We start from the raw sequence: 213572 nt of genomic DNA on the forward strand, positions 1-213572 counted from the left end.
CTGGGGCAGGCCTGTCGTTTTCAGCCTGTAATGCCAAGTTTCTTGTTCTACCCCACCTACAAAATTGCTTATTGCTACCTGAACACAGAGCTTGCAGGGATGCTCCCTTAAATTCTCTAAAGGATGCTCACTGGGGAAAAAAGATTCTAAGGATAGAAATACTTTTTTTTTTTAAGTTCTATTTTTTTAGTTCTAATTTTCCATTCACAGTGGAAAAGACCAGCCACAAAGGAACGTGATCAAAGACTAAGTTTAGTCACAGGTATGACAGAAGAGAGCAGCAGTTTAAAAATACAGCTTGCCAAAGGCTGAACAATAACTTATGGACTGAAATAGAGAAATGAGTGAAAAAACGGGTAAAGCTTAACCAGAAAAAAACCCCAATATGTAAAATCAAGTTCACTGTGAAAACATGAAAAAATAATAACCAAGAATCCTAATGAATTGGAAGATGATTGTGTACATACTACATACATTCAAAAAGCTACAAGCTCATCTTCAAAAAGCTTGGAAAGCATATGAGAGCTTTTCCTTCAGCACAGTGTTATTTGCCCAAAATTGAAAGCTGCATTTTCTGCCAAATTGTTTCTTAGTATCACCTCTCCAAGAAAAACCTAGTGATTTGGTTTCTACTCCTTCCATCCTTCTACCTCTTTCTTTTCCCAACATAAAAAGAGATGTTTCTGATTTCCAAAACAAGTGAACTAAAGGAGCTTGTTTCTGAATTATAGCCCCATGTTCATCACTTGTGGAATACATTTTCATTTCAAGGCTGTTCACTGTAGAACTGGGAAGGGATAGCCAAGTTGTACATATGACAACATGAAAGGTAAAGGCAATGCATTAAAACCACCTGGAACTGCTGAGGCACACTTTGGAATTTAGGCTCAGTTATACAGCTCAGATAAATCAATTATAAAACAGTCTCACTTGGAGCCATAACCTTTATTTTATCCTGATGCCTTGATGAATTTGGCAGCCACTAAAGCCACCGATTACCATGGAAGTGACACCTACCACCCTCACATTAATACCCTGGCATTCATCTCCTGTGAGCCACAGTCCCAGCTACAGAAGGGTGCAAGAGGCTGACTGTTATTCCAGAAAGGGCATTACTGTTACCTGTGGATACAAAGTGGGTTTTTTTCCAGTTTAAATCAATGGCTGAAAGTAATCACATGCCTAACTAAAATGTAAAGAGGACAGGGCTTCACCAATCTTGTAAATATCAAGAATTTACTAAAGACAAAACAATCATCTTTAGTGGAGCTATTCCTCAATTGCCATCTGGAGCTATTTTACTTGTTAGAGAGAGAAGATTATTGCCTCAAAAGCTTAAAGATCAAGTAGTGCCCCAAATCAAGTCGTTATCACAATGAAGTTAGCAGTTCCATTTTAAATACAAAGTGGACAAAAGTACCAGAATATTGACCAGAGACAATTGTTAGATTTAACACTGTGTAAAGTTTATTGGGGAGAATCAATAGTCTCTGCCAATGGCATTTGGAGCACTGACACTATGGAATATTTTAGCTCAGATTCCTGAATTTTACAGTTTGATTGATATTTTGGAACACAAATCCTACTAGCTTTCCTTAAAAAGCCAAACCCTTAAGGTCCTTTAAAAGTTGCAATGGGTTAGACCAAAAAATAAAGCTAAGAAATTATATCAAAAGCAGGTATTAAAAAAAACCCACCCCAACACTTCCAGAACTAATGAATGTTTCAGAGATGACCAGATCTGGTTTAACAAAAGGGTGACAGCTTGGGGTTTGCCTCCTTGCAAGATTTTATTAACATAGCTTTATGGCAGTCCCTGTGTCAGCAGAACAGCTCTGCTGGGACACACAGCAGACTTCACACCATCTTCCTGACTGAGTCACAGCATCACAGAAAATGGTTCACAGCTGCAGATTCTAGAATTGTTCCTAGAGCTGAGCCTAACAGAATTTGTGCCAAGCTTATTACAGTTAAACATTTCTTGAAGAACACCTGATTTCTCTTAAGTTATGAGTATTACTTGAACTATACAGTGCAAAAGGAATATTCATATCTCACTGTGTTCACTTGTTTACATAGAGCCCCACATTAAAGACTTTGTTCAGTAAGAATTTTGTAAACTCACTTATTTGAACTTTATTAGAGGGAGGGGGAAATTTCTTACCTTTGCCTTCTGACCTCATTTCAGCATCAACACAATTCACATGAATATGGCAAGAAAGGTTTGGCCAACAGAAGAATCCAGTTATCAATGAGACAACAAAAAGATGAGATCTTTAAAAGACTGCAGATGGAGAATTTGTTCCCTGTAATACAGAAGGTTTTTTCCCAGTGTTTTTTTCTAGTTCCTTCTTAGAATCTGTTTTTCATTGATTTGTACATACAATGAAAAGTTATTTTACAGTTTGAAGCTTAATGCCTAAACCTTTCTGAGGGCTATTTTAATCATCTCAAAATATTCATCAATTGATCAAGAGATCATCACTTTAGGAAGTTTATTGATGAATATATCAATATCTGGCTTTTCCTCAGTCATGTTTTACACATTTCATACCTTTATTCTCTCAAATGATAATCACCAGTTGTCTCTGAAATTGTGCCCATCTGTTTAAAACACATTGATAATAAGATACCCAAGTTCAGTTAACATATTCTGGGTGCTCTTGAAATTACTTTAGGCCACTACCCTGCTGCTGTTCCAAGCAATGCCCACAGCTACTCCCTAATTCTGTTGTCCTTTCCTTTGCCCTGTCACCAAGCAAAGGAATATTTAATTAGCTCTCCACTTTCTTCCTCAGCTCTATTTTCCAAGTTTTCCCTTGGACTGAACTTTCCACACCACCCCCCAAGCCCCCCAAGGACACATCAGTTTTTATTTCTTCTCTCCACTCAGTTACATTCAATTTCCCGTTTGCAAGATTTTCAGATTATGTTGTATTATTTCTTCCTACTTGTGTTTGTAACACCTGGCTTATGATCGTCTGCAAATGCTGTTAATATTCTTCTTACATCCAGCCTCTCAGAAATCATTGATCTGGGACATTCATCAAAACAGACAGTTGCTTTCTTCCACGTAAGAATAAATTAAATTAAATGCAAAACTTGTTTGGCCAAAGACATGGTAAAGGTGGAGTCAAACAAAAGTAATTAAAGAATAAAAAAAGTACATTAGAAGCTCTTCCAAAGGAAAAATAAAACAATTAAGAATGGCAGCAGATGCTCAGTGAGAAGAGGGATGCTCAGGCAGGATTAGTTCTGCCATTTCTAGAATGACATGAAGCAAGAGTGGAAGGACAGAACAAATTCTCTGCATTCTTTTCATTAGCCAAATATATTTCCTGGTCCTACCACATCAATAATCCCAGAACAAAGTGGGACAGCTGCAGGAGAAAGTGGAAACTACAAGGAATCATTCCCTGCTTTGAGAAGAAAGCTCTGGCCCTGGACACAGTGTGGTAAAATGAAAACTCTGCAGTCAGGACACGCCCCCCATAAAGACATGGATGGGGAAAGGACCTTTCCTGAAGGATGAGGTGGAGGCTGGAGCTGTTTACAATGACACTCGACATTAGCAGATTGTTTCAGTTGTGTGTTGCCCAGACATCCTTGAAAATTTACAGCTGGCAATTTCCTGTGAATGCCTCATTCCTTTCACTTCAGCCTCACTCAACACCTGCCTTCTCTTTGCCTTATTTTCCCAGCTCTGTTTTATTCTCTTCCCTGGTCTTTCCATTTACAAGTCCTACTTCATCAGTCAAGAAATTATGACACCAACTTGATATTTTTCTCTTATTGGTATGCCTCATCCCTCTATCAGAACCTCAGCTTTCCCAGATGCACAACCCCTAATGCTGGCAACGCCACCCAAGAAAATCATTCTGGTTCTGAAAAATGAAATTGACTGAGCTATAGGAGATGATCTGCTAAGGAAAATTTTACTGGAAGAATATCCAAAAGCAAAGAAAAAAGCTTTAAAGAAAAAAAAAAAATTGCATAAAAGGTAAAAGGAAGAGCTCTCTAATTTTGGGGTGAAAGTTAATAAGTACTGCTTGCCTATCCACATAGCTTTTATTTTGTGACACTCTCAGACCTTGGTGGCACAGCCCATCACCCCCAAATAGTGTGTGCAGGGATTAAAAAAGCATTCAAAATACATTAACTCCCAAAAATGGTGGGGCCCTTGTGAAGAACAAACAGACCACAAAAACTTAGTTACTTAATTCTGCCCATACCCACTCCCTGCTCTGGTTGGTGCTGCTGGGTCTGCCCTCACCCATTATTTTTTGCCAGGCTGAAGAAGCCCAGCTCCCTCAGTCCCTTCACCTTAAAGACAGGCTCTGTTGGACTTGCACAGGGTTCTCCACATCTTTCTTGTGGTGGTGGACCAAAAGCCAGGCACGGTGTGACAGATGCAGCTGCTGAGTGACCAGCAGAAAAAAAGAATCACTTCACTTGATGTCCTGGTTATGCTCCTTTTGATCCAGCCTAGTGTGCAGTTAGCTTTTATCACTACCAGGCCACACTGCTGACCTGAAACCCAAGCAAATTTTTCTATTGATTCCAGCAAGGCCGAAATACCAGACTGAACATCTAATAAAGGAGCCATCAGACAGGGAACAGTGGCAACAAAACAGCAAGCACAAGCTTACTACAACTCCTGACAGCATGTGTGGGAGAAAAGCTGTAATCAGATACACCCACCCTGCTAAAACAGCTGCATTTTACTGACTGAGTTGCCAGTTTCTCAATTTCTGAACCAGCCTTCACCTGGCTCCTAACAGAAGGGAGATAGGAAGAGTTTGGTTTTTCCAGCTTGCAGAAAGATAGGCTATTTCTAGAAAAAAATTAATGTGTTGTTTGAGATAACAGTGATGAGGCAGGAACTCTCCCCTACCCAAGCACAGGATTTAGCAAACAAACTGGCAGAGCCAACCCCTGCTGTGTTTGTTACTCCTGCAATTTATTAAAACCACATTGCAATCTGGGGCATTACCAACACCTGATGAAACTGTGAAGCTGCATCAACTCCCAGAATAATTAACATTAATTTAACAAACTAATTTAAAGGTTTAAACATTTGTCTCTTACATACATACACAAAGAAAATAGAAGTGAACCCTCTGCACAAGCAGGAGTTAAAAGAATCTGACTTTTTGGTCTCTTACATCAGTTTGTTTTGAACACCAGAGCTAGCTAGAACATCAAAACACACATAGGAACTGTTTATTCTAAGTGCTAGAGTTACAGCCCTGCTTTTAACTCACCAACAGCTTGCTATGCCCGTGCATTCTGCTGGAATCACTTTCAAATTCAATCCCAGCAGCTCCAGTGCTATCTTCAATTACAGTCACTCTGCAAAGGCCAACCCACCAGAGCAAGACAAACAAGCTGAATTAAACAAAGCACTGTTACCACCCTGACACAGATGTTAACAGGATGCAGTTCCTTTTAGGCATGATAAAATATAAAAGAGACCATTCATATTCCAGCTCTTCAAGCCTTAAATGCTGCAAAAATTTTTCCAAGAAACTTGACTGAGGAATTAAGCGCAGTAATACATCACATTAAGCCAGTATTACATCACACAGGATCTGATCTGGCACCACACCTGCCTGCATCCTCTGAGATTCTGCCCAAAACACAAATGTGTCTTTGAATACAAGATTTCTCCAGTTGTCCCAGAAAGAAAATAAAGAAACCATGTAACACACACCCACAAAATGAAGATTGAGGGACTGCAATCCCCACTGCACTGCTAGAATTGGTCAGGCAATTAGAACAGTGTAAGTATGTGTAATTGTATTTATTTATTCAAGCATATTGTGGTTTTCATTGCACTGGCAAGTTTTTGAGGGTAGCTACAGATGCCCAACTTTAAACTGTTGTGCCCTACAGAAGGTATGGATTTAAAAAATCCCATGGAAGAAATACAGGTTTTGAGCCCCATCCACCAGCTACATGGCTGAACACACACTATCTGTGAAGTTAGAAAGCCAACAAAGGCTTCAAAAAGCGAGTTAAGTGTCCTTCTTATGACTTACTATAGTAACAGGACAGCACCTGCCTGCTAGATACAAACTTCGCACCAGTGGTAATTTAGCCACTACTGCCGAGCAGTCTACACACCACAAAACACTACTTTTTTTCCTTTTAAAACTCTACAAAAGTGCTTAAGCATCCCTCCCATACCCCCCGCCGCAACACAGGTGAACACCGCCTCAATAAAGCTATAGTTTCCTTTGGAAGCCACCCAGACGGCATTCCACAAATCAAAAGTATCACTTCTATAACAAGTTTCACTGACCATTGCCATGCCATCCCAAAAACAAAGTAACTACTTCAACTGAAGTGATGAAAATGAAAGTTTGTTCCTAGAAGGTACTTAAATACTTCCTAATAGTAGCCTCCTCATACAAGCGAGTCCCGAGTTTCTATAGCCAGGGCTTTTCCAAGTAAAGAGGTAAGACTGAAAAATATGCATATGTAGGTAGAGAGAACATTCACTGGTAGGAGCTTTTCCACGTGAAAGTTGGCAAGCACGTTCTCTGCTCCTCCAGGCAGCAATGAGATGAACAACCATAGCCTTCTGAGTTTGTGCCGCCACAGAAAAACATCAAGAATCATCCCTGCTCCCATCCGGTTACCTAACGCACCTCACGCAGCTCGACATTTGGATAAATCTAAAGCCAGCCTTGCCTGAAGCACACTTTGGAGGGCGGCTGCAGGAAGCTGGACACCGCATGGACAGAGGCATCCTACAGGAGGGGACACACACCTCACTCGCCATCTGCACAGGCTCCGGTGGAGAGCACGGGACTGCTGGGGTAAGGGACGGCAAGCACCCACCGCGGGCTGGTGCTCCTGCTGCTCACAGGGCCCACTCTACACCGGAGATATTCTACTCCACTTCTCCCAGAGACAGAGACCTGTGGGGCAGCGCCCGCCATTGCCACACAGTCCCCACACAGAGGGTGCCCCCATCTCGTCGCTGCACGCCCTCACAAACAGCGCCTCAGCACGAACGGGATGGTGCTCGAACCCCTTCCCCTCACGGACCAGCGACCCGAATCGTTTTCCCCAAATTCCATCCCCTCACGGGCCAGCACTGCTGAGTCCCTCCACCTCAGTGAGAGGAGCCCCACGAACCGCTTCACTCAAACCCCTTTAGCTCACTAAGGAAAGACCCCCGAGTCCCTTCACCTCATTGAACAGAGCCCTCCCCCAAACCCTTCTCCTCACACGGATCAAGCCCCCTCCCGAGCCCCTTCCCCTCAGGGGGCCGCCCGCCCCGCTCCCGCCATTGCACCTCAGGCACGCGCCCGGGGGCGCCCAACGGCCGCGCCTTTCCCGCCCCCTCCCGCCGCAGCCCCGAAAGCCGCGCTCAGGCGCGCGCGTCACGCCGCCACGGCAGCCGGCCAATGAGAGCACCGCCAGGCCCGCGCCCGCGCTTTGCGAACATGGAGGCGGGGCCTCTCTGAGTGACAGCGCGGCTCGGCCTATCGGAGAGCGGCAGCCCCCCCCTTAGCGCGCAAAGCGCTGCTGGAGAGGGGGCGGGTCCCTTTGCTCAACCCCCCCGCCGCCGCTCGCTCCCCCCCGCCCATCCGAGGCGCGCATCGGATGGACAGGTCGTCCGACCAATCAGCGTGGCGGCCGCCTTCGCGGCGGCACATCCCGGGGCCAATGGGAGCGGCGGATGGGCGGGGCCTCCGAGGTTTCCAAACGCTCCGCGGCGCCATGGGCTGAAAACTAAACCGAGATGGAATCTCCCAGTCTGAACCGGTTTGAGCCGGTTCCGAGCCTGTGGCATTAGGAGGGGGAGACGCGCCGCGCTCAGTCCCCGTCGCCGCCGCCGCGTGTGTGACCTGCTCGTAGGGGACCCGCAGCTGAGGGGGCGAAGTTTAGTGCGAGCCGCGGGGGGGGGCGGCGGGAATGGGGGCGAACTGAGCGCCGGGCGGGGAGGGCGGCAGCCGCAGGGGCAGCGAGAGCCGGCGGGGCCGGGCCTGGGCGGCGCGGGAGGCGCAGCCGGGTAGATCCCCCCTCACCAGCGAGGCCGGAGCGCCGCGCCGGCCGCTTTCCCGGGGCTGAGGGGAAGGCGCGGAGCCGAGCGCGGAGCCCCGGGGGCCGCTGCGGGCGCCTGGTGCAGCCAGGCCGGGCACGCTGCGAGGGGAGGAGTGGCGCCACTAACCCCGACCCACCACCGAGGAGGGAGCGCTCGCCTTCCCCCCACCTCCTGCCGTGGTGGTTTTTTTCCCTCCTTCCGTGCTGGTTTTTTTTTTTCCCCCTCCTTCTGTGTTTTTGGTTTTTTTCTTTTTTTTTTTTTTTCTTTTTTTTTTCCTTTTTGGGAGGGGGTTATTTTTGGTGGTCTTTTTTTATTTTCTTTTTTTTTTTTTTTTTTCTTGTGGCGTGTGGTGGTTAGAAACTTGGCTCTCCCGCCCCTACTTTCTGAAGGAAGAGGCTGTGAGAAACCCCTAGGTAAGCGAGGGTTGTGGGGGGGTCGCGATGGGCAACGCGGAGGGGGCAGAGGGGGGGTATTTTAGGGGGACAGGAGGGGGGATGTGCCCGTGCAGGGGGGCACAGAGCCTGGCCTGTGCTAGGAGAGATGTGATGAACCCCGTGGAGAAGCCCTGAGGGGCGGGGGTGCGCTTGGATGGGGTTTGGGGTACGAGCATCCCCGGCCTGGCCGAGCGCAGCCACGGATGCTGCGGGGGATGCTCCTCGTTAGGAAGGGACCGGGCAGGCTGGGATCGGCTACGGGCAAACCCGGCGACATAATCTGTAAATTATTAGGAGTGGAAGTTTCCAGAAATATTTTTTTGTGTGTGTGTGTCTGTGCAGCAGTATTGAAACGTCCGCCTGGATCACGTGGGGAGCCCTGTATAGAGCGCAGGGCTGGAGCCCAGGGGAGGAGGAGGAGGAGGAGGAGGAGGGAGGGGCTGCGGGGCCACCGCGCTCCGCAGGGCCCCGGCCCGCCCGACCCACCGCCCGGGCCCGTTCCCTGCCGGGATCCCGGGCCCTGCCGGCCCGAGCCGGGAGCCGGAGGCGCTGCCCGAGAGCCGGGGCGCTGCCCGCCCGCCGGGGCGCTGCGGCAGGAGCCGGGGAAGGGCCGCCGCGCTGGGTGGGTGTGAGTTATTTCCAGCCGAAAATGAACGCTCCGAGGTGTCGGGCAGATGTTACTTAATCCGTCTCGTCCTTCTCCTTCACGTGTGTGTGAAGGAGCGAAGGGAAGGGGCGGTTTCGTTGCCATTGCTGGTGTGTGGAGCGTGATGCGAACGCGTTTGTCGTCCGCTGCGTTTCAGAGGCGCTCACCCCTCCTGGGTGGGATTTACAAGCGATGCAGCTAATTCCTTGGAAGAGGGAGGCAACTCATTTGCATTGCGTGCTAAGAAATGGGGCACAGTGACTCTCCCAGGGTGGGTTTTTTGGCTTTTTTTTTGGTTTTTTTTTTAGTCGCTGCCCCCATTGAGCTTTATATATCTGGGTTCAAGGTGCTTTAGGATTCATGGCGAATGCTCAACATTTCTTACTATTAAGTGCCTGCTGTTATTCCTGTGTGCTACATGCCAAAATGAATCGGGTCTACCACAATAAGCTAACTGTTGTGTTAAAGGTCCAGGGTCATCGAGAGTTGGGATAACTGTGTAAACAGTGCTGTAAATGCAGTTCTTTTGACCTTCGGTAGATGTCACATTCTTGCTGTGCTGTAGTTCAGATTTTTTTTCTGCCTTTTTTTATTATTATTATTTTTTAAAAAACTTTTTCTATTGTTTCTGTTTGCCCATTTATTGAAGGACTGATCAGTGGTGGTTCTTGGAGCTGAGGCTTAAACGTGTTCTGGAGATCAGGCATGATGGGGGAGGGAAAAGTGTAGGAGTACAGTAAATCAGAGATTATGAGCTTCATGTGGGTACAGTGTTAGGAGTGGGAGATGGAGTTGGTTGCAGGTGGTGGTGGCCACAAAGCCGCCATTTCTGTGTTTCGGCTGCCGAAGTAGGTAGGTCATTTTGAAGATAATGCTGGGAGTGGCGAAGGGCCCTATTCAAAACATTTCCTTTCTGCTTCCATGTGTTGAATAACTTCTCTCGGTCACGCTGCTCCTCCCTGGCGCTCTCGGGGCCGCCTGAAAACCACTGAAGGAGGCTCAGGTCTGAAATGAATGGCCCTACCTGAAGAGCGACTGGTTCACGACATTTATTGTAGTTTGGAAAGCGCTTTCCCGGCTCAGGGCTCAGCCATGGAGGCCAGATGTGGACAAAAAGGGGCGTGCCTGGGAGCACGAGTGGCTGGGGGAGCATTAACTGCTCTGAGCCTCTTCATGGGTGCAGTTTCCTTCTAGTGGTGCTGCTCACTGCTCCTCATTTGCCCGGTGATATTTTCAGCCTCCTCCTGGGCCAAAAGAATGAAATGAAGAACGAAGTCAGCCTTTTCTGCTGCTGTGTTTCTCGCTTTCAAAGTTAACATTGCAATTTTGAAAACATTAGGAGTTGAAGGAGGGAAGAATAGACATGGAGTGTTAATTTATTTTGTTCTGTACTTGATGTTTATTTTCTCCTGGTTTTGCAGGTACATGTTGTAAAAAGACTTGACTGGATGTTGAGATAAAGCCCTTAAAATGGTTGTGTTAGTGTAGTAACACCAAATTTTCTGCTTGAAAATTCAGTTAGAATATTTGGGTTGGAAGCTATTTTTTATATATATAAGTAAAAGAAATTACTTGATGCTGCTTGCGAAGACACATTTCTAAACAAAAGGTTTTCCTTGTCTGGATGCTACTGTAAAACTTTCACTTAATTAGCAATTACTAGGGTTGAGGCACAGGTTTGTCTTGCTCCTTTTGAGCATGTCTTAAATGCATAAAGCATAAAACAAATTCTTCCTTACACATGGAGTTACTTAGTAAGAGCAAATCTGACTTTATGGGGTGTGTTCCTGGAAGAGTTTCAGGTTGTATCTTTCTGAGTATGCAGATGGTTCTGGTGTAACTTTTTGATTGATCTTTCACTTGCCCAGACTTCTGGCTGTTTGTTGAGTGGGCAGTTTCGTGTGAGATTTGTAGGTTTATAGGGTTTGAAAAGGAGGGTGAGTGGCACAGAGGTGCTGTAGATGGCAGGGTGGGAATATGTGTTAGAGTTGCCATTTTCTGTGAGAACAGGGCAATAAACCTCATTAGGTGGGGGATGGAGGGTGATGTGAAAAAGGTAGAGTATAACTTACCATTAACAATTCTGTGGCTTCTGGCGTGTTTTCCTGCTTTTCATGAATGTCTTTATCTTGCACCAGTCTCTGGCTGGTAAAGAATATTACGTGCACACCCCACCTGACTCCCTTTGCATAATATCAAGGCTGCTCTATCTAGGACAAAGAGTTAATGCATGTGTCCCTGGGTTTAGGGGACCTGAAACCTCCAGTAGAATTCCATTTCAGTTGGAAGTGATCTCACATGGCACACAGAGTAACCTGCTGATTGAACAGTGCCTTTGCTTCAGGTTCTCAAAGTGCCTTCAGTCAACTTAGTTTCAGTGGTAATTTTTTACTTGGATGTGGTTAACTTGGAAGGTGGTTTTCTTTTTTTCTCCAACTATTTGAAAAATGCCCTGTGGCTAATTTCTTGCTCTGTGTGTAGATCACGTTTCACCTCCATACCCAAGTGTTTAAAAGCTTTTGGAACTGAATCTTCTGAATGTGCATGTTGGCCTTGGGAACTCGATACTCGGCTGAGATTGCCAGGATGGGTTTTGGTTGTAGTGACACAAGACTTTTCGACCAGCAAACATGTAGGGGTCGATACCTGCTTTGAAATAAGCCCCAGGGTGTTGGTAACACAGCCCATTCTCTAGTCAGACTGTTATTATGTGTTCTACCTGTTGAAGACCCCAAGAGTTGAGCTGGGGTAGTGATGGGTGAGTTTGTCAGGGAGGAAAAAGAAAAGTTTGTCCTGGTATGTGCCCTACAATCAAAGCAGTGTTGTACTCAGTGTTATCTACTACTGCTAACATAAGCATCTTGTTTCAATGAGACAAATGAGCCAAGTTGAAGCACTTGCTTTGCAGCTGCATCTGATAATAATTTCTTACTAATTGATCAGTTTTTTAAAATTTATTTTGCAGTAATCTATGCCAGCAATTATGACAATGTTAGCAGACCATGCAGCTCGTCAGCTGCTGGATTTTAACCAGAAATTGGATATCAATCTCTTGGACAATGTGGTGAACTGCTTGTACCATGGAGAAGGTGCACAGGTAAGGTGGACATGGAACATGCATTTATTGACCATGTTTAACAACACTTAAACTAAATCAGCTGAGCAAAATCAATTCACTCCAGTTACAATTAGTAACATTAGTGAATTTACTAAGCTAGTGACTGGAATATCACCGGCAGTCACATGAAATGTGAATTCATGTTGCAATGACACTTGGAGAAATATTTATTTGGTGTGGGTTCATTTCTAGCTTGCCTTCTGATGTTGAGAATTATTAGCAAAAACGATTTGGTATGGACAGTTAGTGCAGCTCACCTTTTCTGACTTAGGTCTTCAGGAGGGTCTGAGCTACCTGTTACTTGTTATCATGGACAGGATTGTGAAGCCATAAATGTAATGTTCACTTCAGTGAAGAATTGTTTTTAAAAGAAAAAGTGATGCTATTACTGTGTTTGTATTTATAAAGAAACATGTCATGCCTATTTAATAGAAGAGTTTGTTCCTTTCTTGTTTCTGGTCTTTTTTATTTCCCGTTACAGTTTGCACAGGTTCTTCTTGCATTCTTTCCTTTGGACTTTATACTTCACAATCTGCACTAGGTTGAAATGGAAAGACTGTGCATTTGTGTGTTTGCATATATTGCCTTGAAAGTGAATCTTCTATTGCTTTTATCTATTTCTTGAACTTTGGAAACAAGACTTTAATGTTGAGAGCAAGTATTGCTACAAAGGGTGTTGGCATAGTTCCTCTTCTGGCAGATTTTAATTGTTCAGGCTCAACAAATTGGGAGTTTCAGTGTCAGGCATCTCTTACTAAGATAGTCTTGCACAACAATAAGTGAATTAAATGGGACAAAGTAGCTGATGCTTTTCTATTCTTTCCAGCTGTTAGAATAAACAATGATATACTTGCATATGCTTGCTTTGTGTATCTCTTTAGGGGGAAAAAAAAAAGCTTTTGTAAAGCTTACTAATGTGAATTCTAGTAGGTTTTGAAATACCTTGTTGTTTTTTGAAATATTTGCATTTTGAGTGTCCTAAATTGAAATAGTTGCTTGTTGTAGTTTTTTGAGTGCTTGAATGATAGAAAACTCATTGTAGCTTTTGCCTTAAAAGTATGGACATCTGTAGCACTTGTTTTGTGATCTTTTGCTGCCCTGCAAAACAGGTGATGCTTATAATGTTGTTTGGTTTGAAAAGAGTTGAAAAAGTTCTGAAGGTTTATAAGGAAAATAAAGGATTAAGACTGAATACAATGATCAAATTGCCATTGTTCTGGCATTGTGAGAAGTTGCTTCACTTAAAACAGCTGGGAAAAGTCTCCAGTATTTAGAAAATCAGTACAATAAGATGCAAAAATTCAGGAGGTGGTGTTTAATGGGCAAAAGTGAATTATGATTTACTTGTTTAAATGCATGTATTTATACATGTTGCCTCAATGAAACTTTCGTCAGCTGTTTTAGTACCTTTCCAAACTGGAGACATTTCAGGAAGTCTGAGCTTTTCCCTTTTCCAGGGGGTTAAAAAAAATGCAAGAAAAATTTGGTCTCAGTGGAGTCTGGCAGCTCAAGTCCTTTACTAAAGGGTGACAGGAATAATAGGAGTTGAGGAAACTAAATATTAAAATTGGGAGATTACAAGTGGTTTTCCTGGAATAGGTCAGGGTAATGTCAGGGTAAAACAGGTTTAGAATGCAACCTGAATGGCCTGTGCTGAACTTGCTTTCAGATTCACCTGCCTCCTCCTTCTGCTTAGTTCTTATCTCTGCTTGCAAAACTGTTATCTGCTGATCTATATTAGGCAAGAAAGAAGCTATTTTCTGTCCTGGAGATTTACATTTTTTTTCTCTTGGTTTTTTTGGGTATACTTCTCTGAAAAGAATGTCCCCACCCCAGTGCAACACATGACTAAGGAGATTTCATGCAACTCATAAATGTTTACCTGGACTCATCCCAGCCTTTTAATTCCATTGATCTGTTAGATCTTCACACGTCCAGAAAGATTATTTGCAAATTTTTTTTTAGTACCAGCAACATTATGAGGCTTTGTTCCTGATTAATCACTATTATTATATTTATATTGTTTATGAAAATACAGGATTTGATGTCCAGAGAAGGGGTTAGTGGGTATGAGAGCAAACCTCTCAGCACTGGGAGGAGGATGTGGACTGTCTATATTTTGTTGGTGTTGAAATTTGATCCTGGGATACGTCACCAGTATTTGAAGTAAACAGGAGACCAATATAAAAACACACTTTCAGTTTGAACCTGGAAGTAATACAGCTATTCCTTCTCTTTTAAAACTAAAATGTATTAAAAGTGCTGGTTTTTCTGTTTGTTGTTTTTAACTCTGATGTCGCATTGGAACGATAGGGCTGTACTGGTTGTAGTCTTAAACAGAATATTTATGTGGTACTTGTCCATATCAAATCTGCAGGGACTTGCTGCTCCAGTTGCTCCACTGTGCTCAATTATATCAAGTATTTTGTATCCCAAGTATTTATATTCCTTCTCTATTGGAACCTCCAATTTCATTTTGTAAATCACATGCCAAATCTGTCAGTTTCTTGTATTATATATACATATACATACATATATATATATATGGAGAGAGAGAGAGAGAGAGAGGTTTGGGGTCCTGATTGGGTTTCCAAGTTGCTGAAAGTACATGTTTTCTTACACCAGTTGCTGATTAGCTCAAGTATGTACTTGGGTGAGACTAGAAAGCTGCATGGCTGTACTAAGTTCTAACTGTTGAAATTAATCCTAAAGCAAAGCTTTAACTGCTTTGTAACTGTCAAATTGGCTCTGCAGTGCAGTGAAAGAATGAGCTAAGTTGTGTTAATTGTGTTACAGAATCCCCACCTTGTTGGTAAGGCAGTGCCTGATGCTTGTAGGGGGTACAATTTGCAGCAGGATTTGTCAGTGCATGGCACTTTTGGAAATGGCTGACATCACTTTGGCTCCCTAAAAATTCTTGAGGACATCCAGGCTTTTGAAAAGGAATGGCCAAAATGAATTCAGCTATTTCAATGTGTAATTGCTTCAGATGAGGTTTTCAAGAAACCACAGCATCTAGGAGAGTAATTGATAATGTCAATCCTAAGGAAGAGCAAACCATTAGCATGACCAGCTCCCTTCCTCCCGCTGGCAGGTTTTTATTATGGTTTTGTAGGTTGTTAGGTACACCAAGGATCCCTCAGAACTAGGGATTGGAGACCTCTAATGCTCTGCTTTGTGGTTCTTCAAAATAAATTCAACAGTTCTGCAGCACAAAACAGTGTTCCTTAAAGCTGGCACTTTGTATGGAAGTGTTTCCACTGGAACTAGAAAGTTCGGGTGCCCTAGAATGAAGTTTTATCTAGATGACTTTGTGGAAGAGGAGAGAACTTCATTCCCTAGTAGGTTTTCCCCCTCATGTGTGCTATACTTGCATGTTTGCTGCTGGTCTGGATGAATCATTCAGGATGGAAGAGTGGAAATGAGAAATTACTGTCCTACATCAATGGGCTTTTGGATTTTGGTTGTTGCTAAACTTCAGCTGTCACAGAAGGAGGCTTAAGGAACTTGTTGCTGCTGGTTGAGTTCTGTCTAACTCTTAGATAAGTAGTTTAAATGGAGTGTTACATATTGATGTCTTCAGTGATAGTATATAACTTCTTAAATAAGCTAATGTTAACACTTTTTTCATATCAAATTTTCTTTCAGCAAAGAATGGCACAAGAAGTGTTGACTCACTTAAAAGAACATCCTGATGCGTGGACAAGAGTTGATACTATTTTGGAGTTCTCTCAGAACATGAATACCAAAGTAAGCAAATTAACTTTTATTTATTTGGTTTTCCTCTTTCTTCCATTTGTAAACTTTGAGGAAGGTATCTCATTTTTAGCCATAGACTTTCTTGATTCAAACCATATTTTTTTGATTGTCTTGTTTGCAAAGTTGGCTTTAAGCAAGAACTGTAAATGAAAAAAGTATTCAGACCTCCTTTTACATTGCCAAGAGATTCTCCCTCCTCCCCTCTTTTTTTTTGAGGATGAGCTGAATTGGATACACAGAACTTTTTTCAAGGCACATAGAAGCATTATGCCAGTTCCCAAGATTGGTATTGTGTCTATATAAATTTGAGTCATGAAAAGTCTCCTAGAGCCACATTTTGTCCTTGGGTAAGTGCTTGGCTGTGCGTGATCATAATGAAAGCCACGTGCACGTAACTGAGGAGAAAATTAGTCCCTAGGTGTGTTAAAGACAAAACAAACCTTTATTAGGCCAAGGTTTTGAGCAATCAATAAAGGTTATGCACCCCAAAGTTTGTAGTAAATCAGTTCTTTGCTACTATGCAGAACGTATTTGCTTTGTACTGCTGTTGGAAATCCATCCATCATGGTAGAGGCTAAAATGGGCAGCACTCAGGGCTTTATCTGCAATTTGGAATGCTTTACCTAAGACTTGTGAAGTTTGAGCCAAAAAAGATGATCAAAATGTGTTTTCACTGTCTTAAGTTTGATGATTATTATCTCAAATAACTGACATGCATGTTTTTCTGCTGGATACACACTGTGCTCAAACAGAAAAAAAAAATTGTGTTTGGATGGTTTCTGAAATCATGTGGTATTCATGAAGCAGTTCATATTTTTTTTTTTTTCTCTCTGAAGTTGAGGGGAAAACAGTTTAAAGAACTTCCTCAAAGTAACACCTTTAAGCACCTTTAAGTAACAGTGTTTGCCTGTTTGCTTGCCTGGTAAACTTTGCTTTTTATACTGACAGACATTACTAATGTTTAAGTTGATTTATCAACAGTATTTTTAAAAACTCAAATTTGTCTTGTGAAAAATGAGATGATTAGAGGAACAGAAAGAAAGCAACAGGTAAAGAATTCTTCAATTTACATAAATTGCAAATGATTTGGTGCTAAATTTATGCACTATGACATTTGGCTTTTATGCAATCATATTTTTTCTTTAATTAAAGCTGTTAACACTACCTGATATTAATCATAATGTTCCATTATGTTGATTGCTTGTAATAGGAAGAAAAGGGGTGTCTTCCTGTGCAACTGACACAGCTAGGCTTTGACGGCAGGCCTCCACAAGGTCTACCCTTTTGATTCCCTTTAACTGAATTCTGTTCATCAATTGTTTTTTGTTTCTTGGGAGGTGGGAGGGAAAGGGATTCGGTGCATAAAATAAGTAATAAGGGTGCCATAGAAATTTCTACCAGAGGGATCATTTCATGCTTTTTTTTTTTTTTTTTTTTTTTAAATGAGTCTTTTGCTGTTGCCTGTCCCTCATCTTCATAACTGGGCAGTGAATTAGTGGTAGACAATTAGCAATGATTAAACCAGGAGCAAATTAGTTTTTGAAAGGCTTCTGTCTTACACAGAGTTAAAATGCATTTGCATGTGCTGTTGCAAGTAGTTGATTAAAAGGCAGAACTTTGTAATTGGTATCAGTGACTTTTTTGGGAGTGGTGGTTCTCATTATCAGAGAAATTAGGGTGATTAGAACCATCAAACCAAATGAAACAAAGTAAAAGCCCCCGAAGGCTCCTTGCAGGATGTTGGGGCTGATACAGCGCTTCCAGTGTGGTGTGGCAAAAGGATGTGCAGGTGAGGGTTGTACACAGTGATTTTCCTGCTGCTGCTGTTCCGTGTCACATGTGAGTGCTGGGGAAAAGGAGTATTTTTAGGATTGAGGAAGAAGTGAACAAGACACTGCAGAGGACAGAAGTCCCAAAAGAATGAGTAGAAACCTTTGCAGCATGAACAGCTTAGGGTCCATGAACCCAAATGAGATGTTTGAGCAGGTAATGAGGTATAGATGTGATTGCTAGAGTGGCTGTCCTTTTCTTTGACTCTAGGAAATTCTCACTGAGGGAAAAACCCACTGAAGATGAGGTCTGTTCTTAGGTTTTTCATTTAAATTTCATTTGGTCATCTAGTGTTTATTTAAAATGAAACTAGGCTTGCAATTCTGGTGTAAAAGCTTAAATGAGTGGAAAAAAGTTTGGGAGAAAATGAACATTTCTAGTTAGTTGATACCTGAAAAATTAATGCATGTGCCTCTAGAAAATAGAAATTTCATTTGAGTTTAGATGTGTTTCAGGAAAGTTAGCCCAGTCTGATATAAATATTCCTACTGTCAACATTATTAGGAGCTTTTGTAAGTATGTTTTGTAGCATGAGTCTGAATCAGTTGCAGATGGTGTCTGTAGATTTACAGCAGTGGCTGAAATCGATTCCTGTGAAGCATTTTGCTTAAGAATGTTTTTGCACATTTTCCTTCAAATTCCCTTGATTTCATTTAGCTTTTATGTCACGTAATTAAATCAATTTACAGGTTAAAATCTAGTGGATAAGCTTTTGCTGCTGACCATGGAGGAAATAAAAATACCCTGACAACTTGCTGTAATTCATAATTTTTCTTGGTGGCCAAGGTTTTGGAAGGGGACAGAATATTTTGCAAATCCGGGATGTACACCTGAAATTTCCTGGGAACTGGGATCAGATAGAGAAGGAAAGGGATGTAGGTTATGCTAAGATGAGAACAGCAAAAATGCTCTTTTAATACAATGTAGCTTGGGACAGTCTACATTGTGTTTCTTTAATTAAACTGAAATCTATATGATCCCTTTGGTCGAAATGCTAATGATCCTACTTTGTGTAACAACTAACCATTTTAAAGAGGAACTCTTATTCTCAGCCAAACTTGGAACTGTGAAAACTTGTTTACCTTTCAGGCATTGATTTTTTTATTTTTATTTTTATTTTTTCTTCCTAATCCACTGTAGATAAAGTAAATGCAAAACTCCTCATCCCCTTTTCTCTCCTGTCTATTCATGCTAATGGGGTTTTACATATTAAAGTTCTTTGGTCGTACCATGACAAACTTCTTTCCCTGTTACTGTGAGTTGGCAGTAGGGACAAATGGGCAGAGGGAATGGCCATTTGCAACGTTGATGGTTTTGGGTAGGAACGTAGGAAGGAATTCCTGAAAGGTAAAATTATTTCCAAGAGCTTATTCACATTTTTATTGTTCTTTGACTGAGCACAAAAGTTCATCTTTAAATAGTAGAAATAGCTGCCATATTGGGGTGGGGATTGAAATTAAATAAACCTGTGGGTTGTCTTGCTGTTCCTAAAGTAGCACACCAGTGAAGTTTGGGAAATACTTTCTCTTGAAAGTGCCAGTGTGAGGACATGTGATGCTAAGACAAGATTCTTTTTTTCCAGCTTTTAGAGGAACAATAGGAAGCTTGAGACACCATCCAAGCTGCTAAATATTTTAGGAGCCTGGTTGTGTTAATACTCAAACTTAGGAGCAGTCATTTGTGATACAAATTCATATCTGGCTGCTACTTTTCCAGATATCCAAAATTGTCTGCCAGAGAGCTTTTCATTATTGTTTTTTTCCCCCCCTCCTGGTGTGAGCATGATCAAACAGCAGGACTTAGTATAGCCAAGAATAAAACAAGAAAATACGATGCATGAAACCTCAGTAAATGGGTGAATAGACATATATTTAATAAAATTGTTAGTTTAATAATCTTGAGGTCTTAGATGTTAAGTGTGAATGTCTGATTGAATGAGAGTCCTGCAAGTTAGTTAGTCCTACAGTAATGTACTCACATTTTGTTCTTCTCCAATTTCAGTATTATGGACTGCAAATCTTGGAAAATGTGATAAAAACAAGATGGAAGATTCTTCCAAGGAACCAGTGCGAAGGTAGGGAGGGATTTGTCTTTCCCTCATAACTTTGTGTATTAACTGAGATTTAGGCTGTCAATCTCTAAGTAACATTTTGTCATGTGTTACGATATCTTGAATGATGGAAACCACATCTTTCACTTCTGTGATAGTGGTCTCAGCGGGTTGGTGAGCAGCTGAAACTCAGTAAATTTGTGGAGAAGGTGTGACTGATAGTTTTGAAACATCTGAGGTGTGCTCCTGGCATTGAGGTAGAGGTTTTCATTCGCTGTACTTGGCACAGGAGGTTTGGCTTTCTTCACCTTCTCGGAGCAGCCTCAAGTGGACTCTGTGGCCCACTTGTTACCTTGTGTAGGTTTGTGTAATTGTTTTGAAGTTTTAAGCAGCTAGCAACGATTTTAAAACAGAAACACTAAGTGCACTTTCTTACCTATTGATGGTCATTCATTCTGTTAGGCAGGGAGGGTTTGATTCATGAAGTGTATAAACAGGCAAATTGCTTTAATTGGTGCAGTGTAGGGTAAGCCTCAGTCTTCCATCAATGCAAGGAAACTGGAAGTCTTCAAATAAATTCTGTGTTTCCCCTGCCTTGTAGCTGGCAATGTTGCTGATTTTTAGACATTGGCTACAGTAAATGAAGGTACCCCTGTGGTTACAGGGTTAGTGCTTTTCACTTGGCTGGCTGTCAAGTCATCACAACTTGGACTTGAGTACATTAAGTGCAGACACCTTAAATTCTTGCCATTACATGGTGTCACTGTTCTGTACTTCGTTTTTTACTAAAAGCTGGTCTTGGAAATAATTAAAATTAGTTTTAAGTAAGGTTTTTTAGTAAAAATCCAAATTTCTGCTGTGAGCTTTTATTAACCATGCTGAGACATGCTTTAAATTTTTACTGCCAGCAGTGCTTAGGTTCTGAAAGGATATTAATTAAAACGGAATTTTAAGTATTGATGAAAACAAGTGCATAGAAAGAGACTTTTACAGTTTTGTGCTTATTCCTCTTCCCCCCTTCCCCCATCCCTTCCAACTATAGGTTGGCACTGGGCAGCTGTCTTTGAAAGTAAAACTGAAAGTGAACTTTCCATTCATTCTGCTGTTGGAGGTTTCTAGGGAGCAGCTTCAGCTAAGGCTCGGACACAACTTCGCCCTTCTGAGAAATTAAAAGTTCTTACTTAAAGTTAACTGTTCTTTGTGCTTTTAATTATTGCAGTATCTCACCTCAGTCATATTTTATGTCCTTGACTATGAGCACTTAGTTTCAGCATTTTGAAGTTGTTGTCGTCAAGTTTTTGGCTGTGGCAGCAGAGCAGGGGGAAAAGGAGTTAGGAATATTGCCCATTAGTGAAGGCAGATGTAGAACGGATGTCACAGGGATGGACCTACCTTGATACTTTGGAACTGATCAAGTGCCAAATACAGGATATAATTCAGGAATTCCAAGTCTTATAATGCATGGGAGAGCTGAGAAACAGTGGTGTTAGGATGAGGTTGCTGCTGGCTGTGCTTTGGGTCATTTTATCTTTAGCAGTGACAGTGCTGTTGGAGTGGTTCCTGCCATCTAACAAGATGCAATAAGTCCATATGTTACAAGGCAAAATAAAGTTACTGTAGTTGTGTAATCATCTTGAGGTATCCTATTATTACTTTTTCTTACGTATCTATGAAAACTGCAGAAGAAACAAAAAAAGCCTTTATACTAACGGAAGTGTGTTGTTTATTCAGCTTTTAAAACATTTTCCCTTTGACAGCGGCAAACTAAAATTGTGAAATTGACTTCTATCCTGTACTAGGGAAACTGGGTTAGCTGGCTTTTACTTGTGTGGTAGAAGAGGAACCAAATGTATTTTCTTGTACCATGGCATTTTATCCAGCTTGGCCTCAGTGGTATAGGAGGGAGAATCTGTTTCATCTCTAATCCAGTTTGATCTGGTCTGTGGTAGTTCTTTTTTTGATTTTTTTTTTTTATTTGGCTGATGATACTGGCTGGTACAAAAGAGCTGCTCCAGAGCTCATTCTGGTGGCTTGATTACCTGGGAGATAGTAAGGCTGGTTAAATTGAGGTTTCCTTGACTCCAGCCATTCTTTGGTTGACAGGATTTTCCTGTTTGAAGTGTAACTGGTGGAATGTGTGTGCAGCGAACTGAAACTCGCTGTACAATGGAATGCTTAGTGACAAAGCAAGTCATGAAGGTTTCAAATCAGTTTAACCTTATATCATAATTTATAAGATGCGTCTTCTGTATGTCTGGTTGGTTTGTGTAGTAAATACAGCTAATGAATCTTACTGTTGGTTAAGAGGAAATCAAATGCATTTATGAGAAAAACACAGTTCCCCATTTGTAGCAACAGCAGTGCTTAAGAGTTAAAAGTCAAGAGCAGATCTGAATTAAATGGTCAGTGAATAAAAAAAGTTTTTGAAACGACTTCCCTGAAACTTGTCAGGAGAAGTAAAGCAATGTTGTTAATTACAGAGCATGAATTGTAACCTTTTTTTGTTTGTTTGTTTTGTGCATCAGAATGACTTGTTGGGCTGTGAGGTTAGCCAGAGGTTTGTTACTGCTTCTGTCCATGTGCTGGAGGGTTTCAGTTTCCAGCCTTGAATTTCAAATGCAAGGAGGAAAATGTTTTCTTCAGACATCTTTAGATTTGAAGCTTTGTTCTGAAATTTTTATTTTGTTTTTTAAAATAGCTTTTGAGTTTGAGCTTTTCTGGCCCTGCTGTCTTTTAACTTTTGTCAGCTTTCTGCTTCTCAGGTGGAGTTGTTTGCAAGCACTTTTCAAAAGTTCATTTTTATCTTGCCGTAATTCTGAAAGAAGAACTGGGCAAAACAATCAATTTACAATTCTAAAATACCGACATATGGTGGCGTTTTGTTTTTCTTGATTTTTGGTTCGCTTTTGGGGTTAGCAGTGGAAACCAGTTGGTTCTGTAGACAAAAGTGACATTTATGAGGCACAGAGGGGGTAAAATTCAGTTAAATCAGATGCTGGACCTGCATGTTCAGCCTTGAGATGTGTTTGGTCATAGCCCCCAGCAATGGTTAGCCTTGCTCTGGGTGATTTGTAATGGCTCTTCCACGTACACAAATGATGTCATGTGGTTCTCATTGAAGCCTGGCTGGGGCGGGTGATGTATTCCAGAACATCCCAGGCAGTGCTGAACCTGGCTGATTGCCAGGGTGTTGTGCCATCATTCTCCAGCTGGAGTTGTGACTTTATTGAGGTGTGATACTAAATTGCCTTAAACTCCGATACCCTTTAGAGCTGATTGTTTAATAACACTCAGAATGGATGGCATTTGATTAAAGTGCTGTGGTCTCAAAAGGATTTTCTCTGGCTGTGTAAAAACCTGCCTGGAAAGAAAGGCTTTTTGGTCTTCAGTGCAGTGATACGTTTCATTAATCCTGCATTGTGAAATGAAATACTGTTCCCCTGAACAGAGCGAGCTTGTCTAGAGTGTTTGGAGCTGGAATGGATAAAGCACTTCTTCATTATGAAACACAAATTGCTTGTACAACTTTTCTCCTTCTGAAATGAAAAAGTGAAGTGTTCAGAGATGCAGTTCAGTGTTTTCCAGGAAAGTCCTGGAGTTGAGTGTAAAGCTTTTGATGCAGTAGAGGAGGTTTTTCTGTGCAGAGATGAGATATTTTAGTGGACATTCCTGGCCTGCTTCATGAGGAGGATGGTTCTTTGGTGCTCTGTAATGAAGAGGGGATGAGCTACATGGCACGTCTGTGTGTGTGTGTGTGAAGACAAATTCTGTGCATTTTTTCAGAGTTTCCAGGAGTTTTCTCTTGAAAAGCAAATAGAACATGGATTGATTCAGTTCACCACTAAGGCGTAAAGTTGATTGTGGGACTGTATGGGAAAGCAGTGTTTCTTAACACTGAAAATAAGATGGCATTTTGACTACATTTTGGGACTAAACAGTTCAGTGTGTGTATGCATACAAACATCCCCAGAGGGGGCAGCTCAGCTTTAGCATTTGAAATTCTAATTTTGATTGCAAAATAATGTTAATTTGCTGAGTTACATTGCCCACCTGATTCATTTGTGCCTATTATTCTTTAACACAAGCAGAGGCTTTATTAGTCTTAGTAAATTAGAGTGAGCTTGCATCTGCAGCAGCAGCTAGAATAATTTTTGACACTTGTTAAATGCTTGTGCTCTATGATTGCACAGAAGGCTGTGCTTGTGTGCCTTGAGGACAAGAAGTGGGTTTGTTGCAGGTGTGTGTTTGCTGATTGTGTCCATGGTTATTTACCTGCTGTACTGGGCTGTGGCAGGAGCTTGGTGCTCTGGGTACAGAGTGTGCAGGAGAGGTAATGGCTTCCTAGAACACATCCAAAGGTTAAACTGTAGGATATTTCCTCAAGTTCAGGCTGCAGAAATTAGTCATGTTGGATAATGTAACATTCCTCACTGTCCCAGTTTCACTCTAAGCATTGCATAGCTTGGGTCACTTGGGAAAACAACTTTCCCTCCAGGAAGTGTTTCACTGGATGTTTGCCTCTCTGTCGAGGAGCAGCTTTCACAGAAGGATGACAGTATCTGATGGACATTCAGGAATGTTCTAAAAGGCCTCAAGTTCGTGCCCTTGCTCCATCATCCCTTTTATGGTACTTTGTATGAAGTACTTCTTGGGCTTAGCTTTCCAGAAAATTCCATCAGTGGGGCTGTTCTGGGCCTGGAGCAAGGTCTGCTCCCTTTGGTTGTCCTGAGATCAGTGCAGTTGCAAGGTCAGATAATCTCAGAGGAACATTTTGTGTGTGCTGGGTGTTGTGGTCAGTGTGGCTTTTGTTTTGTTTTATTGGAAGGTCTGTTTTCCTGCACTGTCTGTCTCTTCCTGCTTGGCTCGGTAAAGGGCCTGAACGTGGCAGTTGTGGTGTTGGCCTCTTCAAGACTTGTTCAGCTGCTTCTGTGATGGAATGAGACCTTCTAGGCAGTGCTTGTGGGGCTTGTGCATGTCCTGTGCTTTCCTTTTTAACATAACACTTCCCTTTTAAGTTCCCCAAACACTGTGCTTTTAGCTTATCCCCGTGGATTACTACCCCTGAACAGTTTCTTGGACATGTTCTGCTGAAAGATGGTAATGAGCCTCTGGGCTGATTTTTGTCAGAATATAAATTTGACATACATTTGTTCTGCTGAAAATTATCTTTCCTATGGAATGATAAATAAATGAGCTATTAAATATGGAGCAGAAAGCATAACACTTGAAGTTAAAGAGGAAAAAGTAGAAAATGGCATCTGAGCCAAAAAGGGCATTAGAGAATTGGATAGCTGCTGCTTTTAGGGGATCAAGAATATGACTTTGTTCACTGGATGGACAATCTCAGGAGCCTGCAGTGTGATGTGTGAAAAGGAGCAAACTTTTTAGGTTGTCATTTGAGCTGTGGTCACCATTTTTACTTTTATTTTAATTTTTTAAATGGAGAAACTGTGGAGCAGAGCAGCTGTTCTCCTCTGCGGGTTGCAGGGCTGGATCGATGGCAACACAATATTCAAGTTGTTACTGAATGCCATTGATGCAGCAAGATGGAAAATATCGTGGATTTGCAGTTGGAACTCTTAAGAGCAATATTAACTTTTTAATTCCTTTTTGAAATGCAAAGAATTGCAACAGTAGGCTTCCCTTAGTTGTTTGGCAGATGGTTAGAATAGTTTGGTTTCTGACACTGCAAACCTATTTCCATGCTATTTGTGGGGCTTTCATATCTCATTTGTAAATTACTTCAGTGCTTCACCAAACAGTGTGTTTTAGGTTTAAAACATCAGACCAGGCCTATGATGTCAGACCAGTGCTTGGTAATAACTCTTACCCAGTGCGTGACAGCGATACTTTAATAATGACCTTCTGGAGTGATGGGGATTGATCCCAGTTGACAATGATGAATAGTTCCACTTGCAATTGGAACTACCTGTAGAACAGCTCCTGTCTAGTATGTATCTAATGGCTCAAGGTCTGGATCTAGTTTTTCCAGATTTCACGAGGATGCAATTAATAAATTGTCCCTTTTGATCCTCTTGCTTAAGCCTGAAATGAGGAAAAAAAACCAAACCAAACTTGAATTTGGTCAATCCTTAGACAGGTTTTAAACCTTGGAACAGAGGCTGTGGATTATGTCTTCAGCAGAGGACATTCTTCTTCTTAAAGTGACAAGTCCTGAAGTCTTCAACATATGCATGATATCTGCGTGAGTCAGCTGACTCGTCTTGTTGAAGAAATGATTGAAACAAGATTTTTGGGTTCGTGAATTTGAATAGCAAAGCATCCACCAATTCTCAAACTTCCTTAAAACAAGAAAACACTTGCCTGCTTTGGAGTGCAGTGTCAGAGCTGAGCTCCTGGAATGTTCACTTGGGTCGTGACTCCAGGCCCTCTGTGTGTGCCTTTTCCTGGGAGTCGGGTGTTCTTATGCAGAATAGATATTGTCACTGGGAAAGTTGTGGCTTCCATGGATTTAGTAGTTAGGAGTGAGCTGAGGATTAGGTGGCAAAATGAAACTTTGGGCATTGTAGCTTCCAACAGTGGTTGGGGTTTTTCTGGTTTTATGGTGGAGCTGCAAACTCTAAAATAATTTAAAAGCATTTGGAGGAGAAACACAACAAAATGAATGGTTTTAACACACTGTGTGTCCCTGGTTGGCCAATTGCCAATGTAAGGAAAAAGAAAATGCAATAAAGCAGAATTTACTGAGTTTGTGGACTCAGAGCATCCATATGTGCTATAAAAGCCCAGTGGTTCGCACTCGAATTTTGCTGTATTAGTGAATGAAGTTTTGAGTTCTGTTCTTGTGAGATGTCACAGGGGAAGCTTTGCTAAGCTCTTGCATAGTGTTTGACTTTGAAATGCTGTGCGTAAGAATTCCTGTGCTGAAAATGGATCACCCAAGTAGACTGGAGTATCTGTGAACTTCTGCATGCAGTGCAGGTCATGTGTCAGAGCTTTCCATGCACTTCAGCAAACCTGGCATTAAAACTGCAGTCACACTTAGGAAGTTCTCTTTATTCTTGGAGTTCACTTTGATCTGGTACAAATTACTTCAAGGACATTCTAATCCTTAGTCTGTTGCTTTATTGAAATAGTTTATGTGTAAAGCCATTTTGTCCATCTGAAATATCCCCTGTCAGGATTGATAAAGGTGTATTTTTCCCATGTAGCACACAAGAAGGATGCTCAGTGACGCATGCTTATCTGGCCTGTTAGAGGTGTTTCTGGTTTAAAAACATGAAGAATCTGAATTCAGAAATATTTGTTGCTACATCTGTGATATCTGGCATAGCTGAAAATAAATCCCTACCTCTTCTGCAGGTATTAAAAAATACGTTGTTGGCCTAATTATCAAGACCTCATCTGACCCAACGTGTGTAGAAGTAAGTGAAGCATTCTCAGGGGGGATGAGGGAGGAGAGTGTTGTGCAAAACCTGACTCTTCTCTTCTCCTTTCCAGAAGGAAAAAGTGTATATTGGGAAACTGAATATGATTCTTGTTCAGGTAAGCTGGAGTTGATAACATTTTAAACCTTATATATCTCTGTCTTTGCTGCGTGTCTCACGTGTGGCTGCTTCCCTTTGCAGATCCTGAAACAGGAGTGGCCGAAGCACTGGCCGACGTTTATCAGCGATATTGTGGGGGCGAGCAGGACCAGTGAGAGCCTCTGCCAGAACAACATGGTGATCCTGAAACTGCTGAGTGAAGAAGTCTTTGATTTTTCCAGTGGCCAGATTACTCAAGTAAAAGCTAAGCATTTGAAAGACAGGCAAGTATATCTGTTTAAATCTTTATGAACAGAGTAAGACTTTGTGCTTGCTACTAAATAGTTGGTCTCACTTGGAGCTTTTGTGTGAGCACCTACAGCTGTGTAATTCCATTTGTGAGCCCAGGAGGGTTACTGATTTTTCTTTGAAGCAGTACTCCTAGGGGATCCCTAACTTCATTTTGTACACACAGGGATTTGTACCTTGCTGCAAGTAGTATCTGTTGACTGATGGTTCCTGTGCTTCTAACACAGCATTCAGCGCTGATTGATTGTATTTCCTTCTTTCCTTAGAATTTGCAGGCACAGGCTTCAAGCTACTTCAAATATGCATTATTATCATGAAAATGGGGATAAGCCAGGTGGCTTTTGAATGCCTCCACGGGCGTAGGTCTTAAGGACCTGTCCTGTGTGCACAGATATTTTGATTCATGGAATGTGGAAATGCTTCGTTTTCAAATAATTTTTTTTTTTTTTTACAGCATGTGCAATGAATTCTCTCAGATATTTCAGCTGTGTCAGTTTGTGATGGTAAGTCACATTTCTTTAATGATGTTTTCAAAATTCCCCCACTTTGTGCCACAATGACATACTCTAAATGGTCATTTACAGGAAAACTCCCAAAATGCTCCCTTAGTCCATGCAACTTTGGAAACTTTGCTACGATTTCTGAACTGGATTCCTCTGGGATATATATTTGAGACCAAGTTAATCAGCACACTAATATACAAGGTATTCTTGCAAAAAAATGATAGCTCTTAAATTTAAATACCAGTTGCAGAAAAGCTGTACAACACTTCTGTAATGCTCTTTATTTTTTTTTTCTTCCCTCAACAGTTCTTAAATGTCCCCATGTTTCGAAATGTCTCTTTGAAGTGCCTCACAGAGATTGCAGGTGTCAGTGTAAGCCAGTATGAAGAACAGTTTGTAACACTTTTTACACTGACCATGATGCAGTTAAAACAGGTAAATGTTTTTCAGAAATCTCCCTTTGAATTTCATATCACAAAATCCATTTCTGTAGAAAGTTGACAGGTTGATGTTCATTATAGAGCTTTTGATAGGAAAAGTATTGTTCTTTGGTGGTATTTGTGGCTTGATCAGAAGATGCCAAGTGTGTTTTTCTGAACTTGATTGCAGCTATATTTCTGCTCTATTGATTTGATTAATTTAAGAGATATTTTGAGTACTTGGGCTGTCTCACAGGGAAATGAGAACTAAGTGTCTCAAGACCTACACTGACCTAACTTCTGCAAGTTTCTCTTTAATTTTTGGAAGAGATAGAAATATTTCTCATTAAAAGCCATGCATCAAATTTATATAATGTGATGATTCCCATCTGAGCAGTTCAGATTCAGCTACGTGAGTCCTTTCCTCAGTGTATTTATATCATAACTGGATGGGCGAAGGGGTTTTTTAAAGTCTTTTCCTCTCTTGGCAATGTTGGTCCATCTTGAAGGTTCCTCTTAAAAAACAAACAGCAACATGCTTGTTAATAATAATGTAATTGTTCTGTATAGAATGGGAAATTCTTGATGATTTCTTTTTGTTAGATGCTTCCTTTAAATACCAATATCCGACTTGCGTACTCAAATGGAAAAGATGATGAGCAGAACTTCATTCAGAATCTCAGTTTGTTCCTCTGCACGTTCCTCAAGGAGCATGGTCTACTTATAGAAAAAAGGTTAAATCTGAGGGAAACACTAATGGAGGTAAGTAGCTTGGTTTCTCTGGTTAGAAATGTCGCAGGTGTGTTCTTGTGCTCAAAGGATGTGATATTAATGGAATTTCTAGATCATTGTACTTAAAGCGGGTAAGAGAAAGATAAGAATACAACACCCCCTCAAAAGGTTTGTTTCCTAGTATGCTTCAATGACATTCTGTTTTCAATGATCCCTTACCAGTGCAATGTCTGAAAACTGTGTCTCACCCTCTTCTTACTTGTTCCTCCATAGAATTTTCAAATAGTGCTTCAAAGTAACTGAATACATTCTTCTTCCACGGGTTTACGTGTTTCTGCTTAACTCTAGCATAGAGAAGGGGTGTTGTTACAACCTCCTCAGTCTGTGTTTTCACTGAGCATCCAGAGCTGCTCTCTAGGGTCCAGCTCATGCTGTAGGCCAGTTCCTCCCTCTCGTTGTAGCTTCTTGCCTAATTTGCCATTTCCCAACTGAAAAGCTTTAAATAATCCTCAAGGATGAGACTTCCTAGCTAATAAAGACTAGGTGTGCCATTGGCAGAGCTCTACCAAGTGACTGTGACAGTGAAACCACTGGGATTGTGGCAAATAGTGGAGATTCAGATAAAAATGAAGGGTTGGGAAGGCTGGAGCACTGAGGGTACTGCTTCATGCTGTAGTGGGGGTAGATCACAGGATTAGGGTTTTCAGTTGTGTTGTTTCAATTGTGAATAACCCTTTTGTGGGGATTGAACTGTTCTGTGGTGACTTTTTTTGCTACTGCTCCACTCCAAGGGAATGGAAGTTGCTCCATATCCCCTTGAAGCACCATTTTCTGTTTGCAGAATCAAGCCCTGTGTGGGTTTGGGGGTTGTAGGCTGAGGAACTGCCCTGAGACAGGGGGAGAAAAACACCACCCCAATTTTTAAACCTGGAGATCAGGTATACTGGGAGGGGAAAGTACATTTTGCAGGTTGATTAGCAGTAATCCAGTGTGTCCATCTCAATTCCACTTTGTTCCAGCCAGTGTTCTCAATATCTTCATTATGGAGGTAGCCCTCTACAAAAAAACACCCATAAAGCGTATTAATAAAATTGGCTGCAAATAATCAAATTGTAGCTCATTTAGAAGATGGACTCAAAGGAGTGTCACTTTTTTATTTTACATAGAGCAGCTGGTAACAGTTCTGGATAATTTCCTGAATTTGCAAGTAGTAACCTTTTAAAATAACTGGGAATCAGGGGCGCACAGCTCAAGGCTCAAGTTTCTACTCAAACTGAGGCTGTACTAGGATGACCTGTGTAAAACAGTTTTTTTTACAAAGCTGGATTCTGAAGACTTTCAGTCTTGTCCAGAATGGTGAAATGTTTAACTAAGTTCTTATGCCTGCCTAAAATGGTTGCAAATTCAACTTCTGTAAGCTCTGGTGTAACAGAACCTAAGTATGGGTTTACTTTAGAAAGATGTGTGTCATTCTAACCTGTTAGTTCCTGCACATGGCATGTAGCAGGTCTCCTGAAATTGTTCCATGGATTCACTGGATCTCTGTAGAGTAGCAGAGGACTCTACATGAGTTATTTTAAATGAAATAACCAAGATAAATTGGTGTGTAAAGATTAATGTATGGCTGTCCTGAGTCCTTCTTTTTGTAGGTGGAGATCCTGAATCAGGTCTTTACCTTTCAGAATGCTGTAAGTTGTTGGAGTGCTTAAGCTAAGAAAATATCCTCAGATTTTATCATTTCATTCTGTTTGTTCACTAATGGGCAATTGCTTTGATATCTTTTACCAGGGGCTGCATAATAAGCTTAGGCAAAAAGGTTTGTCTGTGAAGTTTTAATTTCTCTGGTTGGTATCTGAGCTTGTCAGAATTGCATCAGTGGCTTTCCCTGCTCAGCCTGCTCTGGCTGTTCTGTCAGGAAAGAAGTTGAAAATGTTCTGGTAGATGACTTCTCTGAAAGCAAAGGAGCAGCATTCCAGGGTCAAAGGATCCAGAACAAAGTAGCAGCAATAGCCTTGAGAATAGCAATTACTGACACCAGCTGGTGAGGCTTTTTTGAGGTTCTGAAAATGCCTTGCAGAGGCTCCAGAGGCTGTGGGTTTGATAATTTACAAACAGGCTGGTTTGGTGATGGCATTTCTAAGATGTCTGTAGGCTATTTCAGATTTAAGAATACAAACACACTTTGAAAATAACAATAAGTGACAGGAGTCCTTGGTTTTGAGTTGCTCTGCCAGTCACAACTCTGACCTGCAAGTAATGTCATTGCAATGTTAATGCCTCTTGTTCCAAGCTCTTACATTAATTTGGCATTTTGTCAGGATTTGGATAACTGAACTTGAAGCTATGTGGCTTGATGTGAGATACACTCAGTAACTGGGTGTTGAAACCACTGTTTTCCAGGCTCTTCATTACATGTTGCTGGTATCAGAAGTTGAAGAAACTGAAATTTTCAAGATTTGTCTGGAGTATTGGAACCATTTAGCTGCTGAGCTCTATAGGGAAAGTCCGTTCTCAACGTCGGCTTCTCCACTGCTTTCGGGGAGTCAACACTTCGATGTTCCTCCAAGGAGACAGCTTTATTTGCCTGTTTTGTCCAAGGTAATCCATGTTCAAGTCAAGGCACTGGTAAAGATTCAGATTCTGTTTGTGAATTCGAGCTTTTGCTTCATGAAAGGAGTGACATAAGAAAACTTACCTTAGAGTAATTGATAGTTGATTAAACTCTAGTTATATAATCATTGTGAAGATACTTTAGGATGATACCAGTATGTAATAGCATTAATGTGCTCTTTCAGCTTTAAAACACATAATTTTAAAATAAATCTGTATTAAGCAGTTTCTGTAAACTGGAAGGCTGGAGTGTTAGAGTTGGTGGAAGCCCCATGTGTTTGGGAAAAGTGGTCCTTAAAAAGACTCCTAATATGACAGAAGCATTTTGAAGCTCTGGAAAGTATAAATACTACATAGGTTGGGGGTTTTTGTTTATTGGAGGGAGAGAAGTCAGCAAGCTCTATCCTTAATGGCTTGTTAGTTGACATTTCTGTATAGCTGGATTTAACCTTTCTGTGGTTGAGGCTGCCTGAGCTGAATGCTCTGGAGACACTTGTGCAGCTGGGAGAGCGTTGGTGGTGCAGCTTGATGGAGTTTTAACTTCCCCCAGGTTCGATTGCTCATGGTCAGCCGCATGGCCAAGCCTGAAGAAGTCCTGGTTGTGGAAAATGATCAAGGGGAGGTAGTTCGGGAGTTCATGAAGGATACGGATTCCATAAACTTGTATAAAAATATGAGAGAAACGTTGGGTAAGTGAACTGGCTGCAGTTTGTGTGCTGTGGGTCTGTGCAGCTGCATCAGAGTGTTACATTATGCTATCTTAGGATCTGAATTATTGTGTGGGTGAAATGGTTATCAGCAAGTACTACACAAACTGGAAAGGGAGGAGGCAGTGGCTGCTCTAAAGTTTCCTGTTTGAGGCGTGCAGTGTTTTACAACCTGATGGAGTGGTAATACACTACTTTACTTTTGTCCTTAGCTATTGCAGTGATAATGAGTTTTTTGAGGCAGGAAAAAAAATCGAGAGTCCTAATTGTAACTTGAGGGAGCAAAGGGAGTAGAGTTGTCAGATATTCAGGACATTAGACCTTCAGTATTAAATTTATTTTCTCAAATGCAGATGGGAACACTGAGTGTTCAGCAACATGTTGATGCACTAGGAATGTGTGTGTTGGAAAGCTTGTGAGGTGCAGTGTATGTATGTGTAGTGGGTATTTTTATTCTCACCTTCCTGCTTGGGATGTAGGTTTAGTCAGGGTTAAATTAATTGTTTTAATACATTTGCATGTGGAATGTGAAAACCATTTTTGCTTCATGAAACAATTACTATATGTCCTCAGCCTAAGTTGTATTGCCAGATACAAGGTTATTTATATGAAAGTGCAGGTCAGGTTCTTATTGCTTATGTTGTATTACCTATAGAATTCACTTGGAGAGGAAAAAAAAGGGGGGAGGGGAGAATGTGGTGGAAGCTGTATTCTGTGGTACAGTGAAAATCTATTTCTGAACCTGGCTGTAAATTGCTCTTGACTTGCTGGGATTTAGAGTTTTATATTGGAGACACTAATCCTATTAGGGGCTGATGCAAGTGACTGAGTTGTGATACCTGAATCTTCCACCTAGACCTGTTCAGGAGCACCAGCTCCACTTTAATAGTGCCTTATTGCAAGCAGCAAATGTGGTGACACTGAAAGACAGAGCTGAAGAAAATGCATGGCCTTACACACTGTATAATGTCCCCCATAGGCAGCCAATGCCATATTCCCTATAGGCCATCAGTACAGATGCCTTTTGATAAAAATTTGCCTTGGTATCACATCTGACATGCATTGATTTAGACTTTTCACATCACCTACATGGGATGTTTTGCTGAGATCCCATAGAACTTAAATTCTCAATAAAATTTATTGTCCATCTTTAAAATAATTTGAACAAATTTCTGGCTCAATTATTACCTCATGCTGTCATGACTTCAGGAAGGAAACATTACACTTGAGAGCTTCAGTGTATTTTCATGAAACTGCTTACGGATTTGAGATGCAGGCTGCTGCTTTAAAACTTTCCACGTTGTCTTTCAGTTTATCTCACACATCTGGATTATGCAGACACGGAACGAATTATGACTGAAAAGCTTCACAATCAAGTGAATGGAACTGAGTGGTCGTGGAAGAATCTGAACACCCTGTGCTGGGCTATCGGCTCCATCAGCGGTGCCATGCATGAGGAAGATGAAAAGAGGTTCCTGGTTACAGTAATTAAGGTATGGTGGGGCAGAACTAACATCTTGGTCACACTTCAGTTTGTGCTGAAGAAACCAAGCTTGCAGAAATACTGCTCTGTGATCTTAGAAAGCTGCCTTGGTGGATAAGAGTAAGTGAATTTGGGAAATCTTACATCCTGAATTTGGGGGTGATGACTAAGTTAGCCATGAACAGTGCATTGATCCAAGTAGCCTTTTCATCAGATAAAATTTAATTTATGATGAAATGTATTCTTTGGGGATGCAGAAGAGACAGAAAGCAATTGCTTACAAAATACAGTAGAGTGGCAGAGTAACCCATGACTGTAACTAGCCAAACACTTTGCTCTTTTGCTATATCAATATATTCATTGATCAAACTCAAAGTTTGGTTAATATGTGGGTAATATTTTTACAAGAGTAACAGACTTTAAAAAGTTATACAAAGATTCTTACAGAATATTTAGCTTTAAATCATACAGAAAATGTAGTTTAATTTCTTCTATTTGATGTGGAGTCTGTATTTTTATCTATCAGCTACTCAGCCAGTTTTGAGTACTGTAAGGCTTGTTGAACTCCCCCTACAGGAATCCTTAGTTATAATTTAAAATAGAGATTCCTTAGTGTAAAACACAGTGATCAGGGTTTGGATGAAACTTAAATTATTGCATTGTTCCAATCTTAACGCACTTGTTTGGGTTTTTATTTCTTTATTTGTATTTTGAGCTTGATTGTGGCAACCATCTTTAATATAACTGCTTGTAGGTTGTTTTGCTTGAAATGCTTTTAATGGAACTAGACGAACTTTAAGAGGAAACTAAGAATCTGTTGTGTTGTAGGATCTCCTGGGACTCTGTGAACAAAAGCGAGGAAAGGACAATAAAGCCATTATTGCATCAAATATAATGTACATAGTAGGTCAATACCCACGGTTTTTGAGAGCTCACTGGAAATTTTTGAAGACAGTAGTCAACAAGCTCTTTGAATTTATGCATGGTAATTATCTGCTTTTTAAAATTTGCTGGTTTAATTATTAAAAAAAGATGCCTAAACATGGAGGGGGGAAAAATTACAAAGCAGTAACTGCCTTGATTTTGTTTAGAAACCCACGATGGCGTCCAGGACATGGCTTGTGATACCTTCATAAAAATAGCACAAAAATGCCGCCGACACTTTGTCCAGGTTCAGGTGGGAGAGGTCATGCCATTTATTGATGAAATCCTGAACAATATTAACACAATCATCTGTGACCTTCAGCCACAACAGGTAGATTTGATTGGGGTGGTGGATAATTCCTGAAGATTAATGCACAGTTCCTTCCTGTTGAAATGTAGGGGTGTTTTGCAAGGGTTGAATTATATTTTTTAGTTTTTTGTTAGGGGCTGTGTCAGGGTATGAATACCATGACCAACTTGTGTTGCCGAGATGTCAGTTGGAATGTTTGGAAGGAGAATTAAAGTGCATTTAGTTGGAATTTTGATGTCTGGAATGTCTTCAAGAAGACATTGCATGTAACATGGTGATTCTGCTTTGGGAAAAAGCAATATCCTACTATAACAATATATACCTACAGCTCTTGTATTTAGGAAGGAGGGCATGAGGAGCAGTTCAAAAAGGGAAAGTCCAAAATCCAGTCCAAAAAAGGAAGGGGGAATCTGTCTGGGAAGGACGTGGCTCATGAGAATGAAATGAGAGTAGTGTGCATGTGCACATTGGCAATGAAACTTCAAGCAGAGTGGATCTGGCACCTGGAAAAAATATTTCCAGGATTGATGAGAGCCAGTGCAAAGTTTAAACATGTCTGGTAAAACAGAGTTTTTGCTTAGTCCTTTTTAACCTGGGTGTTTGTGGTGTTGCTGTTCCCATCAGGTGCACACATTTTACGAAGCAGTTGGATACATGATTGGGGCACAGACAGACCAGACTGTGCAGGAGCATCTGATAGAAAAGTACATGTTGCTGCCCAACCAGGTGTGGGACAGCATCATTCAGCAGGCAACAAAGGTGAGCTCTTCCATTTTAATTGTCCTGTGTTCAAGTCAAAAGCCCTGCTAAATGTTTGCCCTCCCCTGGTTGTATTTTTTCACTCGAAGTGCACAGAATTGGGCTGAACTTCTTCATTATATCATGGCCAAGGCAGAGATTGACGTGACAATAAAGGTGTTGTTTTGAGACAGGGGACTTAAATGACAAAAAGGAAAAACTTGTTTAAATCTGATTTACAGTTCAGTCTGTTACTGTACAGAATTCATCTCAGTAGGTTTTTCTAATGCCTCCCTCCCTTTTACTTGGATTTTGGGTAACAGAAAAGTTAAAATGCCAAAATTACTGTTCACTGTTATTCCTTTTTTCTCCCACCATTCTCCTTAAGTACATATTTTCTTATTTTATCTTCTGTTTCTTTCAGTCTTTTGAAAATACTTTTATCTCTAGACATTAAGGAACAACAGTCTTACACTTCACAAGAGACAATCCATTTGCAGTTAATCTTATTGAGGGCCTGAAACTTAAGCAAGTTTGAGTTACTTTTCCTACCCTGACTTCTCCTAAGAACATACTGCATTTCGTTTGGACCCCTTCTATCTGTTTTCAACTTCTTAATCTCCTTAGTTTTTCTTCTTTCTCTAACTAGAGTAAAGCTTATAGCACTGCAGAAAAAATAATTCTGCAGAAAGCAGAAGGAAATGAAGTTTTATCCTGACTCAGTTGGAAGTAGTGGCAAATACTATGAAATAAACTGCAGGATCTCTATAAAAAGTCCATAAATTTCAGTGATATGTTCTTTAAAGGCAGTGTATAAAATAAATTGTTTAAACTTAGCCTTTAAATTTAAAGCCAAAGGGTGGTTGTATTCACTAATGAAGATGAGCTCTTAATTTTTTTCACAGAATGTTGATATTCTAAAGGATCCTGAAACAGTTAAGCAGCTTGGTAGCATTCTGAAAACCAATGTACGAGCGTGTAAAGCAGTTGGCCACCCCTTTGTGATTCAGCTTGGAAGAATTTATTTAGATATGCTGAATGTGTACAAGTGCCTAAGTGAAAATATTTCTGCAGCTATTCAGGCTAATGGTAAGAAATTCCATCTTCTTCCTGAAAATGGGGTTTAGTAGTGTCTGCCATTAGGTTTCAGAGTACATCCCAGTTAGGTTAATCTTATTTTACTGTTTGGGAGAGTGGAGAAGGACTGAAAGTGCTCACTTAAATCTTCTGCTTTTAACAGATGTTGTAGTCAAATGAAGAACTCCCAGCCTTGGAGGGAGAAAGAAACATCTATAAATGAGAAAGTTTAGGAGAATGCAGAACACCAGGGATGCTTATTTAGAATTGATAAGCATCTTGCTGAGATGCAGTGTAGCCTGTGTTCTTTTAGCTCACTCTGGTTTTGAGTATTAAAGGACTGTCTGTAAATAGGATCTCATTCATTCCTTCAGAAGATGTCAGCAGGGTTTTGGGATGAGACTGTGCTGCTACAAGGCTGTCTTACAGAAATGTAATGAATTGAGATGCCTGAAAGTCGTGCTAAACCAGGCTTGCAATCACAGAAGGAATTCTCAATTACCTCCCTTATTTTTACCAGCTAACTTAGGGCCTGTGGCATCTCAGTAGAATGTGCTCCTGTAGTAGTTCATTACAAGATGAAATGAGTCAGTGCTGAACTCTGTGCTGTGCCCAGTTTTCTGGCCAGTGCACAAGATGTACCTGGAAATTGGAGTGTTAAATGCATCTCGGTAACTGTGCGGCTGGTTTACCTTGAAGTAGCTTCTCGGAATTCAGAATAAAACTGGCAGAGAAATCAATAACTTTTCAGTCAGCTGATCTAATGGCCAGAATTCATCCTTGCCAGACACAGTGAAGTTTAGGAAGCAGTTGCTGGGCCTTGTGGGCCTGGTGAACTCCTCAAGCAGCAACTGCTGTGATTGCAGTTGCTTCAGAGAATGTTTTTACAACTGTCAAAGATTAAAGACAAAGGAAGTCTCTAATAGTCTTCGCCATGCAGATATAAAAATTAAGTATTCTCTGTTTCATTAATATCAAGTTAATTGGGGTGGGTTCGTTGTTGTTGTTTTTGACACCTCACACAGTTAACTGAAGCTTTAAAATTTTCCAGGTGAAATGGTAACAAAGCAGCCCTTGATTAGAAGTATGAGGACTGTAAAAAGGGAAACTTTAAAATTAATTTCTGGCTGGGTGAGCAGATCCAATGATCCACAGATGGTAAGTGGATGCATTTTATACAAATAACTCCTAAGGCAGAATTGGGGAGAACTCTGCTTTGTGTTCAGTTGTTGGTCACAGGAACTTGCTTCAGGAGATACGTAAAATGTGATGGAGGAAGTGGAATTGTAAGAGATAAGCCTGAGCAATGTTTGAGATACTTCAGTTAATTTTAGCTGAGAGTAATCTTAAAGGGAGTCAAGGAGATTTAAGATGGAGACAGAGGATGGGAACTTCAACTTCTTTAGGAAAAGTGTCACCTGTAACTGAAGGAGGAGCTTGGTACAAACTATACTGGAGACTTTGCTCAGTAGCTGCACTGCTATAACCTGGCTTAACTCTTCCAACCAGGTAGCTGAAAACTTTGTTCCTCCGTTGTTGGATGCAGTTCTCATCGACTACCAGCGGAACGTCCCGGCCGCTCGGGAGCCCGAGGTGCTCAGTACCATGGCTATCATTGTCAACAAGCTGGGGGTACACATCACTGCTGAAATACCTCAGATCTTCGATGCTGTTTTTGAGTGCACATTAAACATGATCAACAAGGTATTTAAATATAAAACCTGAGATGAGACATCTCCCTCTGAACATCATTGCAACATTTGGAATCTTGTGATTCATGGTTTTTTCCCAGTCACAGAGTGTATTTGTGGCACTTGATTGCAATTTCTGCTCAAACGAATGTACTTGTTGTATAGTTGAGCTGTCTGGTTGTCTTAAATTACTTTCTCTGGTTAGCTCTTGATTTAAACCATTAGTAATTTTTCTGGGGCCTTGGAGTGTTGCACTTCTGCAAGCAGAAGCCAAATGTCAGTGCAGGACTAACTGCTAAAATTGATAAATATTTTAAATGTAAGAGCACATTTACTGCTCAGTCAAGTATTTCCTCACTAAGTGTGCAGTACACACTGACTTGCTCTGTTTAATGATGCTATGTTTAATTATGCTCTGTTTAAAGATGTTATGATGGAACTTCAGGAGACTTGGATTTTTTCCCCTTTCTCTTGTAGGACTTTGAAGAATATCCTGAACATAGAACAAACTTCTTCTTGCTACTCCAGGCTGTAAATTCTCAGTGCTTCCCAGCCTTCCTGGCCATTCCACCTGCACAGTTCAAACTTGTCCTGGATTCTATTATTTGGGCTTTCAAACACACAATGAGAAATGTTGCAGATACAGGTAAATGGAAGTGTTTAATACAGATCAGAGATTTTCTGGTAGAGTGCTGTTCTTTTTCTTCCTTGTCCTTACTCAAACTTACCGTATTGTTCACATGATTCTGCTTTTGCACAAGGGTAGAATTCCTCTGTCTCAGCTCCAAGGTGTCGTCCAGAGATCCATGGATGGGCTGAGATGTTTGGTTGTTTCATTCCCGTAGCTGGAAGAGAGCAGTATTACAGTTTCTACTTGCTTGTTTTGCCACGTGGCCATTGGCGCTCTTCTGAAACGGCTGAACAGATGCAGCAGCTTAAAATGGTGCCACAAAAAATTGTGACACCAGGGATTCTTTTAGCCATTTAGGCATGGGGAGAAAGAATGTTTTGCAGCTGCGTTTCACCAAGTAAAGTAATTAGTTAATGTTTAAGTCTAAACATTAAAACAGCTTTCCATGTTTAAATAGCCAACACTTGTCTGGGTTTTGATCATCCAATGGTGTGATTGGCTCTTTATGCTAATGATATGCTAATGATAGTATAATGAAGCTGAAGGGGCATGCCGTGTCTGGGAGGCAGTGCCTCACAAAGCCCTCACATGTGCCATGCTGGGAATCCTGCTGCCCATCAGGATTTCTTGGGATATTCCTGTTGTTTTGGAAAAGGCCAAAATCTCCCAGCCACTGGAATATTGTTCTCTTGGTCACTATTTTAATGCCTGTTTTGCAGGACTTCAGATCCTTTACACCCTACTCCAGAATGTTGCACAGGAAGAGACGGCTGCCCAGAGTTTCTATCAGACGTATTTCTGTGATATCCTCCAGCACATCTTCTCCGTGGTCACAGACACCTCGCACACTGCAGGTGAGAATGTGCCTGCACGTGAGGCAGGTGGTGCAAACCATCCCTCTGAACATCAAAATAATGCAACACATCCTGTTCTGAATGACAACTGCGTGTGTCTGGCTTTGATCTGTGCAGGTTTGACAATGCATGCGTCAATCCTTGCGTACATGTTCAACCTGGTAGAAGAAGGAAAAATAAGTACTCCTTTAAACCCTGGAAATCCAGTGAACAACCAAATGTTTATTCAGGAGTATGTGGCTAATCTCCTCAAATCTGCATTTCCTCACCTGCAAGAGTAAGTCTGCCATGATTTGTTAATGCTTTCCAGTGGGTTCTTACTTCTTGGAATTCTAACCGATGTGTTTGCTGTTAGTGCCCAGGTTAAGCTGTTCGTAACAGGACTCTTCAGTTTAAACCAGGATATTCCTGCCTTCAAGGAACACCTAAGGGATTTCCTGGTCCAAATCAAGGTATGGTTGGGCATGCTTTTCTCAAGAAATTAAAAATAATTTTCAACAGGATATTGTTGGAAAGCTTTTGGACAGTGTGGAGTCAGTGTTTGAGAAATAAAAGTTACTTTGCATCTTTTTGAAATGCAGTGAAAACTCTGTCCAATGGCTTGTGTGACTGAGTGGTGTTCATGGAACCTGTTTCACTGGGATTTAATTTCATAAATTGGGTTTGAACATCATTGCTGGTGTTTTACATTGTGCACACAATCCTTATGTCTTAGGACAACTGCAAAACTAAATCTAATGGGAAATAAGTTTTTTCATTCTGCTTGGAATTGGGACCAGTGAATTTGAAATTCACCCTAATGCTGTGCCTTTATTTTTTCTAAGGATGCTGGAATTATAAGATCGTAGGAAATAGTTAATTTGTTTTGAGACTGCAATTGTCAGGTATTTCAGAATTGTAATGATTCTGCTTTAATGGTGATACACTCCAGTTTGTGGGTTTGGCATCCCATTCTATAATACACGAAGAACATCTTGAAATATCGCTTTATATTGTGACCTGAGGAGCAGAAAACCATGCAAGTAGCCTTGTCAGGGAACAGGAAGGGAAGATGTTTCCTGTATAATTTTGGAAGCTATTACTCTGCCATAAGCACTTGACAATAAACTGATGTTTTTGTGTGAATTATCCCAGGAATTTGCAGGTGAAGACACATCAGACTTATTCTTGGAAGAGAGAGAAACAGCCCTTCGGCAGGCTCAAGAGGAGAAGCATAAACTTCAGATGTCTGTACCTGGCATCCTTAATCCACATGAAATTCCTGAGGAGATGTGCGATTAAAAACAAAAATAAAACAAGTTTTGCAGTTTTCTTTCTGTACAGCTACTTTGTTGTGATAGAAGAAAACAGCACTTGGATATTTGTTGACCAAAATGATGCCAATTTGTAAATTAAAATGTCACCTAGTGGCCCTTTTTCTTATGTGTTTTTTGTATAAGAAATTTTCTGTGAAATATCCTTCCATTGTTTAAGCTTTTGTTTGGTCATCTTTATTTAGATTTGCATGAAGTTGAAAATTAAGGCATTTTCAAAGTAATTACTTCATGCCCATTTTGTGGCTAAGGGGAAAATAGGCAAAACGTAACTTGTAAAAGACTATATTGCAAAATAATACAATTTCCTGTAAGAGTATCGATTTTTAATTCGGAGTCATTTTCTTTCTAGTCTGTCCTGCAGTCTAGGAGAAAAGGTAAAGAGTAAAGCAGATTGAATTAATTGTTAAGCAGAGGATTCTAGTGCTGCGTTTGTTCTGAGCAGTTAGCAGCTTTCTGGACTGAGTGGTAAGGCTATAGGCTACGTGTATTTGCAAGTTGTATGGCAAGTTTGCAGCAAGATCATGTGCATATCATCCCATTGTAAAGCAACTTCTAAAGAGTATGGGAACACAGTACAGTTAGTTATTTTTACACAGTTCTTTTGTTTTTGTGTGTGTGCTGTCGCTTTGTCGACAACAGCTTTTTGTTTTCCTCAATGAGGAGTGTTGCTCATTTGTGAGCCTTCATTAACTCGAAGTGAAATGGTTAAAATATTTATCCTGTTAGAATAGGCTGCATCTTTTTAACAACTCATAAAATAAAAAAAAAAAAAACTGGCTTTTGAGATGACTTATACTAATTTACATTGTTTACCATGCTGTAGTGCTTAAAGAACACTACTTAAGAGCAAAATAAACTTGGTTTACATTTATTTTTCTTTCTTTGGCTTATTCTTTTATTGGATGAAAATGCTGTGATCATATTTAAGATTTGTATTTGAAGGCATAGGAAAAGTTCCTTGAGGTCTAGATAACTGTTGCTTCTGGCTTGCCTCATCTCAAGGACTTTGGTTGTGCTTGAAGTTACCACGAACTAAGTTGGGTTCCATTTGGAAGTACAGTAGCTGTTGACTTACCTCCATGGATAACTATTCCATACCACGTTACTATATAAAATGCCAGGAATGAGGTACTCTTGCTCTTTCTCTCTCTGGACTCTTTGCAATTTATTTCAAAGAGGTATTGCACTGTATCTTGACTAAACAGTTAATAATAGTCCATGTTAATAACATGTGTAGACAAGATCTATGGTTATTTTTCTACCTAAAGTTTTGTAGTTAAATGATTTTCACAGATTTATGAAGCAGTATGAACACTAAGGTTGTGTACAGTCTTGGCTTCCCCATCTCTGTCGTGTCTTGTCTCTGTTCTCTAACAGTCGGTGTCGAGCTCTCCCCAGGTTTCTCTGTGGATTTGGTGTCCAGTCTCCAGTTGTTACTGGGATGAAGTGTAGCCATGGTCAGAGAGCTGTCACAGGAGCCGGGCAGGCGTGGGGCTGTTGTGTGTCCGTTTGGGTGCTGTAGTAATTACCTTAGTGCTGTGTATCCCTTTGGAGTAGAAGTGCATGAGATAGCGGTGTTCCTGTAGGATGTAGCTGTGCCCAGAATGTTTCCAGGCTGGAGTCTCGGCCCCTCTGTGTCTGTGAGCATTTCCCGGCCCTGGCAAAGCTCAGCCGCTCCCGCGGGAAGGGCCTTGGGCGGTGGCATCAGGCTGGCACTGCTTGGAGCCCTCCTCAGACCCTCATGGCTGGCACTGCCTACAGCTTCCCAAAACTCTCAATTACTGCCAGAGTTACAAAACCCATTTCTTACTCTCCTTAAAGCTCGCATTTCCAGCTTTTTCATGTCTTCCCATCAACGTGGAGCTTTCTGCTCCACCCTCAAGGCAATATTGTCTTTACTGGGCAGTTCATAGTGCAGCAGTTGAAGTCCTGTTGAAGGACACATGTGGAAAGGACATGAAATGGCTTGTGAGCAGGCTGAGGCACAGCATTAGAGCTACAGATTACCAAAAGCTGTGCAGAGAAGTAAGAAAAGTTTATTAAAATGGAAATAAACCCCACAGATAGCATGATGGCAGATCACATCCCGTGAGTCAGAGCTGAATGCTGAATTGGTTCTGACATACGGTGGCATTAACTCTACATTCAGAACAGTTCTGGACAAAAATACACACATGTATTCCTGCACCTTCCTTCCTTCGAGGTTGAAGCTAGGCTGAGGCTCATGGTCTGGTTGTTCAGTGAAGATTTAAATGTGAACTAAACTTGCAAACTATTTTTATGTTGATTCAGACAAGAGTTGTTTTGTTATTTTGATACCTTATGAGTTCTCTAGTAACAACATTCTAATCTTAGATTTTATTTCCCTTTTAGATCTAAAAATTTAACTGTGGTCTTGTCTTGTTCTCTTAAGATAATTGGTGCCTTTCCCTGATCTCTGCAGCTGCTATAAAAGTGCAGCTTCTGTGGAGTTCTGGATACCATTGAAGATTTGACTTGTGTGTGTGCATATTTCTAGTGCAGTTATCCTGAATGTGGAAAAAAAAAAGACAATGTACATCTAAGAAAGTTCTAGTTCTAATGCACACTGTAAATCAAAATATATGGATAAAAAGCATGAACCATTATATAAACATCTCCATAACATGTAATTATATGTAAACCAATGTTTTGTGCATATTTCTATACAGATTTTACAAAAAAAGAAAAAAAAAAAGAAAAACCAGTTCTGTGTACTCCAGGTACATTGATAAATACAAATATTTCGGGGTGTTTTCTGTGTTTACATGAATTGATTGTCAGCTGATGAAGACACCCCAAGTACTTGTTTCAGGCTGCCATGATGTGTTTGCTACTGTAACTGATGCAGATTATCTTCCAAAGCATTTTAGGTTAGTTGGTTTTGGTTTTTTTTAAACTAGAATAATTTGGTGTGTGTTAATCTGATTGGTTTAAGTGAACTATTTTCCAATAAAGCTAATATTTATGCAAAAAAAAAAAAAGCTTTAGAAATGCTCATCTCTCTAGGAAGATTTAAGAGTTACTGCTGATAGTTCTTAGCACTGGAAAGGCAATAAAACTTCAGCTTAAAGGGGGAAGAGGAAAATATGCTGAAAATGATGCATTAAAATGCAGAGACTGCCTGAGGTGAGGAATTTGCCTTGCTGCTGTGATGAGGGATCAGACTGTCCCAGAGTCCATTTATCACTGGGTAAATGATAATTACTGATCCCAGGCTCCTGGGGTGCTGGAAGGTGTGGCTAAACCTCCTCCCCCTTACTAGGGTTGTCTCCAGGTGTTACGGAGCAAAACTGAAATGCTGGAGATAGCTCTTTAAAAACCATCAGTAAAAGAATAATCCTGTCCACCTGCCCATCAGGAATGCACCTCTGGCACTTCAACCCTCCAGACTGAATTTATTTTTAGGCTTTCAGCTTCAGGACATGCTTCATTGTCCAAAGCTGTCCCTGTCAGCATGGCTCCTTTGGGAAAAGGCTCAGCTCCCTTTGAGGGAATAATTTAACTCAAAGTCATAGATTTCACACCTGCAAACCTGTGAGCACTTTTTTTGTGTTTTAAGTCTGTACAGGGAAAGATGGGATTGAGGAGGGGGATCTTGGAGGTTAAGAGTATGGAAGAAAACGAGACACTCAGATTTTCAGTTTTATTTGCTCTCTGTAAGTAAAAGTCACCCAGCACTTTTCCCTGGGCAATCTCTGGGGTAATCTCTTCCCAGTCTCACATCAATATCTATGGGGGGCCTGTTTTTAAATCTTGCATCCTTTTTCAATAGTCTCAGCTTTTCCTGAGTCTTGAAGTCTGCAGTCTTTTGTGGATCTTGTGATTTCAGCAAAGATTATCAGGAAGAATGGGCCAATTTAACAACTGGAGTGGGGAGGAGAGTTAAAAATTTTCCCTCCTGTGTTGGAGAGCAGGTTCCAGCCCACTTCCTACTCTGCTGCTGGTTATTTTAACAGGGACATTGCTAACCAGACAGGAAAAGCTCTCCAAAGGAACATTGCACATGGGTGTTTCACCGCTAAAAAGTCCAAAAGAGGTCCAAGTGTACAACAGAAACTGCCTGGACCGCTTTGGTAGTGGTTCAGTTTCTGGTGGCAGACTCTCATGCTCAGAAATGCCTTGTCTGTAGTTACATGATATTTGTGGCCAAATTTTGAGTATTCTGTACAATCTAACTCAATTTGCATTTGTCTTCTCGGGGTGCTGTGACACCAAAAGTCTAGACAGACATATGAACCCTGTTAAAAAAGCTTAGAATGCTGAAAGAGCAATGAAAGTCAAGTGCTGAAACTTAAATGTGGGTAAACTTAAACTGATTCTGTTGCTTGTGGCTTCCAGTGGTTTCCAACAGACACAAGGTAACAGATTTATTAACACACAATTTTAACAGATTGGATTCCAGTTAAGCAATTATCTGAGTGTTGGAACATGAATTTTGGAAATTCATGTTCTTGCTCTTAATTCAGTCCCAAACTTGGATTAAGAATTTTAGTTTTGCCCAAGTCTTGCATTTATCTTAGTTACTCCTCTAGAAGAACTGTGCTGGCACTTTACCAGAGCAAATATTCCCAGATGAGGAGCACTGCAGCAAGGAGAAGGGAAGAGGCCTCCTGGGGATAAAACAATCTTTCAGGGATGGCACACACAGAGAATTAAGGTTAAGAAGAAAAACAAAGCATGCTAGAGCAGGAGCCCGATGATATCTCTAACCAGGCCACTGACAGGTCTTCAGCTTGGAAGCTAACATTTAATGCAAATTAAAAGAATTCAATTTAGTATCTAGTTAAAAAATAAAGTGTACAGTAAAAGGAATCAGGCTTTCAATACTCTGTTCTGCTTAAAAGCAGGAGTGACTCAAGGTCACTCCTGCTCTTCTGTGCTCCTTGAGCTTGGCATGTGACACCACGCTCCAGAAGGTCCCTTCTGCTGACTCCCGTGTTCAGGTGGTGCTGCACTCAGGTCAGACAGCTGATTGGTCAGGAAAACCATCTTTGAGGATGTTCTGGCAGTTTGTTTTGAGTCTGTTAAAAAAGTTACTGCAGGACATGTAGAAAGAACAAAGCGCAGAGAGAAAAGTGCAAATTCAAATCAGATGATGCAGATTGCAGAATGAGGTGTTCTACAATAACTGAAATAAACTTGGACACACACAAGGTAAGGCAGCACGACATCAAGTGAAAAGAAACATGTAGATAGATGCACAACATAAAATCCTCTGATCTACCTTTTGATGCTTTTAAATCTCAAGCTTTTAAATCAATGCTGTAGAAGAGAAAGGTGGTCACTACATTAATTCAGGCAGGAGCAGAATATAATTGCAGTTCTGGACTCCTTTTATTCTTCCATTATGAATCTCAGGCTAGCTGGAAGAGATGAAGCAACCAAAAAAGGCTTTACAGGGACCAGTACATCTGTGTCATTTTAATAAGTAAACCAGTTAGCTAATAAATATTATTATGGAGGTTTAGTGACGTAACCTGTTAGTTTAATAGCTAACTAGATCATGGTGGTCAGATTTCAATCAACAGAAAATACATCATTTAGAAAAGACACTGTCAGGAATTAAAACATCTATAAATTAAATCTAAGAAGAAAGGTCAGGAAAAAAATTTCAGGGAAGTTTACTCACAGTCTTCATTCTCTCTCTTGCATTGCTACCCTTTGTTATTTCCATTTGAAATACATTTGCATTAACATGTTATGTGAATTACGGAGACACATAAGAAATTTGTGTCTGCTGTAGACTCTCAAGTTAATGTCCTGTATTAGTTTAAACTAGTAAAAGGAAATTTCAGCAGGGAATATTTAGGAATAGCTATCTTCGTTGATAAGCCTAACTTGGAAAGTATTTCAAATCCAAGCAGTGACAAGTCTGGGTGAAATATCATTCTAGCATATTCCTGACTTGCACTGTAGTTGTTCCCTACCTGTTGTTTACAGTAAATTGTCTCTTAAACAGGAGTGGAATTGTTTGTCTTAGTTTAACTAAGTGATGCCTCCAGGATTGTTTGGAGGTGAGCGTTCTGTACCCTGGAGTGGAAGGTTACACACACAACCACTACGGTGTTATCAGCCTGGATAAATTTGGAATTAAAAAAACCCCAGAACTGAATCTCCACAATGCCATCAGATTTATTTCAAGTGGAAGAAATAGACAGCCACTGAGGAATTCAAAACAACTTTTCCCCTTCCCCCCACCCCCATTTGGCGATTCTATTAGAATTTCTACTAAACTATATTGCATCTGCATTGCGGCTATTAATAGATTTGGGTTTTTAATCCTATGTACAGGTCGGTAAACTCGAAGCGTTCAGAGTAACACACGGAATCGCCACTGGGTGGTACTACAGAAATAAAAAATAGCGCTTAATACTCGGGAAGTGCCTACTTTGGGGAGAAAATCCAGCCAAGATCTATCATGTGATCCATATTCCAGTTACATGTACCTGGGAGAGGGAGTAGGGTTGGGCTTTTTTTTTTTAAATAAAAAACAGATGTTCGCCTGAATATTTGTCATCTACAGGTTTGAAACCTCGTTCAAAAGGTACCCAAGACAGAGTGAACTGAACGGTAGTTTTAACAACATCAACTAGGTATCCTCAGTTAAATTTTTTCGTTTATTTTGACCGTGTCTTTTATTTACAAAAGGCTATTTCCAGCCACTCACAGATGCCATTACTCATTGTACAGAATACATCACGGTGAGAGAATGGGGGGGGGTAAAAGAAAAAAAAAACCAAACAGGGCGGCAAACTACGAAGTAAAAATAAATTAGTTATTAGTAGAATAATAGTATTAGTAGAATAATAGACCGTAGACCTCCAAACGCCCATTTTCGGGGTCCGGCTCGGCGGAGCCCACAGGTGCCCCCGCTCCCCTCAGCCGCGCTGGGCGGGAAGGAGATGGCGCCGGCTCTTCCGTCCCGCGCCCCGACGGCGGAAAACGCCAATAAACCACCCAAAAGACCTGGAAACCCGCCTGCAAGCTGGGAGCTTCCTCGCTACGGAGCTCGGCTTAGCGTGCTAAGCGCTCCCTTCAGGCGGGAGGTCCCCGAGGCAGCCCGGCGAGAGCGCGGCTCCAGGCACCGAGGAAAAGGGGTGGGCAGGAGAAGCCGCTCCCCCGCCGCTGTCACAGCGCGCGTTCCTGGCGGAGATTCCCGGCCGCGGGAGGCGGGAAGAGGGCAGGGAGCAGGGGAGAGGGCAGGGAGAGACGCTTCCCGCCCTTCACCGGGCGCGCGCCCAACCGCCGCCGCCGCCATTTTACCCTCCCACCCCCTTGCCTCCTCCTCCCCGCTCGCCATCCCGCCGCTCGGAACGGCGGTGGGAAGGCGGGGCGAGAGGGAAAAGGGAGGAGGAGGGACTCGGCCACCTTCGCCTCCTCCTGCCTGGTCGGAAATTGCCGAGCGGCGCCCGAGCGCCCGGTCCCCCCTTCGCTCCCGTCCCCTCCTCCTCCTCCTCCTTCCCCCTCAGCAAAATGGCGGCGCGTGGAGTCCCTGGGAGCCAGTGAGTGACTCGGCTTCTCCTCCTCCTCCTCCTCCTCCTCCTCCTCCTCCTCCCCGCCGCTGCCGCCGCCGCCGCCACAGGCTCATTTGCATTGATCAGCCGCCCCGGATCCCAGACCGGCCCCTGCCTCTCCCCCCCCCCCCCCTTCTCTTCCCATTCCTTCCCGCCCCCTCCCTCCCCTCCCCCCCGGTGACCCCCGCCCCGGCCCCCATCAATCATCAATCAGCAGCACCGAGCGGATCAATCAATGGTCGGGAGGAGGCGGCGGCGGCGGCTGCTGCTGTTAATGAACAATGTGTGAGAGCTGCGCCGAGCTGCTGGAGGTGTTAAATGAGAGTAAGTGCGGCCGCCCTCCCCCGCTTCCCTCCCCCCGGGCCGGGACCCCGCGGACCCTCCTCTGCACCGGGTTACAGCCCCGCTTCGCCTCCTTCCTCGCCTTTCCCCGCCCGCCTCGGGCCTCCCGGGCGCGGGGTTCCCTCTCTCCCTTGCCATGGAGGAGCTCCCTCCATGCCCTGCTCGGCGCTTCCTTCCCTCTTCCTTCCCTGCTCCCCGCGGCCTGGGGCGGGCCTGCCGCCGCCGTGTCCCCGCTCCATCCCCCCTTTCCCTCGGGATCCGCATCCCCGGCAGCCGCGGCGGGGCCTGGCCGGGCTGAGGAGCAGCCCGGGAGCCACTCCGGGGCAGCCGGGCCTGGGCTGGGTCCGTTTTTAAGCACCAGCAGCAGCAGCAAAGGCGGCTCGGAGTGATCCTGCCTCCCCCTCCCTGTTCTTGGCCTCGGTGCGCGGTGCAGGTGCTTTTCGAGCACCGATTCTCCCGTAGCTGTGAGGGAAGCGGCGGCTGGAGGAGCCTGGCTCGGCTTGGCGAGGTTGGGAAGGTGCTGCCGGGTGTTTGGCTTCGGGGGTGGTCTCTGGCTCCCTCCCGAAGTTTCGTCTTCACGAGTGTAACCGGCAGGGTCGGAGGGGTGATACAGCAGGTGTTCCCCCCCTGCCGCTGGAATCGGCAGCGTTTGGGGCACGAAATTCCCTGTAGGCCTTGTGTATCTCGTGGAACCTGCGCTCCGTGGTAGCCAAGGTACCTTCCCAGCTTCTCAGGAGCTCTGCCTCACGAACAAAGACGAAAAAAACACCATTTCTACGGATGCTGAGAAATTGAAACTACTTACCACCTGAAGTTTGTGATTAGAGGGAACTTTAACTATCTCGGATCTTAAACATGGCATTTTTCCTGGTTACACTGCAAATCCTGTTCCAGCAGAGTGGAGCACAGAATGCTGCCTAGGACAGGGTTTGGGTAGAGTTGTCTTCACTCTTCTGAGGCCCACTTCCACACATGTGCTGTTTGTTCTTCGCTAGGATCCTACAGGAGTTGAATGTTGGCCTCTTTCTTACTGGGGAAATAGGGTGGTCAGTGATTGAGAAGTAGAAATGTAGGTGTAAAAGTAACTTCTATGAGAGTTCAGAGGTTGGAATAAATCAGATTATGTCAATATTACACACCGAATGGTTAGTTAAACAGTAGGTTCAAAATAAGACTAAATTTTCAGTTGTATGTGGTGACAGCTGCTTGTTGGAAGAGAAAACTTCACTTGTTTTGGATGCATTGATAAGTAGTAATTGCTTAAACTTGATTTGGATTGGTATGATCAAATAGAAAAAAGTTGTAACGTTAAATTTGATATCTCAAGGAATCCCTGAAATTCCAGTATGAATTGATTTTTACAGGTGTTTTAAGGTAATTTGGATTGATGGAGATAGATATTTCTGTATAGATAAAGCAGTGTCTTCAATCACTTTAACAAATCTTTTTTAATGTAGATATATATATAAAATATATATATAAAAGCTAGGGTATGGATAATTTAATGGTTCTGCATTATATAAGATATATCTCTGCTATTAAGTTGAAGGAAATGTGTCTTTAAAAGTCAAAATTCATTAGGAAAATTCTGAAGTACTGCTGCTATGTAGTTAATTTTGAAAAATGCTGTTTAAGTGACATTAGGTTTGGCCTTCCCTTCAGAGAAAGAAGCCTGCTGTGAATCACCAGAACTATTTGGTGTGTGTGTTTGGATACAAAGATGTGTGATGGTGTTCCCTTCTCACTGGATGAGACTGAGTTGTGAGGAAGGGATGGTTTCTTTTATAACTCCCAGTTGAATTGTGTTCCTTAAGTAATAATGAAAGGTACATAATATGAAAAGGATGTCAAGCTTGGTTTTTTAAAATGCTGCAGCAGAAATGAAAAGTGGTAGTAAAGAATGGGGTCATGCCCGAAATGTGTGAGCCACAGGCTGCCAGCAGCTTCCTTTGCTGCCCACAGAGCATTTGGGATCATCTCTGCACGAGAACTACCCAGGCAGGGTTTTCAGAGAGGTCCAGGAAACAGCATCTCCTTTCTTTTGGAATATTCTTGTTAAACCAAACATTTTTACATGGCCACACACTGGCCTTTGTCTTCATTTGCTCTGATGTTTACAAAATATAATTTGGTACCAATTGCATTACAGGTGACTTGGAAAGGGGAGTGACAGCAGCTCTCAGCGTGGTGTTTGGGAAGGAGCACATGGGAAACTTCTGTTTTCTTCCTAAGAAGTTACCAACTGAGGGGTGGCAGAAGGGTGAAACTGAGCAGCTCTGCCATCAAACAGGCATATTTTTATTACAAGTACATTAATCCCTCTGCAAACTGCTACAGTATTAACCCACACCCCATAACTGTGCAGAGCTGGGGATTTTGTCCAGCAGTGACCTTTGTGTAGGCCCAGGGTTATGTCCTGGGAAGACTCCAGGTCCTGCGTCCTGACTTTGTGACAGCCAGTCAGTGGTCCTGGCTCTGTGGCACTCAGGGGCTGCCTGAGGTGCTGAACTGGACACCTGTGGATTGATAAGCTTGTTTTCTTGGCCAAAGTGTAAGTATGCATCTGTGTATTTAACAGACATTGCTGTGATTAAGTGTGAGCAGCAGGCAATATTCTGTGGGCAGAACCAGCAGTGTTGGGTTTTTTGGTATATATTTATTTTTCTTCTCTCGTTGTATCTTGATTTTCAGCATTTGATCAGCATGTTCAACCCAGTAAATTCCCTGATCTTGAAGTTATTTCCTGAGAAGTAGTAATTTCAAGTTATGATTTGATCCAGGAACTCAGTAAAATGCAAATTCCCCTATGAAATGCCCAGAGTTTTTGCACTGTTAAGACAATCTGTTCAATCAGAGCAAACAGTCTTAATTTCTCACTGTAGGTTTCTTAGCATCATTTACATTATCCCAGGCAGGGTTTAATAGGAGTAAAGTCTATAAAGAGTCTGATTTTTCTTTAATTAATCTTCCACAATATAAACATTTTTAGTAGCCTTTAATAGAAGAAAAAAAGGGAAGACACAATGGGCTGCTTTTTAAGATAAGGCCACTTATTTACAAAAGGCTTAAGAACAGATTCTCATGGCATTAATTATAGGGGCTCATTTAAATGTGCACAAATTTTACAGGAAAAGTGCACTGAGGACATTCTGTGCTTTTATGTTAATCTACAGCTTTCTGTATCCCAAAATGAACCCTGATACACTTTGCATTCCTTGGTTTCTTTGGATGCCAGGTCTTGTCAGTCTAGGAGGGTTTATATTGAGTTTCATTTGTTCTTGAGTAATATTTACATTTCTGTGCTGTCCAGAGGCCCTGATCAGGACTGCTCTGTTTTGCTAGGCACTGCACAGATACCCAGCCCTAAAATAAGCCAGAAAACACAGAAATGTAACATCAGAGGTGGGTTTGGCTGTCTCTGGTCTCCTGCAGGAGCTCTACAGGTTGCTGTGTCCCACCTGGAGCCATGGGCATGGTTTGAGCTGCCTGTAGATGCACGCCATCCTTGCAAAGGCTTCACTCCCAAGTCTTGAGGATGTGGTGCTCTGTGCTGAGTGTTTGTTGAGTGTCCTGGGAGTGCCTCTTCTTGGCTGAAAGTGCCAGTCTGGTTCTCAGACCATTCCTGAGTCAGCATCCTCACAGTCCTGGCTGTGGCGTGTCCCAGAGAGCCCAGCTCACCTCGGTTGCTACGAGGGCTTCCCTTTGGGACTGCAGCTGATCTTGATGTGTGTTGACTTAAAACCCTGTAGATGATTTTGGTTTTGGTTTGGTTTGTTCTTCTTGTTTGGTTTGGGTTTTATAAAAGTAAGAAACAAAGATTACAACATGGAAAAATAGGTTTTATTATGTAGTGGCAGCTGTGGTTTTAGGTTACCTTGGTAGGACTCGGTTATTCCCAGTTCTTGGTTTCTGGGAACAAAGTTTGTTTTCTTCCTAGCATTCTGCTTCACTTTTTAAAATTTTTACCTCTTTAGCCCATTTTTATTCCCAACCAGCTGAAATCTTATAAAATTAGTTCACACTGATTATTAGAGCCTTCTACATGTGATTCTACTACTCCAGCTTGCAGGCTGTTTTGCTCATTATGTTTTCCCTTTAGTAAACCAGAAAAATAAAAACCCCCAAAGACCAACCCAGCAGAAACCCCCCAGTTTACTGAAGCACAGAAGTTGAGTGTGGACTCACACTGTTGTTTTTCTCTGTGTTATCACTGTCAGCTGGCCTGCAGAACTGCTCACAGAATGATCTGGTCCATAAAACACTTGAGGTGCTGGAGTGCTTTACTGTTTGTGTAGTTTCAGGATAGCCCTGAATTTGGATGCTGGAGATTCTTGGCTTGGCTCTTTGTCATATTGTTCTGGCATGTAGGGAGTACCAAGAGTAGCCTTGGAGGTTGGGTGAGAGCATGTTTTACCTCGAGGTAGGTGAGAAATTGTGTTCCAACACATTGCAACTTTCAGTTTGCTCTTAGGGATCTGGAGAGGATCAATATTTTATGCTGTGAGAACTCAGATATTGAGGATGTGTTATAAAATTATTACAAATATTGCATCATTAACATCACTTGGTCTCCAAGAACTGCTCTCACTTGTTCAGTAGTTACCTGTAAACTTCAGGATTGATTACTCGATTACCTCTGGTGTTTTGATCTAAAGTTTTAATTGGCTGTTTGATGGTTCCTCTTGTGCAAAACTGTAGGAGATGTCTCTGTTCCGTAGCTTTTATTTTATTTATTTTTTTCCTTTCTAAAAAGATTCTTTTTTTTCCCCCCTTAAGTGGTATTTCCATGTTCAGATCATCTGCAGAGGTGCTATGGAGGATTTATTGGGGTAACTGCTCAACCTTTTGGACCTTTGCTGTCTCCTGTTGAAGAAATTGTTGTTTATAACACTGAATTTCAGTAGTTTTTTTAATGTTTACTTTCATCTTTGACCCTTTTTAAGGCAATGAGCAACCAGGCTTAAAGGAAAATGAAAATAACCTTTTCTTTATAGCAGTGTTGCCAAATTGCAGTTATGGACTGTGAAGTGCTACTCCAAATGAACTGGAGTAAACAGAGGGGGGAAAATGGAAGGAGGAACTTGTATCCTCACTAACTGTGAACTTTCTAAAGTGAAAGGGAAGGTGACAGTAGGACAGAGTTGGTTTGTTTGTAATTGTAAAGCACTTGAAGGAAAAACTCGGTGACTTTAATAGCTAAAAGGATTCTATTTTTGGAAAGATGTTTCAGCTTTTGTTCTGTACAATTATTTTGGTTCATGTTATTTGATGTGATCAGAAATGATTTTGTCCTGAGACTTTTCCTGTTCAGGCTGCTGCAAACTGGTTCCCTCTCATTGCTCAAGCTACTTGATCAGTGATGCTGAAGATGAGTTACGTAAGTCCCATTCTCCTGAGTTTTGTTGTGAGTTACAGACCACTGACATGTATTTACTGAGATGCTTCTCTTTGTATATAGGGAAATCTTCTGTTGGATAAATACTTGGAATAATATCCTTAATGCCACAAGGTTCTAGTACTCTACTAGAGTGGATTAGTCAGTGGATAACTTCAAGAAAAATGAAGAAAGCAAGAAAGGAAAAGTATTCCTTGCTTCATATTCAAAAGATACTTGGTCAGTGTAGAGTTTGAAGTCATCATGTTTCCCATGTAGGAAATCTTCCTGTTGGATTATTCTTTTGATGTGTTTGGTGCCCTGTTGCTTTCCCTCCATAAGGGTAGTTTTCAGGTCACCCAATTCCCAAGTAACTCCTGTGGCAAATCCAGGACAATGTGCTTCAGGCTATCTGGGATGTTGTTAGTGTTGGCTCTTCTACCAGAGCAGCTCTTGGAGCTGTCCTTGGCTGCAGAGGTGGTGCAGAGTGTCGTGGGGCACGGCAGGTGCTCAGGCTCTGTCACTCTGGGCTTCAGGGGGCAGGATCTTGGGGAGCAGACCTGGCTCCATTTCCCTTGGCCTGCGTTGGAGGTGATGCCATGGCTTTGGGAGATTGATGCTTTTGTCTGCTGTGGAGACACTTCAGGGCATCATGAGCCTCGCCCATTCCTTTAATTCATAGAATTCCTTCTTGTTTTTCTTCTGTGTCACTAACAGAGACTTTCTATGTTAGAGGTTTTAATTCCTTGCTACTTGATTTCTCTGTCACTGCAGTTTGCTTCCATCTTTCTGTGCTCAACTAACATTGAGTCAGAAAAGCAAATCCTGGAATCGTGTTCTGTGTACAAGTGATGAGCAGGCTGTGATTTGGCATTTTAGTGATTGGGTGGGAAGATCAATGTTTACTTCTTGGTTCCTTTTATTTCATCTGTTTTCTTCTCTGAGTTTTTCAGGTAGCTAATAGGGATTTCTGCAGTCCAAGCTACACCTTTGTAGTTGTCTGGATGCTGGAACAATGTGAAAAAGATTCTTACCATCCTCAGGAGCAAGTGGTTGTGCTGATTACTCAGTACTGCTTGTAGTAACAGCATGCTGCAATTAAACAGAGTTGTGGCCATTTAATTTCTGTCGTTTAAGCTTATATTGAGGTGATTTCTTCTTTCATTTTGTGCAGCAAATTGGCAATTTCTCGAAAATGTGAAGAGGTGAGAAGCCATTCTTTCCACTTTGTTCCTTTCCTTGTATGGGAATTGATTTGCAATCTGAATGCTAAACATGGACATGCAACTATGAGGATTTCTGTGGTGTTCTTAACACTTAGTAAAAATATCCAGCTTGTTGTAGATTTGCAAAGTTTTATTTCTGGAATTGTTCAGATCCATCACGTCTGGTGGACAGTGAGCTTCTCAAGGGAACTCTGGTGCAAATGCATTGCAGTTCAGTGCATTTGTATAAAACTGCTCATGAGATTTAGTGCTGGAACCAGCTAGAACTGGTGGAAGAAGTTGAAACTTGTCAGAAAAAAATCCTTGTGGAAAATGCACCTTTGGGAGTTGACCTTTCTTTAGCTAATTTGTAGAAGGGTTGTGAATAAGACTTGATAAACCCGTGACAACTGAGATTGGTTTGTAGATCAGCATCCCTGCAGATCATTGGCTCTCATCATAGAGGTGAGTGGCAAAATTTTTTTTGCCTTTTTCTACCCTTTTTTTTTGAAGAAGCCTCCAATTCATTGCACTGACTTTTACTTGGGTTTTTAATCCATGTAATTGTGTATCAAAACATGCTTTGGGCTGTTCAGCACTCACTGTCTTTATATTCCTTTTGTGCTTCTTGGCTCATTTTTGGGGGGATTTGATAATTTTTAGCAAGAGTTTATTTTCATCTTCAGGAAGTGCTCAGTTGCCTATTCTATTATTCTGTGACACATAATTATTAAATTCTTCATAATTTAGATTTCGATACAAACCCCATGGTTTTCACCAGCAGTGAAATTACTTTTAAGTGGGTGTGAACTGAAAAACTGTTATTTTTCAGAGTAATTTTCTGTCTGTAGTCTCTGTTCTTTGCAAATCTTGTCATCAAATTTCACTCTAAACTCTGTGGGCATCAACAAAACTAACAGTGCTTTCACATCTGTGCTCTGTCTGCGTGGAGAAGCTGAGAACAGTGCTGGAAATGGACACTGAGGGGTTTGCTAGGGAGGGCAGCTCCAGAAAAGCTGTAGAGGGGCCAGAATATCCATATCTGCTGAGGAATTTGGGAAATGGGCTGTTTGTGGAAGGCACCTGTGTTCTGGACAGGAGGTGTGTGGTGGGATTGCACTCTGGGCTCATAGGCAGCAGCTGACACAAGAGACTGAAAACTTTATTCTTCCTTCTTGGAACTGTTATGGGATAACACTGGGGAGTGTGAACTCAAAAGCTTGATAAAAAAAAGTTCTGCTTAGTTGAAGGCCGGTCAGTGCGGTAAATCCTTGTCTGTACTCACTGGTCTCTGACTTCCTTCACAGTTTACAACAAACTGTTGCTGGTTTACTTAGGGTTGAACAACTTTTACCTCTGAGCTACCTTTTTTCCTTAATATTTGAAGTGAAACTTGTGCCAGAGTATTTCAAGTCCTGAGTGTCAGTGCTTGACCTGCTGATGTAATATTTAGAGTAGATGCAGTGTGATCAAGCTGATCAGAAATTGAAATCAGTTTCCATCAGCATCTTGGAAACTCGGTGGTTCTGAACAACAGTGCCAGTTTGAGTCTTTCCAGAGTGACTTGGCTTTGAACTCAGTGTAGCCACAGCTACAGATACTGCCCCATGTGTACTTGCTGATAGGAGACCTGTAAAAACATTTGTTTATATCAAAATGACATCTGTAAATATGTTTTCTGGTCGTGGGGGATGCTTGTCATGAAACTTAACTGCTCTCTTGGATATACTTGTATGGACCCTGTGCACTGCCTTCGGCCATCTCTTATTTCTCATATTTTTCAGCCTATCAGCTTTTAAAAATAATTGTTTTAGCCAGTTAATTACCTAGCACACCATGTGCTTGAGAGAATTACTAAATACAGATTATCTGGCACAAAGGAGTAGAAAATTTGAGTGTATATCTGAAAGTTGAGAGAGACAGTGACTTCATTGCTAGCCTGCCCTTTCTCAGAATTTTTTTGTCCTTTCTGAATGACTGTTGCTTGCACCTGTGCTGATGGAAACAAATAAAGCCTTGGAGTTCAAATGCTGAGCAAGCTCTGCCTGGGCTTTCAATGAACTGCCCGAAGCTCCATTGAGGATAATGACCCATTGCCCATTTACCTCTCATCTCCTTGTTTAAGCAGGCTTAAATATACTCTGTAAGAAATGAATTAATCATATTTGCCTCTCTCAGATTTTGTCCCTGAAACCTGGAGCACAGTCATTACATGCTTTTATTGTAAATCTACTGGTAATCTGTTGCTTCTCATGGGCCAGGGTGGCTCAGTCGTGAGCCTTTTCTTTCTGGTTGTGGGGGAAAGCTGCTGTTGTTGTCTAAAAGTGATTCACAGCGTGCCAAGTAGTACAGCTGGACTAATTTGTGAAGTTCTCCCTTGGAAATAGAGTGCTTCCTGGAGTAGGTATTTTAATTTTTGCATTCCTTGCTACTGCTATTTAAAACTAATAGAAAACCTCTTTAGTTTTCGGAACCCTGTTCATGCAATTATATCTTGGTTCTAGTTATAGTTTGATAGACTGAGTTCTGTGTCTTCACCTTTAAAGTAGTATTTTAAAAGAAGTTCAGAGCTGGAGTATTAGAGAAGAATTATTCAAACCCAGAGTCATTCAAGTACTGATACATTATGTTATTGAAAGGAAAGAATGCAAGTACTCTCTCGTAAACTGAAGGCGAGCAATCCTTTATCTGAGCAGTAGTCTTGGCATTGACACTGTCAGCCCTAGCTTTGAAATTTACCTTGGGATAATTAGTGATATGCTAGGAAATGCTCAAATTATGCAGCGCTTGTCCAATCCTGCATTGATTCCTCAAGAAACTTGCAGTGGCTGTTGTCAAAATATTATGATGGGCAGCCTGACTTTCCACATCTAGTATGTGTTTTGGTGATGTCAGGCAGACTTGATTGTGGAAATACTGCCTAAATTGAGCTGGTTTTTTTTTTGTTTGTTTTGTTTTGTTGGGTTTTTTCTTAATTAAAAGAGGAACTATGACACCTTCAATACAAAGCAAAAAACCACAGTCTTCCCAGAATTGTAACGTCTTGGAGTCAAAGACAATTCACAACACTGAGTTAAAATACAACTCTGAAATAAGACTGCTACTTTTTTGTTGTTTTTTAAACTCCAGTGAGTGGCACAGATGCTTTGAAATTGCTTTGTGGGCTTTTTTTCTTTAGTAATATGTAACTTGCCTTTCCCTGGAGAGGGAGGACTGCAATATCTTGAGAATCCCAAGATAACAGAAGCATTAGGAGGTGCAGTGCAGAGATCACACAGATCCTTTCATGGACTCCTGTCTGACATGACTGACATGGAACCAGTGCTGATGGATGCTGCTGGACCCAGGCTCAGTCCTGCTGTGCTGCCAGCCTTCCATGGAAGTGCAGCAGCCTGGGCATCCCACTGGCCAGGAGCAGCTTTGTGCATTCCTGCTGGGCCCAGGGAGTCCTGTCAAAAGCTGGGAGTGTGAAAAGGACAATGTGGAGACTCCTGGTCAGTCTTCTTGGGCCAGCAGATCAAGTTTGGCCCAGTTTATTCCATTCCCAGCCAGATATCTCACAAGCTGGTCTTACCCATTTCCTACTGGTGTTTGATCAAAAAGGCCATATGTGCATTACACAGGGTTTAATTGATGGAAGCTCATTCTGCTCCTTGAACCTGTGATGGGAGTGGAGTCTCCTACTTCTCTGTATCCATGCCACTCAGTGCTGCATGGGATACTGCTTATTCCTCAGTCATTGGCATAACCCAGCCTGAACTATGTGTTTCACATTCCCATTTTATCCTGGCCAGATTTCCACCGTTAGGCATCTGTGGATTCAGTATTGGTAAACTTTGAGCTGTGGCTCACTGAGAGGGAGAAGAGAGTTTACATAATACAGTAACTTAGGCTTGGATTTGTGTTCAAGGTGTGGTGCTGCTGCTAGACCTGGCCTGGCTCATGCTGCAGCACGGCTGTTCTGCATGTGAGATGCTGTGTCTAAGAGTTTATTTAGATTGTGGTTCATTAGGGTAGTTCTGGGTAGGAGCAGCTCCAGTGTGCTGGGTAAATCTGTGTGTTTCTGATAATTGGCATTTGACTGCATTTAAAACAATGTGGCAAGTTCTCTTTGAGAAGGTGGAAGTCTGAAGATGATCTCAAGGATTTATTTTTTGGTTTAGGTGGACATTTGCAGCCATTCTAAAAGGGGACATTTTAACCCAAAGCAAATGTGGCCTAGCATGATGAAAACTTCAGGGTGGCATCACTCCTGCAAAGTGCCAATTCTTAAATTGCATGCAGCTGCCCAGAACCAGCTGCTGCTGTTTTGCTCCAGACTGCATTAACTTATTATGATTAAAGGAGAACAGATGTTTGCTGGAGAAGATAGGGAGGTGGGATGGGAAGGGAAATGTAGAAATTCAAAGAGAGAACTTGTTGGTGTTTGCAGAGAAACAGAAGATAAAGGCAGCAGTTACCTGAGGTAGCTGATTCGCCCTGTTCTGGTGAAGTTGTATCTTGGAAGTGCTGTCTGGTTGAACATACCAAGGCTGATTCTGCTCTGTGCTGTGCACTGGAATGCTGAATTAAAACTCCTCAGGCCCTTCTGATGGCAGGGTGACTCTGAGGAATTACTCAGGTGCTGAATAACCAGCAGATGATGTTGGGCCGCCAATTTAAACTGCTTTTTCCTTGCTCTTTTGAGTAGCTCCTGTATTTCCATTCTTAAGAACACAATATTGCTTAGACTTACAAACATTTGCCAGTTTTGTTGAAATTGCCTTTGTTCAAAAGTTTGTGTCTGACACGATCACAGTTTGTTTTTTTCTGAGGAAATGAGAGTCTTAAAGTTGCTAATTCCTGTCTTTAAGCCATTATGTTGCCTTCAAAATATTTAATATTTGTATACTTCATAGTCAAAAAGTTGCAGGAAAGCAATCTATTTACCAGGCTGTAATATTTACAAATACAAAAAGTTTAGAGTTCAATGTAGATTGAAATGAATTGAGGTGTGTTATGGGGTGGAGATGGTTGTAGTTATCTGTAATGCTCTAGTGGTGTGATGAGTGTGATCATCAGGGTAGCATCAAAGGTACTCAAGCACCTTAACCAGGCCGTTATAGAATTTCATTGAGGTAAATGATCTGATTGATTTTACTGATCTGATTGTTTCTGGCATTTGAACAAGTGTTTCTAATACCAAAGAATTAACTTTCTGTATTTTCTAGTTCCTTCTGCAGTTGTGTTTCTCTTTGATTATGTGTATCTACTCAGTATTCTGGGATGCTTTTGTGTTATGGTGACTAAGAGGTAGAAAGGAGACTTTTTCCTCACTGAAAAGTTGTAGGGAAGTTTGGACCAGTTGAACTTCAAGCTGACACTGTCCTATGAAATACTTGTCAAGGATGGCTCCATAAAGGTCAGGAAGAGCTCTGGTGAAGCAATCTAAGGCAGTCATGAATTCTTTATAATAAAAAAAAAGTAATTCTAATAGGTGAAGGTAGAAAGGCAATGGGAGATGCTGAGCTCTCTGGCTATCATATTACATGCTGTTGATCCTAAGCAAAAGAAACCCTCTACTAATCACTGAAAACATCCCAATGCATTGAAAAAAATGTACTGGTTCTCTGTGTGAGCAATGGTACACAAAAAGTTATACATTCTTCTATGTATATACATAAAGATTTCTTTCAAGATTAGTATTATTGCTCCTAATTATTGCTTTGTTTAGTGTATGGCTCATTTCCTCTGTTTATTCGGTATCAGTGACCAATTTCTGAGAATAATGTTCATTCTGCAAGTGATCTGGGCTTTCCCATGAGAAGCTGATATCAGATGAGGCTTGGGGGAGGAGGGGGAGGGAGCACAATCCATATGCAACTGGATCTTGTCACAGTTTGGAATATAGAGAAATTAGAGTTACAGATCTTAAAGAATGTTGTATTATTTACTTCTGACTCTGGTCTGTTGCTGAAAGTAGAAAAAGTACGCTTTTAAAAATGATTATTTTTGCTTGCCATTTGATTTTGTACTTGGTATGATAAGTGACCTTTGGATATAAGATATTCCCCGCAAGTCCAGCATGATGGTTGTCCTTGAGGTCTAATTACAGTGTGTTCCTCTAGCTCCCAAGTTCTTGCTAAAAATGCACTTAGGAGCTTAGCTTCCTTTGGCCACAGTTGTATTTTGAAATTGTATTGCCCTGTTCTTTGCAGTTGATCTGTATTTTTGTCATCTTCTGTCATTTTCTTGGTTTAGTCAATTTATTTATAGGGGTCTTTATGAGTTGGGGAGCTTGTGTTGTTTGTAGCACTGTAACACACTTTTAGCAAATCACCCTTCTGTGAAAGATTAGGTAAATCACCCAAGTTTTCATTTAGGGCCAGCCAAGTAAAACAGGAGAGAGAGGAAACAGCAAGGAAAATACCTTTTTTTTTTTTTTTTCTATGAAATGTTTTAAATTTTTACTTTGACCATGGTGTGTTTTGGCTTCTTGTCAGATACTTGAATAAACAATTACACTTTAAGTCAGTCTGATTTTTTTTTTTAAGAATATCTGAAAACTTATACACTAGAAGATATTAAATCAGGTTAGTTATGAGCTCAGCTTTTTGTTCTGTGGTTTTACTATGATAAAAAGATCTGTAAACCATCTTGTGACTACTCAGTGAGATGAGTATACCTTGCAAGTATGTGGAAAGACCCCATTTCCTGCATTATATTGGTAGAATATATTTAGCTGGAATTTACCTGCATCCTAGTTTTCCTTCTTTCTGCTAGTTAGTTCAGTGTTTAAAGCTTTCAATATCCTGGATTTTTGAGACTCTAATAGTAACCACATCTTTGCCCACAGATGAGCAATGTGGGGGTGAAGTTGCTCCAGATGGGGCGGGGCAATTTTACAACTCCGGTTACTCCAAAGGTGTTTACTTCTCCCAGCTTCACATTCCTCACACTTCCCTTCCCAGATTCCCCTGCTCATAAAGTGCCAGCCTGAGTATTCCTCGGCTTACAAAGCCAACAAGAATGTGAGTAGTTTTCAGCTGGATCGGCCAGTTGGATTTGTGCAGTTCCTACTCTGGAATGCTGATGCTGTTTGAAACGCGTGGTTACGGATGCCGTTGTAGTGTGGGTCTGAACTGGGATATAGTGATTGTGAAACTGCATCTAGTGCAGGGTGAAAGGTATTTGTGTGCGTGGAATGTAAGAGGAAAAAGGGAGGACTGGAGGGTGGGAAAGTCTAAGAGGCTTTAACTGAGAAGAAAGAGTTGGTAGAGCAAATTTAAGGAAGGAGAAGAAAGTTGAGCTCAGAGATAAGGAAGGAGAGAATCTCTAACATTGCTGCCTTGCGAGTACCTGGAGAAAGAAGCAGCCCCTGTAGACAGGAAGGAGCTGAGCCTAGGATCGGACTGCCACTGCTGAGACAGAAACTTAGAGATCCTGGAATGCCTGGCTGGAAAGCTCTGGAGCACATATTAACAATTCTTATTCATGAGAGCACTCAGGCTGCCGCTTTGATGAGGTTTGGAGGCTCTTTGAGGACACAAGGATAACTTAGTGCATCCTATGGGAATCACTGTTTTAGGTGTGAAACTAGGGAGAAGTCTTATCTACTACATAATTTTGCAGGCAGGAGGCTTGGTGCAGAAGAAGTTTTTGCAAAAGTTTGACAAGATTGTTACTGCTGGATTTGAAACGGTGAAAGTGTGAGAAAGTGGGGAGGCAGCAGATTGAGGAGGTTCTGAGGCATGGCAGCATGCTGGAGTATGGGAGAGAATAAAAGACAGGCTTTATTCTTAAGTGAATGAGTCTGGTTTATCTACTGGCCCCTTCAAGGTACAAGAGAACTAATTTAATAGGAGAGGCAAACATCATCATTTGAAAGTGAAATTGTGCAGCAAGGAAGTTCCTACAGAATTGATAGAAATCAGAAATGCCCAAGAATGATAATGAGTGTGTTTATTCCTGTTGCTTTTCCAGCTGTACTTTTTTCAATTAAAAAATTCTTTGAAATGCTTCAGAACCAATTGTATCTCTACTTTGGGCTGTATGTGCCCCTAAACAGAGGTGCTGTAAATCAAGAGTATCCACAAATACTGATACTCAGAGGAACTCAAAGGCATGAGATTGAAGTTTTGGTTCTGAGGACACAAATTAACTGAACAAGATAATTTCTGCCAAGGAGCAAAAGAGAACTTGAGCTTAGGTCCAGGAGGAGAAGCCCTGCCACATGTCACTGTGCCTTTTGGTGATGGCACAGACTTTGCTAGGCTCCATGGAAAACTGCAGCCTCAGTGTGCTTCCTCCTGCTTGGAGCATCCTGTCTTTTCAGGAGTAAATCCAATATTATTTCTAGGTACAGAAGCACAAAGGGAAATCACATCTGTAGCCACTGTATTAATTATCAATGATTAAAAAATAAGACCAGTTGGTCAGTGTGTGAGATGTAGAATGCATAATAAGGAAAATAACAGGTTCTCCAACTTGTGCAAAACCTCCCCATTTTTTGACCTGGGGCATTAGTTTCAGCATTTTCATAACTTCTCTATTCTGTCTTCTTTACATGGCAAATGTAGCTTTTAAGGAGCCAGTTTGCTTAACTTTCGGATCTTTATAATCTCAAAGAAGGAAATCTAGGAGTGAGTCAAACTTTTGCGATGAAAATGCTGCTCTGGAAGTTGGAGTTACTGTCCCACCTGTTAGAGTGGGGTGGTGTGGGGATGAGGGAAGTGTTAAAAGTGTATGTGTAAGATCCTACAAGGTAGAATCAGCTTTGTTGCTACTAAATTGTCAACAATTTTTTTTTTTTTTGGCCAGGTTTGAAGGACTTCATCTAGTGAAACATTGCTCATAAAATTGGGAAAATGGAGGTTTTATGAACCTTTGATATGCTGGGCAGGATTTTTTGGGGTTTGTTTTTTTTAGGTACTGTCTATAGCTAAGGATCTGTCTTTTGTGGTAAGCTTGACCCAAGTTGTGTGATGGAGTTCTTGATTTCTTCAGTGCTGTGCTTTGGCTTTCAGAAAGTCAACTGTCCTGGTAATTTGTGGTGTTTAAAATAAAAGGTGATATTGAGTGATACCCATGTTTTAGTTTGCTTCTCCATCTTGAGCTTTATCCAGTGTTGTGTAGGATCTTTAGAGCCTTATAGGAGTGAGACAGAAAAGTAGTTTTTAAGTTTGATGGTATCTTGTTCAGAGGCTTTTTGGATGTTTTTATATTTGTATGTATGCATATGTATGAAAATGTGGATGTATGTGCATGTGTGATGTCCTTATTTCAGAGAAGTTATAAGTATTTGTTCATTGTGATTATTCTGTGAAGTGGTTTTCTTCTGAACTTTGCTTTCTGATCCATGCCCACAGACTTTCATTAGCTTTAGTTTTTGGAAACCTGTATGGATGGATCCCACAGGACCTTTCAAGGCTGAGGTTGGAGAGGAGGTTGAGGCAGAGATGCTGAAGAGCTCACTGCTGTTTGAGAACCTTTCCCACAAAGTTTGCTTGTGAAGTGGATTTGTGAGTGTGTAATGCTTGGAATTTCAAGTGAAATGTGGAGATGAAAACTTAGATGTGTTATAAATGCAAAGATCTACTTAAAAGGAATGCTGACCTTGATTTGTGTAGCAATTAGATAATTGTACATATGTTTGGAAATTTAGGACAAGGAGGAAGCAAGCATTGTGCACTGGTAGTTGAGGAAAGGTGTATGGCCAGGAGGCAGAATCCAGTGCCCTGGGATATAATCAGGTGCTGTGTGAGTGGAGCTGTGGACCTGCTGATGTTGGCCTTATTTGAGTATAGAAGCATTTTTAGATGGAAGTGGGACATTTGATAATCCCTGAGTGAAGCATTCAGGGTTTGAACTCAGTACAGAACTGTTCTGGTTTCCTCTGTAATAAATGTGGTAAGCCTTTATCATTTTGCCAATTAGTGATTCATTGTGGTTAAATGTCATGATAGATGTGTCTATATTTGAAAGCAATAATCATCAGCTCAGTCTGAAATAACCTTATATGTACACAGCACATTGTTCTTATCTTGATAGTTTTGTTGTGGTTTGAGTTTTGTTTGTTTGCTTGTTTTTCCCAGTCTTTATCTGATCAGGAAAAGGAAGTTGAGGTCTCAGGGTCATCTCAGAATGCAGACATTTAAAAATCTGGGGGGGAAAAGAAACCTCAGCAAAACAAAAAGTCAAACCCAAGGCATCTGGTTAATGAGTAAAGTTGTTAAAAGTTCATACTTGAAAGTGCACATCAATCAAGAGTTCCCAGTAACGCTTCTGAGGAATATTTCATAAAAATAGGATTACAAGAAGGGTCTGTTCTCAATCATGAACTTTGCAGCGATATTCAAGAACATTGTGCACTTCGAGTTTTCAAGTCACTTGCATCTAAACTTTGGTTAACCAAATCTACATGTTTTTGCTTCAGTAAAGTATTTTTTTGTGCTGTCAAAGGTAATTTCTAATTAAGACAGAACAGCTGCACGTTGGGTTTTTTTTTCTCCTAATGTGTTTGGTTTTGTTTTCTTTAGTATCAGACATTGAAGGTGGTGATGCTTTGCAGCTCAGAAAGGAACATGCCCTCAAGATATTTGCTTACATCAATTCATGGACGCAAAGGTAATTTTGGATAGAGTTTGAATGCTCAGGATGCTGGATGTGAACAACAGTTTTCCCTTTTTAAAATAGAGTGATTAGAATTAGCAAATTATTAATGTGTAGCTAAGTGATACCTGGAGAATAAAGACTGTTTTACTACTTAGAAAATAAAAATAAACTCATTACCCAGTGCATTTTGGGCAAAGCATATTTTGAATGTAATTGGCATTCTGGATGTTGTAATAATTGTGTACAAGCAATGTGTCTTGTGCTTTAACATGAAATTTTGTGACCCATCTTGCAAAGGCAGGGTAGGGTAAGAAGAATTTAAGTAAAGGTGACTGAATGGAACCATCATGTTAAATTTTTCTGCATGTTCTAATACTCTGAGTCAAGCTGATGGGGGATTGGAGCCCATAGCTACTAAACTGATCAAATGCTTTGCACGTTTTTGTCTTGAATCAACTACATTATTCTTTTTAATCTAGTATTTTAATTACTGTTGTTTTGAGCTTCTTTCTTTAAAGTTATGTTATAATTACATTATGATATAATGATACATTACTTCACAGCTACTTATTTTTTTCCAGCATAGGGAAATGTATGGATATTACTTTTTTGGAAAGAATCTACTGTGAAGATATTTGGGATTTAGTGTTCAGCAGTAGTTTTAAGACCAAACTAAATCCACTGAATCATAAGTAATATTGGGAAAAGCGTAGAGGAAAATTGGAAAACATTAGTCGAGTATTTAGAAGACTCCAAAAGAAAAAAAAATAGAATGTCACCTTTTGGATATCTGTGAAAAGAAACTTACTCTTCCTCATTTTGCCCAAAAATTATAGGCCAAGTTCATTTTCTTTTGCCATGTGCTTTTAGACACAGAGAAGGAATTTTTAAATCAAAATAAACAGCAGGCACAGAAACCAGGCTCCTGACATTTCTTGACAGGTCCTAGATGCCAAGTTTGTCAGAGAACAATTGCAACCCAGTTTTCCAGGTCATCATCTGTTCAGAGTTTTGTTCTGTTCTACAGCTTGACAAATCCAACCTGAAGAAAAAAAAAAAGATTGTATAGTATTTAACTCTTTATTTTCTTCTGGTTTCCTTTCACACATAGTGGTTTTATATTGGAAGAGCCTGGAGAACAGTCCTTAAGCTGTTTAAAGGAGAATCTAACAAAGAGGCCACAGGAAGGAGTTTTACTTGACAATTTAATTTCATGTCCTGGCCCTACTCTGCCAAATCAGCTTTTGGGAGTTCTGCTTGTTGTGGGTTTGAGGCCTTCCTTAACAACTACTTTTTACTTTGTTGCCTGTAGTTTAGAACTGCTTTCCTTCAGAAGATCACTTGGTGGCTCACCCTGAAGAGCACCTTTTTCTTCCATCTCCACGTAGCGATTCTGTTTTAGTTTTCTTCTGGAAATTATTGTGTTCAAAGAAGTGGGATGCTCACTTTTTATTGATCTCCTCAATTTTTGGTGGAGCTCTTCTTCCTGTGAGCCTCACGTTCCAACAGAGGAAGACTTAGAGGTTTTGCACATACCTCTGTCTTGGAAAAGAATTCTTCAATATGTGAGGAGCCTTCACCAGACTTTTCATTGTTATTGAGGATGATTTATTGCTCTCAAGTGGGACAGTAATTTGTAGGCATAAGTGATGGACCTTTTGAACATAATTTTCCCCCAGGATAAATGCTTGAGGATACGCTGGGTTTTGCCTGCAATCCCTTGTTGTCATTTGTTAACATGAAAGTACATTTACAAGTAAATGACAAGAATGTTTTTCACGTGGGTAAAGGCACACTCCATTTACACAATATTAAAGGGATTTTTTCTTCCTGCACAAGTGGAACAAAGGGGTTTAGATGCTTCAGTCACTGTATCTTTGCTGGAATTAGGGAATCCTGAATGTTACCTTTTTGTCTAACCCACTGAAAAAAATAAATATCTGTATTCAGAAAGTATGTGCTTTAAGAGCTGTAGCTCAAGGGCATGTTTGTGTTCCATCAAGAGAGGCAGCACCCTCTACCTGTCATAGCTCTGGGTTCTCTTGATTTTTTTCCCCCCTAAAAATTATAATTTATTAATCCCAGTCTCTAAATTAAATGCTGTGTTGGCAGAAAAAAATAATTGCTACTTACTGATGATTTTTTGCCCTATCTATTATCTACTGATTTCTTTTGAAGTGGTACACATGAGTTCTATATTTTTTTAATACCTGAGAACTCTGGTTGTGGGCTGGAGTCCATTTTTCTCTGTCTAACAGGAGATGGAGAACATCTCTGCTGCAAGACAGCTCCCAGTTTATGCAGCATTTAGTTTGTGTAGTAGAGTTTGAGTCAGAAAGAGCAGAGTCCCTCTCCCAGAGCCTGTCACTAGCATGCAGCCTTAATTTTATTTTTCAGCAAGTGAGGACAGTGCAATGATGGCTTTCTGTTCTGTGTTCTCCAGGATTTAAATCCTTTTACAGGAATATCCTTCACCTTTTTTTGTCAGAACGAGGGAGGTGCTTGATTGTATGGAAAAGTGACTATTCCCAGACAGTAGGTTCAGGGTACCTACCTCAGGGGTTTATGCACCCAGCATCTGTTTGGCATCCACAGTTATCCTTGCCCACAACTAGAGTTACATTAGAGCTTTTGAACTTAATGATTTAATTGATTTTTTTAATGATATTGTCAAAGGGATGGTGTAGTTTCCCCCTCTTGTTCTTTACAGTTTACAGTGTGTCAGTAGATAAGCAGGGGAATAATCTCTGAGCCTGCCAAGTGAAGAAAGTACTGGAGATACTTGAGCTGCTTTTTCCTAGATGGATAAAGGATATCAGTGTGCATGGGATCACCATCCAAATGCAGATAAAGGAAGTGAACTTAAATAGTTCATTAGAAATAAAATTACTTTGCAGCCCTGTTGATTTGAAAATAACAATAACGAGTTCTTACACAGCTGACAAGAATGTCACGGTGATTTATTGCAGTGAAGAGCAATAGAGAAAACCAGATGAAGGAATGGAGTCAGAAACATACTGAAAAATGTGACTTCTTCAGTAACACAGTGACCTTGCCCACAAGACTTTTTTTCTGTGTTTTTTTTTTCTTGCTGTAGCAGCTGCTAAATAATAACAGGGGCTTCATAAATGATAATAGGGACTTCATAGTTTTGCTAAGCATTTGGAAATAATGGGGTGTTCTCAAGGCTTAAGGAGGGTGACTCCCACTTGCTGCTGGGTAGAGTCTGTTTCATTTGGATTTCCTTTATTTTATGATGCTTGTCAATAACTTGTTGTTTAAATTGTTTTAATGTGTAGAGTTCTCTTGGTTAAGTACCCACCTGATTTTAACCGTAGGAATTTTTATTTTGTTTTTTTTTTTCCTGTTTTCTTACAGACAATGTTTGTGCTGTTTCAAGGAGTATAAACATCTGGAGATCTTTAACCAAGTAGTTTGTGCGCTTATTAACTTAGTGATTGCCCAAGTCCAAGCTCTGCGGGACCAGCTCTGTAAACATTGCACTATTAATATAGATTCAACATGGCCAGAGCAGAGTAATCATGCTGATGAGCCCCTGAATGTAGAAAGAGAGTCTCACGAAGAAGAAAATGGAGAGCGACAAAAACCTCTAGAGAAAAAGTTTGATTCCGCAAGAACTTGTATCCTGAGCGAGGAGGAGCCCGCAAAGAACACAGATGCTTTTAACTTATGGAGTACTGATGAGAAGGAGAAGCTGCTGCTGTGTGTGGCAAAAATTTTTCAGATTCAGTTTCCTCTGTACACAGCTTATAAGCATAATACTCACCCCACAATAGAGGTATATCTTCTCTTTGTGTCTATCTTGAATTATTTGGTGGAAGGTTAATTGTTCTTATTAATGAGCAGATTGGTGTTAGTTGCTGTTAGCTTCAGTAGAGCTTTTCAGAGAAACTTTATAAGTGGCACATACTCTTCCACTTTCTTTATGCTTAATTGTTATAGGTAATGTATTGATAATTGATGATATTGATAATATGTTGGCTGGAACTGTACACTGAACTATTGTGCTGTTGAAATAACAGGTAGGCAAAAAGGGGACTATTTCATTGCAATCTGTGGTTGTAGAAGCAAAGCTTCATAAACTAAACTTTGTGCAAGACACAGCTTGTTAGAACAGCTGGTTAATCAACTGGAATAACTGAGCTCTACACAGGTTGCTTTGTTCCAGGGTGCTGATTTTTCTCTCTGATATTTGTTGTGGCTGCCATTCATATTTTCCCTATTTCCCTTTAAAAAAAAAATTAATTCCAAAATCCTGCCGTGTTTAATTCAGTTTCTGAAATAAATATGATGTTGTTAGCATTTCCTAGTGGAAGCAATACGTTTTTGGAATGGTTGGCTTTTGATCAACTTGTGTTAGTCTAATAATAACTAAAGAGTTATTTTACAATATTTGTATGCAAATTAGATGTACATTTCACTGTGTAGGAAAAGCTTCTATCCAACAAACTTCTGAGAAAGTCAAAGTGGAGAATTAAGGTGCAGCTAACTTCTTTTTATTTTATTTTTGAAGAATTGTGGGTGCTCACTGGAGCTCTTAATGTTGAAATTTGCTTTATAAACTTAAGTCCAAATTGAGAAGATGCTGAGCCAGGTATAATTATATAAGTTAGGGTGGTCGCAACATCTGATCAGTTCTTACTGGAAGAATGCTGCCCTACCTGACAAGAAATTAAAGGAAATTAATTAAATTAAAGGAAATTAAATAAATTAAAGGAAAGGAGTTAAAACCGCCTACACAGCAGGTTTTTTAGGTGGGCTGGATTTTGGTTCTTTTTCTTCTCCAAACCATATGGGCATAAGTTAACAGAGGTAGTTTCAAGTATACCTGTATAGATATAAAGTGAATTGATTTATGCACTCCTGTGGGATATGTACTAAGACTGTCTTCAGAGGAATGTGGAATGAACAATTCTGGAACAGCTTTTCTATGGACTATCACACTTGCTTCTTTTAAATTACTGTTTCATGTATTTTTTTTCTTCTCTTTGAATTACACTTCCAAACGATCAAAAGAAAATCTCCAGGTGCCTGATGGGATTTCTTTTTCCCTTGGTGTGCAGCCTTGGAGTGATTTAGACCCAGATCTGTTGTAGGTTGCTGTGCTGTGATGATGCCCATCGCTCCAGACATACTAATGTATATATAATATATGTATCATCTCTTATACATCACTTGAATTATCAAATACATTCATTAGCTATCCTAAAAACATAACTTAAGGGGAAGCTGAGAAAGGAAACAACTTTCCTGAGGTACAGGCAGGTAAGGGAATTTTTTTTCCTTTCTGCTAGACTTCGTGTGTTTTCAGGTCTGGATTATGGAGGTGTCCCAGCCTGCCATATTTGTGTACATTTTTTGGAGGGATTTTTTACTTTGCATAAAAGGTCCCAGCATCCGTAATATTTCTTACAAACTGGTATTTTCTGTAGCTGGGAAGCGCTAGGATTCTGTTGTTTTACTGTTTTCATGTCAAAACTTTCTGCTCCCATGAGTGACTCACTGAGGTTTAGAATTTAATTTTGGATTGCAGTCTAGAACACATCTTAGCTGAACTGAGACAAGTTATTATTCCCAGAAATAAGAGCACTTCTTGCTTTAAATCAGGCTTGGTTTCAGTCCTCAAGAGATCCTAAAATAAAAAATCTCTGCTTTAAGTGCATTAGCTATACTTGTAAGTTAAACAGATCCCAGAACAGCCTGAATCTGCCAAAAATTTGTTGGGAGAAGCTGGTGTAGCTCTCCCTCTCCCACTAAACATTTCCTTTGCCCAGGAAGTTTGCTGATCCAGAGCAGGCTTCAGTCTCTGCTTTGACTGACTTGAGAAATTCCTTGTTTTAGATTCTTGAGGTGAACTTTCAGTTTCATGGAGTCATCACATCCATTGAGGGTTTGCTGTGGCTGCAATGACCTCTTAGGCTGCCATTTAAGAATTTCCAGTGTAAGGCTTTCCCAGTGTAACCATTAGCGGTCAATATTTCCCTCCTCCTTTGCTCTGCAGACACCTCCAAGGGCTTTGTTCTTAATGGCAGCAGACAAGTCTTGAAGTCTAATCCTCTTCTCAGCTTCTTGCCAAAACCATTTCACACTGGACTGTGGTGGAGGAGGAAAACATTCATGTGGTAGCAGGAGGTTTTCCCTTGTTCAAGAGTTCATGAAGTTGCATGAAAATGAACGGCATAGCAAGATTTGTTGGTAGTCAGAAAGGTGTCTCTGCCTGTAGGATCATACAGATCTGTCCTTAAATTATACGGGCTAAGGATTATTTCTGTCCCTTACAATGTCTCTAAAGTGAGAGTGAAAACCACAACAACCGAATTGGTATCCAGAAGAGCCCTGTACATACCTCTCTTAAAATCTATCAATGTTTTTGCTGCTCAGAGGGGTATTTGTAGGTATTTTTCATCCTAAACAAAATTAACTCAAAGTATTTTTAAAGATATGATTGTTGTTTTTTTTTGAAAAATGTTCATACTTGGAAATTAATCTTTTTTTTTCTTTATGGGATATTTTTATCCCTTGCATACAAGGTGGTTGATACCCTATCCTTTTCATACTTGGTGCAGCAAGTGAAATACCTGGAATGGGCACTTCCGAGGAGGGGAAAAAAGAATCTATGAAAGGAGGCTCTTAAAATCCTGTATAGATAGAAGCAACAATGTAGAGCTCTGCACTGTCTCAGAGTGAACAATGAATCAGAAGGGAGTTACCTGACCATTTAACAGATCTTGACAGAGGATGAAATGAAAGAGGAAACCAAATCAGTTGTTGAGGTGTCTGTAGCTGCAGTCCCTGACTGTTTGGGGTCTTGTGCTCTCTGCTTCTCCTTTTCAAGTAAATATGGGAATATCTTGGAAGATATGTGTGCTTTCTGCCAAGCTTGTGTCCAGGTCAGACCTCAGCCAGTACATTTTATTATGGAATGCTTGGAAGAAGCCTTAAAGCTCATCTCATTCCAAACCCCTGCCGTGGGGACACCTTCCACTATCCCAGGTTGCTCCAAGCCCCATCCAGCCTGGGCACTGCCAGGGATGGAGCAGCCACAGCTTCTCTGAGCAACCTGGGCCTGGGCCTCACCGTCCTCACAGGGAAGAATTTCTTCTTAGTCCCAAATCTAGCCCTGCCCTCTGGCAGTTTGAAACCATTCCCCTTTTCTTTTGGCTGTGTGGCTTTGGGACAGCACTATCCCTGCTTTCTTAAAAGTCCTGGAAAGCTGCTCTAGCTGCTCCTGAAGTCATGATGGGTTTTAATGCCATACGAGATTCCCATGAGGAAGTCTCTTACTTCCTCATAAGTTTGAGTTGACGGAGCTCTCAGACTGTTCTGTTTCTCAACTGCAAGAACAGAAATCACATTTCCAGACCCAGTCTCTCAACTGCAGCCTTTTCCAAGCTTTGCAGGACTCGTGCACCAGCCCTCTGTGAGTTTGGGATTTCCGCATTCTAAGAACTGCAGTTCACTTGACAACAAATCTCTGTTTTTTTCAAGAAAACTAATGAAATTTCTCACACCATTTCTGCAGTTTTCATGAGCAGAGCACTGAACACCTTTTCTTGCTGCTTAAAAACATACCACCTACTGCCTTCAAAGCTGTTTTAAAAATAACTGGTAGAGTATCACGAGTTCAGGCATGACTTAGAGTTCAGCAGAAGAAAAAAAGAAAATAAATGCTTAGCTATAATATGAGCATATTGAATAATTCAAAATGTTTGTATCACACTTAATCCATCCAAAATTGCTTGCCTCCAGCATCCTCTGGTACAGTTCTAAGCTTACTCCTACACAGCTATTCAAAATATATTCGGGAAATTTCATTTAAAAACTTAACTTTATGTTAAACTTGCATTTGATTTTGTGAGTATCAATACTGGGTGTTTGGCATGGAGGGATGAGAAGAAGAGGAATTGTGTGGCTTTACCTACAAGTATCCATGGCAATGTTGGGTTTTACAGCCACTTTTTATACCTTCAGTGCCCTTTTGCCCCCAGCAATGTTCATGAAACCTGCAATATGTTACAGCCCTCATAAAGAAACTTCCCACTCTGTACAGCCCAACAAGTGGATGTTGTAGACATTAAAAAGAAAAGCTATTTTTCTAAACCGTTTTAAGTTTAGTGCTTCTAGAAAAGATTTCTTGTTGCAGCAAGTAGCTAACAGAGTGATAGGATGATATAATTCCTTCCCCTTCACTTAACTCACTCCTGTAAAAGTTTGATGTTTATTTTGTACAATGTGTTTTCTTACATGTAAAAATATAGTTGAAATGAAAGACTTTTAAGATTTCCATGACTGAATATTTTGACATTTTTAACCCTTTAAATCATTAACTGTAGGATCATAGGATGTCCTGCAGTTCATGTAAATTCACATGTTTGTATATATGTCTAATATTTTTTAGAAATTGCATTTCAAAGTCCGTGGATTGGTTCTATTCTGTATTTCTCAGGCTGGTGTGACTAACTATGCCCTGTGCCATATTCCTATTGAAAAAACTGGTGATCTGAACAGGGGTGGGATTGAAGAATAATCTATTAATCCAGCCTTGGAGAGACACTGCTGAAATGTTCTCTTAAGTATATTTGTGTATTTATTTATATTAACAGAGGTAAAAAGTATGGAGCAGTGGAAAAATGGAGCAAAGCTTGAGCTTCTGTCTTCCTCTGAATTTGGGTTTTTTATTGTTGACTGTGATACCTGGGAAACAGCAGTTGTTTTTTTGTTCAATAAATGTGTTTTTATTGCTTGAGTTAATTTTAATTTTTTTCTTTAAACAGGATATTTCTGCTCAAGAAAGCAATATATTAGGGGCGTTCTGTGATATGAATGTAAGTTGTCCACTTCTAAGTAGATGCACATTTCCTAGAAACTTCAAATAACCATGTTACATGGTTATTTTATATAACCATAACTATATGGATTTGTGTTATGCTTACATAGCTTTTGAATTTTCTGTATGTCTGAATGATCTAGTATTGAGTCTTCTCCTGTTTTTTGAATCTTTTTAGGATGTAGAAGTACCATTGCACTTGCTTCGTTATGTTTGTCTGTTTTGTGGAAAAAATGGCCTTTCCCTCATGAAGGATTGTTTTGAGTACGGAACCCCCGAGACGCTGCCGTTCCTTATAGCACATGCATTTATCACAGTGGTGTCTAATGTAAGTATTCCCTTTCAACTCTTCCACTTGAACACAAAAAATAAAAGGAATCTGAAGTCTCTGAGTACTCTGTGGGACCAGGGAGGGATAAAAAGGCTGTAAATTTCCCGTGTTGGGAATGAGGTTTGCTCATGCACAGAGCATTTCGTTATCGAAACCCTTTGCATCTCTTGGCAGCACACAAGTTGGTTTTTCAAGTTGTACCTAGACAGGAGGATTGTAAGAGCCCCCAAAGATACTTCAGAAAATGTTGTCAGAGGCCATTTCTGTCCCTGAAATTGTGCCATGGAAGTGGTTTTAGTTTCTTCAGAGTATTTTCACTTCTTAGCTATTCCCTATGGGGCACAAAGGAAAAGCCTGTGGATTCCTTTTCTTCAATTTCCTGTGATTTTACACCATTATAAACATTTGCAGCATAGAGGTAATCATCTTTTTTCACAGTTGTAGAACGCATATCCTCCATCATTTCTGCATTTTGAAATCACAGGGATTTTTGACTGGCAGAATTACGAACTGATTTTAATGGAGATTTGAAGGAGATTGGTGATAATAAAACCCCGTCCCTGAGGAAGGGCATATGAAGACTTAATGTAATGTCAGGATAGAAGTTGTGACCTGTCTTGTGGATGGGCAAAAAGAAAACCAGAAACTTGTTACACCTTGTACAAAGTGAATTTGACGTGATTTTGACACTGATTGCAATTTGAAATACTTAAAATCAGCTCCTTCCTCCCACACATCTTCTTTCTTTCCTTGTTGCTGATACTGCCCAGCCAGGAATATGTTCTGAAGGAACCAGTGATTGAAATCAAGCTGGTGTTGGGGGTCTGTATCCCACTCTCCTGATCCTTTAGTGTGGTAATTCCTGACTTGCAGGTCAGAGGACAAGTGGCCGAGGCCATGATCTGCTCCTTCCTTTTCAACCTGCCCAGGAGGGCTGGTGCAGCACCTCTCCATGTTTGGTTGTGAGATCTGTTCTCAATTTGTGAGATATGTTCTCAATTTGTGAGATATGTTCTCTGCTGGCCCTTTTTGTGTGAGCTGATGAGTTCTTCACCTCCGGCTACTGTCAGTGCAGTCCTCATCAAACCATCTGCTGAGAATGTGTGTTCTTGGAGCTTACTCTGGTTCAGAAAGAAATTTTGGTCATGGAACCAAACACTTTTGCATTTCTGTTTTATTTTTGTTGAGAGAGGGTAAAACTGTTTGAACAATGAGTGGCAGCTCACCAGTGTGTTTTTAAACCAGCATTCTGACTACAAATCCCATTTCCTGGGTATCCTGTATCAGTGCAACTGCCTTTCTTCTTTGCCCTTTTTGGAAGTCTTCATTTTTCTCCACATAAATTGATTATTTTATTTATTCTTAGTGATGTGCCCTATTCCAAAATACTTCTCAGCAGTTTGTCCTTTCAGATATTTACTTAGCAACTCTACATTTCTCTTTGGTTCTAGTAGGTAACTCATTAAGCTGGCTCTTGCAGCAGTTTTAGGTGAGTTCTATGGCTAAGCCTGGCAGATAAAATGAAATTTGACCCAAACCATGACCAAAAGTGATGTTTTTCAGCCTCTTCCAGCATTGCAGCTTCTCCCATTCAATAAGCATCTTTCTTTTGAGCTCAGTCTGGCTTTGCTGACAAATTTGTGTGAGTTGAGGAAAACTGTCGGAAAAAAATATTTAAATTTTATTTTTATGCATCAGTTCACTACAGAAAGTATAAGAAAATGTTCTATATGTAATGTGCTTTATTCATCCACTTACTGCATTTTGATGTCACTCAGTGTACTTGGAAGCACTGCTGCTGCTGCCTTTCAAATGCAGTGTATTTATTATAGCCAAGTAAGGCAGCTAATTTTTTGGACAAAATACATTTTACCTTCCAATATTAAAAAAAAAGATACTTCTCCACCTCTATAATGATGCATGAGTTTAGGATTTTGAGGTAATGTTTCTCTTTCCCTGTTTGTTTTTAAATCATTTCACTCTATAATTAATTCATAGAACTTAGGTAAATATAAATAATTCAAGAAAAGTTTCCTATTGTGAGCCAAACTCCACTAAAACAAAAAGAATCATTCACAAAACTGAGCAAAATATTGGTCTCAGCAAGAACTCTGCTAATCTGCCTTGGTTTTATCCCAACACATGTGATTTTATGTGATGTAGAGATATTTATTCCAATAATAAGTCTGCAGTGTCAGTTGTTAACTTGTTCCCAGTGCAGTGTGTAGTAACCTTTAAGTCCATTTTCACAGCTGTAGTAACTCTTGAGAATGGCAGTTAAGTAGCCATTCTTGTAAAGATGCCTTGAAATATCCATGCTGGAGTTTTTTTTTCAAGTCTGTAAGATGATGGAGTTCTTTAGCCACTACCTTCTAGAAATTAATTACCTGTGGTAAGGAAACAATAATAGACAACTCTCTGAAACTTGAGAACAGAACAGATGTAGTGAATACTTTGCCTTAATAGTGGGTGGAAGCAAAAAGTGATGGAATTTTATTTTTTGTCATTTTACAGATGCTAGTTGATGTAATTTTATATATGTTATGTCAGTTAAACAATTTAGTATGCAAATGTGAGTCCACATTCAAAATCACAATTTCATTTGTAACATGTGAAATGATGCTTTAATTGAATCCCGAGGTTGAAGGTTGTGTGAAATGCAAGTTTTCAGGTGCATGGTTGCAACTTAGGAGTTTGAATTAATACAGAGTGAAGATTACTGTGAACAGTGAAAGCTATAAAAACAAAATGATAAAAACATTTCATAATTTTATTTCACGAAGAAATATGTTTTCTTTGGTGTTTCATACTGTATTTGAAACAGAGTACATGGTGTTAAAAATCAAATTGTAATCACAATAATCTTTGTCATCCCTGCAATTTTTTGTCAAAATGTTATTTAATTCCTGTTTCTAGAACAAGCATCTTCTAGTGACACTTTGTATCTTTGGGATGTTAGCATTTTTTCCTTCTTGAGGCTGCCAGTTGGATCAGAAGTTTATTCCAAGTGTCGTCTTTTTTTGCAATGGGAAGATTTGGCTGGTTTGTCTTTCAAAGTAGGTTATATTGTTACTGTGCAGTGCTTGTTGCCTTGTAAAAAGTAAGCCTGCAAATATTTTTGTCAGAACTGACTCAAAAAGTTCCTTGGCAAATGCTGGAAATGTTGAAAAGAAGCTGGTGAGAAGTTTGACTGCAGCCTAGTATTTTTCTCTCATATCAAAAAGGAGTATATACATTTCTGCATATGAAATTGAATCCTTAGGCAGAATTTCTTGCATCAGCTGCAAAGCTGAAATTCTTTTAAGAGCAGAGGTGGGGATGCAGAGGGCCCTGAGTGAACGATGGGGTTGCTTTTCACAAGGGCTGTGCATGCACATGATTGAATTTACGTGGGCAGGAGCAGCAGCAGCTGCTGCTTCATCTCTGCTCCATCCCTTACCTGGCAAGGAGTAACAGGTTTAACAGGCTCTGAATTCCTTTTTGAAATGCAGATGACACTTCTGACTTTGCCTCTGGAAGTTGTTTGGTTGGTGCTTTACCTCCCAGCGGTGCTAAGTAGCTGTTTCAGGGTTTGGGGTTTTTTTTTTTTCTTCTGCATATTATTTCTTCCTGCATTCAGCTTTGCAAAGGTGGTAAAGGAAGAATGGGAAATATGAGAAATGCAAATCTGGTAGTTAAAAACTGTGCTTAATCACAACTTGTAAAACATCTTTATTTTATAGGATATGTAAGCCCTGAGAAGCAAAACAACGCAAATCAAACAATGTTACTTGATTTAGGAGTGGCTTGCAAGGATCTGAAAGAATGGAATAATTTTCATATAAACTTTTAAAGAAAAAAGGAAAAAAAAAACCAAAACCACAAGGCTGAGTAGCAGTTTTTCGTACTAAAGAAATTACAGAAAATACAAAAATGAGACACCTGGGCAGTATGATACTATTTATACAAAGTCTGTATTTTTCATCTCACTAGCAGGAAAGATGCAAATCCTCTTTATAAATCAAAAAAGCATTCCTCAGGTAACAGTTTGTTATCAATCAGAATATTGAAAAGTTGAACAAAAACCACCAAGAAAGCCCTTTTTTTTTTTTAAAGTGGGGTTGCATGTGCAAATGTACCAACAGTATTTCAGTTTTTTACCATTCTCTTTAAATGTCATTAATGAAATCTTTACCTATTTATGTTTTTGCATTATAGATCAGAATATGGCTACACATCCCTGCTGTCATGCAGCACATTATACCCTTTAGGACTTATGTTATCAGGTAAATTTTTATTTTAAGAATTTTTCTTGTGGAACGTTTTGACAGCACCTATTTCTAATTGCAGCTGATACTTTTAATTGTACAGGTTGTTGCTCTGACTGTCATTTCAACAATGAGGGTGAAGGTAATGTTTAGAGTAAGTTTGGGCAGCTCCTTGCATCTGATTTCAGTATCAGTCAGATCAGTCTTATTAAGAACATTGAGTGTGACATCCAGCCCCATTCTGACATGCTGGGTCAGGTCCAGTTGTACTCCAGTCTCCCTCACTGGGGTATCTTCAGGAAACTCTACATCAAGTTTGCAGTGAGATGCTGTAAGTAGAAGAGCAATCTGCAGTCACTGAGATTTCAGACCCTGAGTTTGAACACAGCTTCACATTCTGATGTTCTTTATTTCCAGCTGGCAGGAACTGAAGTGTGATCAAAAGTCTACTCGCACTTTTATGTAGCTAAATATATCCAGTCCCAAAGATTTTCTTTCTATCAAGCTGTCTATCATGAAAATAACACTTTCAAATTGAAGTACTTGTAAGGGTATTTAATTATACAAGCAGTTTGTTTTTATTGGCTTTCTCAGGACAATAGAAACATTTCAGTGAGCTGCTGATGAAATGATCTGTGTGTGTGTGTCTGCCTGGAGGTGGAGGGGTGTGGTCACAGCTAATTCCCCTTCCAGTGGCCCAACATTAAATTTTCCTGGTGCAAGCCACTGCTTTTGCATAGACCCACAGCTCCTCCAAGGCTCTGTGTTTCCTTGAACTGTAATACTAGAAATGTGCTTATACTGGTCATAGCAAAAAATGGGCCTTTACACATTATTCTGTCTTAACTATACCAGTGTAAAATAACACTCAACAAAAATAATTACATTGGCAGCAAACAGGTTCCCAGAACAATGAGACTGGGAATTGTTTCGTATTTTAAAATGGTCTGGTTTTATATTGACTGTAAAAATTTAAGTACTGACTTGGCTGTCGATCTCTTTTGCTGTACTGTGGTTTCTACTAAAATGATATCAGCAGAGAGAAGAGTATTTTGATCTTTTATTAAAACACATCACTCTTGAGTCACAGTCCAGCCATGTGCACTCCTTTAATGCTGATGTGCTATCTTTGAATTCTTCCAAAGGTAATTATTAATCATGAGGCAGTCAAGAGAGGGCAGGCAGAGGATTTTCAAGTGCTTGTCTCTGTACATATTCCATTAATGGTTGTTGGTGTACCTGGGAATTTGGTCATGAGCCTTCCCTGTCTTCTTTCAATGTATGGAAATGAAAAAGAGCATTGAGGGATCAGCAATTAGAGTTAGGCTGATAATAAGGAACTGCTTGAGAGAGACAGAACAACACATCCTGTAGTTTTTGCTGCTAATCCTTGCTTGTCATCCTGTAATGCTTAAAACATTTCTGTTTTATAACTATAGGTGCAGCTGGGCTCACTGGAATGTATAGAAGATTTTTTGGGGGGAGTTTCTTGTGTCTTCCTCTTTGTCCATTAGAATATTTGCTTTGCAATGGGCTTTGTCTTCTTGCCATAAATAATGCCCTTTATGTCTGTTTGTAGAATTTACATTAGGCTCACATCCATCAGAAGGGTAACACTGACACAGGATACGTCAGTGGAAAACTCAGAGCAGGAAGGTGAAGTTCTCCCAGTTTTTATTTTTCACAGCTGAATCCTGATGGGATCTGAGGTTCCTCAATGTTACGAAATCCAGAGCTTTTTTAGTGAAGATTCGCTTATGGAGTGGGACTGAAATTTGGAGGCCATATAGCAAAAATAACCTCTAGCACTGTACCTTTCTGTGGGACAGAAGTGAACACAGATGCCTTCAGGGAAAGATGACTTTCTTGATGGATGCAGCTCACCCCACGTGGTTGTCAAACTTGGAGCTCTTGGCTTAGCAGCTTAGGGCTCTGGGTCTCCCATCTGCTTTTACTTCAGGAAAAAGACAAAAAAAAAAAGGGGACACAATCGTGGGCACAGCAGCACAGCACCTTCTAAAGAAATCCTGCAGAACTTCTGCTGCCCTGCAAACTGCAAGGGTTTGGAAAGGGTTTTGGTCTAGAACAAGCTCCTGGGCTATGATTTAGTTCCAGTTGCTGCTCCTGTAGATTCCTTGCAGGAAGTGCATTTTGTAGGGCTGACCAGCAAGAGAGATCACCTGACTGGCATCTAAAAGCAGTGCTTTTTATCAGCTGAGGTTACCCTTTATGTCATGGCTATTTCTACAAGGAGTGGATGAAGGAAAACAGCAAAGTGTGTATGTGGAGAGAGGAGACCACTGCTGGAATCTTCAGAGATCGTGGACACAATCCTGTCATTATTGCTGCTGCTACAAAAAGATGAATAAATGTTATTTTCTGCCTGGCCAATGGCATTCACATCTTGCCTCTGAAGTGCCTGTGTTTCTAAGCAGTTTAGGAAAGAAATAAAGGATTAAATTAAAAATTACATGAAATAAAATTTGCATCTTTCAGGAAGGAAGTGAAGTGATTTTGACCTCCTCAGAAGGAAGCTCATACTGATCCTAATACCTTAGAATTCTGTATTTAAAATTGCAAAGTTCTCATTAAGTGAGACTTCCAAAAGTGACTCAAATTAAGTCCTGACTTACTGCAGTTGTAAATGAGGGTGAGTTGATGAAGTCTCTTTATGACCAAAGACAGTGGTTCCATCTATCTTCGGCCTCAAGACCAGAGATGAGAGATGCTCTGGAAGGTTCCAGATCCTGAATGTCTCAGGACTGCAGGAGCTCTCAGCAGTGGTGTTTTCAGGACAGGTTTTTTTCAGTGGTCAGACTGTCCACTGAAAGTGCCATGGAGAGTTCTGTCCTGTAGAAAGTGCAGCAGTAGCACTGACCAGGAGCTGGTCCACCCCTTTTCTGCTCCCATCCCCTTCTCCCTGTCTCCTGCTTGAAGATGGATCTGGTGACATTTTTTTGTGAAGGATTGCTGTCTGTGCCCCAGTTAGGCAGAAACAGGGCAATCTGTGCTGGAGCACATTGAGAAGAAATTCCAAGTGGCAGTGGCTCCTGGGTGGTTGTGGCACTGATATAGGCAGAGGAAGTGGAAGCTCCAAACAATTCCTGATCCATGATGCTTCTCATAGAGAATGCAGCTGAAAGAATAAAAATTTCTCCCCTGTTAAAAATATTCATCTTGTGATGGAGTTTATTGGAATACCCAAGACCACTCACTACTACTACATGTCATGAAAACCTCTTGTAATAAGCCTTGAAGGTTTTAATCACAAAAAATATTTGCCTCTTCCAAAAAATCGGAGAATTTAAAGTAAAAAGAATAGTTAAGTCAGAAGACAATAACCAGACACTTCAGGAGAACTGACGCATTCTGCTGGATGCCCTTTTGCAGCTGTGGTCCAAAGGAGTCAGATTAAAGGGAAAAAAGATGGTTTCACATCTAAGTAGCTGAAATTCTGAGGCATAAGTTGTGATTGTAAGCATTACATCAGCATGGGAGTGTGTGTTTAAAACTGAACTTTGTCCATCCCCAATTACAGCAAAGTGAAATAAATAGGTTAAAACTGATATTTAAAAAAAACTAAATGTAGATACCATCTATTAATTGATTATTTTAAGAATGCCAGGCTGGCAGGACATGTCCTATAATATGAGGAGTATCCTTTCTGCAGATGTATAAAAAAGTTATCTTTTATTCTGAAAGTCTCATTTAGGCAAAAACTCCAGATTAAATAGATTACACAGGTCCTGGCATATCATTCATCTCTTCCTTGAAGACTTAATGCTCATCAGACTCAAAAAGATAAAAATGTAGGAATTAAAAAAATAATGAAGGACAGAATGGAAGCTATTATTAAGCCATTATATGAGTCAGTCATACATTCACATTTCTATACTGTCTATACACTTCGCTCCTTCCATCCTGCAGATAATAACAGAACTACCTCAGTGGTAGGAAGGGTGACAAAGAAGGTGGCAATAAAAAATTTACATTGAAAGGAGGAGACAGAGTCTAGGAGGGGTTTGATTTTTGACAGGGCAATTCATATCATGTATGAATGATATGAAGATAACAAGTAGGAGATGGTAATTCACAGGTTTTTAAAAAGAGGTATGGAGAACGTGCCATCCAATTGTCAGGTTGCAGGTGGAGAAGGGAAAGGAGTTTGTTTTTCACTCAAGCATAATTGTCAAACTGACTGGCATAGGTTAATGAGAAAGCCAAAGTATAAATAGAAAGAGATAAATGAATTCATGGTAGTAGATAGGTTCATCCATTTTTTTATACATGGGATAAATCTTTAATCTGCTTTTAGAGTGGCTTTTTTGGGTTAAATAGACCTTTCCCTTGCTGCACTGTTCTTATGTGAGACAGTGCAGCAAATTCACAGGTACTCAGTGTAGGGGAAGATGTGAGTTAATTGCCAGTGCTGGGTAAAGATCTCTTTTTTCTTAATAGTAATGTTTTACCTCTAAAAACATAAAATGTTGCTGATGCAGGCAGGTCTAGGCCATTCTATCTTTCCACAGTAAAAAAGGAGGTGTGGCCTACTCTGCAAGTTTCTGTGGTTTTTAATCGTTGTCGTAAAGATATGATCATGTTTGATTTATGACCAGTGTAGAAGTGCCAATAAATTTTCTAGTGTTGGCTGCAGTTACACTTCTGAAGAGGAGTTTGCCATCTTCTGCTTCTTTTTAGGTTAGAAAACCCTGTTGTGTTAAAAACTGTGTGGTAACAAGTGCTCTGTTCTCTGTAGTTTTCTTTAGGGCATTGGCAAAACAGAAGATATTGTTGTTCAAGTAGTTCTGTAGCTATGAAAATGCACCTACACCACAGTTTCACTTATTTTAAAGTGCAGTTTTTTTAAAAGCACACTCTCAATATTGTAATCCAGAAAATACGACACAAGTCTGATTCAGGTTCAAAATGTGGATGTAATGTGAATTGCATAAATAAAGTAGGTTTAGACTGATAACGTTGTATTGAAATAAAAAATCTTCTCTTTTATAAACTATATTAATGTAGTTACTTCACCAGACTTTGTAGTGTGAGGAAGATTTCAGGTCCAGGTCCTGTTACAGAACTTGAATGAAGCCATCAAAGCATCCCTTCCTTTGTGTGTTTAGGTGTGCCCATCCCCCTGCTCAGAGCATGCAGACACTCATCTGTCCTTTGTAAAATAAGAGAGTTCATGTGATGTGTTTGGACATGTCTGAAATTTTTAGAGATGCTTCACTTTTAGAAATGCTGACTTGATGTGAATTCTGGACATGGAAAAGCTCTGGGAGCCAGGCCTGGTGAGAGTTTGCATATAAAAATGGAGAGACGAAAATTGATCTGATATTGCTGAGAGTCATAGAATCATTAAGGTTGGAAAACACCCCTGAGATGGAGTGCAGCCTTTAACCCAGCACTGCTGTGCTCACCACTAAGCCATGTCCCCAGGTGCCACTTCTGTCCTTTTTTTGAACACTTCCAGGGACGACAACTCCAAAATTTTTGCGATTGGGTGTGGGAGCTTAATTATGGCCTCTGTTCTTTCATTCACTGCCTCTCCCATAAAATAAGTCCTCAATATTTAACTTGCTGTAGGCACAGCTGGACAGAGATGCTGGATGTCGCTTTGGCAGTAGGGAGGGCATACATGGCTGCAACATGAGCACTGCCATCACTGTTTGCTGGTGACAAATCACCTCATTTGCTAATCACCAATGATTGTTTGGTAACACAGACCAGGACATTTTCCCCTCAGAGCTCTCACCTGTCTACAGGTTAAAGGCAGGTCACTGGGTCCGCTTTGCTGATGAACTTTTTAAATTAATGTTCCCTTTCCATCCCTACTTTACTTCTGTTCAGAGCTCATAGCACAGAAGCAGCATTTTCTTGCCAGGATTTGATTTCCAGTGCTCCACACGAGAAGACAAATCTCAAAACAAAGAACAGGGAAGGATCTGATTGCCTTGGCCTGGAATGGTCCTTCTTTTGTCCTCCTGTTACTGATCTGTGATTCCTGTCATACATCTCCAGTCTCTGGGATTATTTGCACTGAAGTCTCTTTTCTGTTTGACAGTGTTAAGTATCACTTAAGTGTGTTTATTTTAAGGCCTCTACACAGAGCTGTGAAAAAGAACCATTATCTAAATAAGAATCAGGGTCTGTAGTTTTGCTTTTGAAAAAAAAAATGTACTGATGTTTATATGATGTAAATGCAAAGGAATGGTGCATAAATCTGGTTAAGTGTAGTTTAATATCTCGTGTGTTTTTTAAAAGATTCATGCATCTATTTGGCCAGTCTCCAAGGACAGATCCAGGCTTAGGCTGTCAAACAAATGGATTTTTAATGCATTTCTGTGTAGTTAAATCTAGTTTGGATGTAGCTGAAACTTCAAAACACTGAAGTTCAGCAGAAAAAATGAGTTATACTAACTTTGCATGCATGTACCTTTCGCTGTGCCATATTTAATGGCATCAAAATGAGCTCGGGAAAGCTTGTTTCTAAACATTTTTCACATTCAGTTAGAAGAAATTCTCAATTGTGTTGGTGTTTTGTATGTAAACTTTACAGGCATTTCACTACAGACTTTCTGTGTATTGGTCCTGCTTAGGTAAGACTGAGGTTCCACCAGGTTCTGTACATTATTAGTTTTTGTAAGTAATTATTTTTTATGCCTTCCATTTGCAGAGTTTATTTGTATTGCAACTTATTGTACAGGATAAGATGACTGCAAGAGAAGAGACTTAAGCTGTTCAAAATTCTTCAGCAATTTATTTACTTTTAAAAATATTATACATATTTCTGATTTTCCTTGGTGTTTTTCATTAATTGTTGCCAACTTCTAATAGTGATATTTTAAGACTGACTGATCTTACAGCAATTGGAAATACATCTTTGCTATAATCAAGATGGCTCCAGGAATATTCTAGTTTGAATCATACCCTTTTTGTTTTCCTTCCATTTGTAATTTCTCCCAGGTATTTATGTAAACTGTCAGACCAGGAATTGCGGCAGAGCGCGGCCCGGAACATGGCAGATTTAATGTGGAGCACAGTGAAAGAACCCTTGGATACAGCCTTGTGTTTTGATAAAGAAAGTCTTGATCTTGCATTCAAATACTTCATGTCACCAACTCTGACAATGAGATTGGCTGGCCTGAGCCAAATAACAGTAAGAACTTTTTTAAAGAAGTATCAATTACATTTCCCAAAAAACGTTTCTAGTTGCACTTTATGATTCACAGGCTTGTTTGGGGGGCTTTTTTTTCATGTGTGAAAGCAGCAGGATCCTCTTACATGCAGCCTTAGGGAAATTACAGATGTTATGGTGAGTGTAGGGTTTGCTGAGAGCTGAGTCCAAGTGGTGGCTGTGTTCTGCACCATCTGGAACTGGCTCACATTACCTGAACAATTCACGTGCTAAACAGCACCCTTAGAACCGTGTTTTGTGACAGCTGTGTTGAAATGGAGCCCTTTGCCACGGCAATATTTGTTGTTGAGAAAGGCTTTCAATCTGTTTGCATTTTTACCTTTGCAGCATCTTGACCCTGCTGCAATTAGCTGCTGCTTTTGTATTGCACAAACCTTGTTTTCTGTGTGTTAGTACAGTCGGTTTCAAAAGAGAGAGCATTTCTGCATTAATTAGCAGAAGGCTGAATTGAAGTGGTAAATACATGCAGCATCAAATAGAAAACAATTAAAACTAAAAAAAAAAAAAATCCCCATCTTTCCCTTTCCCATGGAAATGCTCCACATTGCACCAGGCAAGATACATTGGGCGTTCTTGAATTATCATTGCTGCCTACAACCATTGAGAAATAGTCCCAGAGGAGGGCAAAAGTGAAGTTTTTCATCCATCTGAGCCTTGTCAGCTTTTGTGTTTTCTAAGCATATTTGGCCTTCTCTCTTCTGATGATGTGGTGTCACTGAGTACAAGTTTACTTAAGCTTGATTTTGCTTCTCACCATAGTTCTAGGTAGAAGTACTTACACTTTAATAAATGGTAGTTTAAAGAGATCTGTAAGTACTTTTAATCAGATTATTGCTGCCTTTTAACCAAAGTAAGTGGTTTTTTTATGTACAGGTAACTTACTAGGTTTTAAAAACAGGCTGTGAACTACATCTACACAGTCTAATTGACCTTAAAATCTATTTCCACTTCTGCATAGTTGCAATTACATTAGATTTCAGTTCCTATAAATACTTTCCTTTGGTTTTATACAATTCTCCTTGTTCAACTACCAGTGTGTGGTTTTTTTGTGTATCCTTGCCAAAATGAAGTCTGAAGATAAGAATTCATCAGCTGCTTTATTTTTTCAGGCATCTAGCTCATTTAAGGGAGTGTGAAGTTGTGTTAAGTATTCACCTGTTGTGATTGATAAATATTGCTGTAAAAATGAGTTTTTAAATAGCAGACATGTATTGTCAGAAGAAAAATTCTGCAGTATTTTTGGACTAAAACCAATAGTTTTCAGCTTGTAAAAATGGCATATTGTAAGCTAATTGTATGCTATTGTATGCTAAAAAGTTACTGAGTCTGTCTTTTTTATGTGACTGGTCCTTAAAACTGCTCTGGGACACTAAGACAATTTATTCTTCTTTCTCATTCAAATCATACAAAGTTTTATTTTTACTGTTACGTTGTTTTTCTTCCGTTTGATCTCACAGTCACCTGTTGAGGTGGTTCAACTCCAAAACACCATCTCTCTCTCTCCTATTCCCTCACAAATGGAATTTTATTTTCCTCTCCTATGGTGCCTGGTTCTGGAGATGAGCACAGGGAGTTGCTTTTTAGCATTCAGCTTTCTTTGCTGTGTCCTCCATCCCTGACACTTTTGTGTCACATCAATTGAGTGTCTGGGCACCGGTGCCTTTGGTTTCTTAGCGCCTTTCATAGATGGTCAAAAATGAGAAAGGATTTAATTCCCTCTGGCATTCAAAGATACAAAACTTGAAGTGAGAAACCTGTTAGCAGGTGAGGTAGAACAAGGTGTTTCAACACTGTCCCACGTGTGCTTTGCCTTGTGCTGCCGTGGCAAGAGTTCGAAGAGTTTAGTTGAAGTTATTGTAAAAATTGTTTGCAAATCCCAATATGAAAAGACAATTTTTGTCAGAATTGCTTTGGGGAAGTAATTGATATGGGAAGTGTTGATCAGTGGTGATCCTGGATTTAAAACTGGTGATAGGAACAGCTCAAGACTGTCACTCTTTCTTTGAGCCCTTTCAAAGTATTTTCATTTGGAGGTGAATCTTAAGAAAAATCAGTGAGCTTCCACCATGTTCTCTGACCCATCTCTAATTTTCACTCCTAAATATGTTTCATTAGAAATTCTCTATTAGTAACCAATCTATTAATAATTGTGTAGTCAGGCTCTCATGTCTCACCAGTTTCAGTGCATGTTTTCCATTTTGTTTTTTCAAAACCATTTTTTGCCCTGAAAATTGTTGAGATGGGACACAAATAACTCCGTGTGTCAAGACTTGAGAAGATTAGTGAATTCACCTGAATTTGAGTGCATGTACTTCACTTGTTTCAAGAGAATGAATATTTTGACAAAGCTACACAAGGAGCTTAATTTTGACTCCAAAAATTCACATTCCTGTGCCTTTAATTTTTTTTTTTAAATAAGACACCAAAAAAGTTCTATTACGTAATTTAAAATATTTTAAAAAATGTTATGTCCATGTAAAGAATTGGATACAGAGCCATTGATGCTGAGGGAAGAAGAGGAAAAAGAGATGTAAAACTTTGAACAGGCTTTTTTTTTTCCTTTGTAATGTCTTAAATTTATGACCTCAGACATGTTTGAAAGCTTCATTTCCTGTAAAAATACAGGTTTTCATATATTTCCTTTTACAGGTAAAAGTGTGATTTTCATTCTCTAATTTTGTCTAAACAACTTACTTACAAACATATAAAGTCCTAGAAAACTTTGTTTAATGTCACTATTACTATTTTTAAATATAAGAAAACTGCCTCACCAAGTATTTGGATAAAATTGTAATTTTTTTCCTTCCTTTTTCTAACTGTAGAATCAACTTCATACCTTCAATGATGTGTGTAATAATGAGTCATTAGTTTCAGACACAGAAACGTAAGTAGGAACCTTATTCTGAATACTTGAAGTTCTTTATATGATTGCAGTTTTTCTCTGTTGTTGCTATGGATTATACACAGTGGGGGAACAGTGATAATCAGACATTTGTTAGAAATACTCTGATCAGAGGGTTAATAAATGGTTTGAAATGGTAACCATAAAATATTTCTAAATGTTTCTGGATTTTTTTTCTCTGTTAAAATATAGAATTAAGGTAAGCTTGAAGGTAAGCAAGAAAAATGTAGATACCTTAAATAAATACCTATAATGGCCCATTATTTCTGTGGTTTTATATAAATAAGAACTAGCTAATTCATATCCAATTCATTTAATTTTTACCATCTTTTCATTTCTCTGGATTATTTGTTTAACCAAGACTTGTGTTGCCATCACTGGCTCCCAGCCCAGTTAGTTTTCCACCCAGTTTGTGGGACAATGCTATTGTTGTTTTTTTTTTTTTTCTTCAAAGTCCTTCTTTGTATAACTCAGGTGTTTTGAAAAAATTTAAAAGAACTCACATAAATCTTCAAGAACATTCACCTGTGGGATTGTATTCCAGGAAATGTATTCACTTCTGTAGTAACTCTAAACTTAATGGTAGAACTGTCAAGAATTTAAATTAAAAATGTGTGTTTTGGTGGTCAAAATCACAGTTTTTGTGAAATAACAGGCAAAATGTGGAAATTGTAGAATTTTCCTCATAATGCACTTTTTAAGTTTCTCTGGGGGGGTGATGTACTCTGTTTGTGTTGGGGGCCACACACACACACTCTCCAGTACTTTATTAATGGGGAGACTCTCACAGCAGCAGTGTCTTGCTTTTGTCTGGATACTTTTATTACAAATTTCATTTTAGCACTTTTTGAAATCTGGCTTCAGTCATGACCACAATTCTGGAGATTTCATGTAAAAAACACCTTAGATATTTGAAGAGGAATTCCTGGGAATGTGTTGCTGTTTTAAACATAAAGAATTTAGGGCATTTTTGCTTCCGGGGAGATGTGGAAATACCTTGAGAATAAGAAATAAATAGTAGATACTGCAGGAGGGGAACATGTTGGGAATGTGAGGTCAGCTGGGGTGTTTCCTACCCTGTACTCCCAGTTCATGTTGTGTTCTTACACTGGGACTCACAAACCTCAGATTTAGCCAGTTCTTCCCCTTCCCTCACACTGAAAATCTGAAACTGGGGTTGTTTTTAGGTCGTAGTAACATTAACAAGTGATCATGCCAGTTAAACCTGATACAAAGCTGTTTGATTTTCTGTGTCAAATAAAAAAGAGAACTTATGAACGTGGAAAAAGAGAAGAGTGGTTAAATTTCCCTGCAGAAGAGCAGATGTACTCTGCAAGAGCATCAGAGTTATTTTAAAGCTGAAGGAAATTGTCAGATTCTCCTTTGGGATATTACTTTCTTGGCAGGGGCATCTGTAAACAGGCTGTCATTTGAAAGGAATGCAGCACGAACAGAAAACCTTCTTTTCCACTTCTGTAGTATGTGATTTTTTAAAAAAAATCAGAATTCCAGTTGTTCTGCTGTTTTACCTGAAAGGTTGGTTGCAAGTCAGTATCAAGCATTGCTGCTTATCTTCACATATCTTGTGGAATCACTGATGTCTTCCAGCCAAATAATCAGAAAAGGCTGGAGCAGAAGGATGGGGAAAATGTCTCACTTCTCCAGTTTGTTCAGTACAAAGCTTCCCTCTCATTACAGACTCTGCTCATGAGAATTTTTGGATGAAAAGGCACTTAGGGAGTTGGCAGTGACTGAATGAGCAGCAAAAGGAAAGCTTTTCATTCCTGTGTTCTTTCCTTAGCAGAGAAAGGAAGTCTTAAGTTTTATTTTTTACCTTTGTGGCCTCTGCAGATTTGCCAAAAGAAGATGTTCTGCATTATGTCTGGTCATCCCCATTACATGTTTTGACTTTTCCAGATGCGTTTGGAACTGTCAACCTTTGGGATTTCTCCTTCTGTATCTTGATAAGGTGGGTTTGCGGGAGGTACCTTTAAAAAATAAAATCAGCTTTCAGTTAGTCCTGGCTCTCCCTTGTTCAGAATTAATACCAGGATTTTTTTAGCAAATATTTTGCAACAGTAGCTTCCCACCTTTATCCTCAGCACTGCAATTTTTCATGGTAAGACAAGCTAAAGCATCTTTTGTCTATGAAAACACTGGATTTCACCAATTGCACTTGGAAGCAGCAGAAAGCTGAGACAGAGGGATCTGTTTTGTAGCTGTAGGTATTTGTGTGGCTTTTGAGATTTCATTTCCCTTTCTTCCCAAGGGTTGAGGCTTTGTGGTGACCGAGGACGTGCGTGGTCCAGATGTGGGCAATGTCTCAGCCACTCAACTTCACTATACCCCTCAGAGATGGACTTTTAATTTAGCTGTTCCTGGCTCTAAAGATAGAATCAAATTCTTTGCAATCTGAGGTACTGAGGAGTGTGAAATCTACTGAAGCTAAAAATAACAAGCCTGAACAGAAGAGTCTCAGTCTTTGAATGATTCCTGCAACTGTTTCACTGATGTCACTTAGCGAAAAATGATGATGCTCTTCAGGAAGTGAAAGATACTCTTTTTTGGTGTGACTTGGACCACAAGAGGAAAAACGTTGGTCTTTTCTTTAGTGAGGACACTGTCAGCCTCTGGAAATAACATGCGTAAAGAGAGCTTTTGTTTTGCTCTTCACTTGGCAGGCAGCCAAGTATTCGGGTTTCAGGTTCCAGGTTAACACTGAAGCAACTTCCTGGACTCGTTTAAAAACCTTGATTGCCCTCACCTAAAAAGCTTCCTACAGAGCAATTTCAGGTGTCCAGAATTCCTTTCACCTGTGAACCAAAAGTGGATTATTTCTCCTTTCTTTCCCTCTCTTTCCTTATTTATTGAGATAGTCTATTGCAAGTTCTGTGTTGTTTTTTCCCTTCACTGCAGTTTCTTGCCTTATGTTAACTCTTGCTTTCTTCATTTTTGTCTGAGTTTACTGACTTGACTTTCTGGCAGCATTATTTAAAACACCTCTTCTCCACCAAATTTCAGGGATCTTTTCAGATTTTTCTGGGGGAAAAAAAAGCAAATTTTTTCATTCAGCTCACTAAAGTTTCTTTCTTGTGGCCCACACAGCAGTTAAACAAATATTCCTGATGATATCAGAGTGGTGGTTTCAGAGCCTGCAGAGCATCAAAGAGGAAAATCTGTGCTCAGAAGCAAAAACATGTGCTTGAATGTGTTGGGAAGGTGCCTTCTGTATCCTCTTTGCATTTCTGATCCTAAATAGTTGAGATCAGGGTTTCACATCTGTTGTTGTGTTGTAGATCCTATTTCAGTGATGTTGTCAAGAGGTGTTAGTGTTCTTCCCTTGCAAGCTGCCAGTTACAGAGCTGCATTTTTTCCTTGGATCTTTTATATCCTGGTTTTCAGTGACGTTGAGGACTTGCTGTTGTATTTCATCCAGTTCTGAGCTGGTGTGTTTTCGTAGCTTTGTGGGGAATTGATTGGTTGAATAAATAAGGTTTTCTTTCAGGGGGGTTACTTTGCTGTGGGATTTGTTCCTGGATTTGGGTCATCATGTGGGTACCAAGTATTGCACCACAGCCTTAGATTAAAATGTTTCCAGGACTTTAACCCAGTCTTTTCATGGAGAGGTGTTCTTTGACCTACCAGGAAAATGCATGAACTGGAGGATAAGAATGAGCAAAATTCAATGCAGTTGAGGTTGTATCAGCAACTGCACAGTTCCCCCTCTCTTCTTGCAGTCTCATGGAATGCCTGGGGAAACTCACGTCAAAAGTGCTTAAATTTCATTTCTTGGAAGTAAACCAGTTATTTTTGACAGACATGAATTATCAGTGAACTCACATTAAAAATTCTAGGGAGAAATGGATTAAGTGTTACGTACATTTCCAGTGTGAGAGAGATTCAGAGACAACTAAACCAGAGTAGCTGCTACCTTTGCCTTTTTATTCTCTTATCCTGCCACAGCACAGAGCCATAGAGAGTATCAGGTTCTTTAAATGACTTTTCCTATTGATATCCAATTATTAAATCCATGAAAAACGGCTAATATGTTACTCCCAAGGTGAATTTTCTTTCTCCTAAAGTCTGTCTGATTTGGATATCTAATTTGTAAAGCCGTTCCTTGTGCTGCTACTTTCATGTGAGAGGGAAAAGCACATCTATGCTTTGATCATAATGCATGATTTTCACTCTCACCATTTCATTTAATACAAAAGAGTAAATTTTTTCAGGAAAACCTTTGCTGAAATGGAAGTGTTCAGGGAAGAAGACAGACACCCCTCATTTACACTGAAATTAGCTTTTTTGGTGAATCCTTGAATCTGATACTGTAAATTCGTTCCTTAGTGAATCAGAGAAAAAAACCACTTTGTGGGAGTAATAACTTGATGGTTTTAAAAGGTAGTGTTTGCTGTGCCCTCAGCCCAGTTTTCTGGGAGGAACAGTTCTCTCAGGGAAGCACAAGGGCTTCATTCTGCCTTGCACAAGGATCCTCTTGTTTTTGGTCATCCTCAACAAATCCATATCAAATGCAGATTTACCTTCAGAAATCTGAGATGTTATTTTACCAGGGTTGAGCTCACCAGAAGGATAAAGAGTTTGTTACTGCTGAGAATACACCCATTAAAAAAGGCATTCCTTCAAAAGAATTATCTGTGGTTTTTCAGAACAAACATGGTGTGAATTAGAGACAGAGAACTACCATGGTAATTTAATAAAATGTGAAGGAACTCACTCTAGAGGAGAGCTTTTATTCTTTCCTTTGTAGTGGTTAAAATGCAACATGTGACTGGATACAAATCCTAATGGATGTTGTGCCATGAGCAGGCAGAGACCTCATGAGGAATGTGTCCTTTCATACTGGCATTGCCAGTGAGCATAGCAGTGGTTATTTATCTGAGATTCCTTCTCAAAGCTACAGGTTGAAAAGTTGAGATGCAAGAAGAAAGGAAAGGTCTTCCTTCAGACTTTGTTAGAAATCCAAGCCTTGGCTGAGCCAGAAATGTGCATGTGCCAAAGTTTGCTTTGGGTGGGCATCTTTTGGGTGTTGGGGTAGTTGGGTTTTGGTTTGGTTTTGAAATGAGGCTGTGGGAAGTTAAGGACATCTTGGATTCATGGAACAGATGTTGCTTATCTTTTCAATCCCTCTTTGAGCAGATCCTCTGTCAAACTTTACACTTTTAATGTGAAACTCATTTATTGATAAGCCATAAATGATAACTTTTGTACCTTGCAGGCCAGTCAGTCATTACTTACATGTTATGGGACGTTATCTTTGGACAGTATGAGAATATTTGATTCCCCATGTCCTGGAATTAGAAGAGAACAGTCCAGAAATGATGTGGAGTAACAGGAACTTTGCTCCTTGAGTTCAACCCATGAGGATCAGGCAGTTCAAAACAATTGAAGCACTGGCAGTGTGCCCATGAATAGTGAATCCTCTTTGGATAACTTACTAAGGCAATCTCTTTTTACCTGAAGAATCCTGTTTCCTTCTTGAGGATGATAAAGATTGGCAATCCTGGATTTTAATAGTGACTATAAATGTGACATGGGGAGATGTGGTAAACATAACTCTTCCTCAAGTCCTCTAAGGCACCCTCTCCCTCCATCCTTTCTCCCTGTGAAACAGAGCACTGTTATTCCAGGGCCATTTAAACCAAAAGCTGGGCTTTAAATACTCTGATGTCCTGTAATTGCTTCTGGTGCCAAAATCAGGGTAAACAAACATTTGCTTGAAGAGAAGGAATAAAAAAGAGCTTATGCACTGCCTTCCAGACAGAGCAGTGCTTTCTGGAAGTTCAGCTTTTGTTTTGGAAAACTCAATTTCCTGGTCATGCTCAGTTTGAATTTTTGCTTAAGAAATGGCAGTGGGTAAAGTTCCCTGTAGGTGTGGATGAGTAGAACAAGAATTAGGAAGTATCTGTGTGCTGTATGTGTGTAAATATGACCATGGCAAACATAGTTTGGGTGAGTTGCTATTTGTGTAAGAGAATCTAAAAATAAATTCATGGCTTCCTTAAGAAAATAATTTCTGTCACTCCCATCTTTTGCTATATTTCAGTACTTGTGGAATTCCATGATAAACTTGGATTCAATAGCAATGTCAAAATCTTCCATGTGAGGTCTTTGGAATTGTTTGCACGTGGTCTGTTGAACATTAACTAATAAAATCAGTAGAATTATTGGTTATGTTTGCTGATGATCCAGAGGGGAAATGTTGATATTTGGCATTAGTTTTCCAGCTAAAGAAAAAAAAAAGAAAATAATTTGCTTCCTGCTTGGAAAAATGAACATTGACTATGGTTTGTGTTCAGAAGGTTTTTGTGCCCTCCCTACAACTGCAGATATCAACTTGCAGGATGTGCCATGCTAGAGAAGAGCACAGAATAAATATTACAGGCAGATCATTTTACATTCCCACTCTTTTTTCATCTTCAGGTCAATTGCAAAAGAACTTGCAGACTGGCTTATCAGCAACAATGTAGTTGAGCACATTTTTGGACCAAATTTACATATTGAGGTTTGTATTCAATTATTATTGATTTGGTATAAACTTGGAGCATTAACTTGTCCTAGTAAACCCTTCCTCACTATGTTCTCATCATTTTGCAGATCATCAAACAGTGCCAAGTGATTCTGAATTTTCTTGCAGCTGAGGGGAGACTTAGTACTCAACACATAGACTGTATTTGGGCTGCTGCACAGGTATATATTGAATTTTTATAATTGCAGGAGTGACAAAAGACAAAATATAAAATAGGTTGATTTTGTTTCATGTTCTTAAAGTTGAGTTTTTTGCTTTTTCTTGATTGTCTGAGCATTTTGCTGACCAAAATGTCAAGTTAGGTAACTGCCACAGTTACTGGGTTATTTATTAGATGCAAAAAATGACCCTGGCTCCTTTTATACAAGGGAAAAAATGAAGTTGTATAGAAAGGACAGAGTATTTTCACTGAGAATGGGGATGAAGGTTGTAAGGTAGTTGCAATATTTGTGCTATTGTGCTAAATTGCCTTGCTCCTGTGTATTGTAGCTTCCATTTCTGGTACTCCTGGTGGGAACAATCAGGTGAAAATTGTGGCAGTGAAGTTTACAGCTGTGCTCCTCCACTGGTGTTAAAATCTATAGAAGGCACTGAAATTTTATTTTTTGCTTGCTAAAGCTGGAAACTCTGATAGGCTTTTTGCCTTCAGAAAGATTTATTTGTGTGCTACTTTTAATGGGTCACTGTGCTTGTTATTTTAGGTTGTGACATTTTTTATTTAGGGGATTTGAATACAATGGGCATGAACAGGCCTAGGGAACACACTGTTATAACAGGTTAGAATTTAAAGGGTTTTTTTTTTGTGTTCAATATTTCTTTGTCGTTTATTTCAGTCAAATAATACTGAACACACATTGTGAAACCAGTGTGGTCCATTAACATTAAAACATGCAGCTGGAATGTTAATTAAATGCTCATTGGAACAGCATTTACTCCAACATTTTTCTGTGTCAGAGTAATTAATAATTATTTATTTCACACTACATTTTAAAACAGTGTTTTCACTTCCTTAGTGTTTCCACATAGTATCTCACACACTGTTAGACCTCTGGATCTTTTAAATATATTTTGTACTGCTTTAGGAATAATATAATTACCTAATTTTGATAATGCTTTTTCAGTTTAAGTGTTCATTTTGGCATTGTGATAGTTTCACAGTTTGATATCAGAATTAAGTGTGTCCTGATCACTTCCTGCAAAAGGCTTAAATCTCTAACTCTGTTTCATAGGCTGACACTTTCAGACTAAAAGAATAGAAGGCCTTAAAGTATATTTTTCCACTTTTTAAATGAGCCTTTAGACAAAAATTCATCATCCCTCAACTGAAGTTATTTCAGGATGTTTAAATGCATCTTTGTATGGAAACCACATGATTGCATTGCACTGTGAATCCTGTGAAAGTTGGCCTGTACACAGTAGATTGCTGACACAGATATTTTAATGCCAGGAAGGCAAAATAAAATAAATAATGAAAAAAAAACCCTTTTGAGGTGCAAGTCTGCTAACCAACATAAGATTTTTTTTCTAGAACCTTTTTCTTGTAACCATTATTTTATGTTTTGAATTACAACATCCTTAGAAACGTAATGGAACTCTTTTAAGTGACTGTGAAAAGCAGCATTTAACCAAAGAGGAGTCATCCAGGAGCACTGTCACTTTCATGTGGAAATAGAGTAGTTAGCTGAACACATTGTCATATTTTTTGACATCCATCACTGGAAAGACAAAAGAATTCTTTATAATCTTCACACAGTCTATTCCTGAGAAGTCTTTATTTGTATTTACCACTGCTAATAAGGTAATCATTGCAAATGCTGCTTCCCTCAAGATCTCGCATATAAACTAATATTTTAGAAGTAAAGTTCAAATACAAAACAAACTTCCAGATCTTCTTTTTCACCTAATCTCTCAGAACTAGAACTAAGGAAGGAACTGTTACATTTGATTTGTGCGTTTGCAGGTGTTACAGTGTCAAAATTACTTCAATCCAAATTGCAAATCTGCTGAAGTTTGAAATTATTTGACAACTGCTTCCTGAGAATTAGTACAAATACATTTATTTGCTGCAGTATTTGATTTGTTTGTTTATTTTGCTGTTGCTGTTACCTTCTCTGTTTGTACCTTGTAGCTGAAGCATTGCAGTCGTTACATACACGACTTGTTTCCTTCTTTGATCAAAAACTTGGACCCTGTCCCACTTAGACACCTCCTTAACCTTGTCTCAACTCTTCATCCCAGTGCTCACACTGAACAGGTAAAGACAAGGCCAGCAACATCACTGGCATGAGAAAAGCAATTAAATGAGAGTGTTAAAGAACCATGATGGATTTGTCATCCTAAAGGAATATTCATTAATGCAGAAAGGGGGAACTCTGTGAGTGAAGTTGTCATGTTTCTTGAATGACACCTTTCCAGGCTTTTTGAAGGATAATTTTTAGAGATTACATAACAACTGATGGAAAATTTTAACTTCCTGTCTGAACTTAGAATGTGTTTCACACAATGTTATTGAATTGATTTGTTTATTTTGATGAGTTTATTTCGGTGAGCTGTAGTATTGGCATAGAGAAAAACGAACAGTGGATCTTTATATCCAAAATCTGCTGCTTAATGGGACTTTTCCCTGCTTTTCTTTCCAGACCTTGTATTTGGCATCCATGCTGATCAAAGCCCTGTGGAATAATGCACTGGCAGCTAAGGCTCAGCTGTCAAAACAGAGCTCCTTTGCATCTTTACTGAGTACCAACCTGCCCATGGGAAACAAAAAAGGTGTGTGGTTTTCCAGTAGATCTGGGAGTTAAATACGGAATTTCCATAGTCTCTTTTGTCCAAACTCAGCTCTTCATGTTGAGTTTGGACAAAAAGCAGGTATAGAACTTTCTCCTTTAAGTATTTTTTAAAAGTGTCACGCTGGCATATTTTTCCAGCAGAACTTGAGGCTGTAGATGAAAGCATGAAAAGTCTGAGTGCTTTTGGAAAGCTTTGTGTTTCAGATCCGTTCTGTTTGTATAGCTAGAGTAATCTGTATTTTTCTTTTTAATACAGAAAATGATCCATAACCATTCTCGTTCTATTACACATCTATAACTTAACAGCTACACAAGATCTTACAAAAACTTGCTTACTTTTTACCTAGTTTATGGTATTACATGCTGTTCCTGATTTGGTGATTTTGTTTTTTACTTGACTGTGTATTTCCCCACAGTCATTACTAAAGGTGCTGCCAAGCCATTTTACTGTAGTTTCCTTTTCTCTTCATACTGCTGGTTTTTATGAATCATGGACAGCTATATGCTGACAAAACGATTTTTAGTCACTTATTTTTCCATCCTGCTTTTTACTTTCAGAAGAAGAGGAGCTCAGAAGAGCAGCCCCTTCCCCTTGTAAGTATTATTTTAGTTGTACACCATGGTCTGGCTCATTGGATTATACAGTGCTTTCGAATTTGGAACAGAATTAAATTTGAAATTCTGTTTTTATGAGAAACCAAATGAAATGATATTTCAAGTAGAATCTAGGAAATTAGTATAACTATGGCAAGAAGAGACATCAGAATACAAACTTTGTAAAATGCTCAGTGTTCTAAACTAAATTTTTAGTGCTTAGGTACACATCATTTAAGTTATATCTTTGTTTGCTGGAAGAATGCTCAATATTTGAGGCAGATTTATGCAGTGCTGTTACATTCCAGTAATTACCTGTCACAGAGTAACTGGGAAATGTGGTTTTGAATTAGGGTCACCAGCAGCAAGCCCTCAAAGTAGTGACAACAGTGACACCCATCAGAGTGGAGGCAGTGACATTGAAATGGAGGAACAGCTGATTAACAGAACAAAACACGTCCAGCAGCGCCTTTCGGACACAGAGGTAAGAGCACGAGTCTGACTGCAGGAATTTTGTTGCTGAGTTGCCTGTTGTTAGCTATAAAAATGATGTTTTATCTGTACTTGTTTCAAAACCACCTCAGACAAATGTATTCCTGCATTTCAATTGTGTTTCAGTTAGGTTAATCTCTTAGTAATGGGCAGCAAGATCTTGTTTTTGTGTCACTATGGGGCTCTGTGTGCATGCACCCTGTTAGCAGCAAGGTAATGCAAAAAAATCAATTATTAAATCTGAATCTTGCTTGGAGCATTTTGTCATCAGGAACCAAATTGAGAAAGAATGAATGGGAACTTGTAGATGTGACACATTTCCTTCTAAAGGAAGAATGATGTTTGAATGATGATGATGATGATATTAATTATGTATTTCCAGCGGTGCTTTATTTTTCTGCCAATATTAATAAAAAAACCGAAATCATTTCAGGAATCCATGCAAGGAAGCTCCGATGAGACAGCCAACAGTGGTGAGGATGGCAGCAGCGGGCCTGGGAGCAGCAGTGGCCACAGTGATGGATCCAGCAACGAGGCCAACTCCAGTCACGCCAGCCAGTCCGCCGGCAGCCCCGGCAGCGAGGTGCAGTCGGAAGACATCGCGGATATCGAGGCTCTCAAAGAGGAGGAGGACGAAGAGGAAGAGGACAGGAGTCACAATCCCCAGAAAAGCAGTCGGAGCACAGATCTACGAGGCAGAAAACTGGAATCACAAACTGGCATTTGCCTGGGAGATGCCCAGGGGGCGTCGGAGAGGAGCGGCGCCAGTAACGGGGCGGGCAAGGACCATGTTTTTAACACGGACGCGGTGCCGCCGGTGGATAATCGCATCCGCATGCTCGATGCTTGCTCCCATGCTGAGGATGCAGAGCACGACATGGCAGGGGAAATGAGCACTGCTCACATTTCACAAGGCTCTCAAGATTCTTGTATAACTCACACGGGGGACTTCCTTGGGGAAACTATTGGGAATGAATTATTTAACTGTCGACAGTTCATTGGGCCCCAGCACCACCACCACCATCACCACCACCACCATCACCACGATGGGTAGGTAGCTTGGCATTTCTTCTGACTCCTTCCATAACAGAAGTAAAAGTGGTAGCAAAATCCTCCATTGGGGCAGAAATTGGTGCGTGGATATTTTGCTGCAGCTCAGGATAATCCTGTCTTACAGAGATGATCATTTTCACAGGCAGTTACACAGATATCTGATTTGGTGACATCTGATTAAAGATTTCTCTTAAGTTTTAGTATTGAATAAATAAGACAGCATTTAAGAAAATGCTAAAAATGTTTTTGAAAGTGCTGCATTTAGTTAACATTAAGAAGCCAACCCAGTCATCATGCTAGTGAGATCTTCAGTTTACTTATCTGTAATTGTTTTTCCAATTCATACAAGGGCTGCTGTTCAAACAGATGATTCATCCTGACTATAGCTTTAGGGAGATGTCTGCTCACTTGTAGTCTGCTATAAACAACTTCCTCTTTGATATTGTCCATTCTGATATTCTTCTTTTGCAGGCATATGGTTGATGATATGCTTAGTGCAGATGATGTCAGCTGCAGTAGTTCTCAAGTCAGTGCAAAATCAGAGAAAAATATGGCAGATTTTGATGGGGAAGAATCTGGCTGTGAAGAAGAGCTTGTACAGATTAATTCCCACGCTGAGCTAACATCTCATCTTCAGCAGCACCTTCCTAACCTGGCCTCTATCTATCATGAACATCTGAGTCAAGGTAAGAGTGATAAAAGAAAAATGGAAAAACTCAGTTTGTCATTTTGAATTAGTCTCCAGTAATTAAAGTAATGCAGTTATTTTAACCATGTATTTGTATTTGTGCAAAATAACCATGATGACCGCTGAGAATTTAATGTTTCTCCAAGAGATATGTTTCTGTGTCTGTGTTCATTTGTCAACACAAAAACATTCATTTGTTTTTAGCTGTGTTTTAGCTGTGTTTATCTTTTTAAATCCCCCACTTTCCCATTTTGTCTGGAGCTTTGAATGCAAGTTCAAACAAATAAAGGCACAAAAGAACCTAGTAAGTAATTTGTTCTAACAGGTTATTTAAGTGTAAAGAAAGGTGGTACTGAAATGCAAGGTTGTCTTTATTTTCCTCTCTGAAACCTTCTGTAATTTTTGTGCTGGTAGGTGCACATTACTGTGATTTTGTACATTTGACATCATAAATGAACCTATAAATGAAATAACCATAATGGGTTCTACAGAAGATAATTCTGGAAAAATGACTTAAAATATGACTTCATACTTTTGGGAGTTTGCAGTAAAGGACATTTTATGCTTTTTCATCTTACACTGCCAAATCTTCTGGTTTACTTCAGGGTGCAATTTAAGATGCTCCTAAAACACTTCTCAAGAATTATATCATCCTTCCATATGCTATTTTGGCAGCTTTATTTTCTCTTTTACCCTCTTCTAAACATAATGGAGAGCAGGGTTGGTGAGGGGTTCATATTTTTCTTCACTGGCCTGCAAGAACCAACTTTGCTCTTGTCCAGCAGGCAGCAGGACCCAGTGCTGTTTATATATTTCCCTGAAGTAATCGAATAAGAAGTTTTTATGATAATAATTTTAGCCTGACATTGAAAATTTGGACTTTTTCTACACTGCAGAGTTGAATAAACTATTAAAAACTTCATAGATCTATAAATCAGCATATTTTTTTCAGTCTTTTCCATAGATATTACTTGTCTAACTGAAGATTCAAATTCCTGGTTGAGCATGAGGCCTTCTCAGTGCAGTTTATTTTTGACACCCCTAGTTTTGCATGTGCAAATAATTACAGTGTTCTGTGTGCAAGTCTGAATTTTCTACTTGACTTTGCTGTTCCATGAAAATAGTATTAAATAGTAGATCAATGAATGGTGCCAGCTGTGGGCACAGAGAGGAAAGAAAATGTCTATCAGTGTTTATGAAAACATGATGAGTTTCTAAAATCCTGCACTTTGATGCTTTAATACATGGGAAAATGGTGTTTGTTTTTCCTGGTTTTTAGTTGGATGGAGGGAATCATAGTAGGAGGGGAGTTTATTGAAATGTTCTCCTTCCCTGCGTTCCAGCCGTGGTGGTTATGGAGATAACTCCCTTTGGACCACGACACCACAGAAAGGCTTAAGAAATCTTTTAATTAAAGTATGAATTAAATTAAAAAGCAATTGCATCTGCAGTTTTTCAGTGCTGTTTTTAATTGCACTTTGCCATTAGCCAAAAGCACTGCAAATATTGGCCCAACTGCCCCTCTGGCTTCTGGTATGGTCTTTTAAAAACCCATATGTGAAAAAAGGCTGCAATTACAGTGTTGTTGAGCTTTGAAATAGCCCAGTTAACAAATAAAATGTGTTGTTGTTTGTGCACTTAGGGAATAATGTTCAATTCAGATGGTTCCTTCTGTTTATTCACTAATGGTCTTTATATTTTGTGCAGGACCAGCAGTTCACAAACATCAGTACAACAGCAATGCGGTGACAGACATTAATTTGGATAATGTTTGTAAGAAAGGAAATACCCTGCTCTGGGATCTGGTCCAGGATGAAGATGCAGTGAGTCGAATACCAGAAAACACTATTTTTAGAAAGAAAATAAATGCATAATATTCATTGACCTTTCTTTCTACTTGCTGTAGATTCATCTCTCTGAAGGGTTAATAAATGAGGCAGAGAAGCTGCTCTGTTCTTTAGTGTGCTGGTTCACTGACAGACAGATTCGAATGAGATTTATTGAAGGCTGCTTAGAAAATTTAGCAAACAACAGGTAACTTCAACCATAAATTATCTGTTTTATAAGTATCTTATTTTTACAGCATACCAGAAATCCAAGTTGGCTCTAACAGTTATTTCATTTTACAGGAAGACAACTTAAACTAGGCAAGAGCAAAAGAATAAAAATCGTTTCCAAACTGTTGTGGATGTTTCTGATGCTCCATTTCTTTTTGTCTTTGGTGTCCTGAATTTCTCATGTTGGTGCATTTGTCTGCTCTCCCTTGTGCCAGAGGTTATTGCCTTTCTGCCTTAGGTAAAATCAGGTCTGCACCTCAGTCAGTCAAGGGCAAGGTCAAGTGCTTTGGCCTAAGCATTTTACACTGAATATTCAGATTTTACACAGCTGGCTGAGGAATAGACAAATTCTTTTCCACCAAGTCTGTTATGGGGTCTAATTTCTGTGAGGAAGGAACACCTTGATCTGACTTGTTTTAATACCAGCCAAAGCAGTGAAATTGTACTGGAGAAAGTGGAATTTGTTTCCATGATACAAGTGACTGCTGGACATCACCTGCTGTGTTGTGCTGTTACCTTTTTGCTGAGAACTGCATTTGAGATGAGCTACAAGCATGCTGAGAGATTAATCTCAGCTGTGTGTCCAAGGAGTTACAGGTAAAGAAATTGAAGTAAGTGTAGTTCAGGGTCAGCAAACTTCTTGGTTGACTTTGATGGGAGATTTCACAAGCACAGGAGGGACCTGGGGCTGTTGGAGCACAGCCAGAGAAGTTGATGAGAGGGATGGAGCCCCTCTGCTGTGAGGAAAAGCTGAGAGAATTGAGATTGTTCAGCCTAGGAAAGAGAAGGCTTTGGAGTCACCTGATTGTGGCCTTCCAGTACCTGAAGGAGCCTACATGAAACTGGGTGAGAGACTTTTTATAAGTGCCTGGAGTGACAGGACAAGGGGGAATGGCTTCAAACTGAAAGAAAGTAGGTTTAGATTAGGAAAAAAATTGTTGATTGTGAGGGTGGTGAGGCCCTGGCCCAGGTTGCCCAGAGAATCTGTGGCTGCCCCTGGATCCCTGGAAGTGTCCAGGGCCAGGCTGGATGGGTCTTGGAGCAACCTGAGATAGTGGAAAATGTCCCTGCTGTTGGCAGGGGATGGAATGAGGTGACTTTTAAAGTCCTTTCCAACCGAGATGACTCTGATTTATGATTTACAGCACTTTCTTTTAGTTGGTTTGCTCACACAACTGGAGCTTCTCAAAGGAATTTTGAAATCAGTTATTTCAGTTTTGTAACCATCACGTGTTGTCATTGTTTGTTTCTCCCTCAGATCTGTAGTAGTTTCACTTCGTCTTCTTCCCAAACTGTTTGGAACATTTCAACAATTTGGGAGCAGCTATGATACACATTGGATAACAATGTAAGTAGGCCCCTGTCCCAAAAATGTTGGCATTTAGGGGACTCTAAAAACCTTTGAAATTTGAAGATAATACGGAGTACAGCATTCCTTAGCAGAGCAAACCCTGTAACTCTAGAGAACTCTAGGACAGAACTTCTGAAAAGGTGACAGTGGTTATCAGCAGTTTTCCCTGGGCTTTTTAATATGACATTTAAACATATGCCCAGTTCTGAGTTAGACTTTTTCTGAGTTAGGGCCTTTGGGATCAGTTTTCATGGGCTCAAAAGGGAGTGTTCTGTCAGTCCTATGCCTGAAAAGAACGTTAGGAAACCTTGAGGATTGCAAAGAGGAAGAGAGTACAGTCCAGTTCCTATGGTAGATGCAAAACGAAATGTTTACTTTGGAGTTACGTGTGTTCTGTTTTCCTGTAACAGCTGGCCGCTTTCTGTGGCTTTTCTGATCTTTTCAAGCAAACCATAATACTTTCTGTCCTTCAAATTGTCACAGGTGGGCAGAAAAGGAACTAAATATGATGAAACTTTTCTTTGATAATTTGGTACACTACATCCAGGCAGTCAGGGAGGGACGACACAAACACGCACTGTAAGTACACAGCTGACTTGGAGTGTTTTGATATTTTATGGTTTTAACCATTTCTGCTGTCTTCTCTTGCTGCTGCTGTGTTCTTGTATGTAAATACTGTCTATAGGGCCATCTCCTGCCTCAGGAGACAAAAGTCTGTAAAAATATTTTAAATAGCTTCCTTTTCTTAAAAAAACCCCAACTATTGTGTCTTTTTTGTGTTAGATGTCATGTTTGAATATTTGTGTGCAAGTAAAACATAAAGGTTTTGATATTAAAGTGATTTCATATACTAGAACTATTCAAATGTTTTAGTTTTAAAATTTGTCATTAGCCTTTGCATAATTTTTTTTTTGTTTGAATACATCCATCTGTACTTTCTAATCTGTGTGATTAAAATCAGGTATGTATAAACAAGCAGTACAATTTCCAGCTCCCCAATCCCAGAGGAAGAGAGTGTTCATGTTTTGACAGATGTCAAAGTCAATATGGGCACCCACATCTGAAAAATGTTGCTATTTTTGGGTCCAATTTTACTTCTTCAAATCTAACTTCACCCTTTATATTAGATATTGCTTTAGTGAGGAATTATTTAGGAAGGTAGGATCCTTTAAATTCAGGTAAAATGAGAAATTGTTCTGCTCCTTTTTCCATCAAGCTTTTACTGTATAAATAGAAATAAAGTCAATATTTTTAAATAAGTTATGAAATTTTTTTTGGTAAAGAATATGTATCATTTGGAATTGGAAATTCAGAGTAGAAATATCAGCATTTTACAACTTAGGGTAAAAAATAAGGTAGATCCTGTAAGATGACAAGATGATACAGTTAAATTGGACTGTAAGACAAAAAAATCCACTCCTATCCCCTTTCTCAATTCCCAGCAGAAAAAGGATTTTATCTAGTGACAGCTGTTGTGTTATTCTGCTGTTTGGGGTGGTTCTGCAACATCTTCAGCTGGGGTTTGGGCCATACACTGAACTAGAAATTGAGAAAGAAACTTTTAAGAAACAATTCTTTATGTTTTTAAGAGGCACATGGATGAGTAGGAAAGAAGTTATGGCAATAAACAGCAAAACAAACTTCCATTTTTTGTCCAAATTTTCATTTAGATACAGCCACAGTGCAGAGGTTCAGGTTCGTCTTCAATTCCTGACATGTGTGTTTTCAACTCTGGGATCTCCAGATCATTTCAGTGAGTATTAGAGGTTATCTTACCACAGCAGCACCCCAGAGTAAGGCAAAAATACTTTTTAGTAATTTATATCAGATTAATAAACATACAATTGAAATTACTCTCCAAGACAGTTTCAAAAGGAAGATTTTCTGGCAAAAGCACAGAACCAACATTGGAGTTGAAATTCTATTGTAGTTCTGTGAGAACAAATTTTCACGTTCTCTGTGCTGCAGTTTTTCTAAATAATAGGATTGGATTAATTACTAAGGGAAGATAATACATTATGTACTTAAGGGCTTTGGTTTGTGTCCATATTGTTCCCAGAGATCTTTTACTGGAGTACTATATTCCAAAAAGAAATAATTCTTTGTACTGTAATACTGTCAGAAAATAATTTTTCATTATGAAGAAATTACACTTTTTACAATTGATCTTTGGGTGTTCTCACTGTAGATAGTCAAATTGTCATACAATACATTCATATGCTGTGACCTGACAGAAATACTCTGATTTTTCTGTGTATTCTTGGGCTTTATGGAATAGTTGGTGTTACAGAGGAGTAGTTAAAAATACTTCCCTAATTGTAGGGTTGAGTTTAGAACAAGTGGACATCCTGTGGCACTGTTTAGTAGAAGATTCTGAATGTTATGATGATGCACTACACTGGTTCTTGAATCAAGTACGGAGTAAAGACCAGCATGCCATGGGTATGGAGACGTACAAACATCTTTTTTTGGAAAAGGTATGTACAGAATTAATTGCAGCCTTAGAATTCCAATTAGAATGTTTCATTCTGTATCAACACTGTTAATTGTTTTTAAAATTGTTTCTATGGAAATCATCTGTTCAGTAGTCCAGGAAGGCCCTGCTTGTCATGCAGAGGTTTTTCTCTGCTTGGAGAGAGGAGGGAAATGAATTAGTGGGAATTCTTTTCACACTTCAATTTACCTGAGTGGTTCTTTACAAATAGCCCATGTGTTCTACCTGCAGCTGTGTAGCACTTTATTTTAATTTGGAAAAAAAACTGCACAAAACTATAGTTTGCTTTATGCTGTACAGCTCAACCTGAACTGAAAAATGGACTTTTCTTTTTGGGAGGGGTCTACAAATATCAGCAAATACAGCCACTGAAAAGACAAACATGCTGAGCTTTCTGCAAAGGGTTCCATCTATCCATTTTGACAGATGACATTACAAAATGGATAGATTGTGCAATAATTAATGTAGTCTAGTTCTTTCCCAAGGTTACACAGGTTTTTGTCTAGTTTTGAACATGTACAAGTTTTTTTTGGATGCTAACATATGCTAACAGATCCTCCTGCTGTTGATAAATTAAGCAGCTGATGTTAAAATGAAATAACTTCTTTTCCCCTCTGCATAGCTAGAGTTCCAATCAGTGGTGAAGTGAATTGTTTAAGCCAATTACATTTGATTTTCATTTTGTATCTAACATTCAGGGTATGATCTTTTTTCAAGAACAAATCTATTCAATCTACTACATTTGAATGTGATTAATAATAAAAGCAATTAGTAATAAGAGTGCTAGTGAAATAAATACCCTGTAATTGCTCTCTGTTCCACCACTGATATTTTTTTACATTTGTTTAGATGCCACAACTAAAACCTGAAACTATCAGTATGACTGGCCTAAACCTCTTCCAGCATTTGTGTAATTTGGCTCGACTGGCTACGAGTGCTTATGATGGTGGCTCCAACTCTGAGGTGAGCCTGGGTTCTGTCTCGTGCTTTTCTTCTCTCTGGCACGTGTGGATTTTATCTCTCAAGGCAAAGATATGAAACAACAAAACAACAAAAAAGTGATACCTGCTGCCTGCATCTCTTTGTGCAGTTTATTATATTTTATCTTAACTGAACTGTATCCACTGTTGAGTTTAAAAAATAGGTTTGTAACATTTACTTATCTAATGAAGAAGGTCAAATGACATTCTGTTAGTCATACTCAATTCTGACCAGAAACCTGTTGTAAAATGTGTCTCAGTTTATGTATTATGTGCTTTAGAAGTTTTTTATCCAGAGCAGTTACCTCATAAATATAATTACATTTAGAATATATTCTCTGAATTGATTTGAGGCAATTTTTTTTTTCTTTCAGTGAATACTGATTATAGTTATGGTGTTATGGCTTCATCTGAAAATATTCCTGTTTGTCAGAAATGACAGTTCACTATTTAGAATTTCAACCAGTTCTCCTCATGTTTCATACTTACAAAATATTTCTGAGAAATTCAGAGTTTTGTGGTAATTGATGCGTGTGGTACTGACGGTGCAAGCAGTGGAGAAAATGAGATATTGTTAGTGATTGAGTCAAGAGCTAAAAAGAATGTCTCAGATCAGAAAACCCTTACTCCCAGTAAAATAATGAGGCAACATTTTGTTTCTGAGCTTGTTTTCCTTTTGTCAAAACAGCTGTGTGGCATGGACCAGTTCTGGGGCATTGCTTTGAGGGCACAGTCTGGTGATGTCAGTCGAGCAGCTATCCAGTACATCAACTCTTACTACATCAACGGTATCACCTTCAATTTTTATCTTTTTTATTCTTCTGTTTGAAGAGCTTTAAAAGAATACCCAGCACTACCCTTTCATTATTCTTAGTATTAAAATGCCTTGTTCCAAAGCCTGTAAATTGACTTGAGCTGGTATTGCAGGTAAAACTGGCCTGGAAAAAGAACAGGAATTTATTAGCAAGTGTATGGAGAGTCTGATGATAGCTTCGAGTAACCTGGAGCAAGATTCTCATTCGAGTCTGACCATTATTGAAAGAGGGCTCTTAATGCTGAAAACACACCTGGAGGCTTTTAGGAGAAGGTAAAAAAACTCTACTGATATATTTGGATGCTGAATTTATTTCCATTCCTCTTATCATAATGATGAGTGTGTTAAGGGTGATTATTAATTTAAGGAAAGGTTTCTTTGTGTGAAGGGAAGACAGTAGGGAATAACTGTGAAAGGTAATAAACAAAGTTTAAACAGTTACCAGAGTTGGCCCTGGTTCTTGTATCAGTATGTGTGGATGTGTTTGTGTTTCCCCATCCCTCACCAAAGAAACTTCTTAAAAGTTACTTTATTTGAAAAATAGCAAGGATGTCAATAACTTCCTCTTACTGAAAAAAAATCAAAACAACTCCTTGCAGATTTTGTCTTTCTCTCATTGTTCAGCATACATTAGTGTTAAATATGCCTTGAAAAAAAACACTTTTTCCATGTTTTTCCCTACTTCCTAAGGTTTGCATATCACCTGAGACAGTGGCAGATTGAAGGCACTGGCATCAGCAGTCACTTGAAAGCCCTGAGTGACAAACAGTCGCTACCTCTAAGGATTGTCTGTCAGCCAGCTGGACTTCCTGACAAGGTGAGTGAAAACTCCTTTTCCAGGCACACCCTACCCTATTAAATGCTAGTAATTCCATAACTCTCTTGGGAAAATAAAACACCTGTTTTCTTTCAGATGACCATAGAAATGTACCCTAGTGATCAGGTGGCTGATCTCCGAGCAGAAGTCACACATTGGTATGAAAATTTGCAGAAGGAGCAGATAAATCAGCAAGCACAGCTTCAGGAGTTTGGCCAGAGCAGTCGCAAAGGGGATTTCCCTGGTGAGCTGTTCCTACCTGGAGATTTTACCTTTACAACTTAAATGATTGTGGGTTTTTTTCCCCCCAGATATCCCAGCTAAGCAAACATTATGATTTATTTTCTTTAGCTGTAGTTCTAATTAATATCACCCTCACTTCTAATTGATAGTGTTGTTTCTTAAGACCTACCATTTATTTGAAATGGCAAAGAAAATGTAAATCCTCCAAGTCCTCAAATCTGTCCAAATTCCATATTCCAACAGATTTTTCCCCACATTATTTTTCTTCTTATTGTTTGAATTATGTTATTTTCTGTAAACTGGAGATTCTGTTGCACATGGCTTGATAAAATCCTACATTTCTGTATATCTTATTCTGCATTTCATCCTATTCATGCACTTCTGGCTCTGCCATTGATTCAGAGTTTGAAGCCACAATCCAAATTCATAATTTATGTTCCATATACATGTATTCCAGTCAGGTGGAAGATTTTCCTTACTCCTGCAACTGCTTTTTAATTTATGGTCATCCTGCAGCAGGACTGATTCTTCATCCTGCTTTGAGGCTCCTAATTTGGAATGTCACCTTGCTTTGTATAGTGAATGTTGTTGTTCCCTTAGTGTGTTTGTGAGTGAAGGAAAATTCCTGCTTTATTCTTCAGGAGGATGTTTCCTAAATCCTCCTGATGTTATATATTACAGCATTCTTATCAGTTATTGCTGATCTAAATGTTTTCTGAATTATCTTTGTTTTCTTGGTTTTTCTCTCTCATTATAAGCATGTGTTAGCATGTAATGAATAATGATCTGAATCAATTCTGTCCATGAACAGCTCTTTCCAGCACCACTATTAGTATATGTTTAAACATGATTCAGAGTTGCTTTTCACAGTTTAACAACTTCTACAAACCATGTTTTACACAATGTAAGTAAACCAGACTGAGTTTTGGACACATTAATTGCCTTCTTTATAAAGTCCTTCTCCAGCCACTCATCAGAAGCAGTTTTGGTAAAGAAACTGTCTTGTTTTTTGCCACAAAGCAGAAAATACTTATTTTTGTTATAACTGGCATTTTAGAAAAACTTCATGTTGGGCTAAGTGTCCTTGTAAGAAGAGAGTCTTGGTTGTCTGCACCAAATGGAATTTAAGTCTTAATCTTGCAATCGTTCAGGTTTCTTGTTCAGTTTTTCCCTTCTGAAGTGTGATGTGACTTCTTTGGTTCCAACTTATATTTAAGTAGGATTAATCATCACTTCTTCGACTTGACCACAAGTGTGTGTGGTACAAGGGGATTTTGTTGATGATCCCAATCATTTTCCATTATCCTTCTGTGGCATAGTGTCATGCAATTTACTACAAAATACAGAAGGCGTGTCTAAATTTGTTTTACAAACACTTCTCACTACAGAGTTGGGTGACCTGTTATTGAAAAGGTTATTTATAATATATGCAAGTAAATTTAGTTGAATGTAATTACCACTTTTCTTAAGGAAATGACATCAAGTTTTTGCCTCTACTAAGGGCTGTACTATTAAAACTGTGAAACTGAAACTATGATTCCAGAATTTTGCTGAAATAGGCTTTTGTCCTAGGTGGCCTCATGGGACCTGTGAGAATGATTTCATCTGGGCACGAGCTGACAACTGACTATGATGAGAAAACGCTCCATGAGTTGGGCTTTAAGGATATGCAGGTACTGGCAGAATGAGAGCAGTCACTGGAAACGGTGGCCAAGAGTTTATTTTTGTGTTCTGCAGCTGATTGCTGCCTGTGGGGCTGGGTGTGATCAATATTGGGGTGGTAGCAGCTCAGGACTGGAGTCCCCCCAGCCTCAGGGGCAGAATCAGGAGTGCAGCTACACCGTGAATGCCTGAAGTGAAAAGCAAACCCAAACTTCATTTGTGACAGTTGCTGAAAATGCCACAAAGTAAAGATAGGAGTACAAACCAAAAATTTCTCTTTAATTTTTTAATTCTGATACTTATGAAAACATTCCATGGCTTGTCATAAAATTGTCTCTCTGCTCCTTGCGTGTTCCAGATGGTGTTTGTGTCCCTGGGTGCCCCCAGGAGAGAACGGAAAGGTGAAGGTGTCCAGCTCCCAGCTTCCTGCCTACCTCCTCCTCAGAAGGACAACATTCCAATGCTTTTGCTCCTGCAAGAACCTCATCTTACCACCCTCTTTGATTTGTTGGAGATGCTGGCCTCTTTTAAGCCTCCTTCTGGAGAAGTAGCTATGGAAGACAGTGAGGTAATTTAGAGTAATTTTATTAGAACAATTACATTTAAGTCTTAATTGGATTTGGTTTTCCTGTGAAGCCTACTTTTTGTCTGCTCTATTCAGTTGCTAGAGATGTTTATTACCTGCTTATTCACATGTGGTAAAATCTTTATCGTTTTCCTTTTTTCTTAGCAGTGTTCTGATAAATTTTAATGTTCTAAATGTTGTAGAAGCTATAAAAACAATTCTTAAGAAACAATATTGATTATTTAAGTATATGTGATGACTCATAATTGGAATTGGCTTGAAGAAAGGTTTGTAAAGTTTTATTGCAGAAACCCAAGCTTTGTCTTGTATGCCATCATTAGCTTGAAGGAAATTAAATCACATATAGTAGGTTTGAACCTGTAATTTATTTATAAGTTTTATCTGCATTTAAAAATTTCAAAATATGCGATATGATTTAAAGATCATGTAACTTAGTTTCTTGCAAGTTCAGACTTCAACTATCATGTCCTAATTATGGATTTAGATAGCAAATAGCTTCTTAATTACAAATAAATACATTTGTGGGCTTTGAAATGTCGTTTTCTCAAAGAAGTTCACAGTAAGAATGATTGTGGTTTGGTTTGTCAGAGTGCAAGGTGTGAAGAGCTCCATCTCCATGCAGAAAACTTATCCAGACGTGTCTGGGAGCTGTTAATGCTCCTACCAACGTGCCCTAATATGCTGCAGGCATTCCAGAATATTTCTGATGAGCAGGTGAACAAAATTTTACATGTTTATCTTTATTATACTTGAATTTAGCATCCAGTGCTTCAGTTCAATTTTCCCCAAATAGGAATGTTATATAGTAAATATATTAAGTGTGCTGAGATAAGAGTAAGCCTAATAAATCTAAAACTAAACAGAGATGTCAGCTTAGCTCCCAACGTTTGTTCTTATCATTTAATTTTCAAAATTTATTTTATAAATGAAAAGAATGGTCAGTACTAATGATCACAATCTTTGTACTTAGATTGAAAGAGCAGTTTATTCAGCTGCAGCCTGGCTTTTACACTGTGGCTGTTGTGGTAGTGATAATTTTGTACTCTCTTCCCCCAGTTCACAGCATGGTTTGCTTGGAAGCACAGTTAATTTCTTATCCTACAGATGAAAATATTATTCAACCTCTTTAAAAGTGGTAGAAATTACATCCTAACAGATTTTAGATAATACAGCTCTTTATGCATACATGCATCACAATTTTGGTGGCAGTTCCAGTGTGACATTTGCTTTCCTCTAATTTAAAATTGTATTTTAGCATATAATAATGTTTCATTATTCTGATTGTTAATCATGGATAGAAATATACTTGAAATTGTCTAATTTCAGATAACAGATGAAATTAAACCCCAAACAATTTGCCCATGCCACTTGAAAAATCCTCTCCCTGCATTTTTAAATAGATGAGCATTACATATAATTGTATTAATTGTTTTCTATCTTTTTTTTTCATCTTTTAAGGGTAATGATGGCTTTAGCTGGAAGGATCTTCTGCGAATAAAAAGTGCCCATAAACTTTTGTACGCCCTAGAAATTATTGAAGCTTTGGGCAAGCCCAACAGAAGGATAAGACGTGAATCTACGGTAATTTTCCTGCACAGAATATCTGGATTTCTTTGTACCAAAGCATATATTGATGATTTATTTTATAATATTTAAATTTTTTAGCTGTTTTTACAGTTTATCTTGTTTATATTTAGGGAAGTTACAGTGATCTTTACCCAGACTCAGATGATTCAAGTGAAGATCAAATAGAAAACAGTAAAAACACGTGGAGCTGCAAGGTTTGTTTTTCCTACAGTATTCCATGATACCTAAGACAATTTTTCAAGAGATTTAAAATAAAAACCCATTTAAAACATTATCTATCCAAAAATCTTTTATCTCAAATTTAAGGATAACTTTTGCAACATTGGTTTTCTGTGTTACCACAGCTTCTAAATTTGTCATAGCCATGTACAATTATTTAATTTGTTTTCATAAAATATCCAGCTAAATAGTTTATAATTTATTTATTGATTTAAAAACTTAGGTTGGTATCTAACTGATCTTAGTGGTTATTTCTGTATCTGCTTTTTCTCACTTTGGTTCCATAACATCCTTACAGTTTGTTGCTGCTGGAGGGCTCCAACAGTTACTGGAAATTTTCAATTCTGGGATCCTAGAGCCTAAGGAACAGGAATCATGGACTGTAGTAAGTGTTCATTCACCCTTTCTCTCCAGAAGAACATTCCTGTTGTTTGTAAAGACTTTTAATACTTTGAGCCTTTGTTACAGCTATTTTTCTGCCACGAAATAGATTCATTCTCTGATTGAAACCACCAGAGTCTATGTAGTAACATCTTTTTTCAAAATACTTTATTTTCCTGGAAGAGTTTATAGAAAAAAGGTGTGTGTGTGTATGTATATATATATATACATTGACTTTTTTTACATTTTAACACCACCCTTCCTGTTTTTCCTATGGATTTTAGGGAGGGTTGTCCATTCTAAAAATTGTAGAACTTAAAAGTTGTAGCTCATGGAACCTTAGAGGGAAGAAAACCTGGGTTCCTTCCTCAGGAATGATTGCAACTGTATTGATATTACTGTAACAGATCATACTTCTTTAAGGAAGTCAAAAGTAGCCAAACAAGAATGGAGTATTTATTTTTGCTCTTTTTTCTGCTTATTTTCAGGAAGGTTGTTATTTGGAAAAGTATTTATGATAGTGTGTATTAAAAGCAGTAATCTGTTAATGATCTTTCCCAGCATTTTCCTCTGCTGTCAGTGAGATAATTAGTATAGTGGCTGTGGTGTTAATAAAGGCACTTTTTAATAATGAACATGTTATATAAGAATGACTAATAATCACATTTTTCATTATTATTCTATTGTTAGTTTGAGCTAAATTCAAGTTACTTCTGATTTTTTATCCTTTATACCTTGCTGATGTTTTCAGTTGCAAATTCCATAGCAGGGATTGAGTTACGTGTACAATAAATCCCTCAAAACTGAAGATTTCTTTTCCTTCCCTTTCCCAGTGGCAGCTGGACTGTCTTGCTTGCTTGCTGAAGCTGATCTGCCAGTTTGCAGTGGACCCCTCAGATCTGGATTTGGCTTACCACGATGTCTTTGCCTGGTCTGGGGTAGCAGAGAGCCACAGGAAAAGGACGTGGCCGGGCAAATCCAGGAAGACAACAAGTGACCACGTCAAGGGCCTTCATATTCCTCGGCTGACAGAGGTAGGAGACACACAGAAGTTCTGTGAGCTTTAGAAAACAACTCCTTTTCTAAAAGAGTAAATGTGAAGTCCTTATTTTAGTAATAAAATCACGTAGTGGAAGTCAGTAGTACTAATTGATATCAGTAATATAATTGATCTCTTACTTGTTCTCTAGAAAAGTATTTGAATTGCTTTAAACCTGACAACCAAAAGGTGTTTCAGTGATTGGTGAACACATTAATTGGGAATTCAGAATTCCAGTGCTTTGTCCCTGTTTCTTAGATTTTGTTTCTTAAATTGATCAGTCTTTTTATTATTAACTTGTGGTTATGAGCTGCCCTTGTCCTCGCTAAATCCGTTTTGGATTACTTTAATAAACACTAAAATGACTTTATTAGGGATATCTGAGTGAGTGTGAACTTACCTGCAGCTGTAAACCTTCCTGCCAGATTCCTGCATGCTGATTTCCTAAAGCAGGCTAAGCACATGGAATATTTTGGCATCAGGGAAAAGTTCACTGTAAATTGACCTTCTTGGGCACAGGACCAGCTGTGACTGCCAAAAAGTGCAGGTCTGGACTCTGAGCTGGAGCCAAACTTCCCCTTTGTTATACCTGGAAAGACCTTTACTGTTCTGTAAATATCAGCCATTTTGATAAAACAAAAATCCCTAAATCACCAGGGCTACTGTCATACAGGGAACTTACTAAATGAATTACATTTTTTAACACATAAATTATGCTGTTGCTTTCTCTAATTGGTTTTAAATTTTTAGTTGCCAATTGATTAATATTTCTGATTGCCATGGATTTGATATTTAAATATTTTAAGATTTTCTTCAGACTTGAGTTTTAAAATTCTGTGTAGTCTGTCAGGTTTGTTAAAGATGAATATTTTAAGAGTGTTTAGTCAATAAAAGGTATTGATCCCTGAGAAAGGCAAAATTTGTGTCCAACCTTATTCTCAGCCCTGTGTCCTCAAACCTAAGGTTTTTAAAAGGCTGTGAGTAGTTTATGCTTTAAAAAAAATAGTGTTTTTACTTAAAAGGATTGAATAAATGGTTGATTTTCCTATTCAGTTGAATTGTCTTCCTTAGAGAATGAAATTTTAGCATCTAGACCTAGTCAGTGAAACATGGGATTTTAGCTCTACTTTAATAAAACCAGTAAATTGTTAACTGTGAAGATGCTGTGATTTGCCTTTGGCTCTTCCTCCTCTGCACAGGTGGGTTTATTTAGATTCACACAGTGTGTATAATTGAAAAACAGATCAAAAAGCTTGTTGTTATATTAACTTGTTTTTTTTTTTTTTTTTTTCTTTCAACTTCAATTTTTAAAGGTGTTTCTTGTACTTGTCCAGGGAACCAGTTTGATTCAGCGACTTATGTCAGTTGCTTATACATATGACAACTTGGCACCTAGGTACAATATCTTTTTATTTTTGTGATAAAGCTGATCGAGTGTGCACATTTTCATCGCTGCTTTAGTTCACGACTCCAGGGCTCTTCCAGCTGTGGTCCCCATTGACAGCCACATCAGAAATGGAGCTCCAGAGGTTGTAGACTTGCTTTTCTTAGTCACCTCCTGCGGTGGCAGAGAGGAGAGGGCTGAGAACTCTGTGGTCAGGGTGTAAAAGGCATGGATGTATAAACTATAAAGGACATAAATTCTCATGCCAAAATCCCCTCTCTATTTTCTCCAGAGCATTCCCAATTTCAAGGCAGCGTAATGGAGAAATTAAAATAAATTTACTTTCATGTTACTTAGTTGTCTGCCAGTTTTGACTTATTTTTTCCATCCTGCTGATACTGAAGGCAAAATCTGACCTATTAGAGATTTTGGTCCTGTTGCCTTTTTGTCCTGAGAAAAGCAATTCTGTGTAAGGCTGCATTGAGGCAGTCAAACTGATGCTGGGGAGGTCAGGTTTTTGCTGCATTGGACTTGTAGAATTGTTTCCAAATGATGGATAGTTGTTTTACCATATTTTTAAAAGATTGTTAAGGACATTCAGAACATTTCCAGTCTGCAAGTGTGCTTAACTTTGACCTCTAGTTGTCATAGTCCTATAATTGCAGGAATAATTTTTAAGTACATATGCTATATTTTTGGTTTCATAACCTTTTATTGTAATTAATAAAAATGGAAGTAAATAAGTATAAAGGTTTAAAGTTTATAGATGGATACTTCTCCATAACTTTTAATCTTGTAGACAGTAAAGCTTTATGGGGTGACTTGAAGATTTTCATAGTTTCGTTATCATTGCTAATTTTGAATACTACAAGCAATGAATCCTTTTAAGATGAGTGATTTTCCAAGTGGTTACTTAAGATTAACTGTGCTGTGCCTTGTGTGTACTTGTATTTCTGAGTGATAATCTGTTACGTTCTGTGATAAAATTCAAATTATTTTCTCTTCTTCCCATCAGGGTGTTGAAGGCTCAGTCTGATCACAGGTCAAGGCATGAAGGTCAGTGCTGCAAAACAGCTGTGTCAGGAGCTAACAATAGGGACAGCAAATCGATGATAAGTTATGATTTTGATTTATTCCACTGTTAGAGTGCTGGAAAATCGTTTTACTCCAAGGAAATATCCATGGTTTCTGAGAGAAATCCACTCCGGGTTTTCCCTTGATCTAATTTTGGGTTCAAATCCAGTCCGGGTTTTCTCCCCAGTCTGGATTCAGGGTGAAATCCAGTCCAGGGTATTTCCCGATCCACTTTCCAGGGGAAATCCCATCCATGTCTTCCTCCCATTCGGATTTTCTTTGAAATACAGTCCAGGTTTTCCCCGATCCATTTCCCAGGAGAAATCCGGTCCGGTTTTTTCCAGTCCTAATTCCAGGTGAAGTCTGGTCCGGGTTTTCTTCAGTCCTAATTCCAGGTGAAATCCGGTCCAGGTTTTCTCCCAATCAGGTTTCCCAGAGAATTCCTGGCTGGGTTTCTCCTGGTCTTGTTTCTGGCTGAAATCTCATCCAGATTTTCCCAATCCACTTTCCAGGCTAAATCCCATCTGAATTTTCCTCATTCTTACTCCCACCCCTGATCCACAAACTTTATCTAAGACTAGGAAGGGGGAAAATTCTGTTTTATTTTGGGAGTGAAGCTGGGGCAGGGGTTGGAAGCATCTTCTGCTCAGTGAGTTTTTCCATGGGCAGCAACTGCTTCCCTCTTGCCGAAATTTTTGTTATTGGGCTTGTGGCAGAAATTCCATGGGAGAATTTTTAGCTCGGGTTGCATCAATGAGGAGAACAACAAAATCAGACAAGTCCCATACAGCACTTTATCCTGCATTAATTACCAGTGGCAGAGGTATCCAGGCAGGATCCTATCGAAATGTAACACTTTGCAAAGAAGAAAGTAAGAAATTCCAGTGGAAGCTAAGGAGAAGATGAAGGGCTACCAGGAATAAACTCTTGTTGCACCTGAAAAATTTAAATAGACCTTATTCCAAGAGCAGCTTTTTATTCTGCCAAGAGGAAAAGCTTCATTGGCAAGACAGGTGGGGTCCTATCCCATAAAAAGCTGTCCTGGATTCCCTTGGATGTATCTGTAATCAGTGTTCAGGCTTTGTTGGCTGGGAACAAATCCCAGTTAATATTGGCCCCAGAAATTGCTGTCACTGGGTGGGTCTGTGCTTGGGCTCTTGCTGCTGGCAGTCTCTCTCCTGAATGATGAAAGATGAGGAATGGTTTCTCCATTGATAATTGGATGAGGTGGTTGAAAGTGTAGTCCTTGAAAGCATGCTGGCCTTATTAGCAGAGGAAAGGTGACACTGGATGGAGTCTGAAGCACTGCACAATGCTCATTCTTACTCTGATTTCCCTACAAAGATGCTATCTAAGAATTTCCAAAGTTACTTGGGGGTTGCAGGATGATTGCAGTGGAACTTTTGTTTGAGGAAACACAAACGTGGCCATAGAAATGAGTACAAAACAGGAAATAAGTGTGAAGATGTGATCCAGAGCAGCAGCTCACAGGTTAAGAAGTAGATTTAGGAAAGGACTGTGCCCTAGTAATATTTGATCGAATTGGATGGTCATCATTAATACAGTGGTCAGTATTTAATCAGGATATTGGTAAAACTCTGAGGTTTTTTTGTATCCTAAGTGCCAAGAAAGATTTTTGTTTTGCCTGCTAAAGTGACTGAAATAAATGTCATTTTGGACTGTGCAAACCTTCTACCCAAAAAGCTGTTGCTGTTGCTTACAGTGGGGTTTCTCTCCTGCTCTTTCAGTCACTCACTATTCCATGTGGCTCTTGGTGAGCTGGGCTCACTGCTGCTCCTTGGTGAAATCCAGTCTGGCTGACAGTGATCATTTGCAAGACTGGCTCAAGAAACTCACCCTTCTTATTCCAGAGGTATGGTAATGGGGAGGTTGTTGCATTCCTAATTAGTGTCATTAACTTTGGGTTGCCATTAAATTCAAGACATGTATTTTCCTGCTTAAAGTGGCAAGATCAGCTTCAGTTACTTTCAGTGCTGTGTAAGAAGTGACCATTGGAAGGTGGCACATCTGTGGTTGATGGCAAGCCAGGTTGTAAACTCTCACCTTTCTCCATGGCTGGTGGTTGAAGGTCAATTTTTCATTGCAATTTGTTAACATTTCATAATTTGTTGAAATTTCTGGGTGATGCCACCTGACATGAATTAAATGTGCTTCCCCCATTATGTTTTTTACACGATTAAATTTTTTTTTTTTACTATTTTATTTTTCTGTACTTAAGAATCACAAAATGAGTTGAATGGGAATTGATACAAAAATCTTTTTCATGACCAAAGGTTTGACTAGCTTTAAATAATTTTTTCTCATGTAATAAAGACTTAAAAATTGCATCAGTTATATTCTCAGTAGAAGTTTTTTGTATTTACTGATGATTGCTTAAGGGTGGACATGATGTGATAATTTTTATCTGTTGCTTTATTACTCAAGCACAGAAAAAGCTTACAGGCTGGCTCCATTTAAAATCCCTGGAAATGAGAGAGTATGAGCTTCCAAAGCTTGATTAGACTGTGGATGTTTTTCTTAATAAAAGAAAGAAGGAAATAGTTCTTCTAGTGAAATTAAATTAATTAGTAGTCACAAATGAGTAAGGGTAAATTTAGGATTCACAAAAATTTCCTTGGTTTGCCAGGTGTGATATTTTCTATTCTAATCACTGTAATCATTCCCATAGAAAATACTCGAGACACAGGGCACAGACAAATCATCTTTTTAATTAGAATAGTATATTTTGCATTTTTCTGTAAGCATTTTAAATGCACATTATTTATAATACCTGTTTTAGAAAGACACATTCAACCCTGCTAACCTCATAGATATTATGAGAGGAATTGATGCACCTGTGAAAAAAAAGGACACAAAAGAAAAAAAAATCTTGCAAATAATGTGTGTAATCATGTAATTTGATTATTTTTCCTAGACTGCAGTTCGCCATGAGTCTTGCAATGGTTTGTACAAATTATCTCTCTCTGGCCTGGATGGGGGAGACTCAATCAATCGCTCCTTTTTGCTGCTGGCTGCATCAACCTTGTTAAAATTTCTCCCTGATGCTCAAGCTCTGAAACCAATTAGGGTAAGGATTTAAGAACTGACAAGACTTTATCAAAGATATATTTAAATACAAAAATTCTTAAATTTTTAGCATAAAAACTAAAAATGGTTAGCTCATTGTCGTTGTGTCTGAGGTACTGTTTCATATACACAGATATATGAAGGCTTCTGGTTTAAATGTTTCCAAAAGCTTTCCACAAGTGGTTAAACTGTGACACTGCAGTAATTGCCTGGAGAAATGCAATATTTCTCTCTTTTTCAGGAGAGTTTAAAATTAGAGCTGTATTAACTAATTGAAATCAGCCCAAGTTTCTCATGTTTTGTCCAGTCTAATCCTGAATATTTTTGTGATTTGCAGTGGGTGGGATGAACTCCACACTATTCTACAGATCTTTTACATGTCTGCCAGATCATCCTGACAATTTTTCAAGAAAATGAATAAATACTGCAGAAGAAAAATAGAACACGCACTGTTACCATTGTAAAATACATTGTTCTTATACTTACCTTAGAGGATTGAAGAAAGTAATACTCATGTAACACAGTTACTGGCTTCACTGTGGTTTTTTAATACAGTTATTTTGTCTTCTACTTCAGAATAAAAGCAATTTCTTTCCACAGATAGAGGATTATGAAGAGGAAGCTGTGCTGCGACCTGGTTGTAAGGAGTATTTTTGGCTGCTGTGCAAACTGATTGATAACATTCATGTCAAAGATGCAAGTCAGGTAGGTTTGCTTTGCACTCATACCAATGTTTAGTGCTTTTAATTGCTGTCTTCAGACATTTTTTTCTTAAAATCTGATGGACTGCTGTGAGCAGCTCTGGGATGTTTTCCATCTCCCAGTGTACTCTGGTGTGTATTTAGTAGCTCCTGGAGTCAGGCAGTGACTCTGTAGGGTCAGGAAAGGGGGGGTTGTTGTAACACACAAAGGTCACAGACATGGGAATGCTGTAATTATCTGTGAGATTCACTGTTAATAATTCCAGTGTGTTCCAAGGAGGAGCAAATCAACAGCCACTTAGCATAAGTTAGAAAACTTACCTTAGAGCATGCTTGAAAATGAGTTTTAATTATCTCTGTTTTTCTGTGTGCAGTAATAAAATTTTCTCTAAAAGAAGTCCATAATTATTTCCCATTTTATTTTGAATCAGACAACCCTGCTTGATTTAGATGCACTGGCAAGACACCTTGCTGACTGCATTCGGAGGTGAGCTTTGCCCACAGGAATCTCACTTGGAATTTGCATTGTGTTTATTGTTAGTGGAGCAGAACTGTGACATTCCTTCTCTCCCTGTGTGTGCATATCCAGCAGAGAAATCCTTGACCATCAGGATGGGAACATAGAGGATGATGGGCTCACGGGACTGCTTCGCCTTGCAACCAGTGTTATTAAGCACAAACCACCCTTCAAATTTTCTCGGGAAGGCCAGGTGAGAAGGACACTGCAAGTCCACTGAGAGATCAAAATAGTACCTTTTTTACCACATTTTGATTGCAGGGCTCAATATATGAAAGTATGTCATATTTCTAGCCTTAGGTTGATCTACAAACCCACACATACTCCTTTATTAACAAGTAGCACATACACTTCCTTCCCTTTCTGTGTAATTCCAGGATAGAATTCTTCCATCCCTGAAGTTTTATTTATTTTCATTTATTATCTTTGAATGTTTTTACTATTGATCAGAAGTAATTGGTTTAAGTCCTTAACAACAGCTGATTTTGACCAGATCCTGGGCAGTCTGATCTAAAAGTAACATTTAAGCTCTATGCCTGTGCAGTGGCAGAGATCTGTTACAAGATTATTACATTCCACCTGTGCTTGTGAGGCAGGGGAAATTGCTAAAAAACTTTTATGTTTGAGAACTGCATTGTCGTTAAAAAAAAAAAGCAAATTGTGTATAAAAACTGGTTTTAAATGATATTTTTTTCTGTAGGTTTTACAGAACTTATTACTGGGCCTTTTCAGCTGAAAAGTGGGCCCTGGTGTCTAATGATGTTGCTTATATCTTGACTGTTTATTGTTACCATAAAACAGCCCTGAAGAAAATTTGATTGTCCAAATGTGACGTTGCTGGCAGCATTTTAAGAGACCGCTTCTGTTGTTTTACTGGATAAGCATATTTTACTTAGAGAGAGCTTGCAGATTAAATTAGAGTAAGAATTCAGTTCACAGAGTGTAGTGTGGAGGAGGATGTGGAAATTAAAATAGAGGTCTGCAAAGGTCAGATTTATGTAGTTTGGATGTATGGAAAGGTTAAGAAAAGTTTGAGAAACTAGTCTTCAAAGTTACTGAAAATCCATGTCTGGTTTGGCAAGTCATCAATCATAAAACCAATCACATTTTGTTATTCTTTTCCAATTGGCATGTTCCTCTGTAGACTATAATGTGGTTCCAGTGCACTTTATGCAATATAAATTGTTAAAATCTGTGATTCAAAACTTATATTCAAGTCAGAAAGTTCTGCATGATAGAGGTCCAGAAAGTCTACAGAAGTTCCTAGAAAATTGTTAATATGTGATTTATCTTTCAGGAGTACATCCAAGCTGCTAAATGTGCCAATGTAACTGTTTTCCAGGAGTTTCTGAGGGACATCTTCAATCTCCTGTTCTTGCTGCCCAGTCTGAAGGACAGACAACAGCCAAAGTGCAAGTCCCACTCCTCCAGGGCTGCTGCTTACGACTTGCTGGTGGAAATGGTGAAAGGTTCTGTGGAAAACTACAGGCTGCTGCACAACTGGGTCATGGCACAGCACATGCAGTGTAAGAACCATAGGCACAGACAGTTTTGGAGTGTTTGATGGCCACTAACTCTGCTCTGGCAATTCCAGTCTATAGCTCTGATATTTGTCCCCATCACCTGGGGTACTGTCACATGAGTGTTGGCATCTTTTGCTCACCTACCAAATTCAATCCCATAATAATTTCTGTATCAGATGTTCTTAAATATGGGTTATTTGGAGTGTGTGGTCCTGTTAAACATTACACAGGTAACATTGGATTCTGCATGTTTCATCCTCTTGTGCTGGATTTAATTTCCCTTTTTCCTTTCTAACATGAACCATGGGATATTTATACATAAACCAAGGTATAGAAACCACATGGAGGTACTGGACTTATGAGCAGCCCTGTCTCTGGTCTCATTGTAGTTGATTTCAGTCTGTACCCAGATACCTGCATAAAGCAGTTTTGTTGTGCCTCTTGGCTTCCATGCTTCCTGCCTTTTGGAACCACAGTTCCTATGTATAATATGGAAATCATCAACATTTCAAGCTCGTTAATATTTTATCTTTGGTTTGCAAGTCCTCATTATGCATTTTTAGCTTGCTAGATTTCCTTTCGTATGCCCTGTTTAAACTTCTCTAACCTGAGGTTCTGTAATTTATTATAATCTGTGGAATTGATTTTGGTGCCTTACAATTCAGCAAGCAAAAGAGAAATCTGGTGATAATAATGCTTTGTGTTCTATTCTCATATGCCTGGGGCCTTCCAAGTTCTCCTGCTCTCAGAAGAAATATTATGAAGAATATATTTTATGAAAATATTGGATATTTATGTTTGCTGTGAGCACATTATCTGCTCCTGAGGTTGTCTGTATCTCTCCAGGTGCAATCACTAATTTTTTACAATCAGTGGTTTCCTCACTCCAAATCTCAGTGATACCTCAGTGTTGAAGTTTTCTGTAAGATTTAACACGGTTCTTATTTCTTCCAAACACTCTTCCCTAGATTGATTGATTGTTCCATCCCAAGTTCTCCAGAGCCATCTGCTCTGTGTTCCTGCTCCATATCCAGGATTTCTCACTTGCATGAATGTTAATTTAATACAACTGGCACTGTACTGTTGTCAATGTGATGTGCACCCAACACAAGACTTGGGATACCTCAGTTGTTTAAGGGTTTGTTATTCCATTGGTGTGATCCAAAGATTATTGAAACCGGGCTTTTCCACTTTGTTATCCCTGTAATCTTATGAGTCTTCAAAAATCTGAGTCTTAGGCCTATCCCTCCATCCTTCTTAGGAGAAACATGAAGGGAAATATTAGAAATTTCCATCCTGTCTTTGGTTTTAATGTGTCTTCTTCACAGGGAGGGTTCACAATTCATTCAGGTTGATCTTACTGAAGAGTGGATTTAGGTACCTTCCATGGTTCATAACATTTCTTCAGTGTTTTGGAGCTTTCCTTCTTTAAAGACTGATACAACCCTTCAGTTCAGAGAGTAGGTACTTCACTTTCCAGCAAGTTTAAGATCATGACTGGTGTTATGGATGGAGCCAGGAGCATCATCAGGAGGTGGAATAGAAAGAAATTCATGGTCATTCTGAGATGAAAAAATTCGGCTTTAGTTTGCTTAAAATAGAATGTGAACATTGCAAGTTTGGTTTCAAGTTTCCCCCTCTCTTGCTGAGAAAAATCTGGTTTCTATAACAACAGAGAGGAATAAAGAAGATAGACATCAACGAGCCTCAAATTTGCCATTCTAGTTAAGATCCATATGGAGAAGGAAAAATTTTATTCCACAAATGAAGTCAGTCACTTAAAAAATCCCAGGGTGGGGAAGACAGGATCGTCCTGAGAAAGCCCTTGTCAAATTCCTGAATGCTCTTTGTCAGATGGAAGGAGGTGGAAGATCCTCCCAGCTGCTCTGTGAAGTACAGAGAAGTCAACTGATTGCTTTGCAATTACAGCTTGATGAGCTCTAAGCAGAGAGAGATGCTGAGTCCTTTCATCAGAAAGCATGAATTAGGATGCTGTAATTTAGAGGGTGCAGTTAAAAGAGGGAATTTGGGATTATTCTGCCATGCTAATGACCTTCTTTTAGGAGGTGAAACCTTGCAGGGGAGCTTTGTTTCAGCTGGCTGACCAGCCTAGGTAACCTGAGGTCACACCACTGAGATTTGTTGGAACAGGAGAATTAAACCTCTTTTCTTCCCTCCTTGGAGCTTCAGGGCTAGTAGTTGTTCTGGTGCCAATGCCAAAATGAAGATTACAACTATTATTTGTTGTGCAACAGAACATCTTGTGGGTCTGGTCTCTGAAGACCTGAGGATGCCAAATAGTTTCTTGAACTTTTGTTTGATAGTGTGGATTGAGAAGAATCCTTAATGAGTCTTTCATCTGTGACAAAATAATTAACGATTTCAAGTTCAAATCTTGAACCCCCTGTAGATTTTATGGATTGTAAAATAAATCCAGACTATTTTGGGGCATTCTTTTCCCCTTCTTGATCTGAACATACACTTCAGCAGAGGTGCTGAGTTATTTGTGGGACACACTGTGTTTTTAGAGAATGACGTCTTTGGGGATGAACACCAAAGCTGGATGCATTGCAGGGGTTTGTGTCCAACTTCTTGGATACCAAGGAAGATTTTCTAAGCTGGTTGCCATCTTCCTGACTGGCAGATGAAGAGAACTTTGCCATTCTGATTTTTTTGGCAGCCATATCAGAAAAAGGCTCATGAAAGAGTCACTCAGCCCTGCCAAACTTGTCTGGTGCCTCCAGAAATCCATCGCTACATCTCGTATGAAATACAGAGGAATAGAAAATGGCTTTTTCAATCTGATTCACTTTGGAGAGCACGCCCCTTGCAGCCCCAAGTGGTGTGGCAAGAAGGCTGCTGCTCTATCCAAAGATTTTAAAGATTTTCCTGAGGAGTATATAATCCATTTTCCTAAAGATCAGGCACAGTCTGGCTTGTGCCTGTAAATGTACAGTGCATAACCAGGTTACATTTTATTAGTGCGGACATCAAGCTTTTCATTGTATTTCTATTTTTGCAAATTACACATTGAATTTACTGTTTCTCTGCCTTGTGTGATTGCTGCTTTTCACAGCTTCCCATGCACCTTACAAGTGGGATTATTGGCCACATGATGATGTTCGTGCTGAGTGCAGGTTTGTGGGTTTAACCAACCTTGGAGCCACGTGTTACTTGGCCTCCACAATTCAGCAGCTGTACATGATCCCAGAGGCCAGACAGGCAATTTTCACTGCAAAGGTGAGTGTGGGGCTTGGATAGAAATTAATATTCAGAATCAAATCAAATACTGATGCAAATACTGAAAAAACACAGATTTACTTCTAAGACTTATCCTAGGTAAAAAATATTTGGTCAGTATTTAGTCTGCTTCTTGTGTGGTTGGATTCTTTTGCTGGTGTCTGAAGTGAAGAGATTTTTTCCTGAAATATTTAAATGTGGTAGGTTCTTAAGGTGGCATTGGAATAAAATGTTCTCAAAGTGATATTTCTGTTGCTTTCAACCAGGTTGATTCAGGTTTGGGTTTATGTGAATTGTCTGTTGTTTCTTAACTGCTAATTTGTCATTTTGTTAACAAATGGTTTTTAATGAATGTTTATAAAGTCCCAGAGCACATATCATGCTAGCAGAAGTACAGCAGGTCCTGTAGATTATCATGCATTGGTTAACTTCCAGAAATGTCATCTTATCACTTTTATCTCTTCATTTTAAGAGAGAAATTATCATTTTGGTCCCTGACATTAGCAGGACAGATAAAATGTGTGAAACACCCTAATTGGCAGTGACTTCATCATTTTCTGTTATTGTTCATTGCTGGTACTTGTCACATAACTTCTGGATTTGCCATTTGTAAATGCATATGAAAAGCTAAATAAGAGAAAGGCTGCTGGTCTGCACAGGAAATGCATTTTGGGGAGGGCTGTTCAGAACCCTCACAACATCTGTGAATTAAAAAAAAAATATTCCAAAACTTTATAATACTTTCCCAAATGCTCCTACCTGCATTAAAGTTCTAGAAAACAAAGAGTTATTTTGTTCTCAGGTTTAATGTTGACATGCCAAAAAAAGTGTAAAATAAGTATAAAAATTCTAAATGTAAGGTAATAGACTGTGTGTTCATGTACACAATCATTTTTCTAATGGTCCATAATAAAGTAATTGGGGTTTTATTTGAATACCTTTTTTATGTATGGTTTTGGAAAGTAATAAGCAAAAAAATCAAGTATTCTTTTATTGATTTCTGTTAGTACTCAGAAGATATGAAGCACAAGACTACTCTCCTGGAACTCCAGAAGATGTTTACATACCTAATGGTAGGTGTGAAAAAGGGTATTTTAAAAAGTATCCTGTTTTAGAGATTCTTTGTATGTAGCTCTGGTGAATCAGTGAATTACAGAGGTGTAGGGGAGGTGGAGTTTCCTTGCTGATAAAATAAAATCCATTCTTTTTATTTATGGCTCCATTTTCCTTGCTCCATTATTTAAAGATCAATTCATTGAAATACGGCAAAATTTTGAGATTCCAAAATTAAAGCAGTTCCCAGGTTTTCACTGCTGTTAAAACACTGAAAAAATTCTGAAATAATGAAAAAAAACCTGAGGAGAGTTGAGTGTCTTGACACTGGTTTTGTGTAAGAAATTCACAACCACTTTGAAGACAAATGGGGAAAAGAATCTTGACTTTTAATGCCTCCCATGAATCATAGAAATTATTAAATTAGGTGTTCACATAAGCAGAAAATAATACAGGAACATAAAGTCATACCAAGACTTACCATTATTTAAATCTTGAAGAAAGACTTTATTCTAAAAAGGTAATATTTACAGGAGATTCTGTCTTGCTGTACACCCTTAAAAGAGAACAGAGTAAGTCAGTCCTGTATTCCCAGAGTGCAAGGCAGTGGAACGGGGAATATTCTAAAGAATTGCTTTATACTGCAAATTCTTTTCTCTGGCTAAACACATCCTGTTGAAAACTAGATGAAAACATAGAGGAGTCTGAATGAGAATTGAGCACTTGGCAAGATTTAAGTCAGCAATGTCCAGAAATACATAAATACAAGCTGATGTTCTCACATTTTATTTGATGTCTGAACAGATATGCAGAAACTGCACATGTCACATCTTCAGCCAAGAGATTTTATTTTAATGATTCATTTTATGAAGTATTCACTAAATATTTTAACACTTTTTCACTAATGATGTTTTACTCACTGGTATCATGGTAATGGTTATCAGTTAGTTAAAAACTGCTTTGCATTTCAGCAGAAACATTCAAACATGTAAGAAGCTTACATAAATCCTGCCTAATAAGCATATTGTATGTAAAATATGTCTTTTTTGAAACAGATATTCGTATATGTGTGTGTGTGTGTGGTACATCTGTGTAACTTGAAAATAAAAGGATTTGGGTTGATTTGGTTTTGTTTGATATCTTTTATCCAAAGGAAAGTGAATGCAAGGCCTACAACCCAAGGCCTTTCTGTAAAACCTACACCATGGATAAGCAACCCTTGAACACTGGAGAGCAGAAAGACATGACTGAGTTCTTCACTGACCTAATAACAAAAATAGAGGAAATGTCTCCAGAACTGGTGAGTTATTGAGAGGGAGCAAAAGGGAGTTTGACAACTTAGGGATTTGCTCAAATTTCCTTGACAGAATTTATTCATTCATTCACAGAAAAACACAGTGAAAAGTTTGTTTGGAGGTGTTATCACAAACAACGTCGTTTCTTTGGTAAGTGTTCCTTCTCTAGCCTGGTCTTTTAAAGATTATTTTTTTTTTTAACTTCTCAAAAGAAGTTATTTCATTGCTTTTTCTCTTGCATTTGTTCAGGACTGTGAGCATGTGAGCCAGACAGCTGAGGAGTTCTACACAGTGAGGTGCCAAGTGGCAGATATGAAGAATATTTATGTAAGTAATGCCAGGCTGGGGTGAGTCTCACAGATTTCTGTTACAAAGGGCATAAAACACTGCCACACACTTGAAGGTGAAGATGCTTTTTATCTGCACTCTAGTTTTGGGGTGTTTTTAGGATGATACTATGAGGTAATTTAGTTTCAGTGCAGGGTGCCAGCAGTTGGAGCCATTTGTCATTGACCATTGTTTTATAGTCAATAATCACTATTTACTTGTTTTATGTGGTTATTTTATATGAGAACTGTAAATGTCAATAGATTTAACATTTACAAGTACTACTGCTTATGAAGTTAATTTAAAGCTTACACCAGCATAATTCTATGTTTTCAAGCTTTTCAAATAACCCTTAATCCCCACAGTTGAAATTAGAGTTTAAAGGATTTGAATTCTTTGAGACAGCTTGGAATATTGAGTACCATTTTTATGAGCTGGTTCTTTAATTCTGTGTATGGGTTAGGAGCTGGATTTCCTGTCAAACTCTTCTCTTAATTCAGGTGTGTGCTCTTCAGTGAAAAATTTTGGGTCTTTATTTTCATAACTTATGGAAATGTTAATTAAACTCAAAGTAAGACTGAAAGGGAGGGATTTGGAAAGCAGGCTATGTAAGCACAAGATATAAATATCCAAGATAAATGTAAACTCCTTTTTTGTTTGTTCCATGCAGGAATCTCTTGATGAAGTAACTATTAAAGATACTTTGGAAGGTGACAACATGTACACGTGTTCTCACTGTGGGAAGAAAGTGCGGGCTGAGAAAAGGTATGGCTAAGAGGAAATAAATATTCTTAAATGTTTCTTTTTAGTAAATCACTGAAATTCCATTTGGAATAACAGTAATCCTTTAGATGGAACAGGAGTGCTCTGTTATTCATTTTATACCATGTAGGCCTATAAAGATGTGATCCCTGTGCAAACAGGAAATTAGAAGGAAATCAAATTTCCAAAACAAAGGATCTAAAGTGTCTTAGCACAAGACACAGGAAAATGTTTATGACCTGTTTTTAATTTAAAAACCCCAGAAATTAGTACCTTTTGAAACATTAGTCCTGGGTATAAAATACTAAATGCTTTCAAAGGTTGGTTGGTTACTCATTATGCAGGATAATTGCTTAGGTTTCATGTCACCCTGAATTTCTTAATTAAAATCTGTAGCTTTGAAAATGTTCCCATGTTTTGCAAAGTCTGGTTAGAAAGTAAATTAATATTTTATGTTGTCTTGGTATTGCAGCTAAGAAATTTCTTAGAGTTGTAAAACCTTGTTGTTTTAAATGACATGGGTGAGAGAATAACTTACTTGAAAATCATTCTTGCAAATTTTGAGATTTAATGCAGGAGATGTTCTGGCTTGAAATTTGTCTTTTGGAAGATGATAACTCCCTGCAGCGAGGGGATTTGCATTGTTGAATTCATTCATGGCTTATTTTATGATACTATTTTAGAAAACTGGTTTCTGCCATATGAGTAAATTTGCTGTTTCTTCCAAGGTATAGTGACAGCCTAAATAGAATTGTTTAATGGGCTAAATTTGACCTTCCTGTTGCCTGTCAGTCTGCCCTGCTCTGGGGCACTGTGAGAGCTGAATTTTATATTTGTTTTAGCAACAGATCTCCAATGTTACACTTGAAAGAAATGTTTAAAAATCTCTGTGAAAATACAATTCACTCTACTAAAGCTTTTGTAAATCATGTTTATTTGTGGTCCTTCAGGGCATGTTTTAAGAAACTACCTCGTATCTTAAGCTTCAACACCATGAGATATACATTTAATATGGTGACCATGATGAAGGAGAAAGTCAATACCCATTTTTCATTCCCTTTACGTTTGGATATGACACCCTACACTGAAGATTTCCTCATGGGAAAAAACGACAGGAAAGAAGGTTTGCTCATAAAATGAATTCAGCAAGCTTTAACACTGTCTGTGTAACACTGTGTATTTATCTGTGTATTCACTTCCTGTATACAGAGCAGAAGCAAATAAAATCATACATAGCTTTAATCAATCTATATTCCCTAAGTCACACACTGTATTGCACATATGAAAAATGGCAAGTTTTTTGTTTCAAATACTGTTTAATTTGAATTAATCTTATATTTGCCCATAAAGTATATGGGGAATTGTGAACAGTTACATAGGGTTTGTTGCTAATATTGACGTTTGGGTGTTTAGGAAATAACTGATGAAATATGGTATTGAATTCTTGCAGGTTTTAAGGAAGATGGTGGATATCTGAAGGAGACTGAGAGTTATGAGTATGACCTGATTGGTGTGACAGTTCACACAGGAACTGCAGATGGGGGGCATTACTACAGTTTTATCAGGGACATTGTCAATCCTCACGCTTACAAAAACAACAAGTGGTGAGCCATGCCATTTCTATTTCCATATTTTTAGTAACTATGAAGCTTGTTGGCTTTGTTAGATGCAGTTCTATAGGGAGGGGGTACATCCTGTAGGTTCCTGTGGAAAGCACAGGATGCTGGAATTTGATGGGCGTAAGGATATTAATTTATTGGCCTCTGGATCAGTAACCAGGAGAGCTGTGTGATCCCTCGGACACAGAGGTGGCAGGGAATGCTGTGCTGGCCTCACCACAGCCAAGGATGGCTTCCTGATGGAACTAGACTTGAATTATTTCAGTACAAAAGATTTCCTCAAGTGTCCTTCCTGAAATCTGCTTGGTACCTTGGATGAGGATCCAGCTACATTTCTGCATGTAGAATTTGGGAAAGGGAAGGGAAGTGGGCATGGAAATGGGGAGGGTCCTGCTAGGAGACAGAAGAAAGCCCGGAGCACTCTGCCTTCTACTTTTGGATGTGGTATCTCCATTTCTCACTGGAGCTCTGGAATGGGAGAAAAGATTTCCTCTATTCCTGTTCTCTAGAGTAGCAGAGCATTTCTGAAACAGGACCAGCTCATGACCTAATCCCTGCTCCAGTGGGGATCCACAGCAGTACTTTCTTGTTTGATGTTATTAGAAGGAAGTCACTTTGGGACCAGAGTTTTATTTGCTGGGTTCTAAACAAGCCATGGGAAATTAATAGGAATATTTCAATCTGAGGAATCACTGGAAGTGCCCATTAAGCTTTAATTGCTCTTAGAGATGAGCAACAGCTTTTCAAAGCTTCTTCCTGTCTTGCAGGTACCTTTTCAATGATGCTGAAGTTAAACCCTTTGATTCTGCCCAGCTCGCTTCTGAATGTTTTGGTGGAGAAATGACTGTAAGTTGTGACCTGAATTTTTGTCGTGTTCAGCTCTTCCAAGTATCTGTTACAGCCTGGTACAACCCAGGTCTTTGTATGAGGTTTTAAAAGGAAGCTGTCAGAAGTATAGTACAGGTATTACTAATGAAGCAAAGTTAATTATCAAATGTCTCTCCAAACAAGAGGTATTTCTTTACTAGGTCTGTTTTTTATCATACCATTTTATCAGGTATAAAAAAGTGAAGTCTGTAGCTAATTTAGGAATCCTTGCTTGGGGTGGCTGCTTAGCTCAGACCATTGATGAAAGAATAATTACTTGAAGCTTAGGTGTATTCTGGAAAAAACAGCACATTTTGATCCTTGTCTATGCCTTGTGTGGCTGCCTGTGACATGAGCTGGAATATTTTTACTCATCATTACTACAAACAACACTCAAATGTTCTCAGGTTGTGCCTGAATTGATCATTATTTATAGCTGTGTACATGATATAAAGCACATTACAGATAAAACAGTATCTTACTAAAGCAGTCCTGTGTATAAGACAATTTCTGTTGTCTGGGAAAGACAATATGCTGAAATAAATCCAAAAGATTCCTTTGTTTGGCACATGGATAAAATACCTTTAGGTGCCTCTAAAGAAGAGGTGTCAGTGAGATGGATGAGCCAGGAAATTGCTTGAGATGGAGGTAAAGTATTGCATAGTAGCTTTGAAAATTCAGAAAAGGCCACTGTAGAAGAAAAAAAGGAACAAGACTGCTTTGAGCAAGAACTAAATTGTCAGCAACCCTCATAAATGTCATGAAATAAATGTGCAAGTGAACGATCACAAACTGTTAGAAACTGAAGCACTGAAAAGCTTGTAATTAATGGTTTTGCTTTCTTCTTGACAGACAAAAACTTACGATTCTGTTACTGATAAGTTTATGGATTTCTCCTTTGAAAAGGTATTTCTCTTCTAAACCCTTGTTCTATGATTATATTTCTGATTTCATGATTTCTTTCTCAAAGCAAAAATTATACAGATGTTTTTTTCTCCAAGACACACAGTGCGTACATGCTGTTTTATAAACGGATGGAGCCAGAGGAGGAAAATGGCAAAGACTACAAATTTGATGTTTCATCAGAATTGCTGGAGGTACAAGTTGATTTGTTTTAACACCAATTTTAAAACACTCTAGGAGGCCCTGAACACATCAGAAATCTGAATAAACATAGGAAAGCAAAAAGAATTTAAATCACTAAGGTGACAGTCCTTTCATTTCATATTCTTCCTTAGGAGATTGCCATGGGATAGGAAGGGAATTGGGATTTACATTTGATGTGAATTTTAGCTGTTTTCTCATTCTGTCCTGTATATGGGATAAATCCCTTTCTAACACCTGGAAAATCTAATGTCCCTGCTCCCTCTGGCCAGAAGTGTTGCTTCAGCATCTGCCACGTTTTAGGTTCTTAATTTAAAATGTCTCTTCATTCCTAGCCAGCAAATCAGATCATGCTTTCATCCTTCTTGGTCTTAATAATATTAATGGATTTTATCAGAGTTAAACGTTTAAACTTTATTGCTGTGAGCATCACTGTGAATTGATGTGATCAAAAACATCACTTTAGAGAAAGGAACAGGGGACGTGGCATGAAATCCTGTTCTGGTTTAATGATGGAGATTCAAATCTTACTCGTTAGGAATTTAACAGAAGTTCTGAGAGTGCAGCAAGCTTTGGGTTAGACTTCAGCTGTGATTCTTTTTAAACTTGCTGTTCCCAAAATTTTAGCCCAAAACTCTGAATAATTAAATTGTAAAAACGAGGTCACAGAAAGAGAGAGGAGAAGGTTTGAAGCTCTGCTCTGCAGTCCCATGGCAGGCAAAACCAATACTCACTAAAGTATGAATAAAACAGCTTTGAGCCAGTTCTTTAAACTAAATAAAGTGCTTTCAGAAATAATTTTTCATACAGAAAAATTTTGGGGTTTTTTTTAGCCTTGGAATCATTTAAATATTTTTAAAATCATACTTAAGTAGTGAAATAAACTGCTTTCTTGTATCTGATGGTAGCATTTTTTCTTCAGTGGATATGGCATGATAACATGCAGTTCCTTCAAGACAAGAACATTTTTGAACATACATATTTTGGGTAAGTTTTTCTTTTAAAGTGTAATATTAATGCTTCTTTTCTTCTTGCAGATTATCATTATTTATTTTAATTAACAAATAAAATTACTGACTCTAGGTTTATGTGGCAGTTGTGTAGTAGCATCCCAAGTACACTACCAGATCCAAAAGCGGTTTCTCTGATGACAGCAAAGGTAAGGATTAACTAAGAATCTCATCTTCTATTAACTATTTCCTTGTGTACATTTTAATTCATGCATTCTAAATTAATGGTGCCATTTTTTTTTCCAGTTAAGCACTTCCTTTGTACTAGAGACATTTATTCATTCAAAGGAAAAGGTATTCAATTTACTTGTAAATTCTCATTAAGTAGCTGCATGAACCTAGTGAAAAGCAGATCTGTACTTTACCTTTTAAAGTGGAATTTTTGAGCTGTAAAATTGCCATATATGATGGAAAATTAATTTTTAGAGTGTCATTTACCACGTTTATAGTGAGCACTGCACAATGGAATATAACATGTATGTAAAAATGTATGGGCTGTTATTTATCTCTAGGTATAACCTATTATTAATTCATAAAATGTTTATTGTTTATAATTATATTCTTAAGATTTGGTGCTTTACTGAATCATTTAGAAATGTTTAAAGATTATGCTGGAATTCAGTAGTTGAAGTTACATTTTCTTCTGTATTTCTTTTCACAGCCTACAATGCTTCAGTGGATTGAACTGTTAACAAAACAGTTTAATAACAGTCAGGCAGCTTGTGAAGTAAGTGACTTAGGAACTCAGCAAAGTACAAACCAACTTTCTATATATTGTTTAACTTTCCTGGAGGTTCGTATCCCTGGAATATTTTGGACTATGAACTACTGTATTTGGTGTATTTGTGCTCTATGAGATGAAATTCATCCTCTCTGATAACTGCAGATTCTGGGGAATGACTTAACTTTTATTTGCAGAAGCCTGTGTTGAGACCACAGGCCAAAATTTTTTTGTCACTGGAATAAGAGAAAGCCAGTGTCACAAACTCCTTATTTGATTACTTATTTGATTAATTATTATGTAGTGATTTGTGTAATGAAGACGTGCTTAAATTAACTCACGCAAGAGACACGGAAAGACAATTCAGTGTGATCTTGCTGAAAACAATTTTGAGATACTGAAGAAAAATTTGAGATTGTTTCTGTGATAATTTAAATGTACAAGGAGCCCAGCACAGACTGTGTCCTGCCTTAGACTTTATTCAGTAGAAAGGAATTAAATCCATTATTCTTTTATAAACTGATTCTGGTTGATAAATTATGTAGCATTCGGTATTTAGGTGTGCAGTTGTCTCAGTGAGGTGTAGTCCTGAGATGTTTGAGTGAAGTCATTTAATATAGTAAAGAATGCTCAGGTACAATTAAAATAAAAGTAAGAACGTTGATTCTTTATTTTAAACTGTCTTTCCTGTGACTCAAACAAAATTCTGGGAGATTCAGAAGACTGAGCCATGTTATTTGCTGAGTCTGACTTGGAATGAGTCATCCTCTGTCAGTTTTATACTTTTTGGGTCTCTGGAGGCCGTGAGGTTTTTCCACATGTTAAAATGCAAAAGGGATCTAACTTGGGAGGCTCTGTTTAATCCTGTCACTCTTCTGCAAGATTCTTCAGGTTCTGCTTTGTTGTAAGTGTAGTTTTTATACTGTTGACATCACTTTGCAGGATAAGTGTGTTCTTTCAGATAATTTCCTAATGGCATGCAGAGCACAGGGATAAGAAGATACCAGATATAAATTCATATTGCTGTTTACTACTGTTGATCTTTATTTCTTTATTCCTTCGTGCACAGAAGACTTTTAGATTTCCCTTGGATTAAAACTTACCTATTCCTTAATAATAGTAACATCGATTTCTCTTCAGACTTTAATATCATGCAAAAAAGAAGATTGGACTAGAGCAAGTGTGGAACAAAACTAACACAGTATGTATCTTCTGCAGTGGTTTTTGGATCGTATGGCTGATGATGATTGGTGGCCAATGCAGATTCTAATAAAGTGTCCCAATCAGATTGTGAGGCAGGTAAGAAAAAAGTTCCTTTCCAAGTCAGGTGACTGCTTGACCCCTGACCAGAAACAGACAATTCTGATGGCTGTGATTCTGACAGTTTTACTGAATACCGGTCATTGTCTGATCCTTCTCCATTCTTGAAAATGATTTAGGGAGGATACTTGGCCATGGGAGTGTTACTGTTTGAACCAACCCCAGCATAGCTGTACAGTCAGGGTCACTAAATCACAATAGATGCAAATAAAGGTTTCTACGACTCCTGCATGATCTCTAGAAATCTGAACACTTTACATTAAAAAATTGGGGGTTTTTTTCTAACTTAATTCAACTGTAGTTCATCAAGCTGCACCTTCAGAAAAAAAAAATAAAAATTAAACTGTTTACATTCAGTACTCCTCAAAGCTCCAGTTTGAAACTTCTGTTTCTAAAATTTTTGTGGGTAGAGGTAATTGTACAATATTATGCCCCTAGGCTCTGTTAATACCCTTTTCTAGAACTACTTTTAAAAAAACCCCTTCACATTAGTAGCATTTGGGCATTCACAAATCCAACTATTAATAGTGTCACTGACAAGTGTGCTTTATTTGCAAGTTGTTAAGGTATAAACTTTAACAGTTCCTTTATCTCATCTGGATTCTTCAGTTGGATTTCTGGTTATTGAAGTGATATTTCCATACAGGCCCATAGATAGTTTTTGTATGCAATGTGTCAGTAAAAGAATATATTTAATGGGAAAATTCTTATGCAAAGTCTTAGGCAAGGTCTTCTCATGAATGCTTCACAAAATAAAAACAACTGGAAGGAATTTCCTTCAAATTTTCACTTGAATTCCTATGAGCTAGCAGCAAAATTAAAAAACATCTTGCCAAAATATCAAAATGTTTCAGAAAATAGAGATAGAAGATTAAAAATAGAGCCAAGTTTGGTGCACACCAATATTAAAAGTTGGGTCTAAGGTTCCTGCATGAGATCTGTTCATAAAATCCAGGTTTGTCTCTGTTAAAATACAATCTCAGCTTTGTCTTTCAAACTTGGAGCCTGTGAAGAGCTGGCAGTGGGACTTGGAGGTAGAATATTCTTTGCTTAGGATGACATATTGACCTTTTTGTAAAGGACTGAAGGTGTAGAGTTCATTCCCTTCTCTGTTTGCAGATGTTCCAGCGCTTGTGTATCCACGTGATCCAGAGGCTGAGGCCAGTACATGCACACCTTTATCTGCAGCCAGGAATGGAAGACTGGTAAAATAAACCCCCTGCAACTTCTGTTCATTCCATGCATTGCTGCAGCTGCTTTTATTTAATGACTCAAACAGTCATGTAAAGCTGAAATAGTGCTAATTGTTCTTCATTATTATGCCCAAACTGCTCTGAGTTATTTAAAAATACCACTATGGTTGCAAAGGGTAGTGTCAAATTGTTTGAAGCATTTGCTCCCTTGGAGTAGGTTTTCAGCATGGTCTTTATTTTCCCTGTCACTTGGACACTGCAGGTGTAAATCTCACTCCTTAGACTTGAGAATCCTACTGTGAATTGGATCTGGAGGCACAAAGGTGGAAGTTTTTATTAGTACATCCAGTAAAAGAGTTTGGAGATCAGCGGTTAATTCTATAACTAAATTACAGGTTTTGTCAAAAAGGAGGAAGAACCCTCTTGGATTCTCCTTCGCTCTTGCTTATTATCAAGAAATCTGTCACTTTATCTGCAATTACGAAATACACAAACTCTTTTTGATTCATGATGAGAAGAAAATAGTGGGTTTTCTTTCACCTTTTGTGTTAAAGTTGTGATTGTGATAATAAATTTTCCACAGAGCAAAAATGGCAGTGTTAGTAATAACTATGCTGCCATATCAAAATTCAGGACATGAAGATGCAATTTTCATGGTAAAAAGTAGAATTTAATTTGCTTTGGAAGCCTTACTTGAGTCTGTGACTTGGTTTTGTTCAGTAACAAGATCCAGCCCTGAGCAGATGTTTGAGGCTGAAGGTGGATGTTCTCTGCCTTGCCAGGGTGTGTTCAGGAAGATGCCTTGCCTTGGTTCCACAGCTATGATTGCATTCTCAGTAAATTCAACAGGCAAACCAAGAGGATGATTTTAAATTGGAGATCCCAAATTCTGTTGTTCAAAGAGTTCTTATTTTCCTAAGCAGCATCCTGGTTCAGAACACTAATTTGACAAACCTTTCTGCATTTCAAGTGCCTGATGCTCCCTGGGGTTGGGCTGTGTTGTTACCCAGGCTGTGGATAGGGGTGAGAGCAGGACAGAGCAGGAATTTTGGTGTTTGTTTGGACTGGCTCAGGATGGCTTTCTGCTCTGTTACTGTGTGAAATCCTCACCCTGGCTGTTGTTGCTGCCAGCTCTGATGACATGGACGGGCCCGTGGAGGACATCGGGAGCCGCTCGTGCGTCACGCGCTTCGTGAAGACGCTGCTGTCCATCATGGAGCACGGTGTCAAACCCCACAGCAAACACCTCACCGAGTACTTCGCCTTTCTTTATGAATTTGCCAAAATGGGAGAGGAGGAAGTGAGTACAGCCTTGGATTTGGGGAGCTGCTGGTGTCTGTGCACAAATGTATTTTCAAGTAACGCCATCCCTGCCTTTTTCAGAGCCAGTTCCTGCTCTCCCTGCAAGCCATATCCACAATGGTCCATTTCTACATGGGAACCAAAGGCCCTGAGAATGTAAGTTGAAGTATTTTATATAACAAAAACTAATATTTCCTGTTTTACATCTGTGGTCATTGCTGCTCTGTGTCTTGAATCATCTTTCAGCTGTTAAATTAAAATTGCTTCACTTCCACAATTTTTTTCAATGTTCAAGTGAATAGAATATTAAAAAAAATATATTGAATTGGCTATTATTGTTTAGTGTAGAAATAAGTACTCAGTAAAAGCAATTAAAGTTGCCCTTAACTTGTTACTAATGATAGCGCTATTAACAATTGATTACTTACTCCTATTATACAACTTAGGTTCTTAAATTGACCTGCCTTTTTTGTTAAATAAACCATATCTTCAGCCAGCCTACCTCTTGCATTTGTAAATACAATTTTGTTTATGCAGAGTGAATGTTTCAATGTGAAAATGAAGGGATTAGATCCTTACCTGGTTTGATTCATGCAGTGATGAAGTTGTTTGGAATAAAGGACAGGATATGCAAAGGCCCTTTGAAATGAAGGCTCAAAATGTCCACACTGAAGCTCTCTGTGTTTTCCTTAGCCCCAGGTTGAAGTGCTTTCTGAGGAAGAAGGGGAGGAAGAGGAGGAAGAGGAAGATATCCTTTCTTTAGCAGAAGAGAAATACAGGCCTGCTGCACTGGAAAAGATGATTGCCCTGATTGCTCTTCTGGTGGAACAGTCTCGCTCAGAAAGGCAAGAGATTCTGAAAAAACAAACTCAATTTATAATTTATAGTTCAGAATAATTATATTTATAATATAATAATATATTTATAATTCAGAAATATATATATTTATAATTCAGTTCAGAAAGGAGTCAGAGATTTTATGGGCTTGTCTGTGGGCTTTTTTAACAGCATAAATAAGCTTGTATATAAGCCCATTATATTTTTAATAACTTAAAAAGGGGTTGTCATTGTGGACCAAATGAAAGACTTGGGTTAAATACTTGGACACATTCAATTGCCCACATTTGGTTTTCTTTTTTTATCTCATTCAAGTAAAAAAATTTTTTTTTGTTCACTTTCACATCAACACCTTTATTGTCTTTTGTGATACTGAAGAATATGAACTAACTCTCAGTCCTGAGTGTCTTCCTAACCATAATCATAGCTGAAGTAAAATGATAATTTTCTTCTGTATTTTAGGCATTTGACCTTGTCACAAAATGACATGGCAGCACTGACAGGAGGGAAGGTAAGTTCAAAGTGACTGCTTCAGCCTCCCAAACCCTCTGTGGTGTGTAGCTGTAGGCAGTGTACTGTATCTGCTTATTTGTTGCAGGGTTTCCCTTTTTTATTTCAACATATCCGTGATGGGATCAACATCAGGCAAACCTGCAACCTCATTTTCAGTTTGTGCCGCTACAACAATCGCCTTGCAGAGCACGTGAGTAGCAGGGACCTGTAGCTATTTATTGAAATCTCCTCCAGTAAGTGTCATGGGGGAATTATTATTATTATTTTAACTGAATAAACACAAGTCTAAGTGAGTTTTGTGTGTTTTCTTTTCAAGATTGTGTCCATGCTGTTCACATCTATAGCAAAGCTGACACCTGAGGTATGTAAACACACCACCTGTCTAGTAAATAATCTGTAGTCATATTTGCCTGGTTTAAATCACAGAAATAATTCTTTGCTCACCAAAAATCTTGCATGAAAGATGATCCATGGAAGTTTTTGTGCCAGTAAATGAAGCCTAACTGCACTGTTTGTTAAGTTTTGTAAAACAGAAATTTGCTGTGCTACTCAGGATGAAAGTTTTATTCAAATCAAGCAACATTTCTAGATTCTCTACCAGTATGAATTTCTTTTAAAAGTTGGTAACATTAAAATATTGTGTGCAAGAATAAATGGAGATAATTACTTATTATCTGTCTGTTCAAGATTTGGAGCACTGTTTTGCAGTTCTGTGCTGGCAAACACATTTCATATTCAGACTAAATTCCTGCCCTTGTAATAACAAAAATACTGAGTTCCAAATGGATTCCAGATGCAAAATGTAATTATAGCTGTAACCACTTTGTTGAAACATTGTTAAAAGCTGGGTGAGTCTTGGCAGTGTAAAACCTCAAAATGGGATGCTTTTGGATAAACTCCCCAGGATCCATATTCCATGTTACGTAAATACATAAAAATAATAACTGAGCTGGTGAAGTCTTCTGTAAATATAAACCAGGATAAATTGGTGAATTCTTCAACAATGGACAGATTGATTCTTTGCTTTTTCCAGAATAATGTCCCTATTTGCTATAATACATACATATTTATATATATATGTACAATATATAATGTATAATACATAATGTATAATATATAATCTTTTTTTATTTTATATATATGTATATTTCCTCTAACTTCTCCTAGTTGCTTTGCACTGACTGCAACCAGTGGCTTAATTTATATATATATGGATTATGTACAGATGAAATAGTAAGGGATTAATGTATTGTAGTTCTGAAGTTTATAGAAATCTTACAATCATTGGAGTTTTAAAAAAATAAACTCTTAAAAAATGTGGATAAAATTAAATATTGGATATTTTTCCCTTTTCTGCATTACAGGCAGCCAATCCTTTTTTCAAATTGCTCACAATGCTCATGGAGTTTGCTGGTGGACCTCCAGGAATGCCACCCTTTGCTTCTTACATTCTGCAGAGGATATGGGAGGTACAATATGTAAAATAAAACAGAAGCTAAATTTTCTTTCTCTTGTTGGTTCTTTTATGTCTCTTTTGCATTTTGTCGTCATCCTTCCTGCATCAGTCCACAATTTTATTACCATTCCTCTTCTGAATAAACAGCAACAGCCAATTGACATTAAAAAGTTCTGTTGTAACTTAATGTGGGGCCAATGGCTCTTTCAATTTAACTTCAAATTTTAGTTTCATGAGAAATGAATTGATTCATAATGAGGGCCTAGAATGCTTTTTCTAGACAAATTCCACTCAGTTATCTTTTTGCAAGGCCTCTAAAATGTTTCAACACCCATCATTTGGTTGTGGGGTTTTTTGGCCTTTATGTACAGATCCTTGAATATTCATTTGACATTTTTGGTTCTCTTTAGAATGTCCATTGACACTTTTAGTGCTTAAAATAGTGCTAAACTGAGTCTGCTGAATAGTTGCTGTGTGCAGGACTAACCTTGCTCGTGTTTCTAAAATGAGAGAGAGACTTTTTAACCAAGTTGGCATAGGGATGAATTCCTTGATCTGAGCCACAGATAAGCAATTAAAGCTTTCTCTTCACCTGCTCTCTGAGTTCCCAGTACAATTTACTGTCTTCATTCCTGGCTGAGAATAGCAGGGCCAGCCTGGAGACTGCTGAGGACCAGCTCATTCCCTTTAATTCCCTTTAAAAAATGGGGCTGGAGCACTGTGGGACAGGACATGGATTGCTGTTCCAGAGGGTTTCCTCCTGGTCAGGAGCAGCTGTAGGATCACAAGTGTTGCCAGTGATGTGATGGATGAGCTGTAGCTGCTGCACCTCAGGTAAAGGGAGTTCAATCAGCACATCTCAAGGGGCACAGTGACACCCAGCTGGTGACACAGGTCCAGGGATATAAATTGTGCAGGCAGGGATGTGGACCCAGCAGTGAATGCACAGACTTGGGGTGTAGAATTTACTTCTACAGCCTCTCCAGCTTCTAGAAGTCGTTAAAAAGTGATTGAGCTCTGCAGACACTGAGAAATTATTGTCTCTTTCTTGGACATTCCCTCCAGCCATTACCCAGGAAACCTGACAGAGCAATTTGTCATTTCTAAATAAAGGGAGGAGATTGTTCTTTAGGTGTATATTTTTAAAATGAGATTAAAATTTTATAAGCAGAGTTATGGTCATGTCAGCTGCTCATATACTTTAGGTGGGAGTAGAGGGAACAGCTTCAACAAGCCAGTTACTACCTCTGATTCCTTAGGGTAAATTTTTTTCTTGTCTGGGCCCCTGGACCTTGAAGTAAAAAGAAAGTAGTTTTTAAAAACTAACAAAACAACAAACTACATTTATTGACTTAATGTCAACAGATTCCCAGCTCCACAGAGCCAGAAATGCACAGGAAGCCTCGTTTTCTCCTCATTCTCTGAACGTTTGCTGGCTGCACAACAGCACTCATTGCCTTTGGAAAGTGCTGGATGAATTCATTCCTTGAAATTGTATATTCAATAAAAAATGTAATAGTTACCCTCAGCATGAAGCTGTATGAACATCTTTGCATACAATTTATGTTCTTTTGATCTAACTTATAAAAATACCGTTTCAGTGTTAGATATTTTTAAAAAATACTTGTTTGTAAAGAAAAGATTGTTCCATCTTAGTGCTTACTATTTCAACTCCTAAATATCTCATAATTTGCAGAAAGAATAGGCAGAGTAATTTCCTGGGCTTAGACTGAACTTTGAAAAAGCAAGGTTCAGAAGCACAAACCAGTGAAATTTAATGAGGTTTTCTTTGGGTGCAGAGCAGCTCAGTGTTGCAGGTGCTTTGATAGCCCTAAGTGATTATAAAAAGAAATGTTGAAAGTGATTTTAGGGGTTTTTAATACAATCAGTGCATAGTAGGAAGATTAATGTATTCCTTTGGATTTTCCCCCCTCTCCTTCAGGTCATTGAGTACAACCCCTCACAGTGCCTGGATTGGCTGGCAGTGCAAACACCTCGGAACAAACTCGCTCACAGCTGGGTCCTGCAGAACATGGAAAACTGGGTTGAACGTTTCCTTCTGGCACACAACTACCCTCGAGTGAGAACTTGTAAGTGAATTTTAATTGGAGGAAATTTGTCAGCTGTTGTACTGAGTTGCATGCTCCTGTGTTTGTCTTTTCTTCCTTTTCCAGTTGTTTTGGAAATGCTGGGTTTTAAAATCTTAGGATAACTGTGGTGCCTCATCCAGAGGTGTTACCAGTTTTGATGGAAACTGTGTTTTCATTTGGTACTTTGAATGATACATTGGTAGGTTCTTTATTTTAAGTGGTTAATCTGCAAGTTCCAGGAAAACCTAAAGAAGGAAAAGAGGTGATTCCAGAGGTTTTCCATTGTGTCCATCACAAGGCTGTACAAGAGGTGGGAGCAGTACATGTTGTTCTTCCACAATAATCTTCAGCTGACTCCTTTGAACTTGTAGATCAAGGAGAAGCCGCCTGTGCTTCTCCCAGATTCCAGGGTATCCTGGCTCTCTGGTTTGTTCTGCCAGGAATCACACTGTCACACTGCCAGTGAACATTCTCAGCCTTCCCTGTGTCAATTTTCTTTACAAAGTAAAGTACTCCATAGTAAAGGCCACTGACCTTTAAGACATTTCTGTGGTTTAGGGTGATCTGAAAACTGGAGGTACAGCTTTGCAACAGAGTTGTAAACATCTCTGAGGAGGTAATGACCTCTTGATTGAGCAGTGACTTCAGTCATGGAAAACCTCTGGGATGCATTGTGTGATGGGATCTGGGATCACATTCTGTGGTGGGATGCATTATTTTAGCACAGGGAGAAGCAGGCAGCAGACAGGGATGTAGGTAGCATGTCCCAGCACCACTTTGAACGTGCTTGGTACTACTCTTAGCCACTTGGATTTTTTTTTTCTAGTGTGAGTACAGTAATACCAGATTCTGTAAAATGCTTTGAAATCTGTAAATGGAACATGCAGTGCAGTTTGATTGCTGTTTACATGGCTGTTAAGCAGGTATGTCACTGTCAAAGGTGTAACAAATCTGTTTTTATTTGAAGCTGCAGCCTATCTCTTGGTGTCGCTTATTCCAAGCAATTCCTTCCGTCAGATGTTCCGATCGACCCGCTCTTTGCACATCCCCACACGGGACCTGCCCCTCAGCCCCGACACCACAGTAGTTCTGCACCAAGTCTACAACGTGCTCCTTGGCCTGCTCTCACGAGCCAAGCTCTACGTCGACGCTGCTGTGCACGGCACCACCAAACTGGTGCCCTACTTCAGTTTCATGACGTACTGTTTGATCTCCAAAACCGAGAAGCTCATGTTCTCCACTTACTTCATGGACTTGTGGAACCTCTTCCAGCCGAAGCTCTCGGAGCCGGCCATCGCCACCAACCACAACAAGCAGGCCCTGCTGTCCTTCTGGTACAACGTGTGCGTGGACTGTCCCGAGAACGTGCGCCTTATCGTGCAGAACCCCGTGGTGACCAAGAACATTGCCTTCAATTACATCCTCGCGGACCACGACGACCAGGATGTGGTGCTCTTCAACCGCGGGATGCTGCCCGCCTACTACGGCATCCTGCGCCTGTGCTGCGAGCAGTCCCCTGCCTTCACCAGGCAGCTGGCTTCTCACCAGAACATCCAGTGGGCCTTCAAGAACCTCACCCCTCACGCCAGTCAGTACCCAGGAGTAAGTGACCGACCCCACAACGCGCCAGCCCCTCGTTCCTGCGTCCCCACTCATCCGGTGTCTCTTGTAACTTAACTGTAACTTTCAATGGTGGAACTGTTGCACGTGGGTTTCCTGGGGGAAGTAATTCCTGTCTTTAGGTGCATTTGCTAGGCTTTAGGGAGGATTGGTTTGGGTTTTCCTTCCTGGGTGGCAGCTGGAGAGCAGTTGTTGTTCTCTGGGAGCAGGCACTGCAGTGTTTCTACTGTTCAGCATTCCAGCCTAGTCATAAAAAACAAGGAATAAGCTTTGATGGGTGGTCTCTAGAAAGGAGGTTGCATTATAACAAAGGGGGAGAAATTCCCAATTTCTTCTTTGCTTTCAGTTTCTGGAACAGGGCCAAGATTTAGCCTGCTGCATTCCAGGGGAGGAGAGCCTGGTGTTCCCTTTGGGAACACCCACATAGCTTTGGCAGAGCTGTGTGGAGGGAGTTGTGCTGTCCCAACACAGTGAAACCTGCAGCAGGGAACAGGTGCTGGTTAAAGCAGGCTGTGTGTGATGCTCAAACAGGCTTACAGGGGCTGGAAGAGACACCAGGCCTGGGTTTGAATGATTACCCAGGGAATAATGCTGTGGGATCCTTTGGAGTGTGCTTCCCATCACTGTGGAGAGGAGGGGGATGCAGGGAATCTTCCATGGTTGAACTTCTGCCTAGATCAGTTCACAGAGAAATTTTACATTCTGACAGTCCTGTTGCTCTCCTTGTTGGCATCTCCCCTCAGAAGTCTCAGTTTGTCTTGTAAAGGATCTGAGTTACTCCACTGCATATGGGACTGCAGCAGGTTTTGGCACAAGCAGCTTTCTGAATGTTTGGTCCCAGGGCTGGGGATTTCAGATGGCTTTGTACATACATAGCTGTACACACAGACGTGACAGTGAGCTGTGTGCTTAGGAAGCACCAAAACATCTGATTTTATAACTTTGAAATAAAGTCTGAACCATACCATAGTGAGAGACCTGACTCTAACCAAGTATTTCTGTGTGTTTTAGGCAGTAGAAGAGCTGTTTAACCTCATGCAGCTGTTTGTAGCTCAGAGGCCAGACATGAGAGAGGAAGAGATAGAGGACATAAAACAATTTAAGAAAACCACCATAAGCTGTTACCTGCGCTGCTTGGACGGACGCTCTTGTTGGACGACTCTCATAAGGTACAGCCCTGTGCTCATCCAGCAGCTCAGCTGGAATTCCATCCTCAGCCTCCCCCCAGGAGCAGAGCTGTACTTCCAGCTGCTCTTGTTGGCAGTTGTTACTTCTGAGCAGAAATGTGATGTAGAAATTGTGCCTGTGGGACAGTTTTATTGTATCGTGTCTTCAAAGAGTGTTTCATTTCTGGTCTTGGGAAGCACAGCTGAAAGTGCTGCTTGGGCATTCTCAGCAGAGCTATAAATTGCCTGTGCATGTAGGTCAGGGCTGGGGTTTGAAATGGAACTGTTGTTGCACTGAAACCCTTGTAGGAAGGACAGGCTGTGTGCACTCTCCTGTCACAGGGCACAGCCACCTTGCCCCAATTAATCTTCATGTTGAAAGAAACCATTCATTAGCATAATCTTTTCCTTTCTGTTCTGCTGTAAGCATAAAATATTCTGATAAAAATATTTTCAGACATTTAAAAGGCCAAACATATGCTTGACTGAATGTATTTAAATGTATCATTTACGAAGCATAAACTTCTGTCTTTCGAAGTACATAATTTTCCACATTTTTTCAGGGGTTGTATGGAAAATGTTTCTGTAAAGGTTATGTATAAATTACTTTCCATAACATAAATGAGGTCGATGGCAGAGGCATTTTTAAATTAAAAAGTGAGGGGAGGTAATGATGAGATGAGTTATGTTCTTTTGGGGTTTCTTTGTTCTTTTGTGATTATTTTCCAAAATAATGGTATAACAATTTTAAGCTTGGAATGCGTTTTGCAGTGTTCTCAATGTTTGGATTTTTTTCCTAGTGCCTTCAGAATATTATTAGAATCTGATGAAGACAGACTTCTCGTTGTGTTCAATAGAGGATTGATTCTGATGACTGAGGTAATTACTTTTTTATTTAATTACATCTCGCCCTGGAACTTCCCCTGTCAGGTTTAATAAGATTTCTTTTTAGCGCTAAAAAGATCAGGAAATTGTTTGTCTGCCTCTCAGGACAGAGAGAAAACCACCAGCAGATTATGCTGAGAGGAATAAATTTATGCTTTTTTGGTGTCACTCCTTTTATTACAGGTAACTGGAAATGAATGGCAGAGTGCAGTCACACAGTTGTTAGTAGTTAGAAATTGTTAAGGCAACAGATTAAAATCCAGAAATAATTTAAAGGGTACTCAGCTGCAGTTGTGGTTAGTATTTCTGACCCTCCTTTGAGGCCCTCCTGAGGCAGTTGTCCTTTTCTTTCCTACCTGTTGTGCCTTTGTTTGCAAGGAGTGGTATGAAACACATAAACTCGATTTCTTTCTGATGGAACTAAACCTACAATGCATTTCTGGAGCACATCTAATTGTTGTAAATGGGGATTTAGTCCATGAGATCAGACCAGAATTAATTCACATTGAATGGAAAAAAATTAAATAATGCACCTTTGAGATGGATATGGTTGGAATGTCAAGCTCCTGCTCCCAGCACTTTCACTCTACACACCCACATGTCCTGAGGAGTGGAATAGCCTGGATTCCATTCAGCACTTCCATTAGTGAGGTGATGGATGAGAGCCTGTGCTTATTAACAGCACTGGCAGTGCTCCACGGGGCAGAATCCTTTTGAGAACAAGAATAAAAATCTGGACATGTTGGAGAAAGCATAAAACCAAGATTCAGTTCATTCTTGGCACCTGTAGAAAGGTGTATTCAGGAGAGATTGAACTGGGAAAATCCATGGTGCAAGACAAGTGGTTCAGAGGTAACTGTGGCTGTGCAGAAAACGGGATTTTGGAATAGGCTGTGCAGGAGGGGGCAGCCAGCACAACTGGAACTCATCAGACAGACTTGGAGCAAACATCTGTCAAGGATATTTAGTCTGCCTTCAGGCACGTGGCTGGACTGGATGATGCTTTCAGGTTGATTCCAGTCCCATTTTTATATGCTTTATATAAAAAAATCTTGAAACTCTTTTTATGTCACTGGTTTGCATTTTGTAGGAAAAAGTGTGGTACAAAGAGCTGGAATTCCAGAAATAGTGCAGTGCTATTTGAAAATTGAGTTTTCAGGAGCTTGTTAGAAATATAGGCCTATAGATTAATTAATTGTAGTTAATTATTCCACAATAGCTGTTCCTTTTTGTTATGAAAATACATCCATCCAGTACACTGGGTGTAAAAAGTCAGGAACTGGGCTGTAAGGTTATCCATACATGAAATGTAAATGGATTAAGGTACATACATAGAGATCTATAAAAAGAATTTGGTTTAGCTTAGTTAGACCTCATCCCTACTAACAATGGATAATTATGTTTATGAAGAGTAATATAAAATAAATTTATCCTGTGTAAAACATTGCTAGAAATTAGATTAAATTGATGCTCCTTTACAGCTTGAGGGTAGCTGGCCTAATATTGTCACTTGTTGGCTGGAAGTGTTTTACCTGGTGACAAAAAACTGCATTAAGGAGTTTCCACATCCAGGAAAGTTTTCCACATAGGACTGGCTGTGTGTCTTTTGTCTTCACTGTAATATAAAAAGGGCCTGGCAAGGGTTTGCATTCTAGGGACTGAGGCTGTTTCTTTATCTTTCAAATACCCCAGCAGATTAAATATCTTCTCTTACATCCTGTGCTAGAATTTTTGCAGTTCGGAAATGAGTTGCTTTTCCTTCCCAATATTTCTATAAATCACAAATGCCCACGAGGTATAAAAGGAGAAGTAATTCATGTGATGTACAACCATATATCCTTCAGCAGCATTTTGAAAAATGACTGGCATCCATCTTAATCTTACGTTTTTTTCCCCACATTCATATAGCTGTCTTGTCTTTGTGCACCTCTTGTATCACTTTCTCTGCTGGCAAAGAAAGTTTGGGATTACAGGGATATAAAAATAGTGTCTCAAATGACATTTTATTCATTGAGTTTTAGATGAAGGTGTGAAAACTTGGTAATGATTTTGAGCTGGTAACACAAACCTTTTACCTTGAAAACAAATGAAGAACTTTGTGATTATATCTAACACCATAAATTTTTTGAGTATAAAATACCTTGTTTGAGCATAAAATGAATGTAATGTATCTGCAGGATAAAAAGAGGAATACTAACAAGTACCTTAGTTTGGTAAGATTAAGTTTTGGCTTTTTTTTTTCCTTCTTACCAGTCTTTTAACACATTGCACATGATGTACCACGAGGCCACAGCTTGCCATGTGACTGGAGACCTGGTAGAGCTTCTGTCCATTTTCCTTTCGGTTCTGAAATCCACGCGTCCATACCTGCAAAGAAAAGGTTTGATTATAACTCTTGAAAGGATTATGCCTCTTGTCTCTAAAATTAATTTTCCTCAACCAATCCCTAGTGTTTTGTCTTGTTTATTAGCTGTTTTTAAAAACCTGCTGTACTGTAGAATATGTGGCTTTTAATGCATATTGTTACTTATTAAATTACTTATTGATTTAACACAAAACTAGATTTCATGAATTTAATAGCAGTAAACCAGTAAGATTTAACAGATTCCTAGATGGATTAAGATCACGGTAGAGGAAAAAGAGATTCCTCAGCAGTAAAATTCTGTGCTTTATTTAACAAGCTTTTGAGCCACGAGCTAAGCAGCCTCCTGGGATGTTTGCATTTGCAGATGTGAAGCAAGCTCTCATTCAGTGGCAGGAGCGGATTGAATTTGCCCATAAGCTCTTAACTCTGCTCAATTCCTACAGTCCTCCCGAGCTTAGAAACGCCTGCATTGGTAAGTCCTGGCCATGCAGGACCTGTCCTGCACAGGCACCTGCTGTGAGATGGAAGTGCCACTAATGCAAGTGCACGTGCTCTGCTAGAAACCCTGGAGGTCGGGATTGTCGGTGTGGTACTGTCAGTGCTTCAGGACCAGTGTTCTTTCTCCAGAGTTCTGGGTTTGTCAGGTTGCATTGAATGTTCCACTGGGGGCACAAAAAGTCACGGGTCGCTTTGTGAGACCGATTTGCCACCTGATAAGGGGCATGACTGAGGAGTAACTCCTCAGTTGAGGTGTCACTGAGTTAAGAGTCAAATCCTAAACCTGACATTAAAATTCAAACATGAGCTAAAGCTTCCCTCAGAAGGGAGTGTGGAGACCAAGTTACTCTGAGAAACAGCTTTTCCTGTTAATTGTTATGACTCAGTGAAGTGTAATAGTGGAACTAAAGCTTAAAATAGCTTGTAGAAAAGAATGGCTTAGCTTTTTAAAGTGTAGACACAGATATTATACACAAATCCCTCTCTTGCATTAGTGGAGCTATTCCAGAAAGGTCCAGTTTTTTTCTAGTTCAGGCTTTTTTAATATTATTTAATGGATTGCTGATAGAGGCCTAACACTGTGTCCAAAATACCTTTTTTTGGTGTGATTTGTATGCATTTCCCCCTATTTTGAGTATTCTCTCGTTGTCCTTCTGACTGCTGCTGGTTGCCATTTTCCAGGTGTCAAACCTGCTCTGTTAAAGAAGAAGCAAAGAGGGTAATTTTATTGAGGTTCTCATTGTCCAAGCTGGCCCCTCCCTGGTGGTGGCTGCACCACTGAGCAGGGTCTGTCCCAGGGGCAGAGGTGAAGGGAATTGGGACGGAGGCAGGGGTGTCACTCAGGTGTTGCTCACGGCAGAGCTGCGGCAAAAGGGATACGAGAGAGAGTTTGCAAATGCATGAGCCTGAAGTTGAACTGTTTGCTGTTAAGAAATAACAATTTGTAATAGCAAAAACAACTTTTTGTTTGTAGATGTCCTCAAGGAGCTTGTACTTTTAAGTCCTCATGATTTCCTACATACTCTGGTTCCATTTCTACAGCACAATCATTGTACATACCACCACAGTAATATCCCAAGTAGGTATTTCAGTGATTGTATTTTGAAGTTCTCTTACGCTATTATTACTCTATCGTGTTCCTTGCTGATGTCAAATATTGACCTTTTTAATATATCCCTATTTTATCTGAACTTACACTACAGTGTCTCTTGGACCTTATTTTCCATGTCGTGAAAATTTGAAATTAATAGGGGGGAAAAGCAATATTCGTCCTCCGCGTCCCGAGCTCAACATGTGCCTCTTGCCCACCATGGTGGAAGCCAGCAAGGTATGTAAACGAGTGGTCCTATAAAGAACTATTTCTCTGTTGTTTTCCCATTTTTATCAAAGAACTGGAAGAATCCAGTAGCTCAATGTATTTACCTTTTCTTTGTAAACAAAGCATAATTCTTCTTCAAGATGTGTTGTCCTCATATACTCCATTCTAGATGTGCACTACAGAAGCACCATTTCCCTGCCCTTGGGGATACACAGCTTCATACTGCAGACACCATAAGGGTTTGGGCTTTGTGGTAGGAAAAAAAACCCATAGCACACATTTTGGTAATTTCCCAGTCTGTCTGTGGGATTTATGAAGGAAATTGAGGCACCACCCAGGGATTGTCCAGATGGGTTTCACACTATTTTAAGATATATTGCCAGACAGCCAAGGAGACCCTGCAGGTTCCATTAGAGTCCATTCAGCTGGGACTGAGGCGTAATCTCCTACTTGTTTGGGTAAAATCCAGTGCCTGAAATGTCATAAAGAGCTTTAAGTCTTTTCACTTCCCATTTTCCCTTCTGTGGGCTTCCTGATGGGATGCCAGCTTTGGTGGGGCTACTCCCTAGTGACTTGCCACGTCCCGTTGTTACAGCTGCAGCAACGGTGGGATTCAGCTCACGTCACTTTGCCTATCTAAAAGGTCAGCATCCAGCTCTTCCTGGGGCTCCTGGCCAGAAATAGTTACCCTGGGAAGGAGAGAAAGAGCTCCCCTCCTTCCTGTCCCAGGCACCGGAGTGTGGATGAGGCAGCTCCCTCTCCACAGAGTGCAGGGAACACCAGTGACTAGATTTTAGATAGCTAAAGTCAGGTCAGGTGAATCCCACCCAAAAAGGAATATGTATGGACAATCATTTGAAGCAGGAGAACTGGTTACTTGCTGTCCGGTAACTGTGGTTCTTCAAGATGCTTTGTCCACACAGATTCTGTGCTCCTCCTGCTGTGCTAATTCCGAGTCCTGTCCTAGGGGATTCTTACGGGTGAAGGAATTGAGTGGTGGTTGAAGCCGCCATACCCCTTGTGCCCTCAGGTACAGTGGTCGCAAGGACACACTGGGTGCAGGCACAGCCCCAGTGGACACAGCTATTCAGAAAGAATCCAATCTCCTGCACATGGGGCCTATGTGCACGTAGATGGGAATCTGTGTGGGCAACACATTTCGAAGAAGCACGGTTACTGTAGGGTAAGTAACCCTTCTTTTTTAAAGCTTTCAGAATGATGCTGTGTCTATTTGTGCACCATCAAATTGACTGTGTAATCCAAGTGTTTGAAAAGATGTTAGAGAGCCAGAAAATGTCTCTAGTGGGGTTTCCCCATCGTGCATCCAGAAGTGGCACTACATAATGTAAATACCTGGATTTAAAAAGTTGTCGTATTATGTGACACCGTATTTCACCCTTTATTTCAAATTCCTAATACCTTAGGAAGGAGAATATTTTTAAACCTCTAGAACCACATCCACAGTCACATTGCCCTGTGGTTTTGCATGCTTGTTTTTCATTCAGTTGCTTTGTATAAGGTTGCATTTTTTTTGCTTGAGTTTTAGAGGTTTCCTCTTGGCTCTCTGATGCCATTTTAAGCTTATATACATCCAAAATATTAAAATTGCAACATACACGTATCATTGGGTTTGAGACATGCCTGAAAATTCTGCTCTGAAGCTCAGTCTCAAAAAACCTCTGATTTCTACAGATCACAACTGACAAGTTAAGATTTAAAAAGCAGTAGTGTGTATATATTTAGGTGTCTGTATGTGATACAAATTTACTGCGTTCTTTTCTTGTCCTCTTCAAGCCGTGGTATTTGCACAGCTTTTCACCCTCTTGGTGTTGGCTCAGAACCCTCCAATAGGAGATTTTCCTGGCAGGGAATTGCATTTGCCATCCCTCCTCCTATCACACCCTGGTGCTTGCCAAGGGCTGGGTGAGGAGGCACCTGGAGATTCCCACTGTAGTCCAGGATGAAACATTGCAGGGCAGGTGACAGGCAGGGCGGTGCTCAGGGGAATCTGGGAGCTGTCCTGTGGCTTTGGAGGTTAAATGAGGCTCTCTTAAATCTTCAGGGCAAAGACGATGTTTACGACCGGATGCTGCTGGACTATTTCTTCTCCTACCACCAGTTCATCCACCTCCTGTGTCGAGTTGCAATCAACTGTGAAAAGTTTACTGAAACTTTAGTTAAAATGAGTAAGTATCAAGGTGAAAGAGCCAAAAGATTTTTTTTTTCTGTCATAGCTCTGAGTCCTTCTTCACAAGATTTATATTCAGAGTTTTTAAGAAAAAGCAGAGCTTGTGCAACTTGTTGTGTTTGGATATTATTTTTATCCACAAAACTCTTAATCCGTATATAAGAGAGTGCAGCTGTACCCACATGACTGAAAGGTTTCAGGCCTGTGCAGAAAAGAGCTGAGGTAACCACTGAGAATTCAGTCTTAGTGTACATTTAGAGTTTAATACAGGACAGCTAAGGCTGTTTCTGGGTGGTTGGGAGTTTAAATGGCTTTGGATCAGATCCTGAATCCGCAGCATCTCAGCAATGGCAATGAATTGACAATATTTCCATTTTTGTGTTCTCACACAACCCTGAGGGTGAGTTCCTCAGTGTGCACAGACCTCAATGTCACACCAATAATCTCATCCAGAGCAATGAGAGAATGTCCTTTTATCCCCTGAGTCACCCATCTGCTCGTTGTTGGTCATGCTTTCCCAACGTCTTTATTAAATGAACTGTAAAAACCTCACGGACACTGCAGCTTTCTGATCACACAAAATGCTTGGAATATGATCCTGTAAAATGACAGGGCACCTTGGCACTGCATTTCTGAGGAATTTGCGTGTCTCCCACAAAGTTCTCCCACACTGACTTCTTCCCTCGTGCCACTGCAGGTGTCCTGGTTGCTTATGAAGGTTTGCCACTTCACCTTGCGCTCTTCCCCAAACTCTGGACTGAGCTTTGCCAGACTCAGGTAAGAGTCAGGACCAACAGAATGGAAACACGGGCGAAACACTGGAAGTGGAACAAAGAACCCACAGTTGTAACTGGTGGGTGGTGCTGAATAAAATACTCTGCCTATCTTACTGCTGTCTGAGAAGCCCAGCTAAATCAAATATAAAAATTTGGTAAATTCTGATTGCTCCCTGTACATCCTACAAAAGCTTAACACAGCAACTCCCCCCAGTAATGTTGGTGGGTGTGCAGAAAGCATCTCATCCTGCCTCTGAAATTCAGTTTTTTATGTAGCACCAGCACTGGGATGTTGAAGGAAAAATGAGGAGGTGTCAAAGTCTGGGTACGATTGCAGAGAGGGTCCTGTGGTTGGCCACAGATCGGGAGGCTCTGTCCCTTCCCATACACCCTGGTGGGGATGAACTGACCTTTCTGGGGAAAGAGCTTCATCCCAGGAAAACGGGAAATGAGAATTGGCAGTAATTGACTTGTACAATTTACTGGCATCTGATAGCCCTAAACTATTTCTCAGTGGGTCTGGCCTGCAGTTGTGGTGCTGACTGTGCCATCTTCTCTGTCCTTGCCAGTCTGCAATGTCCAAGAACTGCGTGAAGCTCCTCTGTGAAGATCCAGTTTTTGCAGAATATATCAAATGTATTCTGATGGATGAAAGGACCTTTCTTAACAACAACATTGTCTACACCTTTCTGACCCATTTTCTTCTCAAGGTACGTACTCTTTTAGCAGTAATTATTACTCCAAAGAATGCAGGCACTGATGCTGCTTCATTTTGGGATGATGTTCAAATTTTTGTGGCTTTTTAAAAAATACTTTGTTTCCACAGGTGCAAGGGCAGGTATTTTCTGAAGCAAACTGTGCCAACTTAATCAACACTTTAATTACAAATCTAATAAATCAGTATCAAAGCCTAGAATCTGACTTCAGCAACCAGAGAGTTGAAATTTCCAAAGCAAGCTCTACATTAAATGGGGTGAGTCTTTTTCTAACAGAGGCAGCTCATTTCCTACAGAAACTCCTCAGTGTCCTGTGCCAGGTGTTAGGCACTCCCTGCCTCAGCTGGGCTCCTGGGGAGGACATGGGAAGTTGGGAACATGAACCTGACTGTGGGGAGCAAAGTATTAACAACTGCAGGAGCATTCATGGTAGGAGTGTTGTAACCCAGCGTGGTTTTGTGTCTCAGCACAGCATTGCCACCCCCAGGACAGAGCTGTGTTAAGGTCAGCAGACAGTGAGGGGGGGAATTTCAGTGGTGTGAGTAACTCTAGAATGGGATCTTTGGGCTGCTCAGAACATGAACAGCATCTCCTTTATTGCACTGTCTCCATGTGCAAGATTCATCAAAGACCAGTTTGAAATAAGCCTTAAGTTTGTTTCTCTGTTTCCAGGACCTCCGAGCACTCGCCTTGCTGCTTTCGGTGCACACTCCCAAACAGCTCAACTCGGCCCTGATTCCAACTTTACAAGAGCTTTTAAACAAATGTAGAGCTTGTCAACAACAGAGGAACTCATTACAAGAGCAAGAAGCCAAAGAAAGAAAAACTAAAGGTAATGAACCTTTTATCAAGTTAATATATTATTGTTACAGGGTGGGCCATTCCTTGACTCCAAATCCCCAATAGTACACAAAACTATCATTTTATTATAATAAAAACTAGAATTCATGAAGTGTATGAATTCTGTGCGAGGAAGGAAGTGCTTATTGAAGCACCGTGTTTAGTGTGGAGAAGGGTGGGAATGTGAGCAGTGCCCGTTCCCTGAGCACGTTCCCCTGTCCCTGCAGATGACGAAGGAGCCACTCCGGTGAAGAGGCGGCGGGTGAGCAGCGACGAGGAGCATGCCGTGGACATCGGCGACATCAAAGCCGAGCCCCGCGAGGCGCTGACCCCCACCAGCACCTCGGACAACGAGACCAGGGACTCCTCCATCATCGACCCGGGGACGGAGCAGGACCCGCCTTCCCCCGAGAACAGTTCTGTCAAGGAGTACAGGATGGAAGTGCCCTCTTCGTTTTCCGAAGACATAATGTTGGCCGCGCGCGCGCAGCACGCGGAGGAGCAGCCGGGGAACGGGAAGTTTGAAGAATGCAAAGAGTTCAAAGACCTGCAGGCTTCCAAGGATTCCATGGGAGCCGAGGAGGACTCGGAGTTTCCTTCCACGTCGATTTCAGCGGTTTTATCCGACCTCGCAGACTTGCGGAGCTGCGATGGCCAAGCCTTACCATCCCAGGACCCCGAAACTAATTTATCAATCAGTTGTGGCCATTCCAGAGGACTTTTTAGTCACATGCAGCAGCATGACATTTTAGACATCCTGTGCAGGACCATTGAGTCTACGATTCACGTGGTCACACGGATATCCGGGAAAGGAAACCAAGCTGCTTCTTGACATTAGATGGAGCATGTCTGCTTTTAAGTCTTTTTTTTTTTTTTTTTCTTTTTTTGGTTTTTTTTTCTTCTTTTTTTAAAAAAAAAAATCCTCCTTCCCCCAAAAAATGCTGTTTGTATAAGTTTTGCTTATTTCTGTTTCGTGCTTCAGTTTGTCCAGTGCTCTCTGCTTGAATGGCAAGATAGATTTATATGCTTAATTCTTGGTCAGGCAGAACTCAAGATTATTTTTTTTAAATTTTATTTTATTTTGCATCTACCGTACACTTTCTTAAAGGGCAATCAGATAATGGCTATGTTTTATGTAATTAAGAGTTCACTGTAGTGGCTTTCATTTAATATGGCTGTCTGGGAGACAGGGCCTCCTGGCCCTGTATGATGTAATTTAAACTTATGGCATTTTTACTGTGTATAATATGGTGTCCTCTGTGCCAGTTTTGTACCTTATAATCGAGGCAGATTGCCTCAGATCGCTGTGGTTCTTATTATCAAAATTAAGTTTACTTGTATACTAAACAACCACAAGAAATTTGATTCTGTAAAGAATCCTCTTTAGCTGTGGCCTGGCAGTATATATATGGTGCTTTATTTAACAGAATACCTGTGGAGGAAATAAAGCACACTTGATGTAAAATTAATTGTTTTATTTTTATTGACATGATCAATTGCTATTCTGTGCACTTCATTAAACTGATTGTGATGACTTTTCATTTGTTTATAATATGTTGCTTCAATCTTTGGATTTCTCAGCAAAGAACTTCGTATGTGAAACAGCAGCAGAGAGAAATGATGGTCAGAGGTTCAGATTTGATGTTAATTTTGGTGCTTGTTTAGTGTGCACGAGTGTTCAGCCACACAGTGGAGAGGGACTGGTGCTTGGTGTTAGAACATGAAGTGCTGTCAAAAGCCAGTGGATCTTGGCATCTCAATTCCCTTATTTAAACATCTCTTATATCGTTTTTCTCCTGCACCATTTACAGACTTCCTTTCTTTTTCTTCCCTCTGCTCTATCTGGCTGTGCTCCCTCATTTTTGACAACTTCTGCACCCCTGAAATGACTTTATCATCTCTCCCATTATACTTCCCCCTGTTATTTCTGAGTAATACCACTTTCCTATGTGACCTTTTGGACTGTCAATGCTACTGGTTTTAATATCTGATTAAACTCCATTTTCAGCTTCATTTTCCAGTTGCTCAGCTCATTTGTTTTTCTATTATCTTCATCTGCCTTGGTCTTTTTTTCTTCAAAATTCTTTCATTCTGTCTACCCTTCACTGCAGTTTTGCATCACTTGCTTCTCCTTGTGTCTGTGATGCTCTTGCTCCCTTTGAATTTACTCTCCTTGGTTCTAACTTTCTGTAACTTATTTGTCTTTAAAGTTTGTAAATTTATATTCCCCTTTACTTAGCATTTTTATCCTGCATTTACAGACACTGCTGACACTGCTAAGTGCTTAAGTTGGCATGCTCATTATTCAGACATGAAATAATTATTGTTTTGTTCTCTTTAGGAATAATTTTATTACCCTTTCTGGTAAGCTTTCCCCAGATTTTAACTCTGGAGAAATCATCAACAGCTTCTAGTCAAAACTTCTACAATCAAAATTTGTGAAGGAAAACATTGGCCTATGGATCAAAACCTGAGCTGCAGCAGCTGTTGGAACCCTTTGGGTGAGTACTTTTCTTAATTGATCAGCCTTATTAACACTGTGCACCTGATTGCTGGGATGTTGTCTGAGCTGGTGGTGCCCGTGGCTGGCTTTGGCAGCTCCTGCAGGATGGGGCCACACCAGAGCTGTGGCATTCTGGCCTTTGGGATCGTTTTTTAGTTCCATTTTCAAGCAGACCAGCTATGAACAATACTTGATAATGATTTCATAGAAGAAAAACAAATACTGCACCATTAATCATGTCAGGATTACCAGAAATATGATTATTCTTACTGCTCTTCCCTTAGCTCCTAATTTCCCCCTTGAGTATTCCTGCAGTATCAGAATTCCTGGAAACTCCTTCCCCTTGAGTAGTCCTGCAGTTTTTACCAAGAACTCTTTTGCAGTTGAGTTTTTTGAACAGAAGCAAGCAATACCTGCAAAGGTGTCTTGCTTTTCCAGAGCCTGTTTCCAGTTGTTTGTCCTCTGTCTCCCTCACTTCTCATGCTCTGCAAGTCATTATTTCTTCCATTCTTTTCCCCTTCTCTCACTTTATGTGAGTTTTCCAATTTGTATTTTCCACCTTTAAATTAAATTAACAATGTTCCCTTATCCCGCCTTTAACCCTAAACCCTTTAATCTTCCACTGGCTTCCTCAGTCTCTTAAAGCTTTGATTTTCCTCCAGGTTATATCCCTCTTCTCAGTTATTATTAATTATTTCCTCCTGGAATTTCTGCCTCCCGTTTAACTCCTTCAAAATTAAGCTTTTAAATACCTTCTCCATCCACAGTCTGTCTCTCCTGGCACTTAAATGCTGAGAGCTGTAAAGAATTTTGGCCGTAATCTTACAAATCATGTCTTTGCCCCTGCAGTATTTTCCTCTTCGCCTGTCTGAGCTAATTATCATCTAACTTTTTTTACTTTTAATTGTGAACTCTAGGAGAAATTTTAGAGTTTTAGAGGGGTACAGAGCTGCTTCTCCTCATTTTCCAGGAGTTTTGGCAGCCCCACACCTGGAGCAGGGACTGCAATGCTGGAAGCACAAATCCTGTCTTTTAACACCAGTGACCGACAACTGCTCCATTCCAGAGAGGGCAGGGAGACAGGGAAACCAAGGGATTTCAGTCATGAGGGGAAAATGGGTGAGGCACAATTCCCACAGAACACTGGGGCTGCAGTTTCACTGTTGGAAGAAACTTGGAATTGCATAGAACCACCTACTCTCAAAGAATTAATTGTTGCAAAATCTCTTCAACCATCTACCCACAAACCTGCTGAAGCTTGAACCATCTTCAACCTTAATTCCCCTCTGTCAACCACTACCCTAAATCATTTTTCTATTCAAAACATCAGGCTTTTCTTCCTTGAATACTGAGGGAGGGGAAAAAAAAGGTAACTAAATTTTGAGCATTCAGAACCAGATGCCAAAATAGAACATTACTCAAGAGGCTGTTCCTCACCTGGACACATGAAGCAGCAGCAGCAACACCCAGGAACTGCTCTGTGCCTCCCTGTCACTGTGGGGACTTTATTCTTTTTACTACCACAGACCTCACCTCAGTTCAGAGGGGTTGTTAATAACTGACTGCAAACTTTTCAGGAGAACCTGGCCTGTAGCAAGGAGCAGCACCTCTGTGTCCTCAGGATGTTGGAAGCTTTTTGGGTGGTAAGGTTGCCGTGTGTTGGCATTCTGTAAAAATAAAATATATAGGACTTAACTTCTAAGATACTTATTTAGTGTGGCAGTATCAGTTTATGGAGAAAATGAGCTTGATGTAAAGTCGTATTTTTATTGAGCCAAGCAAGTTTTCCAAAGGCAGTCTGTCCTACTGTGGTCAGTTTGTTTCAGATTGCATATTTAATTTGTACACTTCATTTTTTTATTGAAAACTAAGTTATCCTTGCTCACCTCGAGATGGTTTAATTAGGAATTACAATTTGTTCCTGTCAGAATTCTCTTAACAGTTGTTCTCTTTGAGGTACAGCACTGCAGAGGGCTGTAAATCATTTCAGTGGAAGGTTTTACAGAACTGCAGAAAGAAAGCAATACTACTGTTTGTTTCTTCCTAAATAAATGTCACACCGAGGTCAAGGAAGGGAATATAGTGCATGCAGACCTAATAATTACATGACATTGTTAATTATCTCTCCTAAAACTGCAGCTGCAAACAGTCTGCAGTTAAAAGCATCTAGCAGGTATTCCACAAGGCTATAAATGAAAACCTCTCCATTTCTTGAAATGGATCAGCAGTTTTGTAATCCCTTTCAGCTCACCTCTGCTGGGAACTCCGTCTCCTACAGGGATTTAAATTTGCCACTTAATACACTGAATATTAAGGAACTGGAAATGCTTCCTATTGATTGTTGTAGCTCACCTACCTCTGAGGGCAGGACTCACTGCAGCTGAATCATTATCACTTTCTGAAAGTGCAGGCAAGCAGAACAGAGATCACTGTCTCTGAGTAAAGCTGTTTATATACAGTCTGACTTGCCTCTCATTCCCTAAAAACCCATAAATAGTGCTTCAGCTATGTACAGTCTCATAGAAGTGGGTCTTTATTCTTCCCACAAATAAATTATATATATTTTTTTTTTTAGAAAACCAAATGTTAACAAAGTATAAAAAGTAATGCCCTAACAAAACTACAGTGCTGTTATCATTCCATGTTATCTTTTGATTGCTGCAGTAAAATATGTATTTCTTCAAAATACTGCTTCTTCCAACATTGTCTTGTACTCTCTTCATGGGAGACAGGAACCCCTTTGCATTCCAGCTCCAGTTCCGACTGAGCCGCCAGGTCCTGGAAGTTCAAGGCCACTGTTGCATAATGTTCTGAGGGAAGAAAACAGGACCCTTGAGTGAAGTGCTTTGTAAAGAATGACATTTGTTGGTGCTGATTCCCTTTCTGCTCTGCCTGAGCACAGCCTCTTTTCACAGCTCTCTGCACTGGGCTGTTCTCCGAAGGACACGGACCAAAGGAGTGTCCAGCCAAGACTGGGCCCTTCTCCCTGAAAAGGAGCCCTCCAGTATCAGAGATCCTTGGAAAAACTCACCATCAGGCCAGCTCCTACATCGCCACTTCAGGACAATTCTTTGGCTGGGAACCTGTGGAAGATAAGAAAGTTTTCCTTGTTAGCACCTGAGAGAATTCCCATTCCAGTTCTCCCTGCAATACAGGGAGAGGAGCATTATCTTATGGAATATTGGACACATGCATGTAAACAAGCGCAAGGTTGGGGTTTGGTTTTTGAAATAAATTGTTTTCATGGAGCTTTTAGCATGCTGCATTCCACTGTTCTGTTTTTGCTGTGAGAAAAGACCAGGACTCAGTGGTTACTGCACATAAAATACTGGTTTTCTTGCAGACTTTGAAACAAGGACAAGCCCGCTTTTCCCCACTGAAATTTCCAAGTGTGACCGAGTGATTGTGTTACACAACCCAGCCTGGCCCAGTACACAAGTCGGGCACTCCTGCAGATGAAAATGGTTTTTAGGACATTTCAAAACTGCAGCTGAGCTCCAGTTATCAGGTTTTTCCCTTCTATTTGCACCAGCAATCAGCTGGGACAGGGTAACACTTGCCCTGAATAGAAGAGAGATCATTTCCCCAGTTACAAAGGACTGTGTTGGGTTTTCTGCTCCCCACGCAGGTCCTTAGGTGCAGTCAGCCACTGCTCTTTTGGTGGGACAGAAAAAAAACACAACACAAGCCCAACTGTTTGGGTTTGAAATAGAGGAGCTGAAATATGCACTGGAGAAGCTGAAATTCACAAATCTGTGCTGCTTTTTTGCTCAGAAGTAGCCACCCTCCCCCTGCCTTTTTAAAGTAGAGTAGGAGCTTTTTACCAGTTCGGTGTATTCACCGCTGACACAGCCCTCAAACATCTGAAGTTTGCCTCCTTTCTCTGCTTCAATCACAGCTGGGCACTTGGAGAACTTCTGTACCAACTAACAGAAGAAGAAAAACACAAAATGCACCATGTTGGGAGACAAGGGAGGGGTGCTGCAGGACTTAACTGACCCCTGATACACCTGGATGGAAGCCCTTAAACACTCCCCAGGCTTTTGATTTTATACAGCATTGCTGGGCTGGTGGCAGGGGCCAGTGGGTGCCACAGTGAGAATATTAATGCTGAGAAACTTGCACTGGAGACCAGCACAGGCTCTGCCCCCACCACATCCACAGCTGTAGACACAACTGGCAGCTTCCAATCCAGGAAATGAGGGAAAAGGAGCAGCAGTTTTAGGAAGCTGCAGAAGAGCTACTAAGAGCCATTTCTGTTTCCCAGCCCTAGCCCTGGCTTTGTAATTTAAAGTTCTCCAATACCAGCCCAGACTCGTTTGAAGGACACAAACCCAGAATCAGTAATTGTGTGTTTCACACCCTGTAAGCAACAGTATAATCACCTCCAGTAATTAATCTAATTATGCTGTGGGTAACAGCAGTGCCAAGACTTTGCCCTTCAGGCTCCTCAACAACACCTACATCAAAGCTTTTGTTAAGGACAGCTCAAGGAAGCTGCACCCAAACCACCTAACAGTGCAGCTTCACTGTTAGGGGAACAACTGGCCAAAAAAGGTCTAAGGCAGGCTAATAAATTCTCATCAGATGGAATTTGTACTTGACACTGTGACAAGTACAATCACCCAACTCTTCAGCAACATCAACATGCACATTCAGTTAAAATAACCTGAAAGTATCACTTACTTCCTTCTTTGTGAAGATGCTGTAAAGTTCATCAGCTGGAGAGTTGAAGACTTCCCTCATATGTATCCTCACTGTTGGAATTTTTACTCCAACCATATCCAGAGACTGGGGTGTAACAGAGTCCTGCAAAGCAAACAGATATTCACAGGAATTAGTGTGAGATCTTGACCCTTAAGAAGTGCTGGCAGGGCAAGAGTGTTGTCACCTGCACATTCTCAAACACTGTGTGTGAAAACATGGCAATTACACACTGTACCTGTGTATTTACTCAGCAGTTTTATTCATCAGGAGTCACTACATTCAGTGGGAAAACCTGAAGCCAACATACCTGCACAGTGCTCCCACTTGGTTTTCGCTCTGTGGCCAGTTCCTGACCACCAGGAGCTTTTGTTGGCAGAATCATTCCCAAGGTGAACTCTGTAATGGAGAAAAGCACTTTTCAGTGTAAAACTCAGCTGTTGAACCCCCCTGACATTCAGATATTCAGTGAAGATCACCAAAACCCTGGAGAATGGGTAAAACTGTGCAGGACATAAAGCTCCATCTGGTTTCCCCAGTTTACCCTTATGCTTCCATCAGGAATGGAGCTAACAGCAATTTCCCTTCAAAAGGCTTTTCCAAGTTACCTGACCCCAAATCAGTAACATCTGCACAGATTTCTGGCAGCACAGCAGATGTTCAGATCAAAGAGAAATAATACTCAAAGAAATTCCTCTAAGCTTGGCAGAAGACTGGAGTGAAACTCAATACAGAATGGGAGCAACCCCTGTCAGAGGCTGCTGCCCCTTGACTTTCCAGTGTTAAAGAATCTTTGGACACCTTAAAAATCATACATGGTAATTCCTCAAGCCAAAAACTGCTGGATCCAACTTGGGAAAATGACACAGCTTTTGACAAAAAAAAGAAGTAATAATTTAGCAAAGTAGTTTACAATCAGAGATGCACCTGATAACAATTTGACTACAAGCTGTAAATGCATCTATTTTTTGAGCATACTTTCCTGGTTCTTGGAAACAGCTGCAATTCACAAAAATACCACAGTTCAAAAAAGAAAGGAAAGTTTAAATTTGGTTCACCTTTGGTTTAGAAGAACAGGTGAAAATTTATAAATGTACTAAGTTTACAATAATAATACCTTAGAATCTCAAATGCTAATGGCAGGCTTAAAGATGAGCAGAGAATGTATTTATAGAGTGAAGAACAGAAATAAAGACAGCATTTCAGAAATTCTTGAAAATAACTCATTTAATTAATAACTAAAACAAAGGGACACAAAAATAAGGCAGCAATTCAGGCAAGGAAGGCATTTTTTTAAAATTAGGGAACAAAAAGAAATCCTTCTATTGGCCAGTCCTAGCAGGGCCAAGCTGAGCCCTGGCAGGGCCTGTGTGACCCAGGCACAGCCTCAGTCACTGCAGAACTTTCTGGACACAGCCACTTTTGAGAGCAAAAAAGATCCTGAGTGTCAGGACTAACTTAATTCATCTCAGCTGGTGACAATTAAAAATAAAACCAGTACAAACCCAGGGATTTGTCAATATCTGACCAAGCTGTTCAGGAGAAGCAGCTGCACAGAACACTGCCCAAGGTGCTGATTGATTCACCTGGTTTCATTTACCTGTTTTAAGTGCTTTCAGGTAGTCCCTCAGGGCCTCTCTGACTTTGGTGGTTCCTTCAGTTCTCATCAGGTCCTTCAGAACATCACCTTCCCCTTTCTTCTTGCTAACATTTATCTAGAAACAGAAAAATGACAGCATCTGAGAGACCCCGGTCATGAGCCTTTTGGGTTCTGGCAACAAAGGAAAGCATTTGGGCTTTGTTCACTATGCTCAGAGGACAGCTGCAATTTCAAATTCATGACCCTGGGGTAGCCAACCTTTGCTAAAAGGAAGTCCTCTTAAGACACAAATAAATGTGGTATCTCCACTCAGTCTAGATGATCAAGTTCATCAAGCCAGGAGCTGCTTCTCAGCAGAGGCTGTAGGGTCAGTGGGAGCCCAGTATCAACCATTATCCAACCAACACTGAGGTTCCTTAAGGTCTTAGGGCTGGGGGTGGTTTGCTGTCTTGGTCTGTGTTTTTTTTAAGACAACAAGCAGTGTTCTTCTCAAATTTGTAGTTAAAATATCATCACAATCAATAATTAGCAAAACAGACTGCACATTCCTCACTGGTAAATTTGAGAATAGCGTAAGGCATTATTTCAAGTATAATAAACAAAAGTATGAAATAAACTATGCATGTGTAACTACCCCACTTAGTAACAGGATAAATCAAAATGTGATGCCTAGATGTTGATTAACTTTATTTAAGAATTGTGGACCTATACAGCCATACCAGCGTTGCACACCTACCTCTGTATCATCTACCTCATTTTCTTCTGACAGGTTAGGAATTTCAACAGATCCCTTATGTTTCTCACCAGACTCTTTCACTGTACCTGTATTAACATAACGAATTCTTAAATGCATCATTAAAAACTATTTCCCCCACAGCAAGAGTTTTACCCTTGGAATTCAGTTGTACAAAGGTGTTACCTGAAGGGAGTTGCCCCAAGGCTGATTTAAAGGAACTGAACAGTAACCTGAGCCTCTCGTGGGAGCTGTGTTCCCTATCCAGGTGCACCAGGGGATGGACAGGGACCCACCTGCTCCCATCACCATCTCCCCTGCAGCTGTCACTTGCTCTGACACCCTTGACACCTGTCCCCAACACTGAATGTGCATCTAAGGGTGGGTAGGGGAAAATCATCTCCCCTGAATGTGTCAGCTCTGGATTCAGAAGCTCCCTGGAATGCTGACCATGCCCTCTTTAATGGTGTGAGAGCTCCCAACACACGCAGGCATGTTACCAGGAAACATACATGTGGATGATGGAGAGGTACACAATTAACATTTTTTAAAATAGGAAATTCACATGCATATTTAGAGCACTTGCTATTAATTTTAACCACTTTACAATCACTGCACACTGCAGAAAGACTCAGCAAGGACAGGAATTATGCTCCACTTCTGATCCTTTGGAGCCTAGGCCAACCCCACTGAGCTGCCCCCCCATGCTGCCCTGCTCAGATCTACACGGAAAAGATTGAATTTAAGGTCTGAGGCTTTTTTTCTACAGTGAAGACTCTTCCCCTATGCCTTGCAAAAGTGTTTTGTTATTTAAATTAGCTCACTAATTAGATCAGATAAGATCTCCTCAGAAAGCAACAACACAAACAGGCAGGTCTGTCAGCTCAGTGTCAGAACACTATAAATCCAACAAGGCGCTTCATCAGCAAAACCCTCAAATTCCAACAGCCCAGGAGCCACCTGGATCCCACATTATTCCTGACCACCACTCATTATTTTAGTTACTTCCCTGAGCCCCCATGCAATAGTGGGGCACTGACAGAACCCAACTGGTCCAGATCCCAGTGAGGGGCTCCAACAAATGCCAGGTGCAGATCCCAGTGAGGAGCTCCAACAAATGCCAGGTGCAGATCCCAGTGAGGAGCTCCAACAAATGCCAGGTGCAGATCCCAGTAAGGAGCTCCAACAAATGCCAGGTGCAGATCCCAGTGAGGAGCTCCAACAAATGCCAGGTGCTTCCTGGCACCGAGGAGAGCGAAGGGCTGTTGGCAACACAAAGTGCAAAGATCCCTCCCCACTTGGGTCTGAGGCAATGAGGGATTGCACAACACACCAAGTCTGTTAATCCACAACTACACAGCCACATCCACACAGGGACGGCAGAACTAGACCTTGGAGTCTCCCAGGAGAACCTGTCACTCAATAAAGCCATGGGAGCTGGATAAAGCCATTCTTGAAACACTCCTGGGCCCACAAAGCCACCTCAGTGTGCTCTTCCCTGCTCCCTTTCCAGCACCAGGATCAGAACAGGAAAACCACACAACATGGTCTTTGCAGACAATAAAACCAATCTTATTTTTGGCTGCTCTCCCCAGAAAGGAAGTGCAGGCATGCAGGAAGGAGTTTTGGGAGCAGAAACAAGCTTGACTTCATTCAGCTAATCCATTTAGCAATTTTCACAACCCCTAAAATAAAAGTTTTACAGTGACAGTGTCTGTGCTGGGCAGCAAAGTCCAACCAGTGAACAAACAGAGCTGGTGGATCAACGTGATACAGGCAGAATGTCAGTGCAGCTCTGCATTTTCACTACCACTGTAATGTAAACAAGCTTTACTACCTTTTATCACTCAATCAAATTATGTGCTGGAATTTCATTGGAATTCCGTAACAGACCTGAGAATAAATTATATTTTGGTTTCCTGCCAGTCCAAGGTGAAGCACACATCTCAGAAAGACCCACTTACAACACACTGTTGAAATACCTGCTTTAAAAGGACAAACATGTTTTTACAAAGCTTCCACCACAATGTGGAATGATCCATTAAAATCCTCATTACATCCTCTAAAAAATGATAAAACAGCCATTTTGCTCAATTTTAGTGCCATTAAGTACAAGCTCAGTTCCTCACTTTCTCGTTTCTCTCTTATCTAAATTGCTAAGCACAATGTTTTTCCTACACTGGACTTTCCAAACCAGCTGCAAATTTCAGGATTTTTATCATTTGTCCTTACATACCCACATTTTCATCATAGCTTGAAGTCCTAATTATCTTTGAAGACTTGTAGAACTAATTACAGTTTTTTAGTTCATTCTGAACTCTCACTTCTAATTTAGAGCTCTCAAAACACACAACATGATGGCTATCACAAAAAAAATCATCAGCCTCGGGGGTTTCTTTTTTAGAATTTCCTGTGTAGTAGCCAACTCATTTAAAATTAAGCTCTCAAAGCCATGATTCACTCAGTATAGCAAAGCAGCCAGCACAAGTCAGAGCTGTCTCTAAACACTGACCAGCATAAACACCTTGCAGAGAAACAGTTCAGAGAGAACTTCCATAGAAATACAAACAAAACACTGCCTGCTTCTAACTTTATACTCTGAAATAAACCACACAAAGCCAAACTAACCTCTTTTTAAAGCTTAACTTTAAGAAGTCAAGAAGCTGATTAAAATTATTTTATCTACACTGATTTAAACTGCACAACACTATGATATTTGCCTTGCTCTCTGTTAATATTTACACCACAACTCTAAGTATGGTCTTAGTTTATAACACACTTGGAACATATAAAACTATCTAAAACAAACAATGGTACTTAAAGTCCTCTCTTAGGGTGGGTGCAGATTTCAATTCCAGATCTGCTCTGGCCTCAGCAATATTCCAGTCAGGCAAACCTCCACACCCAAGGGCTGAGGAATACCGACAGTATTTGGGGAAGCACTGCCTGTCACCTGGCACTACAACACCCAGGGACAATTTCCTGTGCAGGCTCATTCCATCAGCTGCTCCTGCTTCTTGCTCCAGTGCAAGACACGGGCCACAATTTCCTGTCAAGTTTTAGGCGTTTAATAAATGGAAAGAATTCCTTAGTATCACCAAAAGCCAATCTGCAAAGAAAGAGCTTGTCATGGGACAAGCACAGCGGAAGGCAACTCCAAGAGCTGGGATTGCAAACGGATATGGCAAAACAAAAAACTGTACAGGCACAGCCCCCAGTACCCCAAATAAACACGAATTACTTCTGTTTCCCACTACAGTTTTATCCTCATGTCATCTGTAATCCTCAGTGTAAACTACAGTTGGCTTTTGGGAACAGCTGTAATGTGACGTCTCCTAGGTTTCCCTGCTCTCCACAGGCACGGAGCACACAGCTGTAATTTAGAGCTGCAATTTGGGCACAGCGGAACTAAAGCAGCCCCGGCACTCTGCTGTCAATACCACCACAATGCAGGCATTCACTTCGTGCAAAGCAAAGCGAGCAACCCCGTGCTGATACACCGGGAACGCAGTGCTAAGGAGTAAGCGGTGGAAAAAGCCTGGGCTCAGGGGAAAGAGCCAAGCTCGGGTTTCAAGGTTATTTAAGAATACGCATTTATCCAGTCCAGGCCCACATGGCTCCCGCAATCTCCCCACGACTCTGAGTCACTGCACCGAGACATTCCCGTTTTCCCAGCCCGGAGGGGACGGGTTCCTCTGCAGAGGGACGCTCCCGGTGGCAGCAGGGACCGGCACAGAGCCCACAGCGCCCGTGCCGACGCCACCTCCCCGGCCGGGCCCGGGACACGCTGCCGCCACGGCCCGCCGCTCCCCGCCGAGCCCCTCGCACCGAGCCCCCCGTACCTTTCCAGCTGAGGCGCAGGTTCCACTCGTAGAAGAAGATGAGTTTCCCTTTGCGGCTGTTGCAGGACGCTTCGCCCTCCACGTGTTTGAGGTCGCCGATCTCGCAGCGCCCGGCCTCGCCCTCCACCACCAGCCCCTCCAGCACCTCCTTCAGCTTCCTCTTGGACCAGCTGGTCGCGTCCCGCTCCGTCCTGCCCCGGGAGGGAGCGGCGGGGTCAGCGCCGGCCGCCCGTTCCCCCCAGCCCTTCCCGCACCTCTCGCTCCCCCCGGGCTCACCAGTGCCAGTTGTTCACGTTGGTGGCGTCCGCCCGCTCCTCCACGATCCAGCGCGGGTCCCCCTGGCCCCACTTGGCCATGGCGCTGCCCGGCGCCGCCTCCGCCGCTCCCTCCCGGCCGCTTCCGCCGGCACCGCCAGAAGGTGCCAGAAACTTCCCCGCCCCGCCGGAGGAGGAGGAGGAAGGCGAGGCCCTGCCCTGCCCTTCCTCCCGGCGCGGAGGGCGGAGGGAGCGGGGCCGGCAGCTCCCGGAGTCTCCGCTGCGCCGGGGCTCCCCGGCCGCTCCTGTGCCCAGGAAAAGCCGCTCCTTCGGGGATGCTCCCGGCTCCGGGGGGAAGGCACCGCCTCACTGGAATAGAGGGGGAAAAAAAAAACGAATAAAATGACAGGAAGATTAGAAAACACACTCTGGTTTTCAAAGGCTGCGGCGGACACTTCTGCGCAAAAGAACGGAAGAATTGATGCCCTAAAATTACTCCATCTGAAGCAATGACAAGGCAACGCCTCTGGAATCGGGTTTATTGTCTTGCCCATTTGACACGTGCCAAAAGAAATTAAATACACTGTGAGACAGCGCTGCTGCTGGGGAAGCAACGCTGCAGTACAGCACTGCAGCCCTTCCCGCACATTGCTTGTTCTCTTCCTTACGCATCCTTGCAACAGCAGCAGAATTAATATCTGGATAACATTCCCATATTCTTATTGCTAATTTAATCCTGTCAAAGCTGTTCCAATGAGTCTCATTGTGATTTTTCTAAAGATTTTCTTCATCGAGTGTTCTTATCAGAGAGATGCATCATCAGCAGACTCATCATCTTCAGACTCATCATATCCAGGCTCTGGGTCCAAAATCACTGCCACCTCTGAAAATTTTACTCCTTTCAGTTCTTTCTCAGGGGTAGGCAATGTGGAATCAGGTGTTGAGGAAAGAGCTGGCTTCTGGTTTGTGTCTGTCAGAAAGGAATCCTGCAAAAAAGCAGAACGCAGGTGAGGCAGCTATAAATGATTGTGTGTGGAGAAATGATAAACAGTAGAAATTATAAAATTGTGAGCCCTTTACTGTTCACATTCCATAAAGACAGAAGAGAGTCATCACTTCTGGATGAAAGTCCTGCTCCTTCTTCTAGGCAGGGACAAACAGCCCCTCCTCTAAGATCTTTTTATAGAATCATAGAATGGTTTGGGGTGGAAGGGAGCTTAAGAGATTGTCCAGCCCCAGCCCCCTGCCATGGGGCAGGGACACCTTCCAATATTCCAGGTTGCTTCAAGCCCTGTCCAGCCTGGCCTTCAACACTTCCAGGGATTACTTCACAAGATTTTTATTTTTAGTTCCATCAGATTTGCTTTTGTGATAGTTCCTTCAGTTATTTGATGAATAACAATAAAATACCTTTCACTTCATGCTTCGTTACCTGTTTTGTTGTGAATCCCATGGTGGGCTGGACCTCCACATTTCTACTTTCAGCAGCTTTTTCAGGTGCTTTATTCTGCTCACTTTCACCCTTGTAATCCGGCAGCACTGTCTCCAGGTTATTGTCTTTTTTAGAGGCCTGAATTTCATATTTTTCAGCCTCATCTCCTCTGGTGCCTTCCAGGTTGTCAAATGACATCATCTCAGTTCTCCTAAGAGAGTTCAGAGAATTCATAGCACCTTGAGCTGAGACAAAAATCTCAGCCTCTCTACAACAAAGAACATGTACACTACAACAAAGCATGTACACTGATCTCAAAATGAGGGGGATTTTATCCAGGGGAATAAGTAGCTTTCTGTATCCTGAAGGATCTTTTCTGCATTAGGATTAACAATTTGCTAAAGAGTAAGTAGGAATTCGCCTTTGATACAAGATTAAAAGGTATTAACTTCCGTCAAGTCTAGAGATTTTTAACTTACCATTTTAAGGGTCCTTAAAAATGGACCTATAGCCCAGTGGGAGATCCAAGGAAAATCCTATGGTACCAGAATAAACGATAACCACTGTTTTTATTTGCAGGTTTTTATAAATTTGTGATAGCAGCAGTCTACTTACCCATTACTTGTGTGCTCTGGTTTCTCTAAGCTTTTCAGACTTCCATTTTTGTCAGCTGCCCACGGGTTATCAAAGCCCTCCACAATTTCAACTTTCTTAACCGAATTCTGTTTCACATACTTTCTGAAAATAATACATTAAAATAAAAGAATAAAAATTCATTCTTTTTGAAGATTTGCTTTAGAGTTGTTTTAGAAACAGAAGATGAATTATTTGTGTTATAAGTTTAATACACAACATTTCTTTTCAGTGTTATCCTGGGGATTAGTTTGCAGCATTTCCTATTTTTCCATAATGGTAGCAGTGCAAATGTTTGCTTCCCTTCTGGAAATTATTTGTTTTCCTCTACCACATGGCCCTGCTGCCACTGAAATTAAGCAACAAAACCTCCCTTGACCTCATCACTTATGGGGTTGGAAGAGACTCATGTGACCCCCCATAACAGGTAAAATTTCTGCTGCCCACATATCTCTGTTTTAGAAGTATTTGTTTCTGCTTTTGCTGTGTGACAAACACAAGAAAAAACAACTTTCAGTTGTGTGTGGTGCATCCAACATAACCAATCTCGGGTGATGCTCCGTGCAAATGCCAGCAATTTATCAGACAAATATTTTTTGTGTTGACACTTAATTAAACCCATCAGCTGTAAATCTAAATGACATGGTTAATGCACACCCTCTGTACCTTTTCCTTTTCAGATCCAGCAGGACATAGGTCAGGAAGGCGATGAAGGTGCCGGCGAGCAGCACCCCGAGCACGATGGGAGCCACGAGGTCCGAGGATGCCGGGGCAGCCTCCCCGATGGCAGTGGTGATATATGCTAAAAACACATCTTCCAGCCCCTGCTCAATGTCACCCTGCTGCTCCCTCAGTTTTCTGAGGATAGAAAGGAAAAACGTGCATCATTTACCTGACCTTCATTTTGGCTGCAGGAGTAGTGAGGGAAATATAGAATATCCCTCCCTGGTCTGACAAGACCTTTTCTGAGGATTCAGACTTGTCATGTCTTTCATCCAGGAAAAGCTTTGTTTTCCAGCAACCAGCCCTGGTGCTTGTGACCTAAAATACTGCAGAGCTTGGACAGATGAACTAGATCCACATCTCTGACAGGTTACCAAAGAAATGTAAAATACACCTCAAGTCTGAGTTTTTAATCAACATTCTGTCACTCTGAGGTCAGTATATATTTTAATTATATTATTTCACCATCAGCTTTTTTTTTTTCTTAAACTGACTTTTAAATCTCTTTCACACGATGAAACAACCATACTCATGTTTTTGGCAAACTCTGAAAATCAGCTTTCAGTAAACAGTGAATCAGCTTTCTGAATTCTAAAAAATCCTATCTGCACAAGCTCTGACCCCCAGAAGTCAAACTGTGCCATACAGACCTTTTTACATCTTCTGCAGGTATTTCCTGGTGGGCCTCATCAAAAGCAATGAAGTTTACTTGGGTTTCATTAGTGCTGCTCCTTTCTTTACTTTCAAGGTACTTGGAATAAATATTAACCACATATACATTCCATCCAAGTTTTTCTTCCAGGACCCTGACATCATATGAAGAAAACATTTTTAATTAACTGGGCAGTGACAGATTATTTTACTCTGGAAATTAATGAAGTAGTATTTAATACAACACTTGGCAGATATTAATTGACACTAATAAAAATACCTTAGCTTAATACAATAAAAGGTATTTTAATTTAAGCATGTAAAAATGCAGGATTATCATCAGCAAAGGAATTAAGCTATTTGTCCAAAATTGTTGAGTAATTGAGTAGCAGAGAAAAAAATATCTATAGATTACTATAAGCAGTAAAGGTGTGGAGAAGGGAAATTTAGTCTCATAATCCTCATTGTTTTCTTCTCTTTTTCCAGAGATTTGCTGCTGGATTGGATCAGTGGCCCAGTTAATCCATCATTCAGGTAGCAGTCAGCACCAGCTGCTCCCAAGAATGTTTTCCATTTAATTTTTACCAACCTGGTCCATAACAGCATCAACATCACAAACTCATTTTTCCCATTTTCAGAGTGATTCCCCTTCATAAAGACTCAATCTTTCCAATGTAAATATATGTTTATGTGCAGCCAAATAAAAGATCTTCCATCTTTGTTAACATGCCAAAAGGGCCCAGTTATGGTTTCAATTGCAGGGTGGCCATCACACATCACTGGCTAATTCCCTGTTCCTGCAGGGCTGGGATGTCCTGGAGAAGCTCTGCTGCTGTGCCATGAGGGGGGGTTTTCACCTCTAGCAATGGTGGGTTTGGTTTGTTGTGCCTGCCCTATGTCTCCACATTTTTGTCCTGCTATCCATGAAAACCTTTATCCTAGGTTGTTAAAAATGACAATGACCTCTTTGAGATTTATCAGCTTCAGGCCAAAAACTTACAAGGCAAAAATTGGTGGATTCCTGTGAATTCACTCAAAGTATTCTGAGCTATGTCAAACTGAAGGCCGGGATTTTCCTGGGCACTGGCTGTATCAGCTCCCTGTAGTCTGTCAGACCCCTATCCCAAAGGGACTCTGAATTTATCATTAGATACTATACCAGAATAAGCTTCACAGTTTCAAAAATACCTTTGTATTTCAAGACTCTTTCTTTCCACAAGATTGATCTTCTGATTAATCACCAGCATCACAATGTTGCTCCTGGAACTGGAATCAACCGTTACCTAATAAAGAATCATAGATAAGATTTTCTAAAACATTTGTATCTCTCATAGATTGACCAAAAAAAAACCCTCAACCTACTAAGAAATAACAAAAACCCTCTGATATAAAATCAAAATTCTCAGAAAATAAGTTTTTGTGCCAACATATTTTTATCTGTCAATGAAAATGGCAACCTCTTAATTCTAGTATGTAAATATTCATGTATCTGACAGCCCTATTGACAGTGTTAAGTAATTTCTTGGTTTTGTCATTACCAAACTTAGCCCTTCTTGTTTACAATTTAGACTTGGAAATAAATCAGGATTTTATATAAAAAATCTTCCTTACACTGACTGTTGTCTGGGCTGTGAGTCTGCTTGTGCCTTGGTCTGCAGCTTGGACTTCCAGATTAAATGTTCCAGCTTTTCCTGCTAGAGAAACTGTAAAAATCTGCCCTGTGCGTTCATTGATGTCGAATTCGTCAGTGTGATCTCTCCCTAGGCTGTACAGCAGAAGTCCATTGTCTCCTGAGTCCGGATCTGTGGCCTGGGTTTAAAAAAGGTGATTTGTGACACTCAGCCTGAGCTGCACGTTGCTCTTCAATCAGTCAACTCAGCTCTGAGGAGCAGATTTAAGGCTCCTTTAATGCAGTGGAAGAAACCCAGCTCTATCACAGGATTTCTGTCCCTGTGAAGAGCACAGGAAATGTTCTACCTGGACTGTAATGACAGCGTATTTGTAGGGCACAGAGCTGGGAATGCGGGCAGAGTAGGAACTGCTGGAAAACACGGGCTCTTCGTTCACATCCTGCACGGAGATTGTCAGCATGGCCACATTCTCAGCAAACAGCCCTGGAAAAAACACAAGTGAGCAACCCTGACCATCAGCTTTTCACCTTTCACATCAAACTTTACAAGTTAAAGAGAATCACAACTCCTGTATGGATTGCAAATACAAAACGTGTCCATTGCTCCCCTGCAATGTCGTTCAAAACAAGAAGTTACCTGAACGCTGGACTTCTGCAGCAGAGGAGACTTTTTTGTTTGCTTGAATTAAAATCACATATTGAGAGACTTCCTCATAGTCCAGATTAACTGCTGTTCTCAGCTCACCACTATCAGGATCCAGTCTAAAGTGACCTGAAAGGAAAACCAGACATTTTTGCTGCGACAGCTGCCATTTCACTTTACCCCTCCTACCTCTCATGTCTTTGTTGCCCTTGGGATGTTCCTGTGGCTCCTCTGCTCTGAACAATGTGAAATTCAACACTTCCACCAGCCAAGCAGCAAAGGCATCATCACAGCTGGGTTCCTACCCCACGCCAAACAGCTCTTAAACATGTAAAGGAACAGTAAATGTGAAAAAGAACTTCACATGATTTCACAAATAGCGAGAATTGCAGCTCCTTCTTGCACAACTCCATTTTTTATGCATTTCCAAGTTTTCTCTCAGTTTCTATGTATTTCCATTTGTGGGCCAAATGGAGCCTGGGCACAGCTGCAAGAGGGCAGATGCCTTAACATAAATGCAAGGAAATGATGGACTGAAAGTGATTGGCAGGGAGGAAGCTGCTTGTTAACAACACTTTCTATTTTGGCTCCCCCAGTCTTTAAATCATCGTAGTTTAAGATTAAAAGAAGCCTCTCTAAAGCCAAAGATCAGCAAAGTCTATGCTGAAAAGTCCTGAAAAAATTCTCTGTGTACTCTTTTTTAAAAAACACTTTTATCCATGCTCTCTGTCTCCTCATTTATGCACAGCAGCATCTGCCATGTAAAAGACATGATGTTCTCCTGGCTATTTCAGCTCATAAGGGGGATAGTACTCACCTCTTTCATTGCCAGACACAACAGTGTAATCAATCATATTTCCTGAAGTTTCAACCACAGCAAAATCATAAATTAAATAATCCACTCCGGTGTTTTCCGAAACAGAAACGCTAATGAAGGAAATAAATGATAAATCATAATGTTAAATTTGCCAACAGTGGTTGTCCAGGCAGGCTTTGAAATTTAACTCTTTAAAAGAGAGTTCTCTGTGGAAATTCTTGTCCCCTCCCCCCAGTTGTTTGCCATATCTGCCCAACTTTCAGAGTGCAGTGCAAGTCCTGGTTTTCCAGCCAGATTTTGGGTCATCCTTGAGTAAAACCTAAGGAAAAAATGTTTTATAGTGTTCAAGAGAAAAGGGACAAAGAGCCTGGCTTATAAAAGCTGCAAAGTGGAGAAATAAAAGGCAATGCCACAACTCACATTCACAGAACCCCAAGCAGAATTTCCTATGTTTTGCTTAAGAAAAACCCAAAACTGATGTCCTTTCTTCTGCATGGAAAAATATGAAAGTGACCTTCAGCTTTGCTATGTTTTGCACCACCTGGTGAACACATCCCAGTTATCTAACTCAATATGAAAGCCTCACCTGATCTCACTTTTGTTGAGGCGAGGAACGAATGGACGGTTGTCAAACACACTCAGAGTAACCACAGCAGTGCTGTTTAAAGGAGGAGAACCTTTGTCCTTTGCCATCACTGTTAAATGCATCTCTCCAGATCTGGACAGGTTTCCAGCTGTAATTATCTTCCCCTCTCTCAAATCTGCGATCAGGAAGAACGGGCTCACGGTGGGATCCGGGAGGATGTAATACTCAATAAGGCCATTTTGCCCCTGCCATGAAAGGAACACAATTTCATGGAATTGGGAGTATGTTTGGAAGGGTAGGATAAACACTGAAACAAGAGATCCAGAAAACATCTAAATGTCTCTAGTGAAATTAGTTTGAAAATAGTGATTTTTTTGAAGAATGAAAGCTATGATAGGATGCATACAAATTAAAACAAAACAAAACAAAAAAACCCCACCAAAACGCAAAGCAGAAAAAAATACACAATACATTGGTCATTTACACAGTAAAGATATGGGGAAAAATTTCTAATGAAAATAATTTAGATGTGTAGAGGGGGACAGTCCGAGTAGTGAGGGTGGCACAGGGAGGACAAGTGCCACGCTGCACAGCTGAAGGAGGAGTTTCATTGGGGTCTCAATGCAGATCTCCCACAGTTCAGCAATTTTCAAAGGCAATTTCACTCTTTATACAAAATCATTGAAAAGGCTGATTAAAAAAGGGCTGTTAGATGATTTGCAGCAATATACCACAGCTGCAGCTATTCCAACCAAAATTATGCATGAAGAAATAGGAAGGCACCTGCTACACCTATTTTGTTGTCACTTGGAGATGTTTCATCTTGTAAATGATATAATTACCAGTGATGTTGTCATGGTGATGTGGTTGACTACTGGATATACCCTCCCAGTGCCTGGATACTATTTGATGGATGTAGTACAGATAAATTAAAATTACATTTAAAAACGGGGACAAGGAGAATCAGCTGGGGTGCCGCACTTCAGGGGAGTCTGACAAGCAGACATTTTCTTGCTCAAACCAGCTATATGATGTTTAGTTTTTGCAGATTCTTCTACCTCAAAAGTTCAAATAACTTCAGAGACACTAAATCACTTCAGTCCTTGTATATTTCTGAAGGACTGGTGCGTGCAGTTCTGTGGAGTAAAAGGAAAAATGAAAGGAAGTACAGCTGAGGGAACATGCCCAGAGCCAGGGAGTGCATCAGTGTCAAGGCAGAGCCAGCAAAACCCCTAATTTCCAACTCCCAGAGCTGGCAGGATTCACTTTCTGCTGTGTTTGGTGCTGCATGCCTGGAGAGTGGAGCAGGATGTGTTTGTGCTGCAGCCCAGAGCAGGGTCAGGCTAACAGGAGGAATTACCTGGTCGCAGTCGGTGGCGCTGACGGTGAGGACAGGAGCGCCCACAGGATTCACCATGTCTATGGAAGCAGAATAGGAGCTCTGGGCAAACACTGGGGCATTATCATTCACATCAATCACTGCAACGCTGACATGGGTGGATGCCTAGAAAACAGAATGGTGCCGTGAATTCTAGAGTATTTAGAAACTCTTATTTAGCATTGTTTTTTCCTTACTTGCACATTGCGACAGAAATTATAAATCGGGCTTTGAAAACGCTGCAGTAAAATATTGTTTGGGTTTAATTGTGTGAATTCAGCACCAGAGATCACTACAGGATTTTAGCAGGAGAGGCAGGAATTCAGTGTTGTAGTAGGATTCTTCTTGAAAAGTGTTTTAATGAGTAAGAACAGGATATGTTTAGGAGACCTCCTCCATGCAGTTAAGGAAACCACACAAGTTCTGATTCTGTTAAAGAAATGTCTAATATCTTTGCAAATAAAAGAAATACAGCAGAACTAGAACAATCTGCTGAAAATACTACTTCTCCCATGAAAAGTTATCACATCACTTATAGTTCTAACAGCAGCAGACAAACTGCAGCTCCCCAGCACAGGTCAGTCAGCAAACAATTCAGGGTCAAAGCCTGCCATGCATAATTTTGAAGTATTTCACATAATTAAAGTATACTACTACCCAAGGTGGTTAAAAGCTGTAGAAGTCTGACTCTAAACATGATGAGGTGACTTATTTATTCTACATAATAAATGGCAGGGATAGATCTCTCTCCCAGTAGTTCAAATTCCACTCTGAAGGGTCACTGTTCATTACAGTAATAGTCCCTTACCTGGTAAAAAGGGGCAGATTTATTGTTGACTGCAGTCACTGTAAGGTTGTATTTATTCATGGTTTCATAGTCTGGGGAGTTCCTTATCTTAATGATGCCCTGTATTTCATCTATTTCAAATATATTTTCTCCATCACCTGAGACAGATTTAAACAAGATTCATCAATTAATGCATCTTAGCAGCACATAATTAATTACACTCTTAAATTATATGTTTACTTGTTTCCTTATCGCATCAAAACAATTTTAAAGTAGTGTATGGATAATGTAGAAGAAAAGCAGAAGTATTTTGAGTGGATGGGCATTTGAAAGGTGAGCCAAGGTTTGAAAATTGCATGAGCATAAATTAGTAACATCCCAAACCAGCTGAAAGTGAACGTTCTTGGCTGTGGTGGAAAGAGGTTAGGAAATAACATGGATAATACTAATTATGCTCATAACTGCATAGACAACAAAGTGATGGAACTGCTTGTTACCTGTGAGTTTATACAGAACAAAGGCATTGTCTCCTGTGTCTCTGTCTGATGCTGTGATTTTTCCAACTATGAATCCTACAGGCACATTTTCATGGACACCGAAGTCAGGCACTGGATCAAATACAGGTGGCCAGTCATTAACATCAGTGATCTTTATCACAACTGTGCAGTAACCCCTCTTCTTCTCAGGGATTCCATCATCTTCAGCATACACCACAACCTGTGAGTTTAACAGTTCATGGTAATGAAAAGTCACAGAAAGAGGTTCTTGCATAAGGATTAAAAAAATCTTGGTGAATTTTAAACTTTGAAATATTCTTAGAAATGTAAAGTCCAGATCTGAATTCACCTCAAAATGATTATTGAAAACTGAAGGAGTATTTGGGTGAATTTAAGAAGTCTTTCTGTAAAGAACCAACAAATTCACAGATATTTTTGCTTGAAGCAAAAAAATGCCACAAAAAACATCCAGCAGTGGCAACAACAGAAAGATTAACTGAGAATCATTTCTGCAAGATTTCAGTCCAACACAGGTTCAAGCAACAGTGCTGAATACATGAGCTGTCATTGTGAAATTAGTTATTCATGTGCTGAAGTGTTTGCAGGGCAGGTGAACAATGAGCTGTGCTTGAATTTCATAATAGTCAGAAGGCAGTGGCTTGTTTTAATAATGTCTCACACCTTGAGATGCTCCTATTCTAAACCAGTGCAGAAAACATTCAAGCATTATCAAGCTGAACAAAAGCACAAGTGTCACCTGTTTTCCAAGAGAAAGAGAAAGAGTTCTGAATAAAGAAGATGTAAAAAATCTAAAGCAAACCTGATACTCCGTGGGTTCCTCTTCATAATCAAAGGGGGATGTGGAATAAAGGATTCCAGTTGTTTCATTTATCTTGAATTTTAGTCCTTGTCCATTGAGAATGCCGTATGTGAGGAAACCATTTCTACCTGTGTCATTGTCCTGAGCTTTCAGCTGCACAATCTGAGTAGCAGGGGAATTCTGTGGAGGAAGAAAGATTGAGGCTCTCAGAGACTGCTTTGCTGCAATTGCTTGAAGTATGGGAAAGTAACTTGCTGCATCCATTTACAGTAGGATAGGATTTTTAAATCAAAATTGTACAACTTGTTCAGCATGGTAAGAGAGTCTCTTGCTTCCCCTAATTTACAGAAAATAACTGTTTTCTTCCCTCCCATGTCTCTACCTATAGCTGCAATTTTCAGGAAGAAATATTATTTCAAACAGCTCAAATGTTAACTTCAAGCATCTGATGTGCTGTTATTTCTGCTTAACAGCCTCTTCTCCTATGAAACTCAATGGGTGTTCTCAACTCCAAAATCATGTTTCTTTCTGGACACTATTTGGCTAATAATTATCAAAATAATCTAATTCTTCCTTTTAAACAATGTTATTTGCACCAAGATTGACAGCAGATATCAGCGTTTCACTTGCAGGGCTATTTGAGACCTGAAGTTATTTGATCCAAGAGGGCATCCAGCAATTCCCACCATGTAAATATTTCACATGGAAATCAATTTTTTAAGGTTGGGAAATGTGATTCTAGTTCTTCTCCATTAAACTAACTGGGAACATTAAAATTAGGTGTAATAAGTGAACCCATAATTAACTCAGTGGTAGAAATGGAGATGATTTTAAATCAGTTGTGGCTGCTAAAGACAATAGTGTGCATCAGCTGGGGATCTCAAAGGTAAGGTATGTGCTCTATAAAATATTAACATGATACTTCATAAAAGATAAAGATGATTTTTTTTAAGAAAGCAACCAGCAGATTAAAGTGTGAAAAGCGTTGCTTGAAATTTGAAGAGTGAAATGCTGAGCAAGATGCTTTTGCATATTTAAATGCTGTGGTTTCTCTGTAGAGAACCACAATGTCTGAAAATCTGACTGAAATCTGGCCTCTTCTCTGCTGCTTATCACTTGTGCCAGCAAAATCACAACAGATTGTACATGAGCAAGAGGAGAAATATTGCTAAATTAGAGACTTTGCCCTGTCACTTCCCTGTATGAGCCTTCCTTACAAAAGGCTGTGAGAGCCTGTGAGGTGCCCAGCATATCCAATAGATTTCAAATGCACTTGAATATTCTCTATGTCAAAAATTCAAAATGGAGTGGTAGTACTTCCTTCACAGAGCCCCATATTAGAAAAGATTCACTTTTCCTTCAGTAAGTCCACACTTGTGGATCATTCTTGTTGTGTATTGGGATTTCCAGCTTGAAATAAACCTCATAACATGATATGGTAGGACAAAATGGAAAGTCTGCCCAGTTCCAGAAGGTTTACTTGTATACTCAACAAAGAATTATTTTTATTACTAATATTATTTTGAAGACTTATTTTTGTGATTCAGTTTGGATGACATTTTCTTACCTCTGGCAATGTCTCTTCTAGTAGAGAAGATGGGAAAACTGGCGGGAAATCATTTTCATCGATAACTTCCACTTTCACTTCAACTTCATTAAATATGGCAGCATTAGATGAGTCTGTTGCTCGTACCTTGAAATTTACTGGAAAATCTTCCAGTTCTAGAGTCTTTCTTGTTCTTATGATACCATTGGATGAATGGATAATGAAATATCCTGATAAAAAAAAACAAAAAACCCAGAAATTATTCTGGTTACGATTTCATTAGTTGAAACTGAAGATATGAATCCTCCAGTGAAAATTACATTATTTACATGAATATTGTCTGTTATGGTATTCTTCAAAGAACAAAATTAAATTCAATCTTTTTAAAAGGTTGACAAGAATGTCAGATATATCCAGGGCTGTAATTAACAAAAAGAAATAATTCAGAAGGTCAGATGGCAACCAAAAGGGAGCAAATTCAATCCACCACTCTCCAGCCAGGTCTTTGCATTCCTCTGAAACAGAGGCAGAGATTATTTGCCCCTCTTTCAGTTAGAACTTTTTCAATTAAATATAAATTTAAATTAAGAAATTTCCTAAGAATTCCTGTTCTTAATGAAGATGAGGAATTTTGCAACTACCTTCAAGATCACGACTTCATACAAAACACTTTACAAAACTGAAGTACAAATTGGCTGTTTGATGATAGATTAAAATCAGTTTTATATTTAGTAAAAGAAAAATGTGACAAAGCACTGATGCACTTGACCACATGTAAACTCACTCTAGGCCTGATATTTGGTAGGAAAATGTTGCTGAGTTAGTTTTCCTTCTAGAAGTTTTTGTGCTATTAGGTATTTTTTCTCCAGGCAGGGTAACTTTATGCCTGACCAGGACCAGCCTGATCTGCCTGCAGCAGACACAGCACACAGCTGGCAAAGCCAGCCCTGTATCACGTGCCTTGTGCTGCTCTGACAGAATTCCAATCATGCCCAATCATCACCTGCCCTACATCAAACCAGTGCATTGGGTTCATTCCCACCCAGTCCTACCAGCTGTGGAACCGAGGCAGGAGCAAAAGGAAGGAGAGGAAATGACCCCAATGCTCAGTGCTGTGCTCTTTGTTTCACACCCCCTCTTCCCGTTATTCCACATCCAGGGCTCACCCTTCTCATCTCCAGAGGCGATGCTGTAGCTCACAGGGAGCTTGTAGGAGGCACTGATCTCTATAACAAATGTATCTGTGGGGGTCTTCTCTGACAGAGGGGTGGGGTGATAGGCTTCTTCCAGGAACACTGGGAAGGACACATCCATGGGAGCAACCACGACTGACACCTGCAGGGAAAAGGACATGGCCATGGGGGTGATGTTTGCAGCTCTAGATAAAACTTTTCTACTGAGGTGTGAGGCAGCACAAGTCCAGGCCTTGGCCAGTGAGGAAAAGCCTGGGATTGCTGCATGCTGAGTTTGACACTGCCCTGGAGGCAGCAGCTACTGGTGGGAAACACCAGAAGCCTCCTCAGTTTAGGTTCACCTGGGTGCTTTGCTAAATACAAAATTCCAGTTCCTCACATCCAGCACATTTCCAAGGACTTGTCTAACTAAGCAGCTCTCAGAGAGATGCACTCATCTCCAGTCTTCCACTGGAGAGGGTGTAGCCAGAGCAGGAGTTTGCACATACAGTATTTTCGAACTACTGCGACTGATTTATAGATTAAGAACAAAACATGATAGGTGGTAAATAAAAAATGCCTTCTGCTTCACAAAAATAATTTATTTCTGTTGCCAGACAGCTGCTGTCCAATCCTCTGAAGAATGATGGCTTGTAAGTCTACATTTTAAGGTTGTTGAAGGTAATTTTCTACATGTTTTTCCATATAGATTTCTAGTTCTTTTTTTAATTCTGCTGTGATATTTAGTGGCAAAAGATCAGCAGCAAGTTATAAGCAGTGTGTAAAAATAATTTTTTTAATCATATTTACATTTCTCTTCAATCTAGAGATTATTTTTTCTTACATTATAGGAAAATAAACAGGAACATTTTATTTGCCATCTCCAGTTTATTTATCACATATTTCTATTACATCCTTTCTGGCTGTCCTACTCTTTGACCTAGCACAGAAGTCTCCACTGCTCTAATCCTCCTCCCTCACAGCCTGGAGCTTCTGTCTGTCTTTTCTGAAATGGAATGATCACAACCATTTTGGGTGGTATGCCAGCAATTGCTAGGGCAGCATAATGTGGTAATTTATCTTGTAGCCTGAAACAGAAATAAATCTCTGACATTCTGATTCCTGGTTTGCATAGTTTTGCCTAACTAATACCCCTTTCCTGGTGTAGCTATGCTCAGTTTGGAATAAAACAATCTGGGGAATTAACTGTGCAATAAACAGAGTGCAAGGTAGAAATTTTAGTACCTTTACAGATGTTGAAAGAGGCGGCACACCCGAATCCGTAGCGGTGACGTTCAAGGAGTAATACAGGGGAACAGTTTGTTTGGATAAGTCTTTTGTTAACCTGAGCTCTCCTGTGGTACTGGAAAGACTAAAGAGGCCTTCTGAGTTTCCACCTGAAAACAGAAAAAGAAGCATGGGAGATGTTCCCTAGAACCAGCAGAGACAAGTGGCTGAAGTGTATGCCCAGGAGTGAAGAGGCACAGGTTGAAATCCCAATCTGTACATGTGATTTGGAGCAAGACACCCCCTCTAGTCCAACCTCTTGACTCAAAACATGGCCAGGAGTGAATTCAGCACAGGTTTTTCAAGTCTTTGACCCACTGGGTAAGAATCTCCAAGGACAGCCTCTCTGGGCAACCTCTTCTATTAATTGCTGACCTTCACAGAGGATTTTTTACCCCTTCTATGTAGTCAGAACCTGCCAGTTCAATTTATGACCACTCTCTCTCACTCTGGTGTCATGCAGCTTGCTTTAGCAGTATCAAATATCCCAGTAATAAACAGCCCTAAGATTTTTTTCTAACATACCTGAAATATTGTAGAAAATGTCTTCATCATAACCCTTGCCTTCATCTCTTGCATTGATGTCTACTACCAGTGTGCCAGCTGTAGAATTGTCTAGGAGGATCTTGTAATATGAGGACTGGTCAAACACAGGTCCTTCTTCATTGACATCTTCCACAGCAACTGAGAAAGAATCATCACATTTGGTGAGTTTGACCTAAATGGTTACAAGTTGGTTTTTTTTCAGCTAATATAAACCAACACAGCTCCTCTGAATGAGAATATATCCAGTCATACTGATCAAAAGCAGGGCTGGCCAAAAGCTAGGATAAACAACTTCACAGAAATCTTTATGTCTTTTTTCCCTCCTAACAGAACAAATTTATTTAATTTTTTAATGGGAAAAAAGCCAGAAATCAAGCACAGTTATTTTAACAAGACTAAAAACCATTGTCAACACTGTTTATCACCCTAGAAACTGCCCTTCTGTATACAAGCAGAAAAAAACCCTGAATTTTGTTTTTGGAAACGTTTTCAATCAAAATGTCAATAGGTTCTCAGAAAATAGAAAAAAAAATGAATATATTGAAGGAAGTAATGTCAGTTTGTGTGAAAAATCCTCATTTTTGACATGACAAACTTTTTTTTTGAAAAATTTCATCTGGCTATAGTGAAAAGATCACACCATCATTTCTGATAATTTACTCTAGCAGACTGCATTACTACTGGTTTATGCCTCAGAATTGCACATGCTGAAATATTCCCTAGAGTTAATAAAGGTTCATTTTCTGTGGTAGAGCTACCTGTAATGTTTGCTGTGTCCTGGAGATGTGGCTCTCCAGGATTGAAAGCTTTCAGAACAAATATATACTGGGAATGACTTTCATAGTCCAGAGGTTGAAGGGTTGAAATATCTCCAGAAAGTTCTCCAACATGAAATGAAGTTGTCTCTCCAGTTATGGTGTAATGAATGATGGCATTGTACCCTATATCTGCATCTGTGGCTACTGCGCTCAAAATCTAAAATAAAGGAAAAAAAGTCAGCAACAAAGGCTTTAGAGCAAAATAAAGAGAGTGGCAAAACTGCAAACAAGTGGCAAAATGCAGACAAGACTGGTATTGACCCACAGAGTGTTTACTGCCTGAGTGACTCATTAATTAATTAATTGGATTGCTGGAATTCTAACACAGCTTGTGTCAGAGCAGTTACAGATTGTCAGGTGATAACTTCTTCCCTCCACTCCTGTAAACCATCAGGATGTAAAACATCCTGTAAACATCTGCAAGGCAGACACAGAGCCAGAAATGGATGCACTGGGAGGTTGCCCAGGGAAGTTGTGATGCCCCATCCCTGTAAGTGTTCAAGGCCAGGCTGGATGGAGCTCTGAGCAGCCTGGTCTTAGAGAAAGGTGTCCCTGCCCATGGCTGGTTGGAACAAGAGGATCTTTAATGTCCCTTCCAATCCAAACCATTCCATGATTCTCAGACAGAGAAGCTTAAGAACAGAGGGATGCTGGACACATGCACAGCACCTACAGCACTAAACATCTTTAAGACATGCTGCCCATAGATCCAGTGAAAACTCAATCTGTGCAGTGTGAAATCACTGCTGAGGATAAGAGGGAGAGGGGGAGAAGCTCTCACTCTTTGTGAGAGTTTTAGGAAGAATCAGTGGGACAGGTACTCCCCTGTCATACAAACCAAACATGCTGTGTGATTTTACAGGGCCCACAAAGTAAAAAATTATGTTCAGCAATGCACAGCCTTGAGAGGTTACTGCCCCTTCCAAGTGCACAGAGAGCAAACAAGTGCAGAACAGGCTGTTTATTCTTAGTGCCACACACCACATGTGGAGGCTCATTCTCCCTCACGGTCACGGAGTAGGATTTTTGGGGGAACACCGGTGGGTTGTCATTCACATCTTCCACAGTGATGCTCAGAACTAAGCTTGCAGATTGTGGTGGCTTGCCAGAATCAGTGGCCTGTGAAGGAACAAATTGTCATTAAACACAGCATTACTTTGACACAAACTTACTCTGCCAGTTCAATTTTGCTCCAGAAATTGTGAGTTTTTGCCTCTGGAGTCTTTCTGCTGGACCAGTTATCCCTCAGTGACACTTCTCTAGCCCTGTGCTTGATTAGTTGCCACATCTTCCTGCAGCTGGTATCCTCACCCCATCACATGCTCTGCCTCTCATTAACAATTAATCAAAAGCTCAAGCCTGGATGCAGATCAAACATGTCATGTGATCAGATGTGGCACTAATCAACACAAGACTGTGATGTACTGATATCTGTGCTCTGGTAGTTGAAAGAATGGGGAAATCCCTTGCATTTTGAGGGTTTAAAATGACAACAAAACAAGTTGTGAAGAGCATCCAGTATGTGGCATATTCACAGTCAGTTTTACACTGCACCAACATCTGCCATAGAAAATTCTCATCTGTAGGTACATATACACAGTTTTCAATTTGTCTTAAAAAGTGTCTACTTTCATTAACTAGAATTTTTTCAGAAGATGCTGCTCAATTTTTAATATGTCTCCTCTATATCTTCCATAAGTTCTTAGATCTGTAGAAATGTCCTTCAAATATATTTGTACTTGATGGCCAGTGCTGGAGCACTTTGTATGCACAGTAATTGATCTGGTTAGTAGCAGTAAAAATCAATTAAATCAGCTAGAATAAATAGATAATGTCATGGATGTTAAGTAAAAGTTTATGCTTTTTCTTCTTTTTTTTAACTAGAAAAATCTCATTTCAGGTTATTTTTTTAAAAGATCTAAGGACATACATCTTGGAAAATGAAAAAAAAGTAAGGTAAAGGGACAAGTAGCATAGATTGACAAGGCAGTTGTATGGTCTAAAATGGATCCAGATGTCACAGTCAGCTGTTGTGTGACAGTGACCTTTAAAATTTAGGGTTCATAAGTCATTTATTCACTAATACCAATTTACAGAGCAGAAAACAGAGCTCTGCATACAAAACAATAAGGAACAATCAAAATTCATGCATGAATTCCAATGGAATTCTCTAAGATTAATTGGTTTTCTTGTGATCGTTGAGTATTTTCTCTTTTTTTAATGCTGAGAATTCTGTGAACTTGCATCAAATTTGTCAACTTACCATTATTTTCAATTCATAACTGTCCATCACTTCTCTGTCTAAGGATTTTTTGGTGATCAGCTTGCCAGTAGAACTGTTAATATGGAATGTTCCAGCAAAATCATCTTGCAGAGAGTAGCTGATAAGTGCATTATCTCCTATATCCAGATCAGTAGCAGAAAATGTGCCCAAGTCTAGACCAGCTGCATTCTCAGGAGCTGATAAATGAGTTTGGATCCATGCTGAGAAAACTGGAGGGTTGTCATTGATGTCTTCAACTCTCACAGTTACCTATATTGAAGAAAAAGAAACAAAAGAAAAAAAAGACAAATTTGAGTTGTAGAAGCTGCATCCAAAGGAGAATTTTGATTTATTTTAGTTCATGGAAGCCTATAGGGAAAAAAAAAACAAAACAAAACAAAAAAAAACAACCAAGGAACAAACCCCAAAGGGATAGAAAACTCCAGCATTTTTCAGCATTTGAGCATTTTCACAATCTTTGCATTTTTTATCTTTTTTAATTCTCAGCTGCAAGATAACAAATATGTGAGATAACACACTCTAACTGAGTGAAGAGATGAGCAGACCTAATAACCTGGGGCTTTTTGGCTCATCTGCCTCATGCATTTGACAGAACTATGCACAGAACCAGCTTTGGTGTTCATCAGTTTCTCTGGTTATGGGTTGTTCATAAGGAGCTCTCAGGGAGTGACACAATCTGTGAAGCTGACAATATCTCCAGATGGGAATATCTCCAATAAAAAAAGGGAAATTAAATAGAAGGCTCTCAAAGCTTCACATTTGCATGACAGAAGACACTTATCTGGATTTTGTTTGATTGCTAATATTTTTTAAAAGATATTTCACATTCCTGGATAAAAAAATAAATATTTTGAAATGCATATTCCATACCAAAGCAGCAGCTGTGTTGGGTGGCACCAGAGAATCCACAGCTTCCACAAGGATGCTGTACAGGTCTCCTTCTTCCCGATCCAGCCTGACAAGGGCCACGATGTCTCCTTGGTCCCCAATGGAGAACTTGTCCCAGTGGGATTTCAGGGAATACCCAACCTGCACAGCTATGCTTCCAGTCACAGCCTTCACAGAGCCCACTGCAGTCCCTGGGGCTTTGTTCTCCTCAATGCTGAACTCGTAGCTGGAGCTCTCAAAAGTCACTCCAAAGCTGATGTCATTTACCAGCAAGTAGAGAGTAACAGAGGCTGAAGAGAGAAAACAAATTAAAATAGTGAAGTCACTGCTAAAATCATCATGATCTGTGCTCAGCTTCCTTAAGCTCTTGAGGAGCTAGTAGAAAATGATGGAAATTATCACATAGGAAAGAAGAATGATAAGAGAAAAGAAAAGCAATAGTAATAAGGATAATATGTAACACAAACATGCTGCTTTTTACACCTAATTGATTTTATTTTTACACCTAATGATTTTTGAATAACCTCACTTCCCTAATTACAGAAGTGTTGTTTCAGTGTGACAGGAGAGCAGGGATCACCAATCCAAAACTAATGGGACGTGCAGGTGTTTCACACTCCTTAAAAATCCAACCCTTAATTGCTTTGTAACAAGAGAGGAGGGATGTACATAAACCCAGGAGTGCAATTTCTGTTGTGACCACTTGTCCTGTTTTGAGAAAATCAGCTGTTTTCTCCTGTCCATGGTGTATCCAAGTTAACCTCCAAAAACCCTTTAAAAAGTCACAAAAAATACTACGTGATTTGATATTTTCTGAGGAACAGAAACTCAGCTGAGAGTGATTTGCCAGCTTCTGTTTGTTTAAATGTTTCTAATTTTAGGAAGATAAAAGAAAACTGAAAAAGAAAAGCGTCAAAAATATTATTTGAATACATCCTTTTAGAGTGACTACAACTGTGGAGTCTTGGGTTTTGTATCATAAATACAACTGTAATAAATGAATTTTAAAAAATTATTCCTAACCAGGGTTACTAAAACCAAGTTTTCTGTTAATATGATCAGCATGGAGGAGATCAGAAGGTAAAAAGCAAATATTCATCATTGTTCAGATGTAACTTTTTTTTTTTTTTCTAAATTCAGTTTGATTGATGGCAATGGGATGAATTTCAAATTTAAATGTATGCAAGGGTTATGTTTATGTGGGAAAAGAAAAAGAGGTTAAAAAAGATGGTTTACCATTTGAGGTAAGCTGAGGAACTCCGTGATCAGTGGCAACAACTGTCAGTGTAACAATTGTGTCGGCTGTGATATGGTCCAGGTTACTGCTGAGAGTGATTTCTCCAGTGCCATTATTTATATGGAAATCATCAGAGTGGTTCATGAAGCTGATTAAGGAGCAATCAGGAGAGCATGCATATTAATGACCTTGGAAGTGCCATCTAGTTACTGCTACCTCTGTAAGGAGCACTCAACAGACAATATTTGCCTATTTATAAAGAATAGCTTTTAACTGATGTCTTTAGCCTAAAATATATTGGCCTTTTATATCCAAGTAAGTCTTCCCTCATGAAAATGTGCAGCATTCTTGCCTTCAGTTCCCATTACACCCCAAGGCTTTGATGGTCCCACTAGGAGAAGGCAGATCTTGCACCCTCAGCTGCATACTCAGCAGCAGGAGAAACCCAATCGACATTCATCTGAAAACCTGCTAATTCCTGGCGTTCTGTGACCTCTCACAGATAACTGGATTGCTCACAAGTGATGTGTTTTAGGTAGAATGCTATCTCATAGTTAAAAATAACCTCTTTCAAGGCAGCAGTTTTAAACATCCACAAATTTACTGCTCATTCATTTGTCCTTCTCAATCTATGCTTTTCACATCAGGGTATCCTGGTAGTTCCCTTGATTTAGGGCTCATAGAAATATATATATCCACTGATTTTTCTATGCATCGTGCATTAAGGAAGCTAATTTCTTATCTCCTGTCCCCAGAAGATATGTAAAAAGAGTCAGAGGTTCATTTGCTTCCTACCCAGAAACTCCAATGTGTTACTCAAAATCTCAGAAACCAAAAAAATTCTTGGCCGTGGGTTTTTATTGCCAGTTTATCATTTGGTTGTGCCCTCTCTTACAACATAATCATGATTTGATAAGCTCTGAAACACCGAGTAAAATTACTGTCCTTCCTAAGTATAGAAATCATAGCCAATTATAGCACTTGTAAAATATATATCAAGAGATCTTATCCTTCTTAAGATCAATAAAAATACCTTTCTGTGTCTCTCACAGCAGGTACTTATTAACCTCACAGAAACGTACCTGTATGAAATGACAGCATTGTTCCCAAGGTCGAGGTCAGTGGCAGACACTGACAGGACAAATTCTCCTTCCTTTGCTGCTGCCACGTGGATGCTGGCTGAGTACTGTGCCCTTGTGAACTGGGGAGGGTTGTCATTCACGTCTAACACTTGGATGCTGACGTGTGTGAAGTTCTGGGGTGTGGCAGGAGAAAGCCATGAATCAGAAATTGCACAGGCACTTGGGTGTACAAATACAAGGCAGTTCAGATAAAGCATAACTTGCTACTCCTTACCTGTCTGGGAGGCACTCCGTTATCAGATGCCACCAGGAGCAGCTCATACTTGTCTTTACTTTCTCGGTCTACAGAGCCAGTAACCAAAATGGTTCCATCCTAGAGAAGGCAGTGGTTCAATGCACAGATCATTTGGAGAACTCTTGTACACTCAATTCTCAAAAGGGATGAGGAATTGAAATAATTTATTCTCCTTTGGGCTAGTTCACATTCCAAGCAACAACTGACCAGGAATGTCTTGAATATCAACATAGATTTCCAACCTACAGGGCACGTGCTGGTTGTGATGTGTACTAGAATGGTACTGCCTACTCTTTTTTCACCTGATGTATCTTACTGTGCCAAGACACTTCATCAACAGCAGGATCTAAATCTTGTTTTCAGCATACCCAAACCCTTACCTGCTGGATGCTGTATGGATTATCCCCATCCTCAGCCGACAAGTAATAAGTAATTTGTGCATTCTCTCCCTCATCCAAATCAGTAGCAGTCACGTGTCCAACTCTAGTGGGATTATTCAACGTGTATTCCCCTTCCAAAGCCTCAAAACTGTATGGCTGATTCTGAAACTCAGGGTTGTTATCATTGACATCCAGAACAGTGATATGGAACAAGGCACTTGAATTAAGCCCATTTATTACGTTATCAACTGCCCATACCTAAAAAAGTAAGAAAAAAAATGTAATTTTAGTTGACTGCATTATCATTTTAACCTCTTTTAAAGATACAAAAAGGCATTCAAGGGAATGAAGTAGAGATCAGCCAAAGCTGCATAGTCTCTCTCCAAATTTACTTTTAAAGTGAATCCAGACGTGGTCTCCCTGTCCAGTTCTGTGTCATCACTTAATGAAAGTATTCCAGGGGTATCCACAGTAAATGAAGTGCTGTTGAGAATAAAGTATCCCTGAGAAAAGCCAGCCTAAAAAAGAAAACATTGTTCATGTAAATTTAAAATTATTAAGATTTAAGTTCAAAAAATAATCTTATTAATTCTAATACCTGACCTTTTCATAAGACTTCTCATTACAGACATACAAGTGATTACCAGGTTTAATAAATGAAATACTGCACCCTGAGCTACTGGAATAATAGACTTCTTTGGTAAACAGGACTGGGCTATGTGGAAGCCCTTATGGACTTCCTTCTTTGGGTCCTACACATTCTCCCTAAAGCTCTCCAAGATTTATTGCTGTGAAGGAAAGGGCAGCAAAACAGACTTCAGTGGAGTATGAACTGAGCATTTATGCTGCTTTAAAACTGACATGAGCAAGAAAAATACTGCAAATTGGAAATCTCTTCCTTCATCTCCCCAGTGCCACAGCTACATGCAAAATGTCTTGATAAAACAAGGGGAGAAAGAAACTACTTGTTATAAAGCAGAGGGAAAATTTGTAATTTCCTATTAAAGGGGAAACAACTCTATCAGGGTGACAAATTGTCTCTTGCTCTGACTAAGCTGAGACTAAAGGTAAGTCTACCAGGTTTAGTTTATCAAGCAACATTCAATCAGAAACTACTATTTTGACATAAGAAGCAATAAGGCAATTTTTAAAAAAATCTATTCTCTGTTTGGTGTGATGTGTTCACCTCATATGCACATTAACAAGCAAACACCACTTCCCTCTCCTGTGTCACATATGCAGTGGGAAAGAAGCTCTCCCCATCTTCTCTGATATAGCCACTAAACTATTTTGTACAAGGTCCCAACTCCCTTGGGTTGGGAAGGTTTAAGGCTGGCAGCAGAGAAAGCAAGACAAAGTTTTCATGAACCAAAATATACTCAGTGCCGACCATTTAAGAAATCTCCTTTTGCCCATCTATGTATTATGAATTATGCCCATACAGTGCTTTTTCACAGATTAATAGAGAAAAACGTAGTTTTGGTTTATCAGGATGAGATTAATGTGGTACCTACCTCATCCTTGTCAGCAACACTGAATGTGTAAACAGGACTCCCCTTCTGATGGTTTTCAAACACAAATACATCATAAGCTGCCTGACTGAATTCTGGTGGGTTATCATTGACATCTTCTACATGAACAACTACACGTGTTTCAGTGCTCTGAGTTGGTTGACCTCCATCTGATGCCTCCACTTGCACTTCAAACTCATTTATGGTTTCATAATCCAGCTGTTGGCTCAGGCTGAGCTGGCCTGTGCTTGAGTTGATGAGGAACATCGGGGAGGAGGTTTGAGGTCGCTGGTCAGTGATTTGGTACGTCACGAGGGCATTGACCCCAGCATCCCTGTCAGTAGCAAACAATGTCAGCAGGACACTTCCCAGCTCTTGGTCTTCAGGGACCTTCACTTCATACCTGCTCGATGAGAAGACCGGGGCATTGTCGTTCACGTCGTCGACAACGATGGTCAGGTTGAGTGCTGTGGATCGTGCTGGTTGGCCTTGGTCACTGGCAATCACAATTAAGTTATAGAAGCCTTGTTCTTCTCTGTCCAGCACCTTTTGCAGCAAAATGAGTCCTGAACCGTCAATGTCCATTTTTCCTTCTCCACCCTTCAGAGTGTAAACCACTAATCCGTTAAAACCCTCATCTTCATCTGTGGCGGACACACTGGTGACGCTGGTTCCCACCGGCATGCTCTCTGCGATGGCAATGGTGGTGCTGGCTGTACCAAACACAGGGCTGTTATCATTGACGTCTAAGACTCTGACAAACACTGTGGCATAGTCTGCAGTGCTTCCATCTGACAAGGAAATACTGAGAGTGTAATTTTTGTGGGATTCGTAGTCCAGTTTGGTGCTTGTTGAGATGACTCCCTCGCCATCGATGGTAAATGGAGCAGATTCTGTCAGCACCCGAAACTCAACTTGTACATGGGGATTTAAAGCCTCATACTCAACCTGTGTAGGATACAGCATATCATCAATAAATGAATTAAAACACATAAACCACTGTCTGAGAAAAACTAGCAGTTTTAACTATGTCCAGACTCATTTTATGGTTGATATTGTGGATTGATATCAACTTACGGTGTTGATACTGTGTCTCGATTTTTATTTCTTTTAATGAATTTTCATTCAGATACTTGTTAACTTCACATATTCTTTAAAAGAAGTGAAGATCAAGCCTCAATATACATAAAAATGCAGAGAGGACTGCCTTTTGTTAAAGTACGAATATATATATATGACACAGAATAAAAATAACAGACTGCACTTCAACCTTTGCTTCTGCCTTTCTTTATGTGAAAAAAGGGGCAGAATTAACTCAAGGTGTCTATAAATCAAAACACTAAAATACATTTCCTTCTCACTGCTTTGATATGAAACCTCCCATGTGTGTTCAGCCCCTCATCCAAGAAGGAGCTATTGTGGTGCATTCTGGTGCTCTGCTTGTCTGAGCTTTTTCTTTTTTTATCAAAATGAAGAGGAAGTTCTAGGGCCTTCTTTGAAAATGCCTTTATGACATTTCTCTGATGGGAATTCTCATCTCATGTCACAGGGTTTTAGATTTATCACCAAGAGATGAGGGAGTATTACCTATCCCAAGCTTTGTGCCACTAAAACCTTTGAAGGAAGGGTGTCCAAAGTCAGCAGAGGGCTATGCACAGAAGTTTACTTTCTCAAGCAGTTCTGGAGTTAATTTTGTTTGATTTGGAGAGCTGCTTTGGGGGTTTTTTGGGATTTTTTAAATGCTACATGGTAGCAGATGCTGTTTAAATATTTGCAAAGGTTTAACTGGAGGCAAACCCAACTTTGTGGGTGATAAGCTTCATCTGAGGGATGTACTCCACATGAAGCTCGATATGTAGAACACACAGCATCTATTTCTCTATAACTCAGGGAGATGTGGATATTTAGGGCACATCTATTACAAAATTAGTATTTTCTCAGAGCTTCCCTGTCCTATGTAGAGATAGAATAATGTTCTTACTTGTACTACTTCAACAGGAGCAACCAGCTCTTCTTCCACAGTCACATTGTATGTTTTCTGAATAAACTGTGGCCTGGAATCTCCAACTGCAAAGATTTCTACTGGTACTGATGAACTTCTTGGAGTGGTCCCACCTGCAAGCAAAAGGAAACAATCTCTCAACAGATGCACAAAATACCTACTTGTATTCCCTCCCCCAAAATACACTTTTCCAGGGGTACTGCTGGTTTTTTTTGTATTTAATCCTTAGTGCTGCTGTTATGGTGCTGCCTCAGAGGTCCTCACCAAGACCACAGACAAAGGATGGACTGAGCAATCCCTTCTGGACCTATATCCCCAATGGACAAGTCCCATTTTATCCACGTGACCCTAAATCTGAAGACACAGAGCTGATATTGACCAAATCATGGAAAAATCACAAAGCTCTGATTGCCTTTGTGAAGGCAAAAGAAGCTGAAAGCCACTTTGTATTCTCATTACACCAGGAGTGGGATGCCACTCCTAGGTTACATTTGTTTCTGCCCTTATTCAGGTCATGAATGTTCACTGAGTTCTCTGTTACTCTTTCAAAACAAAGAAACCCCCAATAACTATGGCTAAGGAGATATTCTTCATGCTAGTCATCCTAAAAATGGAATTGGCATTTCAAGTTTACCTACATGGATGTGCAAATAATGACCAAATTACTCCGTGCCTTTTAATTTTACTCCTTGTTGATTGATGGGAGAGTTATACATTTCTGACTTCTGCCTGAATTTCTGTTTCCTATGCTGTGTAACACCAGTCAGTACATTAAAGGAAGATGTGATTCTATATATATATATTTTTTTTTTCACATGTTCTTCCCACAGCCATAAAGAAAACAGATTTGCTATAATGTCATCAGCAGGAACACTTTTACCAGAGATGCAGCAATTACTTTGGATAAGTAAGACAGTTCCTTATCTTCAACAAACAAGAGCAGATAAAGTATATGGTATTATTTAAATAAAGCCTGTGAACCTATTTGACAGCATTCCTTCAAGTAAAAAATCAAACAAAACTAAAACTCATCACCAGGAATAGCTGTGCTGACTGGTACTAATATCCTGTCTTACCATCAGTAGCTGTTATCCACAAGACAAACTTCTTAAGCTCATTGATTCCTAATGGGATTACTGTTTTTAAACTGATTTGTCCTGTGGATGTATCCAACTCAAAGTGTCCATCTTCATTGCCACCAGCTAAGATGAAGCTTATCTCTCCATTTATACCATCATCTGGATCATCAGCAGCAACCTGGAGGAAAAAAAGTTATTTTATTCTAGGTTCTGTGCTTTTATCAAATTTTCTCCCATTTTAGATAAGCGTGAAAAATCAGGTAAATACAGCTGCAGTGAAATTTGGTTGTACCTTTGACTGTCCACTTCCTATGTAATTCCTAGGTTAAACCTCAGTGTCGAAGTTTGCTCTTGGACATAAACACACACAAATATCATTCCAGCAGCACAAGCAAAATCCTGCTCTTGTGGAACTCATATGAATTACACCAAGTTTCTATCTCAGAAAATTGGTTTCATAACAACCTTAAAGGCACTGGAGGAAGATTGTTCAAGAGATTTCATCAGGAGCCATGAAATCTGCTCATATGGGTATGAGCATTGATAGTGACTCCCTATAGATCTCAACTAGTTCCTATTTTATTTGGTTAACCGGTTTACCATGTTACAAAATGTAACATGGATCTAAAAATTATCCCCAATGCTCCAGAATTCAGCAGCCTTTCAAAAATGTTGTGCCATTATTTGAGTTTTATTTGAGTTCCTGGACTCTAACAACATTCAGTTTTTATTCAACACTTCACAACAACTAAATTCAGAAATCTTATTTTCTGTCATATATTTGTGGAATTCAGGCTAGTGCACAGTACCAGAATAAATATCCTTTATAATTTATTCCCTGATCTGGGATGTGATTAAAGTATCCAGGACACTGTGATTATGGAATATCAATAGCTCTGAAATGAAAGGTGGATTATTTCTCAACTGCGAGCTGTTCCAAAAAGATTCCCTGCTCAACAGAACTGCTTCACAATTTTAAGCAAGGACTCATGCATGCATTCAACTCAGAAATGTCATTTTTGTTTAGTATTTCTAGTACCTGAAGAATGGCCATTCCTGCAGTCATGTTGAGGAAAATATCTTGTCTATATGGCATGTCCCTAAAGGTTGGGCTGTTGTCATTTTCATCCAGCAGCACTATGTTGATAGGAGAGCTCACCTCTGTGTAAGGTAGCAAATGATCCCTAGCAGTGACCTGCAAAAACGATGCAGTGAGAAAACTCTCTTGTTCAAAGGCATGTTGTGGAAGTAGTAAAAAGGAAAAACGAGAAGTACAAGCTGAGGAAACTGTATCAGCAGTGGTATTTCCCTCCAGATAACACTGCTGCCAAAGTCTGGATTTGTTTCTTCAATGAAGCTGCTGACCCATACTCAAGGTTTGGCCTCCTGGCAGGACAGATCAGGTCTCACCTGTTGGCCTCAGGTTACCTTGGAAAGGAGCAGGCTTGTTTTTAATACCTGTAGGTGAATAGAAGGTACTCTCTCCCTGTCCAGCAGCGTGGAGTTCCTCACAGTTAGGATCCCATCTGGACTCAACTGGAAGGGACTGTCCTCTGGAGTGAGACTGAGTGTTCCCTGGAAGCCTCCCTGCAAACAGGACATTTGCATTTGTTATTAAATAGGATAATCACTCAACTACTCCCCTAGGATGCTTTCTTATTTTCCACATGGAGAAGATGAAATTTCCTGCTTTAATTGAGATTACAGTCCCAAAAAACCCCTAAAATTTAAAAGAAAGAAAGAAGCAAACAACCTGGAAGAAATAACATGCAGGCTGAGAATGACTTGCAGCTTTTTGTTCATTTTGCACTTCTGCAGTTTCAGATTTGGGACCTTATGCAAGCCAGATGAGTTCCAAAGAGAGACAAAATTTTTTGTCTGCAGTACTCTACCCCTTAAAGAAGTGAAACTAAGTTTGCTTTGCTGAAGCATATTTAGCTGGTCAGAAAAAAAATAATTCTCAATAGCTGTATAACACAGATGCATTTTATATTATATTTCAGAAGTGCAATATTTGTAGCAGCCATAAAACCACTGTCTTTTTACCTCATCTTGGTCAGTAGCTGTTACTTGAAGAACTTCCATCCCATTTGGGAAATTTTCTGGAAGTGAGACATCATAACTTGCTTGTGACAGTACTGGATTATGGTCATTCACATCTCCAATAGTAACCAGAACTACTGCATCAGCTGTTTTGAAAATCTTATCTTGCTGAGCTGCCTAGAAAGCAGAGTTTACAGCTGTAAATTCCATGCCCTGATAACAACTTACAAGCTTGCCACAAAGACATAACAACTGCATATTTATAATTAATTAATTGTTCCTTTATTTTGATTTTTAAATGGCAGGATGGAGCCTTGATACCAATGACTATGAGAAGTGCTACTAACAGCAACTTGGATTTACATATTATTTTCTGAAATTGAGACTAAAATACCAAAACAATCTCTACCTGAATGCCCACCACAAGATTGGGACATATTTCTCTGTCAATTGGGGTCTTGACTTCCAACACTCCAGTGTCACTGATCGAAAAGCTGTTGTTATAGGCTGGGGGCTTCACTGAAAAGCAACAAATTGGGAAGGTTTAATGAGAATGAAACAAAACTGGAAGTCTGGGAAGGTTTAATGAAAATGAACCAGAACTGGAAGTCTGATCTGTCTTTTGTATAAGTGTTAACTTCTTAGCCACAGCAAAAAGGAACATGAAGGGCTGTTTTTCAAAAACTCTGTCCTCAAAACAATTCCTAGAAAACTCACTCACACTTCAAGGGTCTCAAATTAAACATTTCATAAACTTTTGGAAATTTCTTTAGGAGGAGGAACAGCTCTTGATGGAATCCTCTCTCTAGATGATCCTGAATAGAAATTCTTTGATCAAATTGAAGCCTCTAGAGTGGCTTAGACTTGAAATCAGGAATTGATTTTTGTTCCTTGGAAGGAGGGTAAGAACATCTAAACATTTTAGAAGTAGCTGGACCCTGCAGTAATGGCTGAGATTAGGCTGATTTAGCTGGTGGAGCAGCACTGCAGTGAAGCTGTGGGCACTTGAAGATATCTGAATGGACCCTGCACTTCCTTATCATTCCCTCCACTAACAGGTAAATGAATCATCTTGAATTACTGGGTCAACATCTAGAAGAAAATAAAGGCTCTTACCTAGTTTGATGCTGTAAATTATTTTTTCATTTATACCTTTGTCTCCATCTTGAGCCAAGATCTCTGGGAGAATAGCCAAAGGACCCACCTAGAAAACATACATTAATCTGAGTATCTTGAAACAACCATACATTAACTTCAAATCCTTCATTAGATAAGTCAGAGTTTTGATTAAAGAAGCAAGACACATGTATTTAATCAATGTGATCCAGAGAAAAATTCTTTCTTTGCCACATATGCTTTACAGAGTAAAATGATGACCAAGATGCTTGAAGGATACACTGTGTTTAAGAAACACCAGATTATGAAGCTGCAGTCACAGATGGAATTTATGTTAAGAACACTGACTGTTTCAGTTCCATTCCTCTCCTGGAAAGCAGCACACAAGTCTATACTGCAGCCCATAGAAAAACAGTAATTTAAAAGATAGAAACATTTTAGAAGGGCTAAAATTATTCCTTTCAGAGAATGAAAGGTGAACTTCTAACAAAAAGGACACTGGAGGTGTAACTCTAAAAGTATATGTGATTTAAAATTTGTTAACATGAAGAGAATGACATAGAGATAATAATGAACCTTTTTAATTTTAGTGGATTATTCTGATAATACTATACTGTAATTTTTTTCTTAATATATACAGAAACCTGAGTCAAACAAATACATTCCACCAAGAAATCACTACTCTATATAGAAAAAAAATGTTACAAAAGTAGTATAGACCATGGACTGTCATTCAGATTCTTATTTTTGCTTACCTGATTGTAATGGTGTATGAAGGAATTACACTAATTAGAACTAATTTCAGGACTGATGGACAGCCAGCTGCCCTTTAATTTTACATTAAAAGCCCAGTCAAAACAGGAATTTGAGGCTTTTTTCCTTTTTTTTTCTTCTTTTTATTTTTAAATTTTTTTTCACCCAAATAAAAAATTATGTGTTTCTATCTCAAAAAAAAAAAATTAAAAAATCTATGTTTCATATAATACATGGTCTGTTGATCTGGTAGTTGAAAGTCTACAGCTGGTATCTTTTTCACTGGGCACCACAGAGGAAAGCAGCTCTATCCATCATCTTAAGCTGCTCAGGGAGGAAGAATCCTTGGAAAAAAAGCCCTATGGATAGGGATAACCCATTTGCAGTAGCATTCAGTGAAGAGCTTTTACCTGGTCTTCATTGATACTCCCACTGTACACGGATTGACTGAAATAGGGGTTCAATGTATCATAATCTTCCACATTAATTATTAACGATGCAGTGTCACTCTGGTTTCCAAATTTTTCCTGCATCCCAAGGGAAAGAAGAAAATAAGAACCACTGTCATCAAAAAACCCCCCATATCTCAGTGGAAAATACAGCAGAATTTTATTACATATATTTTGCAGCATTTTTAAGCTGAGAACTTTCAGCCTGTCATGTTTTTCCATTTCTGGAATCCAGTTCTAGGAACAAAATTATCAACAGGTAATCTTTCTTTAGTTTCTCACTTTCTATCAGGCATGTAGAATATACAATAGAACAATTGTTACAGCTGTACTATTTTCTAGATATCACAATAATCCTAGCAAAACTGTTCATTTTTAGTTCTAAAAGGATATGAAGGAAAATACATACTCAAATCTCAAAAAAGACAAACAAAAATCCTGGTAAGATGCAGCAAAAATATGAGAGATCTGCCAGAATGAATAGGTGAATATGTGTTACAGTAGTGGAGAATGAATATGTAGAATATTTATACTTAGAGAAGTACAGAAAGAAACTTGGGCTGGTATTTGAGAGGAAACAAACAATGGCTGAAATATTAAGAATGTGGTACTTTATCTCCAGTTGCAGACACAACTTTTGGGTTGGGAACTCCCAAAGCTGTAAATTTGTAGAAACTGGAATGCTATAAAACAAAGGAACTATCATTGTAGAGTTATTGTGGGTCTCATCTTTCTTTTAATTTATATCATACCTTTGCTTGGACAGTTAAATTGAAAAAGTTGACCTCATTGTAATCCAGTGGTTTTTTCACCGTGACGTTTCCATCTCCTTCCCTTATAGAAAAGTAATCAGAGTTTGGGCCCTATTAAATGCATAAATCAAATATTTTATATTATTGATGATGAAACACATTTTCTTTTCTCATATTTTTTTCACCTTTATTTTTGGACTATTTTCATAAAGGTGCAGGAATGTCTCAGCCACCACCAGTGGAAATAAAAAGGCTGATCCTCCTCTATTCTATTCAAACATTCCATTGCCTCCCCTGTCAGTGCCAACAGAATTTCTGTCTGATTTATCTTATCCTATGGCACACAGGGCAATGGCATCAGCTTCCCTTCACCAGCTATAAAAGGAGCAGAGACAAGCTCAGATGTGAAGATTTCCACTGCAGATATCTAAATTTAGTTGAAATGATCTTACTTCAGTTGGCTTGAGGACTGGAGACCGACAGCAAATCAAATATAAACCTTTAAAAGAGGGGAAACCACTCTCCCTCCTGCTACTGCAAAGGACCACTGAGCTCCTTAGCTGCAGCTGAAGAGTGCCATAAATCATTCCACAAATGTTAAGAAACAAGATTCAGGCCTTGCTGCATCCCAGGCTCATCCTGTGGTGTAATCTGAAAGGTCTCTTGGATGTTTTGCAGATTTTTAATCTTCACAGTGCAGGGGAGCACACTGGGATCAGGTCCCATGCTATAGATCTATGAAATTCAAGCTGGTATTCTCAGTTTCCAGCTAACAGAGGGCACTCACCCAAAGACTGTAAGTAAGGAGGTTGAATTGTGGTGAAAAGTCTTTATCTTTAGCTTCCACTTTTACAACTGTGGAATTTATTCCAGCTACCTAAGAGGAAATAAAGATCAACAAATATTCAGTCAAATGCCCCTTTCCACATCTTCCTTAACCGGGGGCTGCAAAGTTGTGCCACCCTGCTTAGCAAATCACTTCCCATTGCCATTTTTGGCTGGGAATGTTTCTCCATCACCCCACTCCCCCAGCTGTACGTGCAGCCCAGCCTTTCTTCTCCACACCCATGGGAAGCAGCAGATAAATCCCATGAGGTTGCACATAATGAGCTCATCTCAGCATGGTCCCATTAGAACCTCCCCAAAGAGTAATTTAAAAGTATCCCAGGAAAAAAGTATCAGCATTTGCCATAACCCACCTCTGATATTGAAACACTGTAATTAGCTTGTTGGAATTCTGGAGCATTGTCATTTACATCTGTCAATATTACTTGCCGTCCGTTCTCTATTTCATCAGCCTTTGGAGTGGAACAAAGGACAACAGTGAGGTGGCAGCATTCTGCTAACATTTCATTTCATCTAAAATGAGATCCTCAAAGAGACACCTTCCATTAAAATGCCATTTAGAATTAGAGAACTGAGGGAATAAAACTACTATTCCTAAAATTAACTTTTTAAAATTTACCTTAGTTTTCTGTGAACAAAAACACCCCTTTCAATCAGCAGATTTCAACAGATTATCTTCTACAAGGTACTCTGAACTCCCTGCATCATAGCTTTCAATTAAATAGTGTTGCAGAAAATAACAATTTGCATTAAATTAGACAATAAATACAGTTGATAAAGCATAGTTTGTACTCACTGCTCCAATCCTTTGGCAAACAATGGCATACCAGATCATATTACCCTAAAATTGAACAAACAAACCAATAAATAATATATTCAATGAACTAATAATATGATTATCAAAGATAATTTTTGCCAAAATTATACAAAATTACTCCTAGTACTTGAATCCTCAGGTGTGCTGTACCAAAACACTCTGCTTAAAATTAACACTTTGTAATTATTTTGCTCTATATTATGAAGTTTATGTGACTGCCATTTCTCTACTACTTATACCCACCTACCCAAATCCCACCATCCCCCTGTGCCTGGCTGCCCTCCCCAACAAAAAGTTGACATGGAATAAGAACATGTGCAAGAAGCATAAACAGTGTTTTAATCCATTAGGGAGATATCCAAATGAGAAATGCAAATGTAAAAAGCCAAAATCATGTTTTCATCCATTGCAAACACTGGTTGTAACAGTGCTTTTTGTAGTATGCCCGGTCCAGGTCTGTCAGGTACAGTGCTTCTCTGAGCTGGCAGTGTCCAAAACACAGATCCAGTGCTACTCTGAAATAGCACTTGTATAATAAATTGTCTTCATTTACTCTGCAGTACTACACCATTTTCATATTCAGAGGCAACTTCAGCCAGGAAAAACACTGATATTGCTTCCTAAATTCCTTAGTAGTCCTCCAGAATAAGAACTGCCTAAAGAAGAAGGATCTATCTTTCTGTGCATCAGGCAACTGAGGCCCATAAATCCCTTACTGTGTGAAGTACTTATGATTAAGAATTACCTTCTACCAAGTTATATCTGCTCAAGCTCACTGATGAAATAATTCACGCTCCTGAGAGGTGAGCTTAAGGCAAGTGGCACCTGTCATAATGCGTGTTTACAGCTCTCAGTACAATACAGCACCAGGAAAGAACCTGTCTGGCTGTCAGATGATAGCAAAGTTTACTTATAAGAAACTGAAGACATTTAACAAATATCAGTGAGAGGTAGATACTGAATTCTATTCAGACAAATCACTTTTTTGAAATACCAACATGTACTGTGAGAGAATGAACGATTAAAATGGATTATCTTAAAGCTATTTCTTTTTCACTTGTCAAGAAACCCTTTCTCTCTAAGCTTTATATGCAGTAAAAGCAATACCTCAAGAGCCTCAACATCCAGTGCTTTAGCAGTCCTCACAGTTGCATTGCTAGATCCATAATCCCACTGCAGATCTACATAACTGAGGTGTTCAGGGAATGTAAACTCTTGTAATTTCACCTGCACATTTGGTGGGATATCTATAATCCATTCTATATCACCTGTAAGAGAAAATGGAACAAAATTAGATTGCTTTATGGAAAGAAATCCATAGGTTCATTTCATATGTAATGACAGCTTGATTACTGGTGGCTTTTTGGTTACATTTTATATCTTTTTGGAATTTTCAGCTAAACTGCAAGATCTGTTGAAGTCCCCTTAAGTACCCTGTACAAGTGTTTTTAAATGATGCATTTTTAAAACTACATAAACCAGTTTTTTCCAATACATTCACAGAATAAATCCAGACTTAAAAAGCTTAGCATAATTTACCCCTAAATTGCCACAATTTTTTTGAAAACAGCTTTATGATGCAAAACTTTTTTTCCCCACATTCACTGTGAAAATATAATCGAAGTCAGCCAGTGTAATCAAAATCATTGAGAGGCTGCATGGGGGCAGTTTCAGTATTTTCCAAACACAAGGACCTTTATTTTAGCTGGATCTATCAGGCAGTAGAATCCAGTGTGAATCTGGATTCAGGTGGAAAGGGTGTGGCCTTTCCTTAACATGTTCCTGTTTGTACTCAAAACACTGCAACCTTCAAATCAATTCTTATGAGATTTTCTACCACCATGCATTTAGGAACTGTTCTCCTGAAAATATGGCGACTTGTTGTTTGCAATGATCAGGATTCCTGTTTGACTGTGTACCACTTGCTTAGTTAAACACCAAATCTGTTTGAAATTGCCTGGGAAATGTAACTCTTTAAACCATCCAACATGGTGTTACTAGCAATTTTACTAAAGAAAGTTCCCTTACATCATCATCAAATGTCATCATCAAGACATTTGTGTTTATGTAATACACTTATCTTCTTATGGTACACGTTATCTGTATTGCAAACCCACAATCTCCTCTCCTTTCCAAAGTCTTTCCTGAACAGCCCAAATATTTTCCATGAACTTCAGGAAACTTCCAAGCTGTGTTTCTTCCTCATCCACTAGTTTTGTACTCCATCACTACTAGTTCAGGTTAGTAAATGCTTTCTGTAACAGTCTAATCTCCATGCATAGCCTTGTGCTCTTGGTCTCCCAAGAGTTTCAGAAATATAACTTAATTTTCTTCCAGCAGCAGGGAGTGTCTGGAACACTGTCAGCTACCAGCCCAGACACTGAACTTCATTTGTGTGTGAGGACAAAGTCCAGTGAGCTGACAGTGAGCACAGAACTGCAGGGCTGGGTCTCAGGGGCACAGCTTTGCGTGGGACCACCCTGCTGTGTGCAGTGCTGAAAACCCTCCAGGAAAACAAAATCCAGCTTTGCCTGTTGCCACAGGCTGTCCAGTCCTCCCTGCAGAGCTGGACACATTCAGCCAAGAAGTATCATGCAGCTGCCTAGGAAAAGCATGCTCTCCAGATGAGAAAGCCAAATAAAAAGTAATGGGGAAAAATTAAAGCTGGTTGTCCCTCTTGCTTATTCATCAGATATGTCAGCAGCTTCATTTACACATATAATGCACACAGAAGGCCAGAGCTCTTGCTGGCTGATTAAAAATCAAATGAAATCAGAGTGAAATGTAGTTATCTTGCTTTCTAACTCCATGCAAGAATCAGACACAGCAGCGACGCTCCCACAACTCAAAAAGAAATGTTTCAACAGTGACTGTAAAAAAATCACTGCTTTGGATTATGTTTGTTTTCTGTGTGCTGTTGAAAGCCAGAAGCAGTGAAGTTTGCCATGGACAGTCAGAATGAGATCCTAAGGATTATGACAACATCCCAAGGAGAAGGCTTTGGCCATAACTTAACACTTTGCCTTATGAAACTGCCAGATATCCATTAGTGACATCAAATACTGGCTGGACAAGCTGAACTGAGAACATTTTCTTGTACTCATTTTCTTTCCCATTGCCTGATGTGTTTATTCAGACAGTGAGATCTTTGGATCAGGGAATCTGGGGGGTTATATTTATTTATTCCACTAAGTAGCATTTCATGTAGGCAGCTGCTACATCCAGCCGTGAAGACTCTTGTAAATCAATTAATAATACACACTCATAAAATACACTCACTACAGTGAAGAAATAAAGTGCATTTGGGAGGAGATCAGACAGTTCTAGGTTAGGATCTTGATTTTACCTGTATATCCATCTAAAAAGCTTGAGAGCACCAATGGCTTGCGTGGTGTATCACAGTCGATACGTGTGGTTTCTAAAAGAAACAGAAATGTCATGTACAAAGAACACAGAGGAACTGTGTCCAGAAACAGTAGAAGGCAAATAAGCTGACGTTATGTAAACCCAGATGCACACAGAGGTTCAAATTAAGCTCCAAGACATTTATCATGGTGGCACCTTGAAGAGTTCAAAGCAATACCTGACAGGGAATAGGCAAACATTGGTGTCCTGGAGCCAGTCTAGGGTTTTACTGCCTGACAAGAGTGAGTCACTGCTCTATCGTGTCCTGATGAGCCATTTCTGGAAATCATAACTGAAACTACTCTTGTACCTTACCCTGAGATTGTTTTCTGCTCCCAAGACAACTAGGAACACAAAGCTATTCCCCACAGAATCCAGGAGATTAGGGTGAAGGCACATTGGCACATTTACCTAAAATTTACTCCCCTTAAACTTTTAGAGAAAAAGCCCTTTTGGAGTATATGTCTCCTTTTCACGAGAAGTAGCTTTCCTAAGTGGTTTCTTGTACCTCAGTTACCTCTCTATTTTTTCTCTGTGTGACAAAAGTGACAGACTTTTTTTTTTTGATCATTAAGATCTGCAAACTTATACACACAAAAATCCAGAGGTTTACCAAAACTTCTCCCCCTTCCCTGACCAGAATTCAGCAGCAAAGCTTCCAGAATGCAGTCCAACTCTTGTGGTCTTACACCAGTGCTAAGAATGCCCCCAACTCCTTATCCTTGCCATCCTTATGGATATTCAAAGGGACATTTGGTATAAATGAGTAGTGGGCTACTTTTCCCTGGATAGGTAGATGCCTTCATGTCTGCATCACTTTATATGATCTCATTTTTAAGTGAGCAGTGGGCAGATTTGCACACAGGTCACTGAATAGAATCCTAATCGCTATTCCTAGTCAGCAGCTGCCGGTTATAGGTTTAATTCACCACCTCCATCTCTGAGTATGCTAAAGCCTAGGCTCTGGACCAGTGAAAAAGATAAAAAATTGGAAGTTTTCACTTTCTGCAAGTCTCAACACATCAAACAGAACTTTTAGTGAAGTACTTATCACTGTGAATAGCAGAATTAACAATGGTAACTATTCCAATCTCATTTAGCTGAGCAGCAGCAGCAAGGAATTCAACTGATTCCAACTTTAAAATTATCTATCCTTAGACTCTGCTTCAGCCTAGATATTAAATTAATTGACTACTGCAGATATAAAATAATCAAACCCCCAAAAGTTAAATAAAACTTGTAAAAACCCTTATAAATAAAAGAGGACTGTTTCCACCTGTCCATCACAGTCCCTGAAAGCCCACACACTGTGTCCAATGGTGCCAAGATTGCTTGTTCAGATATTATTTTACCAATAAATCAAAACATTTGGAACTCTTAGATTTGTGATATGCATGAACTTAGTAAATTCAGTTTAATTCCATTCCAATAAAAGCAGTAAAATACTAAGGCATTTATAAACATGACAATACTCACTTTGTGCATCGAGACAGAGGAACGTAACCCAGCCGAACAAAGCGAAAACCAGAGCTCTGGAGAGAGCCATGAGCACTGCAGGAAAAATATCCAACTGAAGGCAAAACCAGTGGGTTGTTTCTCATATAGAATACTTGCAAAGAATCATTTCATTTGTCATATCATAGGTTAGTTATTATCCTGACCAAATGTTTCACCAAGAACAGGGCAAAAGACTGGAATAAGCATCTGAGAGCAACCCACAAGCTATATACTGTGCTTATCATTTTCAGCTTATGAGATCAAAGTCCTTTTGGGCAATAAAAAAATAAACCAACAAGGAAACCTACATCCGTGCTGTGACATAAAATGTGACAAGTGCATTTTTATTTTAACATTCCAACTGAGAATAAATTAGCAAGATGTCCTGGCCAATGTAAGAGAAATCTACATATTCCCTAGGAAAGAAAATTAATGGGGTGTTCCAAAAGGGAAAGGGACCAGCACCATCCCTTTTGATCTCATAGTGATGGCAGAGTATCTTCACATAACTTTGTTCCACAAGGAATAAATCCAGAATTCCTGTTTGGAAACTGGTTACTATTTGATGTGATGAAAGCAGACACCTCTGAAGCACGCCTAGTGTTTTACAGATACTACACACTGAAAATAAGTGTAGCAAGGCAGCTAAAACATTTTACTTCTGTGAAGTTACCTAAAAAGCACAAGCAAAAAACCTAAACCACCAATATTTTCAGCTTGTAGAAAACTTCACAGACTACAAATGATGGAAACAAACTACATGATTAAATGTATCACTTGTAGGTAAATATACCTTTAATTGGAAGGTGCAACTGTTTACACAGCAAGAAAACTGCTGCCAGCCCAAAGTCTTTTTGTGATTGTGCCAGCATGTTTGGTCACCGTGGACACAAAAGTAATTACTGTAGGCTGAATGAGAACACAAAATACAATAAAACAACATAAAACAACTAAAAATAAAATTACCATTATGCTGTCCTAGCCTTGAATAGATGAAATGTGGGAGCAACTCAAGCAGAATCAGCTAAAGAAATATCAAAAGAAGGTCAAGCATGTGCACCATGTTTTTTGAACAAAGGCCACATGCAGCAGTGATTAGACCTTCAGTGGTGTTATTTATTGCTGGTGCCAATCTCAGGTAGGTAATTTTCCTCCTTGGGCTGATTTTTCCCTATGTCTGTGATGGCCAAGCCTTTGCAAGTTCATACAGCAAAGTAGGAAGGCAGGTCTGTGCACAAAGAAGAAGAAAAAGGAAAAGAAGTTCCATTACCTAATTCACCAAACACCTTCAGGCTATCACAGCCAGGCCAGAGCCTACATAATCTGATATTTGTACCAAAAAGTTCTAGCAGCAAATCCTCTTGACCACTGGAAATATTCATGTGCTGGATGCCTTAATCCACTAATGAAGACCTACTTTTGGATATCCCAAACCAGAGGGAAGGCAATTTTGTTCTCTGGGAGCTCTCTCAGCAAGAGGCCTCCCAGAGAGCCGAAAGCTCAGCCCTGAGCGGTGGCATGAGACCTTAGAGGATCAAACTCCAGCAAGATCTCCCACATTATCCATGGGGAATCAGCCCAAAAGCTGTAGGAAGCAGTGTAGTGTACACAAACCCCTACAGGCAGGTGTATGATGAAAACTGCTGCTGAGATGCAGTACAACTCTTAATTCTCCCTGCAACAACAGAGGTTTTGCTGTGAGTCTTGGTTCCAAAACAACAGCAGCACCTCCCAAAACTTAACACTCAATGCCCCTATGATTCCCAAAGTAGAGGAGCTCACAGTCCTGTTAAACTTTGCCAGCCAAAGGCAGGACAAGACCCTGACCTCAGGGCACGGCCATTCTGTGCTGTCACTTGGCCTCAAGCCTGGAAAAGCCTTTGACTGCTTTTATTTATAGATACAGCCAGGAGGGGATTCAGTATTGAATCTATTCCTATGACAAGATAAATTTAGCATAAGTCAAGTCTTCTTTACCTCCTCAAAAATGGGACTTGGAGGCCTTTTCCAACCTAAAGGATTCTGTGATTCCTTAATTATTAAGAAAGAGAAAAAACTCAGAACACAGTGGTACAGTTTCATGAAGGTTAGTTTCCACTGAGCTGCAGGAGGAATGGCTGAAAGGTCTGTGTGTGCTGCTCTCTGGGACATCAGGAATACCTTAAGGTGTTACACTGGCCTGGAGTGGGGAGGGAGGAGCCTAAAGGGAAACAGAAATTTCATACAGGGGCCCAAGCAAGTGTCTGATGCGCAGGAGCAGTTTCCCAACACAATCCCATATGTCTGAGCACTCAACACGAATAGGAAACAATCTTTTTTTAAAAATTGATTTCCTTCTGGCCAAGAGAAAGGTGTTACTCAGTCACATCAAACATGCCCACACTATTCATAGATTGGGCAACCATATGTCCACACTTCTCCTAACACAACATCTTTTTCCCTTGGGGCCATCACTGAAGTTAAAATTCTGTCCCTTTCTCCAAGATCTCTGGGAATCCAGGAAACAGGCACAGCTCCAGAGTGCAGCAAGTTCATTTATACCCACGTGTGACAGCAGGATATACACCATAGCCTTCCCAATATCCCAACTGCACAAACACAGGACATCCAAGATGTCCATTTAGCAATTCCTAGAAACAGAATCATGGAAACTAATTGTATTCACGGATTTAACAGATTGTACCATTTAAGAAATCTGCACTGTGGCAGTGCAAAGCAAAGTTAAATGTTTTTTAAACATAGCTTAGTCTGGCATTTTGCATACTTGGGTCAGTTGTAGTGCAGCTCACTGAGGAATTTTTAATCCAGCTTCAAAACTTGATGCAGATAAAAGTTCTTATAAGTTCTTGTAGATTTGAAGTAGCTCTGCATTTAATGATATCCTGTTCTTGACAGATAAAAAGCCTGCATGAGGATGCTGCAATTTAATCACAAATACACATGCATGATTGAGACCATCAAACAACATTTATGCACATACTTAGCTCTTAAAAGCATCTATAAAAAACTCACACACTTCTTAAATTAATAATGTTTATTTCCATTAAACCAAGACAAATTTTCAAAATTAATACAAGATAAAAATTCAAGGTGGTTGGCATGGGGAAAAAAATATAAGACTGCACATCATGTATATTATTTGTATATGGTCAAAAATATTTTTGAGTAAAACAATACTGGCACATAGAACTGGCACTTCCCCACAGAACAAAACCAGCAGAATTTTCATTTTCCTTCTAGTCAGTAGTTCTATGAAAACTAAACACACACACATGCAGCCTGCAACTTTCATAGCCAGGTTTACCATGGGAATTTGGAACAATCCTCTATCAGAAGTCACAAAATTGTAGAAAATACACTTTTTCTACTGCATTTTTCATACCTGATGGGTTTTATAGTATTTTCAACAAACAACAATCAGTTTTCCAGCATTGACTACAAGTGCTTCAAACTGCATTAGTACTTGCAAGCAGGCCTGAGGCATTCACAAAACCTTATTTATTTGATAC

The 213572-nt window shown here is 39.8% G+C and overlaps 3 protein-coding genes across 9 annotated transcripts; 2 read left to right on the top strand and 1 right to left on the bottom strand.

Annotated features, from left to right (window-relative positions):
- Nucleotides 1–7712: 7712 nt before the first annotated feature.
- On the top strand, nt 7713–42558 carry XPO1 (exportin 1). Of its 3 annotated transcripts, none has more exons than XM_058834776.1 (25): nt 7713–8472; nt 12105–12236; nt 15906–16007; nt 19848–19920; nt 27220–27281; nt 27358–27402; nt 27486–27667; nt 28147–28195; nt 28277–28396; nt 28502–28630; nt 29218–29376; nt 31747–31944; nt 32507–32645; nt 33975–34156; nt 34975–35131; nt 35238–35401; nt 36005–36139; nt 37024–37207; nt 38247–38353; nt 38705–38899; nt 39364–39532; nt 40237–40371; nt 40489–40648; nt 40727–40823; nt 41506–42558. In XM_058834776.1, the coding sequence occupies exons 2-25, from the start codon at nt 12111–12113 to the stop codon at nt 41650–41652; spliced, it is 3216 nt and encodes a 1071-aa protein (XP_058690759.1). In that variant the 5' UTR covers nt 7713–8472; nt 12105–12110; the 3' UTR covers nt 41653–42558. The 3 variants fall into 3 exon arrangements, with proteins under 3 accessions (XP_058690759.1, XP_058690761.1, XP_058690762.1); XM_058834778.1 differs by lacking the exon at nt 7713–8472 and adding an exon at nt 8947–9115; XM_058834779.1 differs by lacking the exon at nt 7713–8472 and adding an exon at nt 9259–9410.
- A 6856-nt stretch (nt 42559–49414) lies between these two features.
- USP34 (ubiquitin specific peptidase 34) lies at nt 49415–158929 on the top strand. 5 transcript variants are annotated; one of them, XM_058836807.1, is made up of 81 exons: nt 49415–49546; nt 66661–66748; nt 70115–70535; nt 75532–75582; nt 75763–75912; nt 80113–80180; nt 87135–87327; nt 90189–90250; nt 96707–96788; nt 96881–96973; nt 98941–99066; nt 99452–99581; nt 100160–100195; nt 100549–100679; nt 101121–101737; nt 102212–102426; nt 104136–104251; nt 104335–104462; nt 105744–105833; nt 106320–106415; nt 107507–107589; nt 108159–108313; nt 109180–109293; nt 109999–110098; nt 110238–110397; nt 110815–110941; nt 111038–111185; nt 112757–112857; nt 113205–113414; nt 114021–114146; nt 114891–115013; nt 115130–115213; nt 115537–115623; nt 116453–116653; nt 117972–118054; nt 119058–119098; nt 120865–120989; nt 122052–122204; nt 122804–122908; nt 123336–123391; nt 123494–123614; nt 124764–124947; nt 128021–128184; nt 129192–129257; nt 130391–130537; nt 130626–130682; nt 130782–130859; nt 131530–131624; nt 132572–132744; nt 133072–133225; nt 134008–134086; nt 134960–135013; nt 135109–135204; nt 136134–136198; nt 136295–136370; nt 136468–136515; nt 136883–137014; nt 138161–138241; nt 139382–139467; nt 140587–140755; nt 140839–140913; nt 141451–141602; nt 142057–142105; nt 142193–142297; nt 142424–142468; nt 143472–143576; nt 145506–145653; nt 146621–147255; nt 148285–148442; nt 149240–149318; nt 151578–151704; nt 152054–152161; nt 153161–153265; nt 153390–153514; nt 154536–154688; nt 155568–155691; nt 156391–156470; nt 157039–157179; nt 157296–157442; nt 157858–158017; nt 158253–158929. In XM_058836807.1, exons 1-81 carry the CDS (start codon nt 49504–49506, stop codon nt 158855–158857), a joined length of 10869 nt encoding a protein of 3622 aa, XP_058692790.1. In that variant the 5' UTR covers nt 49415–49503; the 3' UTR covers nt 158858–158929. The 5 variants fall into 5 exon arrangements, with proteins under 5 accessions (XP_058692790.1, XP_058692791.1, XP_058692794.1 ...); XM_058836808.1 differs by having other exon boundaries at nt 136883–136948; XM_058836811.1 differs by having other exon boundaries at nt 100163–100195; nt 136883–136948.
- A 4105-nt stretch (nt 158930–163034) lies between these two features.
- LOC131578243 (activator of 90 kDa heat shock protein ATPase homolog 2-like) lies at nt 163035–171845 on the bottom strand. The gene is made up of 9 exons (XM_058836812.1): nt 171684–171845; nt 171408–171598; nt 167569–167654; nt 166833–166947; nt 165543–165631; nt 165215–165337; nt 164353–164454; nt 163560–163611; nt 163035–163338 (listed from the first exon to the last, which is right to left on the bottom strand). Exons 1-9 carry the CDS (start codon nt 171761–171763, stop codon nt 163163–163165), a joined length of 1014 nt encoding a protein of 337 aa, XP_058692795.1. The 5' UTR covers nt 171764–171845; the 3' UTR covers nt 163035–163162.
- Nucleotides 171846–213572: the final 41727 nt, after the last annotated feature.

This window comes from Poecile atricapillus, chromosome 3 (genome assembly GCF_030490865.1).
Source record: "Poecile atricapillus isolate bPoeAtr1 chromosome 3, bPoeAtr1.hap1, whole genome shotgun sequence".
Lineage (NCBI taxonomy): Eukaryota > Metazoa > Chordata > Aves > Passeriformes > Paridae > Poecile > Poecile atricapillus.

What these genes read in the sequence shown, in the direction of transcription:
- XPO1 (XM_058834776.1), top strand. Translation starts at nt 12,111, where the DNA reads ATGCCAGCAATTATGACAATGTTAGCAGACCATGCAGCTCGTCAGCTG. An exon ending in CCATGATGCAGTTAAAACAG is followed by an intron (nt 28,631 to 29,217) that starts GTAAATGTTTTT and finishes TCTTTTTGTTAG; the next exon opens with ATGCTTCCTTTAAATACCAA. An exon ending in GCTCTTTGAATTTATGCATG is followed by an intron (nt 35,132 to 35,237) that starts GTAATTATCTGC and finishes GATTTTGTTTAG; the next exon opens with AAACCCACGATGGCGTCCAG.
- USP34 (XM_058836807.1), top strand. Translation starts at nt 49,504, where the DNA reads ATGTGTGAGAGCTGCGCCGAGCTGCTGGAGGTGTTAAATGAGA. An exon ending in TATGACAACTTGGCACCTAG is followed by an intron (nt 118,055 to 119,057) that starts GTACAATATCTT and finishes TCTTCCCATCAG; the next exon opens with GGTGTTGAAGGCTCAGTCTG. An exon ending in TCACAGGTCAAGGCATGAAG is followed by an intron (nt 119,099 to 120,864) that starts GTCAGTGCTGCA and finishes CTGCTCTTTCAG; the next exon opens with TCACTCACTATTCCATGTGG.
- LOC131578243 (XM_058836812.1), bottom strand. Translation starts at nt 171,763, where the DNA reads ATGGCCAAGTGGGGCCAGGGGGACCCGCGCTGGATCGTGGAGGAGCGG. An exon ending in AACGTGAACAACTGGCACTG is followed by an intron (nt 171,599 to 171,683) that starts GTGAGCCCGGGG and finishes CTCCCGGGGCAG; the next exon opens with GACGGAGCGGGACGCGACCA. An exon ending in ATGAGGTAGATGATACAGAG is followed by an intron (nt 166,948 to 167,568) that starts GTAGGTGTGCAA and finishes TTCTGTTTCTAG; the next exon opens with ATAAATGTTAGCAAGAAGAA.